This window comes from Lissotriton vulgaris, chromosome 6, assembly GCF_964263255.1.
Source record: "Lissotriton vulgaris chromosome 6, aLisVul1.2, whole genome shotgun sequence".
Taxonomy (NCBI): Eukaryota; Metazoa; Chordata; class Amphibia; order Caudata; family Salamandridae; genus Lissotriton; species Lissotriton vulgaris.
Window position 1 is genome coordinate 1,850,133,234 of NC_141694.1, and position 288,358 is coordinate 1,850,421,591.

At 47.6% G+C, this 288,358-nt stretch overlaps 1 protein-coding gene across 2 annotated transcripts; it reads left to right on the forward strand.

The window, feature by feature from the left end:
- The first annotated feature begins 13,302 nt into the window (after positions 1-13,302).
- SNX17 (sorting nexin 17) lies at positions 13,303-228,194 on the forward strand. Of its 2 annotated transcripts, none has more exons than XM_086928164.1 (15): positions 13,303-13,516; positions 115,374-115,448; positions 115,929-116,046; positions 125,305-125,369; positions 145,677-145,787; positions 166,958-167,048; positions 176,930-177,017; positions 183,663-183,732; positions 185,113-185,205; positions 187,755-187,958; positions 192,023-192,145; positions 197,273-197,350; positions 206,770-206,844; positions 206,925-206,966; positions 226,499-228,194. In XM_086928164.1, the coding sequence occupies exons 1-15, from the start codon at positions 13,457-13,459 to the stop codon at positions 226,613-226,615; spliced, it is 1,410 nt and encodes a 469-aa protein (XP_086784290.1). In that variant the 5' UTR covers positions 13,303-13,456; the 3' UTR covers positions 226,616-228,194. The 2 variants fall into 2 exon arrangements, with proteins under 2 accessions (XP_086784290.1, XP_086784291.1); XM_086928165.1 differs by lacking the exon at positions 13,303-13,516 and adding an exon at positions 13,708-13,728.
- Positions 228,195-288,358: the final 60,164 nt, after the last annotated feature.

The following is a 288,358-nucleotide window of genomic DNA, read 5'->3' on the forward strand; positions in this document are numbered from 1 at the left end:
CTCAACATACTCCTCCATTTTTCCCATATACCTGCTCTCTGGTATACCTAAAATCCGTATGTTATTCCTCCGGCTTCGTGCCTCATTGTCCTCGTTTTTCACCGCTATGATCTTGAGTAACTTATCCATTTGCGCTGTCGCCTTTTTCATTTGGATGGTAGTTCTCCTCTACATCCAAGACGTGCTGCTCTGTCTCCTTGATTCGCGTCTCGTGCCCTTCTATCGTTCAAACTATAGCGTCCATCTGGGTGGAGACCGTGTCCATCTTATCTGCGATGGTCGCAAAACCTTGTCTGACTTCATTGAGAAGCGACTTGAGGTCATCGCTAGGCGCTTGTTGAGGATCTTGTTGAGGAGCCTCTGCTCCAGCATCTACCTCTGCGTTTTGCTGCTTGATGGCTTTTTGGCATCAAATGTTAGTCGTGGTTGGCGGGCATCTAATCTCCCCATCTTAACTCTGACTCCCAGTCCAGGTGATTCTCTGCCACCCACCTTCTCAAGACGTAGTCCGCGATCGAGCAGACAATCCTACAGCATTCAGGGATGTCTAAAATTTCCCCACTACTATGTGTCAGCGAGGTTGGCTGGAGCTCCGGGCTCCACTGAGGCATACGCAGTGCTAAAGCCTATAATGGCAGGGTACTGGTGTAGGCTTAGCAGGCCCCCACTCTAATGTTTCTTCACGCGATTAGTTCATTTTATCGCACTCCTCGCGAATTCTCACCTCTGTGCCGCTGTCCAGGAACAAAGTGCCACACAACTCCTATTACAATCCTCAATGCAGGCAGGCGCTGCCTCGCTACGCCAGGTACACACCCAGAGTCTGTAAGCAGAACCAAGTGCTCCCGCCAATTAGTTCAGCGCAGGGGCAAGCACAGTCCACTGATTCTCCCAATGTTCGTCCCAGCGTCACATTGAATGGCAAGCAGCACGGTCTCTTCCCCCCAGAGGGTCTATGTGCAGCGCTGCCCCCTATTCCGCTCTATGCTAGCACTTCAGGTTGTCCGCTCTCCCCACCGACTCTTCGTATAATAGTGGCAGCAGTTCCAATCTCAGGGCCTCACTTGCTGCGTCTCGCTTGGCCGACAATTTCCAGCAATCACACCTGTTCCTCTCACCCAGTGCAAGCGGGGGCCAAGCGCTAGTGAAATGATGCCTCTCTCTCTTGCCCTGACGTCCACCACAGCAGTTATATGGCGGCGCCCCCCGCAGCGCGCTCACATCTTCAGCCCGCTCTATCCCAACTTGCAGCGAGCGAGCACACAGTGGTTTGGGGCAGCATGGGGGAGGTCATACCCTTCCCCTGAACTGTTTGTAGCGTGTACTGATGGCAGATGACGGCACCCGCAGTGTTATGCTGTCACCAGGATCGTAGGCACAGGCAGGGTCGGGATCCGTAAAGTCCGCCTTTAAGATGGCCGCCCTGTGTGTCTGCGAACTGGGCCTTTCTGCCGTTGGGTCCCCGAGACCAGCCCGCAGCCAATGTAGTGCGGAATATGTCCCTCTTGTCTCACCGCATTCTCTGCTCGATCACCGCTCAGCGGATATCAGCGGGCGCTCTTACAACGTCCTGTCGCACTGCGAGCCTGTTCGACATTTTCTCCTACTGGCCGAGCTGTTGTGTGGTGCACCGGGACCTCTCGTACTCAACTATGTTGCTTGTTCGCTCCAGAGGTAGCAGGCTCTGCCCCCGGCACGCGCTTCTCCCGCTCCTCGGCCGCTCCAAACACCACCGCCAGTCTAGATTTCAGCACTGCTTTAGCCACTGGGCTAGTAGATCATCACCCCACACTCTGTTGCTCATAATGTGGACGATGAGCCGGATAAATAACGGATTTACACGTCGGTCTGCGGGAGCCTCACTCCATGGCAGCCATTCTGCTTGTGCGCCACCTAGCGCCCCCATAAAATATTAACTTTATATCCTCCTAGAATTTGAAATGCTGGGACAATTTCAAATACTCTCTCCTGTACTTTTGTTTTTTAGGGACTGCAGCAGCATAATGTAATTTGCATATAGTATGATTTGAGCCATTTGAGGAATAGGCGCCTGAATTGTTTTATAATTCCGAAATGGCTAAGGCTCGTGGTTCGATAAAAAAAGCAAAAAGACCCAGTGACAGAGGGCAGACTTGCCGTGGTCCACGATGGACCTTAAATGCCCCTATTTCCGATGCATTCAAAATTGATTTTGGTTCAGCGCTATAGTATATTTTCTTTATTAATCCTGTAATCTGGGCAGAGAATCCAAATTTCTCTAGTATACACAGAAGCTTGTCCCAGACCACGAGATCAAATGCCTTTTCTGCATCTAATAAGAAAATTACAGCTGGCATCTGCTTCGTGGCAAACATGTCCAGCGCTTTTATTAAAGAATTAGTATTCGAACAAAGCTGCCAGACTTCAATAAAACCATTTTGGTCCTCATAAATAAGCTTGGATGCTACGCTATTAAAATCCATTAGCGACTAACTTCTATTGGCTGGATTGCTTTGTATGATTATTGTTGTACCACGAACCTTATTAAAGAATTGCTATAAAAAAAATCATTAGAATTGTATAATCTGTGTTTTAAATCGTTATCAGACAATAAGAGAATTTAGGTCTGTTGAGTCTTTCCATTTTGACTGATATTATTTTAAATAATTGTCAGATAGAGCATATGTTGCCAGAATTTCAGAAATGGCTACAAACCTGGTCCGAGCATTATTTAGTGGGGTTTTGTACACAAGATGCTGCATGAAGCCTCCCCGGGCCTGCCCGACACCGTCCCGGGTACTCTGCCACGCGGTGCTGTGCAAGGGGCATCTAATCTTTTTGATAGATCAATGCTGTTTTAATGGAATGCTGTGTTGCACCTCCAAATAAAAATAAAAAAGATCATAGTGAAATAATGATGAACTCACTTTGGTGATACCAAATACGCCTGTGTGAAATACGTTCATATAAATCTGGCAGATTGAAAAAACATATAAAGCCAGGTCTGCCAAGTATCATGCACCAGGTATTAGACTAACCCATTTTAGTGCAGATGTCAGCATTACCGCGCTAAAATGCAAAAGTCACGCATTACGCTCCACCACACGATGAGGTGCGCTTATAATGCCAGCTGAGCTGCATTATATAAAAGGATCCTGCCGGGGGGGGGGGGGGCTAAAATTGGCTTGTTTTGCCTGCCTCTGACATTTTTGTCTCACTACTGCTGCCTGAAATGATTTTTTAATTCTCATCGGGTATGTGTCATCAGGTATGAGTTTCAGATCAAGCCACCTGGAACCCAGCCTCTGAGTATGGGCAGCACCACGTGGTCTTAGCAGCACTGGTGGTAAAACATAAACATCGCCTCCGGCAGCAGCTCGAGGGTAGGGTGGTACATTGCTGAAAACTGGCTTTTGACTGCACTTCTGCTGCATAGAGCCTGGTTATCATCTCTGACCAGCAGTGGGACAGCCTGGAATTTATGAGGTGAGCACTGTTGTTTACAGTAAAGGGCGGGCGCTTCTTTCAATCATCAAGCCCTGGCTTAATTTCTCTGGTCGGACCATGTAGTCAGCAATGCATGATGGCCATAAAATACATCTAACTAGCCGGATATTTATACATTACCCGGTCAGAGCTGCAGCCCTATGTGAATCGGTATCATCTTCCCGCCTTCTGTTATTTCTGGCAAGGTGCCACATTAATATTGCAGCATTCGATCACAATTGGCACAATGGCAGCGGCGCAAGGTTTTTTTTTCCCTCTCATTGCTGAGTGGGCTACCAGACAAGTTGTGCTGCCTGGGGCACATGCTGCGACCCTCATAGTGCAGTGAAGGCGGTCGTACTGGCAGGATCATGTTGTTTTCCTCTCTATCTCAAGTCCTGCTGGTTCCAGCCGACGCTTTTTGGGCCTCCCCAATGAGGTTGTATCATGATATAAATGTGTTGCCGACAAGACAACAACTCCTCACCACTCACCAGCCCTCCAGGCATTTGTCTGCAGAGTCAGGGTGCGCCCAATTTGTCCATTCCCAGAGGCAGTGGCAGCGCCCTATAGATGGACTGTCAGCTGGGAAGACTGACCCCTGGCTCCACTTGTAAAGAAGCCTAAGAGAGACACAGACTCTGCCTGCTCCCAGCACAATGAAGCGAGCAGAAGCAAATAGGCAGCCATGCTGCAAGACCAGATTCAAAAGTCCAAGAACAGGCTACTTCCATGGTATGCGTCAGACTCAGCGTGTCTGAAATTAGCACAGCATGGTGCACCAGTCTATAGCCCTAGGGCTCTGAAGATGGCCCAGGCAGCCAGGCTGTGGCAGTCAAGTTAAAGGTTATTATTGATCACTCCAGCAGAGCTGCACTCCGTCCTGCCAAGTACCACACATCAGGCGTTAGACTAACACATTTTAATGTGGTGGTCCGCACTAAAATAGATTATTCATGCGTGTGCAGGACCTTGACCATCTGTGCACTGTGAGGGGTGAAGCAGAGTGGCAGCGACTATCAGAGCTGCATTTAATTAAGGTTGGGTTGTGTCCGACTGTTAACTGCTGAATAAGGGACAGCAGATCCGCTCCGAGTGCCTTAATCTGTTACGTGTCCTGCAATGTTAGGCCTGACTACAGTGATTGGGACATTGACAGTGCAAGTCTTATTTTCCCTTGTTGCCAGCCTGCCCTGTCAGGTGCCACCCTGCGAGACTCTAACGTTGTTCTGCTCTGTGCTGTTGAGGTTGAACTGGCGGGCTCGGATGCCAGATGTTGTCCCCTCACTGCGGCTGCCCCCTCCAGCCCATCCGGACATATTTTCGGTGACGTGAACTGATTTGACCTTTGCCCTCATCAGTATAGCCCTCTGGTGATGATGCGCCTTTGTCCCAGCTGGTGGAGAGGCTGTGACTTCAGCCCTAACGTGAGCTGTGGCAGATAGAAACCCCAGCAGAGAGGCTGCCTGCCATGTCACACAAGCAGCATCAAGGAGCCCTGAAACAAAGTTAGGACAGTAGACTCCGATAAGACGGAGGTGGTTATTTTCGGACAGCTCTCACCCAGTTGGTCTACCACTTGGTGGCCGCCTACCTATGGCTCCCCCCCCTAAACCGGTCCCTATTGTCAGAAATCTTGGAGTGACTTTTGATGAGAACCTGAACTTTATGGCTCATGCAAACAAAACAGCAGCCACCACCCACCATAAACTTAGGCTGATTAAGAAAATCATGCCATTCCTGCCAGTTGCAGCATGCAAGACACTGGTAAGTTCCCTAGTGCTATCCTCCCTTGACTACTGCAACGGCTCATTTATAAATGCCCAAGCCAGAGTGACCAATAAACTGCAAAGAATCCAGAACGCTGCAGCCCGTTTCCTTTCCGGAACCACGAAGTTTATGCCAATTTCGCAGACCATAAATGACCTCCACTGGCTCAAAATCTGGAATAGGATTAAGTTCAAAACGCTTTGCATAGTATACAAAGCACTGCACAACCAAGGCCCGCATTTCCTGAAAGCCCATCTCAGACCACACTTGTCCACTAGATCGCTTCGATCTAACAATCTCAACCTTCTGTTGGTACCACGCACCAAAACAGTCACTTGGGGTGATAGACGCTTCTTGGTGGCCGCTCCCAGACTGTGGAACTCACTGCCAGTAGCCATCAGAGAGAGCCCGTCCCTGATGCAATTTCGCAGAAAAATAAAGACCTGGCTATTTTGTCAAAAATAAGCGACCGATCTGGCCTCCTGGAGACTCCATGCACAGTTCCTAGCGCCGAGACGCCTACGGGCATTTGTTTGCGCTGTATAAATAGCAAAAATAAATAAATAGACTCGAGAACTGGGCTGTTTCAGTCCCTGCGGTGTCAGTGCGCAGCGTGGCCCTGAATGCAGCACATGAAGCGAGCAATGGCACTGCTCCCCATATGAGCCAGTGAGCACAGCAGCAAGAAAATGCAGTCAGGAGGTCCGAACTGAAAAGCAGCACACAGATCAGGTCATTTCATAATAGATGCATTTCCATTTTTTACGTTGCACAAATATGTATTTGTCTGCAGTTACAGACGTTTCCTATAACTTGTTCAGTATCTGGTGTCTCTTTTTTTGGTTTCTAAGAGCTGCGCACAATTTGTCAAGAAGACCATTTCAATGTCTGAAAGTGTGACACACACTTTTATAGCGGCCCTTTGGTCCAATCACAATTTCCATGCTGGGAAGGGTACAAAATACAGTTAATGGGACATTTACACTGAAATTATGAAAATATTACACATAAGCAATCGGAACCCTTGGCAGCAATGTACTCAAACTTATGACTACAATGGTGGGTGCAGTGTCAGAATGTTTGGGTGACGTGGCGAAAAACAACTGAGAGAATATTTTTATTCTGTCAGTTTGATAGTCTTTCCACTTCAGGTAACTATCAATAACGGCATACAACTCATATGATGCACTAGTATTGCAGTAGGAAAGTCTTAGGCGCAATAGGCTGAGGAGAGGGTGTTGCCTTACGGCCAGAGCTGCTGACTTGGAGCTCTGGAACCAGGTTCTAGGCTTGGCGTGAGATCAGCATCTGAATGTGTCCTTGTGTAACGCAACTGGTGCTTATGTAAATCGCTCCAATACCTTTGGGGTGAGTTTGCTCTATATCATTCTGCAAAAAAAAAAAAAACACAGATTAGTGCAGGGCTCTAAGTGGGATGAAAAAACTGGGTGGTCTCTCATAGGTGCGTGGCCGATGTAATTAAGGGCGTGGCTTGTAACACAAGCTTAAAATCTGTACTTAGCTTAGTGTGCTGCCCCAATGGTATTTTGCTGCTTCTGTCCATTCATCCAGTTATACAACACAAGTAACATTACACCTACAAGAAGCCAGGACTATTGGCTTTGTCAATGGTTTTAAATTGCATAAAATAAATAAGAAACAACTATAGCTTCGTCTTTGTTGTATATAATATTGCAAATGTTCCCATTCTTGTAGGCGAGGTTGCGGCTAACGCGGCTAGAACTACCGACTTTCAAGCTGAGAAAGTAGTTTCGAACCTTACTTCTGCTCAACATCCTCTGATTCAAAATATGAATTTTTCCTTGTGTAATGTAACTGATGCTCATGTTTGCGCTATATAAAAATGAAAAATGTGTCTTTGTAGTTACATCAAAAGCAGTGACGGGTGGTACTATTGCAGAGTTAATCCTTTCCCCCCACCTTGAAGGTAAAAAAGTAGAGCCCGGTAGGTACCTGTCTGCACCTGCTTTTAAGAACTACTTGTGCTGAGCACCGGCAGGACCCGGCCCACTAAAAGCCCTGTGTTAGTGAGAAAATTTGACACATATCTCTATCTGAAAACTTAAGAGCTATGTAAAGCAATGTGATACGTGGTTAGAGGCGGCAGACCCGGAAGCTGAGATCGGTCCTGGACCAGGGTTCAATTCCCCGCCTCGGCGGGTCTTGGGCTCAAAAAATTCCACAGACTCGATAATTCTCACTCCGGTGCCTTCTCGACTCACGGGTTCACACTCTGCGACTCTGGGCAATAGCTTGCTTAATCTCCACAACGGCCCCTCGCGGCGGGATGCCTGGCTTTCACCTTGTGGATACCCTGCCGGGGTTATCTCACAGGGGAATACCAGGACGGGTTCCCTAAGCAAGCGCCGGGAAACCCTTTGTGGGTAGCTGTGCGCTATATAAGCTCAAATACATTTACATTTACATTTACAAGTGTCTAAAGCGTTCACAAGCATGCGACAACACAAGCATTCCCACAAAAGCAATTACACATCGCCCCCCTTTCGGCTTTTTAGGTCTCGCCTGTCGATGCGCATGCGCATCGAGCAAGGCGAGAGTATTGCGACTTATCCACTCTTTATCCACACTGCAAGGAATCGTGGCGATTCCTTGCAGTGCCCGTGACTTTTAAGGTCAATGCGCATGCGCATTGAGCTTATGCGCATGCGCATTGACCTTAAAAGCGCGTGCACGTCCGTCTTTGTTTACCCGCTCCGCCCCCTCCCCTTCCCGCCGTGTCGCATTTCTCCTCCCCCCTCCCCTCTCTTCCCTCCAGCTTGTTTTTTGTTTATTTGACCCGCTCCGCCCCCTCCCCTTCCCGCCGTGTCGCATTTCTCCTCCCCCCTCCCCTCTCTTCCCTCCGGCTTCTTTTTTCTTAACCTCCGAGTAGCGACTTTTTTACCTCATTACTTAGAATGGATTAGTCAAATTATTACTTAAAAGCACTCTCGCTAATCCAAACAGCTTCTGCTACCATTTTTAAGGTTCACATTCCCCTTGTGTACCAGCATTGCCTGAATTATGGCCACTTCTGTTCAGTAATTCTTTAGACGCCACTTGTGACGAAGTACTTCTTGGAAACATTCTGCTTTGGTCTATACCTGGTGTCTCCAGAGCGACTCGTGAGCTAGTGGTGGTAGCTCTCCAGCTGCCTGCGCGTGTCTCCGATCCTTTCGCTCTCCTCCCCCTCCCCTAAAAACAAGAGATCTCTGAAGGTCCACCCACAAAATCAGTGCCCCTAGTTTAACCTCACATACATTCTCTCTCATTCGCCCCCTCCCTCCTCTTGCACGCGGGGTCTCTACTTCTGTTCGGCTTGATTGTAAATCTTTTTCTGTGGACTGCGCGCCGCCCGCAGGTACTCAATGATGTCTCGCTTCACCACGGACACGTTGGTTCGGGGGTGCCAGCGTCTGACGGGCTTCCCATCCGGGTCAACCAGAAACTTCTCGAAGTTCCACTTGATGTCATTCACCTTGAGGTTATCCCAGAAGAGACGATTGGTGAATATATTCATTGTGGGCCAACCAGAAATAGTGTTTCCTTCTGGTTAAACCATTACAGTGTTGCATTTACTGATGGCTTTGCTGGGTCAAAGTGTGACCAGGAACGCTGCTGCTCCATGTTGTACACTGCATATTTTAGTAAGTACAACCTTGTTTTTAAACCTAGCAAAAGGAAGCAGTGTTTTGTGAGGAGATTCTTGTATTTGTGGGCATGGATGCTAGCTTCCTTTCAATGCCTTTCTGCGCCTCCTTGGAGGAAAAGATTCAGCTACCTGCATATTACATTCGTTCTGCTGCTGAGGCTAATTGCTGTCTCATAATCTCTCTGCATTGATGTGTTTTAGCAGGAAATGTATATATGCCGGACCAAAATGTACATTATGTAAGCATGCTGCTCCACCTGGCCATTTTCTAGCATCAGCCGGGGTTCATTTAAATGACAATAGACTTTTGATAGTTTTGCTTGGCTACCTGCTATTTTGTATTACACGCTCGTTGGGCTTGGACCTCCTTATGTGTTGTGTTCGATTTTTAACATCATTATTCTCCTTTTAAAATACACCTTTCCTTGCATTGGTTCTGTTTTAAACCTAATGGCTGTTAATTATATATTTTTTTCTACTTATTTGATTTTAAAATTAAATCGCACTTTCCTTTGGCTTTGACGTTTTTAAACATGAGCATTTGCACTATTTTTATGATAGAACACGTAGCCATGAACCGGCCCACTATGGCATTGTTGAACACCCGATTGCGCTTGTACAAGAGAACATGGCATGCCGGTATCTCACTCACGTTTTCACAGGTCACACGTAATTTTAAAATGAGACATCCCATACCGTAGCCACCCTCACTCACCCTCAACCCCTCACCCTCAACCCCTCACCCTCAACCCCTCACTCTCACTCATCCTCACTCACCCTCAACCCCTCACCCTCACTCACCCTCAACCCCTCACCCTCACCCTCACTCACCCTCAACCCCTCACCCACCCTCAACCTCAACCTCAACCCCTTACCCTCACCCTCACTCACCCTCACCCTCACTCACCCTCACCGTCACTCACCCTCACTCACCCTCACCATCACTCACCCTCACTCATCCTCACCCTCACTCACCCTCACCCTCACTCACTCTCACCCTCACTCACCCTCAACCCCTCACCCTCAACCCCTCACTCTCACTCATCCTCACTCACCCTCAACCCCTCACCCTCACACTCACCCCCTCACCCTCCACCCTCACTCACCCTCAACCCCACACCCACCCTCAACCTCAACCTCAACCCCTCACCCTCACCCTCACTCACCCTCACCATCACTCACCCTCACTCATCCTCACCCTCACCCTCACTCACCCTCACCCTCACTCACCCTCACTCACCCTCACCATCACTCACCCTCACTCATCCTCACCCTCACTCACCCTCACCCTCACTCACCCTCACTCACCCTCAACCCCTCACCCTCACTCACTCACCCACCCTCACTCACTCACCCTCAACCCCTCACCCTCACTCACCCTCACTCACTCACCCTCAACCCCTCACCCTCACTCACCCTCACTCACCCTCAACCCCTCACCCTCACTCACTCACCCTCACTCACTCACCCTCAACCCCTCACCCTCACTCACCCTCAACCCCTCACCCTCACTCACCCTCAACCCCTCACCCTCACTCACCCTCAACCCCTCACCCTCACTCACCCTCAATCCCTCACTCACCCTCAACCCCTCAGCATCACCCTCACTCACCCTCACTCACCCTCAACCCCTCACCTACCCTCACCCTCAACCCCTCACCCTCACCCTCACTCACCCTCAACCCCTCACCCTCACTCACCCTCAACGCCTCACCCTCAACCCCTCACCCTCACCCACCTTCACTCACCCTCACCCTCACTCACCCTCACTCACCCTCACCCTCACTCACCCTCACTCACACTCACCCTCACTCACCCTCACCCACCCTCAACCCCTCATCCTCACTCACCCTCAACCCCTCACCCTCACTCACCCTCAACCCCTCACCCTCACCCTCACTCCCACTCACCCTCAACCCCTCACCCTCAACCCCTCACCCTCACTCACCCTCAACCCCTCACCCACCCTCAACCCCTCACCCTCAATCCCTCACCCTCACTCACCCACACTCACCCACACTCACCCTCACTCACTCACACTCACCCACCCTCACCCTCACTCACCTTCACCCTCACTCACCCTCAACCCCTCACTCACCCCCACTCACCCTCAACCCCTCACCCTCCCTCACCCTCAACCCCTCACCCTCAACCCCTCACTCACCCTCAACCCCTCACCCTCAATCCCTCACCCTCAATCACCCTCACCCACACTCACCCACTCACCCACACTCACCTTCACCCTCACTCACCCTCAACCCCTCACCCTCACTCACCCTCAACCCCTCACCCTCACTCACCCCCACTCACCCTCAACCCCTCACCCTCAACCCCTCACCCTCCCTCACCCTCAACCCCTCACCCTCACTCACCCTCAACCCCTCACCCTCACTCACCCTCAACCCCTCACCCTCAATCCCTCACCCTCACTCACCCTCACCATCACTCACCCACACTCACCCACACTCACCCCCACTCACCCTCACTCACCCTCACACTCACCCACCCTCACTCACCCTCACCCTCACTCACCCTCACCCTCACTCACCCTCAACCCCTCACCCTCACTCACTCACCCTCACTCACTCACCCTCAACCCCTCACCCACCCTCAACCCCTCACCCTCACTCACCCTCACCCTCAACCCCTCACCCTCACTCACCCTCAACCCCTCACCCTCACTCACCCTCAACCCCTCACCCTCACTCACCCTCATCCCCTCACCCTCACTCACCCTCAACCCCTCACTCACCCTCAATCCCTCACCCTCACTCACCCTCAACCCCTCACCCTCACTCACCCTCAACCCCTCAGCATCACCCTCACTCACCCTCACTCACCCTCAACCCCTCACCTACCCTCACCCTCAACCCCTCACCCTCACTCACCCTCAACACCTCACTCGCCCTCACCCTCACTCACCCTCACCCACCCTCAACCCCTCACCCTCACCCTCAACCCCTCACCCTCACTCACCCTCAACGCCTCACCCTCAACCCCTCACCCTCACCCACCTTCACTCACCCTCACCCTCACTCACCCTCACTCACACTCACCCTCACTCACCCTCAACCCCTCATCCTCACTCACCCTCAACCCCTCACCCTCACTCACCCTCAACCCCTCACCCCCACTCACCCTCAACCCCTCACCCTCAACCCCTCACCCACCCTCAACCCCTCACCCTCAATCCCTCACCCTCACTCACCCTCACTCACTCACACTCACCCACCCTCACTCACCCTCACCCTCACTCACCTTCACCCTCACTCACCCTCAACCCCTCACCCTCGCTCACCCTCAACCCCTCACCCTCAACCCCTCACCCTCAACCCCTCACCCTCACTCACCCTCAACCCCTCACCCTCAATCCCTCACCCTCAATCACCCTCACCCTCACTCACCCACACTCACCCACACTCACCCACTCACCCACACTCACCCACACTCACCTTCACCCTCACTCACCCTCAACCCCTCACCCTCACTCACCCTCAACCCCTCACCCTCAACCCCTCACCCTCAACCCCTCACCCTCCACCCCTCACCCTCACTCACCCTCAACCCCTCACCCTCAACCCCTCACCCTCAATCCCTCACCCTCACTCACCCTCACCATCACTCACCCACACTCACCCCCACTCACACTCACACTCACCCACCCTCACTCACCCTCACTCACCCTCACCCTCACTCACCCTCACCCTCACTCACCCTCACTCACCCTCACCCTCACTCACCCTCACCCTCACTCACCCTCAACCCCTCACTCACCCTCAACCCCTCACCCACCCTCAACCCCTCACCCTCACTCACCCTCAACCCCTCACTCACCCTCACTCACCCTCAACCCCTCACTCACCCTCACTCACCCTCAACCCCTCAGCCTCACCCTCACTCACCCTCAACCCCTCACCCTCACTCACCCTCACTCACCCTCAACCTCATGCTAAAGATTTACAAAAAAACCCATAAACAATTCTAAAAGCACTAACTCTAATGCTGCGAGACCTATTGCATTTCTAATGCTTGTATAACTTTAAGTTTATGAAGCAGGTGGGACAAATTCCGTCGACGCCATGTTAAAGTCAGGCCGTACGTGCAGAACGTAAAAGCGGTGATAAAACATAAGGCCTTGCGATTTTGCCTGATTCGACAATGGCTAGCATGCAACGCACATTTAACCTCACAATGTTAGGATACAACACTACAAACGTGTATCCGATAGGCACAATGTACCTGCAAGATTACACATCGGTATGTTCACGAACCGATTATTCGCTGCTAACACTATCTCTTGTGCAGTTAACGTTCATAAACTGCCTCCACTGGGATCGCGCCACCTCTGCCTGAATGCCTCCTTTCCCGATCCAAGATGGCGACCGGAAGTTAGTGGCGAGAAGTTGTTTGCACCAGGGGTGCCCGGCGCGTTCCAGCCAGGAGAGGGGAAGGTGTGTGGGAGGGGCAGGCGCGAGACGGCGCGTGCCGTGCCTGGAGAGGGTGCGCGTGCCGTGCCTGGAGAGAGGGAGCGGGGCGCGCGAGACGGGGGACATGCACTTCTCCATCCCAGAGACCGAGACCCGCAGCGGGGAGGGCGGGTCCTCCTACGTGGTGAGTGATTGGGTCCCTGAGGGCGCCCCGCGCCTCATCCCCCTCTGCTTTACTTTGTGCACTTCTCACCCCACCTATCTCTGGCTGTCCCGCTGTCTGTCCGCGGGTGTTGTCACCCTCTCCTCCTGTGTCCAGCTGGCGGTGCTCCTTTTGATTATCCTGCATCTCTCGTTCCTGTCACCCCTCTTCTTATCCCGCCCCCCATCATGCCGGTACGTGAGCATCCTCCTGTCTGTACCCCCACCCCTCTGCAGGGCCAGTCTCCCCCTCTGCCCCGCTGTCTGCACCCCTTCCCTTCCACACGCCTCCAACCCCCGGTACCCACCCAATGCATCTCTTTACCCGGTTGCATTTATTTGCAAGGGGCCCTATTTGCACCTCTTCTAATACATGTGCCACCCCTCCCCTTTAAATACTGTAGCCCCAATATCTCTATAGCCCCCCTGCTGGGGGTGCCCCTGTGCTGTCAATGCCTCCCTGGCCTTTGCACTATCTCCTCGCACAGCTGTTACATGTACAACACTCTCCTGCCTGCCGCTGCCTGTAGGATCTTCATACCCACCACCCCGCTTTGCTCCTTACCCCCCATTTGGCCTGACACACTTTTCTCCTTCCTGACTCTGATCTGCACCTCCCTACCCATCGCTTTTCTTCTGTCCCCTCCTGCCTGGCAGATCCCCACAAACCGCATTGCTTCGTGTCCTCCTGTCTGTCTAACCCCTCTGCGGTGCTGCTCCTTGTACCCCCACCCCTTGTCTATACAACCCTCCTTTTCACCCTACTTCTGTATCCCTCGGCATCCATCATCTCTGTACTGTTCACCTTCCTGCCTATACTGCCACCCCTCCGGCTTCACTCCCCGTACATGGCCAGATTCCTGTAGCACCCTCCTGGTGATCTATTCCAGCTTCCGTGCCCATTTCACTTTGATACCCACACTCCGGTGCCACCACCCTCCTTCCAGTCTGTGCCATTTATAGTCTCTCTTTACCACCCTCCTCCAGTGCCTACAACCCATAGTGCTCGTGCCACCCTTCATTCGCACTATATGCCCGTCAGTTACTTGTGCCACAATTCACCTTGCTCTGCCGTGTCTGCACCACCCTGCAACCTGTTATTCAACCCAGCTGGCCGTCATTCCCTTTGTGACCTTGCACCCATCCCTTCTACCAATTTTCATGACTCGACCTCCCTATTCGCTACACCACTGCCACCCTCTGCCATGACCCTCTTTGCCCCCCTCCCTTTTCCGTATGTTCACATTGTTTGCACCCTCACGTTGCCACACCTGCGCCCACCAGTTCACCCTCTGCACGGAGACCCATCTTTGACCCAGCTCTGTTAAAGTGCAGCGATGCTGAAGATAATTCACCTTAATTTCCAAAGACAGAGTTGTGTGACGTCGCCTTAATGAAAGCATATCTAGCTATAATTTGGAGTGAGGAATTCGCAGTTTCTTTTTAGTATTTGTGCATATTTCGTGAGCCCCTGGCTACTTTTAGGTGGAGTGTTGTTGCCTTCTTTAGAAGCATTTTGCGGTTGCCCCAGCCGGTGAAACATGTCGGACTTGTGGGTTGGGGAAGCTGCAGAGTGTTCTTTGATGAACCCATGTCCCAGTCCCTTGCTTGCGTCCGTTTTATTTTTAATTTATGTGTGTTGTGCAAATGTTCCATAAAATTGCTACATAAACTGTTTTCCTGTCATCCACTCTTGACTAAGGAAAAAAACATCCCCAATTACTGGGTTTTGCAACAGTGAATGTGTGCAAGCTCTGTTGGTACTTGCATTAGTCACAGAAAGTTATTTTTGTCTCCTGAACTAAGTGAGCAAGTCATCCAAATGCCTTGGGGTATGAAATGGGCACGAAGGTTTTTTTCCCAAATGATTTAACGTGTTCAGATGGCAGGAAGGAAGTTCGGAAAGATGACTTCGCTCATTTTGAGCGTGCTGTAGAGCTGTAGAAATGTGTTGGCTTTTTTTGGTCCCTTGCTTAATTTAGAAGTCCCGGGTAACACTTTCATTAGTGGGGCATGGTGGTCACTGAAATGAGGATCAGTGTGATCTATTAAGCGTGTTTATGGTGTGACGACATAAAGCTCTTGCCCTAAAGCTGGGTGAAACCACAAGGCAGGCAGCCAAGTGGTTTGTATGTGTTATACGTTTATTTGAGGACAGTTTAAACAAGTTTATTTTGTAAAACAGGGAAATGTTTATTGAAAATGTAAGCATAATAGTGTGCTATTTGAATTTTTTTTTAGTGTAGTAAAACAAGCGCTAATTACTGGAATATAGTTAATAATTTCAGAAAAGAAACCAATGCTTTGCTGAAAACAAATTCTGTATTCAGAAGGGAGACATTAAGAAAGGTTTTCTCTGCAGCATGCAGCCAACAAACAGCACTTATCGGAATGAGAATGAGGCTTTGTTTACCTTTCGTGAATAGAATTTTATCAAGCAAATGGACCATTTCAAAACATAAAAACATATTTCACAGGGTACTGTGTAACATTTTAAATACATCACTGGGGCTTGTGAACGAGGTTTTATATTACTTTTGTCCATTTGACACATTGTTTTTTATACCACTGCATTTTGTGTTCTAAAAGATTCCAAATCCTGAGCTACTATTAAATAGTAGTAGTGTAGTAATAGTGACCTCACCAGGCACGATTACATTAGTGGCCATCCCATGCATTATTGACAGCAGTGATCACCTTAGTTTATCGGCTGTCATGTAAAAAGGCGTTATCAATTTGGAATGCCCCTGCTTGGATAATACATATCATATTAGTAATAAGTCTTTCCTATGCCGCATGATGTATCAGCATGTACATTTTTTTTACTTAACATTAGGTTATGATGAGTCATGCAAATACACACATTTGTGTCTCAAATACCTGTTTCTATTTTGATTTCCATATCTTAATTCAGTCCAGCAAAAGCCTTTAATTTCCTATGACTGGCTGAACACAGGAGAGCTAGAGGCAGGTGGTGAGCTACTCACTGGAGAAGCCTGCGTTAGAATGAGACGGCATTGGGTCAGGGGGAGACCCAAAGGCGGGGCGAGGCAGAAACCTGCATTGGGAGGCGAGACATTGTGTAGCTTTTCAATGCAGTACAAATCCATGCATTATACCGTCTGACGTTTGGCAGAACTCTAGACAGGGTGGTAAAACTGTGTATGGGGCAAACGACTGCTGTATCCGCTTTTACCCCCCTCCCCGTATTTCAGCAGACCTGCAGTGAAAGTCTGGGTGGCAGGATGTGGTATAACGGCCAAATCTGCTGACTTTGGAACTGGAGAACCAGGGTTGTGTTTCAGCGTCAGCTCAACATTCTGTGATTCTGGGCAAATCACTTAAACTCCCTGTGCCTAAAAAAATATATTAAAAAATGTGTTCTTGTGTAATGTAACTAACTGGTGCTCATGTAAAGCGCCCCAATACCTTTGGGTCAAGTTCGCACTATATAGAACTGCAAAGATAAAAATCTGCCCATATGTCTCTGTCACTCAAGATAAACTGTATTCCACCAAAAAAGCTATAAATCACAATGCATTAATAATACATCAGTTAAAATCCACATCCAATATTGTACATATCAAAATGACACAATTAGATACAAATATTGCCAGGGCGAAACGGTTAAACACAGTCTTAATTATAACTTTTATCTCCTCCTAATAAAAAAGCTGCTTATATAAAACATAGTACTGCAAAGCAGATTTCAAGGGATCATGGGGACTGCAAAAAGATGAGTCTTATGCAGTCTCAGCATAGCCTTTTGTAGTAACGGCACCAGAAGATGGCGTCTTGGCTCTTGATAGAAGGAGCAAAACAAAGTTTAGTGACTACTGCTTTGAATAGAGGTTGTCGCAACCTCACAGAGGTAAAATCTGATTTCACCCCCCCCCCCCGAAGAAGGGGGGCAGGTTTAAAGTGCATAGTCTGAAAAGAGTAAGCCAATGGAGATGTGAATGTGGTGTAATCCGTTCCAAATACGGCTCTATGCTCCGAGTTGTTGAATCATTGGCATAGTTTGCAATTTTCCGCTTGGCCATAGACCACTTTTAAGCTTTTGTTCAGTAATATGGAAGGTGCACTCGATGCTGTATGCCAGTTTTATGATTAACTTGATAAAATAAATATTTTTTGACAAAATTGGCCTGATTGATTGACTTCGCATCGAGTGCACCTTCCATATTCCTGAACATTTTGTCCTTCTCTGCATCTCCGGACGGCGGGTGCGGGAAGCGATTGCACCATCTCTAATTAGACTGTAGATAGGGATTGGATGTGCTTGACCCTGGTCAGCCGTTTGTGCTTTTGCTGTTAACTTTTGTAGGTTTTATCCATATGTCTGTCCTTGGAGTTAGAAATCGTGATGAGGTGAGGGTGTATAGTTGGTTGGAATCCACACGCTTCTCATGTCTGGACGGGTTCTATGAAGGAACCACAATGCAATGACATTGCATGCCATAACGCTGTCTTAGTCACAACTGTGTCTTTACCACCTGTGCCTTTACTACAAATTTTGTTGTAAAAGGCTTGATTGGTAAAGATTATACCCTGTGCCCTAAAACCTGGCCCCTGCCCTACAGCCCAGCCCCGCCCAAAAACTTTCCCAGCACTACTCACCAAGCTGCCGCTCAATCCTTCCTGTTCTTTTCACCCCTCCCCCATCTGCTCTGAATCTAGAGCGCTAACTACCTTTACCACGCATATGTGTGGTAAAGTCATATGCGTGGTAAAGTCAAGGTTGGTAACGTTTGAGTAGTAACAGAGCGCATGGTTCCGTCTGCGTTGTAAATGCTGTTTCCCGCCTGAACGTATACTCTTCTACCAGCGTGCAGTGTATTAAATTTGTATACAGACCTAACAGTAATCTAGATGGAGCTCTACTTCAAGGATAGTTAATGTAAATATGTAAATTGAGCCGCACCCGAACATGAGTGTTGAGGTTAAGTGCCATATAAGAGTCTTGTTACAGCACTCATTTTATGCCCATGCCTACCAAGACAGCTAAACTTCATGGCATGCTTTTTACCACTGCATTAAAGTATTGTCCCAAAGATAGTCAGTTTTGTTTTGGCAGAGTTAATTGTTGAGTCCCACAAAGACCTTTTGGATTCAAGGCTTGCAGTTAAATGCAACAAACAAGGTGATGCATGGAATGCTTGGATTACTATCAGTTACCGGTGATCGCTCGGTTTGCATCCCAGGCCATCATTCTCCACCCACCATGCACCTCTAGACAGGCCTGCCATATGGAAATCAGTGCTTACCTTCTCCTCATGGGAACAGTCCATCCTGAAACAGGGGTTACCATACATCTTGGAATTTCATGGCCTACCTTTAATGAGGCCTAAGGTTGCAATTCCCAGCCTTTTCCAACGTGTATAGAGTATGCTTTGCTTCCTGTTCTGCCAGTACCTTCTCACCATGGTAGCATTTTATAGATCAGGAAGAAAAGGTAAAATGAAGATGCTTCCAAAGAGTCTAAACAAGGGGTTCCTACCCAGTGGTCCACGGACCCATGGGGGTCCGCAACGCCTACTCAGCGGGTCTGTGACTGCTTAGACCAGCTAATAACAGTTTAATAAAAATGTATATAAATAAACAAGCAACACTGACAATGTTTAAACATTCTGTAAATGTAAAATAATTAGAAATTTGAGGCTAAGAATGAAGTTGATATCTTCAGATTCATTGGGGCAGTGCAAGTGCATAAAACAATATAATATGAACGATGGGTGACTAATTTGAATTGAGAGACGCTTCAACCTTCCTGTTTAAAATTTAGATTGTGTTTGTAATTTAAATGATATATTTTATCATTTGTGTATTTGCGTGAGGAAAGCTTATGAATGTACTTTTGTGTATTGTTTTGCAGTTCAAATCCTCAAAGTTGATTAGCCTGTGATTCTTTGCTTCCAACATATGTCTCCGATTCCAATAATGATTCAGTAGGGGGTCTTCAAATTTAAGTAATGATTAAATGTGGGTCCAAATAATTTAAAAAGTTTGGAACCCATGTTGATTTGCATAAGGCTGGTCTCTATCTAAAGTGGCACGATAGGCAAAAAACGATGGACTGGAATGCAGTCCAATCACTCAGCAGTCAGTGGATGAGATTAATTCAAGCATTTCATCCATCACCTTGTTGTTTGTTGCTGCAGTTAATAGCGGGGATATGTGTACAAATTTTCCAAATAAAATCTGCCTAGCCAATAAAGCACGGGAAGCGACATGTTGCGTATTGATGAACCAACCTGTCTACTTCAGAAATGCTAGTCCGTGTTCTCCCATATTTAAAAAAGAATAATAACCTTTTCCAGCTGTACAACCCCAGCTGCTGGAAAAAATGAGCGCAGCTCTCAGTCCAAATGTGCATGCTGTAGAGACTGCACTCATCCTGCATGTCTGAAACTCCTTGGGGCCTACATAGGCTTTCCGCCTTCTGATGCCGATGACCACTATTGAATATTAAAGAAGACTTGTTTTCTCAAGCCAATGTAAGAAAGGATCGGGTCAAAGAAAACTCTAAAAGCAATTCTTGCTCCCTATTGGTTTTATTTTCGGAAATGAAAAATCCCTCACGGAAACATGTGAAGGAGTAAGACGATTACAAAAGACCCGTTTGTGAAGCTATTCCAGATCCTTTTTTTAAATCTCCATTCCAGTACTTGGATGTATGCATTTGTTATAATAAAAAAAATCTCAAAATCAAAACTGTATGAGCATCTCATACCAGAAATATCACAATTTTATATTCTTCCATTTGAGGTTCAAGCAGAATCTGAATATGTATTTTTCTTCTGCCTGTATTTCAATGGAATATAAACTCTCGCAGTGACTGTATTTAGACTCGGACCAATAACCAAGAAAAATGCCAATGCTGCTGCTTATTTTACATCAATTTGGGAAAAGATGTGCGAGACCACCACCACTTCATCTTTAAGCTCATTTGTAGCTTTTATTTCTTTTTTTAATTTCTATTAATTTTTTCAAATGAATTTCTCCCAAAATACAAAAAATTATATACATTAGACACTATACCCACACAATACTTTACACAAAACTGAAGAACTGTACTCATCTTAAATAATTCACACCATTCTTACCACTCATACATTCCATACTCAAAGCATATATCCTCAATACACTCCTACAATGTGAACCAAACAGAAATGCTTTTTCCAATTTACATTTGCTAGAAATACTTGACTGTGCATTTTTTACAGAAACGTTAATATTTAATAACCTAAATTAAGTTGGAAACAATCCTATTTGATAAACATACAAGTAGCTCAAAGCACGCTGTTTGGTTACTCCAATGGTCTACGCGTTTCAAACCCCATTGAGTTAAGGGTTCTCATCAGGACCAACCTCACTGAAAAAGACACTAATCAAAAACTTAACCTTAGCTAGCCTTTAACATAGCCCACCAGGCTTGTACTCTGCCTTCACTTACCTCTGGATGGGTTCTAATCAAGTGACGACCATTAATCGTATCATCAGCGGTGAATCTGGGTAACTGTTAAGGTCAGAGAAAGAAGATAGAAGAAGAAAAGACAAGTGACTGTCCTGTAATTGTAAGGCTAGCTAAGGTTAAGCAGTAGCATTGGCTTTTTTCTTGGTTATTGGTCTATAAGTGCTCAGCCTTGCTGTTTACGAGCAATACCCTTTGGTGTATTAGACAGCGGGCACAGGCTTTTAGATTTTTCTTCAAGTGTGATTGTTTTTTTCCCCCATGGGTGCAGGTCTGACACACCAATGGAGCACTGGTAACATATTTGCAGTGCAGCCATTCAGAGTTTCTAACCTGTCTCCTTCATGGTCACATATATAATTCTCTGCTGCAGTTAGTCGTCTTTTTCTCTTGATGCTTTAAAGGCACTCTGAAGAAATTGAGATTCATAAAGGTTGTTGGTATGTGACTTGTGAGATTAAGATATTAAACTACCTTTGACCTGTGTAGTGCTGCAAAGAAGAGTATAGATTGGCAGCTGAAGAGGCGCCATTTCAGAGAGGTGATGTGATGCCCGCCTCGTTGTTATTGATGTTTCCTGCCTTCTAATTACTGTTCATTCGTTGGTATAAAAGGCACAGTCCTCTTACATGATCTTCAGCTTCTGTTTGAGCTCCTCAGAGCTCTCCCTGCCTTCAAGGACTTGCAGGCGCTGCTCCCATCCACATGCACTGTGGAGAAGTGTGGCTCAATGATTAGAGCGGCAGACCCTGATGCAGAGTTCTAGCCCGGGACCAGGGTTCAATTCCCCGCCTCGCGGGTCTTGGGCTCAAAAATTCCACGGACCTGATAATTCTCGCCTCTGTGCCTATTCCAATCATGGAGTCCCACTCTGCAACTCTGGGCAATAGCTTGCTTAATCTCCACAACGGCCCCCACAACGCTAAGGATGCCTGGCCTCCACCTCGGGGGTGCCCAGGAGTGGACGCCTCACAGGGAAAGCCAGGATGGGTTCCACAGCGGTATTTGTACAAGCGCCTTGAGACCCTTGCGGGTGAGTAGTGCGCTATATAAGTATCTACATTACAATTTACATTACATGCATAGGTCCCCCTGTGCAGCCTTCACTGCAGTGAATTGCATCACCATAAACCACACCTTGCTTAAGGTATCCTTCCAAAGTGATAGTGGGTGGACAAGTCTTTCCGCCCGGAAGCAGACTCCAGAGCTTCCCTACAATCCCTGGTCTTGATAGTAAACAGGGGGCTGGACCCCCAAACCCCTTTGCCTAGGAGTATTCTCTGCCCAGCAGCTCACCTGTTTAAGAGTCCCCAGGAATGGGACTGAATTGCCCTTGATGCTGACTTGGCATTTGAAATGTGTATTTTTCAATTTCAATTTCGAAGCTTTATTCGATTTTCACATATTAAAAATCATAAAAGCAGTTCATACAAAAAATATATCTTTACAAGCATACATAATATATGGATTAAAAAAGTATTAAATCAATTGGTGTGATTCAATCGAATAATTAATAGTTGATAGTGAGTTCCGTCGTTTTAAAACACTTTTTAAAAACATCGTCATAGTCATTATGCATAGGGGGTTTCCTAATTGTTGCAAATTCAGATACGCTGGCCTACACTGCTGCCAGGCCCCACCTCTCAGGTATTGTTTTAACCATCTAGAGCGTTCTTTATTATACAGTTTGCATAGCAGAACTAGGTGGAAGGTGGTCTGGGGTGATACATTGTCACATGGGCAGGCAGCCAGAGTTCTGTTCCAATCATTTTTAGCTGGGTATGAGACCAAATGGTGAAAAATATTGAACCTGAATCTAGTCAGGACAAAACGTTCAAACCCCAAAGTCACAATGTTTAGATATGGTTGTATCTTGTGAGTAGTCAACAACAACTGGTGATCGAGCACAGATTTTTTGCTGACTTCACTTCCAAACCTTAGTATGTTAAAGTGCTCTATACACAATTTTGTCAGGACTTTCTTCGGGATTTCCCCAATTAATTCGGGGTTGTTGTACCATTCTGGCCTGTCAATATCCGTTAAAACTCTCCTCACATACTCAAGCCATTTGATACGTTTTGCGTTGTCAAGGGCCATAACATTGTTGATTATTTCTCGATTTAGGCCCAATTCTGGCGTCGCCCATACTCTCCGCCAGAGCAGAATTGGCTGGGTTTTAATCAGGTCTGTCAAATGTTCCATTCCTAGTTCCACATGACAATTATAAACTGATATGCTCTTCGGGAGGGACAGAAGGGATCTTAAAAAATTATTTTCTACAATTTGGAGCGATGTTACATCCTGGTACCCCCATATCCCTGCTCCATACAGAGCAATACTTCTGCATTTTGCCACGTATATGTTGAGCATGATTTCGGGTTGTTTTTTTGCCCAGTTTACTTGCAAAATGCTTTACAGCCGCAATCTAACGTTTGAAGGCTAGAGTTCTATTTTTCACCTCAGGGCCCCATGCCCCTGCTACCTCGATTGTAACTCCCAAGTATGGAAATGTGTATTCAATTAGAACCAAACTGATCCGATTCGGGGGAAATTTAGCCATAGATTCCTTACTTTAGGATTATCCCCAGGTGTCATACTGAATCTGGAATTTTTTCCTGGGCAGTACCCATGCGTGCCGGTAGGTGGCGTCGCTCGGCTCCACGTGGCATCGTACACGCCAGAAGTGATCTGTTCAGTGCCGGCATAGGCGCCACCCTATCATGCGGACGTCAGTTCTTTTCTTTCCAGGCCAGTCTGCGCAGTTTTGGAGTGAGCTACCCAGGAAAGCAAGTTCACCCCCTTTCTGCTCCTCTTTCTTAGTACTTCTGTTTATTCTTTCTCTTGCCCAGCAGGACTCTGCTTTGGGCACCTTAAAAGGCTATTTTTCTGCCATCTCAGCCTTTTTGCAGTTGCCAGATCAGCCATTCCTGTTTAAATCCATTTTGGTAAATGGGTTTCTGAAAGGTCTTCAACATATGTTTCCACCTTCACCCTTTATCATGGCTCAGTGGGACTTCAATCTCATGCTTGCATTTCTGATGTATGCTCCCTTTGAGCCACGCCTTTTCTGGTAGAGACTCTGTCTAGCTGCATATTCCTTACCAAGCCACCCATCCTCCCCAATCTGCAGACCTATTTGTAGGAACAGGATTTTTCTAATTTTAGAGCCCTAGTTTTACACATCAGTGGTCAGTGTTCTTTGTGGCTCTGCGCTCTTGACAAGGACCGTCGCAAAAAGAAACTGATGTCCGCGTGCTGGGGTGGCGCCGGTATATGCACCGCGCACGTCCCTTCTGGCGTGGACGATGCCACATGGAGCCGTAGGATTCCACCTACAGGCGTGCAGGGGTGCTGCTCATGAAAAGTTTCCAGAAATAGTCTGAAGCCTGGGGATAATTCTAAGGTAAGTCTAAAGCTAGATAGTCTCTACCAGATAAGGCGTTACAGAAGATAAGTAACTTGTTCATCACTTATTTTGTGATATGTAATGTTTTGTTTATTTTCCAGCCTTTGTGAATTATTGATCTAATTTCATTTTTGGGGCAAGGGGGAAATTGGTTAACAGAGGGACCATTTGTCTCTGCTCCAAATTTCGAAGGATTCGTATGGGGAGTGGTGTGTAGTAGTGTGGCCTGGACTTGGCTTCCCTTGGCCTGTTGAATTTGATAGCTGTTACCATGTCCTGATAGGAATGTATGTGCGCTTTTTTAGGTCTCGGGACGAAGCTGCGAAGCAGCTTCCGGTCAGAGAATTAATGACCTCTAGTGGGGCCTCAGAACCCGCCTCCCTGCCCCGTCTCTCACCATTGGCTGGCTTCCTAAAAGGAGGCCAGCCATTGGAGGAGAGATGCATCACTTCAAACAAGCCCCGTCTTTTTCGGATTTGGGGGCGTGATTTTTTGCATTCTTTAGCCCTGTGACGTCTGTCACTCAGGGCGCAAAAAACACGCCCCCGAATCCGAAAATGGCGTGCGTTTCCCCGAGGCATTGTCTCCTTGCCTCGGAGAAACGTGGTCGTGTTTTTGGAGCTGCTCGCCTCCCTTCCCTGCTGCTTTTAGGAGCTGCTCGGCTCCGCTCGCCTCCCCCCTCCCTCTGCCCTCCTCCGTCGCGCTCTCGCCTCTCCCCCCCCCCCCCCCTCTCTGCTGCAGCTCTCGGCCCCCACCCCTCCCTCGGCTTGTCGATGGAGCAGAGAAGAAGCCTTCAGCAGACAGTCCGTTCACACCTCCTGCACCATGCGTGCAGCATCCATGTATCTACGGCGGAGGTGGCAGCCAGGCACAGACACGAATGTACCTCTTCGCACGCCCCCCCCTCGCCATCATCTGATTGACCCGATGTGAGGCGGCCAGTTTGGAGAACTGTGTACGATGAACCTCGGCTCCGCTCGCCTCCCCCCTCCCTCTGCCCTCCTCCGTCGCGCTCTTGCCCCTAACCCCCCCCCCCTCCCTCTACTGCAGCTCTCGGCCCCCACCCCTCCCTCCCCCCCCCGCTTGTCGATGGAGCAGAGAAGAAGCCTTCAGCAGACCGTCCGTTCACACCTCCTGCACCATGCGTGCAGCATCCATGTATCTAAGGCGCAGACACGAATGTACCTCTTCGCACGCCCCCCCCCCCCCTCCCCCCCCCCCGCGCCATCATCTGATTGACCCGATGTGAGGCGGCCAGTTTGGAGAACTGTGTACGATGAACTGGTTTGAAGGAACTGGGTTCAGTTTACGTCCACCTTTATGGCTGCCGGGTCGGCGGGACGTATCTTTCTCACATTTTTTGTAACCGTCTTTAATATGTGTCCAGACAGGTTTGGTTTTCCATGTACTGAGAAGTTGTCGCATGTGTGTGCAACCACCATCGCTCATAAATGCACACGTCTGACACTTCCACACCCGACGCTCGAGCAGTGCCTCCGCAGCAAACACTCGCTCCCCAACAGCCAAGAGCTCCATATCCGCCCCGTTCCCTACACCGGTCAGTGGCACAGGCAGCCCATAATACTCTCGTGACGTAACTGTCTTTGCCAGCGCCGTTGCTAAGGTCTGGGCTCCGTGCACAGCTTTACATTTTGTGTGTTTTCTTTCTCCTACCTTCTCACTCTTGTCCACGACAAGACGGGAGGGGGGATGTGAGTGAGACAAGTTCTCCCGCTCACCCCCCCAACCCCCCCATCCCATTTTCCAACACACCCTCAATTGAAAGCGGCAGGTGGGCAGGGGCCAGATTTGCTTTCGCCCAGGGCGCTCTCTTTGCAAACTCCATCTCTGAGAGTGTCGACGTACATAAAAGTCCAGGGAGTTCCTTCCCTGGAAGACGCACCTCCCCCCAACAGAAGCATATTTATTTGCACAGAAAGCTCATCCGAGGCACATCTTTTTAAAGATGTTTTTGCGTGACACTCCTGCGTTACTTTATGTTTCCAGGGGGAGAGTCTCCTCGTGACGTCACCGGTGTAAATGGTTACTGCCCCCCCCCCCCCCCCCCAGCACGTGCCCGCCTATCTACGTCTGTTTGTGGCTTGTTGCTACGCGGTTCACATCCTTAAGTACACAGTAGTCAATGCTCAAAGCTGTAAGTGGCAGCGAAGAGGTCTGCCGGCCACCTTGTTCTCTCTGCTTATACCCTTGCAGCAGGGGTGTCCAAATAGGGAACCAGAGGGCCATATCTATGACAGATTTTCAGGCTATACATATAAAGAGAACTACATACAGGGAAATTCAAGTGAACTAATTTACATAGTCAGAGGTAGTGGGTACAATTGTAGGTAGGCTTCCAAGAACAGTTTCAATCAACCCTCCTGGGCCCGCATTGGACACCCCCGCCTTCAGGTCCAGTGGTCTCCAGACATACGCGTCCACAAAACTATCACTCTGGATGGGATGGGTGAAAGAGACTATGCCTTCTCAAAGGGACTGTGCTGCCTCCCTTCTTACTGTGTGTTAGTTGTACAACAGTCTCTGCAGTAGCAGCTAAACCCGCTGGGCTATCTTGTGCCACAGAATGCATGGAGTGCGGCTCAGTGAACAATGCATCGGCAGTGACGCCATGTTGGAGTCATGTCTCCCAAGATCGCGTTCTTTTAACCCTCAGTTGACCCTCAGGTTCTTTCCCTCTCTTGGGCCTTGTATTTCTCAGAGAGGAGTTCCAGTTGCCCAGTTAACAAATGGCTCCCACTGGATGACGTTGCACCACATGCAGTGATGAACATTGGATTTGAGTTATATTGTGCGAATTCATCTACAAATTAAAACCAATGTCTTGTCACCAAACAACAAATGCAAGGTAAAATCACTGAACAACATTAAAAAAATGTTTCCAAGGTAAAAGAGGCTTGGGCAGGAGTTCCATCCCAGATTGACCAATCTTAAATTCTTTAGGTATTTTAAAAAAAAACGACTTTGTAAAATTTAAAACACAATAGGTTCTGCTCTTTAATACCCCTCCCTGCCCACCTCTTTTCAAATTCTACATGTTCATAAACAGCAATGCTCTGAACAGACTTGTTATCTTTGATGTGAACATTTTCTGTTGTAAGGCGCTCTGATGCCTTCGGGTCGAGCTAGCGCTATATAAAAATCTCAAATAAATAAAGTAGCTTTACGTCATGAGGCATCTCTTTGCTATGCGGTTCACATCCTTAAGTACACAGTAGTCAATGCTCAAAGCTGTAAGTGGCAGCGAAGAGGTCTGCCGGCCACCTTGTTCTCTCTGCTTATACCCTTGCAGCAGGGGTGTCCAAATAGGGAACCAGAGGGCCATATCTATGACAGATTTTCAGGCTATACATATAAAGAGAACTACATACAGGGAAATTCAAGTGAACTAATTTACATAGTCAGAGGTAGTGGGTACAATTGTAGGTAGGCTTCCAAGAACAGTTTCAATCAACCCTCCTGGGCCCGCATTGGACACCCCCGCCTTCAGGTCCAGTGGTCTCCAGACATACGCGTCCACAAAACTATCACTCTGGATGGGATGGGTGAAAGAGACTATGCCTTCTCAAAGGGACTGTGCTGCATCCCTTCTTACTGTGTGTTAGTTGTACAACAGTCTCTGCAGTAGCAGCTAAACCCGCTGGGCTATCTTGTGGCCACAGAATGCATGGAGTGCGGCTCAGTGGACCTACTGGTGACACTCCAACAGGTATACTATAACCAGATGAAATCTAGGCTTTTCAGGACTCAGTTTCCCACTTCCAGCTCTAGAGCCTAGACCCAAAATTGAGATGGCGATTTAAAAGGCAACATTCTGAGAGGACTATTTTGAAATTGTATATCAAAAGTGAGACTTATTGCCACATTTATTTAATAACTAAAAGGGACAACTGGTAGGAGCATCTGCAACCCCCCCCCCCCCGCCCCAAGCAGTTTATTTGTTTTTAAAGTTCATTAGGCATTCAAACACATTTTGACAAGCAGAGGTGTAGCGATCCATAGTGCAGCAAGTGCAGTGGCACCAGGGTCCAGCGCTGTGAGGGTCACACCGCTTCACAATTATGGATGCTTTTACTTCTCGGCACGGGATCAGAGGGCTCATTTTCCATGGTTCCAGTGGGCCCTATGGCACCCTTGCTACTCCGCTGTTGACAAGCCCATGATTGTTATGTTAAGTTGTGTTATGCAGATTCGTAGAGTGCAGTATCACCTGGTACGATATCCTGGCGCTGAGCAGCTGCGAGTCTAGACACACCTGGAGCCTTGTGGGACTACTCGAAAAGCCAGGTCTTCAGCTTCTTGCAGAGTGCAGAGTGCAGAATGCAGATTCAGAATGCAGATTCAGAATGCAGATTCAGAGTGCAGATTTAGAGTGCAGATTTAGAGTGCAGATTCAGAGTGCAGGTGCAGAGTGCAGGTGCAGAGTGCAGGTGCAGAGTGCAGGTGCAGAGTGCAGGTGCAGGTGCAGAGTGCAGGTGCAGAGTGCAGGTGCAGAGTGCAGGTGCAGAGTGCAGGTGCAGAGTGCAGGTGCAGAGTGCAGGTGCAGAGTGCAGGTGCAGAGTGCAGGTGCAGAGTGCAGGTGCAGAGTGCAGGTGCAGAGTGCAGGTGCAGAGTGCAGGTGCAGAGTGCAGGTGCAGAGTGCAGGTGCAGAGTGCAGGTGCAGAGTGCAGATTCAGAGTGCAGATTCAGAGTGCAGAGTGCAGATTCAGAGTGCAGAGTGCAGATTCAGAGTGCAGAATGCAGATTCAGAGTGCAGATTCAGAGTGCAGATTCAGAGTGCAGATTCAGAGTGCAGATTCAGAGTGCAGATTCAGAGTGCAGATTCAGAGTGCAGATTCAGAGTGCAGATTCAGAGTGCAGATTCAGAGTGCAGATTCAGAGTGCAGATTCAGAGTGCAGATTCAGAGTGCAGATGCAGAGTGCAGGTGCAGAGTGCAGGTGCAGAGTGCAGTGTGCAGAGTGCAGTGTGCAGTGTGCAGAGTGCAGTGTGCAGAGTGCAGTGTGCAGTGTGCAGTGTGCAGTGTGCAGTGTGCAGTGTGCAGTGTGCAGTGTGCAGAGTGCAGTGTGCAGAGTGCAGTGTGCAGAGTGCAGTGTGCAGAGTGCAGTGTGCAGAGTGCAGTGTGCAGAGTGCAGTGTGCAGAGTGCAGTGTGCAGAGTGCAGTGTGCAGGTTCAGAGTGCAGGTTCAGAGTGCAGGTTCAGAGTGCAGGTTCAGAGTGCAGGTTCAGAGTGCAGGTTCAGAGTGCAGGTTCAGAGTGCAGGTTCAGAGTGCAGGTTCAGAGTGCAGAATGCAAAGTGCAGAATGCAGATTCAGAGTGCAGAATGCAGATTCAGAGTGCCGATTCAGAGTGCCGATTCAGAGTGCCGATTCAGAGTGCCGATTCAGAGTGCCGATTCAGAGTGCAGATTCAGAGTGCAGATTCAGAGTGCAGATTCAGTGGGTGACTATGTGTGTGTGGGTGGCTTTGTGTGTGTGGCTCTGTGTGGGTGTAAAATGCAATAGGTCATGCATTTGCGAGCGATTAAGCTATTGGCATTGTAAATGACAAGGCCATTTATTTAACGATTACGCTATCGGCAATGTAAATGACAATGCCATTTATTTATGATTTTTTTTTAAAACACCCCAAAAAAAATGTCATGAGCAATGCCAATAGCTCTACCTTTAATAATGCCGAGACCATTGCATTGTAAATGCTTGTTTATTCTTCTCTTCCATTCACTTCTCTGTGGGATGCCCGGTTTGTGGTGTTGCCTGAAGGAGCTGTAATTCATTTGTTGTGGAAAGTGGTTGTTTGGTTGTAAAAGGGAATGCTTTTTATTTGGAGAGAGCTCTGCCTTTACTAGGAAAACTATGCTTTCAAGGCTTTTAACTGTTTAGGACTATGGGAGATTTGGTATTTCATTAGGCATGTAGCCCAGAGATGTAAATAAATCCTATTGTTGAGAATAGGAGTCGGGGCAGTTGTGTTCAGTCTAGTTGTATGCACCATTGCCAAACTAGCGTCACCATTTCAGCGTCAATGTATAGTCCACAGGGGCCAAAAACAAGCAGCAAAAGAAGATAGTCTTTCTGCTGTTGCTAATGAGTAATACTTGCTTTGCCTGCTTGAGGAAAACTGTAGGAGTCGGTCCAGCCCCTAGCCTGAATCTCTCTTTTATGGACTTGTTCTCAGAACTGCAAGAGACTATTCCCCGAACAGACGCAAAAGAGTATTCGCATCTAAACATCATGGGAGGCAGCATGTGTTGTCTAATGGGAACTTGCCTCCAGGATGCCTGTGGTTCTCGAAGCTGTGTAGATCCTCTACCTACAGAGACCGCTAACTGGTTGATAATTTGCATTCGACTGATGAACTGCACTGAAAACCTTTTGGGCCTGAGCTAGATGAAAGGTCTCAGTCCAGTTGTCCACATGAATTGGAGTCAATGGGATCAGACTTGAAACTACCCGAGGAACTTGGGTTTTTGGTAAATCCTTCTTTCCCCAATTGACCCTCAACTTGAAACGCCTCCTGGAAACCATGTATCTGCTTCTGCTGAACCTGCTTTGAGCACTGTGTAAATAATTTTTGCCACAGCTGCCACTGCTTCTTGAAGTCTTTAGATTAAATTCTACCTGCGTGGACGCAGTTTTTTGGTTGATCATGAGCTCTAGATATATCACCGTGAGAGGGGGCCCGTCTTGTATTGGAGCATATGGCATGGAGCTGCGGCAGGAGCTGTTTGACCTCCTGCACATCTAGCCACTTCAGTGGACACCCCATGCTGTTTAAACGGGCTAGGGCAGATTTCTAAATCGGGAGGTAAAATTCCCACTGACCCTAGCTCCATAGTCAAGCTGAGTCTATTTTTGACCTTATCGTCCTTCTAAGACTTTCATTATGAGGGTCTCTCACTTTCTGAGGTTTTCAAACTTGCCCATTGACTAACGGCATACGATTTTGCCTTCCTTTATTTTCATGGGGAATTTTATTTTCCTCTCATCTTGAAATTTTCATATCCTCATGTTTGTAATTTTTTTTTTTTTACTGTTCTCTTTCTAAATAAACATGATTTAGGCTTTGAAATGAGTTATTTCTTTAGCTGCTTTGATTGGTATCTTACACTTAACCTCATGTATTTTGTCTGAGGACCGAGCTACAAGAGGCGAACCAAGCTTACCTTTAATAAAACCTGGTTACAGTTGTGGGTTCTTTTGTCACATCAGAAGCTTATTAGAAGCTTCAGTCTAGATTGTAAAATCCTTCGACTAGCCTGCTAATCCGTTTCCCGTGCTGTTATGTTACACTTCTATCCCCACATGGCACAGAGTTTATGTAGTTAATGTGCTGTAAACTACCCCAAAGTTTAGAGGATCATTCCTCAGATTGGCACGGTTTGGGTTTTGTAATACCTGACACATTAACTGTTTGCAATGTTTGTTGTCCTCTCGGGCTCAGAGGTTGATGGCACGGTTGATGTGGCTGGACTTGGTCCCACAGTGGTCACGAGAAGCTTATTTGGCACTTTGGAGGCTAGTAATTCAGACCATGTGTCGGTCTTAAGATCGCTTATGATCCTGATCCTAAAAATGTTTAGACCTCTTAACAGTGCTTTCTTCTGTTTATGCTTTATCTTAATAAAAATCGACTATTCGGTTTATCTTCTCCTTTCCAAAACTAAAGAGCTCTTTTTATACGATTGTCAATAAAATCGCCCCACTCAGGCAAAGGCGGTTTAAGATCAATTTTTTTTCTTAATGTGACCTCAGTTCTTCATTAGCTACCCTCACCACCAGACTCTCTGGGCCATGGCTACCCAGAGATAACACGTAGAAATGAGACCTTTTAGTACCTGGACATCTAATCCTCAGGATTGCTTGTCCGCGTCTGGTGTGCATGTTGTTGTGTATGCAGAGTACTTTTAACTATTTGTTGCAAGCCGAAGTTTGTCAGTGTGCGGAACCTCACTCTGAGAAGAGTTGACTAAAGGAGGCCAAATAGTTCCGACAAGTTGCAGCTCAGTGAGACTATCACTTTGAGGAAGAGTTTCAGGAAGTCACCTTTTTCCTTTTTTTCTACTAGTTATGTTTTTAGTTTTTTGACAAATCTTGCTGTTTTTCTTCTTCAAAACTTAAATCGAGCTTGCTGCAATCAATGTGTTTTCTCTTTGTGCTACTGGTTGTCCGCGATTACCCTGTTGACCAGCTTGTTGGCTTGGTGCCGCTGTCTGTGATCTCTCCAAGGTGGGGCAATCGCTGTTCCAAGTGGTGCCTGGTTCAGGTGTGCCCGGAGTCCCAGTATTCTGCCTCTCGGGGTAACTTTCAGGACACTCACTGGACATAATTTGTGTCTGCGAAAAAATCAGTGTGGACACACTGGGAATTTCTCTGCAGGTCTATTCACTCCTGGGTGAGTGAAATGGGTCTGCTTGAGATATGTCGACTCAGCGTTTATTGCTTCCGGTGGGTGGGGCATATTTGTTTAAATGTATTCGCTGCGTTGACGACCCTTTGAAGAGATGGAAGAGTTCCCTTGCATGCTTACCCAACAACATTACAACGCTATGGAAGCACGTTCGGTGTTATTCTGGGAGATTTTAAGGTAGTCCTGTGAGGGATTCACCCATAAATACTACAGGGAGATCTGATACCTAAAATCAAGGATTCTGATGGCATTTTCTACTCTGTTTCCCGCTCCACTTTCCTGAAGTAGGTTACTCCGAAGCCATTAAGAGGGCCAGGCTGTGGAAATAGGTTGCCTTAGAAATATTTTGGGCTACATTTTTAAATCTGGCATAGTAAAAATCTTCTGAATCCCTTTTTAAATTGTTTTTTATTATCCTTATTGGCTTTAAAGCTGTTACAATTCATTATCTCAATTCTGCAAGATAGCTTTTACAAGCACGTAACTGCAATTGCTTATTGAAAAATCGCTGTCTGTTTTTGATTCTCCTATTTTAATCCACACAAAACATCATACCCAGCTCTGAGCTGAGAAAAATAATCACATAGCATCTGTTATTTATTAGAGCATGACTGTATATCATCAGAAATATAATGAAGAGAACAAAATAAAGAATATAACCTTGACTGGCTCGCCTCATTGCATTGTTCAAACTATACACGACTTCCAGGGGTGTTCAGCGATTGTTGCTGATTCAGAGCTGGAGTGTTTGAGGAGCAGAGAATGCTGATGTGGAACATACCATGGCTAATGTGGGTAGGCAGTTGCTTATTGCACCGTATACCATATGTCCGCATTTAAGAGAGTTTAGCGTTGGCTTTAATTTAGTCTTAAAAGGCGAACATATCATCCCACAGGCCGGCGATAAGATTTTCCTGGAGCGGCTAGTCTTATGTCTTCAAATCTACAGCCTTTGCTTCAGCCCACTTCACAACTGTTCCATACCAGACAGTTTTCCTGGTGAGGGGTGGTGCTTTCTATTTCCTTGACTGGTTCTTCTGGCTAGTAAGAGGGCTAGGCCTCAAAATCTATTCTCTGCACTGCATGCGCTGGGTCACTTAAAGACACTCCAAATACAGCTCTCCAAACTGCAGAGGCCAGTATGATTCGTTATGGGCACGAGTCTGTCACTGACTTCTCTCCAGTAATGTCCTGCAGTTGGATAGTTCCAGAACATGTTTAATACCGGCCCGTAAGCATTACATTTGATCCTTACAGAGCGGACTCCTGTGCATATTCTGCCTCAACACTTGGGGGCACGTTTGCATGGTGTAAGTGAACTGAAGAATATACTGGAACCTGATGTTTTGAGAGATTGTATGGGAGTTTGATAGCAGCTTCTCTCACTCTTTCTGCGTCGAGGTCCTACCCACATTTGTCTCCCATCTTTCCCTCAGCCGACCGACCTATCGGTTTAAGATTAATTCCACCACCTGAGCCACAAGTTTAAGCTTCTACCCTTGCCAGAGGTTCATAATGCCGAGGAATGTGTGTTTGTGGCTCAGTGTTGATTATGCTCCAGAGTGAGTGGAGTGTGGAGAAGAGTTGCCTGTGGGTTAAGAATTACCCTGTGTGCAATCCGTAGTGTGCGGCCAATCTATCAAATGGAATGAATGGGGTCTCTTGAAATAAGTCCTCTGTGAATTGAATTCCTGAGTTCTTAGGACAACTGGAGTTGGTGGATCAGGTATGTGGTGAGGAAAATACATGGTTTGCATCACTTCAAGAGGACTGAAGCAGCGGTGTGGTCATGTATGGGCTGCAGTCCTTCGTCTGCCTATAAGTATTGTATGTGTTTAACCTAAACAAGACTTGCTTTTGAGTTTCAGACTACACTGGTGATGTTTAGGCTGTCTGTATTATTGGATCTTATATATATCTCGATCTCTCTCAGGTCGACGATTATATTTTGACTTCTCTGGAAGACCGCCAGGAATACGAACACATAGAGTATCTGGGTGGGCTTCTGTTGGACCATTCCTTTGTTAAGGTTATGTTGGTACTTCACGGGGGCACCGGTACCCACTTTGCATATAAGTAGAGGCAGTCTAGCATGTGTTGTTTTTAGGGGCCACACAAGGTGGTTATTGAGGGATTCTTAGCTTTTAAGTGCAATATTGCAGCCAGGTTGACAGAAAAATGGAAATCCTTTAAGATGGTCATATGTGAATGCATGTCTAAAATGTATGGCCCCAGATTGCAGATAGAAAGAGCATAGCAATCTAAATTGGGGAATTGGCTCACGGTGGGGCAAGCAGACTGGAAATGTCGGTGAAAACACCTGAGATACACTTGACATACACTGTCAGGATATCAGCCGAGGCTGCACAAAGAAAGGGTTAAAACTGGGTCCTTGATTAGGTACTTGATTAGGTGCTTAGATGGTAATCCTAGGTCTTGTGGGACAGGTTTGTGAAGTGGCGTTCTGATAAATAAAATCTTGCTATTTTATTTATTTATTCAGGAGTTTGTAGAGCGCATAGCTACCTCCAACTGAGGTGTCCCAGCGCTGAGGCAGTTGGCTGATTGACAGGTACGGGAAGGAACTAGATGTTGTTGAAAAGCCATGTTTTCAGGGCACGGTGGAATGTTGGTTCCGTCTCCGATAAGCGGATAGAGAGTGGCAGGGCATTCCAGAGTTTGGCAGTCCTGACCGCGAAGGCTCTGCCGCCTGTCCCTGCCTTATGAAAGCGGGGAATGACCAGGAGACACAGATGATTGGATCTCAGGGTCTGGGGGTGGTAATGTTGGAGTCTATCTCTCAGGTATGTGGGGCCAGTACCCTAGTAGCTCTGAACGCCAGAGTCTGAGCCTTGAATTCAATGCGCCTGATGACGGGTAACCAGTGCAGGTTCCTCAGCTGGGGGGAGATCAAGCCATCACATTTGTACTAACCACATGTTCAAGGGTGGGAACCTTTCAACAGATTGCTAGATGCATCAGATTCACAGAATAACAGCTTGAACAGGGTACCGAGGTGGTGTCCCAATTAATTGAAAACTCAGGACCTGATTACGTGGGTCGCAATTATGAGTTGTGATTTTTTTTGCGCATCTGATAATTTTTGGATGCGATAAATACCTCAACCTTCATTGCATTTTGGCAAATCAAACCTGCTGAAATTTTACCTGGAAACCATACATTAATTACCGTATCATGCAGACTGTGGTGCTTTAAATACCAAAATCTGATTAATTTTCCCAGAATATTGCAATAGGTGATATTTATTGCAGCTGATAAATAACAAATCCAGTGGTCTTGTCATTTAGCAGGTGCGATAAACGGCACCTATACCTGTGATTAGGTGCATTAGGTGGAACCCGGTAGCTTCAGATACCTAGAGCATCTAATGACACATACGACCGGAGGACATTGTCAGAGCAGCGTGGAATGGGAAGTGTAAGGATTAAAAGAATGTGCTGCTGGTAATACAGAGAATATCAGAGCAGCATATTGTTTGAATCCTTACACTGCTCATTACTGCGCTGACAATGTCCTCCGGTCTTATGTGGGTACCAACCCATATCAGCCAGGCTAGCTTGAATCCATTGGCTAAGTGAGCAAGGGATCCATGTCAAGGCCTACTCTGCCAACTTAGTGCGAACAAAGCAAACACTAGAAACCAGTCCCCGGATGCTTGTTTCCGTTCCAGGGAGGACCTGGCTTGGTAGTTCGGGATGGACTGTTCCCATTGGGCGCAGGGTCAAGACTGATTTGCATATGGTTGGGTCTAAAGTGGGATTGCTTAGTGGGTAAAAAAACAATGGATTTAACCAGATCTCTTGACTGGGGCTGAATGTTTGATTTGCCCTACATTCCGTCCATCGTCTGTGTCTTTTATTTTGCTGTGATCCGCATGTGCTTGGATTTGGAATTTATTATTATTATTTTATTGTTGATCCTGAGGTTCCAGCTTTCCAGAGCGGAGAGGCGTGTTATTCTAGTGTACAGTAAACTCTGATAGCATCATCCGCAGCCTGGGTGAAGGTTACTTGTGTGTCCTTGATCTTACCTTTCTCAGCCTGTTACTCCCTTTCAGGTTCACGTAATCTCAAGAGAATACTTGGCTCGTGTGTTTGAATACTTTTTGCAAGTATGTGTTCTCAGGTTTGTGGTTGCTCTTTAGTAATGCTGCTCACTAAACTGGTAAGGGATGTCCTTACTTGTTTCATATGCTGTTTTCTGTACATTGTTGTGAATTTTACTTCACATTATATTTAGTAATATGGAAATAAATACGAGTCGCTCACAATGGCCATCGAACTGTCCCACTCGCTGTAGCTTTGTTGTGATATATGTATCTATCCAGAGTTCTGTATAATATTGGTGACTGGCACGTTTGTGAAATTATATTGATCTTGGCCAAAATCCTCCTATTAGTTGTCTATTTAACCTAAACTGTAGGATGCATAGATTCACATGTACATAGGTAATTTGTTGTATAGTAATCCAGCATGCTGTACCTATTAAAATCATGAAAATATACTATACAGATTCAGAGAAGTATCAGAAATAGTAGGAATCCTCCCCCCCCCCCCCGCAAACCCCTCCTGGCATTATCTTAGGGACCCAAGAGGGTCTGACTTTGTGCTGAGCTACAGATGTGAAAATAGAATTGCACATTACATTTCAGACCATACAGAATTACGTGTTTTTTTCCCCTTCCCTCTAGGAATCTTCCCTCTAGGAATTTCTGGTTCCTTTTTGTATTGGTTTTATTCTTAAATGCAGTAATTCAGCTGCATTCGTTTGTCATTTCGTTGCATTTAAAAAATGCAAATTTGCTAAACCATTTTGGTCTAAAACTATTTTAATGAAAGGTAAGATCGTGAGAATCCTTACATTGAAATGGATGTAGCAATGGCCAGCATTTGGCTGGAATCTTTCGCCTGGAAAATAGTCTAGATTGTCAGCAATTGTCCCCCCCCCCCCACCCCCTTTAAAATATTCCATTTATAATGCTTTTTATAATGTTTTTAGAAAAACCTGAAATTCTAGCTCTGTCCGGAACCCCGACCTCGGAGCCTAGCCCACATCTCAAGCCTATCCTATCCCTGCCCTCACCCCGTCCATATACCTAGCCAAAACGTTAACTCGACCCCTAGCCAAGTCTTACTTTCTTACTGCTACTTTCACTTTTAAATTACTTAAACAGTGATTCGAATGACCCGTTCTTCTTTTTGGTACCTCTCCGTAGACTGACTCATCACAAAATCGGATGCTTCTCCTATCCCTGACACGTGTCCCCGCATTAACCCATACCCTCTGCCTGTACGTCACCATAACCTTTATCCTACCTGTAAACCTAAACCTAGCCCTGGCTCTCCTCCTCGTGTCCCTTGTTTTATTATCCTAATTCTGCTAAAGTGAATTTTTCCTTTTCTGTTTTACATTAAATATTTTTTAATTTAATATTTTCATTGAAATCATTTTTTCTTAAATGCACGGAGTTGAAATCATTCTTCTCAGTGCATTAAAAAGGGTCTTAAATGTTTCGGACCCCTTTGTCACGTGCATGCAAGGTTCTGTTATTTTCCCAATTAATGCATTCTCGAATATTCCATTGCCCTAACATTTGTGCCAGCAGCGCGCGCCTTTACTTCACCTCTGAATTGTGCATTCTCTGCATGCAGGGTTTCCTCTTACCCGCAGGAGAGCCATGGGAGTGAGAACATTAGCTGCAAATGAAGATGAATCTTCTTCCATGTTCTGTCCTCTTTTCTCTCCATTTCCTTTGTGCCCTCTTTTGTTATCCCGACCTTCTGTCCCTGAGATGGGTTTCACATTGCAATATTCAGACTCTTAGCAGGAGCAAATCTTAACAGTGACCGAGTCTGAGGTGAACAGTGCAGCTGGGTTCTGTGCTATTTTAGTGCCCTTCCTGAGGATGGCCCTCCGGGGAGGGTGAGGTGGGTCCGATGGTCCCTCGGATATCGCCCTGCCTAGCAGTCGGGGGCAGTCATTCATTACCCCTGCCTGCCTGCTAGGCAAGGCGCAAGTCCCAAAAGAAGAAGTGGGGAGGACTAAACAAGTTGTTCAGTCTCCAAGTGGCGTTATTTTATTTATTTATTTTTGCGTTTTTCTATAGCGCAGACATAACACGAAGGTGTCAGAGCGCTTCAAAATAAGAACAGAACTGATACATGAGAACATTACAAGTGAACAAATTACAAAAGCAAACTTTAAGTTACATGAGGCAAAAGTGACAATCGTGAGCCAACAAATACAAGAGGTAGCAAACGGTGCATTACAGGAGGAAAAGTGACATGTGTGCAGGTTACAAAGGCGTACAAAGTACAAGTAGAGGTAAAATACTGCAATTAATGGCAGACACTCCAGCACAAGAACAAACGTTACGTAGGCAATGGAGGCACTTCTGCAAGTATCGAAAGCAAACAAAAAGTAAGAGGTAGCAAACAGTGTGTTACAAGAGAAAAGTGACGTGCGCATGTTACAAAAGAGAACCAAACACAGGTAATGTGACTTCACAGCCCATGGCATCACTGCATGTGGCCTCCCATGAAGTGACCTGCCAGGAAGTGTCATTAGATATTAAGACTTCTCTCATGTTTAGCGGGTCTATCATGAGCACATTGAGATTTTGCGTCTGGGTTCTACCAAAAAAGTGGGGTAACCTGACGCAAGATCTGGATCTCAACTAATATTTTTTTTTTTAAACACTGCCACAAAGATATTGGCAACAAGGAAAAACATGGCAGTAGATCTGTTCCGCTTAATTGGTTGCGAGTTCTGCATTTTGAAATATCCTATCGGGTTAATGGACCTGCTGCAGAGATATTTGTGTGCCCAGTAAATCTCAGGGAATAATAAAAATGGAAAGATAATTCTTATGGTAACAATTTTGCTGCAGAGATCTGTGTGTTTTGTCTAGTCCCAGATTTGGAATCAAACCCATTATAGAAGGTTAATGCATCTCCTGTTAAGCACCTTATGTAAAACGCAGATTTTTATTTTATGTAGCTAGGTAAGCGGATTACTGCTTTTAACACTTAGATCCTTTAATTACTTTCTGTTTATATATTGTACTCCTGTTAAGCACATTATGTAAAACGCAGATTTTTATTTTATGTAGCTAGGTAAGCGGGTTACTGCTTTTAACACTTAGATCCTTTAATTACTTTGTTTATATATTGTACTCATTCTAATATAGCACAGTGAGCTATGGCGGACATGTGATTCCTACACCTTGGAACTCAATGTCTTGTGTAACACAACTTGTACATTAAGTTGCATACTTATATGATTTATAGTCCGTGTATAATGTGTATGTTACGTAAAGCGCTCTGATACCCTGCATTGGAATGAGCAGCGCTGTATCAGAAATAAACTAGTGGTGTCTAAATTGTTAATACCGGAACAGACCAACACATCTGACTTTCTAAGAGCGCGTACATATCTCTTATATACAGGGGCTGAACAAAGTCAAAAGCTGCCTCGCGCACATGTGAAGGGATGATAAGCTTTGAGCCTTTGTTTCCCCTCCTGTTGCATTTGCATCCAGTGTGAAGCTCAAGACCTCTCCCAGCCTTGATCATATTGGCCTCTTAACACTGGTCATTACCTTTGGCTTAGCTGGAGGTGAAAACCCCCCAAAAAAAGAGTCCCATCATGTGCTGCACGTTGCTGCTGGGAATGGAAAGCAGACAGCATGCTGGAGCTGCTGAACGTGTTATACACCAGGAAAATGCAGCATGTGTCATTGGGGCACAACTTCCCACGGTGGACGGCATCTGCCATGTGAAAATAGTGGGTAGATGTTGGGATCTAGGTCCTAGAACTCTGCTGTGTGAACGTTCAATGCGTGGAACATGATGCTGTGTGGAGAGTTCTTGCCTTGGCGGTTGCTGCCGGGGAGTTCCTGTTACTGACACGAATAAAGTGACCTCCTACCTTTTCCCTATGTGGAGCTTACTTCTTTTCACTGGCGACGATTGATGCCAGTTTCAGCCTCCCCATCGTTGGATTGATGTGCTGCGTTCAGCGATTCTGCTCTCCGTTGACCTTTTGGGACCACTGGTTCCTGTGTTTTGTTGCCACTGCATTTTCGGACTCGCTCTTCGTCCTCCTGCGGTTGTGGTAACTTTCCATGCATCCTGGGTGTCTGAATGTCTACCTGTTCAGAAATTGAGGTACTTTTAAGCTTTTAACCATCGTCACGTGATTGAGCCGCTCCTTGCTCGCGCGTCATCACGTTTTGCCTGTCTTCTGTCCATTCCGTTCTGCCTGACATTCACGCAACGTACTGACGTTGCTTGCGGACATTTTGTTGCTAGTTTCTTAGCAGCCTCGCTGATGCGCACAGCCTTGTATCTACACTGCGCTCAGCCTTGTTCCTACGCTCATTTTGCTGACGCGCACAGCTGTGTTATTGTGCATATCAACGTTTGCGCTTCACTTTTGCTGATGCGAACAGTCTTTTCTCGCAACGTGCACAATTTGGTTCTGGCGCACGTCATTGCTTGATATTTTATGCGCTGATGCACACAGTTTTCATCTCTTGTGCTCGACAGCGTCTCCTACTGTATCTCATTATCACTTATGTGCACAGCTGTAATTGCAAAGTGCACAGCCATTATTTTCACCATTGTGTGCACAGACTCATTATTATTCACTCCACTGTGCATCTTTTCTTGTGAGCATCTTTGTTGTGATTTGTTTGCTGTTGTTTTTCTTTCTGTATACATTTTTTAGGTAAATATCGATTTGGGGCAGCAACTCTCCCACGCTCCATTATGGAACGTGTTTTGGCACCTCCTCCCTTCTTACAGTCCGCTGGTACCCCTGCTGTGAAGTGGGATGATTGGAAGGACACTTTTGAAGCTTATCTTGAGGCAATCGACGGAGAGACTTTTACATCTAAGAAAGAGAAGGCTTTGTTAATTTATAATCTAGGTGCAGAAGGCAGGAGAGTTTAAAAAACTTTACCCATGGAATTAGTGAGCAATTTAGTAAGCGGTGGAGACAGTGGTGATTCCCTGTTGGTCGATGATTATGCTTCGGTCATCAAAACTTTGGATAAACGTTTCAGTCCCAAAAGAAACATTGTTCTTGAACGTCACAAATTTCTGCAGTGTGCTCAAACTCCTCGTGAATCTATCGATGATTTTGTAGCTGCGCTCAGAATTCTTGCAGTCAATTGCAATTATAGAAAGTTCAGAGATTAAATTTTTCGGGATCAGCTAATTGAAAAGACTTCCAACAAAAAAATCCAAGAGAGATTGTTATCTTCTGATGATCCTAATTTAGAAACTGCTCTCACTCTTGCCAGATCCATTGAACATTCTCAGTTTTGTGTGAAAGAAATGAGCAATCCTGCCTCTTCTACCGAAGTAAAGTTATTGAAATCCACTTCCAAACCCTCTACATCGCCTTCCGTTCATGTTGCTAAACCTTCTCTTGTTAGTGTTCCACGTTCCTCTCTAGTGACTTCTAACAAAACCAAAACGGAACAAAAGGATGTAATGTGTTTCCGTTGTGGTAGTACTACCCATCTTGGTAATTCCAAATTTTGTTTTGCCTTAAATTAGATTTGTTACAATTGTGGAAAGAAGGGTCACTACTATAGGATGTGCAAAGCTGCTTCCACCAAGAAAAACCCGGATCAAACTGTTAAAGCCATTGCTGATGACTCTGACGAAGAGAACTATGAATTACTTATGCTGTCCTCTTCATCGTCTCATGATGAAGACGTTATGGAGCTATCTGCTTTAGGCGGTGTTCACAACAGAAAATCTCCGTCTTGCAATATTTCTGTAAATGATACTTGCTTAAGTTTTTTAGCTGATTCTGGTTCCCGTTTTACTTTGGTTAATGCCATGGATTGTGACATGATAGGAAATGTGCAACTGGAACAATCCAGTATCAACATTTTTGCTTATGGTGGGAAAAGGGTTGAGGTCTTAGGGAAATTTGTTGCTAATCTTATGTTCAATTCTGATCATGCCACAGGTACTGTGTTCGTGGTCAAGGATGGGGCAAATTAATTTGGGATGAGCAAGGTGCCCTGAACATTGTGCTGGATCCCAATTATCCAGACATGGTAATTTCCCGCAGTGAGTTTTATGGATCTGTTCTTGGTTCATCTTCTGCTCACATGGTAACCCAATTAACTGGTGTCAAGTGGGAACACATGTTTCCCGAAGTTTTCGATGGTAAGTTAGGGAAACTTAAAGGTTTCCAACATCGGATCATTCTCAAGGACGGTGCTAAGGCTGTTGCACACAAAGTTCGTAAATTGCCTTTGAGTCTTCGTCCTGAACTTCAGAAAGAATTGGAACGTTTATGTACAGCTGGGGTTATTGAACCCATTGAGGGTTCCGAATGGCTCGCACCGATTGTTTTGGCACGGAAATCAGATAATTGTCTCAGGATGTGTGTTGATTTGAGACCTAAACAGTGACATCTGGGTCGATCGCCAACCGCTTCCCAACACTAACGAATTGTTAACCACATTAGATAGTGCTACATTTTTTACTTCCCTAGACATTTCTTCTGCATACCATCAGATTTATCTAGACACTTAACTTCTTTTGTAACCCCTGAAGGTGCTTACCGTTGCATCCGGATGCCCTTCGGCCTTGCCTCATCTAGGTCTGTTTTTCAAAGGTTGATGAAAAACTTATCTAAGGATGTTCCTGGGTTATTTTTTTCCAGGATGATATCCTTATTCATGGGAAGAATGAACATGATAGTCAAGCACGTTTTAAGTATCATCAGAGCAAGTGGGTTAACGTTGAGGGCTGATAAATGTAAGTTTCTGCAGGATAGTGTTGATTACTTGGGCCACCACATTTCTCATAATGGTATTGAGCCTACATTTAAGATTGAGGCTATCCAGAATGCACCCACTCCCACGAACAAGTACCAACTACGTTCCTATTTGGGGCTTGTGGAATATTATGCAAAGTTTGTCAGTAATTTTTCCACCAAGACTGCCTCCATGCGTAGTTTACTTATGAAAAATGTCAAATTTGTATTGGATGAGGATTGTCAAAATAACTTTGAATTGACTACGAATGAGATTGTGCAGCTGGTCCGCTTAAACTGTTTAAAATCAACGATTTGTGCATTATATCAACTGATGCCAGCAACGTTGGTCTGGGTGCTGTTCTTCTTCAAAAAAGAAGTGATGGTCGTGAAGAAACTATTGCCTTTGCATCCAGAACTTTGAGGGGTGTCGAAGGTACTTACTCAACCATTGAGAAGGAGGCCCTAGGTTTGTGGTGGAGTGTACAGCATTTTAAGAACTTTCTATGGGTCAATGAATTCATACTGAGGACAGACCACAAACCTTTGGTTGATTTATTCACAACCAAGGGCGGTGGTAGGGCTATGCCACGTGTCGCCAAGTGGCAATTTAGATTGCAGGAGTTTCGCTATCGTCTTGAATATGTGCCTGGTGTAAAGAATCATGTGGCTGATTGTCTCTCTCGATTGCCGCTCTGTGCTGGTAAGGATGTTTCTGAATGAGATGATTTAGAAATTGCCTGTGCAGTGTGTTCTTTGGAAGACACTGTGGGTTGTGCTCTTTCTGAGTGTGAGTGGTTAAATAACACTTTTGATGCTGTTGTAGTCATGAAAGTCCTTGACTATTTATCCGGTGTGTGGCCCTGTGATAAAGATTGTCCTCCTGAGTTGGTTCCCTACAAAAGAGTTAAAGACAAATTATCTGTTGTGGATGGTGTGTTACGCAGGGGTGGTCTGCTTGTGGTTCCCTCCTCAATTTGCAGGAGAATTCTGAACTTGGCTTATGAGGGCCATCCGGGCATTCGTGCTATGAAGCGTAGAGTTAGGCAAGATTTTTGGTGGCCAGCTTTAGACAAGGACGTGTAACACTTTGTACGTGATTGTTGTACGTGTGTTACTAGTGACACTGGAGTTGCTCCTTTTACTTTGCTTCGGGGAAGGGTGGCTGGTTCTAAGTTGAATAAGGAGTGGATGTCCAGATGAGTGGCTGATACCAGCAAGATGTCTGCAGTAACTGATGTTAAAGCTGCTGTTCAGTCGAAGTATGATGGGAGGCCTGGTGCACGTCATTCTCTGGATGTAAAGGCAGGTGATTGGGTGAGGATCAGAAAACCGGGTTTTGTTCGTAAAGGAGAGTCTCGATTTTCGTTCCCCAGAATGGTCTCCGATGTAAAGGATCAGGTGGTGGTGTTGATGGATGGTAGAGTCTGGAATAAATCTTCCATCTCCATTGTTCCTAAACCAATGGTTGACAAAGTTAACAAGAGACTTTGCACACGTCCTCCTTCTGTTAGTGCGCCCTCTGTTGCTCTTGGGAGGGATGGTAATTATGTTTCTCCTAGGGGATTGTCTTCCAGGTCGAGATTTTTGCCTGTTAAGTTCCGTGATTATAACTTGCAGTAGTATTGTATGTTTTTTTTGTTTTCCTTTTCTCCTCTTCACTTTTGTCTTTTCTTCTTGTTTTTTTTCGTTTATGAAGAGGGGGAGGTGTGTTGGGATCTAGGTCCTAGAACTCTGCTGTGTGAGTGTGAGTGTTCCCTGCGTGGAACATGATGATGTGTGGAGAGTTCTTGCCTTGGCAGTTGCTGCCGGGGAGTTCCTGTTACTGACACGAATAAAGTGACCTCCTACCTTTTCCCTGTGTGGAGCTTACTTCTTTTCAGTAGACCCCATCTATTTGAGTGCTGCTAGGGTTCCTCCTCCTTCTTGACCGTGCAGGTGGGATGCCGTCTGCCCAGTGAAACACAGGTCGGCCTGTAAGGAGCCGTACCGTACCTAGAGTATGGGCCCTCAGCATCTTTATTGCAGACTTGGCTCCCTACCGAGCCAGCAGCTAGCCCTGCGGCTACCGCACTTCCCATAGATTAGAGTTGACGGGAGGAAAAAACACGTTGTTGGATCTTTGATGGTTTACTTGTCATCAATCCTCGGCCTTGCCTCATGATCATCTCCGTTGGCAGGAGGAGGTGCACACTTGGACAAAATTGTGTTATCTTAGCTAATCAATTTATTGGTGCCTTGGTTCTGCCAATTTCAAGAGTGTTTTTAGAAACATATTGACCATCAATCCCAGTAGTTCTATTAAGGCGCATTTGCCAGGAGGAGAGTAGCTGGCACATAGTGGATAATTGTGTGTGCATGTTTTCTTCCAGGTCAATTAGGTTATGTAAATTGAATGGCAAATGTCTTCCTCTCTTGGGAGGGAGAAAGATGCCCCGACCTTCCACAGCACTGAGATCTGTTTAGTCTAAAGTCTGACCTTTCACTACCTTCACTGCTCTGGACGGTCTTGGTTTTCACAGTCTTATGCCCCCATATCAAAGTCTGACCCTCAGGTGCTTGCCTGCGGCTTCCTCTGTTGCTTCTCTGCATCGTCCTCTGTTGCTTCTCTGCATTTTCCTCTTTTGCTTCTCTGCATCCAAAGCGCTTTCCTCTTCTTTGAAGAAAGACTTCTCCTTTGTGCAGCATCCCGGTTGGACTGATCAAGCCTATTTTCACAAAACACAAAATAAATAAAGATAAATCCAGATAAAATTAGCAAAAAACAAATATGGTTAAATAGACTTAAAAGTAAAAAAAAATAATTACCCAAAAACCGGGAGCCCTAATAATATTCTATAATGCTATATTAAACCCTTTGGCTGCTGCTCCGTGGGGTTTCTCAACCACACTAAGGTTTTGTCAGTCGTGGTCTCTGGAGCCCCCAGCGAGGCTGGACTCTAGCACCCTTCCATGTCCTAGTACATCGGTAGTGTAGTGAAGGCCTCTGGGTGACCGCAGGTGATTGGACAGGGTCAGCTGGGGCCCTCACATCCCTGGGAGTACGCGGTCCTCTTCTATCTTGTACTGAAGAGATCAAAGCGCCCAGCTGGTAACTTTCTGGACAGTGTAGCGCTTGACCCTTCCCCTGACTTCTCCGGATATGACTCGTGTACAGTAACCGTCTGCATTTTAGACTGGGCTGGGCATAGTGTAGGAATCTGGCCTTCGTGGTAGGTGACGGCTCTTTAGGCGCTATATACATGGGTCAAGCGCCTTCATTCGAGGTGAACTGTGTAAGGATTGGCAGACATCAGCAGAGTGTATCCATGGATGAACATCAACGTTCATCCAGCACTAGTGTTGATTTATCTCGGTAACATGAACCCTCCTCGGTGCAGACTCATTCTCTATACCCTGCTAGGCGTCAGGAGATGTTCTAATTTCAGAAAATCCTATTTGTTATTTCTTAATTGAAATAACGATTAAAGATGTCTTCACCCCTCCCCCAATTTCTTATTTCCACCATTAAATATTTCACAGAATAAAAACGTGTACATTTCGCCTCTTAATACCTTTGCTAAGGTCTTTAATCTTTAAACTTAGCTAGAAGCGTACGGTTTATTACTCATTATTTCATTTTAACCATCATGGCGTCGATCTTGGTGGTCTGATGTACTGCAGCAGGCTGTGCTGTGGCGGGTGGGCTCTGCTGTGCTGCGACGAGCGGGCTTTGTTGTGGTGGGCTGTGGGCGGGTGGGTTGTGCTGTGGTGTGGTGGGTGGGCTGTGCTATGGTATGGCGGGTGGGCTCTGCTGTGGTATGGCGGGTGGGCTCTGCTGTGGTATGGCGGGTGGGCTCTGCTTTGGTATGGCGGGTGGGCTCTGCTGTGGTATGGCGGGTGGGCTCTGCTGTGGTATGGCGGGTAGGCTGTGCTGTTGTGCGGCGGGTGGGCTCTGCTGTGGTGCGGCGGGTGGGCTCTGCTGTGGTGCGGCGGGTGGGCTCTGCTGTGGTGCGGCGGGTGGGCTCTGCTGTGGTGCGGCGGGTGGGCTCTGCTGTGGTGCGGCGGGTGGGCTCTGCTGTGGTGCGGCGGGTGGGCTCTGCTGTGGTGCGGCGGGTGAGCTCTGCTGTGGTGCGGCGGGTCAGCTCTGCTGTGGTGCGGCGGGTGGGCTCTGCTGTGGTGCGGCGGGTGGGCTCTGCTGTGGTGCGGCGGGTGGGCTCTGCTGTGGTGCGGCGGGTGGGCTGTGCTGTGGTACGGCGGGGTGGGCTGTGCTGTGGTACGGCGGGGTGGGCTGTGCTGTGGTATGGCGGGTGGGCTGTGGTGTGGCGTGTGGGTGGGCTCTGCTGCTGGGGGTGTGCTGTGGCGGGCTCTGCTGTGGTGCGGCGGGCGGCCTCTGCTGTGGTGCGGCGGGCTCGGCTGTGCTGCGGTGCAGCGGGTGGGCTCTGCTCTGGTGGGCGGGCTGTGCTGCTGGTGGGTGTGCTGTGGCAGACGGGCAATGGTGTGGTGCTGCGGGCGGGCTTGGCTGTGGTACTGCGGGCGGACTCTGCTGCTGTGCGGCTGGGAGGCTTGGTTGTGGCGGGCTGTGCTGCGGCAGACGGCCACAACTGTGTGGTGCTGAGGCAGTTGGGCTCTGCTGTGCTGTGGCGGGCTCGGCTGTTGTGCGGAGGATGGGCACTGCTGTGCGGCAGGTGGCACTGCTGTACTGTGGGGTTGACAGGTTCGGCTGTGGTGCGGCGGGCCCTGCTGTGGTGTCCGGTGGGCGGGCTTGGCTGTCGAGGCAGTCCTGGCTGTGGGAATAGTTGAAGAAAGATCTCCAGTCTTATGTCTTCCTTTCTTGCCCCCTTGTCTTTTTTGTCCCCTTTTCTGCCTTTCTTGCCCCCTTGTCTGCCTTTCTTGCCCCCTTGTCTGCCTTTCTTGCCCCCCTTGTCTGCCTTTCTTGCCCCCCTTGTCTGCCTTTCTTGCCCCCCTTGTCTGCCTTTCTTGCCCCCCTTGTCTGCCTTTCTTGCCCCCCTTGTCTGCCTTTCTTGCCCCCCTTGTCTGCCTTTTTTGTCCCCTTGTCTTCCTTTCTTGCCCCCCTTGTCTGCCTTTCTTGCCCCCCTTGTCTGCCTTTCTTGCCCCCCTTGTCTGCCTTTCTTGCCCCCCTTGTCTGCCTTTCTTGCCCCCCTTGTCTGCCTTGCCCTTTTCTGGTCTTCAGTCCCGGCCCTTGTCTTTCTTGCTTGCCCTTGTCTTCCTCGCACTGACTTGACTGAGGTTGGGTGTTACCTCTGTGGATAGGCCGTGTATTTTCTCCCAAAAAAAGGGTGCACTTGTTGACTGTTACTTGGATTTCTGCTTCGGAGAGGCCCTCTCAGCCGTTCCTCCTTCTCTGGTCGATGCCTGTAGTTCTATCATAGACAGACATACATACCCTTGAGTTCGGCCGAGCTTGGCAGCTGCTCCCTTGTTTGTTTTCCCTGTCGTGTTTCACTGTGTTCTGCTCACAAACATCTTAATCCTTGTTCCGAGTCCGGCCCTACCCCGGCGGGGGCCCTGTTGACTTCACTGTATTTCTTGGCACTTCAGACCTCTGCTGGTTTATTATTAACACTCGAATCCCCTTCTCGGCTCCAGCCATTGCTGCGGGAGCGAGGACTGCAGCTTCCAAGTGTTGACATTTCCAGCTGTAAATTCATATTTGAAGTCTGCAAGAGTCCATTTCTATGGCATAAAAGTGAGGGGATTGCTGAGGAGTTTCTGGCGGTCCCTGTCCCTGTCCCTGTCCTACATACCGTGCTAGCTCAGGGGGCCTGGGCTTGGAGCACAGAGTTGAATACTACTTAGGCGGGCTGATGGGAGGAAGCCAATGTATGAGAGGCGGGAGCTGCTGCAGCCAATGTATGAGAGGCGGGTGCGGGTGGGAGCCAATGCATGAGAGGCGGGGGGCTGGTGGGAGCCAATGTCTGATAAGGGGGGGGCTGGTTTGAGCCAATGTCTGAGAGGCGGGGGGCAGGTGGGAGCCAGTGTATGAGCGGCAGGGGGCTGGTGGGAGCAAGTGTATGAGAGGCGGGGGGGCTGCTGGGAGCCAATGTATGAGAGGCGAAGGACTGGTAGGAGCCAATGTATGAGAGGCGGGGGCTGCTGCAGCCAATGTATGAGAGGCGGGGGGCTGGTGGGAGCCAGTGTATGAGAGGCGGGGGGCTGGTGGGAGCCAGTGTATGAGAGGCGGGGGACTGGTGGGAGCCAGTGTATGAGAGGCGGGGGGCTGGTGGGAGCCAGTGTATGAGAGGCGGGGGACTGGTGGGAGCCAGTGTATGAGAGGCGGGGGGCAGGTGGGAGCCAGTGTATGAAAGGTCTGGGCTGGTGGGAGCCAATGTATGAGAGGCGGGGGCTGCTGCAGCCAATGTATGAGAGGCGGGGGCTGCTGCAGCCAATGTATGAGAGGCGGGGGCTGCTGCAGCCAATGTATGAGAGGCGGGGGCTGCTGCAGCCAATGTATGAGAGGCGGGGGCTGGAGGGAGCCAGTGTATGAGAGGCGAGGGGCTGGTGGGACACAATGTATGAGAACGAGGGGCTGGTGGGAGACAATGCATGAGAACGAGTGGCTGGTGGGAACCAATGTATGAGAGGGGGGGCTGGTGGGAGCCAATGTATGAGAGCTGGGGGCTGGTGGGAGCCAATGTATGAGAGCTGGGGGGATGGTGGGAGCCAATGTATGAGAGGCGGGGGCTGGTGGGAGCCAATGTATGAGAGGCGGGGGCTGGTGGGAGCCAATGTATGAGAGGCGGGGGCTGGTGGGAGCCAATGTATGAGAGGCGGGGGCTGGTGGGAGCCAATGTATGAGAGGCGGGGCTGGTGGGAGCCAATGTATGAGAGGCGGGGCTGGTGGGAGCCAATGTATGAGAGGCAGGGGAGCTGGTGGGAGACAATGCGTGAGAACGAGGGGCTGGTGGGAGCCAATGTGTGAGAGGCGCGGGGCTGGTGGGAGCCAATTTGAGAGCTGGGGGAATGGTGGGAGCCAATGTATGAGAGGCGGGGCTGGTGGGATACAATGTATGAGAACGAGGGGCTGGTGGGAGACAATGTATGAGAACGAGGGGCTGGTGGGAGACAATGTATGAGAACGAGGGGCTGGTGGGAGACAATGTATGAGAACGAGGGGCTGGTGAGAGCCAATGCATGAGAGGCGGGGGCTGGTGGGAGACAATGTATGACAGGCGGGGGGCTGGTGGGAGCCAATTTGAGAGCTGGGGGAATGGTGGGAGCCAATGTATGAGAGGCGGGGCTGGTGGGATACAATGTATGAGAACGAGGGGCTGGTGGGAGACTATGTATGAGAACGAGGGGCTGGTGGGAGACAATGTATGAGAACGAGGGGCTGGTGGGAGCCAATGTATGAGAGGCAGGGGGCTGGTGGGAGCAAGTGTATGAGAGGCGGGGGGGCTGCTGGGAGCCAATGTATGAGAGGCGAAGGACTGGTAGGAGCCAATGTATGAGAGGCGGGGGCTGCTGCAGCCAATGTATGAGAGGCGGGGGGCTGGTGGGAGCCAGTGTATGAGAGGCGGGGGGCTGGTGGGAGCCAGTGTATGAGAGGCGGGGGACTGGTGGGAGCCAGTGTATGAGAGGCGGGGGGCTGGTGGGAGCCAGTGTATGAGAGGCGGGGGACTGGTGGGAGCCAGTGTATGAGAGGCGGGGGGCAGGTGGGAGCCAGTGTATGAAAGGTCTGGGCTGGTGGGAGCCAATGTATGAGAGGCGGGGGCTGCTGCAGCCAATGTATGAGAGGCGGGGGCTGCTGCAGCCAATGTATGAGAGGCGGGGGCTGCTGCAGCCAATGTATGAGAGGCGGGGGCTGCTGCAGCCAATGTATGAGAGGCGGGGGCTGGAGGGAGCCAGTGTATGAGAGGCGAGGGGCTGGTGGGACACAATGTATGAGAACGAGGGGCTGGTGGGAGACAATGCATGAGAACGAGTGGCTGGTGGGAACCAATGTATGAGAGGGGGGGGCTGGTGGGAGCCAATGTATGAGAGCTGGGGGCTGGTGGGAGCCAATGTATGAGAGCTGGGGGGATGGTGGGAGCCAATGTATGAGAGGCGGGGGCTGGTGGGAGCCAATGTATGAGAGGCGGGGGCTGGTGGGAGCCAATGTATGAGAGGCGGGGGCTGGTGGGAGCCAATGTATGAGAGGCGGGGCTGGTGGGAGCCAATGTATGAGAGGCGGGGCTGGTGGGAGCCAATGTATGAGAGGCAGGGGAGCTGGTGGGAGACAATGCGTGAGAACGAGGGGCTGGTGGGAGCCAATGTGTGAGAGGCGCGGGGCTGGTGGGAGCCAATTTGAGAGCTGGGGGAATGGTGGGAGCCAATGTATGAGAGGCGGGGCTGGTGGGATACAATGTATGAGAACGAGGGGCTGGTGGGAGACAATGTATGAGAACGAGGGGCTGGTGGGAGACAATGTATGAGAACGAGGGGCTGGTGGGAGACAATGTATGAGAACGAGGGGCTGGTGAGAGCCAATGCATGAGAGGCGGGGGCTGGTGGGAGACAATGTATGACAGGCGGGGGGCTGGTGGGAGCCAATTTGAGAGCTGGGGGAATGGTGGGAGCCAATGTATGAGAGGCGGGGCTGGTGGGATACAATGTATGAGAACGAGGGGCTGGTGGGAGACTATGTATGAGAACGAGGGGCTGGTGGGAGACAATGTATGAGAACGAGGGGCTGGTGGGAGCCAATGTATGAGAGGCGCGGGGCTGGTGGGAGCCCATTTGAGAGCTGGGGGGATGGTGGGAGCCAATGTATGAGAGGCGGGGCTGGTGGGATACAATGTATGAGAACGAGGGGCTGGTGGGAGACAATGTATGAGAACGAGGGGCTGGTGGGAGCCAATGTATGAGAGGCGGGGGCTGGTGGGAGACAATGTATGAGAACGAGGGGCTGGTGGGAGACAATGTATGAGAACGAGGGGCTGGTGGGAGACACTGTATGAGAACGAGGGGCTGGTGGGAGCCAATTTATGAGAGGGGGGGGCTTGTGGGAGCCAATGTATGAGAACGAGTGGCTGGTGGGAGCCAATGTATGAGAGGGGGGGGCTGGTGGGAGCCAATGTATGAGAGGCAGGGGGCTGGTGGGAGCCAATGTATGAGAACGAGGGGCTGGTGGGAGCCAATGTATGAGAGCTGGGGGCTGGTGGGAGCCAATGTATGAGAGCTGGGGGGCTGGTGGGAGCCAATGTATGAGAGCTGGGGGGCTGGTGGGAGCCAATGTATGAGAGCTGGGGGCTGGTGGGAGCCAATGTATGAGAGCTGGGGGCTGGTGGGAGCCAATGTATGAGAGCTGGGGGGCTGGTGGGAGCCAATGTATGAGAACGAGGGGCTGGTGGGAGCCAATGTATGAGAGCTGGGGGCTGGTGGGAGCCAATGTATGAGAGCTGGGGGGCTGATGGGAGCCAATGTATGAGAGGCGGGGGCTGGAGGGACACAATGTATGAGAACGAGGGGCTGGTGGGAGACAATGCATGAGAGGCGAGGGGCTGGTGGGAGACAATGCATGAGAACGAGTGGCTGGTGGGAGACAATGTATGAGAACGAGTGGCTGGTGGGAGACAATGTATGAGAACGAGGGGCTGGTGGGAGCCAATGTATGAGAGGCGGGGGCTGCTGCAGCCAATGTATGAGAGGCGGGGGCTGCTGCAGCCAATGTATGAGAGGCGGGGGCTGCTGCAGCCAATGTATGAGAGGCGGGGGCTGCTGCAGCCAATGTATGAGAGGCAGGGGCTGCTGCAGCCAATGTATGAGAGGCGGGGGCTGGAGGGAGCCAGTGTATGAGAGGCGAGGGGCTGGTGGGACACAATGTATGAGAACGAGGGGCTGGTGGGAGACAATGTATGAGAACGAGGGGCTGGTGGGAGACAATGTATGAGAACGAGGGGCTGGTGGGAGACAATGTATGAGAACGAGGGGCTGGTGAGAGCCAATGCATGAGAGGCGGGGGCTGGTGGGAGACAATGTATGACAGGCGGGGGGCTGGTGGGAGCCAATTTGAGAGCTGGGGGAATGGTGGGAGCCAATGTATGAGAGGCGGGGCTGGTGGGATACAATGTATGAGAACGAGGGGCTGGTGGGAGACTATGTATGAGAACGAGGGGCTGGTGGGAGACAATGTATGAGAACGAGGGGCTGGTGGGAGCCAATGTATGAGAGGCAGGGGGCTGGTGGGAGCAAGTGTATGAGAGGCGGGGGGGCTGCTGGGAGCCAATGTATGAGAGGCGAAGGACTGGTAGGAGCCAATGTATGAGAGGCGGGGGCTGCTGCAGCCAATGTATGAGAGGCGGGGGGCTGGTGGGAGCCAGTGTATGAGAGGCGGGGGGCTGGTGGGAGCCAGTGTATGAGAGGCGGGGGACTGGTGGGAGCCAGTGTATGAGAGGCGGGGGGCTGGTGGGAGCCAGTGTATGAGAGGCGGGGGACTGGTGGGAGCCAGTGTATGAGAGGCGGGGGGCAGGTGGGAGCCAGTGTATGAAAGGTCTGGGCTGGTGGGAGCCAATGTATGAGAGGCGGGGGCTGCTGCAGCCAATGTATGAGAGGCGGGGGCTGCTGCAGCCAATGTATGAGAGGCGGGGGCTGCTGCAGCCAATGTATGAGAGGCGGGGGCTGCTGCAGCCAATGTATGAGAGGCGGGGGCTGGAGGGAGCCAGTGTATGAGAGGCGAGGGGCTGGTGGGACACAATGTATGAGAACGAGGGGCTGGTGGGAGACAATGCATGAGAACGAGTGGCTGGTGGGAACCAATGTATGAGAGGGGGGGGCTGGTGGGAGCCAATGTATGAGAGCTGGGGGCTGGTGGGAGCCAATGTATGAGAGCTGGGGGGATGGTGGGAGCCAATGTACGAGAGGCGGGGGCTGGTGGGAGCCAATGTATGAGAGGCGGGGGCTGGTGGGAGCCAATGTATGAGAGGCGGGGGCTGGTGGGAGCCAATGTATGAGAGGCGGGGGCTGGTGGGAGCCAATGTATGAGAGGCGGGGCTGGTGGGAGCCAATGTATGAGAGGCGGGGCTGGTGGGAGCCAATGTATGAGAGGCAGGGGAGCTGGTGGGAGACAATGCGTGAGAACGAGGGGCTGGTGGGAGCCAATGTGTGAGAGGCGCGGGGCTGGTGGGAGCCAATTTGAGAGCTGGGGGAATGGTGGGAGCCAATGTATGAGAGGCGGGGCTGGTGGGATACAATGTATGAGAACGAGGGGCTGGTGGGAGACAATGTATGAGAACGAGGGGCTGGTGGGAGACAATGTATGAGAACGAGGGGCTGGTGAGAGCCAATGCATGAGAGGCGGGGGCTGGTGGGAGACAATGTATGACAGGCGGGGGGCTGGTGGGAGCCAATTTGAGAGCTGGGGGAATGGTGGGAGCCAATGTATGAGAGGCGGGGCTGGTGGGATACAATGTATGAGAACGAGGGGCTGGTGGGAGACTATGTATGAGAACGAGGGGCTGGTGGGAGACAATGTATGAGAACGAGGGGCTGGTGGGAGCCAATGTATGAGAGGCGCGGGGCTGGTGGGAGCCAATGTATGAGAGGCGCGGGGCTGGTGGGAGCCCATTTGAGAGCTGGGGGGATGGTGGGAGCCAATGTATGAGAGGCGGGGCTGGTGGGATACAATGTATGAGAACGAGGGGCTGGTGGGAGACAATGTATGAGAACGAGGGGCTGGTGGGAGCCAATGTATGAGAGGCGGGGGCTGGTGGGAGACAATGTATGAGAACGAGGGGCTGGTGGGAGACAATGTATGAGAACGAGGGGCTGGTGGGAGACACTGTATGAGAACGAGGGGCTGGTGGGAGCCAATTTATGAGAGGGGGGGGCTTGTGGGAGCCAATGTATGAGAACGAGTGGCTGGTGGGAGCCAATGTATGAGAGGGGGGGGCTGGTGGGAGCCAATGTATGAGAGGCAGGGGGCTGGTGGGAGCCAATGTATGAGAACGAGGGGCTGGTGGGAGCCAATGTATGAGAGCTGGGGGCTGGTGGGAGCCAATGTATGAGAGCTGGGGGGCTGGTGGGAGCCAATGTATGAGAGCTGGGGGGCTGGTGGGAGCCAATGTATGAGAGCTGGGGGCTGGTGGGAGCCAATGTATGAGAGCTGGGGGCTGGTGGGAGCCAATGTATGAGAGCTGGGGGGCTGGTGGGAGCCAATGTATGAGAACGAGGGGCTGGTGGGAGCCAATGTATGAGAGCTGGGGGCTGGTGGGAGCCAATGTATGAGAGCTGGGGGGCTGATGGGAGCCAATGTATGAGAGGCGGGGGCTGGAGGGACACAATGTATGAGAACGAGGGGCTGGTGGGAGACAATGCATGAGAGGCGAGGGGCTGGTGGGAGACAATGCATGAGAACGAGTGGCTGGTGGGAGACAATGTATGAGAACGAGTGGCTGGTGGGAGACAATGTATGAGAACGAGGGGCTGGTGGGAGCCAATGTATGAGAGGCGGGGGCTGCTGCAGCCAATGTATGAGAGGCGGGGGCTGCTGCAGCCAATGTATGAGAGGCGGGGGCTGCTGCAGCCAATGTATGAGAGGCGGGGGCTGCTGCAGCCAATGTATGAGAGGCGGGGGCTGGAGGGAGCCAGTGTATGAGAGGCGAGGGGCTGGTGGGACACAATGTATGAGAGGCGAGGGGCTGGTGGGACACAATGTATGAGAACGAGGGGCTGGTGGGAGACAATGCATGAGAACGAGTGGCTGGTGGGAACCAATGTATGAGAGGGGGGGCTGGTGGGAGCCAATGTATGAGAGCTGGGGGCTGGTGGGAGCCAATGTATGAGAGCTGGGGGGATGGTGGGAGCCAATGTATGAGAGGCGGGGGCTGGTGGGAGCCAATGTATGAGAGGCGGGGGCTGGTGGGAGCCAATGTATGAGAGGCGGGGGCTGGTGGGAGCCAATGTATGAGAGGCGGGGCTGGTGGGAGCCAATGTATGAGAGGCGGGGCTGGTGGGAGCCAATGTATGAGAGGCAGGGGAGCTGGTGGGAGACAATGCGTGAGAACGAGGGGCTGGTGGGAGCCAATGTGTGAGAGGCGCGGGGCTGGTGGGAGCCAATTTGAGAGCTGGGGGAATGGTGGGAGCCAATGTATGAGAGGCGGGGCTGGTGGGATACAATGTATGAGAACGAGGGGCTGGTGGGAGACAATGTATGAGAACGAGGGGCTGGTGGGAGACAATGTATGAGAACGAGGGGCTGGTGAGAGCCAATGCATGAGAGGCGGGGGCTGGTGGGAGACAATGTATGACAGGCGGGAGGCTGGTGGGAGCCAATTTGAGAGCTGGGGGAATGGTGGGAGCCAATGTATGAGAGGCGGGGCTGGTGGGATACAATGTATGAGAACGAGGGGCTGGTGGGAGACTATGTATGAGAACGAGGGGCTGGTGGGAGACTATGTATGAGAACGAGGGGCTGGTGGGAGACTATGTATGAGAACGAGGGGCTGGTGGGAGACAATGTATGAGAACGAGGGGCTGGTGGGAGCCAATGTATGAGAGGCGCGGGGCTGGTGGGAGCCCATTTGAGAGCTGGGGGGATGGTGGGAGCCAATGTATGAGAGGCGGGGCTGGTGGGATACAATGTATGAGAACGAGGGGCTGGTGGGAGCCAATGTATGAGAGGCGCGGGGCTGGTGGGAGCCCATTTGAGAGCTGGGGGGATGGTGGGAGCCAATGTATGAGAGGCGGGGCTGGTGGGATACAATGTATGAGAACGAGGGGCTGGTGGGAGACAATGTATGAGAACGAGGGGCTGGTGGGAGCCAATGTATGAGAGGCGGGGGCTGGTGGGAGACAATGTATGAGAACGAGGGTCTTGTGGGAGCCAATGTATGAGAACGAGTGGCTGGTGGGAGCCAATGTATGAGAGGCAGGGGGCTGGTGGGAGCCAATGTATGAGAACGAGGGGCTGGTGGGAGCCAATGTATGAGAGCTGGGGGCTGGTGGGAGCCAATGTATGAGAGCTGGGGGGCTGGTGGGAGCCAATGTATGAGAGCTGGGGGCTGGTGGGAGCCAATGTATGAGAGCTGGGGGGCTGGTGGGAGCCAATGTATGAGAACGAGGGGCTGGTGGGAGCCAATGTATGAAAGCTGGCGGCTGGTGGGAGCCAATGTATGAGAGCTGGGGGCTGGTGGGAGCCAATGTATGAGAGCTGGGGGCTGGTGGGAGCCAATGTATGAGAGCTGGGGGCTGGTGGGAGCCAATGTATGAGAGCTGGGGGGCTGGTGGGAGCCAATGTATGAGAACGAGGGGCTGGTGGGAGCCAATGTATGAGAGCTGGGGGCTGGTGGGAGCCAATGTATGAGAGGCGGGGGCTGGAGGGACACAATGTATGAGAACGAGGGGCTGGTGGGAGACAATGCATGAGAGGCGAGGGGCTGGTGGGAGACAATGCATGAGAACGAGTGGCTGGTGGGAGACAATGTATGAGAACGAGTGGCTGGTGGGAGACAATGTATGAGAACGAGGGGCTGGTGGGAGCCAATGTATGAGAGGGGGGGGCTGGTGGGAGCCAATGTATGAGAGGCGGGGGCTGCTGCAGCCAATGTATGAGAGGCGGGGGCTGCTGCAGCCAATGTATGAGAGGCGGGGGCTGCTGCAGCCAATGTATGAGAGGCGGGGGCTGGTGGGAGCCAATGTATGAGAGGGGGGGGGGCTGGTGGGAGCCAATGTATGAGAACGAGGGGCTGGTGGGAGCCAATGTATGAGAGGCGGGGGCTGGTGGGAGCCAATGTATGAGAGGCGGGGCTGGTGGGAGCCAATGTATGAGAGGCAGGGGAGCTGGTGGGAGACAATGTATGAGAACGAGGGGCTGGTGGGAGCCAATGTATGAGAGGCGGGGCTGGTGGGAGCCAATGTATGAGAGGCAGGGGAGCTGGTGGGAGACAATGTATGAGAACGAGGGGCTGGTCGGAGCCAATGTATGAGAGGCGGGGGCTGGTGGGAGACAATGTATGAGAACGAGGGGCTGGTGGGAGACAATGTATGAGAACGAGGGGCTGGTGGGAGACAATGTATGAGAACGAGGGGCTGGTGGGAGACAATGTATGAGAACGAGGGGCTGGTGGGAGACAATGTATGAGAACGAGGGGCTGGTGGGAGCCAATGTATGAGAGGCGCGGGGCTGGTGGGAACCAATTTGAGAGCTGGGGGAATGGTGGGAGCCAATGTATGAGAGGCGGGGCTGGTGGGATACAATGTATGAGAACGAGGGGCTGGTGGGAGACAATGTATGAGAACGAGGGGCTGGTGGGAGCCAATGCATGAGAGGCGGGGGCTGGTGGGAAACAATGTATGACAGGCGGGGGCTGGTGGGAGACAATGTATGAGAACGAGGGGCTGGTGGGAGACAATGTATGAGAACGAGGGGCTGGTGGGAGCCAATGTATGAGAGGCACGGGGCTGGTGGGAGCCAATTTATGAGAGCTGGGGGGATGGTGGGAGGCAGTGTATGAGAGGCGGGGCTGGTGTAAGACCATGTATGAGAAACGAGGCTGTGCTGGGAGCCAATGTATGAGAGGCGAAGGACTGGTAGGAGCCAATGTATGAGAGGCAGGGGAGCTGGTGGGAGCCAATATATGAGAGGCAGGGGGCTAGTGGAAGCCAATGTATGAGATGTAAGGGGACTGGAGGGAACAAATTTGAGGGAAAAGGGGGACTGTTGTGAACCAATGTATGAGATGTGGGGGGAGTTTGCATTTCTGTATAGAACTGGCCGCAATCCTTTGTCACAATTCTTTTAGTTGTAGTTCAGTTGCAGCTTTGAGCTGAGTTGAAGATTTAATGATGTTGTTGGACTTGGCCCTTAGGGCTGGTTCCCCCCTAATCTTTTTGCTTTTATTTGTGACCCTGTGTTGTGGGTCTCTGCGCACTTTTCCCTGGGTCCCAGAGTGAAAGTGCGTGCGTGTAGTATGGCTGGCCTGCCCTCCCATAGGAATGCATGGGGAATGTGTGTGTCCCTGGTAGTTCCTGATGCGTGGGGAGTGCAGGCTCGAATTTAGTATGTGTAAACTCGTGAGAGTGAATGCTGCGAGATGGTGTATGCGGCATGTATGTGTCTAGAAGGGAAGTGCCACTTCTGGACATTGAGATATGTGTGCAGTGAGGGTGCTGGAGCGTGATTGGCTGGAGCTGGCTGGCATGCCAGGCTCCAGGAAGTCTGGATGGGTCTGCCCGGTGGTGAGTGGGAGATTAGCATGAGTGATGTGTGGGAAGAGTGTACCTGTGTCCTGGATGGGCTGGGTTTTTCCCACACAATGCTGGCTCCGCCCCCCTGTGGTGTGTCTAACGACCCTAGCCTCCCCAGTGAATGAAATGGGTGGTTGGGCCATCAAGAGTGCTCAAGAACCAGCTGCGACTGGTTTCTCCCCCACCCTGCACCCTTAGACAAAGGATTTACAGTATAAGAAGGGGCTGTGTCCCCACTGAAGTTGTTCTCTTTTCTGATCCTGCCAGAGGGGGCTGTTGCTGCTGCTGGGGCCAGGAGGACCGCCACTTGGGGTGTCTCCCTGCCTGGAGACCCAGTGTGCTGGCTCTGGCCCAGCCTTGCCCCCCTGCCTGCCTCTAGCCCCTGCTGGAGCTTGTGCTATGCCTACAGCACTGAGAGCGCTGCTCTCTGCCCTTGAGCGCTGGGGAGCGCTGAAACCCCTTTCCTAGCGCTTGAGAGCGCTTCAGTGGGCTCCTAGCGCTGTGAGCGCTGTAATTTATCCTATGGCGCATGGGAGCGCCCTTTTCTTGCTGCTAGCGCTTTTGAGAGCCCAGCCGGTGCCCACCCGGCATCAGCCCGAAATTACGGTGCATAGCGAGTGCCTACCTCGCTTTATATTTGATTTAGAGGCCGGTGCCCACCCGGCATTGCCCCGTTTTGGAGATATTAATTTATCACGAGGGAGCCCACTCCTCGGATAATGGGACCCCGCCTGCCTAGCTAAAGCGAGCCGCCGCGCTGCCCGCGGCGACCCGGAAGTCCCGCCTCCATACCCCCAGGGCCGCGCTGCCATTTGCGGCCCCAGAGGAAGTCAGGCGGATTGCTGCGTGACGGGGCCAGGCGGAGAAGAAGTAAAGCAGCCGGCCGTGTCCCCGAGGCTCCCCGAGTGGAGAGAGGAGCCCCGGGAGAAGGAGCAGAGCCTGCCACGTCTGGTCTAGGCCCCGGAGAGGGAGAGGAGCCCGCCCGCGGCACCAGAGCCGCCGCCAGACAGCCGGTGAGTGACAGCAAGGGAGGGGGCGCCGGGACACATTGTCGGTGTACGCCCCCCCCCCTCCCCGGTAGCGCGAGATCGCGCTAGGTTGCAGAGTGAAGCCACGAGGGCTTCAAGGGAGCATTATCTGAGGCTGAGTCCCCCGAGAGGGACTCCAACGACGCCTCATTGTTTTTTGAGCCCCGAGTGGCTCTCCAGTTGTTCTGGGGTCCCCCGAGAGGGGCCCCCCTGCCCACATTCGTGACGAGCCCTGAGAGGCTCAGGGCATTTCCAGTTCTTTCGAGCCCAGGGAGGCTCATCAGTGCCACAGTGGTGGTTCTTGAGCCCACGAGGCTCCAACGTTGCGCTAACTTTCCCTGCATCAGTTGCCCAGCACTTTGTGGGCAACTGCCACGTTTAGGCCCTGACATTGGGACACAGGGACTGTCACAGGTGGTGACTTATCTGAGTTTTGCGCAACTCTGTGTTTTTGCTTACATCTCTGAATGGGTAGATTATTCATCATGTGTTCTCTTGTGCTTTGTCCTTTTACACCGCTGAATGTATTGTGATGCATCATGTGTTTCCTTCCTTAGACCCCTACAGGTATAGCAATACTTAGGTGGTTTCCTTTTTGCTAGTACAGGTGGTGCTAGCAGAGCCCAGGTTCCCTAGTGTAATCTCCTAAAATAGTGAGGGTTGCATAGGTGGTGCTCACCTGGTACCAGTAGTGACTGGTTGTATGTTATTTTTGTGCTACAGTGATAATTCTATGATCTAAAAAGTGCTAAGTTCAAAAGTGCTGATTCCTGACAGTGGTCCAGGTGGCCCTGTCTTGTACATAATCCCCTGTAAATTCTGCCCGTGCCTCTGGCACAATGTAAAGTGTGTGGTTTACCTAATGTATGTTTATTGGAATACAAAGGCTATATTTTATATAACCTTGTGTGGAGTTTCCTTTGTGGTGGGTCTTGGGTGTTGTTGCTGGGGTGCGTGCGCAAATACTTAACTCATACTGCCTCCAAGTTTAGCCTTGCTGCTCGCGCCACGTTACCTAGAGGGTGAGCGGGGGTTATCTTGGTGTGTGACTCCCTTGCCCTGACTTGGAAGTGGTGGTCTCTGACTGACGTTGGCGCAAGCCTTGGCCAGCCAGAGATCCCGTTTCTAACAGATGTGCATTGCAGAGGATTGAGTGAGGGCAGGTAGCTATGCTTGCCTTGTCTGGTGTACAGAGTGATGGGGACTGTAGCCAGCAGGGAAACTAAATGCATGTGGAAGCTGAGCGGCTTAGTCGGGATCAGGAAGCAGCATTGTGGGTGGAAACGCTAAGCGATGTAAGAAGCTTGAACTAAGATGTGATTGGACAGGAGTTACAGTATTTTCAGTGTTATGAATGAGCAAATCGGGTTTTGAAGACCCTGCAAAGTCGGCCCAACATCCTATCTTTTTTCAGATTGCGCTAGATGGTGACTTCAAATTTCTTTTTCATCAGTCAATCAAACCCCATTTGCAGAGCGCAACACAGTCACCCCTAGGTGTATCTGTGTGCTGTGTCTCTGTCGAAGAGCCAGGTCTTGAGTCTCTTTCTGAAGTCTGCCAGTGAGAGGGCTGTACGGAGCTGGTTGGGAAGGTCATTCTAGGTCTTGGCAGTGATGTAGGAAAAGGACCGGCCGCTGCTATGACAGATGCAGGGAGGGTATGCGAGGGTGAGTGAGAAGGAGTGCAAGTGTTTGGCGGGTTGGTGGAAGTTCAGTCGGTTGAGGTAAGCAGGTCGTGGAGGGCTTTTTAGGCATGTGTGAGGATTTTAAACTGACCTCTTTTCTGGATGGGGAGCCAGTCAAGGTCTCTCAGGTGGGGAGGCAATGCAAGTTTACTTTGTGAGGTCCAGGGTGAGTCTGGCTGCAGCGCTCTGCATGGTCTGGAGTCTTGTGATGAGCTGGGTGTTGAGAGCATTGCCGTAGTCAATACGGCTGATGAAGGAGGTCTGGGTGACGGTTTTTCTGGTGTGTGTTGGAATCCATCTGAAGATTCTGGGCAGCACCCAAAGTGTGTGGAAGTAGGAGGAGGAGATTGTGTTAACTTGGTGTTTCATAGTCCGTTGGCTGTCAAGGATGATGCCGAGATAATGTACGTGGTCAGTCGGTGTGAGTCCGAGTTCTGAAGGCCACCAACTGTGGTCCCATGCAGAGGTATTCTTCCCGAAGATCAGCACTTTGGTTTTGTCAGAGTTGAGTTGGAGGCTGTTGACTCTCATCCATTTAACTATGTTGGTCATGGCATTGCAGAAGTTGGCTTTGGCATTGGAGGGGTCTTTGGTGAGCGAGCGGATCAGTTGAGTGTCATTTGCGTAGAAGAAGGTTGAGTCCATGGGACTTGACAACGTCTTAAGGGGGAAACCGGGAGAGGGGATCATGTAGATGGTTGAGCGGGCTGGGGCGGAGGGATGATCCTTGTGGTACGCCGCATATGATGTCTTTGGGCGCAGAGGTGAAGGGAGGCTGTTGGATGCTATGTGTGCGTCCTGTGAGGAAGGAGGTGATCCACTTGAGGGCGTTTTGCTGTATGTTAAATGTCGTATACTTGTAAAGCGCACAACTGCCCCAGCAAAGGGCGTCCCGGCGCTGTAAACCGCTGGGGAACCCATCCCGGCTTTCCCTGTGAGATGGTCCCTCCTGGGCATCTCCAAGGTGAAGACCAGCATCCCCGGCGCTGATGGGGCCGTTAGTAGAGATTAAGCAAGCTATTGCCCAGAGTTGCTGAGTGGGACCCATGGTTGGAGTAGGCACCGAGGCGAGAATTATCGAGTCCGCTGACCATGGCCCAAGACCCTGCCGAATCGGGAATCGAACCCTGGTCCCGGGCCGACCTCTGCTTCGGGGTCTGCCGCCTCTAACCAGTGAGCCACACCACTCTACATGTGTATGTCTATGTTGTGGAGCCTGTTGAAGAGGATGTTGTGGGAGACTGTGTCGAACGTCGCGGAAAGGTTGAGGAGGATCAGGGCCACAGTTTCTCCCCGGCCGAGGAGTGTTCTGATGTCCTCAGTGGCGGCAATCAGCGCGGACTCTGTGCTGTGGTTGGCATGGAATCCTGATTGAGAGGCGTCCAGTAGGTCTCCAACTAGGAACCAAATTGTTCAGGTGTTTGTTTGTGCTGTTAACACCTTGTCAATATTTTGAATTTTTGTTATGTTGCTGTGCACAATTTGTCATTTGCAGCGACTTTGAGACGATACACCCATCTGCGCATCTTGGGTGACTGCGGCATTTATCTTCTGTAGGCTTGAAGATGCAAGCAGCCAGTGATAGATTTTTTTTTGTGTTATATGTCTGCTCTCGGGGATTTATTAATTACGTTTTCAAACGTCCCTTCAAAGTATATTCTTGTAATGCCATCATAAACATGAACTATATAGGTCCCACTGGTTACCATTGGATCACCACTGCAGCGACAAACTGTCTTCGATGCCAGGTTTGAGAGTGGTTGTCCTCGGGTGGCACAGGGTCGTGAAATCAATAGCAGTTTCTTAAAGTTAATACTTTTTAAATGACATTAGGTAAGAAAACTTCCACTGTTCCTCCTGTGAGCATTTCTTGTAGAGTAGGCCAGGGCGACGGGTTCAGGCCCCTCTCTAGTCCTCTTACAGCCGCCTCGGGTCACTGGCGGATTTCGGTTGTTTGTTTACTCTCTTGTGCTCAGCTTGTCCTCCAAACAAGTCGCCTTTGTGTACGCTGGGAGCAGATGTGGTGTTGTTTGTAAAACACATTTCTGGGCTGGTGAACACAGCTGCTTTCATACATCTGGACTGCTCCTGCCCCTCCGCCTCAGCCCTCCACCTGGAGTTGTCTGGGTCTCTTGGGATGCCCGGCCCTACATTCCGAGAGATTACAGTACGCCAGACGGTACATTTGTATCCGCTAACCGCGAGTATGTGGCACCTTTGTGTGTTGTGGTAGATCCGCAGGGTGCATCGGTAGCAAAGAGTCTCCCGCCCATTGATAGAGCTGGGACCGGAAGTGTGCTTCTTCCCCTCAAGGCCGCTGGATTGTAAACACTGCCACCGAGGCTTCCGCTTCCGGGTTTCCTCGCGCACGCCTCTTTGACTTCCTGTGTGTATGACGTAAGTTATCCATACCTGCGTCAGTAAAAGTTGGCTTCTACGCGCCGTAATCCGCTGTGGCTCCCCACTTCAGTGCTTTTCGAGCTTGCCTCTCTTTAAATGTGATGCAAGGAATTTATGCAACCCAAAACAGTAAATAAAAAAACAAGTGTGTCCTGACAAAAAAGCAATCCAAAATAATGTATTCATCAGAAAGCAGTGAAAGGGAACCACTCCCAGGGGTGTTAAAATACTCTTCCCCGTCGGTCTGGAATGTAGGGTCGGATCTTGTAAATGGTCTGACTTGTAGAATGTGGCGCCCCCTGCAGTCCAGTGGCATCCCTGCATGGGTTCCAGTAGGCCAGTGGCCCCCGCAGGCTGGCAGTGGCTAGATTCACCTTTTGTGGGCTGTAATTAAATAAAGACCCTAGTGGAGACCACCACGGTGTGTGTGACTCCTTTGCTTATCTTTAAGGTGTAGACAACTTACCATAGTAAAAATCATTTAGGGAAGGATAAATGCAGCAGGCTCAGAACCCTGTGAAGAAGTCTTGTGGTGTGTTCACCACAGCAGGACAACCTCTGGAAGGTTACCCCAAGGTCAAGGAAGGTGGATGTGCTTCTTGCAGGGCCAATGCAGACCCCACATGGAAGCCACATTAGCAGACACGATGGAACATAGAAAGATGTCACATATGACTAGTTTTCTCTGTAGTCTATTGCAGATCAAGTGACTGGTAACCGGGCCTGTTAACATGGGCTGAAGAAGGCCTGTTGGGCCTTGGCTCTTTGCCCTGGATACAGAAAAGAGCACGTGGCATGATATGGTGTCACTGGACCATAGGTCTGTGGCGTGGCTGTGGGACAGTAGGGACAGGTGGTAGTGAAAGAAAAGGACTCCTACAATTAATGACACTCGACTCACCACTTGGAGCAGGAAACGGTGGGGTTTCTTTACTTAAGTGCTGTGAATTTGACCACTTTATGGATGCATTTCTAATTGTGTACTTCCAATGCATTTTGCCTAGTTTAACTGTGAATTTACTTTTTGAACTTACATAATTAACTTATTTTGCACTTAAAAAGACATGAAACCCGACTTTCTTAAAAGTAGACTTAGATTAGCAAGTCGCTTATTTTTCTTTGCTGGCTTCCGAAAGTGCAAAGGTGTCACTGGCTGCCCCTCCTACTTGGTATATATACACCCCCTTGTGTTGTATGCATTATATCACATAACCGTAATATCACACCCATTGCATCGACCTTAAAGCACCATTGCAAGGGAAACACTGGTGGCTATAATAGTTAATGAGTTTACCCAGACAATGTGGTGATGAAAATAGTAATCTAATGATTGTGACCGTGTAGTGGTAGGCAATATACTGGGTGCTTGATGTTGTAGGTCGAAATTCCCAACCTAAATATGGTGTTATCGAAGGCTTCCCAAGATACATCTCAGAAGACCGAGAATCCTATCTAACCTTAAGCGTCATGTACTACAGGCTTCTAAAACTGTCTTACTTTTGCTTTTTAAAAACAGGATGAATTTTTCTTTGTCCTACAGTGAGTTTATTTTCACATCTGCTCCAGTGTTCCAAGTAGGCATGGGTGCCTAGGACAGAAAATGTTCTGTTTTGAAGGGTCCGACGCTACCCTCTTTAAAGCATCTGTGGGAACCCAGAATAGCCCTCCTTTCTTACAGAAATATTTAAAGTTGTAAGTGTTATTGCGGTCATGTTCTTATTTGTTACGAAATGTCCTCCCCCCCCCCCCCAAATGTTTGTGTGTTTTGTAGGATGTTGGTCATTACCTACACATGATCCAACGCCGCTCACCCGGCTTGTTGAGTGTGTTCTGCACTGCATGAGACTCGTATGTGCAGACGAGAGCCCTGTGCTCACCCGGCTTGTAGAGCATTTCATATGGAACATGATGTGTATATGAATTGTCGTTGCCCGGTGTGCTATCAGTCTGTCTGTCTGCCTGTCCATCCAAACAGGTCATACCAGTGCTTGTGCAGGATCTTCTACGGAGCATGATGTTCATATGTTCAGTCGTCGCCCTGAGCCGACCCAGCTTGTGCAGGGTTTTCTACTGAGCATGTTGTGAACATCACTCGACTTAGCAGGACGCTCGCCCAGCTGGTACAGGAACTTGCTGTAAATATGATCCGGCACAGCCCAATGGACAGGCTCATGAAGGAGCTTGTATTCAGCACAATGTTTAAGTGACCAGACTTAGACATTTAGGACAAACCAGGCACTGTTGGCCGAGCGCCTGAGGATGTTTAGTTGGCTACGGCTTGTGTTTTGGAAATGAGTGCAATATTTTGGTTGAGGCAAGATGATCTCATTCATATCTGAAGGTTTCTTTCTGATTATTGAAACAGCTGGAGACAGTAGCCTTTTACAAAAACATGTTTGACGAATGTGAGTTAAAAAAACACTGCAGCTAAAAGAAATACAGCAGTTGGACAGTTTGTTGTGTTTGTGGTTGGCTTTTCAAACTTTATAAGAAGTATAAAGTGCAGTTTTATGGAGTCTGGACTAGTCACAGAGTAAGAGTCAGCAATTAAGCAGAACATCTGTGAAATTCACCTGTGAAGGTTAAAGACCTGCCTTGGTGGCCGGTGGCCTACCAAGAGGAAGTTGGCTTCTTGGACTATGAGAGATCGGGTACAGAGGAGTGCTGTGCAGGTGGTGATGAGCGTAGACTGAGATGAGTTGCAGAGCAGTGAAAAAATGTAAGGCTAGTTGACCAGTCGTGTTAATATTTTTAAAAAACGTAACCTACCCCACACGGTCAGTTGTCAGGTACTGGTTGTGAGGCGTGTGTGGGCGGCTATGATTGGGCAGCTATTGCAAGGGCCCTGGAGAGGATTACTTTAGATGAGAAGGTGGGTAAACAATCGATGGGGCAACCCAGTGAATCAATCACTTTCACAATGCCAATCTGTTTCTGCCAACCGCCCTGGTGATTGGATTCTTCCTTTACGCTACAATTGTGACTGACCCTGCTTTTTTTTTTTTAGGAGTGCTGTATCTGACTGCAGAAACGGGTTGGTATTGTGAAACTGATCGATCCAGAACCACTATTACTTGTATGTTCTTCTCCTTACACTTTCTGAGATGTCTACTTGCATTGTCCTGATAAAGACTCAGTTTAAATGGTGCTTTTGGGGTTGAAACGTCGACGTATTGTTCTGTTCACTTTATAAAACTAAGTGCCATTTTTGTGGCCCTGAATACATGGCTACCTAATTTTCTGAAACTGTGCAACTATAAGTCAACTGCATGTTTGTTTTTTATCTCACAGCGGACTCCTTGTTCACTGTATTTCTCACTTGTCACTACGCTGTGCCATTCACCAAGAGCACCTACTTGTTTGTGTTTCACATTGTCTCGTGTAGTATTTGAATCACTGTGTTGAATACTTTGCATATGTCTACATCCTACTTTTGATGAGAGCAAAGTATTGTCAATGCTAGACAACCTGCAGGCAGCTACCACTTCTGACCTGTTAGCCACCTAAAAATGACATAACATGCCTACTATTGTTTTACCGGAAAGTGCGGTGCACAGTGCATCCCCATAGTGTGCTACCTGCTGTCTAACCGGTGTCCTACACAGCCCAACGGCACAAGCTAAGTGGGGGCACATCAGATTTTTGGGTCTTTATAAAGTATAATTTTGTTTTAGAAAGACTCAATAGTTTCCGCTTCTTTTCAAAGGCATTCATTTCTTTACATGTTTCTTAGGCTGGGTGCCCAGCCACAGCTCGCGTTGTCTGCCCGGGGCACAATCCTTCTACTTACTCAGCAAACTCTCCTTAACTTCTGGCTTTGTAAAGGGAGTGTCAAAAATGTATTGCAAAAGATTTGTTTAAAAAATCATTACTTGTAGTTGGCACTTTCTACTGCTTTTAATAGGGGTGTTAAGCCTTCGCCAGATGCTTCCAGTTCGGGCAGATCAGGGCACTTGAGCACATGCAGTTGTGATTTGCTCAGGATCACTTGTGCAGGTCAGCTGCAGGAGCCAGGACTTGGAATTGTCTCCCTATTATTCCACGGATGGCAACCTAACCACTAGTCTAAATCTGATCCGTGGGATTCCTCCCGCCCCCATCCCCCCCACACACACTTCATTGATGGTGTTCACTACTGCAGGCCTTTTGCTGAATTATTATTTACTTATTTGTTGAGTAAGTTTCTCACACTCCTTCAGTGCGCACAAGAGCACCATGTTCCAGTTTGTAGTGTTTTTTAAAATGTTTTTTCAATGAATCATTTTCAGGTGCGTTGGTCCATTTGGTGTAATGGACGGAAACTAAGACTACAACTCCTAGAGTATACTGCAGGTCATTCCACACTTTGGGAGCGATGTAGGAGGAGGCTCAACTGCCGGAACTGGGTTTCCATATTTGTCGGATGTGTGCAAGTAGGAGTCTGGATGAGTAGAGGTGTCTGGAAGGTTTGTGAAAGCAGATGCAATTGTTGGGGGTGTGATGGCCCAGTGTTATGTAGTGCCTTGAAAGAGTGGATGAGGAGTTTGAATTTGCTAGTTTGTGTTTGTCTTCTGGAATCGGCGTGGTGGGGGCCGATGGGGCCATGAGTGGATGGACTTCATGGTGGTGGCGTATTCCTCTGGGGGTGATGACAGGACCTGTGGTTAGAATTGGTTTGTTTGGCGGTTTCTGTCCGGTCCATTTGCGGTTTGAAGTTGCTGTAAATGGCAATGATTTTGTTACTGAAGAATTGAGAGATATAGTTGCGGTAGGCCTGTGAGCGAGTTAGAGGCAGCCGCTGGTAAGGTGATATCCTTCACAATTGCAAATATGTCTTTGCAGACCGGGTTGACCAGCATGAGCAGAGTGGCTCGTTTTGTGGGCCGGATTATTTGATGGTAATGACTCGGGCGTATTTGATTGTGCTCCTGTCTGTATTTTCCTGTCTCAGTCTCCATTTGCGGTCCAGTTGTTTGCAGTGGCTTTTTATTAGTCTGAGCTGGTCCTTGTAGCAGGTGTTGGGACTAGACCTTGTTGTTTTGCTGCCTTGGGAGGGGGGAGGGGGGAATCCATGTAGAGGTGATCGAATTATTGAAACTTTTGATGGCTTTGTGGAGGCTGTTTCTATTTTTGGGTCGGTTGGTGTTGATGCGTTGTTCCAGTCCTGATCAGTGAAGCTGTTCCAGTTTTGGAAGCTGGTCTTGCGGTGATGTGTGTATGTTTGACTGGGACGGGGATGCTGAACTGCAACCAGAGGGTGCGCTCTCCAGGACACTGGTGTGGGCTCATCCACTTGGATGTTGTCCACGGTGTTGAAAATTATGGTCCAGAGGTTTGTAGCAACATGAGTCCCTTTACAAGTTGGGTGAGGTGCAGGCTTCCGAGGTCTTTGAGTTGGGGTTGGCGTGGTCTTCCAGGTGAAAGTTGACGCCCTCGACATCAGCAATTACAATATACTGATTGTAATTGCTGTTCTCGAGTGCGTCATCCGTTTGTGTCCATATAGTCTACTTTATGCGATGTTTTTCTGTATTGTCCTTATGATTATGTTGAGAAATTATAAATTATGACTACACATGGTTAAAGCGGTGGATGGGTATATTATGAATTACTTCTTTGGCTTCCGTTACTATGCATATTCCGTATTTTTGCCTTTTTTTTGTTTACATTTCAAATTCTAGTGTTAATTCTGGAGGAAGCCTCACTTTGTAACTTCCGGTAGAAATAGAAGGCCCTCTGTCGTCAGTAGTCCGTGTCCTCTCCCTTCAGCCTGTTCCGGCCCTGTCCTTTCCAGCCCCTCTCCCTCACCTCTGCCCCCCCGTGCCCTCCTCGCCTGTCCTGTCCCAGAGGGTGCCCTTCCCTTCTCTGCTCAGCCTGTGCAGGCGGGGCTGGGGCTGGCTCCGGATGCTGACGCTGACGAAGGCCTGCTCTGCTGACACCTGCATCCTCTTCCGCTGGGCTCGCGGGGGGAAAGGTTGTTCGGCTCCTCCCGTGATTTTACACTCAGTTCAAAGCCGGGATGAATCGAGGCATTCAGCTTTTCTCTGCCCAGGAGTGATGAGATCGGTACAGTATGTGTTTTAGGACTGTCTGGCCGGCTGACGTGCTGTCTGTCTGTCTGGGCTCTGCGAGGGAGCAGGAGGCAGGGACCTGCCCAAGCCAAGGATCGGACTCAAAATGGGGAGCATGCGAAAAGGCCAAGTTTCTTTTGTGGCTTACTCGAAGTCCTAGCGAAAATGTTAAAATATGAAATGAAATGTTCCAGATTTGCAACTTGTTATCCTCCAGCATTTGCGAAACCATGTTGACGTTTCAAAAATGTATTGCCTAAAAGTAAACTTGAATACAAAAATTCTGCATAAATTTGCCGTTGTGCTGAGAAAAATTGCGCCTCAGAGTAAATTTGCAGACAAAAAGCCACGAATTAAAATGAAGTGCTAACGCGTAGAAATGTTTTCGCAGTGTGCGGAAAAACTTTGCAAACGTCAACTTAGATCATGGAACTTTGAGGATTGCTTTGGGATGTGTTTGACTTTGTACTTAAAGGGCGACAGATGGAGTTCCTGTATTTTTCCATTTCCTTCCATCAGGCGAACTGTTTAATAGAAAACAGCAGCTCCCAGCTCACTGGAAGGGACTTTTGAAAGGGGTTTGAGTACTTTGAGGCTACGCCTTCATCGCCATGAATTGGCGACCTCCGCCGCAATCATTTGGAAACTGGACCACAAACTAGTCTATTCACTCTTGCATCGGAGCGTCGTAAGCTGCAGAAAGCCCAGAATTGTGCGGAGACACTGCGGCCAGTTGAATGTTATGTTAAGATGGATTTCCAGAAAGCTGCATGTCGCGGTAACAGCCAGCAGCAGTGTGCCGTTACTGCGACCGGAGGCCTTGGTGGTAAACCACTGGGGATGGAAGGTGTAAGAAGGACGTAAAGTACCAGACAGGAGCAGATAGTGGAAAAAACGGGTTAGGGCAGTTACAGTTTAATAGTTCTCGTTCAATGCAGAAAGAGCTTGACGTGCATGTATATTTAGGGGAACATGAGTAAATCTGAATTTTGACATGAGTGGGCCCATTTTCCATTCTAGCGCTGTAATGCTCCTCATCAGTTCTTGGAACCTCCGAACATTTGAGTTATTCACCCCTACAGGGTCCCTTCTAGGTGTTTGGTTTACAGTCTCCATATTGAAGGTCCTATTGCCCAGAAGCCAGCCTGTGTCGTACGTAGTATTTTCTGATTGCCTCAACTGCGCGTGAGCAGCTGGCGCTGCTCCTTGAGGGCGATGTTATCTTCATTCACTTTTCGACTTGTGATACAGCTCTGTGTTTTTAGGCTTCTTGAGTAGTCTGTCCTTGACTTAAGCGCATTTTCGTAATTCTAGCCCCCCCCCCACCCCCGTTTTTGGTGCGTAGTGTCTCTAGAAGATGGACTGGCTGCCGGTCAGGATGCGAATCTAGTTTAAGGTCTTATGCCTGGCCTTTAAAATTTTGAAAGGTTTCGCTCCCCAGATCCTCACCAATCTCTTGTCCCTTTATACTCCTACCCGCTCTCTCAGATCCTTTGGCCAAGCTCTCGCTGTAGTTCCTCGGTTTAAGCTCAGTCGGGCTGGGGGCCGATCCTTTCGTGTGAAAGCGGCAGCGCTTTGGAATTCTCTTCCTGTAGAAATCCGTCTGATGGATGATCTTCTGATGTTTCGAAAGGCTATCAAAACCTTCTTATTTTAATTTCGTCCTGTAGTGGTATCCTTCTTTCTTTGCCTTTAGCGATGCTGTGTCCTACCTTGTCCTGCGCCGGGACGATTGCAATTCTTCGAGCATCTAAAAAATTAGCATTGTGTCTGTGGACGACTGCTTTGGTGTCTCGCAGGCTTTACTCGTTTATCCTAACTGATGCACGCTTTCTGCACTAAAGAGCTCTGTTTTAAGTCTGGGTGAGACTAACTAAAGAAGAAGGCTCATTAAATCTAGGGGCCATCGATAATCCCCATTTCCCTCTAGAAGAGCTAAATAAGTATGAGACCGTACGGGCTTGCCTCCGTCCATCCCAGTAGATCCAGACAAGTATGAGACCGTACCGGCTTGCCTTCGTCCATCCCAGTAGATCCAGATAAGTATGAGACCGTACGGGCTTGCCTCCGTCCATCCCAGTAGATCCAGATAAGTAGGAGACCGTACGGGCTTGCCTCCGTCCATCCCAGTAGATCCAGATAAGTATGAGACCGTACCGGCTTGCCTCCGTCCATCCCAGTAGATCCATATAAGTATGAGACCGTACTGGCTTGCCTTCGTCCATCCCAGTAGATCCATATAAGTATGAGACCGTACTGGCTTGCTTCCGTCCGTCCCAGTAGATCCAGATAAGTATGACACGTACCGGCTTGCCTCCGTCAATCCCAGTAGATCCGGACAAGTATGAGACCATACCGGCTTGCTTCTGTCCATCCGTCCCAGTAGATCCAAATTAGTATGACACCGTACCGGCTTACCTCCGTCCATCCCAGTAGATCCAGACAAGTATGAGACTGTACCGGCTTGCCTCCGTCCATCCCAGTAGATCCAGATAAGTATGAGACCGTACCGGCTTACCTCCGTCCATCCCAGTAGATCCAGACAAGTATGAGACTGTACCGGCTTGCCTCCGTCCATCCCAGTATGATTGTTAAACAGAAAATTATGACAAAAACTAAGACAGAAAAACCATTGACTAGCACCAAAGCTAGACTCATTGGCTTTACCATTGCTTGTTTTTTTATCTTGTATTTACCTAGCGTGAGGCTAGCGCCAAGGAGCAGCAGAGTGCTTTTCACAGCAACAGTAGCCACCTGTGAGGATACAGAGACATGCGGGTATGATTTAATTGTAATCTGAGGGCAACAATGAGGTATAAATTCAGAGATCCGAAACCACGGCGGTGTGGTGCGGTGCGGTGCGGTGCGGCAGGAGAGAATGGCTAAGCACAGGATTGGAGGAAACTTTGAGACCTTTGTAGAGTAGCATCAACTAAGGAGCGAGTCTGAAGTAGTCGAACGCAGTTTGTCCTCTGTTCATTGGGAGGCATTTTGGTTTCTGCTATAGTTGAGCCTGACTTTGAGTGTGGGTGGCAGTGCACGCTGAAGGTGGGAGCCAGGTCATCTGATTGGTTCTAGTCTTTTTCCTTCTAGACCAGCTGCAGACTGGAGATTGATTCTGGCAGGCAGTGGCACCAATGCATCTTTTCAGAGTAGGCGAGAAGTGCTTCAACCTGAAACTGCCTCCTTGCAAAACCCTGTTCAGCATGTTTTATTTTTAAGATGTGTATTTGTTCTAGCGTGGACCACGCTCCACAGAGCAGTGCACCTCAGTGGCCAGTTTCATAGTAGTAGGAACAAGTGGTGCTGGACAGAGGACAGTAGGGTGTGTGAGGACCGGTCTTCACGGAATCCCAGACACCAGGGTGGGATGCTCGGAGTGGCAGCGATGGGGTCTTGGAGGATTGTCGCCAGGACATTACTAGACAGCACCCTATACAGTTGTGTTAGAGAGAAACGCGTCGAGGCCTGCATCAAAAAGGACCTTTGGCTTAGGAAGAGAAAGTGTCCTTAGAAACCTAGTATTCGAACAGGGAGTTGCAAGCAGAGGCGTGGAGTAAAGAGCAGCAAGAAAATTCTCTGTGGGGAGAATGAATCATAAGGCGAGAGACAAAAATAACAGCATCCAAACGCCTGCAAGGAGAGTGGATCTGAGGGTCTGAGGGTCTGTTCTCGTAGGATGAGGAGGTGTTAAGAGCTAATTGGACTCCTTTGTCTTGGCGCAGGTCTCTTGTAGTGACTGCATAGCTTTGTGGTCATGGCTTGGTAAGTTTATCTGAAGGTGCTGGACAGAGGTTCTGATTAGCTGTGTCGTTGGGTATCTGTGTATTGATGAACTATGTACAGATAGCACTGATGCCCGTGGAGAGCTCACAACCCATTCATTCTTCTTGCTGGCATAATGTACATCATCGTTAATCTTCACTTATGTAAGACGTGTGTGATATTAACCCAGACTATGCACCTTGGAAGACCGCGGGCGGAGGGGGCCCTCCCATGATTCATCCTTCCGGGCCTGTGGTTTGCTGTCTGGATGCTGAGTGAAGCTACAGGATCTTAACTGACTAAACCGTACAACTGGTGAGGAGGTGAAAACTCACCCGAAAAGCTCTCGAATGCATCTCGGCCATCTTTCTCTGCTCGCTCTATTGCTTATGCCTGGTCTCAGCAGGTGAAGCTGTGATTTGATTTGTAACGCGCTCAATACAAATTGGTCCGCAGTTGTGCTTTGGGTGTGTCGCCTAGCTGCCTGTTGTCAAAAGACCCAGGGCCTCATTTACTGATTTTTGGTGCCAAGCCGCGTCACGAGCCTTCTTGCTGCACTGCCTTACGTCAGAAGAAAAGGGAGGAACCTGTTGATCTACGAGATACGGCGCATTCCTGTCCTCTTTCACAGCTCTGGCGCACAATTGGCGCACCCACCGCAACTTGTGGAGAAGTGTGGCTCACTGGTTAGAGGAGGCAGACCTGGAAGCAGAGGTCAGCCCAGGACCAGGGTTCAGTTCCCGGCTCGGCGGGGTCTTGAGTCCTAAAATGTCCACGGACTCGACAATTCTCGCTCCGGTGCCTACTCAGTTCACGGGTTCACACTCTGCGACTCTGGGCAATAGCTTGCTTAATCTCCACAACGGCCCCTCGCGGCGGGATGCCTGGCTTTCACTTTGCGGATACCCTGCCGGGGTTAATTCACAGGCGAATACCAGGACGGGTTCCCTAAGCAAGCGCCTAGATACCAGGTCGGTGATTTGCGCTATATAAATACATGTACATTTACATTTACAACTTCCATGGCACCCCCCATCGCAGCGTGAGGCAACGCAGCGACTTGCGTTGCCTCACACCATCTCCACAAGTGGGTTTACGTGGCCTCATAGATATGGGTAAGCCCCGTGCACTGCCGGAGCGTCACTACAAGTGATTCCGCGGCAGCGCACCAGGCTTGTAAATGAGCCCCCAGTGTGCACAACACGAACACTTACCATGGGCTCTGGGTCGGCCCATTCTGTACAACTGGTTGGCTTTCTTGTCTGTCTTGTTTGCTTTCTTCTTCTTTGGTGGTTCCCATGCCCTATTCCTGTGTTTGTCCACCTTCTGGAACTCCTCCTCTATATCACCCTTTTGATTGGATGTCGGTATCCTTCCACAGTTCACATTCAGGGAACTACTTTATTTTAGCACACTTGATTTCTTTCCCTCCCGATTTCCGGTCTGCTGCCATCCCTTTACATCGCCACCGCCAGTTTGCGTCAGCAACTTTCTTAATATGTACTTTCGAGCACATATTTATTTTTAAATTCATGATCAAGCTGAAAAAAGTACAAAACAGCGGGGATATAATGGAAATTACACCTGCATGTGTGGTGACTCTTCTTGCAAGTATATGATGTCATTGCGTTTGGCCGCCGTGGCAGCACGTCTCGCATGCATGCACGTGTGATGTATGGCACGCACACTTTTCTTTTACTCTGCTGTCCAGCGATGGCAATAATGTTTCTTTCTGCTCATGCTGAACAACATAGGCCAAGCCAAAAGGCCAAACGTGTTGGCATTGCCAGTGCTGGTTTTATTTCCACTGGCCCTCTGAGAGGCGACATAAATAACTGCCTGGCTGAAAATAATGTTGGGTGAGTAACTTTTGCCTTTTGAGAGGTCCGCCATCGCCGTGCCAGCTGCAGCAACACATGTTGATGGCACCACCCTCCCCTCTGTGGCCTTCCAGGAGGCTGTGATGGGCTCTGTGGCCTTCCAGGAGGCTGTGATGGGCTCTGTGGCCTCCCAGGAGGCTGTGATGGGCTCTGTGGCACACCAGGACTGGTGTGGGGTGTGAATCCTTGACCCGTGTGCAGGTTGTCCCAGGACCTGGGCGTCGCCCCCGGGTCTGCAGAGGTTTGTGGCATCTGCTGGCAGGGTGCCACCCGTTTCACTGCCTCCGGCCTGTGGCAGGGTGCCACGATGGCACAGACCTTCTGCTCTTGGTCCATCTGATGGGCGCACGGTCTGTCCTGCCCTCCTCCACCGTGTATTTATCCAGCTTGGTTTGGGGGCTTTAGTTTTCTGGTGGGGGGCGTCTCACATCTGTGCACCAGATCACACGGTGCATTCTTTGTGCAGCTGTGTTTCATGGCTCGTAGGGAGGTCGAGGGGCCCCTCTGATGAGGCGCCTTGAAGTCCATCTGCTTCGGGGCACGAGCCTCGCACGCCTTTACTTTGATAACAGTAGGACGGAAGAGACTTCAAGTGCCAGAAAGGAAGTGACGTAGCACACCAGGAAGGAAGTGACTGGAGACTGGAATGAGTGTGTGAGTGTTGGTTCAGGGCCCAGATGCCAAGTCTAACATTTGTTGGAGGAAGTGCTTCCTTTGGGTCCGACCTGACACGTAATGCACCCACCAGAGTGTCTGCAAAGCTCACTGAGGCTTCCCTTGCACATCTGGCGGCGCTTTAACGCACGTCCTGCGAGCCTGGGGTTGCTTCACATGTTCCTGTGGGTTCAAAGGCGCTGCGGGCCTCTGAGCACTACTGCATCTGAGCTGCCCTCCCTCCCTTGGCCTAGAACACAGAAGGGCTGGGCTGTGGACGTCTGCTGAAGCCTCTCTGGATTATGTGCAAGGCCTGGACTGCTGTGTGTGTGTGTGTGTTGGAGGGGGAGTGGGGGGGGCTGGTGATGCCGGGCACCATGGTCTGCCTCGAATTTTCACTGCTCAGCTCTTTCGCTTCCGGAGAAGAGGGTTTGTATTTTTTGATCTTGTGTGATTGCAGGTCTCAAGAGGACCACCACTTCCCGCCTCCCTACCCTGGACGGTGGGGCGGAGGTGTGCATAAAGTAGTCTTATTGTAATTCAATGCTGTTGCACAAGGCGCAGCAGTCGAGGTAGGCAGAGTTGAGCCAGTGGGTAACTGGCTAGACCAAGAGCACACGCTGGGCCAGGGGGTGCGTCGCAGTTTGAACCTTTTGATATTGTCCACACGCGGGTCCACAGTACCATCAGTGGTCCGTTATAAAGTTTTGAAGGTTCTGGGGGAGTTCCGTGGCGATGCAGAGCGGTAAACCCGGAGGCCAAGTCATTTTATAACACAACAGAACTCTAAGGCGACTTTCTGCATGTTTCACTTTCGCAAGGAGGTACTTTATTCCTTCTAATACATGGCACCAGCCGGCCCCACCCCCTCTTGTTCATTATGAATGTATTCATGTTCCTGCCTTGCTGCACAGCATGGTAACAGTCAGATGAGGCAGGTGAGACAAGGGTATATCAGGCGATTTGCTAAAGATCACACCGTTTTGTCTAGCAGAAGAGCAAAGATTATTTGGCTTTTTTTTTTTTTACAGTCTCCATGTGTGTAAAAGTTAGAGCCAAGACACATCTACAGCTCTGGCCAGACTTGGACGGCCACTGCTTTGCCTGTCCTTGTATCGCAAGACTTGATAGATTTTTGGGTTAACCAAGATTATTTAGCATACACATATGTTACAGCGCTCAAACTTTAAATGTTTTCTAAACGCCCTACTGGTTAAGGTTTCAAGATATGCTAGACACGGTCTCTCTCCCCTTATAACTATACTCTTTACCTTGGAAATCGGAGTATTACTACTTTAAGACTTTACTTATAGGAAAACATAGGAAAATTCAAAATTTTCTTTCTCCCATATGAGAAAACTAGTGTCTGAGCCGCTCTTGGTGCAGATGAGTAGGGAGCTCCCGGGCCAGGGATCGCCTTTTCTGTGAAATATCCCTAAAAATGGCCCATCTCGATTCAAACACACACAGGGAGTGGGTGGCTGCAGCACTGCGATTTCCCAGTGCCACCTGCCGTCCCCGTCGGCAATGAAGAGGAACCGCAGATGGCATCGGCGGAGCTACGCCACCCGCCATCATGAATGCCAGGCTGATCCACTGCCTGCGGCTGCCGGCACCTCCACCCTCCTACCGGCCACGCGTGCCAACGCGGGCTACTGCGACCCACACCCACTGCGACCCGGCGAGGGTCACCCGGGCACCGTGAGAGGCAACTACAGCTTTCCTGAAGCGGACACACTCTCCCCTACATTGGCAGCTGTGGCTTGGCACTGCATCAGCAGCGTGCGCCTCGATGGAGAGCCCAGCGCTAGATACTGGTGCCGCCTCCCTGCCACACCAGACAGGAGGCCGGTCCACCGAGGAAGACATGATGAAGGCCGCAGGAGCCTGGAAGGCAGGCGAGAGAGATGGCTGGAGAGATGGAAGGGGCCCACTGGTGGCTGGCACCAGAGACGGGGACGCGGCCCCTGTTTGATGATTTATTGTCCATAAACCCACCCAAAGTGTGTAGTCTGTCCCAGAGGTAGGACTTGAACCAGCAGAACATTGTGCCTCTCAAACCAATCTCCTTCAAGCGTGCGAGCAGGTTTGGTGGTCGACTGTGTCGAACGTGGCCGCTCCCCAAGCCTTGAATACGGGGGTTCCTCAGGGCTCCATATTAAGCCCTCTCTTATTTAAAATCTATATGGCTCCTCTTATTCAGTTAGCCGAAGATCTTGGGGCCAAAGTAATCTCGTACGCTGATGATATCCAGCTGCTGTTCTCCTGAGACGAGCACAGCGGGGCCAATTCCTCTCAGACTAAAACCGGTCTCTCTGCTGTGTTTCATTGGTTGGCTGAAGCACAACTGAAATGCAACGCAGACATTACCGAGACTCGAACCCGGTTCGAGTCTCGGTAATGTCGCTAAACCTCCTGTGATTCTGGGCAAATCATTTAATCTCCTCGTGCCTAACAAAATGAATGTTTGTCCTTGTGTAACGTAACTGGTGCTATGTAAAGCGCTCTGACACCCGGTTCGGGTCAAATTCGCGCTATATAAAACTCTGCAATTTTTTTTTTGTAATTCTCCCCTTTGGGAACTGCTCCCCGCAGCTCTGGCGTTCCTTCTGGCCAGATGAGTTCCCTCTACCACCCCCCCACGACGGTCCGGTAAAAAAAACCAAACATGCTGTCTTTGCCCATACCTGCATTTTGCCACTGAGACCTGTATCGCGCCGATAGGGGAAGGCTCCCCTCAACAAACACTTCTCCAGGCTGTTGAGACCCCCCCACCGTCTCCCTCCCGCCGTCCTGCTGTTTATCAACACCTACAGCGGGGCCGCCGACTGGAGCGAGGCGAGGGGCTGCCTACAACTCCCGGCAGCCCTCGTGGTCTCCAGCCACACCTCCAGCACGCCGCGCCAGGAGGCGCATAAAGGGCGTCACTGCTGCATCGAGCAGTGACACGCTGTCTTTGCCCATACCTGCATTTTGCCACCGAGACCTGTATCGCGCCGATAGGGGAAGGCTCCCCTCAACAAACACTTCTCCAGGCTGTTGAGACCCCCCACCGTCTCCCTCCCGCCGTCCTGCAGTTTATCAACACCTATAGCGGGGCTGTTGGAGGGGATGATTTATTAGGGGCAGGAGGGGCCAGGGGGACTCAGTGTAGCAGCTTTCAGAAGCCGCGCTGGGAGACCGTGAGTGAGAACTAAGGGAAATAGGACAGCTTAAATTGCACCGGGGCAGTCCTGGACCTCTTGCTCTAAAACAGGAAAAAACATACATATGAGCTTTGGAGACTGAAGCTTGGAGTTGTACAATTTATTTGAAGACACAGCTTCTAGAAATAATCAGGGATAACATAAAAATCATATAGTACTTGGTCCTGTACCCAGCATTCTCTTGAAAGTCACATGGACCAGTTTGAGTTTACAAAGTACAGTTTACAGCTGTTATGAGAGAGAGAGAGAGAGTATACTTTAAGTACACTTTTGAGCTGAGGCAGATTGCATAGAAAAGGTTAAGCACATATTATTGGGCACACTCACAACTGCATGTAAGATGTCCTGAAAGTATAAGTTAAAAGGCTTTAAATGCAGTGGAGATAAAACAGAGTCAGAGAAAACATAACATTTCAAATAATGGAATACAACTTCAAATGCAACAAGGAAAAAGCATTTCATTACAGCAGAATATACAATGGAGCAGAATCTAAGTACATGAAACCTAAGTACATGAAACAAGGGCTATCTCGAGTAACCCCTGGGAAAAACTCTTGTCCGCCACCCATGTGCTGACGGGGAGTAGTTCAACGATAATCGGGCGGACCACCCTTTTATACTTGTTCAGGGGTGAGGGGCCTATGGTCACGCTATATTACGTCACCTCGAACCACATATCCTTCTATCGCCTCTCACGCCCCTGCCTGGTGACTTTCCCATCATTAGTGTAGATGTGACTACCTTCTCGTAATTGTGTGGCACGTACGCCAGCCTAGACTGAGTTCCTGCCATTCTGACTGGAAGTTTGTCATTAATCAGAAATGTGTTATTATTGCTTTGAAGGGTTCTATTCATGTGTCAATCAGGCAGTCTGCGATAATATTTCGCCACAGTTATCCTCAGTTTATCGGATATCTTGCTTGACGTAGCTGTGGTGGGAACTTCCCTCATTCTATTCATGGCTTAGGTGGGGGACGTGGGGCATGTTGCAAGATTTATAGAGGAACTTGACTTCTACAGTGTGTGCGAAATATACAATGAGGTGGGGCCTGGTAGGGGTGCGGGTCCTTGCAGACAAGAGCAGCTGGGTGAAGCTTGGGTCAGACCTGCTTTCTGCTTCTGTTTAAGCTAAGAGAAAGTGGCAGTGCTCAGGGCAACGTAACTGAGGCCTGTAACCTACAAACAGCAGGGCCTACACAGGGGTCATGTTGTGCAGGTGACAGGTGTGTCCTTGGATAGCTATGCAGCTAAAAATTCTCCCTCCAACAGGGCCGCCGAGTGGAGCGAGGCGAGGGGCTGCCTACAACTCCCGGCAGCCCTCGTAGTCTCCAGCCACACCCCCAGCACGCCGCGCCAGGAGGCGCATAAAGGGCGTCACTGCTGCATCGAGCAGTGACACGCTGTCTTTGCCCATACCTGCATTTTGCCACTGAGACCTGTATCGCGCCGATAGGGGAAGGCTCCCCTCAACAAACACTTCTCCAGGCTGTTGAGACCCTCCACCGTCTCCCTCCCGCCGTCCTGCTGTTTATAAACACCTACAGCGGGGCCGCCGAGTGGAGCGAGGCGAGGGGCTGCCTACAACTCCCGGCAGCCCTCGTGGTCTCCAGCCACACCCCCAGCACGCCGCGCCAGGAGGCGCATAAAGGGCGTCACTGCTGCATCGAGCAGTGACACGCTGTCTTTGCCCATACCTGCATTTTGCCACTGAGACCTGTATCGCGCCGATAGGGGAAGGCTCCCCTCAACAAACACTTCTCCATGCTGTTGAGACCCTCCACCGTCTCCCTCCCGCCGTCCTGCTGTTTATCAACACCTACAGCGGGGCCGCCGAGTGGAGCGAGGCGAGGGGCTGCCTACATCTCCCGGCAGCCCTCGTGGTCTCCAGCCACACCCCCAGCACGCCGCGCCAGGAGGCGCATAAAGGGCGTCACTACTCCCTCTCGCGGGACGCGAGCGGGACGCTGGGCCAAGGGTGGGCCCGTCCTAGCCCGTCCTAGCCCGTCCTAGCCCGTCCTAGCCCGTCCTAGCCCGTCCTAGCCCGTCCTAGCCCGTCCTAGCCCGTCCTAGCCCGTCACAGACCGGAGGAGACTGGGCTGGGCCCACCCCCCTAACATCTACGTCAAGGTAAAATTTTACGGAAAGGTCTTGCAATTAAGCCACAGAGTGTTTCACTATCATCCACGACACAACACTTATCTGAAGCTCATTCACTTTATTCTACTTACTCGTAAAGTATACAATGACAACAAGAGGCTCCAAAAGTAAAACCTTAAAAAACATGGCAAGCACAGTCGGCCCTATCGACCAATTTCTTCATAAAGTGAATGAAACCATTGACCAAACAGTACTGATGATCGATCGCCGCGTCTCATATGAGCTAGATCAAGCAAGACGCTCATCTATGGGTATACTGGCACAGGCTAAAACTCCAAACGCGGCACCTCAAAACAAGACGACTTCGGAAACAAACGCCTATATACACGTACTACCAAATACAGTCGACCTATCAGTATCTTCGCAATTGTCTAATTCACAATTTTCTCAGGATCTTGAGCAGACCCCCGATATTTTCGCAAGCTCGCAGACAACACAAAATGATTTAACACAGCCAGAATCAAGAGGTATTAGGGAAGGAGCAATTCCCAAACAGAATCATATAGAATCACGCCCAAAGAGCTCAACACATACTACTGTCACAAATTCTGATTCTGAACTATTTCTCAATGACCAAAATCAACAGAATATTGCTATCACAGATTCCACTAATAACATCACTTCTGACGTTCTCATAGTCGAAGATCATGCAAATAGATCTAACTCTAAACAGATTCGACAAGAAATATTGGTTCCTCACCCGACAAGAAGCATAAACAATTCCAATGTACAATCATCCCTGTTAAAAGAAATCATGGAAATAGTAAAATACCAGTTACAACCAATACAAAAAAGTCTTGAAATAATAGAAAAGCAAGTGGCTATATTAATTGCCACAGCCAAAACAACTTCCAACTTAAGAAACAAACACCTCCCAGTGTCATTAGGCCCTACCGTTAATTCCGTTAACTCCGGAAAAACTAATTCCACGAATAAATCGAAACAATTAGTGAATAATCCGGTTACCACAAATACTACAAATACAATAGTTACAAATACAAGAGAGCTAGAAAAAAAATCAACCAATCAAACTCTTCCACTGAAAACTAAGTCCAACCAAGACAACGTTAAAACTACTTCTGGACCTCAAATCCAATCAGTGGTAAATCCCACCCCTGCAAAAGCCCTACCTGCAACAACCCCTTCTATCCCACCTGTATCGAATACACCCCGACACGAACAGTCACAGAGACAAACTAGTAAATTAGATCGACCAAATAAAAGATGACCAAAAATAGTAAATCTCCCACCTGAAGCAGCACCCTTTGTAGCTATATTAACTGGGGTCCCAGAATTAAGTAAAGACACAGATGAACCTACCTGGTCCTTACTAAATAAAGCACGCTACTGGCTAAACATCAACAGGCCCAATCACCCAAATAACATCACCAGAATCACCACGGTGAGAAGGGTCTCCTGGATAGGCCACCAGCCAAAAACAATCCCAGGTGATTGTATAATAGTCAACTTTGAAAATCCACGAGCAGTGGATTATATCTGCTCATGGGACACTCCGGAAAATAACGGAGGAATAGACGTTAAACGTTTATCCTTTTTTTTTCCTCGACAAAGCCACCGCTTCGAGGACCCTAACTGGCCATCAAATTGGTCCTGGAGTCAATCTGACCAAGGACCAAGAACTGGAATCAGGGTGACCGGGGTCAGGGAAATAGTCAAAGATACCACTTCCAGGGGGACTGGGGCTACGATCACAGAGAACGAGGTGACTGGAATAACTATGGCAGGAGGGCCCATCAACATATGCACAGAGAACCCTGGACCGGAATTCCAACTTTCAATAACTACAGCTGCCTAGACATGGTCGACTGACCACCATCACAGCCTTACACTTCGAGTTTTCCGCTCAATACCAGAGCACATCTAATTTCTCCAGCTAATCACCCAAAGATTAAGACACTCGACAAAGCCCAAAGCTCACCAAAAGTCAGAACATATGACCACACACCAAAAATTACAACTCAAAACGTAGGCAGTCAGCCCGAAGAGCGTTCTCATCGTTCCAAATTTGCCACTAGATCGCAGACATTGCCACATCTTGCCTCAAATAATCAAATATGCGAGGCAATATCGATTACGGACCCTCCCAATACATCAGCAGATGTAGAATTTGTCGGCCCGCTGACCCAACCTGCTAACATCAGTACAGATCTTGAGAGGAACATGTTATTCTGGAACGTGGCAGGTCTTGCAACTAAACATCTTGAGAAAAACTTCCTGGATTTAGTTCACACAAATGACTTAATCTGTCTTCAGGAGACATGGTTGAACCATCCAATCCATCTGATGGGATATAGAACATACTTCTCCCACGCAATAAAATCACACTCGGGGAGAAATAAAGGCGGCCTAATTACATACATCCCTAACCTTTGGGCCCCGTCAGGAAACAACGCCTATATCACTCCACCAGAATTATCAGATTATCAACATTAAAGCAACTAATCAAGAAGTTTACACTATAATAAACTTTTATAACAACATGAGCCCGATGGAACTAACCAAAGCTCTAAGCGAAATTAGCGATGTGACAAATGAGTTAAAAACCAAATACGCCAAAGTCACACATTCAATAATCTGGGGTGGAGACTTCAACCTTCATATATGCAGCAAAAGCAATGCCCCTACATGCGGGATTACAGACGAACAAGATAACCCTTTAACTCATTTTTCTCACACGGAGGAAGGAATTAACATGCAGGCCACCATGTTCGAGTTAGACATAGGGTTCGAGAACATGATAATGACGCCGATAACCCAATTTACATCAACCTTTCATGGAAGAGGCGTTCAAACACTAATAGATTACATCCTAGTCCCTACCAATAACGCCACACGCATAAAGCATTTCGAAGTGAACAATAATGTACTCAGTGACCACTACCCACTCAGACTAACGTATCTAGAGCCTGACTACCAAAAGAACAAAGTTAAGGACCATCCGGGTTTATTGCATCAAGAATCACTTACATTAAATAGATTGAATGGCTTCACCCTAAAATGGGATAACTTAGACCAAGAAACTACCAGCGCAAGAATAATTAAGAAATGCAGGTCCGACATCGACAATTGCCTAAATCCTTCCGCAACTGCCTCAGAAATTCTGACTGGCTATAATGCAATAGTGAAAATCATAGGTAACTAACTAACTAAACCCAGAAAACAAAACAACACACTAAGAAAAGGCTGGTTTAATACTCAGTGTACAAAAGCTTATTCAGATTTAAAGAAAGCCTTAGGAAAAAAAGATAGGAACAGAGAAGAGATAGTCCAATTAAGGAAATTATATACGCACGCACTCAAAGAAAGGAAAAAAGAGTTACAATGTAACCTCTGGACTCAACTTCTAAATAGCAGCGCTCAAAAAGACAGTGAAGCCTTTTGGAAAATAGTCAAGACCCCATTTTTAGCTGGAAACAATGAAGGCCCCTCCTTAGATGTTGCAATAAACGCGGAGGACTGGGTGCAGCATTTCTCAGGGGTCTTCGGAGAGGCCAAATTCGGAGATCTAGCTCCTTCACCTCTCCTCCCACTGGTGAAATATCCAATAGAAATACACTTTACCATCAACGAAACAATGAAAGCTATAAAGAATGCAAAAAACGGCAAAGCGCCAGGACCAGACTCCGTTCCTATGGACCTCTACAAACTCCTTCCAGATCTTTGGTCCCCCCTTTTAACCAAAGTACTGAACGCAGCTAAGGAAATTAACCTCCCTAATTCTTGGTTAACATCGATCTTGGTCCCTATTTTCAAGAAAGGCAACAGAGACAGTCCTTCCTGTTATCGCCCCATCTCCCTCCTGGACTCGGTCGGAAAGATGGCAGGTAGGATACTTCTTGACCGTCTCCAGGAGTGGTCTAAAGAACATGGGGTACTCTCAGATCTTCAATACGGGTTCAGGGCTGGCCTGAGTACTGTGGACCAAGTTTTGAATTTAACATTACTGGCTGGCAAATATACAACAGCGAAAAAATCAAGCCTACACATGGTCTACGTAGACCTCACCGCAGCGTTTGACTGTGTGGAACATTCAAAACTCTGGTTAATAATGCTGCAAATAGGGATCGAGCCACCAATAGTAGATTTTCTACGTGAGTTATATTCCGGCGCTACGGGAAAGGTACGATTTGGGATGGAAGGCCAACTAACAAATAGCTTCCCAATACAGAAGGGGGTCAGGCAAGGGTGCCTGCTGGCCCCCTTCTTATTTACGCTCTATACTAATGGACTTGAAGCTGCAATGTTACAGGGCGTAAAAGATCTTCCAGAAGCGGGCCGGCGATCGATCCCAGCATTGTTATATGCCGACGATGCGGTGATCCTTGCACGAACCCCGATCCAGCTACAACGGGCCCTAAATAGCTACTGCACTTTTATGACAAGTCAAAATGTAAAAGTCAATATAAAGAAAACCTATGTGATGCATGCCGGTACCAAGGGGAAAAAAGTGAAAAAAAATTTTGTGGACAAACTGCCCCTTGAAAGAACTAAAACTTACCCACATCTCGGCATCACCATTGACGAGGCGTTTAATTGGAAAGAAGCAATCATCTCACGTAAGTTGTCACTCATAAGAACAGTGGGCGCTTTAAAAACTTTCTCTCTCCGTCTAGGAAAACGACCTCTGGCTGAGATGATAAAGATCTATAATGCAAAATGCATCAGTACAGCTATCTTTGGAGCAGGAGTTTGGGGAATAACAAACGTCGAACAAATTCAGAAAGTTGAAAACTCTTTCCTAAAATTCCTATTGGCTGTCCCAAAGAGCACAACTACCTTTGGCTGCCACTTAGAACTTGGAGTGGATCATATCTCAGATCTCATTAAGATCCAGCCCATCTTGTTATGGCGCAGAATTTGGGCAACGGATGAATGCCAGCTCACAAGAGCAATCACCGAGGACTGCATGAAACTAGAGTGTATGAAAAAGATAAAATGGTTGTGCTACGTAAAATCTTTCCTTTCAGACATTGGTCTCCCGAGGTTTTTTGATGAACCACAGTCAGTAATAGACATAACGAAAAAAGATCTAAAAAAACTATGCCTGTCCCATCTAACCCAACTACGGATGATGATCGAAATAGGAAAGACATCAGTTCAACACTGCCTAATGATACAATCGGCTCCATCTATCCAACCATATCTGCAGCACGACCTGACACAATTTGAAAAACTTCTTCTCACCCGCTTTAGGTTCAATCTTTTTCACATTATGGTTTTATTCCCTTCCCAGAATGTTTGGACACACAACAATTCAGCGTGTCCCTGTGACTCCATTTCCCCTCAGTCCACAATTCACGTTCTTTTCTTCTGTAAATTTTATATGCCACTCCGTAAGAGGTGGATTTTACCAATTTTAAAAGTAATGAAGATCCGAAGATGCCGCCCTGCATATTTGGCGTTGCAGTTTTTGGAAAACAGCCTAGTGTCAAAATCTGTGGCACATTACCTAAAATTGTGTCTTAGGCATCGCATGAACTTATGAAAATCATAGAGCTGCCTGCCTTAAATATGAGCTCTAGTAAATGTTTTGTTCTTTTTAAGAAAGAGAGATTAATTTTAACATAGTATGAACTTAATGCTTTTCAAAAGATTTTATTGTGTATACCTGTACTTTTATGGCTTTCATAACGAAAACCGAATAAAGTTGTTTTGATTTGATTTGGCCTGGGCATTTTATTTGATGATAAACTCTTGTTTCGTCCGCAGATTAAAAGGTTATCGGGCTCTTGTTTCAGTGTTGTGAAACCTCTCAAAGTTTCTCTCAATGCTTCCCATCTATGCTAGGAAAACAGTTATCCAAGCTCTGATAACTTCCCGCATAGATTAAGCCAATGCTCATGTCTGTCTGGCTGCCCACCTACTTAAGAAACTGCAGGTGATCCAGAATGCCGCGGCCAGACTTTTGCTCAACCTTCCCAAGCGATCACGTGTCAGGTTCCATCTTCACGCTCTGCACTGGCTCCCAGTGGGTATGAGGGTGAAGTTCAAGGGCCTTGTGACCGTGCACTCTGCATTATATGGCCGTGGCCCGACCTACCTTCAATCCAGATTTGGCTTTTATTTCCCTGCCAAGCAGCTTCGCTCTTCTAACACATTTCTGGCGATGGTCCCTAGGGTCTTCAAACAGAAGCCTGGTGGCACCTCTCTGGGCCGTCTACAGGCTAGGGCCTGGAATCCGCGTCCAGTGGAGCTTTGTGCTGTCCGCCCCACAAGTATTTTCAAGAAGAAACTGAAGGCATTCCTCTTCAGATAATTTCTCTGCAGAAGCTGTCCGTCGACCTCTTAGGCACGCGCCGGGACACTCCTCTGAGTAGATGCGTGCAATATAAATGTCAATAACTTAACATATGTCTAGGGTATCCCGTCATTGCAGCAGCACCAGGCACTTTCGTTGGGGGACTTCATCCCACACCCTGCATTGCCGCAGGAGCCGCCAGTGCTCACGACCCTTGACCCGCACCAGGAGGCGCTTGAGAACTACTCGGGCTCCCGCAACTCCGAGCGCGCGCAGACGTGCCCGGACACACCCAGGCCGGGCCAAGGGCGGACCTGTCTGCGCCCATTGGAGGCCAGGCGGGCCACCCAACTAACCTCTTTGCCCCTGGAATTTACCATTGCAAGTAACTTTTCTTTGAGTTGACTGGTGGAGCATCTTACTACAGGTCAGGTGTAAAGAAAGTGAGTAAGAGAAAGCAAACCATGCCTGGGTCACTGGGAGGGGCGACTGTAACAACTAGTGACTCATTCCCGGCCAGGGCAGCAAATGTCTAGTCGAATGAAATTGTCCTGACGGAAAGGAGACTTTCTTGGGAATTAACTGATCTACCACAGAGTCCACCATCCCCCAATGGTCCCTCCCCAATAGACAGGCACTGTGCCTACTTCAGCAGCGGATACCACTTCGTCAGTAGAATCAGAGGGCAACCAATGGGACGGTGCTTCCATGCTGGAACCCCTAGTTAAAAAGAAAAGAGGCAGTGGTGAAAGACCGACACAGGCTTCTAAAAAACAAGTGGAATAAGTCGTCCTCGAATAGATAATGTGGGCTCGAGCCAGTAATTGATTAATCTTGTCCAAAAAATGGAAGACATTTTAAAGACACAGCTAGCACCTATTATCGTTGAGTTAGAAAACATGGAAGCGTTACTTTAAACCAAAAGAGTCCCACCTTAGTCCTGCATCAAGTGGTCTGGAGACAGAACAGCAGAGATTGAGAGGGAGTGTTGGGATCTACACAGCGGGGTGATTTTGATCCCACAGTCCCCACAACCAGTAAGGGCCTGCAAGCAAGCAGAGGCACACACTTGGCACATAGGGAGAGCCTTCAGTCAGCTTCAGTGTGTAACAAGCAACCCTTAGGTTATATGGGCCCACAAGGAAGTGTAAGAACCTTAAAAGATAATGGGGAGGAACTCACACACGCAACGCCACTCACACACGCAACGCCACTCACACACGCAACGCCACTCACACACGCAACGCCACTCACACACGCAACGCCACTCACACACGCAACGCCACTCACACACGCAACGCCACTCACTCAAAGCCACTCACACCCACGCAACGCCACTCACACCCACGCAACGCCACTTTCACACACACTGTGCAGTGCACAATAGGTCTCGCAGTAGGAAAGTTGGAGATATTGGTTTTGTAAATGACAAAGTCCTTTATGTTTTTAACATGCAAAATAAAAATAAAAGGCATTGTTATTTGCAATTGTAATAGCTCCAACTTTCCTACTGCGAGACTTATTGGCAACGCCAGTGCTTGTTTCCCTTACTGCCCTTCCCAGACTGCCCAAGCCTTACGGCTGAATAACAAAGGGCAGAGGGCGGGTGGCCTCTTTGACTGCAGGCAGGTGAATCACACGTCAAGTACAGGGCCAAGGCCATTAGGTCGCCTTTCGCGCGCTAATGGCCATGTGCATAACAGAAGGGTGAGGGGAAATTCTTTTGTCCCCTCGTCCCCCCCACTCCAAAATCTGCGGGGGATATGTCCCCCACAGTTCGTACGACCATGCTCGGGTACCCCTGCTGTATCCCCTCGAGATGCGGAGCTGCGTTCATCGCGCACCTTGAATCCCTCTGCCTCGGATACGGAGCAGCTCATGGGTGAGGCACTATCTTTTTGGCTAGTAAATTCAGGAGGTACTGAGCTCCTCTGACGCACATCCGCTCACAGGAGGCGGGGCTTTGTCCAGCTGCAGCAGAACTGTGACATGAGTTTCCTGTTCATCTGCAGAACATCCCCCCCCCCCCCCCCCCCCCCGAGTTCAGGAAGCTCCCAAAGCGTGGTCCTCGGCGTCTAGCAGCCTCGTGTCTCTTTCATAAGAATAATCTCTGCTACTCCGGGCTCTGCTTTGTCGCGCTCTATAAAATAAATAACCTAGCACGTGCATGCCATGTTGATTTGCCCATTCCAGAGCAGGAGTGCAAGTACGGGCATGCAAACTATAAATGTAATAAACATCTTTATTGACGTACTAGAAATGTTTAGTCCTGTTTATTTCCAGTTTTCAGTTCATATATTGTTTGGAGCTGCAGTTGCCGGCCTCCTAAACTTTACAAAGAGCTGCCCAGGGTCACATGGGGCTTTCCTTTGTGTCCGGCTGGTGGTGGCTCTGAGGTCCGGCAGCCGAGGGCTCTGCCTTGGCCTTGGCCTGTAGAGGGCTCGCCTCTCTCTGAGTGACCCAGGAGTCTGGCCAGAGGTTCTTTCCACCAGCCAGCCTTTTGTGATTGAATGACTGTCAAGGACTACAGGATGTGAGGGCGCGGGGCAGCGAGGGGGTGCCGGGGAATGGAAGTCGTCTTCTGTGGTGTCTGGTGATACATAGAGTCTTCGAAGCTCCTCAACGCCTGGTGCCCTTGGCGAGCGCCCCCTTCGTCCATCCCATTTGTTGGTGGTGCCTGTGCCCTGCCACCTTAGATCTATACTTACTCACAGAACCCCCCCCCCCTTCATCCCTCCCCTGTGGGCGAACATGTATGTGATGGTGGGGGCGGACTGCGGGGGGGGGGGGGGGGGGGGGTCTGATGGTGGGAGAGGGAAGGGCCTGGGATGAGGCCACAGACGGGATGCCGCGCAGCCCAGGAAGCCCTCCATAAAAACTCCGTAATTACTGGAAATGAGCGTTTAATGAGACCGAGTGACCCTGGGCCTCGGGTGCGGTCAGTGGTGTCTGGAGGTGGGCTGTGGAGAGGGTGACCCGGGGCTCGGGTGCAGTCAGTGGTGTCTGGAGGTGGGCTGTGGAGAGGGTGACCCGGGCCTCGGGTGCGGTCAGTGGTGTCTGGAGGTGGGCTGTGGAGAGGGTGACCCGGGCCTCGGGTGCGGTCAGTGGTGACCGCCGACCACAGGCCGCCCGCCTCGAGGCGGGCCCAAGCGCTGCGGTACCCTGCCTGCTTCTCCAGCTGTTTCTCCTCTCACGCCCAGAGGTTGGGCCTCAGCAGACCTCTCACTGTTTGCAGTTTGAGCTCCACTCTGCGACTGCGTCATCCGACAGCTGGGCCTCCCCTTTTAACACACACTGCAGCTGTGGCGGGAAACATGTCAGGGATGTGGAAAGTAAACCAGAACGACAAAGCCAGTGGTTTGGAATTTTGTATAGTGAAGAGTTTTACCAAGCTGTAAGAGACTCTGCTGATTAAATGTAAATTGCAGGCATGTGGAACATTAAAAGCGTAGGCCGCAGTGGTGCAAGCTTCCTTCAGGTGTATGGAGCAGCCGCAGCGTAGGCCGCAGTGATGCAAGCTTCCTTCGGGTGCATGGAACAGCCGCAGCGTAGGCAGCAGTGGTGCCGGCTTCCTTCCCGTACGTGCAAGCTTCCTACAGGGGCACTGAACAGTTTCAGCATGGGCCGCAGTGGTGCAAGCTTCCTTCCCGTATGTGGAACATTCGAAGCGTAGGCCGCAGTGGTGCAAGCTTCCTTCGGGTGCATGGAGCAGCCGCAGCGTACGCCGCAGTGGTGCAAGCTTCCTTCAGGTGCATGGAATAGCTGCAGCATAGGCAGCAGTGGTGCAGGGTGCCGGCTTCCTTCCCGTATGTGCAGGCTTCTTTCAGGTGCATGAAACTGTTGCAGCATGGGCCGCAGTGGTGCAAGCTTCCTTCCCGTATGTGGAACATTCGAAGCGTAGGCCGCAGTGGTGCAAGCTTCCTTCCCGTATGTGGAACATTCGAAGCGTAGGCCGCAGTGGTGCAAGCTTCCTTCCCGTATGTGGAACATTCGAAGCGTAGGCCGCAGTGGTGCAAGCTTCCTTCCCGTATGTGGAACATTCGAAGCGTAGACCGCAGTGGTGCAAGATTCCTTCAGATGCGCGGAACAGTCGCAAATAGGCCACAGTGGTGCAGCAAGGTAGCTTCCTTGTTCCTCGAGTAGACTGCAGTAAGTTAGCTTCCCGCCTTCCTATGTAGGTTGCAGCAAGGTAGCTTCCCTTTCCTTGAGTAGATTGCAGCAATGTCTCTTCCCTGCTGCTTACCTTACATGATTAATTTACTACATTATGAATATTTTCCTGGTAAAGTTGCAGCTAAAGCCTGGCCATTGCTCGGCAGCAGTCTGCGTATTCTCAGTGTCCTCTAGCCTAGTTGCAGTTTCCTGCCTGCATGCCCCACCCCAGATCTCATTTGCAGGCCGCGTCTGTTGTCGGTGAGCCCTGCAGCTCTTCTGACGCAGCGCTCCTGGTCCTCATTGGGATGCTGGAGGCCCGCTGCTGCATCATTCATATGGACGGATGCGCTGTCCACACCTGATCTGCATGAGCAAGCAGTGCCTGGGACCTCTGTACTCTGAGCGGCGCCTTCCGGTGGATAGTGAAGCGGGTTCATGGCAGGAATCTTCAGTAAGCATCGGTTGACACTGCGGAAAATGCCTTGTGCAGGACTGAGGCCCATTCATTATTCAGAGCTCGAGACCCCGCTCCTTGCAGCATAGAGCTCATCTGCATTCCTTTGTTAGCTGCAGTGCTGCACGACGCATACTAACGACCTCTTCCTGCAGGGGGATCTCTTCTCGTGCTGGATGTGGCTAGAAAGTGCAATTTATTGTGTGAGGATAGAGGGAGCCGCAGTGTAGGCAGCCTATCATGGGCCCTGGTGCTAGAACCCCCCCACCCGCTGTTTGAAATGTGAACTACAGCAACAATCAGTTTGCTGCCCATGCACTCTGCACTGTCTACTAGCAGACTTCAAACATATCGCTGGTGTGACTAAAAGACAATTAACAAGCATTTACAATGCAACGGTCTCGCCTTCGGAAAAGTTAGAGCTATTGGCATTGTAAATTACAAACTTTTTATTTGTTTTGGTTTTGAAAACCGATAAATACATGGCATTGTCATTTACAATCGCAATAGCTTAATCTCTTGCAAATACGAGACCTATAGCATTTGCACCACACACAGAGCCACACACACAGCCACACACGCGCACACACACACACAGAGCCACGCACACACACACACACACACACACACACACATATAGCCACACAGCCACACACACACACACACACAGCCAAACACACACACACAGCTGCACACACAGAGCCGCACACACACAGCCGCACACACACACACACACAGAGCCACACACACACACACACACACAGAGCCACACACACACACACACACAGAGCCACACACACACACACACAGAGCCACACACACACACACAGAGCCACACACACACACAGAGCCACACACACACAGAGCCACACACATACAGAGCCACACACCCACACACAGCCACACACCCACACACAGCCACACACCCACACACAGCCACACTCCCACACAGAGCCACACACTCACACAGAGCCACACAGAGCCACACACTCACACAGAGCCACAGAGCCACACACACCCACACAGAGCCACACACACCCACACAGAGCCACACACACCCACACAGAGCCACACACACACAGAGCCACACACACACAGCCCCACACACACACAGAGCCACACACACACAGAGCCACACACACACAGAGCCACACACACACACAGAGCCACACACACACACAGAGCCACACACACACACAGAGCCACACACACACACAGAGCCACACACACACACAGAGCCACACACACACACAGAGCCACACACACACACAGAGCCACACACACACACAGAGCCACACACACACACAGAGCCACACACACACACAGAGCCACACACACACACACACAGAGCCACACACACACACACACAGAGCCACACACACACACACAGAGCCACACACACACACACAGAGCCACACACACACACACACACACACAGAGCCACACACAGAGCCACTCACACACACACACACACACAGTTCTCAGATAGGGGCACACAGTCAGTAGTTACCTTGAAAATCTGCTATGGATCTGCCCCAGGGGCCAAAGTTATGTAATCCTGTTCTAGTTCAATTGTGCTTTTGAAAAACCTTTACACAAAAGTGCACCTTCATTTTATTTCCTCAAACACACCGAGAGACCCCCCACACACACAGAGACCCCCCACACACAGAGAGACCCCCCACACACAGAGAGACCCCCCACACACAGAGAGACCCCCCACACACAGAGAGACCCCCCACACACAGAGAGACCCCCCACACACAGAGAGACCCCCCACACACAGAGAGACCCCCCACACACAGAGAGACCCCCCACACACAGAGAGACCCCCCACACACAGAGAGACCCCCCACACACAGAGAGACCCCCCACACACAGAGAGACCCCCCACACACAGAGAGACCCCCCACACACAGAGAGACCCCCCACACACAGAGAGACCCCCCACACACAGACCCCCCCCCACACACAGACCCCCCCACACACAGACCCCCCCACACACAGACCCCCCCACACACAGACCCCCCCACACACAGACCCCCCCACACACAGACCCCCCACACACACAGATCCCCCCACACACACAGATCCCCCCCCCACACACAGATCCCCCCACACACAGATCCCCCCACACACAGATCCCCCCCACACACAGATCCCCCCCACACACAGATCCCCCCCACACACAGATCCCCCCCACACACAGATCCCCCCCACACACAGATCCCCCCCACACACAGATCCCCCCACACACAGATCCCCCCACACACAGATCCCCCCCACACACAGATCCCCCCCACACACAGATCCCCCCCACACACAGATCCCCCCAACACACAGATCCCCCCACACACAGAGATCCCCCCCACACACACAGATCCCCCACACACAGATCACACACACAGATCCCCCCACACACACAGACCCCCCCCACACACAGACCCCCCCCCACACACACAGATCCCCCCACACACACAGATCCCCCCCCACCCCACACACACAGACCCCCCCCCCACACACACACAGACCCCCCCACACACACACACAGATCCCCCCCACACAGATCCCCCCACACACAGATCCCCCCACACACAGATCCCCCCACACACAGATCCCCCCACACACAGATCCCCCACACACAGATCCCCCCACACACAGATCCCCCCACACACAGATCCCCCCACACACAGATCCCCCCACACACAGATCCCCCCACACACATCCCCCCCCACACACATCCCCCCACACACACATCCCCCCACACACACATCCCCCCACACACACATCCCCCCACACACACATCCCCCCCACACAGACATCCCCCCCACACAGACATCCCCCCACACAGACATCCCCCCACACAGACATCCCCCCACACAGACATCCCCCCCACACACACAGACATCCCCCCCACACACACAGATCCGCCCCACACACACAGATCCGCCCCACACACACAGATCCCCCCACACACACAGATCCCCCCACACACACACATCCCCCTCACACACACACATCCCCCTCACACACACACATCCCCCTCACACACACAGATCCCCCCCACACACACAGACCCCCCCCACACACAGATCCCCCACACACACACAGATCCCCCCCACACACACACAGATCCCCCCACACACAGATCCCCCCACACACAGACCTCCCCACCCACAGATCCCCCCCCACACACACACAGATCCCCACACACAGATCCCCCCCACACACACAGATCCCCCCCACACAGATCCCCCCCACACAGATCCTCCCACACACAGATCCCCCCACACACAGATCCCCCACACACAGATCCCCCCAAACACAGATCCCCCCCCACACACACACAGATCGCCCCCATACACACAGATCGCCCCCACACACACAGATCCCCCCACACACAGATCCCCCCACACACAGATCCCCCCACACACAGATCCCCCCACACACAGATCCCCCCACACACAGATCCCCCCACACACAGATCCCCCCACACACAGATCCCCCCACACACAGATCACACACACAGATCCCCCCACACACACAGACCCCCCCCCACACACACAGATCCCCCCCACACACACAGATCCCCCCCACCCCACACACACAGATCCCCCCACACACAGATCCCCCCACACACAGACCTCCCCACCCACAGATCCCCCCCCACACACACACAGATCCCCACACACAGATCCCCCCCACACACACAGATCCCCCCCACACAGATCCCCCCCACACAGATCCTCCCACACACAGATCCCCCCACACACAGATCCCCCCACACACAGATCCCCCACACACAGATCCCCCCACACACAGATCCCCCCCCACACACACACAGATCGCCCCCATACACACAGATCGCCCCCACACACACAGATCCCCCCACACACAGATCCCCCCACACACAGATCCCCCCACACACAGATCCCCCCACACACAGATCCCCCCACACACAGATCCCCCCACACACAGATCCCCCCACACACAGATCACACACACAGATCCCCCCACACACACAGACCCCCCCCCACACACACAGATCCCCCCCACACACACAGATCCCCCCCACCCCACACACACAGATCCCCCCACACACACAGATCCCCCCCACACACAGATCCCCCCACACAGATCCCCCCACACCCAGATCCCCCCACACACAGATCCCCCCACACACAGATCCCCACACACATCCCCCCACACACACATCCCCCCACACACACATCCCCCCACACACACATCCCCCCACACACACATCCCCCCACACACACATCCCCCCACACACACATCCCCCCACACACACCCCCCCCCCACACACATCCCCCCACACACACACCCCCCCCACACACATCCCCCCACACAGATCCCCCCACACAGACATCCCCCCACACAGACATCCCCCCACACACACAGATCCGCCCCACACACACAGATCCGCCCCACACACACAGATCCGCCCCACACACAGACCCCCCCACACACACAGATCCCCCCCACACACACAGATCCCCCCCCACACACAGATCCCCCCACACACACACATCCCCCCCACACACACACATCCCCCCCACACACACACATCCCCCTCACACACACATCCCCCTCACACACACAGATCCCCCCACACACACACAGATCCCCACACACACACAGATCCCCACACACACACAGATCCCCCCACACACACACAGATCCCCCCACACACACACAGATCCCCCCACACACAGATCCCCCCACACACAGATGCCCCCACACACAGACCTCCCCACACACAGATCCCCCCCCCACACACACACAGATCCCCACACACAGATCCCCCCCACACACACAGATCCCCCCCACACACACAGATCCCCCCACACACACAGATCCCCCCACACACACAGATCCCCCCACACACACAGATCCCCCCCCACACAGATCCCCCCCACACAGATCCCCCCCACACAGATCCCCCCCCACACAGATCCCCCCACACACAGATCCCCCCCCACACAGATCCCCCCACACACAGATCCCCCCACACACAGATCCCCCCACACACAGATCCCCCCACACACAGATCCCCCCACACACAGATCCCCCACCACACAGATCCCCCCCCACACAGATCCCCCCACACACAGATCCCCCCACACAGATCCCCCCACACACAGATCCCCCCACACACAGATCCCCCCACACACAGATCCCCCCACACACAGATCCCCCCACACACAGATCCCCCCACACACAGATCCCCCCACACACAGATCCCCCCACACACAGATCCCCCCACACACAGATCCCCCCACACACAGATCCCCCCACACACAGATCCCCCCACACACAGATCCCCCCACACACAGATCCCCCCACACACAGATCCCCCCATACACAGATCCCCCCATACACAGATGCCCCCACACACAGATGCCCCCACACACAGATGCCCCCACACAGATACCCCCACACACAGATACCCCCACACACAGATACCCCCACACACAGATACCCCCACACACAGATACCCCCACACACAGATACCCCCACACGCACAAACCCCCCCACGCACAGACCCCCCCCCGCACAGACCCCCCCCACACAGACCCCCCCCACACAGACCCCCCCCACACAGACCCCCCCCCACACACACCCCCCCCCACACAGACCCCCCCCACACAGACCCCCCCCACACAGACCCCCCACACACAGACCCCCCCACACACAGACCCCCCCACGCACAGACCCCCCCACGCACAGACCCCCCCACGCACAGACCCCCCCACGCACAGACCCCCCCACGCACAGACCCCCCCACGCACAGACCCCCCCACGCACAGACCCCCCCACGCACAGACCCCCCCACACACACAGACCCCCCCCACACACACAGATCCCCCCCACACACACAGATCCCCCCCACACACACAGATCCCCCCCACACACAGATCCCCCCCACACACAGATCCCCCCCACACACAGATCCCCCCACACACACAGATCCCCCCCACACACACAGATCCCCCCCACACACACAGATCCCCCCCACACACACAGATCCCCCCCACACACACAGATCCCCCCCACACACACATCCCCCCACACACACAGATGCCCCCACACACACAGATGCCCCCACACACACAGATGCCCCCACACACACAGATGCCCCCACACACACAGATGCCCCCACACACACAGATGCCCCCACACACACACACAGACCCCCCACACACACAGAGCCCCCCACACACAGAGCCCCCCACATGCACAGACCCCCCCCCCACGCACAGACCCCCCCCCACACAGACCCCCCCCACACAGACCCCCCACGCACAGACCCCCCCACGCACAGACCCCCCCACGCACAGACCCCCCCACGCACAGACCCCCCCACGCACAGACCCCCCCACGCACAGACCCCCCCACGCACAGACCCCCCCACGCACAGACCCCCCCATGCACAGACCCCCCCCGCACAGACCCCCCCACGCACAGACCCCCCCACGCACAGACCCCCCCACGCACAGACCCCCCCACGCACAGACCCCCCCACGCACAGACCCCCCCACGCACAGACCCCCCCACGCACAGACCCCCCCACGCACAGACCCCCCCACGCACACCCCCCCCACACACACAGACCCCCCCACACACACAGACCCCCCACACACACCAGACCCCCCCCACACACACAGACCCCCCACACACACAGACCCCCCCACACACACAGACCCCCCCACACACACAGACCCCCCCCCACACACACAGACCCCCCCCACACACACAGACCCCCCCCACACACACAGACCCCCCCCACACACAGACCCCCCCCCACACACAGACCCCCCCACACACACAGACCCCCCCCCACACACACAGACCCCCCCACACACACACAGACCCCCCCACACACACACAGACCCCCCCACACACACACAGACCCCCCCACACACACAGACCCCCCCACACACACAGACCCCCCCACACACACACCCCCCCCCCACACACACAGGAATTTTGTCAGGAGAAGAGGTGCCGCGGCGACAAAGTGTGAGGTGAGGTGGGGGTGGATGGGGGGGGCGTGGGTGGTTTGCAGTGCGATCGATAAAGGAGAGAGCGGATAGGGGGGATTTGTGGAGCAGCCAGCGGGCGGCGACTTGCTGGTCCCGTGAGTTCGGAAGGGCGGCTCCAGGAGGGGGGGGTCGTCGTGCTTGAGGAAGTAATTGCATGGAATAAGTAGATGGATGAGTTGCGTGCAGAGTGGAGTAGCCAGGGGCAATGAGGCAGCAAATGGTAAGGAGTGGGTGGGGGGGGGCATTCACCACAAGCACAGGACGGCATAACAAGGCAAAATACAGTGAAGGAAAGCCCCCTCCCTGCGCAGCTCCCAGCAGGCAAAATAAGGCTTGGGAGCGATCCGAGGCTGCAGTAACAGAGAGGCCGGGGGCCCCCCAGGGAGAAAGTGCCAAAGTCCGCAGTACAAAGTATGCAAGGAAGTTTCAGGGCGTCAAGTTGGTTGTGGGGGTCGAGTGCGGGGAGATGGCGGTTGGGCGGTACGGATAGATGACTGGCATGTCTCATAAGGCTGCAGCCGGTCGGAAGGAAATGGGGGGGGGGACGCTGGCCCAGTGGTTGGTGGAGTTGGGAATGTGTCGTGGGGCTTGCAGTGGGTGTTTGGCGCCCCCTCCCCCTTGGTGGGGGAAGCATAGGTTTGGACCGGCAAAGCGGGGCCCTGGCGGTGCAAGTAATACCTAGAAAGACAGCCCTTGCTGCTCCCCTCTGGTGCGACAAAGGCTGAGCAGACTGAGTGTATCCCAACTTGCAAGAAATCGAGCCCCAGTCTGCGTTCGCGCCCCAAAGCCATTGAACGTGAGGAGAGCAGGAGGGTTTAAAGGGCTTTACAGGAGACGCCTGAAAGTTGCTGGAGGCTGCGGCTGCCCTTGATTCTAAGTCACTCACATGCGCTTGCACCACCCTGTTGTCCTTATGCTCTCCGGATGCCAGTCAGCCCAAATGCCACCAGTCATGCGCTCCACCATTTCTTCTTCATGCTGGCTGGAGAGGTACGTCAGAGCTGTGGGTTGTCTTGCGCCAGATCGGCTGGGAATTTTCGGACCAGGGGAGATGTTGACGGCGCGTGCCTTTTGTGAAGGGCAGTGGAATTTTGGGGGGCTCATCGGTGTCCTGTGGGTTAATCTAGTTGCGGGGGCAGGAGACCAGTACCTCGCCATCAATACTTTCCTAGGCCGGGGTCAAGACTGGTGTGGCAGAGGGGCGTGTCTTGGGGATTTCTCGGGAGGCGGCGTGCAGAGCATGAAGCATCGCAAGTTATGCCACGGTCGGAGCCCGCGGGGTGCCAGGTGGCTGTGCTCTGAGGTGGGGTGGGCGAGATACAGGCTTCGTTCCCGGCCGCGCAGGCATGGCATGGATGAGGCCCCGTCCCCCACACCTGAGCGGGTCTTCGTCATAAAGAAAGTAAAAACTACAACTCCCATTGTGCAGCTTTAGCCCACGCTGCTTGTCTGCCCCAAGAAAACAGGAAGAAGAAAGTAGTCATAAACTTAATTCTGATGATCCATTAGACAAGCGCTCGCCATGTCTGTAAGCCCCGTCTTTTTCAGGCTGGGGGGCGTGTTTTTCTTTCTCCCCTCTTCTCCATTGGCTGGAAGGTAAACAACGGGCGTGTTTTTGACTGTTTTTACATTCCAGCCAATGGAGAAGCGGGTGAAACAAAACTAACAAAAAAACACTCCCCCCAATCCTCCCCCCCCCCCCCCCTCCCCAATCTGAAAAGAACAGGGCTTAGATGGAAAGAATGACATCACTGAGACCTCTTCTCCAATGGCTGGCCGCCATTAAGGAGGCCAGCCAATGGAGAAGAGGGGCGGGGTTTACCCTCGCTACTCAGACCTAAAAAGGAGGAAGCAGCTTAAACCGGCAATTAAAGCCCATGGCATTATGGGCCTTCAAATGAACTCTGGAGCGGCTGTCTCGAAGTTGCAGTTAATGACTAGTAAGAAATGAAGCTGATATGCAGTGAAACAGAATTTGTCAATATTGCAGTTGTTCCCCTGGAGCAACACACATTTTAAGCGAAGACAAAACTTACACAAAATGAAAATATGTTATTAACAAATTTAATAGTTTGTTTTTTCTAGGTGTTCTTGCAATGGGATAAATGTGTGATGGGCCGGAAAAGTCATTTTTCACTTTTCAAAACAAATTGGCTACACTGCTATTGATAATATAGGGGGGTACGCACTTCATTGCAGTAATGAGCCCACTTCCTCATGGCATCGCTTCCCCTCCCTCTTCATTGCACTACTGCTCCTTCATCTTCATGGTGTCGCTTCTCCCCATTTCCTCCACGTACTACTGGTCCCTTTCTTCATCGCACCGCACTCCACCCTACCGCAATCTACCCTACTTTAATCTGTCCCAATCTACCCCACCCATCCTACTATAATTACTCCTCTTCAATCTACCCCACCCAATCTACGCCTCTCTACCCCACTCCAATGTACTCCTCCCAATCTACTCTATTCAGTGTACTCCAATTTACCCTACATCAGTCTATTTCAAACTACCAAACTCCAGTCTACCCCACCCGGTCTTTCCCAGTGTACCTTTCCCCAACCTACCCCACCCCAGTCTACCCTAATCTACCACACCCAACCTACCTCAGTCTACCTCACTCCATTCTACCCCACCAATCTACCACACCTCCGTCTACCCAACTCCAATTTTCCTAAACCTACCCCACTCCAATTCACTACATTCCAATCTACCCCACTCCTATGTGCTCCACTCCAATTTAACACAATCTACCCTAGTCTTCCTCACCTCAGTTTACCCCAATCTGCCCCACTCCAATCTACCCATCTCAGTGTACCTACCCAAATGTACCACACTCCAATCTATCCCACCCCACTCACTTTTAGCCATGCTGAACAGCAGTCACACTGGAGTACAACATGGCTAAAACACACCACCAATGCCAGTAGCTCTGGCATAGGCGAGACATATTGGTTTAGCCAATGCTTGTTTAACATTCCACCTGTTAAGTTCCTTAATTGTTATAAACGTCTTTTGTAAAGATGCCAAAATAAATCTATTAAAGAAAGTGTATTTGTGTCAGTGTTTTTGGATGAATACCCAAGCATTGATCTGTTCATTGAGAACATACTCCGTTTTGTTTATTCGTGCGATAAACAACATTCTGCTCTCTGGGCATGGATTCCTCCCAACAAGCTATTTTTGGTGGTGATGTGCAGAGAGGAATAACAGTAGTTTTTCCTTAGATGGCTTGCCCGCTCCACGCTTAGGGGTGGATTTCTCACACTCCAGCTTTATGCCAGCTGATTTGTGGAGCGGGCGTGAGCAATCCACTCCCAAGACTGGACAACTTCTGATATTGTCAACTCACCTCCGATGGTTATCAGCAAGAAGCGTCTAGATGTGCCCAATCTTCTCCCACCCCCGCTCTTTCAGTTCACGTGGCCAGGGCTGCCTGTAACATGGCTTCCAGTGTGGCCTGGCCCAGTGTCCTTTGAGTGTAGGTCAGGCAGGGGGATCTCTTTCGCACCAGTTACGTTCTGCTTGGAAGCTCTTGACTCTTTTCTTTACAGGGAATTCGAACAACGTGGAGTATAAAGCCAGCTATGCTGTGTCCGTGGCTTTGCAGCCCTGAGGATCTGCACTTTTGGACTTCTTCCATGCTGGTCTTATTGCCAGGGTGGATCCACAGTGCAGCTTGCTGTGCGGCGTAAGACTAGTCCACCATATTGCCACTGTCCTAGAGCTGCCATCTTCTCCCTCCCCACACATATCCAATGCAGGCTGTGCTCATGAGTGAGTCTGTTCTTGAGGTTTGTTAGACACCTGTGATCCTGAGCAATTGTCCTTTGCCCACCCTATTCCCTAGTCCTAGCTCGTGAATTAGTGTCCAAGGAGGAGCTGCAGTAAATAACTGGGACACCACCTATTGAAAATATCATGAAGGAATCTAAACTTTTGTTTCAACAAGTCTGCTGTACATGCCATTGGGTTACAAGTCTCTCTTTCCTGCAGAGACCTAAAACCAGGGCCACTGGAATTGTGCGCCAGGAGAGGGCCAGCGCCAGTGGCCTACTGCGGCAAATTTTGTAATGGAATTACTTAAAACGTACCCCCACACCCCCAGTATTTTTAGGTCTCGCCTTTACCATTCCGCAGGAATGGGAAATGGGGAGAATTCAAGTCGGCTATTTTCTCTTCAAACCAAAGGGCTTTCAGCCGCGGTTTTCTTGCAGTTCACGTGAATCACGTGAGCAAACATGCACGAGCATTCACTCCTCTCCTAGCAGCACTCCTCCCACACCAGCAACTCCCCCCTCCCACACCAGCACCTCCCCTCTCTCTCCCCGCAAACACAGCCTTGCCCTTTCCCACACCAGCACCTCCCCCCTCCCACACTAGCACCTCCCCTCTCTCTCCACGCAATCACAGCCTTTCCCTAGCAGCACTCCTCCCACACCAGCACCTCCCCCCTCCCACACCAGCACCTCCCCTCTCTGTCCACGCAATCACAGCCTTGCCCTAGCAGCACTCCTCCCCCTCCCACACCAGCACCTCCCCTCTCTCCACGCAATCACAGCCTTGCCGTCTGGTATCTGCCTCATCATCCTTGTCCTCTAGTTCCAACTCTCCATTGAGGTGCGGAGGTTCTTCAAGCAGCGATTGATGCTGTTTCACTGCCGCCATGTTCAAGAGAGAGAGCCTAGGTCTGACCGGAACACTGTGGATCCTAAAACAACTCTGATTCAGGGGACCCGGGTTTCCGCTCTAACATCACTCTATGATTCAGCCATCACCAGTCAAAGGGGATGCCGGGACAGCTGCACACAACATTACGGAGCGCTCATCTGTAAACATACAAAACGGACTTCACCACTTTTTTTCCACCGAGGGCTCCTTATAAAAACACGGTAAAAATAACCAATTAAAAACAAATGACATCATATTTGTAACTGCAGCTCGTGAGAACCCATTTCAAAATGAGCTTTAAGTTTTCACGAGCAGCTGAGCTATACTATTTTCGATATGACAATCACATTGGAATATAGAGATCGTAATAACCATGCACGTATTCTGACGCTTTTAGCTAGTTAGGAATACATTTTCACAAACACTTGGAAAGCTCAGAGTATTCGGTTCTCGCATTCACGCCCCCCACCAGGCTCTCCCGCCCCCATCAGGCTTCCCTCCTAATCCGCCTGCCTCCCCTCGCGCATTCACACCCCCACCAGGCTCTCCCGCCCCCATCCGGCTTCCCTCCTAATCTGCCTGCCTCCCCTCGCTCGCATTCCCGCCCCAGGCTCTCCCGCCGTGGAAAATAAAACCTGAAAACTTTACTTTTTTCTTTGTTAACACTTCATAGACTGGCCCTGCTATTCATTTTGTAATTCATGTTTTTCGGATATGAGAACATTAAGATTTACTTTTCGTCACTTTAAAACCAAAGCTCCCTTTAATCGTTTTGGAATATTGCCATTTAATGCGACACAGTGACAATAATCCCTAGCTGTTCTCCTCCCCTGCACTGCCCCCCCCAGCATCTGCGCTGTAATCTCACACCAACCTCTGCCTACCTCCCCATAGCCACTAAACCTCCGCAGCCCCGTCTCCCGCCGGCTTCCAACTGGCCTCCAATTTGTCCCAAGATCGTATTGGCAGCAGGATCTCGTGTGTGTAAGGAATATCTTAACGCATGGACACGCAGTTGCCCCGGGGCGCGTGGGCCAGACATGCGATGTCGCCCTTCCCTCCTGTTGTTTTGTATCCACAAGCGCTATGGGAGTCTGTGGGCAGCAGTTTGGACTGTGTTGATGCATATTTTGAAAGTCTGTTGCTCCCTGACTTTGCTGCTGTAGGTGAGCAGTCCCAAGTCCATTTAACCCACTATCTGCTATATTCCAGCAACTAAAAGCTACACATTTCCTGTGAGGAACAGAGACCACAGAGCCCCCACATTACGTTGAATTCGGACCGTTTACACCATGTTAATTGCACTCCCGCCCCCATCCGGCATCCCTTCGGCCTCTCTCCAGGCCATGTTCCCTCCCCTGCCAGAGTCCACCCCGCCCTAATTTATCTCTCACATCAAAGCCCCCAGGACCCCCTCCCCCGCTCCTGATCATCGCAGACTCCCACCAACCTCCCCCCCCCCCCCCCCCCGTCATCCACATCCTCGCGTTGCAGCTCTCTCGTCCCGGGCTGCTCGCCCTCTCCTTCGGTCCTTGCAGACCCCCTTACTGTCCGCCACATCCCCTCATCCCGACCACCACAGAACTCCGCCGTTTCTTCATGGACCCTTCAAAACACCAGATGCCATCGCCCTATAACCCTAGGAAACTACCCAGCTCCCCCTCTAACTACCCAGACTCAGTCATAACCCTTCCCCTCAGCCCTCGCTCACCCCCGCAAGACCTCCAGCTCACGGCGCCCTCCCTGCAGACTCCTGCAGTATCTTAAAACCCCCCTCCGCGCATCAAGGAACACTACGTTTCATTGCCAATACTACACCTGCCGTAGAGCCGATTCATTGTAAATAGAATGTTCCTCCCGCACTGGCGGTGCTCCTAATAACGATGCTATCTTATTTGACAAATCATTAATAAAAACAGTTTTCTTCCCAATACACTAATATTTAGTGTAAATTTAGTCCGCCGGTGAGTCAGCCCGGATCGGCTGCCCTACCCCCACCTGTGTGTCTCAGGGACACCACCACACTACTCAGGGACACCACCACACCACTCAGGGACACCACCGCACCACTCAGGGACACCACCACACCACTCAGGGACACCACCACACCACTCGGGGACACCACCACACCACTCGGGGACACCACCACACCACTCGGGGACACCACCACACCACTCGGGGACACCACCACACCACTCGGGGACACCACCACACCACTCGGGGACACCACCACAGCCCTCAGGGACACCAACACACCACTCTGGGACACCACCACATCACTCTGGGACACCACCACATCACTCACGGACACCACCACATCACTCTGGGACACCACCACATCACTCTGGGACACCACCACATCACTCACGGACACCACCACATCACTCTGGGACACCACCACATCACTCTGGGACACCACCACATCACTTTAATACACCACCACATCACTGTACACCACAAAATCAATCAGGGATACCACCACACCACTCACGGACACCACCTCATCACTCACGGACACCACCTCATCACTCACGGACACCACCTCATCACTCACGGACACCACCTCATCACTCACGGACACCACCTCATCACTCACGGACACCACCTCATCACTCACGGACACCACCTCATCACTCACGGACACCACCTCATCACTCACGGACACCACCTCATCACTCACGGACACCACCTCATCACTCACGGACACCACCTCATCACTCACGGACACCACCTCATCACTCACGGACACCACCTCATCACTCACGGACACCACCTCATCACTCACGGACACCACCTCATCACTCACGGACACCACCTCATCACTCACGGACACCACCTCATCACTCACGGACACCACCTCATCACTCACGGACACCACCTCATCACTCACGGACACCACCACATCACTCTGGGACACCACCACATCACTCTGGGACACCACCACATCACTCTGGGACACCACCACATCACTCTGGGACACCACCACATCACTCTGGGACACCACCACATCACTCTGGGACACCACCACACCACTCAGGGACACCACCACAGCACTGAGGGACACCACCACACCACTCATGGACACCACCACATCACTCTGGGACACCACCACAACAGCATCACTCAGCACCACAACAGCACTGTCCTTGCTGGCTAACAACAAGCATTCCCATAGCCAATAGGACTCGCATTAGGAAAGTGTAAGCTATTGGCTTTGTAAATAACAATGCTATTAATTTATATATTTTCAATGCCAACACATATTAAAAAAAAATAATTGTCATTTACAATACCAATAGCTCACACTTTCCTAATGCGAGACCTATTGGCAACGCCAGTGCTTGTTGTACATGCCGGCCCGGGCCTGTAATCGGCAGGCACTCGGTGTTCTGTCCACGGTAGCGCGTGCCTGCCTCGTTACAGCTTTGACACTTCCGTAAACGTTGGCGCGCGCCCCGTGTTTTTATTGGCGGAGGAGCCCTGCGGACTCTGCTCTCGCGCACAGGGGTTCACACCACAGATCTTCGGAATCCGCGCTCTCCACTCTCAAGGCCGTTTTTGCCGTGCCTGGCAACCCCCCGGGGTGGGGGTTAGAGTGCAACCCCCAGCTTGTCAATTGCCACGAACCGTCGAATTACCGCCCTTTCTAAGGCCGCCGAATTACACCATCATTTCTGTAAACCATCCGCGGTTTGTGGTAGTCGAATTACTACCATTCTGAGGATCCTTCCGCGGTTTGTGGCAGTCGAATTTCTACCATTCTGAGGATCCTTCCGCGGTTTGTGGTAGCCGAATTACTACTATTTTTATGATCCTTCCCCGGTTTGTGGCAGTTAAGTTATCGCCCTTCCTAGGATCCTTCCGCGGCGTGGGGCTCGCGCCCTGGTCATGGGGTCACTTCCTTCAGTCACTTTCACAGCCGGGTGTAAAACGGCTTCCAGCTCGGAGTGCAGTGAGTGGACCCGCCAACCTACAAGTGGATTCAGCGGTGTATGAGTTTAGTCAGGAGTCTGCTAAAATGTCTGTTGGTCTTCTCTCAAGGCGAGAGTAGTTAAAAGGAGGCTTTCTCCAAAGGCGCCCCTTCATTAACCCCCAACCCTCTGAAGTTTTGATCCAGATTTTAAAACCACCTCACATCTCAGCCTACATCTTCTGGCCACGTTTCAGAAACGTTACTAGGCTGCCCAGGAGCATTTCAGAATGAGTCTGTCCTAAATGTAATGGCCACCCTAGGTACAGACTACGCAAGAATCCAGTGAACTCTGCCATGTAATTTCAAGTTTATCCTCCTGTAACAAGAGGGTAACTTTGACAGGAGCACTGATGGGTGTAGTGCTACCGTCCCTTCTGCTATGCCACACACGCAGTCCTGGGAGCAGGTGTTGGAGGTGAGACCAGCAGTAGTTATGGCAATGCTGTTGGCATAAACTGGTCTGGCCACACTATGAACATAGGCCAACACCCACCCAGTTAGAGGAGCCCCTGCAAGAGTGGCCCTGCCATGTCTGTGGTCACAGAGCATCAGCAGCTAAGGCCTCTCTTCCTAAGCGTAGGTCTTGCATCCCAACCATGATGTACATCCAGACAGGGACGGTTAGTAGAACGTTTTTCTGTGCTGCATACAATGAGCTCCGTATCCTTTTCAGCTACTTGGAGTTAAACTCAGAGTGTGTAGAAATGTTGGTCTGTGTTTGATTAGCGCCCGCTTCAAGCATCCACCTGTGCAGCTAAATTCTGGAAGGGCAGAGTTTAGTCTTCATTTTTAATAAAGAAACTATTGACTCGGTGCACGTGGAATGAATTTTGCTGCGATTACATAGTAACCTCGAATGCCACTAGTTATGAATGTCTTGCAGGAAAAATATTGCAACTTTAGAGGCGTTTCAATTTTCTCTTGGTCATAGCACCCTGATTGTGTTAAAGTCATGAACCTGTGCATAACTTCTCAGGGACTTGAACACCTGTCTCGTATTCAAAACAGATCTTGGGCTGGGGCGTGGACCTGCCAGCAGCCTTACCTTGGAATCAGTGTAAATTCATCTGTCCCCATACACCCATTTGTGGCTCCACACTCCACTAGCACCTAGGAAAGTATAGCAATCCCCAGTCCAGCATGAGGTGCACGGAGATTCACAGCCCACAGACTTTGACACAGGTTTGGCGGCAGGTCTACTGACCTGCACCCCCACTGCAATACACTTCAGAGACAACCCTACAACTTATTATCTGCACACACGTTTAACCTGCAGGTTGCATTGACCCATTGTCTGCCAACGAATGCAAATCTAGGGAAAAACGTTGCACTTTGCTTACTCTTAATGGACAGGCCTGCAATGCATATACACTTCCACAAGGAGAAGTGATAAGGCAATAGGTAAATGGGATTGCTTGAAGAAAGACCAGTAACTGCTTAAGCTGTAGCAGTATGAGGTCTTTGAAGGCGGGCTTGGAAATGTTCCTGAGTGGGAAGGAAGGTTGTGTGTGTCCATGTGATGTGTTGGTTCAACGTGATCTTCAGATCCATCATATCCTTCCTCTTCCCAGCACTCTGCGCTTCAATCATAGCTGCCCCCAAAGCAGGATCATAAGAAACGCCTCTATACACATTGCATTGCTGTAAATCCTGCTTATGAAAAGCCACTCCTGGCATGCAAAAGAGACTGCAAGGCCAATCTGCATCTCATTGTGCAGTATGCGTTAACCAGATACAGCCACAGTCCAAATAGCACGGCCACCCCTAGTCAGAGCATACCTGTCTCTCCCGATGGTGCAACTGTTGAATAATTATAATTTCAGATGATGTTTGCCCAACTTCGGTACCAGACTGGTGAGATCTCTTCTACTCCTCATTGACTGTCCCATACAGCCAAAGAGCAGCAGGGCAAGTACCACAGTGGCCGAAAGAGACCGGTCCACCAAACCTGAGCATGGGCTGCTACTGTGGCTCCAGGTGCTGGTAGGGGTGGCATTCTAGAAAGTTTTGGTGCCAGGAGCGTGGTGAAGAGGGTCTAGACATGAGCAGTGTGGAGGAGGCTGCATAAAGCCATGTGAACAGGTGTGGATCGAGGGCCTGCATCCTGACAGAGCTCAGGGGACAGGTGCTGTGAGTGAGGGAGTTGGTAAATCTACATCCATGGCTCTATGGAGTGGGACCGGATTCCAGCCCATGATGCAAATTAGTTTACCCAGCTCTGATTATCGGCTCTCGAGTCTTGATGCATTCCAGTGGGCACTCTTTTTGCATTTGCAGTTTAATGCACACTTGCTAGGCGCCAAACTATAAGCATTGGACTTCTTTAGGCAGGGTGTGGTCATATCACGATAGCTGTGACAATTGTGGAATGTGGCAGCAGATATGAAATCCAGTTCATAGGACCATGCAGCGGTGTGCTGCCTGAGGAAGTTTGTCAAGGTTCAGCCTTTGACAATTGCTTTAAATGGTGTATGTGTGTTATTTGGTTTTAAATCACAACCGATTGTGCACAAACAAAAAATCTAGTTAAAAAGAAAACCCGCTTTGGCTAAGCCAATAGGTCTTGCCCTTTGTATCCATTGACTTTGCCAGTTTTCTGGTGGTGCATTACAGCATCAAGATGCCGTGCATAAGGAGTCATGGAAAGGCACCCTCCTCTACAGGCCCCCCGGCAATAAAGCAAATTTTGTCACCAAGCTCATGGAGATCATAGCTCCACTTGTCCTGGCATGCGGTAACTTCCTCCTACGAGGGGACTTCAATTATCAAGCTGAGCTAACATAAGACCTCCATACCAACTATCTTTTCACCAGCCTTTACGCACTAGGGCAAAGAATGTTGGAGACTGACCCCACACATATAGTCGGCCACTCCCTAGACCTCTTGTTCACGAATTCACCAAAAGTTCTGGTCAACCAGCTGCTCCCTGTTTTATGGTCAGACCACCACGTAATCAAGTTCAGTATTTTTGTAAACCCTACCCATCCCCGTCCCCATCCCCATTCCAGAAAAGAAGTGAAAATGAGCAGATCCTGGAATAAAATCAACTTGGATTCCTTTTCCACTTACTTGTCCCCCCCCCCCCCCCCCCCCCATATCACTCAGCTCACCCACCCTAACAAGGCAGCAACCAACTTAGAACGCGCCATCACCTCTGCCTTGGACACTATCGCCCCTGCCTTAGACACTATCGCCCAGAAGAAGGCAACCAGATGTCCTAATAAACTTTCCCCATTTTTCACCCCTAATCTAAAATCAACCAAACTCGCCGCCAGGTCAGCCGAATGCAAATGGCGAAAAACAAAAAATCTAACTGACATACATCAATATAATGACAATCACTTTGACAAAGGCTTAGTGCGCTAAGGCTGCCGTGTTCTTAAACGCCTCAGCCAAGGATCCGCACTCAGCACGAATATCAAATACGGGCGGATCGTCATACCGGGCTTCTCCGTATTGACTGCTTACACTAACACGGGGTTTGACCTTTTGGCTACCCACCAGGCTGAGATTCCTCCTCCTGATCCCCATACTGTCCCCTCCCCTGTCTTGAGAAAGACCCGCCGCGACCACCAACTGGGGCGCATCAGGGTCGAAACGTCGACGCTTACCACTGGTCCAGATACTCCAGGAGCATGTACATGTACCCCCTGTCTCCTTGGAGATCAATTTAACACTCTGGCCATCCCAATTCCTTGTGTATAATTTGTATATATGTGTCACTGTATTTAATGCACTGAGCACTTTGTTCACCAACAGTCACATTCTTCACACGTGTTCTTAACGGTCTTACCATTTACAGAAACCATTGGCATAATTGAATGAATTAATTCTGATGTAACGTGTTTGCTTCTTTATAAATATAAAGAATTTCTTTATAGCTCATTGTTTTCAGAGAGATTCTTTCAATGTGTATTGAGCGCACTAAGCCTTTGTCAAAGTGATTGTCATTACCCAACAGAACCACCTTTGTATTTAACCACGCTTACCCAGGTTCTGAGGGACACAGTGTCACCCCTTTCTATGTAAACCAATACATCAATATAAGGCAGCACACCTACTTTATATGAACGAGATAGCAGCAGCGAACAAAGTTTACCTAGGGAACAGAATAAGCCGGGCAGCAAACTCACACAGAGGGTTATTTAAAATAGTCAAAGAATTTACAAATCCCCCAGCTTGCCAACCCCCACTTACTGAGTCCCAAGAATGGGTCAACGCTCTCTCATCCTTTTTTAATGACAAAATCAATGACATCCATAAATTCTTCCCCCTTCCTACTAACACTACCTTACCAACAAACGGCCCGAGTAGACTTCCAATGAATCCTCCCCCCCCCCCCCTCCTCCACTGTCCTTAAAGAATTCCATACATTTGCAGAGGAGGAAGTAGCCATCACAATTAATAAAATCTAAAATTGCGCCAGCTCTTATCTCTGACTTGACTAAAACCCTTAACCTATCATTGTCCCACGCTACCGTTCCCGCCCACTGGAAAAAGGCCATAATCAGACCAATCTTAAAAATGAAAACGCTGATCCAAAACAGCTCCTAATCTATTGCCCGATCTCCCTCTTGCCACTGTTTGGTAATGTCATGGAATCCCCAATAAATAAACAACTATGCAAACACCTAGAAGATGACAAGCTGCTAGACCCTTCCCAATCAGGATTCAGAGCGTTTCATAGCACCGAAACTGCCTTACTCGAGATCGTGGACTACATTAGGCTGACCCTCAACGCAAGACAATCCGCCACCCTGATCTTGCTCGACCCATCAGCTGCCTTTAACACCATCTCACATGGTATTCTCTTAGAACGCCTAGCTGAGGTTGGTGTCGAAGGCTCAGCCCTACTCTGGTTCAAAAACTATCTGACCGGAAGGCGATCAAAGGTCCGAATAGGGTCCTTTTCCTCAGCATACCTGGAAAACGACAAGGGTGTCCCCCAGGGTTCAATACTGAGCCCCACACTTTTTAATCTATACTTCGCACCACTGGCTAAGGTAATTAGAGCACACAGTTTCGAAACCGTGTCCTATGCTGACGATACACAGCTACTAATCACCCTTGGCCCAGACCCCAAGGACACCAAACTAAGATTCCAACTTTGCATGATTTCCATAAAGGACTGAATGACCAATAACTATTTGATGCTCAACGCCGGAAAGACTGAGATAATGCTCTTTGGAAATGCTTACAAACACTGGACAGAGGAATTGTGGCCACCGGCATTGGGCCCTTGCCCCTCCCAAGACCACAGCCCAGAACTTGGGGGTTACTTTTGACAACAAGCTGTCCATGTCTGATCACGTTAATAAAGTAGTATACACCAGTTTCGGTCTGATGCGCAGTCTTAATTTTTTTTTTAAGTGGATCCCCCTTCCGTCCTGCATACCCCTAATCCAAGGCCTAATCATAAATCGCATAGATTATGGCAATGCACTAAATAAGAAGCAAGTAAATGAGGGACAAAACAGCTAACCAGTGGTAAGCAATGGATGGCCTTTAAGCCCACTGTCAGATCTTGGGAAGCGGACAATAAGTCTTTTGCAACCTAGGCTCAACCTAAAATACCTTAATCTTTATCTTGATGCGGCAAGCTTCACCGCTTTCTGAGCGTTAGGTTGACCTAGGTGATGCTGATTCTTTTTTGTTTCTTATCTTTTAATTATTTTTGTCAATAATAAAATAACTCTAAGGAAGAACACAGTGTTCACCTGATAACAGATGAAAATAGACATTTATAGAATCTTGAGTAGATAATCATTTGTGCAACGTAAAAGATCTACCTGTTCATCCTCACTAAACAAATTGTACCTGGTGTAAGATTGTTAAAATAGAAACAGCAAAAGTTCCACATTTTGATATTGCGCAGGCAGACATTCATGACTCCTCCCACTCTACTTCTTTTTTAAATAGCCCCTTAGAATGTACAGCTTGGATCTGTCAAACTGACAGGCCCCAAAGCAAGTCCTGTTCAGTGGAGCTTTCCAAACTTATGAAAGTCCTGCGCTTCGGCGCTGTAATGCATTAGTTACTGGGTCAGTAACCTTGTTTTTTTGGCATGAGTCTTAGCCTCTGAATATACACTGTTGCTTGAGCATAGATTGTTGGTAATTAGGATTATTGGGTGAGTTTCTTAACCTTATTCTTTCTCTTGCTTAGGCTTATAACATCCACGTGAATGGTGTCTTGCACTGCCGCGTCCGATACAGTCAGCTTCTGGGTCTGCATGAGCAGGTAAAGTATATCATGTGGCCTCAGTATGCAGCTTGGTCCCCTTTTCTTTCTTTGAGTCTTTAAACCTTGCTTCATGAGCTGGTCTTTGAAGTGCGTCTTCTTTCTATTCCTTGACTGCTCTATCCTGCCTCAGTGTTGACATTTGTGGTGACCCTTCCCGCCTCTGTATTTTCCACCTTCATGTCTTTGGATTCATCTGTCCCTGACCTACCAGAAACATGTTTGGCTTGCCATCACCTCGTGTCATCTCCTTGGCTCATGTGCTTTGTTGTTCTGTTTGTGACTTGCCTGAGGTCTCTGATCCTAGGTGGTTGTGTGATGTGGTGGTACATTGATGTTGAGACTCCACAGAATACTTTTAGTTTTTGGTGCAAGGTTAGTGTGTGCCATTATTGTTTCTTTATTTAGTGAAAGCTTAGATGATTTTGACTTTGAGAATTCTTCGCCCCTGTTAACTTGCTTCTACTTTGATTTTCATAGCTAAGAAAAGAGTATGGCCACAATGTGGTGCCAGCGTTCCCTCCCAAGAAGATCTTTACACTTACTCCTGCTGAGGTGGAACAGAGGAGAGAGCAGCTGGAGAAGTACATGCAGGCGGGTGAGGGTTTTTGTTTTGTACTTGGTGCTTTTTAAACCTTTGGGCAAGTGTGGGACTTTCTGGGTTTTGCACGCTGTGCAGACTGGATTAGCTCTCTCCATTTTAAATAAACACCAAAGTAGGTACTGCAGTAACCTCAACATTTACTGAGTTTCTTCATAATGGGCACGAGTACAGAATTGACCAATCCCACCATTGCTGCCAAACCTGGTAGGATTGGAGTAAGAGAAGCAAATTCTATCCAAGGTGCCATGTTGATGATTTTGTTATGCATGGTTTGTGGGTTGACATTATTGCTGAAGTTGACTTTGGGTAACATAGGGCTGCAGATACTGCTGTTTCAGGCATGTCATAGAGCAACAGAATGATTTTGATAGGTCTGGATTTGTGGTTAAATCGAAGGCCATGAGTGTTCAACAACAGAGATCTTGCAGAGAAATCATTATGGAGATCAAGCAGCGGTTAAGATTGTTTCTTTAATCCCACCCCACTCCCAATAGCCTTTCTGAATTGAAATAGTTGTGTTCCCAAGGCAATTTACCATTCCATACTGTGGAGTGGCAGAATATACCCATTCCAGAACATATATATGGTCCAAAGAGCGGTTAGTAACTATTTTCAAACAGACGTCAAAGAACTTGTATGTTTTCAGATACAGCATATTGTTAATGTAACATGAGCTTTGTTGTGAATGCTTCATGAAGCATAGCAGAGGCATTACATTGGGATAATCTTTAGAAGGAATCCAGTGGAGAGTTGGATAGCATGAGCCAGACTTTGAGGTGCCCTTTTCCTGTTCCTACATGTCTGTTTATTGTGAAGCCCTGGCTCAGAACCCTGAATATCCAAGAAGGTTAGATGGCCAAAGTCTCCTTCACAATCCGTGTGTATAGAAAGGGTTGAGAGGCCGAGGGGAAGTGGGAAGCCCGGAGAGGATGATCCAGATGGTTCCAATGCTTCGGGCTACGTGTACTGTTTATAGCGCGCTCTGTATTTATATCCAACTATACCATTTATACTCAACTATTTGCAGTAAAGTTTACTCTTGGGATATTCCACAGGGAGCATTAAAGTTAATATGCAGCTCCGGATCAGTTGCATCTATTCTGCGCTCCAAAGGTTGAATGTTCTAGAAAAAGCAAAAGTGGCACGAATCCCTGCTCTTGCTGACTAAAGTATTCATACATTAAAGAATAGCTTTATATGAACTTTATTCAGATTCGGAGCATATGTCTTAACTCACACGGAACTGCCAGCAGCTGCTCTAAAGAGAAAGCGGGCAGACTCCTTCTTCAAATACCTTGGCAAATGTTGTAAAACTACAAATCTCCTTCCTTTAATATATTAAGAGACAGAATAATGAATTACACAAAGTGCATAATACTGTTTTATTTTATCTGCATGCGTACGTTTATGTTGCTTGCTATTGGTCGACTTGGGAGCGCTTATCTCTTTTAAGCGCTCTGACACCCTAAATGGTCACGTTCGCGCTATATAAAACCGAAATAAACTAAAAAAAATAAAAATAAGATAACCTCACTTAATTAGTTTGACAATTATTTACATGTGATAGATAAAACATTGGCACAACATTAATACTGCATCAAATAGCACATTAACAATCACCTCACTTCAGTGAACTATTGGAGCAAATAGGGCAGAGCAAAAAAGGAACACCTATGAGGTAAGATAGTCATCCTCCTATTTGGATAAGCGAATCTCTCTTGACATTCACCAACCCTTCTGCCTTGCAACTCTCCTGTGAGTCGAGTGTATTTAAAGAGTTTTCTAAAGCACAAACATGACCCAAGGGTATCGGAGTGCTGTAGAAGTCAACTGTTTCATAGTTACAAAGATTCTGAAAATGGGACTAGATGCATAGAGATTGCAAATGGTAGTAACTATGAAATAGAATAAACAAACGCAGTTAAAAGAAACATAAACCGGTGGCTCTCATGGAATTCTAATAGCGACAGATTTCAAGTCGTCATATACGTTTACCATCTTACCTTTCTTCCATAAATTTCCTTCAGACAGTTTAATAGAATATCTGTCCACTCTCTTAACCGCAATCAATCCTGAAAACCTGTATAAACCCTTCTTACCTTGCTTTACTCTCACCATTTCTCCTACACAAAAATGACTGTCGAAGGTGTTTTCCATACATTACTCAAGCACTTCAAATCAAATTAACTTTATTCGGTTTTCAGTATGAAAGCCACAAAAGTACAAATTTACACAGTAAAAACACCAATTAAAAAGACGTTAAAAATTCATGATATGTTTAAAATTAAGATCTCTAAATACTGTACAATACATTTACTAGAGACTATGTTAAGACAGGTTCTCAGATTGCTCATAAGTTCGTACGGTGTTTGAGGCACATTCTAAGGTAGTGTGCCACGGATCTTGACACTAGGGGATTATCCAAGAACTGCAATGCCAGAAATGCTGGGCGGCACCTTCTGACCTTCATTGCTTTTAAGATTGGTAAAATCCATCTCTTACGGAATGGAGTATAAAAGGTACAAAAGAAAAGAACATGGATTGTGGACTGGGAAGAATTAGAGTCGCAGGGGCACGCTGTTGTAATATGTGTCCAGTTGTTCTGAGTGGGGAATGAAACCATGATGTGGAAAAGATTGAGCCTGAAACGAGTAAGCAGTAACTTTTCGAAATGAGTCAGGTCTTCCTGTAGATATGGTTGTATGGATGGGACAGTTTGTATCATGAGGCAATGTTGTACTGACGATTTGCCTATTTCTGTCATCAGTCTTAGTTGGTTTAAGTGAGACAGACATATCTTTTTTAGTTCTTTTTTTGCTATGTCTGTTACTGACTGTGGGTCATTGAAAAACCTCAGAAGGCCGATATCTGTAAGGAAGGTTTTTACGTAGTGTAGCCACTTTATCTTTTCCATATGCTCTAGGTTCATGCAGTCCTCTATAATTGCTCTTGTGAGTGTGCATTCGTCCGTTGCCCATATTCTGCGCCATAGCATTATGGGTTGGATCTTGATAAGATCGGAGATATGTTCGAGTCCAAGTTCTAGGTGGCATCCGAAGGTGGTCGTGCTCTTAGGGACTGCTAGTAAAAATTTGAGGAAGGTGTTTTCGATTTTTTTGGATTTGTTCGACGTTTGCCGTTCCCCAAACTCCTGCTCCAAAGATGGCCGTGGTAATGCATTTTGCATTGTAGATCTTTAACATCTCTACCAGGGTTTTTTTCCCTAGGCGAAGAGAGATGGCTTTTAGAGCGCCGACTGTTCGTATGAGCGATAGCTTGCGGGAGTTAATTGCATCTTTCCATTTGAACTCCTCGTCGATGGTGATACCAAGATATGAATAGGTTTTTGTTGTTTCAAGTGGTAAGTTGTCCACGAAGATTGTTTTCATCCTTTTCCCTCTACTGCCGACATGCATCACAAAAGTTTTCTTTATGTTAACTTTCAGGTTAAGATTAGTCATGAAGGTGCAGTAGTTGTTTACAGCTCTTTGTAACTGTATTGGAGTTCGGGCAAGAATCACCGCATCGTCGGCGTATAGCAATGCTGGGATTGGTCGCCGTCCAGCTGTTGGAAAGTCTTTTGTACCCTGCAGCATTGCTGCCTCTAGTCCATTAGTGTACAGAGTGAATAAGAAGGGGGCCAGTACGCACCCCTGCCTGACCCCCTTCTGTATTGGGAAGCTATCTGTAAGTTGTCCTTCCAGCCCGTATCTTACCTTGCCTGTGGCATCAGAATATAACTCACGTAAAAAATCCACTATTGCAGGGTCCCCATTTCCAGCATTATTAGCCAAAGTTTTGTATGTTCCACACAGTCAAACGCTGCCGTAAGGTCAACGTAGACCAAGTGGAGACTAGTTTTTTTAACAGTTGTATATTTTGCGGCCAGTAGGGTTAAATTCAGGACTTGGTCCACGGTGCTCAGGCCTGCCCTAAACCCGTATTGAAGGTCTGAAGCACTTTCCCTTCATCCCGAATCCCGAATAACTTCATCAGGGTTCCAGCTTTTCCTCCATGCATCTGTTCAAGCAGGTGGTACCAAGGAGACTTCATATGTTCATTATGCATTGAATCAGCCATGTTGCTTTGCCCTTTCCCCAGCGTGGTTGACATTTCTCTTCCTATGAATTGGTTCTTTTGATGGGTACTTCTAACTGCAGGTTCCTCACCTTTAAAGTTTTCCCCATCCGGCAGACTGGATCCGAATGTTTTCACAGCAGTGCTACTGCATGCCACTAGGCAGCTTCATGCGGCTTTGTGTTGGCCTCGTTGCTTCCTGGAATTGACATAGCGGAACTGGGCATCGACGCCACCCATGTTCGTGGATGTCTTTTCCTTTCTTTCCACACCTTCGTACATAGATAAGAGCTCCTCTCTCTTTTGTTAGTTCACTTTTGCTTTCAAAATTATTTCCAGTGTTTATGGGAACAAAGTCCCCACAAAAGACAACAGGGTTCAGACTGTGCTGTGATTTTCAGAAGCAGATGTCTGGGACATATCTGCTCTAAAGTCTGCCTCTAGTGTTTTTTGCTCAGGACATGACTCAAAGTTGTGCGAAGAAGGTGATCTGGACTGTGAAGCAAAGCTGTAAATTCCAGAACACCGAAAGTAGGCTGGGGGACCTTGTGTAAGTGCCGCTCCAAATTGAGGGTGTAGACTCGTTTCCACTCTCAGCGACACTCCTGCAAAATGTTCTCTTTGTATGTCAGTCATCTAGTAAGTTTAAATCTAAGAAAAAAATTAAGAAGTCGTTGACTCAACCACATCCTGCCACACTGTCCAAAGACAAGTTGAGACAACATCAAGGTGTGCCAGCTGATACCTGATCCTAGAGCCAAGGCCTCTTTTGCCATTGCGCCTCGAATTTCCCTGGCCATTGGCAACACCGTTGCAGGTGAGGCTGCTAAGGTTGCCATGTTGGGTAGTTTTGGCACTCTTCCGGCTCTCTGGTGCTCCTTAGGCCGCAGGGGCCTCTAGTCTGGTTACTACCTGCTGATCTGTCCTTGGCACCATCTGTGCCCTCAAACCCAACCCTGATATCTACTTCCATTTCAACTCCAAGATCTGCGTCCGTCACTTCTCCACCAATGCTGGTCCCTCTGCTCCCAAAGGTCGAGCTCCTACCAATTCCGATGTCGGACCTTGAGCAGAACCTGCTTCAGCCCTGGCTCAGATCATCGCCTAGAATCCTCCCTAGCTCATTCTTACCATGCTCTGATTCTGAGAAAGCTCTCCCTCTCCCACGAGGCCTTCCTCACATGCTTCCTCACCTTTGTAGTTCCACTTGGGCCTGCTACGAAGGGGAATGCATCCTTGGCTGTGAATATTAGATGTGCAGCTGAGATCCTGGACCGACAGGCACCTACAGTGGGAGCCAAGTCAGATGTCCTTACAGAGGTTTGCATGGTCTCATGTGAGCCATTAATTCCATTTAATGCAGCCCTGTTTGACACACTTGCTAGGGTGAAGCCCTGCTCTTGCCCACCGGTAAACAGACAGGTTGTCAGGCATCATAAACTGCCGCTGGGCGATCTGGACTTTATTATTCAGAATCAGACTTCTGAGAGTTTGGTGGTCCAAGTATCCACCCTTAAAGTTAACCCTAATGCATTTCCTACAACCCCTTTGAACAGGGAATCTAAAAGGATTGAGGCGTTCGGAAAGCAGATTTATTTCCTCCTTCAACTTGGCGTTGAGAGATCTGTTGATGCTGTCTGCCTATTAGAACGCTGTAAGCACACCATTTGGGATATGGCTAGCGAGATTTGGCTGGAGCTCCCAGAAAGATTTTGGACCTCATTAGCTCATACGAATCAAGATGGTGCGGATGCAGCGAAGTTAGTCTTTAGGGCTGGCCTGGATATGACTGACTGCTTGGGGCAAGGTGTGGTGCTTCCCCACATATGTGGATGTGATCTACTGGCTTTTCTGGGGTTGTTCAGATCTCTTTTGGATCTTCCTTTTGATGGGTCCTTCCTCTTTGGCAAAAAGGCAGGGTCTGCCCTTGAGCCCTTTAAAGAAAACAGAGTGAGTTTCTAAACTACTGTATACGTTTTGCAAGGCTCGCCAAGGATTGGGATTAAGCAGACATCAGGCAGGTTACCAGTTACACATTTTCACTCAGCCCCTGCTGCAACAGTCTCCGACCGACTTTCTTACCCTCAGCAGCTCACAGATACCCTGTGGGAGGCAGGATGAGACATTTTCGTCCATAGTGGGGGGGGGGGGGTTGTGATTTTCGAGAGATGGAGTCTCCAGATGGTCCAGCAAGTCTGTGCCCCACCATTCCTTTCAGACCACCCCAAGTCTCCCCTACATCAGAGTGGCTTTCGAAGGAGCACCTATTTATGTTGTTGCATAAGATGCCAGTTCTGTTGCCCATAGGTGCCATTGAGAGGGTGCAGCCCTCTGAAGCAGAGATGGGTTGCTGATCCCGCTATTTTCTTGTGCCAAAGAAGAATGGAGGCATTCATCCTATTTTGTATCTTCGCCCTCTAAATGGCTTTTTCTGGAAGGACAAAATTCAAAAAGCTCTCTTGGCCCATATTCTCTCTGCCCTGGATTCGGGTGACTTCATGATCGCCTTGGATCTGCAGGATGGGTACTTTCTCGTTGCCATCTTGCAGTCCCACAGAAGTTAAATGCAATTTAACCAGGTGCATTTTCAATTTGCCTTCCTCTCCTTCGGTGTTAACAGCACCCTTCAGGTGTTCACAGAAGTGATGTCAGTGGTTGCTGACCAACTTTGGATGTTTAGGATACCAGATTTTCCATCCCTTGGCGACTGGCTTGGTTCTCCACAGTCAGTGGTAGATCACCTCCAGACAACTGCAAACCGCTGAGTCTGAGTTCTTGGGCAATGAGCCAAAATCACACCCAACTCCTATGCAGAGGCTTCCTTTTATAGGAGCTGGTCTGGATATGGTACATATCATGGCCTTTCCTCCAGTGCAACAAGTCCAGGACATTAGGGCTATGATCCAGATGTTTTAGCCTCCTTTGATATCGGTGAGAGCAGCTGACACTCCTGGGTCTGTTGCATCCTGCGTGTCCACTTTGCCTGGTGGATCACGAATCGCGGTTGCAACTGAGGTGGTACCGGACATCTAACAATGGTGAGAGCCCTGGCTGGATCTTTTTGCCACCTTCAAACACAGTGTCAACACTTATGTGTGTTGGAGTTTCCAAGAATTCTCTCTAGGAAACTTATTCAGACTAGAGTAGAGCTCGTAACTCTACTCCGCCACTGTCTGTTCTGCCTCGAGTTCTAAAGATCATCAGGAACGACTGGGCCTAAGATACCTTAATGCCTCTGGGTTGCGACAGGAGTGTGTTACCTGGAAAGATGTGCGTGAGCATTTACCCTCCGATCAGGCTACCTCTGCAGGAGGATCTTCTGTCACACCAGCGGTTTAGAATATGCACAGCCATGCGTAGAGATTTGGTGGTGACCGTTGAATGCGTTCGATCTGTCACTGGAGGTTGTGTGTGTCGTTCTTGCATCCAGACATTATACAAAGTCCATCTATACTGGACACTGGGGAAAAAAGTGTTGCCTGTGGTTGAGTTCACAACAAACAAACACAAGCCAAACTGTCAAATGTATAATGGTTTGTTTTGTCCTTGGCCCAGCAAGGTCTTGCAGCGAATGCACTTAAAGGTTATTTTTGCATTTGCTTGACCAGTCGTCCTTATTTAAATCACCTGTTGTGATGTGCTTTATTAAAGTTTCAACATGTTCCCTCCCAAATTGTGATTCCATAGTTGGATCTGTTTGTTTCAGACTTTTCTTAGGTATTCCACCATTTAACCCATGCACAGCTCATAGCTGCACCTTCTCACTTTCAAAACAGCCTTTCTTACTGCAGCTTGTAGTGTGAGTGAATGCTCATCTCTATCTGTGCAACTGCACTACACCATCGTTTCCCTCAATAAGTTGGTGTTAATGACCTGGGCGGCCTTCTTGCCGAATGTTTTGACTCTGTTTCACTTTGGGCAATCCATCACCTATCCAAAATTTTTTGATCGATCTCATGCTTTGAAAGAGGAGGAGAGACTCCGTCTGGATCCCAAGAGAGCACTGAGCTTTCATATTGATCGCATCAAAAACAATCAGGAGGAGGATCAGCTCTTTGATGGATTCCCTGGAGCAAAGAAAGGCAATGTGATGAAGAAAAGGACTCTGTCATGGTGGATAGTCCTCTGCATTAAGGCCTGCTGCGCGCCGGACAAGTAGCACCCTTGACGGCATAGGAGCTCATTCGACCAAGGCCAGGGGTACTTATACCACCCCGTTTGCATGCAGGGTGCCTGTTCTAGACATCTGCCAGACTGTGGCATAGGTGCACACGTTCACAAAGCACTACAAGTCCGATGGGAAGGGCATTTCTCCCATCAGACCTTTTTGGTATGAGCCCAATCGACAGTCCTTCCACCTTTGGAAGACCAGGAATCTGTGGTCAGAAGCATCGATCAGAAGAACATGTTACCTTTGGTAGCGCTCTTTCTGGTGGATACGATGACCGCAGATTCCTCACTGTCCTCCCATCTCCCCGTTCTGTTGAGCAGCCTTCTATTGTCATCTGAAAAGGTCCCAAATTAGAGAGCTTCACACTACTACACCGATTGTTTTTGTGCTTCACACCCAAGGGCTGGTAGAATGTCCGCAAGAAACTGACTTCCCCATGCAGAGGTGGTACTTGTATCCTGTTCTGTTTTGTCACTTCCGTTGTGGGATGAGGCCATGACGAAGCTACACTACACTACCTAGTGGTGCGCTGGAGCACTGCTGGGAAAACCTCTGGATGCAATCTGGTGCCTGGGGAATACTCTAAAGTTGAGGAGTCTGTGGTTAGATTGAATATCTGCCAGAAACCGCGTTATCGAAGGCAAGTAACTTGTTCTTTGTGCTTCTCTTGTTATTGATTGTGGCCGTAATTTCAGTGGACTCTATTACAGCTCACACCAGAGTACATTTGTATAGGTCAGTTGTAAAGTGTTAAATAATCTTTTCAGTACGTTGTTCATTTTGTGACTGGGCTTCCTGGTTGTGGTGCACACAAGCTTTCTTGTATTCGGTTTGTCAGTTCTAATGTCCACCTGAGAGATGGTTTACGCCTTTGCTGCAGCTAATGCTTCTTAGCCGGATAGCACTAGTCCTGAACATGTGCGACCAGATCTAGCACTCTGTTCTTTTAGGTGTGCTCTGTGGGGGACTGTGCTTGACAGAATTTGTTTGGTCTTCTTCCCCAGTGCGCCAGGAGCCATTGTTAGGAGTCAGTGAGACCTTCAACAGCTTCCTGCGAAAAGCCCAACAGGTAAGTACCTCCTGACATTGATACCTTCTTCATTTGAAAGCTTCCCTCTGCATTCTCTTATCACTTTATTCCACGCTCTTTCACCTGATGACTGTCTGTCTGTTCCAGCTTTCTGACATGTGGCTGGCTGTGTTATGTGCATGCCTTCTTGTCATGTGCTAACTGCTACTGTTTGTGGTGTGTGCAATAGTATTTCACCTTGCAAGGCCCAATCTCCTCTCCCAACGATTCTTCATTATACAGCTGAAAGAGTACACTGGTTTGTCTTCCTCGTGCCACAGGTGCCTTGTTCGACTGCTGGATTTGATTCATGTGAAATGCTTGATTTTGGGAGCACTTTGAAAACTTTCACACCGCTGCAGTCCCCCCCCCCCCCATCTCCCCCCTTTTTTTACTCCCAATATCAGGACTTTGCAAGGTATTCGGAATTCAGCATTCCCCTTTTCAAAGGCTGAAATATTACTGTGTTGTGCCTGTCTTGGTCTTTTTTGTATTCAGTTTTTATTATTTTTATTCTCATTATGTCACCTGGAAGTTTCTGTACAAATCTTTTCTTACTATTGTTTGAAATCTCAGATCCACCACCGTCTCATATCATTGGATTTGTAGGAGCACGCATTCTCTAAAAACACCTAATTTTAGAATTGCCATCGTATTCCTTCTCTGCTGCTTTCTCTCTTGCATATGCATTTATTTATCTGTTTAAATATTTAAATCTCTTGGTAAGACTGGTGATTGTAATATTTAATTGTACTCGCCCCTATTCACACCATGTTCTTGATGGTGATCTACCTGGTAACTTTTCATATACTTGAATGTCCGCTTTATTGTTTTTTCATACTTTCTATCTTTGTTTCTTTGCTATTTTCTTAGCCTTTTACAGTGTTTTGGTCTCTGGAAATCTTCTTCTGGGATGAGCATACTAAATGAATGACCTTACCTAGCAATGTGTAGACCCGCTAAATGACTTTCAAAGCAGTAAAGATCTGGATGCCATTTTATGCTTTCTTTGTTCTAGTGACTTGATTGCCCTCCACCTGAAATGGCCGGCTGTACTATGGGATTTGCACTTTGTTGCCTACACTGAACTGTTTCCCAAACTGTGGTCCGCGGACCCCCAGGGGTCCCTGACACATTTCCAGGGGGTCCGCAGGCAGCAGTTTAAAAAGCACTGCAAAGTATCTTGTTTAATTAGCAGTTTTCAAAGAACAATAAACGTGTCAAGATGACGCCAGTGATTAATGTCCCTGCTGGAGAGAGATGAGAGTTTTGTCTGGTGGCAGCTTTGATTTATCCAATGTTGCTCAGAGGGTTAATATGCCTACTGCAAGGAAGTGTACCATGAATTTTAAGAAACAGTATTTTATTTGCATAGGTCAGTGGGTTACTGCTTTTGTCACAGGGATTCTTTTGTTACTCTGCAGTTCATAAGTGACAGTCGTAATCTAGCAAATAGACCTATAAACTGTCATCAAAGAGCTGCTTGCAAACTGTAAGGTTCAAGTTAGTAACATGTTTTTTCCCGGTCTTTCATTATCCTGATACTGCTAAAAAGGTTTATTTGGGTGGAAATACATTTTTATTGTTAAAGTCAATGCTAATCACTGTGTTATTTTCTGAATCCTGGGTTTGTGCTTTTCCAGACCGGGCACTTTTTAAAAATGCCTACCAGTATGAATGACATGTGAATTCTACACTTTGCCTTATGTAACATTTAATATACACTGACTTACATGTATGATTCACTGTCTCTATATGTGTGTGAGATGTAAAGTGCTCTGACATCCAACAATGGTATGAGCGATGCTATAAAAAATGAAATACACGTGACAGAGCGGGCTAAGGAGAAATGAGAAGCACTGTTGGAGGGTGATAGTGGGGGAATCATTGAAGAACCCCCCAAAAAATTGTCGTATTCTGGTGCATTGTCAGTTTCATTTACTATTCTTTAAAAGCTACTACAATTCAATATATAATTATGTGTTGTAGACTGCACCATTGTTTCCTAAATTATTTGGGGTGAGAGCCACCCAAAGTCCCCTTTGTCGTGGTCATGCTCACTCACTGAACTTGTGTGCACCGTATGGGGACTGGTCTGAAATCATTTGCCAAGGGCTGCTTTGGGTTTCCAGTCTGTCCCTGGCAGGAGCAGGAGCCTCATACTGCGAAATAAAGCCAACCATTGACAAGTTAGTCAGGAGATGCAGCACCAACCTTCCCATTAACTTTTTTTGTTTTCTTGCAAATTCTTTCAATATAAAATACAACAGAAGTGGTGAAGAGTGTCGTTAGCCTCCTTGGCTTAACACACTCTGCCACTTCAGAATCGCAGGGCTTCACCAAATTTACAAGAACATGGTGCAGCCCTGTGTTTCCCCTGCTCTTGTGCTACACTTAACAAGGGAAGATAGTTTATGTGCAGGAAGGGGGACCTTAAACAATCTTGAAGTGTTGTTTTGTCACTTCTATGTGTGCTGCTTAATGAGGCACACACGAAAGTTATAAAATGGCATTTTACTTTAAAGATTGTTGAGGTGCAGGAATGGTCACCTTCCTGAAGATAAACAATCCAAGGCGTTATGCAAAAACGAGTAGAAATTAAGCATTTCTCCTTGTTTCGCCAAGTTAAGACCCGGTTGTCCCTGGTCTCAATTTTGGCACTGCCTCCCATTTATGCTGCCCTTGTAAATAGGGGGCAGCGTCAAAATCAATGGGTGTTGCAATGCAACACCCACTGCCCACCCCTTTAACACTAAGCATTGGGTGAAAGGGGGTCTTATTTACAAGGCAGCGTTATTACGCAGCCTTGTAAATAAGGCGAAGCCCTTATCGCCATGGGAACCTTGCAAAAAGTGGTTTTCCATGGTGATAGGGGCTTGTAAATATTCCCCTAAAATCATTAGTATTTTGACTATTTGTTTTGTGTGCACACGTGTGTTCGTTTTTTTCGAATTACTGTTTTAATGTTTGAAATTTAAATCCTACAAATTGCTTGGGGGTCCCCGGCTTCTAGTGGTGACTCAATGGAGGTCCTCAGGAGACAAAAGTTTGGGAACCACAAGCCTATAGTATTCCTTTTTTAAACTCTGATCAGTTTCATATTCATTCCAAGCCCTCCATGAAGGGGCTGTAACTTCTACCTCAGTTTGTGGAAATGCCATTCAGTAGCACAAACCTTCTCATTCAGAAGCGTTTCAGCAGCGGTTTATATTCGACGAGGAAACTTATGTGGGTGTTCCACTTAACAGCGATGGAGCAAGAAGTTAAACATAAACGCCACAAAACCAAATCAAACAAGGTTTTTTTTCACATCTCGAAGGTTTCTCCTGGGGTGAGACTATAACAATTTGTCTCTGGACCGGAAACAAATTGCTTTAAAGTACTCGCTTCTATGGATCCTGTTGTAAGTCTTCACATTGTAATCTAAAATGAAGCACATTTTCATTATGAATGTTGTCATTTTGTATTCTCCATATTCATGGCCGCATTTTCAAATTTGGTGAGTAGGACAATGCCAGCAGTCTATTTCCCACATTTCTAAGTTAGTTTCCGCTTGCCATCCGCATGAGTAAGTCAGCCTATCTGCTTTCCTTTCAAATCGTTGCCCTACTGACTTGGCACGGTAGTTGAACACAACTGAATCATACAGTTGAGGCAGGTGGCTTTAGCTGCCGGCAGCCGTTAGGGTAATAAATCCATTATTGTTAAGATTAGATTACAAAGTGTCTATTGTAATGAGCAACTACTATCTTTGTTGTATTTCAGATTTACAAAGGGCTTTTAGATCCAAAGGTCTCAAGGCGATGGTCTGCTACATAAAAGAAAGAGTTCATTAGTAAAGAGAAGATGCAAAGATATCGATTGGATCAGAAGGCAGACCATCCCAAAGCTTGAGACCAGGCACTGTGAACGCTTTCCCTCAAGAGGTGGCTTTTCTAGATGGAGGGGTTCTGAGAAGACTGTTACAGGGAAAATAAAGGTTAGTTTAGGGTAGATATTTGTTTATATTCATTTGAGGAAAGTTTAGTGAAGATCCAAAAAGACATTTATGGGCGAACTTGGCTGGAGTAATGCTAGAGGAAAGTAGAACAGCTCTGGGCTCTCGATGTTGCGCCACCTGAAGTTTCTTGATGTGGTTCCGAGCAATACCTGAATGCAGTAATCTGACCTGGAGCTATAAATGGCACTTGCCTGGGTACCGTTGGCAGCCATGCGAATACCATCTGTAACTGTTACTAGAGCTGACTCAGTGCTTCTGCACGAGCAAACGCGTCCCTGGGCATCATCCAAAATAGGAAAAAATCAAAGTGGTCCAAGAGTTAGGAGACCGCAGTGCTGTCGGGGTCTTTGTTGCTTTTGGTTAAAGTGTGATGTCCCCTTAGTTAGCTGGGTCTTCAGGATAAAGTGTGGGGTTTAATAATAGAGGTTGACAGTCCCTTGCTGAAGTTCCAGAGGCTCAATATCATGATGAGAGCTCTGTGATGTTGAAAAGGATCTTAAACTCAAGAAACATTCAGTTTGAGAATTTATTACAGAATCCGATCTTTCAGAGAAGCAGATTTACAAGCTATGGCCGTTTTAGCGAATGAGTCGGTGGCGTGATACGCTGATTTACAGTTAGCTGCAGGTTTGGGTCCCTTGGTAATAGGAAGCCCATGCTCAGTGTCATTTACTACATTTGTGTCTGCTCGGAGGGCATTGCGGTACTTTCCTATATTGAATCTCAATACATGCAGTTTTCGATTTAAATAAATATAAGGACAATTTGATATGAAACAACTGGTTGGAATTTGATATTGATGTAGAGTTTTTTTTTTTTTATTTGTTTTTATTGTTGCATCAAGACAGATAATTTGGCAGTAGTATACATTCGTTGGTGTAGCTTCAACATTTAGCCACATCCGACCGCTAGCGCAACTTTTCGTTTTACTACATAACTTTCAACTTTTAGGTTCATAGATTGGACATTCAGCAGCATTCAATATATATATCGCCTTATTTAGTTGTAGCAGTATAGCGGTTAAGGCCTTGTATCCCACAGTTCGCATATCTATTGTCCATGCCAGGAGAGCACGGGAGTTCCTGGATTCTTCCTGCTGTTGTGTACCCCCACCTCCCTTCCCACACCTACTCTATATCATCTTCCTCCTCTGAACTATCCATATCTTCCTTCTCTGGCATTGGCTCACACAGCTCCCCCCTATATGTGTTCCATGGCGACCATATTTTATTCCATTTACGTGGATTAGCTCTTTGTTGATATACCGCCCTCTCCACCATCATGACCATGTCCATGTTTCTGCACCACTGCGCTAAGGTCGGTGCTGCTGATGCCCCCCATTTTTGCGCTATGTCCCGCTTTGCTAACATCATTCCGATAACCACCCACTGCCGCCCGTGTGGTGTCAGGTTGTTCGGGCCCCATACATTCAACAAACATACTCTAAGGTCAGGCGTGACCGGGATTTGTAGAGTCTGGGCGACAGTGCGCATTACACACCTCCAGTAATCTACCATGCTGGGACAGGACCATAGGGTATGGAACAGTGTGCCTTCTTCTCCGCAATTTCTCAAGCAGTAAGGGTGGTCTGCCCTCTGGATTTTATGTAGGGTAGTGCGTGTGTAGTATTCCCGGTGTAGTATTTTAAATTGTACTAGTCGGAATCTCGCCGAGATTCCAGCTTCTCTAGGTGACGCCATTGCAGCATTCCAATTTGTCTCATCTAACTCCCCTATCTTGTCCTCCCATTTCTCTTTCAGTTTCTGCAACGGGTCGGGTAGATTGTTTAACAGTTTGCGATATGTGAGGGAAGGGGCGCTGGCTTCCATGTAATTTGTGAGTAGTCGGTCTTCCAATGGAGCCGACTCCGGGACCTTAGTGCCTGGTTCAATTGCAGTCATTAATGCATGTCTGATCTGTATGTATCGCTACGTCTCAGTAATACCCAGATCGTATTGCTCTCTCAGGGTCTCGAACGGAACCACCCCATCCTTTGTCCACATATCACCCACCGTGGAGATCCCGATGCTGTCCCACTGGGTAAAGCCCTTGCTGTGCCTCAGATTACCCAGGGATTTGGAGTCCCACAAGGGTGTAAGCCGTGTAATCACACCCTCCCATTTCAGTCATGTTTGGGCTTTGTGCCATAGTGTCACTGTGTGTTTAGTTGGGCCGACCAATTTTGCCTAGCTGCCGTCTGTCTGCTAAATATGCCGGGTCATCCTGCGGTGCGTGTACCCACTGGTTGATCACCTTGAGGTGAATGAATGAATGAATGAAAATACATTTCTACAGCGCAATTGCTGCCCTGGGGCGTCCAAGCGCTAGGGAACCAGAGGGGGGTGTAATAAGGCTGACAGAGACTGGGAGGAGGGGGGAGGGGCTGAAATGATTACGGGGATTTGAATAGATGGGTTTTAAGTTACTTGCGGAAGGAGGCAAGGTTGGGGTTAGATCTCAGGTTCCAGATTTTTGAGGTGTTGAAGGTGAACATTCTTCCGCCTGCTCTAGACCTTTTGATTCTGGGGACTGTTGCCATAAAAGCCTGACTAGAACGTAGTTCACGGCCTGGGTGGTATTGGCTGACTAGGCTGCGCATGGTTTTTGGGCCCGAGTCCCAGAAGGCCTGATGGGCGATGCATATTGCTTTAAAGGTGACTCTTTTTCGTACTGGCAGCCAGTGAAGGCTGGTCAGTGCCTCTCTGACTGGGGTTCTTCGTGGAATTTGCAGTAGGGTGCGGACCGCACGGTTCTGCACCAGTTGCAATCTATTTAATGTGTACTCTGGGGCTCCCAGGTAAAGGACGTTATTTGAGTCCAGGCGTGATTGTATTATGCCCTGAATAGCTGTTTGTTTAGCCTCCATTGGGAGCAAGGGGAGGACCTTCTTCAATGTCCGGAGAAGTCCAAAGCAGGTGGCGGAGAGCTTTGTGGCCTGGGTGTTAAAGGTAAGATTCCTGTCCAGCCATACCCCCAGGCTTTTGATGTTATCTTTCGGAACCGGGGGGGGGCCTAGACAGGTGGGCCATAATGACTTGAAGAGGGTCGGATCGGCCGGGCCTAGCAGCATGAGCTCCGTTTTGTCCCCTTTCAGCTTTAGTGAGGACAGCGTCATCCAGGACTTCACCTCCTCCAGACATTTGGTTAGTCCCCCCGATGGAGAATGTTGGGCTTCCTGCGCTAAGGAGACTACCAGCTGTGTGTCGTCCGCATAGGAAATGATCTTAACTCCATACGGACGAACTACCTCAGCCAGTGGCCTCATATAGATATTAAAAAGCGCAGGGCTTAGAGAGGAGCCCTGGGGGACTCCACACTTCATAGGTATGCTGGAGGAGACGGCTTGTCCGTCAAACACCTGGAACGACCTGTTGCTTAGGAAGGATTTTATCCAGAGCCAGGCCTTATCCACAATGCCGACGTTTGCTATACGGTTCAGTAAGGTGTTATGACTGACCGTGTCAAACGCCGCACTAAGATCAAGGGGGACCACTGCCACTGATCCTCCTTGATCGATGGTTTTCCTGGACTCCTCGACGACCATAAGGAGGGCAGACTCTGTTCCATGCTTAGGCCTGAATCCTGTCTGGGTAGGGTCTAACAGCTGATTGCTTTCCAGGTAGTTGACCAATTGGAGATTGATGTATTTCTCCGCAATTTTGCTTACCCAGGGGAGTAGTGAGATCGGGCGGTAGTTGGCAAAGTCCGAGGGATCTAGATGGGGCTTTTTTATTAGTGCTCGAACCATTGCCTTTTTCCAGGCAGGAGGAACAATGGCAGAGTCAATGGACGCATTCACTAGATTCTTGATGATGGGTAGAACCGTCTGGGATGCAAGTAACATTGTCTCTGGGGGGGCCGGATCTGTTGGTGAGCCGGATTTCACTTTCCGAGCTGTGGATTCAGCTGCTTCTAGGTCCATACAGGTGAAGTGGTCGAGCGTGGGTGGGGAGGCTAGCTCTGGGTCTGAACCTCCGTTGTTGTTATGAGGTGACGGGGAGGCAGTGCTGGTTGGGAAGGAAGTGTATATTTTGTTCACTTTGGCCGAGAAGAATTCTGCCAGGTCGTTACATTGGGCAGTTGATTTCTCCTCGTGAACACTGGAGGGGGTGGTTTAATCAGGGTCTGCAGGGTTTGGAAAATTTCCCTGGGTTTGGAAGTTGAGGTTAGGATCTTATTCGAGAAGTATTTTGTTTGGGCAGTTTTTATCTCCTCTTTATAGGTTTTTATTTCTTCCCGATATCGGGTTTTGTCCTCCATAGAGTAGTTTGAGCGCCATTTTCTTTCTGCTTTTCGGCAGTGTCGCTTTTTTTCTCTAAGGGCTTCCGTATACCATGGGGCTGTTTTGTGGGAACGTTTAGCCGATGATTTCTTGAGGGGGAGAATGGTCTCAAGGGAGTGCAAAATCCAGCTTTCGTATTCCTGGTTTGCCAGACAAGGGTCTTCATTATTTGAGGGGAGATTTTCCAATAGTTTGTTTGTCCATTCATCTACTTGTATCCGTGCCCATGATCTCGCGTATCTAATCGAGGGGGTAGGGGGAATGGGTTTCTCAGTGAGCCAGGTGAGGGGCACCAAGGAATGATCAGTCCAGGGGAGGGGAAGAGGGGGTTCAGTTGATAGCTCCGCGCAGTTGCTAAATACTGGGTCCAAGAGGTGTCCCTTTGTATGGGTAGGAGTGTTTACTCGTTGAATAAGTTGTAGTGCGGCCAGGTCGTCAGTCAAGGTAGTGGCCGTTGCGTCTGATGGTGAGTCGAAGTGTAAATTAAGGTCACCTAACACAATGAAGTTGGCCGCAGCGCAGATGCGAGGTGCTACTGTTGCTGGGAGACTACTATGAAATTGTTTCGGAGGGCCGGGTGGGCGGTATATCAGGGTGCCCGAGAGGCAGTGGTTGGGGGAAAACTCCAGCGCGAAAGCTAAGTTTTCACAATCTGGGATGTTTTCCGTGATGAGTCGGCAGCGATATTGGTCTTTTACTATAATTGCTAGTCCTCCCCCTCTGCCATCTGGGCGGTCTTGACGAGTAATTTGATAACCAGCGGGGAGAGCGGCAACCACATCGGGGTCAGAGTCAGACGTTAACCATGTTTCCGTAAGGAACAGTGCGTCTGGCTTGCGTTCTTCTAGTAGGAGGGATATTTCCAACCTGTGTTTGGGGAGGGATCTGCAGTTTAAAAGAAGCATGCGGTATTCGTGGCGTGGGGGTTTTCTCTGCCTTGTGGGGAGGGCAGCACTGCATTTTGGACAGTTGGCAGGAAGGGGTGTGGTATCAAGAGCGTACCTTTGACAGTCATGTTCCATGGGTCTCAGGTCGTGGAGGGCGGCCGAGCTGTAGGCCAGGGTCTGGTTTGCCTGGGTAGTAAGTGGTATGGCCCCTGGCCCGGACTCGGCGCGGACGAGCGCAGACGAGCTTGCCTTATGCGCGCCTTTGGCGCGCATTCGTCGCGCCCGCTGCGCTCGTCCGCTGCGCTTCCTGAATGGACACATTTTTATAGGCAGTGATCGGGAAGTGCGCGAGGGGGCGTGGCCTGTCCGGTGGGCGTGGAGGTGAGCCGCCCAATAGTATAGTTCCAAGTTTGGGAATGCTATCCCCCCACTGTACCAGTCTCTAATCATTTTCACCTGCGCGACCCTAGCTGGTCGATTTCCCCATAATAGGCCTGACAGTTGACCTGATATCTGTCTAAAGAAGTACAATGGGACCAACGCCGGTGTGTTTTCCAAGACATAGAGGAAACGGGGCAGCGCCATTATCTTGAAAAGCGCCGCTCTGCCCAATAATGTTAACGGGAGGGTCTTCCAATGTCTTACATCCGCTTTTAATCTGTCTAGCAGCGGCCTTAGATTCATGTCTTGAAAGGCCATGTGATCTCGTGTGATTTGGATCCCTAGGTATCTGAAGGAGACGGTCTCCAATATTAAAGGGCAGTCCCCACTTAAGTGTGGCGGCGTTCCGTGCAGCATGTAAAGCACCGATTTCGTCCAGTTGATTTTATAACCTGAAGCTACACCGTGTCGCTCACACAGCGCCAATAATACTGGAATTCCCACTGCCAGGTCTGTTAGGTATATTAACATGTCGTCCGCGTATAGTGACACTCTGTCCTCCCAGTTGTCCCCCCAGTTTATGCCCCGCAGTAGCTGGGTGGTCCTAATGATAGTGGCCAAGGGCTCCAGCACTAAGGCGAACAGTAGCGGTGAGAGCGGGCAACCTTGTCTCGTACCCCTTGCTAGCGGTATTTCTCTCGAGATGTGGCCATTTGCCGTCACTCGCGCCACAGGGTTTCTATACAGTAGCCTAATCCATGCTATGAATTTTGGGCCGAAACCCATATGTTGTAGGACCGCGAAGAGGTAACGCCATTCTACCAAATCAAACGCCATTTTGGCGTCCAGCGAGAGGATTGCTGCAGATTCTGTCAATAATGGGGCCCTCGCCATCACACCATGCAGTCGTCTGAGACTCATCGCCGTACTCCTGTGTGGCATAAATCCCGACTGATCTGGATGTATTAGGTGTGTGAGGTGAGGCAATAATCATTGATGTAGAGTTTAACGCAAGATCACTTAGGATGTTCAGTTTTCTCTGGTCTGGTGCATTATGCAAATAATCAGAACAATATGTAAGCAAAAAAAGTAAAAGCTTCATTTGATATAATTTACTGCTGGAACTATGTTGGGAAGTGCCATCTACATTCTGTGCACCGGGCCTCTGATATCCAGATCTTTATATTTCTTCTTAAATCAAGAGGAACGTGTGTGTTTCTCATTTTGTTTCTGTTGCAATAAAGGGCAAGTGTATGTGCAATCGGCATGGCCTGTTGGTTTCGATCAGATGAAATGAAATAAAAGCAGATGCATTTCTTGTGTATATCCGGCCTGATGTGTGGGACACTGTCAGCAGATGGAGAGCTCAGTTATTCCACTAAATCAAATCTTCAGCTACAGTAGTATCAGGTTTAATTTCTAAATGATAATTAACATTGTCAGCTATAATCTAACATTTTTGATTTGAAGGAAATAAGAAATCGGAGATTTCAGAGAAAAAGGAAGTAGAGAGAGAACAATATGCAGGGAGTCCCACAATCGACTTATAGCAGATACCTGGAATGACGCAAATATTGTTTTTTCCAGAAGCTATAATGTTGAGAATGCACAAGGATGTTTCTACTCTACTGCCACATTTTGTGCAAGAGGGCACTACCAAGGTAGTAAAGGAACATGAATATGAGGTGGGTTTCCGCACCATCTAGGATAGTACTCTGATCAAACACAATAAGATGATGGACGGAGCGCTGACAATTTTCAGACAATCGCCCCCAGTCACAGATCTGATTTGAATCCATATTGTTCTTTTGCTCACTCTGCCACCCCAGGTCAGACATGGCCATATGCAAATCAGTCTTGACCCTGTGACTCATGGGAACAGTCCAGCCCGAACTGCCAAGCCAGGTCCTCCCTTTGCCGGAATCCAGCATCCTGGGACTGGTTTCGGGGTAACACCCCTCTTCAGCCAGGCTAGCTTGCATCCAGTGGGTCACCACTTTCATAAAGCAGTAGCTACTTGTTATTTTTCTTTTATGAATGACAGGGGGAACCCATTAATCCAAACGGTACCTGGGTAAAGAAGACTCAATTTATAAGAAATTGGTACCTTGGTTCTACGGTTTATATTCTTAGTTGTAGTAATAGGGAATAAAGACAAAGTATTCCCTATTTAGTATTCATATTACTATGACCACACTTTATATATTTTTTCCATACAATCTCATGTCTCGTCATGAACCGCACCACGCCTTAGAATTTTACTTAAATGTTTTTTTACTTTATATATTTAATTTTCAATTTCAAACACATTTGTATATACATGTATTCTTTATATATATATACAAGAGAAGCCCTTTGTTTCAAAACTAGGATGTCTCACTGAAAAAATAAACAAGACATTCCTATAGAGATCTAACAGACTTATGTGAGGGAAACAACAGGTATATATTATTCAAACCCAGTATCTTTTAAATCCCCCAACAAATTATTTAAATTAATCAAGTTTTTTTTAATCTGGTGTCTCTTTAAAGTCGACGCGTTTCAGCCAATCGATTCTGGCCTCTTCAGGACTAGGGCTATTCGAAATCCATCGGGTTCAAGGTCATCTGGGGCTGGGAGTCATTTTCATGTTGAATCAGGTTTCCTCTCTTTCACTAAACTTTGTTTATATCCAGTTTGTGAATTTAAATAATGCGCTGCCTGTCCTTGGGTGATATAGATCTCTCCCCGACAGCGTTTTGCTTTCAAGCGGACCACTTCTTCGTTTTTAAACCCTTGTGTACAACCATGCACCCGACCCAGCTGGTGTGGCCTTGCTCTATTCCCGGGGTGTTTTTCTAATGTGTCTCTTCCTTTCCGAGCGAAGTAAACATCGTTCTGGTGACCAGAATAGCCCTAGGTCTTTGCTGTTCTTTGTTTTTGTCCTGGGGAATAGGCCCTCCAGGACATTGTTGTTGGGCCCCGCTCATGCCCCTCTCACCAGAAAAATCATAAATGTATGTGCATTGTCTATTGGGCCCTGGTTAACCCAAAGGGTTATCTTCAAATGTCGGCGAAGCCCCACACAATCTAGTCTTACTTTCTTAAATCAAAAGTCAAATCTTAGGAAGTGCATATCTTGGGTGCAGCTAGACTGATTTTTTTCCCTATCTTTGGCTCGCTTTGCTCCTGGTAGTGAGCGCTAGACTCCTGGTTTCTATAACTGTGCACTTTGCTCGGAGCTGTATATACTGGCTCTCTGCACCAGCCTTCTTCTCAACCTGGATCCTGGTGCTCCTCTTCTACTGGCGCAGCTCCTTCACTACCAGCCAGCAGAAGTCCAGCCCGCACTTTCAAGGCCCACAGCAGCCGCGATCCATGCAGGTAGTAGCGGGAGGCATTCCAAGGGACGATGCAGATGGACAACTAAATAATTTTCTCTTGGAATCGTCCCTCGGAATCCCCTCTTACACCGCCCCACCACTGTTACCTGCATGGACCGCGACTACCCCACATCCTTCTGGCCATCTTACAGAATACTTTAGTGGCAGTAGAGTCCACCTCTTTCCCCATCTGGTGCTCCAGAGGCATGAGGGGTCTAGCATCACTGACTCTGGTAGACCCTTTGTCCTGAGGGGTCAGCTGTAAATAAAGCTTTTAGTCCAGCTTTACTTGGCTCTCTAGGGCAATGCAATATGGCGCTGTCAAGTTTTCTCTGTTAGAGCGCCTCAGAGGGTCTCGGCTCCACCCCGAGCTGACGTTACTGCTAGTTGCTTTCCCACCTAAACTTTAAAGCGGAGCCCCTCGTGTGCTGATTCTAGATGTCTTGGTTTCCTCCTTTGTTCAGTAAGCCTGGGTGACCCAGCCCAGGCACAGTGATTTTCCTCCCCACTCCTTCCCTCCCAGGAATTTGGTTAATTGCTCTTTTTGTGTGGGGAAGCCTTTGTATACTCTGGGGAGCTGGGTAATTAACGTGGCCCAGCGGGTGGGACAAAGGCCTGGAATCTGATTATTAGCTGAGCCAGATAAATAGGACAGTTCTGAAAGTCCCTTAAGATGTATATGTATGTTAATGAAACCTGCTAAATCATGCATGTTTTCCCAGTTTGACACATTGGTGGAATGTATAGGCTTAAGTGTAGGTAAACTGCACTTTAAGCCACATTCACTTATGTATACAATACAGTGAAAGCACTATATATTTTCCAGTAAATATTACTGAGCGATCTATATATGCCCCTACTGCAGGTCAAACCTGTCCTTGCACAGCCCTTTCTGCCCCGGACTACCTGTACACAATGACACTTCACACTACAGTAGTCTCACATGCCGGTATTGTATGCATTGAAAGTGACATGCACTGTACCTACATAGAAGCCACCACAGTGCACTGACATCAGTTCTTATTGCTTCCATGCCAACAGCACGGAACTGGAGAGCTCCCGATATCATGTTTTGACCATCTTTTTTTGACTTCTTGTCAACGTTTTGAGCAACTTGCTCCCAGCGTGCCAGGAACATGTCCCCTACCAAACCAGTGTGGAGTGTCATAGACCGATTTCGGTTGCTGACCCCCCCTCTTGGTGTGTTGTGGATCAGACGACGAATCAAGGGCCTGTACCGACTGTCTATCAATGCACTCGATGGCGATCAGGGAATGAGTCCTTCATCTCTTAGCAGTGCAGTGTAGGAAAGTGCCCCTTTTTGTTGCCCCCCACTTTTTGCCTGACATTGTTGCTCTTTGACTGAATGTGCACTGGGTTCCTGCCAACCAGATACCCAGGGCCTATGTTCTTTCTCTAAAACCGTGTACCCCCAAATTAGCTCCTCTTTGGCCAAATTTAATTCCTTTATAAAAGATACCCTAGATACCGAGGACCCTGTGACCAAAGAAGGTCTCGAAGTGCTGCAGCACTTTTAGTGCCACCCTTCAAGGTCCTGTACCTTAACACACACTGCCATTGCAGGCTGCATGTTTTGGTGCAGAGAAAAGTGAAGAGTCGACATGGCTCACATCCCTGTGCCCCATGCCTACAACCCATTGCCTATGACCAAGGTCAGCCACCCCTCTAGTTGAGTGCACTATGCCAGTGGTGATGGTACAGGAGCATGAGCCCTGTACCTCTACATTCCTCTAAAGTGTAAGCCTATTCGTAAGACGTAAGTGCAGTAAAGCCATAAAAAGTATATGGTCTGGGAGTTTGTCATTACGAACTCCACAGCACCATAATGGCTTCACTGAAATCTGGTACGTTTGGTATTAAACTTCACAGCACATTAAACCCACACTGATGCCAGTGTGGGATTTAATGAAAAATGCTCTCAGAGGGCATCTTAGAGATGCCACCTGAAAAACAACCTAACTCTAGAATCCTGGCTGACTGGCTGCTCTCTTGCTGCCACTCCCAGACATGTTTATGGAACTTGGGTTGAGAGCCTCCCGCTCTCGGGGCCAGGAACCAAAGCACATCCTGGGCAGCGGTGCCAAGCCTCCTCCCCCAGAATGGGCAGGGTCCATCAAGGGGAGGCTTCTAAGGCTTGCCACCTTTGACATTTGCTTTACCCAGCAACTGGCCCCCACCGGTTCTGACCCCCACTTTGGGTGGCAGAATCGGCAGGAAAACCAAGATAAGTTAGGTGTGCCCACCTTTGCCAACCCCATCCCTCAGGTGGGGAGGCGAGGTGAAGCGCAACTCTGAGTCCACGCCATCTTGAAGATGGGGGGGGCCCAGCCAACCACAGTGAGGCTTATGCCTCCCTCCCACTGGAGGGTGCCATAATAGGGGGTGTACCCACTGTACCCATCCCTAAGAAAAGTAATCTGAAAAGTAATCCAACAAACTACTCAAAAGGTAATTACAAAGTAACTGTATAGCAATTCAACTGTTTATGACCATTTGACTTACCTGTAACCAATTGCATTCAGCTGCATTTCCACTGCATTATTCTTGCAAAGTACTATTACTCTTACCTGTGCCAGGCCTTGCTTGATTCTAGTAATAAACTACTACTAAATAATTTATGTATACAAAACAAATTGGTCAAAGGTCAGTCTTTGAGTGTGTGACACCATTTCTTGTCTGAGTGTGTCCAATAAATGCTTAATACTACCCTCTGATAAAGTTTTATTGCTCGCCCACACTCCCACAAATAGAGAGTAAGGTATTATCTACTTTTATCTCTGTAAGCCTTTGGTGGTCCACTGGACTCTGTGCACACTATACCTTACTTTGGTATAGTATATACAGAACCAGTTTCCTACACGTGGCACAAGAAGCCTTGGTGTTCCAGATCCTGAGGAAGGTCTAAGGCCCAGTCACTGAGCCAGTCTTGCTTTCTGTCTTCTTCGAAGTCCAAGTCGTCATCATTGAATTCGGGTAAGTCAAAAAAGCACAGTAAGAAGTCCATGCTTACTTCACCCATTTCACCTGTCTTGTGCCTCTAGGGCCCGCTCCTGTACTCCCCCAACGAAGCTGGATGCCAGGTCTCATCTGTGCCTCCCTGACTTCCTCAGAGCGACCCTTGCCCAACTTAACGAGTTATATATGGCAATGCACTCCATTTTTTGGCCCCTGGCTTTCTCTGGCACGCCTTCAATCCCCACAGAGCAGAGAGGTGTCTCAGCTGGGATACTGCTGGTGAGCCTGCTCCCAACGCCAGCTGGGTCCTCTTGATCCACCTCCAAAATGTAGACCAACACGGTTGACTAGGCCCAAGCTAGAATGTGGCCTCCTGATCCTGACGCCACCAGTGCCAACTGACAACATGGATCTGTGCTGCTCTATGTTGACCCCAGCGCAATCTGGCCCATATAAACCATCTGGCTTGGACATGCTGCTCATCGCCTTTGACAGGCCTAGTGCGGAGTTGGACTTTGGTGAAGGTGCAATTACTTTTCCTACCAGATCTTTGACCTCTCTGACGAGATGGCCCATACCTACCAAGACAACTGGTACGAGGAGATGGGAGTTGCCAGTGGACTGGATAGAACTCCAGATTCTGGCCTGGTCTCTTCTCCAGGTTCTGCTATGGAGAAAAGCATGCCCTTCGCTATGGGGTGAGAATGGCAGATGGCAGTGGAGGTCCTTGACCTGCAGCTTCTCTCCATCCAGTTTGAGAGCAACGTCTTAACTGAGATGCTTAAGCCAGAGCTGTCCTCTTCTGAGCCCCTGCTGTCCTTCTTTGTTGCCTTCATGGACACTCTCCTTGGAACTTGGGTCCAAGCCCTGCACAAGTATTCCAGTTCACAGGATGATTGACTGCCACCACTGTTCCACTCCTGGGGACCTGCCTTTCCTCACCCAGCACCCAGCACCCAAGAGCTTGGTGGTGCAGGCTTCGACCGCCAAACTTCATCCCAGTGTGTTCCCTACTACTCCCCAAGACTGAAAATACAAAAGGCTGGACACTCTTCCAAAGAGAATCTTTATTTCTACCAACCTAGCAAGTCTATCCGGGGTCACTGTATGCCTTTTGGGCTGATACGCTCATACCTTGTGCAGCATGGGCATGCAAGTGCTACCCATAGTCTTGGAAGAGGCCAGAGTCATACTGAAACAGCCATTACTGATAGCAGCCATGAAGCAAAATTAATTCTCCATTTGGTGTGGGATGAATGTCACGGATTCACTCGGCATGACTATTGCCTCCACAGTGGCACTACACTGCCATTCCTGGCTCCTGTCAACTGGTTTCTCGTGGGATGTCCAGTCGGCATTGATGGACATGCTCTTCTTCAATGACGCTAGCCTGTTCAGTGATATGGTCGATTCAGCCCTGAGCCCTTAACGGGAGTATCCAGTTACCATCAGAACTTAAGGTTCCTCCCTGGTATTGCGCCCACCGCACTCCTCCTTTTGCCCTTTCTCTGGTTATGGTAAAGGTTCCCATCAGCAGCGTCAGTGCCAGCCATACTTCCAAGGCCTCCCAGTAATTGTCGATGTGGACACAGCTCCCACAGAGGACTTGGGGACCAACACCAGCTTGTCAAATGCCCCGCCCCTCTAGCATGCCGTTCACAGCACTGCACTTTCATGCTGTTGAAGGCAGAATCAAACATCTGTCCAAATGGCAGAGGATTTTTTCAGAAAAGTGGGTGCTTCAAAGTGTTCGAAGGGGTTACGCCTTTCCTTTAGTGGAACCCCGTCTGACTTTGCAACCTTCCCCAGAATAGCTAATACAGGGCCATCTCTTCTTTTGCCATCGGGACGTGTAGGTTCTGTTGGCCAAAGGAACAATCGAGAAGGTGTCTGCGCCAGAATTAGGAGGTGGTTGCTATTTCAGCTACTTTGCAGAGGTGTCTAACAAACTGTGATTGGACCAACGTCAAACTCCTGTTTCCTGGAGTTGACGGTGATGACTGATGCTTTGCTTCTGGGTTGGGGTGGCCACTTGGGAGATGTGGAGATCAGAGTACTCTGGTGTTCAGTGTAGTCCCCAGCTACACATCCGTCTTCTCGAGCCGAGGGAGATCTACGTGGCACTGAAAGTCTTCCTCCCATTCATCCATCAAAGAAAGGCTGGTTCAGCTGTTCACAGGGCAGTCTACTTCCATGTGGTATTACAACAAACTGGGTGGAGTGGGGTTGTAGACTCTGTGTCAGGAGGCCCTGTGACTTTGGACCTGGCTGGAGTGACAGGACATCTTCCGAGTCGTGCAGCACCTAGCGGGATCTTCTAACGCTAGTGTGCACAAACTGAGCTGCTAATGCCTTGAGTAACATGAATGACGTCTACTACCAGAGGTTGTGCAAGGCCCCTTCCAAGAAGGGGATGAAACGTTGGATCGATCTATTTGCCAAAGATGAGAGTGGGTCATGTCAGCCGTGCTGCACGTTGGAGTTTATAAAGAGGCTCTCGCTCGGAGTCTCATTCCATTTAGATTAGAACTCACGACTCCTGTACGCCTTTGCCCAGAATTCTCATGAAGATCGGGACCGACCAGTCTCAAGTCAATCTAGTGGCTGCAGGCTGGGCAAGGAGAGTTTGCTATCCTGAGCTTGAGCATTTTTCCGACGATCAGGCTGCCTTTTTGGGAGGACCTTCTGTCACACCAGAACCTATGCACACTCCATGTTCATGTGTGGAGATGGAGCGTAGACAGTTGAATGCCTTTGCTCTGTCTCCTGAGATCTGCGATATTATTCTGACAGCAGGTCGTCCCTCAACAAAGACTGTATACACCTGCCCTTTTGAAAAATGTATAGCTTGGTGCTCCTACATGGTGGCCCACTTTCGGCCACGTCAGAGATTTTGCTGTTTGTACAAATCCTATCCCAGCACAGACTTGCCATGGTCATCGTTAAAGGTTACCTTTTGGGCACTTCTGCTTTTTGCGGTCGCTGTATCAGCCCTCCCTGTTAATGCTGCCTTTTGTGACACGTTTTCTTAGAGGCTTGTAACATTTGTCCCCCTCCTACCTCTTCATCATGCCCCAAGGGGACCTTAATTTAGTGTAGACGTACCTCATGCGCTCATCATTTAAGCCTCTGCATAGTTGTCTGCTCAGACTTCTGACTTGAAGCTCTTGTAGTTAACCCTCCGTACACCAGATTTTACCCAAACTGATCTTTGAAACACATGCTTTTTTCTGCTGGAGGTTGTCACTTCCTGTCATATCGGCCAGAACAACATGCTAAAGAGGAGAGACTCCACTGCCTAGTCCCAAGTTGAGCTCTCTTTCTACACCGATTGCACCAAAGAATATCCGGTAGATGATCAGCTCTTCATTGAAGCGAAAAAAGGGCAAGCCGGTGCAGAAACGGACGGTCTCTCGATGGATTGTACTCTATAAAAATTTGGTACTCATTAGCTAAACATCAGCATTCGGGGGGCTAGCATAGCCATTCCACCAGGGCCAAAGCCGCTACTAGTGCTTTAGCATGTGGGGTACCTGTCCGGTACTTTTCCCAAGCTGTGTCATTCCACCCATTCATGAAGCACCATTGTTTGGACGGCCAGGTCCGTCAGGGTAGGCGTTTTCAGGGGAGGTATTGCTTGGGTACCTATTCTAAGGTGGGTAACCTTTGGTTAGAATTCTCTATTAGAACAACAACTCATTTACCTTTTGTAATGCTTTTTCTGATAGACTCTTTCAAACCTCAGATTACTCACATACTCTTCCACCCTCCTCTTTCTGCAAAAAGTGCTCTTCACCCTAACATCCTATTATATTCTGCTCACTGGTTACATACAGAGTCTAACGTAGGGCTACGCTTTTGGCACGGAAATGGTCATGAAAGAAACTGAAGGCACTGCGCACATCACTTTGACACACCCAACGCTGAGCTGATAGACATCACCACTTACCGCCACATAGAGGTACTGCTCACGATTTTCCAGATCCAGTCTGACATCTGGGGAATATTCTACGGCGGGGAATTTGTGGTTAGATAGTCTCGAACAGAAACCGCATCACTGGAGGTAAGCAGCCTTTTCTTTTAGAGCAGAAGATTGGGGACATGCAGTTTTTTAAGTTGACTGATTTAAATGAATGTAATTCAAGTTTTATTTCATACTGTAAAAAGAGACCTCTTTTTATTTTATTTTGTACAAGGGTGAATTAAAAAGTGGGATAGTGCCTACACCACAAGTTTCTGAGAGCAGTTAGTACAAGCAAGTAATTGGTTTCCTCTTTTTTTTCTCTGCCAAAAAATTCTGAGGTGCTGCTCAGGTGGAGTTGTATGCATGCATGCCATTGCTACAGTCATCGCCTACACATTTTTATTTATGCCTGGTCTTGACAGTAGGATTCCTCAGTACCTTTCTTGTACCCACAGGAGACACAGCAAATCCCAGTTGGAGAAGTGCAGTTGGAGGTATCACTTTCAAATGAACAAAAAGTTAAAGTCACAATACTTACATCTGACCAGACGGAAGAAGTACTGGAGGTAGGTGAAAAATGTATCTGGCAGCTCTGCAATAAAGGTGACTTCCTACCATAGATGAAGCAGACCCTCACCGATGTAGTGCTGTCCTCTGAATGTAGGCTTCAGAAGCTCTTATTTGACTGGATTCATCCAAATCATCCAAAGCGATTGGGTATATTAACGCAGTGCAGACCTTGCGCAGAGGAGCAGATGGTTGCTTTACAGAGAATATATTTTTGCAGCAGGACCACCATGAACACATCTGGAAGTGTTATTTTGTATTATCAATGTGGTGATAAGTGCACAGTCAGGGTGTTTGTAACAGTGGTACACTGAAGATTGGTAATGATCTGCCAAAGACAATGAACTCGCACACAGAACATACTTACATATTGAGGATATCATATGTAGTGTATTTACATACTGGGAGCACTGCACATAGGGAATATTTACGTAGTTGTGTTTTCTACTCTTGAAAGCCATTACATTCCCGCTTCAGTGCACAGAAGCAAGAACATTGACATAGTATTATATAATGCAATAATTAGCCGCTATATCAACACTACTACAAGCTCTGTACATGAACTGTAATCCTAACTCTACCACTCGCTGCAACATTTACACGCACTAATCCAAAGCTTAATGTTACCCCTTATTCTAATTGTAAACCCAAACCTACCAGTCGCGATATATTTAACCCTGTATGTAAGCCTCCTATTTACCCTAAAATCCCTAAACTTGACCCTACCTTTAATCCGGAGTGGTGCCATTTACATACCATGAACACTGCATGTACATCATTTTTACATAGTAAAAATAATACATGGTGTGGCACAAAGTACAGTGTGGTGTGTAGGTTCTGGTTCAGACCATATTACAGAAATAAGTCTATCGTGAGGAGGGAGACGGAAATATGTAATTATGGTGGTGTTAGACAGCAAATTTTACAAATACGCTCCATCAAATGTTTAGAGGGCTTTTTTTTTAAGTTTTAGTTTTTATTATATCAAACACATTTACTTCTTTTGTGGCCTTGCCTCTTTGTTTGACATAGAAGGTCCAATAATTTTTCACTATTCCATTCCTGTGCTTTCAGCGCGAGCCTGAAAAGAGGCCATGCATACATTGACATCTCTTCAGATTTCTACTTAACTAGGTGTGTTCCGCCTCTGTTTAGGGCTGGTTTGTTTTCAGGAGCTCTGCAATCAAGATCTCTAGGTCACAGATGAGTAGATTATAAAGTTGGCTTCTTTTCTTTGTCCATCTAGCGACGTGCTTTGATGTTGCCGTGTGAGTGATTGTCACATTCAAAAATGTTTAATGCAAGTGGGAACATGAGTTGTGACAAAATACAGTATTGATAATTTGCATTTCTGTAGCTCACAATCTACCAAGGTAGCTGGATACAGCTCCTATGTTTAGAGCAAGGTCACATCGATGCTGTTGCTATGTTAAGAGTAAGTATACGGGTTCCTTCCTACATAAACTCTGGATGAGAGCCAAGAAGTTAGGGTTTTCAATAGCCTGTTATCGATGAACACCAGTCGTCCTTTATAGTTTGGTTCGTCTGGGGGTCAAGTCGTCCGGTGAGTCTTTTGTTCGTGAAAGTACAGCAGGTTCGTTTAGAAAGCACGTTTGCTTGGAGCGTTCAACCTGTTCCCTGAAATACAGCAGGTGTTTTGTTAGATATGTACTTACTGGGTGTCCCTTGAAGACTTTTTTGACCTTCTTCTACGTGGACCTCATGAGACAAGGGGTTAAAGCACTCACAGGTCTTAATTTTCATTTTAGTTCTCATTGTCTTGAAATTCAAGCACGTAAAGGGAACAGCCGCTAGATCATGAGTGATTGAAGACCTTTTCTTGTACTCCTCATTACAGAAAAAGAAATTGTGCTTTGGTCGCTGGACACCACTTGACCAGTGGTGTAAGAAAAGTATTGTGCCTCAATCTAAAGGTGGTAACTTAGATTATGTTTTACTATTTGCCACGAAGATCCAGTAATTCTGTTCCAATCACCTGGAGAGACAGCAGACAATCGCGGAATTAATTTGAAAACCTTATGACAAATCCTGTTCTCTGCCGTATAACTGGTAGCGTCAACAGATTCATTTTGCAGCTCAGATATACATAAGACTTGAGGTCAACATCGCCCCTCCCCAGCCCTTCTCTAAAGCCTTTGATTGGGCAGAAGATTTTAGTCCATATACTAAGTAGTTCCTTTGCCCCTGTCATTGCCATTGGATGGTGCTCTGCTGCTTAAGCTCTAAGGAGTATTAAGTGTTTTCTCTCGAGGGAGATGGCCACTTTGTCTCCCCCTTGCTGCGAGTGGTAGTATTTTTATCCTAGTCCTTTTCAATGTCTACTCAGTTTCTGAGCATGGCAGGCGGACCTTGACCACAGGACCACTATAATGCCTTATACTCCCTTACCTTAGGATAGGTGGGTACAGAAAAAAGCTCCCTCCCTTAGGGCAGGGTTATGACTTATGTACAAATTTCCCCTCTCAACATTGGGCCGGGTGGTGTTTTGAACCTTTTTATCCCCTTTTTCTACTTCAACAGTTTGGTTCTGAGGGGGCCACAGTGTGGTAGCTATAAGCTGCCAGATATGATTTTCCTCTACCCTCTGTAACAAGACAGGAAGTATGCCCTCAGTTATCTCCTCAGTGCTGCTAGACCAGGCCTGTGAGGGAGAAAATTATTCCCCCCCGCACCCTCCCGGCCACTTTTGAGCACAGCAAAGGTAGACTGATTTGGCATCCTTAGGCCCAGCCAGGTTGGGGTAGTGTGTTTGGAGGTGTGGCAATTTGAATTTGCGGTGAGCAGTATGCCTAAATGAGTCCATGGGAAGGGGAGCCTAAATTGGTGCAGTTGGAGAGGTGTGCCTAGCCCCAGGCTCTCCTGCGCAATTGCTTTTTAGTTTGTGCTGTTTTTGAAGAGTCTGCTTGATGCTGAGGAGCCATTCTTTGGCTTAGAGACTTTCGGTGTCAAAACAGTTGTCAGTGTGCAGTTTCTAAATGAGCTCTGAAGATTCATCTGAAACCAGTGGTGAAAAGAATCTGAGGTGGTGCCTGTTTCCTGGCACACTGTGGATGCCAGGAGATGTGTCGCTAGTCACATTGAATCCCAAAGCAGTTATTCAAAGAAGAATAAATTGCCCAGCCACAGCGGAAGTGTGGTTTAGTGCACCCCATGCTGAAAACATGGTGCATGTTTCTCTCTTGTTGCACAAAGTGAAAGCATTTCTCTTGAAGGACACAATGGAAAAGTACCTGTGCACCAAGAAGGTCAAGAGGTGTATTCATTCTAATCCTTGATTTCCAAAAGGGGCGAATCACTCACCCCATCTTCCACCTCTCCATATATATGTTATGCAACCACTTCAAAATGATGACTGCATAAGGCCAATCTGCTGTTGCAGATTGGATTGTGATGCACGTGTATATAGAAGACTGACTGGACTTTTATATAGCTTACTCGTCGTTAATTGGGGAGCCTTTTGGGCCTTTGCATGTTCCAATCCTGGTCGCTATTGACTCCCTTAGAGTCCGTAAACTTCAAATTCTTTCAATTGAAGAGCCTTTGATACAAGTACTCAAGGACCGTGCAGTGTTGGTGTAAATCAATCTCTTGACTTACCATATTTTTCCCAAAGCCTAAATCTTCTGCTGAAAGAGTTTTACATACTCTAGATGACCAAAGGGCCATCATGTACTGTACGGACAATTCTCAGTTCAATTAGGAAGACCATAGAAATTGCTGTCTAGTTAATCCTGTCTCAAATGCAGGTCTAGCGAGCTTGATAGATAAATGCAATAAGTAATGTTATGCTATAGGCAAGCGTACACTACACACCATTCTTACAATACATTCCACGCGTAAGGATGGGGGAACAATAGCGTTAATATGGAACATCCAATTCGCAGCCAAACCTAAAGCTGCCTCTTGGTCTTCTGATCGCACATTCACTGAACACTGTTGGCTTCCATGCATGTCATGATTGTAGGTTGGACAAACTGTGCTTAAAGTTTGTATTCCACTCTTCTTTCGCCTTTACTGGCATTGTCACCGCTTTAGGGATCTGGCCACTGCTTTTTAGTCCATGCAGACTAAACTTGGTAGTTGTTTACGAGTCACTAGATCTGTTGTGAGCTCCATCCCTCTGCTCCCAATGCACCAGGACAAACACTCAAGTTAAGATATTTTTTCCCCCTTTCTGCCATGGATGTTAGATTACAATCTCTGGTACTGACTATGTATCTTCGGCGCCAGCTACCAGGACTTCAACCACAGCAAAGGTTAACAATCCTACAGACAATGGCTATGTTCAGTGCCAGCAATTGGAATCTTTGATATTAGAAACAATGGATATTTGCTCGACCATGACTGAGCAGGCTTACGGAGTGGCATTGAGACTGGCCCTTTGAGCAATTGAGTCGTATTTGGGGCATGACTTTAGGTGGGGGGGAGGGCGATGGAGTTACCAAGAGAACACGAACACCCTTCTAATTCTGCCAAATTCTACTGAGGTGATCAACTTAGGATGTGCAACGTTTGCTTGTCAACTTAACACAATGAAGCTGTATGCAAAGTGTTAAGATGCAATAAGACCATCTGGCACTGATGTGAGTGTCCCTGAGCACACCATAAAATGCAGCAGCAAGGGTCGCTGGAGACACTGCATCTGTTCGAGTGGAAGGGAAAGAAGCAAACCCATCGGGCCATCAGATGGCAGAAGGGGTAACATGGCCCAGCGGTCTGATCTTCTGATGCCTCTGAGTTGGAGTTCGGGGATCAGGAACTTGTGGAATGCAGAGCACCGATCCCTGGATAAAGACCACAACCATAGCCCTTGTTCCACTTCCTGTTCCATGAGTCTACCCGAGGTGTTTGAGCCTCGAAATGCCCACTAGTCTAGGTTGAATACCACTCCCTTTAGAGTCTGGCATCGACCCCTGTGCCTTGCCTAAAAAGGCACCGACCCTTGTTTTCTGCTCTCATGTTTGACACCTTTCGACCCCCTAGAGGCTGCCTTGGCCCCAATCAAGCCTCCAGTTAGGGGCCATTGCACAGCGACACCCGTCCAAGCTGCCCCGACCTGCAAGACCTTGAAAAACCTATGTTCGAGGCATATGAGTTGCAGATTGTACACGTAGCATTAGATCGCCACCTGGTGTTGGGTTCGGATGATTGCATGTTGTTGTCGTCTTGGAAGAAGTCTTTGTAGTCATGAGATAGGTGACTCCTCTCTTGGACGAAAGTGCGCATGAGCAACGGCTCCATCCTTGGATTGTTTTTTTCCGCCACTGGGTTCGGGTGCAACTTTTCCGCTCCAGTTCGAAAATCTACTTTTCAAAGACTTCGACGCGCAAAACTTTCTAAAAACAAACTTTGACTTCAATATGCCTCATCACTTCGATTCCGATCGTCCACGCGGGCCGTCGGGCCTACCCACGCGGTGAGGCCTACACCTCATGGAAAGGACACAATTCAAAAGATGCCCCGGGTGTGGAGCAAAATTTCCACACAGCGACCATCACGAGGTGTGTAACCTGTGTTTTTCACTGGAACACGACGAGTCGAGCTGCACAGCTTGTGCATCCTTTCAATCCAAGAAGACCATTCGAGATCGGAGGGCCCGTCGACGCATAATGCAGAGATCACCTCCGGAACAGGTGGATATCTTCGACGAAGGTCCATGTGTTCCCGAGGAAGATTCTGATGATCTCCAGATCGTATCTGACTCAGATGACTCGGATGACTCCATACCATCAGGTCACCGCGTGAGTACGACAGCCCCTACCCCAGCCCCACCACCTAAACCAAAGACTACTGTCAAAACTCTGCCTTCGGGGCCCAGTCGAGACCGAGACATTGCTTCGAAAGCCCTGCCATTGAGCCCGGCTCCGAAGAAAATATTAAAGCCTTCCGGTAGCTACATACCGAGCAAATCGCACGTGCCTATACAACCAGCTCCCTCGGCACCGAAACCGGTCCCGGTTCCGAAAAAGACCCAGAAGCCATTGACTCCTAAAGACAATATGGCACCAAAACCAATGAAGCCTGTTTCCGACTCTTCCAAGCCGACCAAAACAGCTTCCAGTCCAAAATCTTCGGTGCCAAAACCTACAAAGCCTGCTACCGATGCCTCCAAGCCCTCGAACCAAGCCTCAGCGCCGAAAACGATACATTTGGTGCCGAAAACTACGCCAAAGGACTATACAACAACTCCTAAGACTAAAGACAAGCAGAAACCAGGCCCGGAGCCGAAAAAATTGGCGCCGAAAGCAATTTCTGAAAAAGTTCTTTTTCGACCTGATCCTTTGCAAAAAAGGATATATATAGACCCAGAAACCGGACCGGTTTCCACCACACCACACAGGAAGAGAAAGTCAGATGCAGCACCTACACCTCCAGTGCCTGTCAAGAAGGACGACTCTGCCACATCTCCTATGCACCCTTCTCCTGTATTTCCCTCTCTTGCTGTCCCTTCAAACATTTCACCTCAAAATTCTCTTCTTCATTCTCCACAACATACACCACCTCATGATGCTGATGATGATCAGTATAGCATGGGGGGAGGGAAAGACCCAGATGACCCTTTTCCCTACCCAACAGGTTCACCAGACTGGGAGTATCCAAACCCACAGGATCTACCAGATATTCCTGACCCACATATATATCCATCTAAACCTTCTCCTCCAGAAGACAATATTGGGTTTGGACACTTAATTAATAGGGCTACCATCTATCACAATGTCCCCATGCATTCAGATGAGGCAGAAGAGGATTTTTTACCAGACACTTTTGAACATTCCCAAAAATCTGTGCAAATACTGCCAATGATTAAAGGAGTTATTAAACATGCCCCAGAAGTGTTTAAAGATCCTGTATGTGCTAGAATCATAAACCCAAGGATAGAAAAAAAGTACAGAGCAGCTCCTGGGGATCCTTCTTACATTACGGTACAGCTACCCTTAGACTTCCTAGTAGTTTTAAACACTAGGAAAAGAGCAAATTCACAAACATCCGGAGAAGCACCACCTCCCGATAATCCAAAATCATAGATGCTTCAGGGAAAAGAATAGCTGCCCAAGCTAGGAATACATGGCGCATTGCTAACACACAGGCCCTCCTCGTAAGATATGATAGGGCTCACTATGATCAGCTAGAGAAGCTACTACAACATCTACCGGACCAATATAAGACACAAGCAGATGACCTCATACAGGAGGGTAAGCTTATATCTAACGCCTCCATTAAATGCGCACTAGATGTAGCAGACACTGCATCCAGGGCAATAAACGCCAGTGTCCTTCTTAGACCTCACGTGTGGCTACGCATTTTAGGATTTAAGCAAGAGGTACAGACTACTATCTTAAATCAACCATTCAACCATCAGCAGTTGTTTGGTCCAGAAGTAGACAAGACTCTTGAAAAAATGAAAAAAAGACACTTACACAGCCAAGTCTATGGGAGCTTTGCAGTCCACCCAAGCAAGAGGTTCCTTTTGTCGCTCCTTTTACAGAGGAGGCTCCAAACAAGCTGGAGCAGACAATTCAGCTTCCTTTCAAACTAATACACAATCATCCTATAATAAAGGATACTTTAGAGGGGGCTACAGAGGTAATAACAATAAGGGAAGAGGTCGAGGTAACAACAGCAATCGATCCTCTTCCACCTCTAAACAGTGACTTCCTTCAATTCCCCCAACAGCCTACCACTCCTGTAGGGGGGAGATTAACACAGTTCCTACCTGTCTGGAATTCCATCACAACAGACAAGTGGGTAAGACAGATTATCCAGTATGGTTACTGCCTAGAGCTTACAGCTACCCCTCCAAATATGCCACCCAGACAGCGTCCAATGTCTAAAGCTGCCCCAACAAGAGGTTCTCTCATTGCTGCAAAAAGATGCAATAGAGCTAGTTCCATTGCAACATCAAGGAACAGGGGTCTATTCTCTCTACATCCTAATACCCAAAAAGGATGGGACACAGACCAATTCTAGATTTGAGGCCTCTCAATCTGTATATACACTCAGATCATTTTCACATGATCACTTTACAACAAGTGCTTCCATTATCGCAACAAGGCGATTTTCCTCACTACACTAGACCTCAAAGACGCCTACTTTCACATTACCATATATCCTTCCCACAGGAAGTATCTCAGGTTTGTGCTAGAAGGACAACACTATCAATTCAAAGTCCTTCCATTCGGGGTAACAACATCACCAAAGAGTGTTCACAAAGTGCTTAGCAGTAGTAGCAGCACATCCCAGAAGACAACATATCCATGTCTTCCCTTACTTAGACGATTGGCTCATAAAGGCCAAGTCATTCAACCAGTGTGTTCAACACACATCTCACACAATTCAGACACTGCACAACTTGGGGTTTACAATAAACCACACCAAGTCACATATACAGCCCTCATGTACATCAATACCTAGGGGCTACCATAAACACCAATACAGCTCTAGCTTATCCCAGTCCAGCCAGGCTACAGAGCATTCAAGCCTTAGTCACAAGGTTTCAAAACCAACACTCTCTCCCAGCCAGAGTGTTCATGCAACTAATAGGCATGATGGCATCTTGCATTTTTATTGTACCATATGCAAGACTGCAAATGCGTCCATTGCAGAAATGTGTAGCACATCAGTGGAATCCGGCACAGGGACAACTGACAGACCTGGTGTTAGTAGACAGCCGCACACATCGCACTCAGCAGTGGTGGAACACCAAAAACGTATCCAGAGGGCGGCCGTTCCTCGAGCCTGTTCCACAAATAGTACTGACAACAGTCCCATCCCTGACAGGATAGGGAGCACATCTGCTCCACCACACAACTCCGGGAACATGGACTGCTCAACAAAAGGTGCTTCACATCAATCGCCTAGAGTTGCTGGCGATTTTTCCTGGCACTAAAGTCCTTCCAAGTACACATACAGAACAAAGCTGTCTTAATCCGGACGGACAACATGACAGCCATGTACTACATACAGAAACAAGGAGGCACACATTCCCTGCAACTGTCCCAGCTCGCACAAAACATTTGGAGATGGGCCATTCCACAAAAGATATATCTGCTTGCAGAACACCTTCCAGGAGGTCACAATCAGATAGCCAATCTGTTAAGTCGACAGACGCAACAGATTCACGAATGGGAACTACATCTGCAAGTTCTTCAACCATTCTTTCACAAGTGGGGTCATCCAGAGATATCAAAAGATAAAGAGGGAAGCTACCCTTTTAACAGGAAAAGGATTGAGTCAACAATCTTATGAAAACAAAAAACTCCTCCTGAGTTTGGCAAATGATTAGTGATGCTGGATTCCCATGGGGGCCATTTGCATCAGTGAGAGGGATTTAAATATTGCGTAGGTTACCAGATTTACAACTTAATATGTATCAAACCACAAGATAGCATGAAAACATTGCATACACAAAAGTTAAAAGTTTCATTCATTTATTCAAATAATTTAAAAATAACACATTATTTCATAAAAACAATCTTGTGCATATTCGACTTTGCTGTTAGTCAGCTTTAAAAAAAACTCAAAAAAAAAAAAAATGCTGTTTAAGCATTGTTACACAAGTCTACATATACATCATATTTATTATACAAAAAGAACAAACTGTCGACAGGCGTTTCGGTGCCTCAAATAATCTTGCACCTTCTTCAGGACTTGTTCATTTAAATCATATCTATAAAAAACATATCACAATGCATTTCATTAGGTCCAATATTTAATCTAACAATTCCACATTGATTCATTAACATTTTAGCTAGTCTCCTAATATTGGGTAACCCCGCCATTTTGTAATCCAGATCTATTCCCTGCGTCCCCTGTATTACTATGTTCCCACACCGTAGTATTACTGAGAGGGAAGACCTAACTAGCGTGGTATATTTTTATCGCTAGGATGCGGTGTCATCAATTTACTTTTATCAGACACAAGTGGGCTGTATATAAAGGTAAAGAAGGGCCGTCAGATTTTCGTCCCTTCTTTATTATAGAGTCCCACCCTCGGGTACCTCTATGTTCTTACCCAGGTTTGTATTTTCTTCCTGGCACTACCTTCTCGGTCTTTTGAGCAGGTTCTCTTCCGCTCTTATGTTCTCCTAATGAAGTTTTGTTTGCTTTCCTCTTTCTTATTCTAGGAGAAAATGCACCTTATTTTTAGTTACCCTGTTTCTTTGGGCTCTTTTCACCATTTGACATAATATAATCCTATTTTTTACCTTATATGTCAGTTTTGTTGGTACTGCACCCGGGTTGACCAACTTCAATCCTATCATAACAGAAAAACATCTCTTTTTGTAAGGAGTTGCCTTTTTATCACTCACTATGGTTATTCTCCAATGTCTCATAGCCTTCTCTCCCTGTTTGTCTTAAAAGAAAGGGCTTACCGGTCCTATTTTCTTGGTGTTTTAAAGAGTTGGAAGGACGCCTCTGGGAGCTACCCGTCGCTGTTCTTCTCACCACTTTGTCTACAAGATAATTTATGTTTTAGACTCTCTGGGCTTTAGTTCCCTTCTAATTATCCTTACCCGCTGTCCTAAAGATCTTACCTTCTTAGCGAAAAGACCTGCTTTAAACTTGATTTCCTCCTTTTTTCTTTAGTGTGAAATCAAGAGTCACTCCATTGGGCTTTTATAAATTAGCTGCCAACTCTAGAAAAGCAACAAACAGTATCTAAATTTACTGTTGAAGCAGTGTTATATACCTGCTGCCTAATGTCAATTTTAGGTAACAAACCCCTCTCTTTCTTACTTGTTTAGGGTAGCTGAGCTGCGTGGCGTCCTCCTCCTTGCCGGGCTGTTAGGTAATGATTTAAACTCTCAGTGTGTCTGGTATAAGTACTCTCACTAATTGTCTAATTGCTGGCACCGGGTCGCCCTGTTGAGCTCTAGCGGTGTGTACCTAGGAGTTTGATGTCCTTAGCGTGGTCGCCATCTTGTAACGGGTTAAGTACCCTTTCTTTATATTGTTGAATCACCTATTTGTTATTTATTGAGCTGGCTTTCGATCATATCTCATTGGTCATTATTTATCGTACTATTTATTTTTCATTAGGACTCTGATGTGAGAAAACGAAGACATGTGCCGTCATTTCTTCGAATTCTCACTATTGTTTGTTTTGCACTCGGTGCGAGTGCGTCAATTTGTATTGGCCTCTTGGTTGCTCTATTGTGGACATTCTAATTCAATTCCTCATTTTGTTCACTGTGATGCGGCGTCCCCTCATGCCATCCTTGGTCCGCGTCACTTCAGCCCTTTGTGCAATGCGGAAGTCCCAGCCAGAGCGTCCATAGCAACAGCCCGACCCACCAAAAGTCCAACCCTCTGTCCTCTGTTCCAGGACCCAATCCGGAACGGCGGACACCCGGAAGCACACCCTCCCGACCCCGGAAGTACCTCCCCCTCGCGAGACCCGGACACTGGAAAAGCCGGAACCAGGAAACAGTCAGACGTCGGATTGAGCTTGTGGCAGGAGACCCCGACCGGAGCGGCGAAGGAGAAGGCGACCGAAGAGGAAGAAGATTGGTCCGAAGATTGGTGGAGTCCACCGGAGGTTGCTGGGGAGCGGCCACAACTCAACTTGGAGAGTTGCGGCGGAGCGGGTGAGTGAATCGGAATCACCCTTGTAGCACATTAGGTGCAGTGTAAATAACTCCTTTGTGTAGATAACCCCTTAGGATCACGTCGTCACCCGTAGCACTGTGTAGATATTGTGAAGCACCAGTTCACGTTGTAAATAAACCCTCGCCCCTTCACGTCCCGCCACTCGGCACCCCTCCTGCATCTCGATACCCGGCTTGTGTCCCGTACCTACCCCGACCCTACCGTCCCCTCCTCACTTTCGTCTTCCTACCCCTCACGGACCCAGGTGTTGGTAACAGGGATCCGACGAGAGAAGTCCGGCAGGACTAACGGCTCCTTTCTTTTGTTTCTTTGTTTCCCCTCCCGGTACCTCCGAGGACATCCCCAAGACCGGAACTCCGGAAGAACCAGCTGGGCACGTGTCCTGAACCCGGACCATCCTTCCAACCGAGGAGCTGTGGATTTATTTTGTTGAACATTCGAGACTGATACTTACCCTGTTTAACCAGAGGTTTAGAAATAAAAACAAACATTGCCCACTATATACGGCCTCCGCGCTTGGTATTCCGGTCCGCCACACCCCCACGTCCACATTCACCATTTCTGTGCCTTCAATCTTGTTCACCATTTCTATGCCTTTATTCCTGATGTTAAGAGTCTGCCGGACCTTTTAAGTGGCCGCCATTTTGAATAGGGAAACTATCGGATTGTTTGTTTAATGCTTTACAGTATTCTCACGATCTCTGATTTTGTTTGCTACGATTTATTATCAACAGCACACAATTTATGTGCGCTCCTCTACGCAATATTTAAATCCCTCTCACTGATGCAAACGGCCCCCATTTGAATCCAGCATCACTAATCCTTTGCCAAACTCAGGAGGAGTTTTTTGTTTTCATAAGGTCATCCAGAGATAGACCTCTTTGCCACACACGAAAAAGCAAAATGCCCAACCTTCGCCGCCAGGTTTTCACACCCGTTGTCCAAGGGCAATGCGATATGGATGAACTGGTCAGGCAGATTTGCGTACACTTTTCCGCCAACGCCACTAATACCACTAGTGGTACGCAAGCTCAGACAACAGTCTCTCAAACTGATTCTGGTAGCTCCCACATGGGCACGCCAACCGTGGTTCACCCCACTGCGAGAACTCGCTCTAGTTCCACACCAAAAATTGTCTCTCACACCATCGATGTTAACGCAGAACCATGGAGACATCAGGCATCCAGATCCAAATCAACTGAATCTGGCGATCTGGCTCCTGAAGTCTTAGAGTTTGGTTACCTTAACCTGCCACCAGACTGTATGAATATCATTAAAGAAGCCAGAATACCTACTACTAGAGCTTGCTATGCTGCTAAATGGAAAAGATTTGACATTTACTGCAATAATAATCAAATTGATCCCTTAGATGCTTCCATCCAAAATATTATCTGTTACCTTCTACATTTACAAAGATGTAATCTAGCTTATTCATCTATACGTTTACATCTTGCAGCCATTGCCGCATATCTGTAAAACAGACAACATATGTCGTTGTTTAGAGTACCAGCAATAAAAGCTTTTATGGAAGGATTAAAAAGAATTATTCCTCCTAGGTTATCACCCTCTCCAGAGTGGAACCTAAACATTGTTCTTACAAGGCTCATGGGACCCCCTTTTGAACTTTTACATAAATGTGAACTACAATTTCTCACATGGAAAACAGCTTTCCTTGTTGCTATTACCTCTCTTAGGAGAGTTAGTGAAATTCAAGCTTTCACTATACAAGAACCTTTCTTACAATTACACCGTAGCAAAGTGGTTCTAAGAACTAATCCTAAATTCCTTCCTAAAGTAATTACTCCTTTTCATCTAAGCAGTTGAGTTACCAGTGTGTTTTTCAAAACCCAGACTCTGTAGCAGAAAGAGCTTTACACACACTAGATGTCAAAAGAGCTCTTCTCTATTACATAGATAGAACCAAGTCCTTTTGCAAAACAGAGCAACTATTTGTAGCCTTGTCTCCACCATATAAAGGCAATCCCATTTTTAAAATCAGGCATTGCACGGTGGATTGTTAAATGAATACAAGTATGCTATCACAAAGCAAAACGCACATTAACAGTTCCTCCTAGAGCGCACTCCACACACAAACTAGGAGCCTCTATGGCTTTCTTAGGAAACATTCCTCCAGAAGACATATGCAAGGTAGCAACATGGTCTACAACACGCACCTTCACTAAACACTATTGTGTTGATGTGCAAGCCAAGCAGCAAGCTGCAGTAGGCCAAGCTGCCCTTCAAACTACTGAAACAGACACAGGTGACTCTGTTCTTGGCATGTAGAGCTGCAGAGTTGTACATGCCCTCCCGCCTCCCCGGGGCCTGTGACTGTTCCAGTTTTATCTTAATTAGATATACATGCATTGACATACTTTCTTCTTTCTACTAACTCCATCATTTCCCATCATGGCGAAAAACAATCTAAGTATGGGGCCGATGCCCATGCACACTATCGTCCAAGGGAGGAGTCACCTATCTCGTGACTACAAAGATTTCTTCCAAGACAACAACAACATGCAATTATCCGAGCCCAACACCAGGTGGCGATCTAATGCTAAGTGTACAACTCTGCAGCTCTACATGCCAAGAACAGATGTATACTGGCAAGTAGCATTTTCCACCTGAGTCATAGTCTAGATGTGCACTCAGACTTGTCCCTAGGTTGGCTCGGAAACAACCCTTAACTTAGAGGTCTGAGAAGAGTAAGAAACTGTTGTCATTCGCAGCATGCTTAAGACCTCGACAGAGAACTTAAAAGACCCAGGCCAGGTTCCTCCTGACTCACTAGTGGTTCAACGTCACAGCAAATACTCCTTACCCCGATGAGGAGAGTAAGAGGATAGAAACAGCTGGCAAGCTTGTGGCTTTTCGGATGCACAAAGAGTGGAGCATTGCTAGGTCGGTTGGACTACTCTCCTGATACGACTGTCAATACTGGCAGGAGATAGAGGAGTTAGTCAGACACCTCCAGAAGCTAATTGTAAGAGGGGGCCTGGAGCAGCGCTATAAGCGGGATCAGTTAAGCAGCAACAGTGGTGATCTTCAGATCAGTCTGCAAAATACTGAAGCTGTTTGGACAATTACCCAAAGATGCTGTGTAGGCGTACATTGGCAGATGAGAAAGACAGCCCGATGGCTCACATGGACAGTGCTCAGCAGTGTATCGACGATGGACATCAATTGCGTGGCAGTTTTCCTTCCAAGAAGTATTTCCCATCAATCGAGTGTGAGTGTTTTCTGCTGTGGCATTGCCTTAATCTGACTTTTGTCAATGCACCTGGTCTCAGGCAACCTCTGATGCTGCTTCAGAACTGTTCTAGTACTAGAGAAGTGGGAGGCAGCTTTTTAGACAGATGGTTAATACCTCAGACTGGAATTTCAGATTAATTAGGGCAACCCAACATATTTTCTATTAATTTTATTTTCGTCCTTAAGCCTCTTCCATATCGTAAAAATAGGGTTTGGTCATTCATTTACAAAACATTACAAAAGCGATAGAGCACCATGCTTTATTCTTTTCATACGTTCCCTGGGTGAATCTTTAACTCGAAGTAATGATTTTATTTATGTAACGTGTTATGTGGAATCAAATTGTTCACTCCTCGGAATGTCAAACATCTTAAATCAATTGAAACAAGTTGCATCTTAAATGAGAGATTTGTGGACAAGTAGCCTTTGTTGTAAATATTGTAACCTAGCCGCAGAACCAGACGGCGTTGCAGGCAAACTCTTTAACATTGCTTAAATGGTTTGTTAATTAATCAACATGGGTTTTCAGTCTGTGTTGAAAGAAAGGCCTAAACATACATCATTTAGGTGCTTATGGTAAAGAAGTAGGTTTCAGTTTATTCCTGAAATGAGCAACCTCTGGTCTACGTGCAGTGTGTCTTAGGGTGAATTACAGGGTTTGCTGTGCATTCACAGCTTACCTGTTGATGTGCCTGGCGATATTGTTGGTGTCTGCTATTTGCTCACATGTGTAAACCTCCAGAACATACATAATTAATTTGTAGTGTGGTTTGGACTCATGTGATCGGTTGCTGTTAATAGACTGCTAATTAGAAAGAAAAATTAACATAGTAAGCTAAAGAGCGTAAACATGGACATTAACTGACACGCATTTGAAATGTGCTAACTTGCTGTAGGCAGTCATTGTTATTCATGTAGGTCATTGAAAGGCTATGAAGCAAGCTTTTTCTAGCTAGAAGGGAAATCAATATTACTGAAATGTACACAACGTGATTTAGAAGCTTGACCTTAGAATGACCTGCTTGGAGATGTTGTCATAACTGCTGACTAATTCAATTTAACAAAATGTATTACTTAATTAAGCAACAATATGTTCTTGAATGTCATGACCTTCCTATTTCCTTATGTTTCCTCTAATGGTTGAATAGACTAACTTGTGGATTTAAAGAGTGTTTGATTCGTAGTGTAAAGAATGCATTACCTAACAGTGAATCTGCCTTTTAGTTAATAGCTCATTGTTCTCTCAGTGTAACAAGTAAAGAAATAGAAGGTTAATTGATGTTCAAGGGCTATGGGAACTACGCCTTGTGTATCTGAAAGAGACATGTCAGTGATAGATTCCTTACCTTAGAATATCCCCAGGCGTCAGACAGGATCCAGAAATTTTTGCGTAGCAGTACCCTTGCGCGTAGGCATCGTCTGCGGCTTCACGTCCGTCGTCGTGGACACCGTGATGACGTCGTCGGAGTACTTAGACGCCGCCTCCGCGTGCTGACGTCAGTTTTTCTTTTTTCCGCGCCAGCAAGCGCAGATCTGGAAAAAGCAGTAACCCTTAGTCACTTTTTGATTATCTTTTTCGATAATTTTTGATCTTTTCTCGTAGTCTTACGACTCCGATCGGTGCCATAGGGATGCCTGGATTCAAGCACTGCGAGGATTGCGACCGCACGATGTCGGTCACGGATCCTCACCACCTGTGTCTAACTTGTCTAGGCATCGACCACGACGACCAGGCCTGCTCCGACTGCCGGGCCCTCTCTTCGAAAGCCAGGCGGGAGCGGTCCCGCAGGCGACTCGAACTCCGGCAGTCGTCCCGCGCCGCGAGAGGTCCCGGTCCCACGGGAGGTCGAGGGACAGGTCGCGGGGTCGGAGCCACCACAGCTCCGAGAGTTGGCACCACTCCTCCGGGTCGAAGTTGTCGTCAGGTAAGAAACACAAGAAGTCGAAGAGGCGTCATCGCTCTTCTGACTCCCCCCGACGCTAGTGCGACGCGGCCGGGGGTTCGGGTGACACCACCCACGCGGCTCCGTCGGAGTCACGGGCGTCGCGTCCAGCCCCACATCCTCCGGTCCCTGGGCGAGACGCGACGCCGGAGGAGATAGAGCGCTTCCTCATGGCCATGAGGTCCGAGGTCCCTCTCTCCTCCGGGTTCCGCGGGGCCTTCGGGCCCAGTGGGCCCGTCTGGGGCCCCTAGCGGGTCGGGGGCTTTTGCCCCGACGCCGTAGGGTGCTTCGGTCCCGATGTCGCCTTCAGGCCCGGCGCCGCAGGGCCCAACGGTCCCGACGCCGCCGGCGCCTTCGGGGCCCGGCGCCGTGGGACCCCATGGACCCGCTACGGGATCTGGGTCGTCGCCGGTGGACCTTACGACCCCCCCCCCCCCCCCCCCCCCCCCCCCCCAGCATCGGTCAGTAAGGTGTCACCTCCGGCGCCGTCCTCGGGCGGCACCGTCCCCGATGCCTCCTTCGCTCCGGTTCCGACGTCGGAACAGCGCCGCTGGGCGCCGTATCCGACGGCACTTGGGGACTTTTACTTCAATGAACTGGCCCCATTGGTTGACAACCCTGAATTTCAGGAGATGGGTGATGAGGAGTATTGCGAGGGGTCTGAGGACCCTCTGACCCGAGAGTGTCAGCCTCTAGAGGACTGGACAGGTGACCTTGGGGATGCCAGTGGTCCGGACACCTCTCCAGACATTGGTTTTGTCTCGCCCCCTACCGTGGCTTCGGAGGTGGGGGCAACATACGGTGTGGTGTTGATGGAGGGCTGCCAAGGCCTTGAGCTCCCCGTCGCGGCCGTGAGGACTAACCTCCTCACTGAGGTCCTTAAACCGCAGTCATGCCCCTCGGAGCCTCTGCTGCCGTTTAATGAGGCCTTGACCGACGTTCTTTTGGGCACCTGGTCCAGGCCCGCTACGGGTTCGCCCGTAGATAGGAACGTGACCAGACGCCACCGCCCGGCCCCGGGAGACCCAGTTTTCCTGTCCACCCACCCCACCCAGAGAGCCTGGTCATCCAGGCATCCACTTCCCAGACCGCATTCCCGTCGGCTCCGCCGGACAGGGAATCCAAGAGGTACGAGATGTATGGTAAAAAGGTCTTCTCCTCCCTTAGTCTGGAACTGCAGTCTTCCAACACCGCTTGCCTCTTGGGCCGCTACACCCACTCTCTGTGGGATACGGTTGTGGAAGTGCTGCCAGAGTGTCCGTTGGAGGTACGGGCCAAACTCGGCCAAGCCCTTGTGGAGGGCCGGGATGCAGCCAAATATTCTATCTGGTGTGGGCTGGATACCACCGACTCAGTAGGTAGAGCGATGGCAACGACGGTGGCGATTAGACGCCAAGCCTGGTTGAGGTCCGCCAACTTTTCGGCTGATGTCCAAAACACATTGATGGACATGCCGTTTGATGGCCGTCGCCTTTTTGGCGACAATGCAGACCATGCGCTTGAGCGCTTTAAGGATTCCAGGGCTACGGCCAAGTCCTTGGGCCTCTCGGCCCTGCGCCAGCAAACGGGTGCCTTTCGCTTCCATTGTGGCCAAAGAAGGTGCGCCCCCACACGTGCTGCCAGCCACACGCCGCAGACTACCATCCAGCGCAGTGGCGGATGTGGAAATCGCCGTGTAGGCGGTCGGGGACAACGGCGAGGCCAGTCCACACCCTTCCCCGCAGCATCCGCCTCTAAACCCTCCTAATCCGTGCTTCTCGGCCTATGTGACGCCAGTGGGGGGCAGGGTTTGCCATCACCACTCTCACTGGCGCACTGTCACTTCGGACAAGTGGGTGCTGCAGATCGTCCGGAGGGGCTACTCCCTCCCCTTCCAGACGACTTCTCAAGCCATGCCACCGCAACACCGCCGCGAATCGGGGGATCATTTGCGGCTTCTGCAGGAGGAAGTTTCGGCCCTCTTGGCCAAGGGGGCCATCGAGCGCGTTCCTAGGCCAGAAGTAGGACGTGGTTGCTACTCCCACTACTTTCTGGTACCCAAGAAGGGCAAAGGGGGCCTACGCCCTATCTTGGACCTACGGAACATCAACGGCTTCCTCCGGAAGGCTCCGGAAGGAGAAGTTCAAGATGCTGACTGGCTCAGGTCTTAGCTGCCCTGGACCCAGGAGACTGGATGGTAGCGTTGGACTTGCAGGACGCTTATTTCCACATCCCCGTCCTGCCGGCCCACCAGCGTTACCTACGGTCCAGGGTAGGCCACGAGCACTTTCAGTTTACTGTGCTCCCCTTCGGCCTTACCAGCGCCCCACAGGTGTTCACAAAAGTGATGGCTGTGGTTGCAGCTCATCTGCGCAGGCTAGGGGTTTCAGTCTTCCCCTACCTCGACGACTGGTTGTTGAAGGCGGGCTCGCCTCAGACAGTCGTCAGCCACCTCCAGACGATGGCAGACCTCTTGCACCAGCTGGGGTTCTCCATCAATGTGCCGAAGTCACACCTGTGTCCCTCTCAGAAGCTCATTTTCATCGGAGCGGTTCTCGACTCGGCGCAGTTTCGGGTTTACCCACCCGAACAGCGGGTTCGGGATATACAGGCTCTCATTCCAATCTTTCAGCCTTTATCCCGAGTCTCTGTCAGGTTGACGCTGCGGCTTCTGGGGCTGATGGCTTCCTGCATCCTTCTGGCCCGTTGGCGGATGCGGGCTCTGCAGTGGGACCTGAAGTTTCAGTGGGCCCAGCATCAGGGCAACCTGTCCGACCATGTTCTGATCTCGGAGGGCACTGCGAGACAGCTGCAGTGGTGGTTCACGGACCGCGATTGGGTCAGTGGCAGATCCCTCTCCCTTCCCCAACCGGAGCACGTAGTTGTGATGGACGCGTCCCTCCAGGGGTGGGGAGGCCACATGGAAGAGGCGGAGATCAGAGGCCTCTGGTCTCCTGCGGAGTCCCGGCTCCATATCAACCTTTTGGAGCTGCGGGCGATTCGTCTAGCACTGAAGGCATTCCTCCCCTCTGTCCGAGGGAGTGTAGTGCAGGTGTTCACGGACAACACCACCGCCATGTGGTACTGCAACAAACAGGGCGGGGTGGGGTCGTGGACCCTATGCCAGGAGGCTCTGCGCCTCTGGCAATGGCTGGAACATCAGGGCGTGACCCTGGTGGTTCAACACCTGGCAGGTTCTCTAAACGCCAGGGCGGACGGTCTCAGCCGCCGGTGCATGATGGATCACGAATGGCGTCTGAGCTCGGACGTGGCGCAAGGTCTCTTTCTGCAGTGGGGAGAGCCTTGGTTAGATCTATTGGCCACCGAAGAGAACGCGCAATGTCATCAGTTCTGCGCATTGGAATTTCCAAGGCGGCACTCGCTCGGAGACGCTTTTCGTCGTGAGTGGAGTTGCGGTCTGTTGTACGCCTTTCCGCCTATACCACTACTGCCCAGAGTGCTGAAGAAGAACAGGCGCGACCGGGCACAAGTCATCCTTGTGGCTCCGGACTGGGCACGAAGGTACTCGTACCCGAGCTACTCAGTATGTCAGTCGATCCCCCAGTTCGTCTGCCTCTTCAGGAGAACCTTCTGTCGCAGCAGCAGGGGACGGTCCTTCACCCGAACATGTCCAGTCTCTACCTCCATGCTTGGAGATTGAGTGGCGACAGTTGAGGCCATTTTACTTGCCTCCTGAAGTCTGTAACATCATTCTGGCAGCCAGGCGTCCCTCCACAAAGTTGGTATACGCCTGCAGTTGGAACAGATTTGTGGCATAGTGCACAGCAAAGGCTGTGGATCCTCTCTCTGCCCTCTTTCTGAGGTTCTTCTCTTTCTTCTTTCTCTTGCAATGAAATTTAAATTTAAGATGTCTACTTTGCTCCTTGACTCCTATTACGCATTCCAGTGTCAATCACTGAGAAGGAGGATTTAGCGCAGAAAAGAGGGATTAACCCTGACTGATAAAATAAATGTTAGTCGTTTATATATTTTTGCTCACTAGCATTGTGGATTAAGCTGGAGGAGGTCTGAATGTGACTTGTTCTGAAAGGCGGGCCAGTTAAGGGAATGAGTTACCTTGAGCAGATACTCTTGATGGAGTACTTGCATTTTAGTGGAGACAAGTCGATTCCTAGCATAAGTAACAGGATGCTGAAGCAGGTCAATAGCTGCTCCTAGGAAGTTGTGCATGGGATGAAGTACATTTCTTGCTATATTTCATATTTTACTTCATTTCTGCTTTTATGTGTTCTATATAACGTAACAATATCTGTGTTCAGATGTGGATATGGCTGGTCTTGCTTCAGCCTGGGTGATTTACTTGTTCCAGATTGGTATCTTCTGAAAGCTCTTTCTTTCCCCAGGCCCTTGCTGCCAAGTTGGATCTGCCAGATGATTTGGTGGGATACTTCAAATTGTTCCTCGTCCGAGAGGGGAAGGACAGCTCGTTTTCCTGTAAGTGATTGCACATTTCTTGTGGTGACAGACGTTTGCAAGTGAACCTGTTTCCTGAAACCCATTCTGACTTTGGTGATGTTCTGTCCGCAGGCCATGGGAACTCCCTTCCTGCCCGGCCTGTTCCATTGTTTTTGCATCATCGCTCCTAATGGGTCCCTGCTGGAAAATGTAAACTAATTAATTATAACAGCTTGTTACTAATGACGTTTCCCCATTTATGAATGTAGTCCATATAGCTCTTGAGCCCCTGTTATGTCTGGCTCCATATAGATGACTTGAGGTTTATGGAGAAAGCCGTAGCTGTCCTTTCTTTACACAGCATTGAAATGCGATTCACTTTGCGTGTATGCTTTTGGAAGCAGATGCAGCTCTTCAGTGTAGCAGGTCATGTATGATGCACAAGGCGAATTGAATTCACCAGAGACTGGTAAATATTCTTATGAAATTGCAGCCTTTCTTGTAGGAAATGCAAAAGGATTGGAGGGACAAACCTCCGAAATAGGCAGAGAAGACTTGTATGATTGTCCTTCATTCTTTTAGACCTATATTTTAATTGGTTTTAATCCATTGGATTGCATCTCTCATACACATGAGCACACCCACACAAGGGCTATCTGCACCAATGATCATAGGTACTGTACGAAGTTCTTGAGGGTCATGAGGGGAGAAGTGGGTCTGATTTTGAGTAACTCCCCACACCTCCACCAATACCAACCTCCTCTAAACTTCTCCTCAGACTACCAATATATCTACATTGTACAAGTATATGTGATTCTTTGCAGCAGCAGTATTGAACATGCCAGTTCTCCATCTGCCAGTGAAATCCGTTCACACTTCGATGGCCTGTCCTCCCTCTAAATCTGATATGCTGCTATTCTACTGACCGTGCCTGGGCACTTCAAACTGTAGCCGTGCACTTTTCCAGCTGTCCCGCGAAGCACTGACTGACTATGGAAATAGAATGATTGCTTTCTGCCTTACACTTGGAACATTTTCCACTCCGGTGAAGCACTTGTTCCCTTTGAATTATTGTGTGACTAACGTCTGAAAATAGGAGCAGGTTCTTTAATCTCATAACATCAACCTGGATCCAGATCTGCTTTGCCTTTGCTTTTAAGCACAATTGCAATGGTTAGGCCCTTTCCATTCCCTGAGGGGGAGATCTTTCAGATGGGGTGCAGCAGCATTTAATACATCTAATCGGGTCCTCCCATTTTTTAACAAGATCACTGATGCACATTTTTTTTGTATACTATTTTTGACACAGTTCATACAAATTTCTCAGTTGTATGAGAAATGACATCATTTTCAGTTTGGAAGCAATATTCAGTAGTTTTCATTCTGGTACTGCAGCATAGTAAGGAAAAAGAAAAGCAGCAGCAGCAGGTTGGAATTGTGCAAGAGATCTTTATCAGTATTACTAACATTTGTTTTCCTGTACACATAGAGCAGCGGATTCATAGCTGTGTCCCCAGTACATATCAGTCAAACATTCTTAAGGATCTTGGTCTGAGAAGGTATGTTACCCCTTCACATATCTGAAAACCGGCTACCAAATAGCCAAAAGGTTGTCCCAATCCTTAGTTATGTGTGTTGACAATCTTGTCTACAACTATTGTTTCACAAGTTGTCCTGCACTACGCATGCCAAGTCGGGCTCCATTGCCTGGCTGGTGGTAAGAGTTGATGGAGCAGTTTCATGGTCACTGGGTTAACCTCCTCCATTCCTATTTTGTGTTAGCCAAATATTGCGATGGCTGCGTAAAGGGCTGTGTCCAAACTCCACCTCTCACCTCCCAATTCATAAAACAACTCCGTCATCTCTGGGAAACATCTTTTGGAATTTGTCTGGCGGAAGATACCACACTGTTGTGATATTCAAGGCAGATTCCTGATGTTAGACTGAATTGCTATTTTTGTACGTGATTTTCTACTGAGGTTTGTGCTTTTCCAGTGGCTTCACTTTACCCAGGCCTCTTTTTTTATTTAGACATACATATTTCTTTATTTCCTCTCAGGGGAGCTGAGAAATGTATAGATGCCAGAGACTCACACTTTGGTACCCTGATGTGATATGAAAGGTTTCTCCCCTTGAGCGAGCAGCAGAATGTCTTTTTCTGAATTCCGACTGTACCACCCAATGACGGATCTGTTGGATAGTGAAAACGTTTGGAAAGTGACCGTCCCTATGTGCTTTTTTGGTCTCTAAAGGTTCTATTTTGTTCATTCTTAAGTATGTCTGACTGCATCGGACAAGCACCCTCATCTTTGGCATGCCAAGTTCCCTCAAGGAGGACTATACTGTGTGTTGTCACTTTTGGTTGCCGATTTAGAAAAGGGGGTGGTGATGAACAGAGTGTCTGAATTGAGCAGACCACTCTTACCCAGTCCAAAGATCAGGGCTTGATCCATCACCGTTATTTATCTCACTGCCCCACCCCGGCTCAGAACCTGGCTATATGCAAATCAGTCTGTCCCTGGCCCAGTGCATCATGGGAACAGGGCAGACTAAACTACCAAGCCAATTCTTCACCAGAAAGGAGACAAGCTACCGGGGACCGGTTTCTGGCATTTCAGCCGTCTTCGGCCCGGCTTGCTTGAATCCTGATGGAACAGTGAAAAAAGGGACTCATGTCTGAGTATACCCTGCCACACCTATAGTGGCCAAAAACGATTTAGAAAAGGGGGTGGTGATGAACAGAGTGTCTGAATTGAGCAGACCACTCTTACCCAGTCCAAAGATCAGGGCTTGATCCATCACCGTTATTTATCTCACTGCCCCACCCCGGCTCAGAACCTGGCTATATGCAAATCAGTCTGTCCCTGGCCCAGTGCATCATGGGAACAGGGCAGACTAAACTACCAAGCCAATTCTTCACCAGAAAGGAGACAAGCTACCCCGGGAGCTTGTTTCCTTCCCAGTGTAAGAATTGGCTTTTGTAGTTTGGTTTGTCCTGTTCCCATCATGCACTGGGACAGGAACAGACTAATTTGCATACAGCCAGGTTCTGAAACTGGGATGGTGCAGTGAGCTAAAAAACGGTGTTGGATCTAGCCCTGATCTCTTGACTGGGTGAGAGCTTTCTGCTTAATTCAGAGACTCTGTCCCTCACCACCCCTTGTTGTAAATATTTTTGTCCACCCTAAGCGTGGAAGGGTATTCTCAGATGTGAGACCCTTGCTCATTGCACCATCAGGATTCAAGCAAACCGGGCCGAAGACGGCTGTAATGCCAGAAACCGGTCCCCGGGAGCTTGTTTCCTTCCCAGTGTAAGAATTGGCTTTTGTAGTTTGGTTTGTCCCGTTCCCATCATGCACTGGGACAGGAACAGACTAATTTGCATACAGCCAGGTTCTGAAACTGGGATGGTGCCGTGAGCTAAAAAACGGTGTTGGATCTAGCCCTGATCTCTTGACTGGGTGAGAGCTTTCTGCTTAATTCAGAGACTCTGTCCCTCACCACCCCTTGTTGTAAATACTTTTGGTTGCCAGCAGAGATGGAAAAAACATAATCTTACTTGCCTGTCTTATTTTTTTCCAAACATCTAATAGTTTGCTGGTTGTTTTACTGAAGTAAACATTTTGAGGTCTGTTTTTTAATGGCAACCATATTAAATCTCACAGGGATCTTTTAACCACAGTTTAATTTACATGGATAATGTTTGTTGGACATTCTCCTTGGCCACTCATGTATGCATGAAGTAGAACCACTTTGTAATAATTATAAACGTATAGGGGAAGCCGTTTCTGCTCTTTATTTTTTGCAGCTCTTAATTTCCTTGGCCTCACAAAGCTGACCAAGGATCAATGAAGGTGATCTAATGTTCTCTTTTCTGTTTGAGCCAGTCTAAGAATTGTATTCAGCTTAATCATCGCTGTGCGGCTAATCTTCAGTGCCTCCTTAAGTCTCCCCTAATTTCTTGCCAGAAAATCATATAGCCCCCTTTATAATTTTGAAAGTTATTTTGACTCCCAGGATTTACATTTCTTCCACCAAGAGAGCGAGGGATAGGAGGTCCGTTTTATGGTAATTTATATTGTACCCAGAGTCCCACCCATTCTCCACCAAAAGGGATACCTTTTATTTAGTTGTATTACAGTTTCCTGGCCAGGGTTCAGTTGGCTAGAATGGTCATCAACTGGGATAGGCGACAATCCTGAGGAAATCGTGGGCTACTGCGTGCAGGGAATTGTGATGGCCCCAGATTGGGCTCAGAGAGAACTGTTCTCTGACTTCTGACCCTGCACATCTGTCCTCGGACGACTTCTTCAGAAGAACCTTCTGTCCCAACAACATGGAACATTCAGCACCTTTATACACGAAGAATGTTTGAGAGAGACCCGCTAAGATGTTTTGACATTGTGATGCAAGTGGTGGAAGTCATCTTGACAGTGCTCTGCCCTTCCATCAATCTACTTTGTTTCCTGAGTTAGTTAACCCTCTGCAAGCAAGGTTTTGCCTTTGGCACAGTTAAAGGTTTTTTATCGGTGCTGTTGCCTTTCTCCACCTACCTGATCAGTTCTCATAATTCAAATCGCCTATTTCTGCGAATCGCATTAGGAAGCTTCAGGCTTTGTCTGTCCATCTTCCAATTATAACATTGTTCCCAGATAATTTGGTCCTTCCGTTCAAAAGTGATGTCTTCTCATGCGATGAAATAGTTACATTTCCCATGCCTTTTACCCTCTGTCATTCCAAGGAGAAGTAAAGACTGCATCGATTTTATGCTAGTGCATGCCCTTAGCATCTATGTTAATAGGGCGGAGGACCACGGCATTGATGATTAGCTGATCATTGGATTCACCAGTACGAAGAAGGGAAAAGCAGTGCAGAAGCAAACCATAGCTCATTGAATTGTTCACTTCATTAAGCTGAACAAAAAAGGACCTGCAGCGGGCTTCGGAATTGATTCCGCCAGAGCAAAGGCTACAAATATGGCTATACCTCAACAGTGGGAGGGGGTTTTCCAATTTATTCATTCACCAAGCTGCCACTTGCGCTTTCGTTCATATTTTTACCAGGCGCCACTGCATTGATTATCGGGTCAGAGAAAGAATAATTTTGCCAGTTAAGTTCTTTAACACTTCCGCAGGTCCACTCATCAAACCCACCTCTTACTAAGGAGAGACTGCTTTAGAATAATTCACAAAGGTGAGCAATCTGCAGTGCGAAGTATCCTGTGGAAAACTTCTCTTTGGATTCTTTATAGACCTACATATTCCTCGCCCTCTCCCTGTTCTGTTGCATGGACGTTTGGGAAATTAATCAGATCCCAAGTTGGATGTTGTTCACTGCCTGTGTCACCTCAGGTGGGTTCATCCTACTCTGTCTCTGCTTCTGGGGTATGGAGCAAAGGTGGTATACTGGCTTCAGTGCGTGGGGGTGATGCCTTTGTGTATCCAGTGCTGAGCTGGGTCTTGTGGAGTCCGATCGTCCACCTGCTGTGGTGTGGGAGCTGTGAACCTTTTCCATATCCAGTCTGCATGGAACATAAGAGGACTGGAAAGGTCAGGTTAGACTATCCACCTGAAAGGGCATTACAAAATGTAAGTAACTTATTAAATTCTCAGAGTGGCCTTGAAAGGTCTTGTGTCGGCAGCCCAGACAGTCAACAATGTGTTTGGGATTAAATGGCTGTAGGCTAGAGGGATCAGATTTTGAAACTCAGTCTTGATTTATCTGTGGGATGCCAAAGCGAGATGTTGTCGGTCTGCTTCAGACACAAGGTGAGACGGACAGGCGGATTCTGTACTTTGTAACTCTTGTAACAACATCTCGTGAAGCAGGCCTGCAAGAATCTCCTTTGAGTACTTGATTCTAGAATTAATCACTTCAAGCACAAGATTAGTCCTTTCAAAAGTAACCGTCCTTGGAAGACGCGCAGGTGGTGACGTTGACCATCTGTGGGATAAGAGATACGATGGTCTTGAAAAGAACTACATGGTTGCATACTTTGGTGGACTTGTAGAGAGTGCCCAATCAAAAGAAAATAGGGGTGCTTGGAGACTGAGACGGGACTATGATGTCTCTAACGTGATCTCATGGTAGCTACACATACTGTTACTTTAAAGAAGCTGGTGTCCGAAAGATGAAGTATGAATAAAACTTTGTGTAATTCAATATATATGTATACATTCAAAAATGAATGTTGTTGATTTGCGATGAAAGACTGGATATTTTGTGTTGCACATATTTACAGTTTACTACATGTTGTGTAAATGAAGGATTCACTTTCCCCGTGTAAATCCGGTGACTAGCGCAACTAAATTCAATGTTCAGTGTGGGGAATAGATTGTTGAAAACGATTGATTATAGGAGGTCCCTCGTATTGCAGAAGAATTCTCAGGACTGTTATTACCTAGAATAAAGGAGCAACAATTTGCCAATAGCAGCAGCGACAACAATCACATTACAGCTCTAGCCTGCTTGCATGACCAAAATGAGTTCTGATCTAGCATAGACTCAACCCACCTAGACATTCTGCTAGGATACAACCCTGCAAAGCCACACGATTTGCAGCTATGCGCTGTACCTATGTCAATAACATTATGAAGTGGCCACGAAAAGAAAATCTGCATAACCAGTCCGGTTTTGAAAATCGAAAACTCTGTATGTAGGAAACTTTTTTGAGAAGTTGCTCATGCTACTTGTAACATGTATCACTTAATTTTCTTTATACTTTAGCACATCTCTATGCAGCTGCTGTAAACTAGATTTAAATAGGTTTTTTAATAAAGCATCAAAATCTCAGGAGTACTTATTCTGAAACAGTATATATTTTAAAAATCAATGTACAGTGCACAATTTATAAAAGCAACCATTGTCTAGCAATCTGCATTCTAGCCAATAGTATCTGGTAAAACTACACTCTACTTTCTCTTCTCATTACAGATTGAGGTTATGACCTTCTAAAGCTCGTATTCAGTAATCGTTTTGAAATTTTCATTTGATACGATTGAAGATAATGTTGGTGTATGTCACATGTCTGTCCTCTTCCGCGAAGCTAGTGATCCTCTAACCGGAAGGGATCAAATGAGCAAATGTTCTTATTGATAGCATCACTTCACAGCCCCGTGCCACCAGCATTGGGGATACTGACTGTTCTTGGAGAGGAAGGGGTGTATCAGTACCCTTTGATGCACTCCCTGGTCTGGGAAGGTGAGAGTTCTCAGTGGGGGATGTTGGATGTTAAGGTCAGCAGAGCACCTTAAAATCTTCACCAAATCACAGCAGCAAAAGTACACGACTACAGACCTGGTTCAGTCACTAGTCCCCATGCCCTGAACATTGCTTATTCAGATTCCCACTCTCAGCCCTGCGTTTGAGTAAACGGATGAGGCGTGTGAAATGAGCGGAGTCCTTGTACCGTGGGGTCTGAGACCCCACCCCAGAAGTTATGGAGGAAGTCTACAGAATCCGTATCGACTTTCTAGTATGCTTGTCTTTTTTGGACACTCACCCCACTTCTGCACTGTCCATAAGAGCCACATAGAAAATGTAGTTGTCTTCAGCACCTTAAACCCACAAGATTACTGTCTTTCATTGTTTGTAGGAAAAAAACGAAATCTAACAATTCAAAAATATCTTTATTCTAATTTCTTCTTCAGTACAGATGCCAAGGTATTGACTCCTGTTGCCTTTTCCAGGAACACCTAGTACCGGTCACAGCCTTTTATAATTTCTCCTTCCTTTTAAATGCCTTATTGTGAGTCTACAGTCCCTAGCTGGTGCTTCCCCATCCTCAGCCATGTTGCTGCTGTCACAATCCACCTTAGTCTTAGATGCCACTCTGTTTGCTACTTTTCCTCCACAGTGTCGGTTCAGATTTCATTTCGACCCTTATACCCTGACTCTTATGAGGGATCTCTTGCTCATCTTCCAGAGCACCTCTTTCATCGTATCCTTCTCCGATGGCATCTGATTGTAGAGGCTTCTCCATCTCAGACAGAACATATTTCACGTAGCATGGCGGTTGCCATTCTAGCCCTCTTCTACTTGTTGTGTGCTGTGTTCTGGTGATTCTCATAAAGCCTTCTAAGTGTCATTGTGTCTAGGCCTCGCCTTTGATGGAATTACCTTGGTGTTGTGCATACTGTCCCCGCATTGTTGTCTTAAAATGTGCGCAGTGAAGGAGTTTCTACAATATCTTATTGTAATATAGGTATGATCCCCAGGGATCATGTGAAGTACCTGCCCACTGCCAGCCTTACCCTGCATCCTATCACTAAGCTTTGTAGGGTCTTTGATCATTGAACTGTGGGCAGTTTTACGCTACACATATGTACGGTATCAGGACCAGGAGAGGTGGGAGGGAGCGACTCTGACACGTTGAATAAAGTTTTCAAAGAGGGTTTTATTTTTAAGTATGCTTTTCTCCGTCTACTAGTTTGTCTAATGCGAGCAAACTCGTCGGGTTCCGTCCTGACTCCTTTGGGAAACGATGAGAGTTCCAGGGCGTTTCTTCCACGCAGGTGCCGATAGTTCTCCAGAACGGAAGTGATCAGTGGTCGTCGGGGGCCAAGGTCCTCAACTCCAATCGTGCCTGGGAAGAAAAAGAAACAACAAGGAGTCAGGCTGACCACCTCGCAGGTTGATAGGGGACCAGGGGGTGAGGGACACCGAGTGAAGGAGTGCAACGAAACGTAAGCTCTAGTGCCTATTAGTGCTCGTGAAGGAAAAGGGACAGTGAGGCTACGCTTTTGGCAGTTTCACTCATTTACTGTACTATTCCGATTCACCCAGCCCGCCACTTTGCCCTGTACCTTTGCAAGCCACACTACTCCCGCGGAAGTGTGGCGGGGCGATTCGCAGGACCGTTGGCCTCCTGGCTTGTTGTCCACTGCTGGGCTCGTCAGGGCTTCTTCTTCGCAGGGCTCCGGTTCCGTACTTCGTCTCCAGCCTCGTCCGTCTTCTCCTTGGGACACGCTGTTCGCCGCTTTCCCGATTCCGCCTTCTTTTGAGCGTGTGACGTTGCCAGTGGGTGGAGCCTCGTCTCCCTCGTCGGCAGAGTTAAAGGAGCCGTATTTGTTTCCAGCTTCGTGTCCCCAGGTTGCTTCTGAGCCTGCGCGAGTCCATTCGTCCAACCAGGCTGTGTCCGGCTGCTTATCGGAAACAGAAAGGGGAACAGCTGACCACCAGTCTTTTAAGTTATCTGGACTGCATTTTCCAGTATTGTCGGACACGAGTCCCACCCAGTCACAACATACTACCACACACTTGCACCCACTCTGATTTTACCAGCATCCTCTTCTATAGCAGTCTCATTTTGCTGCTTTGAGTACCAGCAGGTTTTTTGAGTCCTCCCTGGATTCAAAACGAGGCATCTTTGAACTTTGTGTCAAGCCGGAATAATTCTGTTGTTAATTTTGTAATCCATACCACACTCCCTAATGACAAAAGATGTGTTAGTCGCTAGTCACCTGTTGATGATGCAGTTTGTCAGAAAGCAAGTCTCAATCCAGTCTCCTAATATTTACTTTCCATGCCCTTTTTAGCTTGGACTCTTTCGGAGATCCTGACTTCATAAACGTAATTTAATAGATATATATATGGTGGTGAGGATTGACTGAGTTTGTCCTCCTGCATTCAGTGGTCTGTCCTCAGAAGGAAGGGTATCAGAATGGCTCTTGACATGCCTTCTGCAGATAAACAAAACATTTAGTTTTTTCAGTATTCGGAATTCATAAGAGTTGGTAATAATAGGCAGAACATGATGACAAATCTTATATTTATTACTGATGAAATGTGTTCCTCTGTAAGGGCAGATGATGTAATATATCCACTTAAAGCAATTACATTTTCTGATATTTGTGTCTACAAAAAAATCCCTGTGACTTTGCTCTAATCCTATTAAATCTGTCTCCCTTTCTTGGCTACAGTTGTAAGGAAGCTTCAAGAGTTTGAATTACCCTATGTGTCCGTTACTAGCCTCCGGAATCAAGAATACAAAATAATTCTACGGAAAAGGTGAGCACAAGTTGTACGTTACATTTCACGCAAGTCTGAAATAAAGAACTGCATGTGTACACGCTGATGTAGGCTTGCATGTTCATGTTTTTGTTCAATGTTATTCCTTGGTTTTTCGTTGATTCAATGCTGAATGTTTTACCGTTGACAGTTTCTAATTATTTGAGCCACTCATGTACCAATGGGACTGTGAGGGGAGAGATGAGGAGGCAATCCGTCTTCAAGGAGTTCAGTTTGAAGTAGTTCTGGGCTAGCCAGCCTTTGATATTTACTTACACTTTGTTGAGAAGGATAAAGTCACCAGGTAGGCTCTAGTTGACTGTCATCCTCGTACATATGGTACGCCAAATATGAGTGATTGAGAATCTTGGTCAGTGACTTCATGTAGCATATGGGAAGAGGGTGGAGCTTTGAGATACTCCCAACCTCCGCGAGGGTGGGTTAGAAAAGGAAACCTTCAATTTGATTAGCTGTGTATGGTTATTTAGATAAGAGGAGAAACATCTGAGCACATTCTTGTAAACCCCATTCTCTGCTCAAGTGTCTTTGGTAGACTGATATTGTTTACTGTGTCTAAAGCAGTGGATAAACGAGGGTGAGAAGACAGTTGTTGTGCTGGTCCAAGATTTTTAGAGCATTGTCCATGATGTGTAGGGTGGATATCTCTGTTCTTTAGCCTGGACCAGATTGGCAGTTGTTGAGCAGATCATAGTTTTCAATTTGTTGACCGAGTTGGGTAATGGGAACTTTTTTCTAGTGCTGTTGCCAAAAAAGAGAGTTTGTATACTGAACAAAAGTTTAGTTCAGCTGGATCAATGCTTGTGTTCTTTCAGGTGAGTTGTCATTTGCACAGTTTTCAGGCAGTCTCTTGGGTGAGAGATGCATTGACTCTCTGGGTCTTAAGAGTAAGAAAGGTGACAGATTTTTTGAGAGTTATGAGAGCATCCGTTCAATGAAGTGTGAGGTGTATTTCAGTGCTGCTATGACCTTGCAGATGTCTGCTTCACTGTAGCTTTTGAATCTGCTCCATGTAGCAATATTTTGGGCGTTAGGGGGTGGTTGGGAGCTATTAAAAGTGTGATCCTGAAAAATGTTCCCCCATGCAATTTTCTATTGGAAAATTGACCAACGGCAAAAAAACATTTCAACGTATTTACACCAAATTGACACAAAGCTAGATCTTTTGTGATGTAGTTTAAATCCTTTCAGTAGTTTTTGAGAAATGAAGGTTCAAAATGCATGTATATATCGCACTGCGGAGCCGACCGATCAAAAGGTCAGGTTTGATTGGCTGCAAAGATATCAACAATGATGCTGCGACAGACGTTTTAAGACTAGGGAACCCAGTCCCCTGTGCTGCAAAAAGGTAAAACGAAAAACATATAAGGGGGTAGGGGCTACGCTGGTCTCCTTGGCCGGGTGGTGGTGATTTGATTTGGTGGGGAAGGCGGGGGCATGGGTGTCACAGATTTGCTGAGTATCCACTGCTTACTGTCAGGAAAAAAATGGTCCTTTTTCAGTTTTAATTTCCCACTCCAGCCACCCCTTGAGTTTGTATTTTAGGAGCGGGACATGCTGCCCCCATCCCCAAGCTATCAAAAGGTCCGGGCCACCTCATTAGTTATAGGGGTTGGGATTTATGCCCCCACAAGCCATTCCATGACTCTGGGGATCTCATCCCCATCCTCTGGCAGCGCCTAAACAAATCAAAAATGCCATGGGTGCCCTAGTCCCACCCTGGACACCCACAGCAATGGCAGGCCTTAGGGCTGTGAGGAGAGCCCCAAGGCCTGCCATTGCTGTGGGCCCCTGTGGCCCTCACCGGCTCCCCTTCTTTCACCCATCCCAGGTGCGGCAAGTCTGTTTGCTCCTGCCCAGCAGAGTCCGCTTTAATTTCTGCTTCTGCCGGGTGGGAGAGTGCATGCGTGTGGTCACTGCCTAAGAGAGTGCGAAAGGTCTGTGCTGTCCGAGGCAAGGAACAACTCAGTGTCCCAGGTGATGGGGTCCTCTGGGGACATTATATGGCTCAAGCTGAGGTGGCCCTGCGCCCACCCCTTATATGAACGGAAAAAATACTTTGGCCTTGGGTAATGGGGTCCCCGGGGCCTTAAATAGGATTGGTAAGGAGGAGGGAGGGGGCACACTTCTCTACCCATTTAAAAAAATAAATGATCAGCTCCTGTGATGGGATCCCCGGGGCCTTGAGTAGGAGGCCACAGGACACCCTCCTCAAATAAAAAAAACATATATAAAGCAGTGAATGTCAAAGAAGTGGGATATGCTCATTTCACATTCAATGCTTTAAAAAAAAAATTATTAAAGATTTTTGATGCAAATGGTGCCCGTAGAGGAGGCAGAGACACCACCAGGCTTTTTAGGTAGAGCCTGGGCAGCGAAGCACTGCTCTGCGAGGCATGCTGCATTCCAGTATGGAATAGAACCTCTGCACTTTTCCCGCCCATCTTTTCAATGGGCTCCTGTTACTGTCCTTTCAAAACCGTTGCATTTTGATTGATTGTTTAGTAGTCCCTCCCTGGTACCGCCTTGTCTGCATTTGTTACCTTCCATAAGGACTGGACTTTTTACTTGTGCCGTTACACGGTCTGCTTTATCTAGCCTGTAAGCACTGTTTCCTTTAATGATCTTCCACTATTCCTCCCACGACGTGCTTTCTACAAAAACAGCATGCCTCCCGCTTTTATATTTTTAATAGTAATGGTTGCAGGTCCGCTTTAACTATAGCGGCCGCGCTTATATATTTAATTTGCAGCGCAATCCACTTTAACTATACCGGCTGCGTTTATTTATTTATTCAATTTGCAGCATGGGCTGCTTTAACTATAGCGGATGTGCTAACGAACCTTTGTTTATTTTTTATTTTTAGGTGAAAGCTCCCCATACCGGGCTTTCACTTTAATGTTGGCTGCACCCCTTTCTTTAGACACTGCTCACTGTAACCTGAATACAGTGAGCAGCGTCTAATAAAAGGGGCACGGCCACCATTAAAGTGGTATCGAATTTGCGAGAGTTTGAGCTATTGGCATTATAAATAACAATGCCTTTTATATATATGTGTTTACTTTTAAAACACATAAAAGTCATTGTCATTTGCAATGCCGATAGCTCAAACTCTTGCAAATGCAAGACCTACTGATTGAAAATGCTTTTTTAATATGTTGTGTGGGGCTTCAGGGAGCGCCGCAGCCCCCCTGGTAAACTTCTTTTTGTTTTTTAAGTTGCAGTAAGTCTCCTGGGACATTCAATTCATGAACCCAGGAGGGCTTACCAAACTCCTTTACAGAACCCCTAGCTGGGGCTGCATGTTAGCTGGAGTGCGAGGACAACCTTTGGTTACTTCTAGGTCTGTTCTTTTCTGGTTTGAATGATGTTAAAAAAAAGACTACACATGTTTATAGTTTTAAATGAAAATGTTTTATTATGTGACAGTGATTATTATAAATCATTGCCATGTATACACCTTGAGAGAGGAATTATACCGCGGCCAGACGGGTGACTGCAGCACACAGTTCACAGTTCGACCCCCAGTCCTGGTGGCAGCTCAGCATCATGTGACTTAATCTCTCCATCAACCCCCAGAGCCCTGAAACCCTCAAGGGGGTGATATGTTTGCGCTTTACAGATTGGAATTATTATGTTGTATTATAGTTATTAATAAATTATTGTGTTTTATTGCCAACGCCAGTAAGTCAGCTTTATGTATGTTAAAGTAAATAGGCCCACTTTTTATATTGTGATGTTCTGACCGTTTGACAAAGCCGGTAGGTCTGCCGCAACCCTTGATAATGTTAGGTAACAGTTGAGTGTGCAGGTTGGTGTGGGAGGGGTTAGTCCTCTGTGAGGGATTTGGCGGTGAGAAAACCAAAGGTAAAAGTGACATTCTATTTAGGAATTGTAATATCCTACTGTACACTTATAAACAAAAACGTAGAAATTCATTGAAAAACCAGAGGTTAATGGGACGTTCTAGTTCGCTGAAAATACAGGTAAAACATACCATTTTAAACGCATAAACTAATTGACATTCACCAGTTTTAGTTGTCTCAAGTAACTCTTGCCATGCCCTGTGAATTGCCTCACAAATTACATTCAGTCATGACGTGTCCTATGACATCATTGATAATATCACTGCAACATCTGAAATGACATAATTAATGACAACGGTGCATGCAGGGAGCCCTAGTAATAATTACTTAAGGATTCCCCCACCACGTGTAGGAAGTAGGGGTATTCTTACCCTGCCACTGCTTTTCAAAAAAATATCTTTTCAGGGCAGGAGAATGAGTCCTAAATTGGCTACTGCAACATCTTTGTTGATGATGTGGCAGCCAATCAGACCTTATCTTTAGACCTGTTGGATCTACTGATCCTCCACATCTCTATATATACACATATATGAAACCTTGATTTCTCAAAAACTACTTAACAGATTTACTGCAAAACACAAAAACATGCGCTCTGGATCAATCCCTAACATTTCTGCCAAATGTGGTGTAATTCTGTTCAGCCATTTTAAATGAAGCTGCGTCTAATTTTCCTATGGGAAATTGCTTGCAGAAAACACCTTTTGGTAAACATTTCCCGCTCCCCCTCCCCATTTTACTCTGCCCCTCTTGATGGATCACCCTGAAATCTTCCAGGTAAAGTGGATGAGACTGTTCACAAAATATATATACATATTTTTTTTAAAGTTTCGTCAAGCAGTACCAAAGTCATTAGCTAACCCCAAAAATGTATTTCCTATAAAAACGTGGTACTAACTGTAACTACCCAGTGGTGACCGCCACTGGTAATATATGTATAATAAATGTTGATTTTAATGTGTCTTTAAGACACTGGAGGTGAAGTTAAGCAGGCTCTACTATTAGTGGCAGTACTTTGCTGATTAGACTACAATGACTTATCTGGTGGTAACCCAAACACCTCTTGATCTGCTGTCTCGAGCCCTGTCAGACCTGTTAGGGGGTGGGGGTCTGCTGATGTGCCCCACAATGCACTCCTGCTTACATCCCTTGATAATTTAGGGACTAGTTTTATTATTCTTAATTTTCCTTTTAATTCACAAGAGTAAAAAGACCAACATTAAGCTTACAACGTACACTCAGGGAGAATAAGATGATGTTTGGATGGTAATAGGAGGGAAAACCGTAGATCATAGCCGATTGCCTCACAGTAGTGAGCACTATACAAGGATTTGGAAGTAGAACAAGTGGTGAGCAAGTCCAACCTTCTCTAGCAGGAGAAAGAAGCACCTGTGTGCCCAAAGACCGCACCTTGAGCGAGCACATGCTGAGGAGCAGGGGCCAGATGCCAAACAGGAAGGCCTGCTGGCAGGAGAGTGCCACAGCTTCACAAGGGGCTCTGACTGTTCATACAACCCAAGGAGCGTGGTCTCTCCACCATTGTTTTGAGCAGAGGTGAAAGTACACCTGATACTGAGAGGGGAAGAGTGTTTGGGAGTTTGGAAGAAGGCTTGCCTGCCTTTGTGGGGCCTTGTGGAAATAAGGATTGATGCACTGGAAGGCCATGAGTTCAAAGCCTGAACTGAGCACTGGTGCCGTCAGATGTATGTTGGGTATTCATTTGTTGGCAAGGTGCATTGTTTTTTTTTATATATGTTATTTGTCAATCCTGCACTTGCTCCCACCTAAAAGGGAGTTGTTGTTCATCTGCAGTTCTCAGGTGTGCCTTTCTAAAGCGCCTCTGAGCCAACGACCTAGGAGGCGCCTTACCTTTGTCTACCTCTTTTACAACTGACCATTAAAACACATTTTGAGATCTGACGTAAGCCAAGACGTTTTTTTTTTTGATAAAATTATATAGTTAATGCACTTCCTGATAGGGGCTTTATACAAGTGCTTTTCATCTATGGTCTTTTACTGTGCCATTCACGGTTTCTTCCGCCCTCTACTGCATAAAGTGAGTGGGTCAGCCCACTTCAGCCACTGTCTAACTACGCAGTGAGTAATTAAATTCTCCTCTTGTACAATATGCATTTACATAGAAAAAGTAGTTCCTTTAGTGCCAAAGACTGTTGGCCTAATTTGTGCCTTTGATGAAACAAAAATATATTATTTAATAACAAAAACCATTACAAAACAAAAAAGTGTTAGCAAACCCAAAAGGTTGACAGCCTGCCCCAGATAGTCTGTGCCAATGCTAGTTTTTTCCTAAATCCATAGTGCTACTGCAATCCATTTACTCTAAGATGTCAGTAGGTCAAACGTTTCAGGACTGTTAGATGTAGTCCTACTACTCTTTGATGCCACTCACAATGGATTTATAGTTTGCTTTTTTGCTACTTCAGGAGAGCACATATGTAAGTAAGCCTGGAGTAATATGAAACTGCAAGTAAAACAAATTTGTCGATTCTTGTGCATTACTGTCAGTGGTGTCTATCAAATGTAGTCACGGTTTCCATAATTCATATGAACTGTTAAAAAGCCATATTGCTAAATTGTGGCTTTAGCATTGTGCATATTCGGCTTTTTCGGACAGCGGTTTGGTCACTTTTGTGTGTTATGTGTAATAGTTTCAGGACCCGGTTCATATGTCACAATGAACTGCATCACTATCCATACCCTCTTCCTTTGACTCTGATCTGACCTGCGTCCTTCTTGGTTTTAGTTACTGGGATTCGTCGTACGATAATGATGTCATGGACAACCGGGTGGGACTCAACCTGTTGTACGCTCAGGTAAGTGCTCGTCTCCAGGTCATTGTTCAATGCCTTTGTCCCACATTTCCTTTTGGCACCCAGTGAATGTAAATATCAATGTACAACTAATGATTTAAAAAAGACTGAGGCAACGGGACTTCTTCATGGCAGTAAGACACATACAATACATACAAATTAAAATAATCATTCAATTCAGGCAGTACACAAAATAATTTTTTTTAACATTAATTTTCATTTCATACAATTCATTATTTACATTAATCAGTACGTAAAACATGTCCATTTCAACTCCACTAAAATCATTGTGCAATATGTGGCATAAATTAGTAGATACATTTACATATTTTCTGTGTTCGTAACATCAGAGTACTATAACCAACATCCATCCCTTGTTAAATTAACATATCATGAACTCCATTACATGAAAACAATTCTCCTTAAATGTTACTCTATGGTATGTAGGGACGTAACCAGTTTCTACCTTTTCATAAATAGTGAGATGTCAATGGTTCGTGAGCTTATAGAAGTATGTTGATATTTAATTATACCTGTTTTTCTGTTCGTTGTATATATGATTGCAAGGTCAGTTCTCTTCCCTGCATGAAAACTCAGAAGATAACGATTGATCGTATCTGCAGAGTTTTCATGTAATGGAGGCCATGATATGTTTATTTAACAAGGAATGGATGTTGGTTATGGAATTGCGGCTCTGATTTTTAAAACACAGAAAATATGTAAATGTATGTACTCATAAATGCAACATATTGCACAGTGAATTTAGTTCAATTGAAATGGACTTGTTTTATGTTGTGATTAATGTAAATAATGAATTGTATCGAAATGAAAATTGTTTACAAATAATTTTTTGTGTAGTGTGTATGAATAGTTCAATTTTAATAAATTGTATGTGTCTTGTAGCCCTGAAAAAGTCACAAATGGGACCAAAACACATTAGTTATGGCTACAGAGTAAAGAAATTAAAAGAAAAAAAGAGTATGAGTAAAAGATTTATTCTAAAGACAAATCTACGAGTGTGTTCACTATGTGGCTTTGTTTTAAGTTAAGATTGTCTAGTTAAGTTGCATGTTGATAATACAATTGGCAGATAATCTGCATGGAAATTACTTTTCTGAACTGTTGCTTCTTGAAGTCTGTGGAGCCCTCTAGCTAGTTAAAGTGAATTCAAGCCAGTGGCTGCCCCCTCACAGTAAGGGTAAGTCGAGAGATGAATTGGACTGATTACTCCTCTCGGTAGTATTTGTGAGACTGGGAATGCAGACCCCTCAACACACTGCTTTTGAGAACTCTGGAGTTCTGCCTTGGTACTGTGTGCTGGGCGCCCAGTGCATGGATGGGCGTAGGGAAACTCTTCTAACATGTTGTCTCTTATGTTCATAGACCGTCTCTGACATCGAACGAGGATGGATCCTTGTGAATAAGGACCAGCATCGGCAGTTGAAATCTCTGCAGGAGAAAGTATCCAAAAAGGAGGTAGGTTGGCTTCCACTTTTGTTTAGTTTGAGTCTTGTAAGGTTACGCTCTCCACAGGGCTGTGCAGCAGCTTGTAAAAGCTGCAGAGAAAAACACAGAACAGAAGACGCTAAGCATTCTTTTGCAGTGTACCTGCGGCTTGGAGCAACCTCCCTCCTCTGATCCAGCTAGCTCCCTCTCTCCTGCTCTTCGGGAAAGAGCTAAAGGCATCCCTTTTAACAGCACCTCACCCTTACGTAAACCTCTGTAAGATGGACCACTTACCAGTTTGTATTCCACAGTTTTCTGCTTGCATCCCCTTCGCTGATTCCCCTATCTGACTTCATTTTTGCACAATTCTCCACTGCAGTGGGGCTGTATTAAAGCCCAAACATGAATACGTAAATGTTCTGTTTCCTGGCCAGCGATTACCTGCATTTTATCTCATACTATATGGGGCCCTTTACCATGTTTGACGCACATTAACTAAAATTGTCGCCTTCAAATGCATTTTGAAAAACACATTTAGATCCTGTTTTTTAGTACAGTCAAAAACTCATGGGGCGTTGGAAAAATGTACGGAGAGAAAGCAAGAATGCAGAGCAAATATTGAGTGTAGCCTTCAACACCTTCTGGATCCAGGAAAACCTAGTCTGGAAATGATCGCTTTGTATTGGACCAGTGCAGGTAAATCTAAAATTAACAATGCATTTATAATCTTCAGCAACCGTAACTCGAATATAAAGCTGAATCCTCAAATATTTAGAACACCTCACCAAACGGAGGAGAGGGGTCTGAGTATCAGTCTGAAAAGAGTGCGGCCTCTTGTTTGCATGGTTTAGCAGGCACTGGGAGTGGGAAAGTATTTTAAAGTATAATAATATCTTGAAATTAATTGTATTTACATCCATATAGCTTTTACTGCTATGAGGAGACGTTGAAGCGCTTTTTTGCCGGAACCCAAGGTCAATGGGTAGTCTAGTGTTATTGCTATTGTACTGAGTTACATAAATAGCTCTGGGAAAGGTGCCCACCTGAAAGTCTTTTGGTTATGAAAGACATTGATTGGTGTTTTGTTGCTGACTGTTTAAGTACTAAACCTCTGACTACATATATGGAATGGAGAAAATGGAATTGAAGATGGTGGTTTCGTAGTCTATATTTGTGGGCATTGTTCAGTATATTTGTGAGTTGAGTCAGCACTCGAATAACTTTGATCGAGATGCTTTTCTGAGCCAAACCTGAGATAGCAAAATAATGCGCACAATCTGAAATAACTTCAAAGCTGGAAATCAATTGATATTGGTAAGTAACACTTTACATTTTGTTATGCAATGGCTTAACTAGTGGCACGGTTTATTCTCTGAATGGAGCATCTGGTCCCTATCAATTATTTAATAATTGCAGATGACAAGTCCATGTGTGTGCGTACCCAGTCACAATCCAGATTGAACAGATATACCATCTCATTGTGCTTCTGACATTTCCTATCAAACTTTATCAATGCATTTCAGTGTTGAAACTGGTTTCATATGGAGTGATGCTGTTGACGTTTCAGAATTGTAAGACACTAACTGGTCGTCCTGGTTCGTAAAGAGGCTGAGCCTTGCTACAGTTGACCCAAGCCACGAGGGCACTATCTGCAAGCCATACGCTGGATTCATGGCTACTCTGGTTTTCCATTTATTAAATTAGGCCTACCAGTCCCAGTCAGTGGTCTGCTAAAAATAGAGCATGGCAACCTAGAGGTGACGGCCTGGTCAAGGGACTGGGGACAGCTAGGTGTTGGTCTATTCTTTATACAGAAAAGGCCTTTTTCACTGGATGAGGTGGAAACTCCTTTCGGTCACGATGGAAAACTAAACGCCTTGTGTTCTTCACATATCTTGAATTGTTTACAGAGTGCCAGTGACAGAATGCAGATGCTTTTTATTTTGCATGATACTACTCCTGGTGATACATTCTCAGCCTTTCCTCCCCTTGTCTTACTCTAGCTCCTTGGATTTCAGTCTTTCATTTCAAGTCAAAGCAAATACAAGGAGATGATGGACGGAGCACTGAAACTTTTCACTCACCCTAGTCACCGATCTGGGTTGAATCCATCATCGTTCTTTAGCCCACTCTGCCAGTTCAGACTTGGCCATATGCAAATCAGTCTTGACACTGTGCCTCATGGGAACAGACCAGACCGAACTGCTAAGCCATGTCTGCCCTCGGCCAGAAACCAGCATCCTGGGATCCGTTTCTGGCTAATCAGCCCTCATCAACCAGGCTAGCTTGAATCCAGTGGCAAAGTGAGCAAGGCACCCACACCTGGGCATTCCTTGCCAACTTAGTGCAAACAAAGCAAATACATTGAAAGTCCTCGGTGTTACAGTCTCCTCTTGTACATGTGTCAAATTCCCTTATCAGGTTTTAATGTGCATTATAAGCAAATAAACTAGTTAAACAGGAAGAAATATGTTGCTTTTTGTAAATGCATTACCTTTTAAGCTTAAAATGCTGTTAAAAATTTAGATGGTTCTTGTATTGTAATTCGTGGTCAGACGTTTTTGTTTTTGTAATTGCAGTTCATCCGCTTAGCACAGACCCTGAAGTATTACGGCTATCTCAAATTTGACCCTTGCATTACGGATTTCCCTGAGAAGGGTTGTCATGTGATTGTCAGCGCTGGCAACAATGAGCTGAACTTCCAGGTGAAGCTACCGAGCGAGCAGATGAAGGAAGGCAGCTTCAAGGTGACCCGCATGAGGTGCTGGCGAGTGACGTCCTCTGTGAGTTACAGTAAGACCAATGCAGCTTATTGCTGGCTTAATCATGATGGTGGCTATTTACTATCCTGGTTTATATTGCAGGGTGGAAATATGCTTCCTGTATGCATGAGAATCCCATAACCAAGAAATCCATTATCTCAACAGGATGACCAAGAGCACCTAACGACAAATGATATGTTGGTGGCAGGCTGGAAAAATAGGCGTGACCTACTCAGGAAAATGGCGGGTGGAATGGGAATAGGGGTTCTTCCACAACTCAAAATAAAAGGAGCAGTAATGATTAGCTTACACAAATTGGGGAGTGGGCGGGCCGATCATCTTCATATTTAACCTATTTTTTACCCGATTTATTAAAGCCCTCTGCTATTACCCCCCAAACACCAAGAATGTATACTCAGGAATCACTATAACTAATGGTCAACTTGTTGATATGCACTGAACGTTACACTTACTGTTCTGAAAAATGCAAAAATAAAGGTTTAAAAAAATAATTTGATGGTAAACTGATAGAAGAACATAACATGCACTCTATGTGTAACACATTCACAAGCCAGATCATACTCCGGTCTGCAATGGAACCCTCAGGCTTGCAGAAAATATTCCAGTTGCCAACACAACAGCAGGTGGTCTGCTGTAAATCACTCTTATGTTAAACATAATAAAATAAATTGCAATGGTTTCTTGCTATCGAGCACATTTATTTGGCAGAACTCTAGATTTCACCCTGTCTGTCCTCTTCGATCAGCGGTTACTTGCGATTTCAGGTACATAGGTTTAGGGAACCAAATAAACCTTTAGCTTATTCATAGAAGAGCAGTTCCATTGGGTGAATTGATATGTGGCTGACTAGATGCTTCAATATGTTACTCCTGCATCCATCACTTTATCCCTTGCATTTGAGCATATTGTCACTTCGCCACATAATCGAAGTATGAGTATAAAAAAACAACACACAATATGCAGGATCTTCTCTAGGTTGAAATTGCTGAGAGCCAGAGGAGGACACATTAGGGTGAATGCCAGTGGAATCAAGGATGGCATGCTGCGTTTGTGGATCTTTAGAGTCGTTACAGTTTGCGGATGGCATTGACCTGTTGCCGCTGTATCACGGCAGCATAGGTTTTCTCACTCCCTACACGACTGTAAGGAGAAAGAAATAATAGGACAGCACAATAATCATAATGGTTTTTTTTTATTTTAGTGTCTGTAATGTAGCCATAATATGTAGTTAGGAAGCCTCTTCCATGAGGTGTTTCCAGCAGTGGAATTGTTTTCACTAATTGAATCCCTTCAAGATTGGTTGACGTTGTAAGTGGTTGGTTGGGGACGGGGTGTCTTCCCTCTCTGAAAGGCACATCAACAGATTAAGGCCAACCAGGAGACATATAGGCAGATAGGACAGGACGAATGACATTTGGAATTGTGAGTATGAAAACAAAATGCTCTGTAAAGATTGAAAAATCTCACATTTGACAGGACTATATACTGCCACTTCCAAGATGCCCTTCTGGCCCCTCTAACATCTCCACGAAGGCTCCTCTCTTCCTATCCTGTTGTTCCCAGTGTGGCCTCATAAGACGTGTAGGCTTTACTTGCCTGTTTGGTCTTTACCAGGTCCAGCACTTGCCTAAAGCCGTGCCTTGGGGGCTGTAGCCGTGCCTCGGCGGCTGTAGCTGTGCCTCAGGGGCTGTAGCCGTGCCTCGGGGGCTGTAGCCGTGCCTCGTGGGCTGTAGCCGTGCCTCGGGGGCTGTAGCCGTGCCTTGGGGGCTGTAGCCGTGCCTTGGGGGCTGTAGCCGTGCCTTGGGGGCTGTAGCCGTGCCTTGGCGGCTGTAGCTGTGCCTTGGCGGCTGTAGCTGTGCCTCGGGGGCTGTAGCCGTGCCTCGGGGGCCGTAGCCGTGCCTCGGGGGCTGTAGCCGTGCCTCGGGGGCTGTAGCCGTGCCTCGGGGGCTGTAGCCGTGCCTCGGGGGCTAAAGCCGTGCCCTATGGTGATAGCAATAAGTTACTCTGAGTCTTCCTTGCCTTAGCAACCATGTACTTGAATGAGGACGAGTACAGCAGAATCCCAATAGCATTTGAACCCTGTCAGACTCTTTTCCATCTCTGAATTCTCGAAGTCCGCATCCTCTGATGGTGTGATTCTTTCTCAGCCCTTGTCTAGGTGCAGCTCCTCATATTCTCTTTTGTTTGAGGACTGCAGTTTGGCGACAACTATTTATGGCAGGCTTCCATCTTAGTCTCTGGTCCAGGTTTGACTCTTGACCACTGCAATTCTAAATCTTCAGGTTATGATGTTCTCCATTACATGTTGTTCAGTAGTGTCCCACCACTCCAAAGGAAAGTATGCCATGAATGGCATTGTGTGCAGTAAAACCCCGGTTTGGCATGGTTGTGCTGCCAATTTGTCTATAATTTCCTTATCTCTGCTATTCCATTGATGTGTGCCCATCCTTTGCGTGTGAGGTCACAGTCTGTCTATAGCATGATGTGTTTACCGCAACATCACAAAACCAAATGATAGACGGAGTGTTGAAACTTTTCAAACACTCTCCCCCAGTCACAGATCTGGGTTTAATCTATTGTTATTTTGCTTGCCACGTCACCCCAATTTGGACCCAGCAGTATGCAGATCAGCCTTGATTCGGCTCGTCATGGGAACAGTCAAGCCTGAACTGCCAGGCCAGGTCCTCCCTGGACCAGAAACAAGCATCTTGGGAATGGTTTTGGGGTATCACCTCTCATCAGCCAGGCTAGCTTGAATCCAGTGGCTCAGCGAGCAAGGGACCCACGTCAGGGTATATCCATACATAGCAACGTCACACAATAAAATGATTGCTGGATTGTTGAACATTTTCAAACACTCAACTCCCAGTCACAAATGAATGAGTTTACCCCATAGCTTATTAAACGTATTGTAATCCAATCTGTAACATGGAAACTAGTTGATCTGCAAAACTGGCTGCGAAAGTTCGAGCCTTTTCTATAAACATAACTTGGATTACATTTTTTAAAGTTGTTTTTAAAAACAAATGCTGGTCTAGTCCTCAAGTTGCAATGATACCATCTCAGTCAATTAGTGGGTTTTACCTCCATTAGTTTTGGATGCATCTTCTCCTGCAGAGCGGTCCTTGCTCTCACAAGAGTTGTCTCGGATTCCTTTTTAGACAAAACAAAGTTGTTTAAGAAGTCTAGCCAGTGCTTGTTTTTCATTTATGGTCAATCTAGCAACGGTGAAGTCATCTCAACGCTCTGAATCACTTGCTGAATTGTGACCTACATTGAATTCTGCCATCCCATTCTTTGCAAACCAGTTTATTACACACTTTGGAAATGAAAACCTGAAGGAAACTGTCTTGGGGGGGAGTGATGTACTCCATCTTTCACGGCATTGGATAAAGCAATGAAGCAACATATACTGTAAGAGGGAATCATTAAAGTATAAGAGATACCAGCATTGGAGAACCACGGTTACAGGCAAAGGCACTAACTTAAGTAACACCACGACCCATCAAGCTTAGTCAAAAGAAGAGAATGACATGTGGACATGTCTCGCCTTCACGAAGGTTTTCAATCCTAATTATGTTGAGGAAACTGAATCCTTGAGTGCCCTTTAAGCAGCGCTTGCATAGCTGGGAGCCATCTGTATTATTTATTTAGGAGTATTATTTATTTAGGAGTGCGAATGACAAGACCCTAAAGGATCTCTGGGTGCATTATGCAAGAACAGATTAATACTGCATTCAGGCAGTGGGTGAAAGAAGATTTTGACCTGTTTCACTGCATACAAGAAGTTTACAAAGGAACTGTTTAGCTCCTGGACACAAGTGTGAATTAAAGTTGATGGTATGGTGATCCCGTGTTGCAGAAAGCCGATTACGGAGGGTAAGTCTCCAGTTTTCACTGTTTACATTATATGCAACAAAAAAATAACCCAAACCATTTCAGGACAAGACTTTCTATCCCTAAACTTCGTCTTGAGGAGCATCCAAATGAAGCCCACTGATTTATCAATGAGTATTTGTTTGCAAGAACACACAATCGGCTGAAGACGTGCTTTGTTCTTCCAGGTGCCAATGACCAATGGAACAGGGAATAGCAGCCCTGGGAAAACCGAGGTGAAGCTGGAGCTGGCCTTTGAGTACTTGATGAGCAAAGACCGGCTGCAATGGGTGACCATCACCAGCCCTCAGGTATGAGCTGGAGTTCTCTGGCTGGGGTTGTTTCAAAGGCCCTTTTGAAAAGTATGACCATTCGGATTACTTTTGAATTGATACTTATTTAGTGACTCACTGCTGATTTAGGAAAACACTGCCGTACAAGTAATTTTTTAATCAACCTGACAACTGGTTTGTGGTTTGTGTATGAAAAAGAGGCAATCCCACATTCTAGATTTGAAAAACTAAGCTATTCTGTGTGTTTTGTGGAAAAATGTGCAAGCGAGTAATTAGTCCCCTGAAAAGGCTGTCTTCTTTACATTGCTAAGAACCACATATTTCAGCTCTCCACTCACTAAGATAAACTAGAAGCCTCTTTTGCATAAAACAGGTTTCCTAAGTTCTTTGCTACACTAGAGCTACGCACCAACTTTCTTTCCTGTCAATATATCTCGCAACTCAACGGATGTATCTGTAAAGTGTGTGTGGATCCGCGTTGCATTTGTTAGCACTATTAACAAATAACCGATGTTTATAGTCATCACCTCAGTAGTTCTGACTTCATTGACCTTTAGAAAGCTGGGTGACCCACCAGGATCCAAACCACTAACCATGGGGTTAAACACAAATTCCAGAAGTTGATGTGTTAGTCCACTGAGCTATTAGACCTGGCTGTCTCGTCCCGGCATTCTCCGTCCTCCATGTCTCATCACAAAAACCAGCTCAATCGCGACCTCCAAACTGTCAGTGTTTCATCACAGCTGGTGATTTCTGAATTATCCAAAATTAACACATCAGTCTATCTCAGGGGTCTCCAATGGAGCAACCCAGAACAGTACTCAATTCAGAAAGCCTAGTATAGCCTTATTGAAAAAGGTCACTTTGCAAGATGAAAACAAGAATTTCTTTGAGTGTGTAAACCAAAAATAAAACTTGTATATTTGATAGAAAACCGTGTATTTTGAGAACAAAACATGCTGTTTGGAAATAAAACGGTTGAAAATCTAAACCAATTTAAACTACTCTTTGAATTACAGTTCATGTCTAGCTGTGGAGATTTACAGGTTTTATTATTTCCTTTGTTCCAATGGACAGTTAGTGTTGTGGGCCTATTTCATTAGTCATGTGGAGGCATTTTTTAAAGATAGTTTCCTGACATTGCTGTTAGCAACTCCGCTTTATATGTCGGGTGGTTGGTGTTTTACCAGAATATCACATTTTAAATATATAGAAACTAAAATAAAGGCTACAATATCATTAACGTAAGTATAGTTTTATTAACGTTCTTAACCCACACGTTTTTCTTGAAGGTGCATAGGTGTAGATTTTTGAATAGTAAATATATATGTACTTTTACATTTTCCTTCATGATATTGTATTGGTCCATGTTCTGCGTATGATATTTTGTCATCACTGGATACTGTGAAATACATCTGGTGAGCCACTACCAGTAATCCTGCAAGGTGTGTCCACTACTGAGTTTGTGTCTGATTTGGTCCACACTGCAACAAATTGAAAAAGTCAGAAGCTCAGGACAATTTTCGTCTTATCAAAAGTAACTCTTGTTACAGAAAAGGCTGGATACATCTGGCTTAGCTATTCAGGGCCTCACTGCCCCCGATACCAAAAGCTGGCACAACTTGGTATCCTCGTGCAAAATAAACCTGAATTTATCACCTCACGTGTGCTCCAAGTAGAATTTACCTCCCTCTTCTGCTTTTCATACACTTATGCTATGAGCAGTTAGTTTTGAGGTGTGTATTGATTCATTTAACCTAAACCTTTTTATTTCCTCTGAGTCATGAGTTCATGAAGCCTCCCAAACTGTTGCATATGTTTTCATTGTTCTGGATATCTCTATGAAACAACTAGACAGAGAGGTCTTGTCTACTAAAATATCCTTTACTGTTAACCAATCTATCTAGAAGCTCCAGTATTGTAGTGCTTGATGGTTGAGCTCAAGTCCCTCCCGTAGATTCTAGCAGACTTCATTATTTTTGATCCTGTAGAGACACCAAAGACCTTGTTTAACAATGCATAGAAAATAGTACCCACATCAGAGACTTCATTCTTGACCTAATCTCTAAAGATGGAACACTCCAAATAGATGACCATATAGGTGGTCCAACTCCAAATGTCATTCTGTCTGCTATATCATCCCATACTGGGCCAATCTGGTACACTCAAATCTATGTATTGGTGGGCTCCCCCGTTGCAATACTAAGTACCTCCTTTAATAAAACATTGTTGATTCTAATGGCCTCCACTATTATCGACCCACAGCTGGTCTGCCTTTTCTTGCCTTAGTTACTGACAGTTGAGTAACATCCCAACTGAAGGGATGTTTCTAAAAATAATCTGCTAGGTGATTAGTAGTCTGGATTTATGCTAGACTTTAGTACCAAGGCAGGCTAAACTTAGGATCATGGCTGATGGTTACCACATCATGGTCAAAAGAGAATATTGCATTTTGGCCCTTCGTACTGCGACCTTGGCATGTGAGATGGTAGGCCGTGGAGATAGTCTAGACAGGGCAGAGAATTGCCTGGGCATGAAGTGGCAGGTACTCAACTATTTGTTCAGCGGGACTTGGCTATTAAGTCAGATATATCAGATATATCCCACCATCTAGTTGTTGAGTCTCAAAGAGGCTCCTTATTTTTGTTAAAGCTATTTTTTGGGGTATTGGAAGGGGGTGCTTCAGAAAGCAGATCTGAACGGTAGGGTACCCCTTGTTGTGTGGGTATGTCTTTTGCAGTTTATTCACTGGGAATAGAGAGGGCAGTCATGCTGTCAAAGACTGTTCGGCACAAAGAAGCTTGAACTCCACCAGGAGTATCCAGCAATAAGAACAATGGTGGCATTTTTTTAATTACTTGAACAAATGCTCCCAACAAGTGAGTATTAATAACTCATCCTTTAAAAAAAATAATAATAATAATAAATAACTACCCTGTGGCGTCTCCCAATGCTCCATCGGTGCCCCCAGGTTATTCATTATTTGCATGGAGCTATTTGGTGAACTGCTTTGGGTGTAGCCCAATATACAGACAACACAAAGTTGTAATGAAATTTACCTTCAGAGTTTAATGCCTTTTCAGTTTCGCTGGGAGGGGAATCCATACATGTGGGTCATTCCGACAACTCAAACTAAACTCACAGAATCTAGAATTCCTGATTTATCCCTTTAGTGACCAATAAGCTTCCAAGTCAACTCTGATCAACTAGTATCATGGCATTATACATTGCTGCCACCGTGCCTGATAACACCGTATCCCTTTGCTTTCTGGTGAAGACATTACAACTTCAACTCCTTCTCAAATTATTACTGAAGAATTTTGATAGCAGTTTAAGTTGCTGAGAGTATCAGAAACCTCTGACTGTCAACATAAATGTTTGCCTTAGTTCTAAGTTCTGGTCCTGACTATGGCAATGCCCTTATCATCTTCATTTAAAAGATTTTGCAAACCCCCCTCAAGTCACTCAATGCAGTCGCATGCCTGGTCTGTGGCACATAACGCTTTGGTCACCTCACCTCTGCCTCCTACAATCACACCCTGATAACACTAGATGGATCTCTAAAACGGCTTGCCTTATCTGCAGAATCGCCCACAGCCACCTTACTCCATACATGGATGGAAAATTCACCATATCTGGGAGATAGTGGAATCTGAACATTTAGAAAAAGATCATGAGAAATACATTACCCTCTTTTCTTCTCTGCCATGATTATATTTTCCATTCTTTTGCTATACCTCTCTGTATGACAGTATGGATACCAGAAAAGTGATATATGCCTCTATTCTCCTTGTTCTCCCTCCTCAGTGTGGGTAGTGCTTCATAAAGTTATCTGGTGGCCACATGGCCAGATGCTCTCTGTACAAATGTCGAGTATATAAATGTCCAATAATTATCCTCCTTATAAGCAATATTATATATTCTTCTTGTATGTATCAATGCAATATATAATTTTCTTGCTGTATTTTATTTTTGCTAGTTTTTCTTCACTGTTCAGCTATGCGACACCTTTTTTGGGGGGCTGGTGGGGGGCTGAAAATGCTAAATTAAACCTTAAATCTGTTGCATCAAGCTCCACCTGTATGTTTCACTGTCACCTTATGAGCCTGGCTTGTAAGAAGCTAAGTGCATGTAGAACTACACTTTTCAGATTTGTCGGTTGGGAATTGAGTGCTGGAAACCAATGAAGTATAGAAACTGATATTTAATAACTTCTTTTTTTTCTGAGCAAGTCCTTATGCCCTTTGTCTTTGAGGAGTAATTTGATTCTTTGATGATGTGAGTTAAAAGCGAAGTGAGGGTAGGTATTAGCATGGTTGAGGTGTGTATCAGCTTAAAATGGGCTTAAACGTGAGGTTTTATAGAGAGCTTGAAGTCTTCTTTGCTTCATATTCTACAGTTAAGGCGTTTATGAGGCGTTTATGAGGTTTTTAATAGTAATATTATATTTGTGCATTACTACTGCCTTAAAAAATGTTTACATATTCAGGCTGCTTTCTTGGTTGTAATGACATCTGTAAACTTTGAGATTGAGCAGAAGTTCTTGTTTCTATTCTTCGCAACCAGCGCCTTTCCATCTTGGAAGGGCTGCTCCACAATCTAGGTGTCCTTGGGCCCTTCCAATTTTGGGAATCTCAAAAGTGTAAGCACTTGCCCTAGGTGATGTATTTATATTGGACACGCTTTGTTGGTTTTTTTCTCGTATGTTTGCCCCCTGTCTTGTAGCATAGAATGGGGGCCAATTCATGAATGCATCTTTCATTGCTCAGCTGCCTCTAAAGTATGCGCCTGCCATGACAAACTGGGGCGGGAATAGCGGTGTCTACAAAGGAGAGCCTCTAATTGAGGAGACTCTGGGATGTGAAAGGGGGGACACATTGTAGAGTAGTGGAAGGGGAGAAATCTGAAGGAAATAGGCTCTTGTACAAGGTAGTGAGATAGTGTGTGGCAGCACTTAGAGAGTTCTTTAGAATATGTGGGTGCTTGCAGGGTGTGTAGTAGCAAAGAAGGTGATAGTTTAGAATGTGTATGAGCTTGCAAGTGGAGCATGGTCCTGGAATAAGTGTGTGTCTCAGATGATGTAGGTGTTACACCCTGCCTCTCATGAATCATTCTCCTTTAACTACAAACTAATCTTTTCTCTAGGCCATCATGATGAGCATCTGCTTGCAGTCCATGGTGGACGAGCTGATGGTAAAGAAATCAGGAGGCAGTATTAAAAAGGTAAGTGGCTATAGATTTCTGCTCTTAAAATATGTATTAAGGGTTCTCAGGCCCTCCGCTTACCTGCCCTCGACCATGCCCAGTATTCTTGCTCCGGAATCTTGCTCGCTTAATTCAGTGATATCAGGGCTTTTCTGTGGTGTTAGGAAAATGGTAGTTTGGGACTTGGTGGTTGCTGTCCAGTTTGCTATGTGGCTACTAAGACTGTTAACTGGTGCCTCAAGGACTCCGATGTTGGAGCACAAAGTTATTCCATTTGGGCACAGGACTCTCCAGGGACTGTGAAGTCGAGCAGTCGAGGCTTACCTTAGTAGTCGGTAGAGGTTAGACACTCACAACAAGAACACAGTTTTCTGATGGGCACTTCTAGCTGCAGACTTCTCACCTTTTGAATATTCTTCAATCATCGGACTAGATACAGAAACTTTTCCATTGTACCTCTGTGTTGGAAGTTGGCGCCCTGCGAGTCCGCACTGTTGGCCGTTCTGCTCCAGAAGTGAAGTGTGGAGCCTGCATAGGCGCCACACCCCCACGGTGGATGAACCCGAAGGCCATTAGGAACGGGAGGTGAAACTTTGTTGCCAAGCACAAGATGACATCGCGCCAGGCCAAAGCCTGTTCCAGGTCCTACTCCCTTTCCTGGAGTTGAGAGCGCCGCTCTAGAGGTCGCTCTTCATCTTGCTTCAAATCCTCAAGTAAATGCAAAAAGCATAGGGAGCAGAAGCAGAGTTCCACTTCGTGCCATTCTCTCTTGCCTGAAAAGCAGGTTGGCAGCACCAACAGTCCCGTTCCCGAAGATGACCAACCTTGGAGCCGATTCTGCACATGATTCCTGCACAACCAGAGTTTTCGGGGATTTCAGCCACGCTGTGCCAGATTGAAGAGTTTCGTTCAGCTATGCCTCAGATCTTGACAAACTCCCTCTGACAAAGCCAAGAGGGCTTCCACCTGGATTACCACCAGCAGGTTCGTCTTCGGCACCAGCTGGACCCTTTTAGTCGCTTCTGCCCTCTGTTCCTGTACGAATACCACCCCTAGCTCCTATACCCACTCTGAGCCTGGGTATGTCAGTTCCGTCATTGCCTCCCAGAGAGGTGGCCCCGATTGTCTCCGACAGGGGTCCGACTTCAGCTGACATCACAACCAGATCTAAAGGAGGTTCCTGCCCTCGCCTTACCACAAGCCAGGCAACATTCTTTACACTCTTTTTAGAACGGACTCTGATCATGATTATGACTAGGTGATGAGTTCGCTCAGCCCTATATTGATGGCAGTTGGTATGAGGACTTGCAAGACGCTAGTGGGGAGGATGCTTCCCCTGAGCAGCCCTTTTTTCTCCTTTTGGCCTGCCACAGAAGTATCTGCTTCCCACGTCATGATCATTGGTAGGGCTTTCACTAGCTGAACCAACCCCAACAATTTCCCTACCACTCCCCTTGATAGGGAATCAAAGAAAGTTGAGACTTTCGGAAAACGGTTATTTTCCACAGCCAGTTTGGTCCTGTAGCCAATTAACACCTCATGTTTGCTTGGCCGCTATACTCATTCCCTTTGGGGCTTAGTTGGGCAAGTTCTCCCTGGTATTCCTGAAGCCCTTCGCCCTGTTCTCACAGGCCATTCAGGACGGTTGTAATGAGGCCAAGTTCAAAATTCACTGTGGCTTGGACACAACCGACTCCGTTGGATGGGCTGTTGGCAACAGTGTTGCAATTCGCGAACATGCTTGGCTTCTATCAACTGGTTTCTCGGACGACATCCAGTCCTCCCGGAGTGACATTCCATTAGATGTAACTTCCATGTTTGGGACAAAGCTGATTCTGCCCTTGAATACTTCAAGAGAGTAGAGCTACTGCTAGTTCTGTAGGCCTATCTACCCAGCAACAATGCCAGCGTTCTTTCGTGGCTTCAGATGAGGCCTGTCCTTTCCCAGCAGGGAACCCAGCAGTTTTGCAGGAGATTCGCCAGGGTTAGCGTGGTGCTCAGTCCACATCCCCACCTGCCAAAAACCTATTTAGTTTACCCTTATAGGGTCACTCTCACAATACCAATTCTATCCGGGTTGGCAAGTGATCATGTCGGAGAGGTGAGTCCTGCAGATCGTCCTCAGAGGTGATGCCTTACTCTAAGCCCCACCATACCTCCCACCATCACCCCAATGACTGACTGAGGCCCACCTCTCCATTTTACAGCAGGAAGTGCAAGCCCTTTTGGCAAATGGGCTGTCGGGAGGGTGCCAGCACCAGAAGTAGGGCGTGGTTGTTATTCCTGCTACTTTCTGGTGCCAAGGAGGACAGAGGTTTGCTCTTGACCCTGGAGACTGGATGTTGGTGTTGGGCCTGCAGGTGGTCTTTTTCTGTATTCCTGTCCTGCCAGCTAATCAGCACTTTCTGTGGTTCGAGGAGGGAGAGGAGCAGTTTGATGTGCACCCCTTTGGTTTCACCTGCGCCCCCAGGGTGTTCCTGAAAGTGATAATGGTGTTGGCAGCACACCTTCAGGGATATGCGGTTCCACCCTCCCCTACCTCCATGACTGGCTGTTGAAAGCCGGCTCACCCCTGGCAGTAATCAACCACCTCCAGACAACAGTGAACCTCCTGTCATCTCTGGGGTTCACAGTCAACATGCCAAATTCACACCTGTCTTCTTCTCACACACTTGTCTTTATCGGAACCATTCTGGACACTGTCCAGCTTTGTGCCTCAGTGTTTACTGATGAGTTGCTTGTGAGAGTTCACAGACTCCGTGCCAGGAGGCCATGTGCTGCGGGAAATGGCTGGACCACCAAAGGTATCTTCCTGGTGGCGAACTACCTGGTGGGCTCATTGAAAGAACTCTGCCGTTGGTGCCTAGTGGATCACAAGTAGAAGTTATACCTGAATGTGGAGAACCTTTGCTCGATCTATTCGCCACCTCCCAGAATGGGCAGTGTCTGCGCTTCTGTAGAGAGTCGTTGTCTTTGGTCTTGATGACAGCGGATAGACATTCAAATGAGTCGTACTCGAAGGGGGAGGTTTTTGTGATGCTCCAGCTGTCCTTGTGGATGATGGCGACCCCACCTCCTCGTTGTTCTATCCTGTCTTTGGAGATGAGGGAGAAACCAGGTGGAACCAGCATGTCTAGGCAGGTAGGAGATGTCTTATTTAGCCAGGTCTCAGTGAGGAACGCAACGTCAATGTCATGTGTGAGGATAGCTTCGGCTAAGTCTGTTGCGTGTAGTGAGGCCGATCTGCAATTGATTAGGAGGCAGTTGGTGATTTTCTCCTGATTGCTGGTGGTTTTGTCTTTAGCCTCTCTAGGTATAGAGGTGAGGACTGGCAATCTCTGTCGTTTGAGAGTGGGTGGATCTTTCCGGTGACCCGTAATTACTTGATTTTAGATTTAGGTGAATCTGAAATGGGAGAGTCGTTTCTAGCCGCTAGTAGGGTTGCTTCCCTGTCTGACATGGGAGCCTCTGATCTAAGCGGCCTGGAGGTCAGGTGTTTTGAGCCCGTTAGGGTGGAAGAAGAGATTGAGGTCAAGGGCCTGGTGCATGGGGCTCTGGTTGATTCGGATTTTTTGGGACCGGAACCCAGGCCCTTGGGATAGGGATCAATCGGCTGGGCACTGAGGGCTTCTGTGGGCCCCTGGGTGATGTTCGCGTTGGCGAGGAGGGGGGTTCGGAGAGGGGGTTTGTGGGGATTACAGGCTATACCGAAGTTAAAGAGGATTTCTATTAAGCCTTGGGTGATAGTGTCGACCTGGTTTTCAAGGGCTGTGAGCCGCTTTGTTATGGAATCAAGGGAGGGGTTGTGGGCATCTGGAGTGGGGCAGAGCGTGTTAAGGTTCGAGAGGATGGGTTGGGACATAGGGATTAGGGTAGAGGGCCGGGGAGGGGTGGGGAGAGGGCTAGGAGGAGGTTTAGACATGGGAGAGATAGGGAGAGGGACAGGAGGAGGATTAGACAGGGGAGGTTTGAGAGTTGGGGAGAGACTCGAGGGGAGGCTCGTTGGCTGGGGACTGCCTGTTGGCAGGGAGGTGATTGTCGTAGGTGGTGGTCGGTGGCTGTGACTAGTAGGGGAGGCGAGGTGGTTGGGGGGAGGGTTAGGGGGTGAGAATTGCGTTTCCTGTTGGTGGAGGATGGCTGGGCGTGGGGGATGAGATATGGCGGGGAGAGGGGGAGCCTGGCGGGCTGGCATACCTCTTTGTTTAAATCACCAGCTGTGATGTGATTTTTGAAAGGGGTACAACACGTTTCTCTCGTTTTCAATTTGCGGTACCCGGATGGCACCTCAATCTTCTCCTTACTTATTTAAAGTGTACTCCAATCAAGCTGCTCCATAGCTGTTTTTTGTGGCTTCTCACCATTAAGACTGCATTTCTGATTGCCGTCTCCTATGCATGGCGTATGAGTGAGCTCCTGGCTCTGTATATTTAACCACCATACACCACCTTCTTCCCCAATAAACTGGTTCTGTGAACTAGAGCCTTCTTACTGCCAAAAGTTGTGACACTGTTCCACGTCGGTCAATCATTCACCCTGCTGGCATTCTGTGCTCCACCTCACCACTCTAAGGAGGAGAGACTCCATAGCTTGGACCCCAAAAGAGCACTCTGTTTTCTACATCAATCGTACCAAAGACCACCTGGTGGACGATAAGCTCTTTGTGGGGGTTGCCGGTGCAAAAAAGGACAGGGCAGTACAGAAGTGTACCATCTTGTGCTGGATCATTCTCTGAATTAAGATCTGCTACGAATTGGCAAAGAAGCAGACTCCAGATGACTGTGCGCCCATTTCACCAGGGCCAAAGCTGCTACCACTGCATTAACACAGATTCCCTGCCGTAGATCTGCCAGGGAGCTTACTTTTGTGTCCCTCCATACATTCACAGAGCACTATCACCTGAACAGCCAAGGCTGCTGAGAAGGGCACTTTGCTTGCTTGGTTTTGCAGGACTTTCTGTTTGTCTGTTCACAGCCCACCTCCCATAGGTACTGCTTTGGTATCTATTTAAAAGGTGACTCTGCAGCTAGAATTCTCTATTAGAAAAACAAGGTACTTACCTTCGATAACACTCTTTCTGGTAGATTCTTCACCGATCCTCCCTGTTCTGTTTTTGGACTCTGTCCATTAATAATATCCCAGATCTAGGAATCTGCAAACTGACATCTGGCGCAGGTGGTGCCTATATAAGCTAGCCCCACATGTCACTTGCGGAGCAGAATGGCGTCAGTGCGGAGCTGCACGGCATCAGGTACAGAGGTACTATGGAAAGGTTTCTGGAGCCAGGCTGACGCTTAGAGAATGTTCAAGGGGCGCGGGATCTGCAGCTAGATGGTGTCTCTACCAGAAAGAGTGTTACAGAAGATAACTAACTGGCCTGATAACATTAATTAGTAACCCAAGGAATTGCATTGGTGATTTGGGTTAGTGTGAACTCAGGCTCCTGTTTGAATTTTTTTCAATAAAGATAAAGACCCCACTCACTTCTTTACCTTTCAGATATAGTAGATTGCATAGAATGTGTCACACACCAGAAAGGATTCAAAGATTATTACTCCCTCTAGGTACCCACATTATGGGTTAAAAGTGCCCTCACCTACTAATAGTGGCATGCTTCATCATAGGGCTGCTACTACACCCCCTGTTCTAGCAACACCAGGGGTGGGGCAATGATTTGTTTTCAATTTAAAAACCGTTCCAAGGATCCACAGTTCAATGTCTAGTTAAAACTGCTTTAGGAGTATCCATTCTAATTTATTCAGAGTCTCCTAGATAAGGTTAAAAACATGAGATGGTCTCAGGGTTACAACACCCTACCATCTCTCCAAACTGTCTTTCAGTGTGTTTCAGCCAATCCTCAATCGCCACTTGGGGTTGGTGGCCTTCTTCAGGACTAAGATCCCTACAATCACTGTCAGTCAGTCAATTCTACTTTGTTAGTGAACTGTGATATGATAAAATCATGCAGGTACCTTAATTGTCACCTGTGTTCCTGAGACCAGGATCTTTCTGTTAAACAAATAGACAACATTGCCAATCACATCCATTGAGAGGGTGAATGCATGCACTTTCCACATTCAAAACATACCAATTGTGATCTGATACTCTTAAAATTGATTGTGCCATCTACAGTTAATTCCACTTGCAAACACACTGCTAAATCGCCAGGCACCACGCAACAAAGCTATGATTACATAGATGGAGTTTAAGGTCAGTATTAAAGTCAAGTTTGGTTTATTGCATAGAATTTGTAACTTATTTATGTGGTCAGTTTTTTTTAACGTTGGTGAGAGTTGGAAGATGAGTGAGGCTTCACTTCGAAATGTGTGGGGATTAGTTCGTCCAACTTGGCATTGAACATGATCTCAGGATTGTGGAAGGAGCAAACATTGTATCAGTCAGCTGCAAATATTTGAAGAGGTGTATATGTCGTATTTTCACTTTATCAAATATTTTGGAAAGATGTCCGGTTAGATTTTTATAACTGATACATGGTATGCTTAAGGGAATTCTAATTATGAAATAGGACGTTGTTAAGAAAGATGAATATACGCATTCTCAGGCTATTGGTGGTGTCTTGGTGGAATGTTGATCAGGCAGTGGTGCATGTGGCTTCTATAAAATGCATTTTGGAAGTTTGGTCGGTGGGTTAAAAGAGGTGGTGAGTTAATGAAGGTGATGGGGGTCACAGTTGCTACAAGGAATGTCATGCAAATGTTCGGTTTTCATGTAAAATAGATTCTCTTCCAGGGGATCCTCATCAATAGTCATAAGCTCAGAAATATTCCCGCCCATGTGCGGGACCCCGGAAAACGTATATCATATATATGTAGCTCTACATATATGTATACTTACATATATAAACACCCACAATGCAGTCCTCTCTGGAAAAGCTGAGCAATGCTGCAATAGAGTTCTTTATTTAACAACAAGGGGTGGTGATGGACAGAGTTTCTGAATTAAGCAGAATACTCTCACCCAGTGAAGAGATCAGGGCTAGATCCAACACCGTTTTTTAGCTCACTGCACCATCCCAGCTCAGAACCTGGCTATATGCAAATTAGTCTGTTCCTGTCCCAGTGCATGATGGGAACTGGGCAAACCAAACTACCAAGCCAATTCTTACACTGGGAAGAAAACAAGCTTCTGGGGACCGGTTTCTGGCATTTCAGCCGTCGTCGGCCCGGCTTGCTTGAATCCTGATGGTGCAATGAGCAAGGGACTCACATCTGAGTATACCCTTCCACGCTTATGGTGGACAAAATATTTAACAACAAGGGGTGGTGATGGACAGAGTTTCTGAATTAAGCAGAATACTCTCACCCAGTCAAGAGATCAGGGCTAGATCCAACACCAATGCCTAGACGTTGCATGACGTAACGCCGAACGCTTGGAGCCTCTAGATCTTGCCCTTGAGGAAGAGCGCGCTTTAGATCTCCCTGAAGACCTTTCCGACGGAGAAAACGTCCTCAAAGTAGAACGATCCCTCGACGCCGACCGACGCCGGTCGCAGATGGTCCTGCGATGGTGGAACTTGACTCTACGTCGACAATCGCCTGGTTGACATCAACGGAGTTCTGCACTTCGACGTCGCTCGCCAGTGACTCTGCAACGACTGAGCATGTCTTGAGGTTGAACGCCTCAACGGCGACGACGAAGACCTATCTCTCGACGTTGTGCGAGCCCGGACCAATGGAGATCGCTGCCTCGCCGCCTATCGGACAACGGCAGAGGTCTCGACGTACCTGTGATTCTCGACGACGACTGGTCTTCTCTCGCCGGCGAGCCCGTCGCTGATGGCCTTTTTGTTGTCGTTTTCGACGCTGAAGAAGGGATTCGGAGCGCCGAACCGGACGCCGATGGAGAGCACACAGGAATCTTACTTGTGGAAGCTCTCTCTTTCTTCCTCAGCGGTGATCTGCCTCTGGAAGATGATCATCTTCTCACTGCAAGGCCATAGAGGCAAAACCTCTCCCTCTCCTTTAAAGTTCTTTTGGACAGGAGCTGGCAATGCTGGCAGGTGTGAGGATCATGATCTGAAGGCAAACATAAAATACAGACTGAATGAGAGTCTGTTTTTGCCTTCTTTTTGCCACAGGAGGGGCAAGCATCAAAAAGGGAAGGCATTTCTGAGTGGAAATCAATGCCAAAACCCTTCAAAAACAGCTGAAAAAGACTTCAGCACAGAAACAATGTCGAAGTAAAGAGGTTTTACTTCAAAAAGTGAAGTCATTCTGACAAAAATCAGAAAGAAGTAGAGCTGTAGAGACCAGGGTACTGTCAGAAGGAGCCGGAAAGAACTGACCTGTCACCCCTGAGGCATGATGGGAGCTAGGGGTCATGGCAGTGCCAGTTTTTAGGTTGAGCAGACCTACCCTCAATGCTTGAGCATTGACGGTGTCTGCTTCAGACCTATTGAGGCCCGTATTTAGGAAATATGATATATGTTTTCCGGGGTCCCGCACATGGGCTGGAATATTCATGTGCTATTGACTTTGATGAGGATACCCCTGGAAGAGAACTAGGATTACTGGTAACTAACTTGCATAATTCTCATAGTTCATGGGCGTTTTCCTTGGCTCCCTAAGGAGTCTTTGAGAGAACAGGTCATGGGAGCGATCAGTAAAGGCTGAAAACCATTGTAGGAATATCATTTGGTTGCAGAACAGGTCATGGGAGCGATCAGTAAAGGCTGAAAACATTTGTAGGAATATCATTTGGTTGCAGAGTTTAAAGCATGTGACTTTTGTCTTGTGTGTGTTTTATGCAAGGTTGAGTCTGCTAGAGGACGACATAGAAATGTAACCGAAAGAACTAAGTTAGGCTGCCAACGGGCTATTGGATTTTCTTCAAATTCTTCTCCGCTAATCCATAGTGGGAGGTTGGATCCTACAAGGTGGTTGTGAACTGGGGACTACAGAGGAAGGGAGTCACAATCTTTCTTGATATTATTGTTCTTGGCCTGATAAGAGTCTGCATGTTTGTAGGCTTTGCTACGCCACCTTGCAGCATTCAGTACTTGAGCTTAATGCTGACCACTCCTTATGACTGTAGAAAGACTCCATTGTTGCTACTGGACCTCTGAGAGGCACAAGGTGCTCTAGTTCTAAGTGTTTCACTGTGATTTGCAGCAGTGACTCCTGTCTCTTCTGTTCTATGCTTCTACAAATGCAATACTATCATAGAGATTGTGCTTCGTGTACCTTCATGCCCCTTCAATATCAACAAAATAATTGGGACGGTTGATGGGGCATGAAGGACTGACATTTTTTCTGGGATCAAAGGGATGCGATTGAGTCGAATGTACAGTATTTGGAAAGTTGAAAAGTGAAAGCGCGAGCAGCCGGTGACCATGTTGGCTTTCAGCATTTACGTTGTCAGTTCACAAACCTGTTTAATTCTTTGAATCTCAGCCTATTTGATTTCATGTCATATTTCAGATGTTAAGAAAACGCCCGAACGGTTCTTTACGCCGATCGGACAGCCAGCAAGCTGTGAAATCACCACCTCTCTTGGTAAGGAATGGTTCTTCTGCGATCTGTTGCATCTTTAACGTGTAGGCATTGATTAACCACTGGTATCCCTTCTCTTCCAGGACTCTCCAGATGGTACTAGAGAACCTATTGTCAAACTGTCGGTAAGTCATAGAGCTCTGTTTTTTATAATTCTCAGTCTAGCAGTACCACCTATCCCTTTCCTTGTACTCTTCTAACTTCTTTGTTCCGTTACCTTTGACTTACAGATCCTCCACCTCTCTTCTAACCTTGTATTTCTGTTTCAACCTTCCATTGCCCTGTGTATTTCCCACAGTTATCACTTAAAGTTCCTATAGTCATTCCATACTCCCTTCTCTTTGGCTTAAGCAGGCAGCATTCTGTTCTTATGGCCGTCCTTGCCATCATCCACCCACTTCCTTTTTTACTCGTCACCTTGTACTAAGATGTGCTGACCTATAAAGCAAACATTGATGGTTTGCCAGTCCCTTTCCTTTTTAAAACAGTAACTTCTTTGAAGCTGCTAGTCTCTTTCCTATGGTGGTTTTGCTTTCAGAAGATAGGAAAGCTCCACCACCCTTTCCGTAATTGATTATGATCTGCGTCACAGAGCCTCAGTTGTTGAGGACAGACCCACCAGATAAAGAATACTGAACTAATAAAGCACTGGCTTTTCTTGGAAAGGAAGTTTCACAGTAATTTGCATTATTATTATTGCTTTGGATTCAATTATTGCTAGAACGCGTATTATGGAAATATAGAGTATTACACGATCACTAATAAAACAAGTGACATCTTCATAAGTAAAATCCCTTTACAATTGACTGGGATACATTTCATTTGTTTGATAGTGGAAGGCCTGAGTATAAAACAAAGGGGTGGGGTCCTGTGCAGAATCTTAGAAGACTTCAGAGTTAGTTAGATCAAGCAGGCGATGCAAGTGAATCAATGACCATTATGTTGTTGGACTTCCAAAAGTTATATAACTCTATAGATTGGAAATAAATGACCTTAACGTTGAAGAGGTTTGAGCTTGGCCTGAACTTCTGTAAAGGGGTATCATTGATTTCTGGGACACTATGGGTAGCTGTGAGGGTACATGGGGTGCTCTCTGAGCTATTTAATGTAGAGCCTGCTTTCCCTTTGCTTTGTGCTCTCTTTATAGAATCCTTGGCCTGTTGGGTTCGGCTGTGAGTGGATTTCCTGAAATTATGGATGAACCTGAAAAGATCTCTCACAATATTGACACTCCGCCTCCCCAACCCCAGTGTCTACAGTGTTTAAAACATTGGGTTTTTCCACCAAAAAGAATTGCGGTTAAATTGGGGATCATCAAACAAACCTCAACTAAGCAAATCTGGCAAACAGCAATGAATATATATGCATGGAAGCTGAAAGGGTGGATTATGAAGGGAGAAGATGCCCATAGAAATTCGCAAAGATGTGGGAAGGGCATGGATATTACTGTGGCATTGACTTCGAAATGCACTCACTGTTGAGCAGCAACCCAGCCCTCCTACAGCTGAATGAAAGTATTGATGAAAGGGTCGGGTTACAGGAACTGGGAGAGCAGGAGTAGAAAGCGGGAGGAGAGATGGGGTAACATTGCTTTACTGATAAGTGACTAGATTGTCCATAAACCTGCACTGTTGGGTTCATGGTATGTTGCAGTGGATATAAATGCTTGTGAGTTGACAAACAACATTTAAATCTTTTTTTTTTTTAAACGGAGATTGAGAAGTGGACTATTTTCAATCTCTGTAAGAAGGAGCCACCTGAGGACATCAGTTTTTGTTCCACAAGGACAAAGGTTGCGTCTTTGGACTTTCCAGGGGTGTTCCTGTCATGTGATGTGGGCTTCAGTTCACACCGTCACCAGGCTACAGTGCCTGGACTCTGAAGTCTGCAGTGTTGGTCATTTTGCCTGATTAGTGTTGCAGGACTTATTGTTTTAATGGTCTTCTCAGACCCACCACCTTGGGGTACTACTGGAGTATGGGTTGTAGAGGAGAGGAATCTACAGGTAGAAGCATCTATAAGACAAGTTACTTACATTCAGTAATGCTCCTGCTGTGTCCTCACCATTTCCACCTGGTTCCAGGTAGTAGGAGTGGTTATGTGCATTTTACTAAGTCAAAAGTTAGTTTGCTACCCTGCGCCTCCTGTCAGCTTTGAGGAACTGAGTTCAGTGCATTGGGTTGGCACCTTAGACTCCTCAATGTCCTGTTCTTGGGTTGGGTCATAGTAGCCAAAATGGAACCTGTCTGCACAGAAGAGCAGTCTCCGGTTTCAGAATCCAGGCTGGAGTCTGGAGGAGGTTCAAGAGGTGAAGAATCTGCAGGAGGGGAGAGTATCCACCAGAAAGATTATTATTGAAGGCAAGTAACTTATTCTCTCTGGACCGGGAGACCGGACCGAAGGAATATGCCATTTAGATAGACGAAAGTAATTCTGATCAGACTCTGGACACGGGTATAACTCACAAGGGTAATGATTTGTTTCCTTCTACTTTGTCGTCCTATTCACCGCCACCTGCATATTAAACTGGACCGATTCAACCAAACGTTGTGCAGATCCTATACCTGAAACATTAGTAAAGTGTATGAACAAGGCTGAAATCCAGCTTTAGCGGAATAATCGTACACCATGGTCGGCTTAAAAAGGAAATATTCGCTCTTCTCAATGTATTAATATGCTGTCAGGAATAGTTAATGAAGTCACTTCCAGTCCTGAAAAAGTATCCAAACACTGCAATGAGCTTCATTGCCACCTAGTGGCGAAACCCATAGTTCACTCAACATGCAAACACCAAAAATCTTGCTTTGTAAGGGATTCCCAAGTCCACTTAATACAGGTTTGAATCCGTGCCAACATAACCAGATGAAAGTGACATTTGTGAAGAGGTGTCCCACAGTACCCAGTCAGTCTAGACACCAGTGGCATCAGTGAGAGCTGTGTTTTTAATTAGCACTGACCCATCCTTTTGAAAACTTGTCAGGTTATTGTCATCGCTGGCAAACTCAACAAATATCCAGGTTTAATTTTTTGTCAACATGGCAGTGCAACTTGATGCCTGTTATTTCTTTACCTGGGGAGATGCCCTTACCTCCCTTTCTGCTCCCCTAAATTTTCCTGATCACCCTCCTCAAACCCAGCCTTGGAGTCACTCCTCGAGTTTGTGCAGCATTGGGCATTACTGATAGTTATTTACTCGAATGAGAACTCGTTGACTCCATCGCACAATCAAGAATACAGCTGATAGTCTTATCCACTGCATTCCAAAACTCGTTTAATAGGGGACAGGTTAAAAATATATGAACATCATCTGCCAAGGGAACTTCACAGTGAATACAGAACCAGTACTTAAACCTTGAAATGTGGCTTGTGGCATAATCCCTAAAGCTACCCCAATCAATCAGTGTAGATCCTTAGATGCCAATGTTCCTTGTAAGGTTGTATGACAGAAGCACGCATGGCTAAACCATGCGCCCTCTACCATGCTACCCCAACAACAAATGTGTCTTAACGCATTTCTTTTCCCTGCATGCCTTTCCCATTCACTTTCGTGGTAAAGGCATGATTAGTAAAGGGCTATGTGTTGTAAAGATCACACCCCAGCCCCCCATCCTGCGCCTATAAATCCGGCCCCACGTACTTAAAAGTACCCTAACCCCAGAACTGCCCTTAAGCCCTAAAACTGCCCGCAGCCCTGAAAACTATCACTTCTCCCCCGCCCTTAATCTTGAAAACTTGCCCCACGTCCTAAAAACGTCCTTAAACCAGCCCTTCCCACCCTGAGCCCAAAAACTGCCCTCAGTCCTGAAAACTGTCCCTTCCCCCACCCAAGCCCTAAAAACTGACCCCCACGTCCATAAACTACTCCTGCCCCCGGCCTTCGCCCTAAAAATTTGCCCCACCCCTAAAAACTACCTAGAACCCTGACCTGAGCAATGAAGACCAGCCCCCTGCCTTATAAACAACCCGACCTGTCCCTTAGCCCTATAGACTAACCCTTAACCCCCCCCAAAACCCTGCCCCACTTACCAGACCGTGTCCTCTCCTGATCGGTCCTCTTCCGGTGCCCGCCAATCCACGCATCTAGACCGTGCACTACCTTAATCATGCATATGCGTGGTTATGGCAAGCGTGTTTCCGCTTACGGGTAAAAGCCATGCGTGGCTTAGCCCACGTTGTATAGCCATTTTCCCTCCCTTGTAGTGTTAATTACAGCTTGTTGAATCTGTAAGATGGTATTCTGTAAAGAGGATGGAGGGCAAATCCTAAAGTTTAAAAGGAATAGTATGTGAGTGAATGCCCGCTGCCCATTTTTCACTATACAAGCAGCTTTGTGCACCGCATCAAACATTTAATATCATTGATATGTTTGTAAGTGGAGAATTTATAAATGTGACCAGACCGCTCTCTGGCAGGAATCCCAGCCTCAAACAAATGACAAATTCTTACATTTGTCTCACCGCCAGAAAGATCTATGTTGGAGTTGTACAACCCTACACTTGAAGTGTAGATTTGGCACAAGGCCTTTGATTGTCTGACTGTAAGCAGCTTCTTCCATGCATGAGTAACTCCTATAGAGGTGCAAATAAACCAAATACTCTTTGTTTGTAAAATAAATGAAATATTGGAAAATTGCATCAAATTCAATGGAAGTTTTCGAAATGATGGATATTTTTGAGATGATGGACATACTTCTAAAACTGACACTTTCTAGGATGCTTCGGGAGAGCCTTTTTCAGCATGGAAGTTTAGACTGAATGTCAATTATCGCATTTTGTAGATTAAGTACTACCAACTCATCTAACGTAGTGGTGATGCAAGATGTGTTAAGGAAGATAGTAGAAACTGAACCAAAGAACGTTAGACTTGGCACGGTTTCCTTTGGAGCCTGTAAACTGACCAAACAACCATGTATTAATTGTGGAAGTACCTGGTAAAACTAGGCAGGATTAAAGGTATGAATAAGAGTATCTGCGTATAGCGCCAGCATTAATTAAAGTGCAACAGAATGGTCTTCACTTCTTGCTTTATAGAACTGTGTGTGGGAAAGAGCACCCCCATCTCTGGCGTCTCTGCATGCACAGCTTTTTGGTGAGACCCCAGTTTAGCTTTACTCTAGCTTGGGGGAGGTATACTTTTGTTGTGTTCCCTAGCCCAAGATAATATCTAGCAAAGTCTCTAACACCTACCAAAAACAGCACCATTTCACCCCATCAGAGGATTTGGACAGCGTTCAATCGCATTGTCACTTTTTATTTTTTGCATAAATATATAGTAGAAAAATTGGGTGGCAATTTTTACTTGACTGTAGAGCAACAGTTACAGCTACCTCTGCCCAGCTTGTTCTAGTGTGGCCTTCCTGCAAGATAAGCTGGAATCATTTGAGTGGAGGCACTGTAATTATGTAAGATAACTTCCAGTAATGTTTAGCAAGTACACCATCAGGTCCAGCTGCTTGACCCTTTTTAGGTCGAGGACTCCGTCGCACTGCGTAAGCAGTGTTGGCGGAGCCCAAAGATTTTATGCTTCTTAGAGGGAGCTTGGAGCCCGCCCCTCTTCTCCATTGGCTGGCCTAGTAAATGCTGGCCAGCCATTGGAGGAGAGGGGCGTCACTCGGTTCAAGCCCCGTCTTTTTCGGATTCGGGGGTGTTTTTTTAAGCTTCTTTCTTGTTTTCTTTCTCCCCTCTTCCCATTGGCTGGAATTTTACCTTCCAGCCAATGGGAAGAGGAGAGAACTAAAACCACGCCCCTGAATGCGAAAATGGCTTTGCTTTCCTGAAGCCATTTCAGCCCGACTGCCGCCGTAAGAAGTCGTCCTCAGGTGAGTGCTTGTCTCTCATCATCGTCGTCTTTCTTTCCTTCTTTCCGTCTCCATGTCGCCCTTTCTCTTCGTGTTTAGATGGTAGGGCTATGTTTGGTCCCAGTAACACATGCCAGGGTTGCTAAGCCTGCAAAGCTTTGGAATGCTCTGCTCAGAAAGCGCCCACGAGCTGGAGCCGGAGGGGAGGGCGAGGCTGCGCCGTGACTCTCATCCGGGCATCCCGCCTGCAGCGCGGGCATTACTCACGCTCCCACGGCCAGCATGGTTACCTCTCGCAATATGCAGTCGGCTGGCTGGAGCACGAGGACAGCAGTCGCCCAGCTTGCCAGCTGTGTGCCACCTTCGTTTACGGGCCTTGGCACCTTAAGCATCAGTTCTTCCTAGATTGTAAAGATCAGGTGATGTGACTCCTCGCCTCCATTTTGTGCTGTTCGGGCTGCGAATCTCGGTGGGACAGGGGTGTAACTTTGGTCCTTTCATGTGGTTTTACTCTGCGTGCTTGGGTCTGCTCTGAGTTGGTTGGGGCCCGCGCCAATGCTATTAGCGCAGACGTGTCTTGTGGTGGCGAGGTCTTGTACTTTAACCTTGCGGGCTTCACTGATCTAGGTTTATAGTCGGAAACTTTGTGGGAGTCTGCGCGCGTAGCAACAGTTAGGCTTAGAATTACAAATATGCAGCTCATCGGCTCCAGCCGTCTCCCTGGAAACCACTCCCCGACGCACGCAGTGTCTGTGGAATTTGGACCCCCGGCCATGCTCGGGAATGTACCAGGGCTTTACTAGAGGTGACCCCAAGGCTGCCGGGAGCGAGCCCCACCCGGCCCTGAGCCAGTCCTCGAGACCTCGCATAGAAGAGACGGGAGGGGAGGGGGGGGGGGGGTGGAGGGCCGCTAATCTAAGTGTGTCTTGTGTCCAGGTAGTCTCTACGCTCCATGGCAACCCAGACTGCGGCATGTCGTACCCGTTCATTATTTGTGTAGCTTTGACAAGCGTTTCTTTGTCATAGAAACCCTCTCCGACTTGGCATATTTCCATGTGGCCGTTTTCTGTAAAGCTGGTCTGCCCTGCTTTTCACCTTTGTAGTCACATATTTGAAGTATACTGTGTGAAGGTCTGCGCGCGTTTTGGATGCCACGCGCTTGGGGACCTCCCTGCCGTGCATGCAGCGGCGTTTGGCCAAGTTATCGAATTCCAGAGCTTTTCATGTTACATGCCTGGAACATGTTCTCTGGCTGCGGGGCCTCTGGTTCCACGCTTCACACATGACCTGAAACCTAGGATTGGCGATACTGTGCCCTTGCATCCCCGCCGTCTGATCTACCATGTCTTGGTTCTGGGAGGACTCCCCTGCTCATCAGTACTGCCTCCAGTCTTTCATTTTACAAGAAACTGAAGCTATGCCTAGAGCTCAGACTGCCGGCTCCATCCCTTTATGTTGCACCTGGATACCATTCTGGGCTGCAGTCGTAGAGTGCCAAATTTACGAGAATGTCTCTTAGCTTCGCACAGTCCAGGATTTCGGGTAAACCACTTTGGCCTCAAGCAAGGAAACTGACTGGATGTAATATAAGATGCAGCAGCCTGTGTGCTGTTGCATCTGGGGCAGATTTCTTGAACCGCTCTGGTGTTGTCTTGTCACGTTTTTCACACATGGCTCTTGAAAACTTGTGATTCGTTGCCTCAATGATGGTCGCTTCTGCGCGGTTTGGTAGAGCCGAAGCCAAGGAGGGTTGGTAACTCTTGCCACCTGTAACCGCAAACTACGGGAGCTGCTGGTTAGTGGCGTCTGCTGGTTTACCCCAAGTTTTACATATCTAAAAGGCAGTTCCTGCTGTGGATCTGGTTTTTTTCGTCCCTCTCTTCCCTCCTGCTTGTGATCTGTTTTTCGTGGCTCTGTCTGTGTGGCTCTACTGTCTGTGTGTGTGAGTGGCTCTGTGTGAATAGCTTTTTTTGTAGGTGGCTCCATGTGTGGGTGGCTCTGTAGGTGTGTGTGTGGGTGGCTTTGTGTGTGTGTCTCTGTGTGGGTGTAAATGTAATAGGTCATGCATTTGCGAGCGATTAAGCTATTGGCATTGTAAATGACAATGCCATTTATTTAACGATTAAGCTATTAACAATGTAAATGACAATGCCATTGATTTATGATTTTAAAAAAAGTGTCGTGAGCAATGCCAATAGCTCTACCTTTAATAATGCCGAGACCATTGCATTGTAAATGCTTGTTAGTAGTTTGCATGTGCTAGCTTTAGCTTTGTGTAATGCAACATTAGCTTGTTCTAAGTCAGTCTTAGGTAACGACAGAGAGCGAATGTAAGAGCCAATATCTTCTCTTTCTGGAAACACCTCTTTTGAGCACATTTGTTTGAAAAATGAGAAGATCGTGTTCGTCTGATTGTAGGCCCACAATCAGTTAAATTCCTGTTTTGGCCTGCTTTATAACTGCTATGAGGCAGCGTGTCTCCTTGTCCTCTCCCCTGATCACTCTGTCTGTTATGTAAACAAAGCCTAGCATTGATGCAGGTGGGTCATTAAGAGTGAGCACCATTCTTAACACCACCACAACATCTCTCAGCCACCTCAAGAAAGCCTGGGACTCAAACACATGCAGTAAGGGAGAAGGGCTCTCCAACTGGTCCTAGTCGTGCCATCCAGTCATGGAGGTTTGGAGACGGTGTTCCTGCTGGCTACCAGTCTGTCTCTTAGCTATCCAAGATTGCCTTAGCTTTTTTTACTTTCTACAGAGAGTTCTGGACTAGCTTTCCTTGTCCTAGCTGTCCTGGGCCTTTCTCTACTTTCCCTAAGAGCAGGTGAAAGCTTTAGCTTCCACTAAGGATGCCATCACAGGATGGTTACTGAACATGAATACAGGTTGCCCTTGAGAGCCCTATGTTTGCTGTCCAGAGCCTTGAAATTGATCACACTTGGGAGTGTTTTCAGGTTACCACCAATGAATAGTTTTGTTGGGAAATAGATGAGGCCCCAGGTACATGCACCTTTGGTCTGTGGTGGAAAAGAGATGGGGTTTTGTTGTATACAAGTCAAGTCAAGTCATAGAATTTATATAGCGCACTACATACCCAGAGGGTTTCAAGGCGCTTAGGAAGGGGAGGAGGATTACTTGTCAAATATCCACGTTTTAAGTTGCTTTCTGAATGCTGGGTGGTTCTGGGTAAGGCGAAGGTAAGCGGGGAGTGAGTTCCATGTTTTAGCAGCCAGGTATGAGAAGGATCTGCCTCCCATGGTGGTCTTGTTGATGCGAGGTACAGAGGCGAGGGCTTGGCTGGAAGAGCGTAGTTGGCGGGAGGGGGTGTAGAAGGACAGTCGTGAGTTGAGGCATTCTGGTCCGATGTCGTAGAGTGATTTGTGTGCGTGGGTTAGCAGTCGGAAAGTGATCCTCTTGTTGACTGGTAGCCAGTGGAGGTCTTTAAGGTGACCAGAGATGTGTTCGTTGCGTGGGATGTCTAATATGAGCCTGGCTGAGGCGTTTTGGATTCGTTGGAGTTTCTTCTGGAGTTTTGCGGTAGTACCTGCGTAGAGGGTGTTTCCGTAGTCCAGACGGCTCGTGATCAGAGCGTGGGTGACTGTTTTCCTTGTTTCGGAGGGGATCCAGCGAAATGTTTTTCTGAGCATGCGAAGAATGTTGAAGCAGGAAGAGGATACGGCGCTGACTTGTCTGTTCATTGAGAGTGAAGAATCCAGGATGACGCCTAGGTTCCGTGCGTGGTCTGTCGGGATGGGTGCTTTTCCGAGGGCTTCTGGCCACCAGGAGTCGTCCCATGCAGAGGGGGATGTACCTAGGATGAGGACTTCTGTTTTGTCTGAGTTGAGTTTCAGACGGCTTTGTTTCATCCATTCGGCAACTTCTTTCATTCCTTCGTGTAGGTTAGTTTTGGCGGTGCTGGGGTCATTGGTGAGAGAAAGGATCAGTTGAGTGTCATCCGCGTAGGAGATAATGTTGAGGTTGTGTTGGCGTGCGATGGCCGCGAGGGGGCTCATGTATACGTTGAAGAGGGTGGGGCTGAGTGAGGATCCTTGTGGTACGCCACAGATGACTTCAGTGGCCTCGGACTTGAATGGTGGGAGGCGGACTCTCTGGGTTCTTCCGGTAAGGAACGAGGTGATCCATTCAAGTGCTTTTCCTTGGATTCCGATGTTATTGAGGCGTTGTAAAAGGGTGCTGTGGCAGACTGTGTCGAATGCTGCAGAGAGGTCAAGGAGGATGAGGGCGACTGTGTCTCCATTGTCCAGTAGAGTTCGAATGTCGTCTGTTGCTGCGATGAGGGCGGTCTCAGTGCTGTGTTTTGCTCGGAAGCCGGATTGTGAGGGGTCGAGGGATTTGTTGGCTTCGAGGAAGGCGGCGAGCTGGTTGTTGACAGCTTTCTCGATGACTTTGGCCGGGAATGGAAGAAGCGAGATGGGGCGGTAATTTTTGAGTTCGGTGGGATCCGCTGTGGGTTTTTTCAGAAGGGCGGTGAGTTCAGCGTGTTTCCAGTCTTCCGGGAAGGTGGCGGAGTTGAAGGAGCAGTTGATGACGTCTCGGAGGTGCGGTGCTATGACTGAGTCTGCTTTGTTGAAGATGTGGTGAGGACATGGGTCTGTGGGGGATCCTGAGTGGATGGAATTCATCAGGCGGATGGTGTCCTCAGTGGATATTGGGTTCCAGTCGTTAAGTGTGTTCACGGGGGGAAGATGATCAGCAAATGGTAGGGTGGGTTGGTTTCCGGGTTGGTTGTCAAAGCTGTTGTGGATGTCTGCAATCTTGTTGTGGAAAAATGAGGCTAGGGAGTCGCAGAGGGTTTGAGAGGGGGTGATGTCGTTGGAGTTGGCCGAGGGATTGGAAAATTCCTTGACGATGTTGAAAAGTTCCTTGCTGTTGTGGGCGTTGTTGTCAAGTCGATCCTTGAATGCTGTTTTCTTGGCTTTTCGGATTAGTTGGTGGTGAGTGCGGGTGGCGTTTTTGAAGGCGTCCTTGGTGCTAGTGGTTGGGTCTTTTTTCCAGGCCTTTTCAAGGGAGCGGCAGAGTTTCTTGGACTTTTTGAGATCGTTGAACCATGGGGCCTTCTTGCTTCCAGGTTTGTTTTGACGTTTTTTCAGAGGTGCTAAGGTGTCAGCGGTGTTGGATAACCATAGGGTGAGGTTGGCGGCGGCTTCGTTAGCGTTAGAAGAGAGGGCTGGGGAGTTTCGAAGGAGCGATGCGGAGATTTGGTCCGTGGTGATTTTGTTCCAGTTTCTTTGCAGGGTAGGTTGGAGGTGGATGCTGGGTTTTGGTTTGTTGTAGGTGAAGTGAACGCAGCTGTGGTCAGTCCAGAGGAGGTCCGTGGTGTGGCTGAAGGAGACATGGTTGCTGGATGTGAAGATGGGGTCGAGTGTGTGACCTGCGATGTGGGTGGGGGAAGTGACTAGTTGTTCAAGTCCGAGATCGGCGAGGTTGTCCACGAGGGTGGCGGTGTTGCGGTCGTGGATCTTTTCAAGGTGAAAGTTGAGGTCTCCCAGAAGGATGTAGTCTTTGGAGGGGAGCACGTGTGGGGTGATGAAGTCCGTGATGTCTTCACTGAATTTTGCGCGGGGACCTGGTGGTCTGTAGAGGAGGGTGCCTCTGAGTGTGGTCTTGGGGTCGATGTGGATCTGGAAGTGAAGGTGTTCGGAGTTAGCGAGGTTGGCGTCAGAGCTGGTTGAGATGCGGATTGATTTCTTATGGATGATAGCGATTCCTCCTCCTGTGTGGCTGGTACGGTCTTTGCGAGTGATCTTATAGTCTTCAGGGATGGCAATGGTGATGTCTGGTGCGGAGGAAGCATTCATCCATGTTTCCGTAAGGAAGGCGATGTCCGGAGAAATGGTGTCTAGTAGATTCCATAGGTCAATGGCGTGCCTGTGGACTGATCGGGTGTTGAGAAGGATGCATTGTAGGTGGTTGGGGTCGGCAATCTGTGGTGTGGTCGTAGCGGAGATGTTGTCGGTGCCGCTGAATTTGCAGGAGAAGCAGGAGAAAGGTCCATGGGTTTGTCCAGGGGCGGCTTGGACGCAGTTGGGGGCGCGATCGGGGTTGAGGGCTAGGAGGGTGGCGGCATCGTAGGTAATGCGGGGGGGCTGGGAGGGACGGGAGCCAGGGGGTATGGCGCTGGGCGCGGTCCATGCGCGGACGGGCGTAGACGGGCTTACCTTTGGCGCACCTTCGGCGCGGGTTGGGCGCGGACGCTGCGCGTGAACGCTGCGCGCGGGAGTAACTGTCATATATGGATAGTGGAGGGGGAGGGGCGAGGGCGGCTCAGCTGGGAGGCGGGGCGCGTTTCCAAAGATCAGCACAAACAACAAACAAAATGGCAGCGGAGCGCTGGGGGCTAACGCGCTACCACTGACAAAGTTAAACAGGGACAATATAGCGCTAACTAAACAGAGCAAAAGCGGCGATTTTACAATTAGCAAAATGAAAAGCGGCAGGCGAGGCACAATGCAGGCAGTGAGAGCACAACGACAAAGTTAAACAGGGACAATATAGCGCTAATTAAACAGAGCAAAAACGGCGATTTTACAATTAGCAAAATGAAAAGCGGCAGGCGAGGCACAATGCAGGCAGTGAGAGCACAACGATACCAGTAGCAGGGGAGCGACCACTCGGCTCGAGAGCTGAGAGCGAGTCAAGGCTCGCGGCTCCATAGCAGGGGGCACTAAAAGGTCATTTGTGGAATGCAGATTCTGTGTATTCACTACACTCTCTATCCAAATTTCTATTTTCATTCTTATCAGTGTTCTCATTGTTTTGTTTCCTAGTGGGGGTGGCTTTAGCAAAGGGTCTGTCGGACAAAACACCTTTCAGATTTTGCGCCAATTGTCACCACAAATATGCCCAGAAGGACCAGCATCCAGTCTGTAACCTCTGCCTGCCGCTCAACCACAACAGCGAGGACTGCATCGCGTGCTCCGCGTTCACACCCAAGACCCTCAGAGTAAGAGAGAGGCAGAGAAGGGTGAACCTCATCATGCAGGGGCTGGGGAAGGGGCCACCTCCATCGCTCGGAGACTTGGGCCTTTCCAGTGGAGAGGAGGACAACATCGCAGAGGGACCAGAGGACTGCACGGTTGTCGAGGTCCAAAAGAAAACATCGAAGGAGGTAAAGACTCGTCGACCCCCAGACACTCGAAAGGATGAAGAGCGACATTTGAAAGGGTGAAGCGAAGTCCACGAGCGACACTCGTAGGAATGAAGCAAAGTCCTTGAAGGGAACATTGCAGCCGAAACACTCAGCGAAAGCAACAGCACCAAAGGACGAACAGCCCAGAGGATCCTTCGAAAAGGACTCCCAGATGGCGAAAGCCCACAATAAATCTAGGTCATTGAAGGATGCCCTCGAAAAGGACACCTCGGCACCGAGAAAAGAAGGGCCAACAACTACTTCGACCTCGAAGCGAAGGGCACAGGTCGCCGAGATGGAAAGGAAGAAGAGGAGGCTCCAGGCCAAAATGGCGAGCATCCTGCAGCGAAGAAAGTACACCATCCCGCCAAGGCCCGGACTCTAAGTCGAAAGAGATAACGAGGTCGCCGAACCACCAAAAACGCTTGACCCGGTTCTAGGAACAGGAGTAAGAAGCCCAGTATTATTTTAAGGGCGAAGACGACTAGGATCAGCAGACCTACCGGGACTCGACGTCCTCTGAGGCACAAGACTTGGAGTGGCATGACCTTGACGCCAAATTGCCGGAAGAAGGAGTAGACACCTACCCTTCAAGGACTTCACCGCCAGACGAAATATGGATCTACAATATGGTCGTCAAAAAGGCAGCACAGATATGTGGGGAAAAGCTGGAGGAGGAGAAGCCAAGGCATGTTTCCTCCTGGAAACTCTGCTGCCTCAACAAACTAGGAGCCAGTTCCTGCCCATGCTCCCTAGTGTGCTGGGCCAGGGAAGGGATGCTTCTAAAGAACCATCAGTATGCAAAGCAGTGACTCCAAGAACGGTGAAGAAGTGTAAGCATTCCTCAAAGGACACTGCATACATCCAGGGGTCAGTGCCAGCCGATTGCATAATTACAGCAACGGCTACGAAAAGGGCCAATGTACCCACAAATGCCGGACCACCTCCAGACAAGAAGAGTAGAAGGATGGAATTCGTGGTGGTAGAGTGCGGCAATTCAATGGCGCATCACAAACTCCAAGGCCCTAATCAACAGGCACGCATACCAGCACTGGGAGGATGTGAGGCAACTCCTAAAGCCTCTATCAGACCCGTACCAACAAAGAGCAGCTGACCTGGTAGAAGAGGGCAAAAACATGGATACATGTTTAAAGTCGGCCTTGGATGCTGTGGACATGTCCAGCAGACAAATGATCGGAGTGACCGAGAGAAGACATGCATGGCTTAGAATTTCAGACTTCGAGCCAGAGGTGCAGAACAACATCCTGAACACACCCTTTAACGGAGAGCAACTGTTTGGCACACCAGTTGACGACAAGTTAACCCAGCTCAAAAAGGACAACGAAACAGCAAGGTCCATGGGAGCGTTGCAGTTTAGAGGGATGAGAAGGGGTACACCCGCGAGAAGGCCAGGTGGTAGGGGAGGCAACGTGCCTACTACATCACACCAAGCATTCCAACAAAGCTATCAAGGGAACAACCAAGGCCAGCAGCAGCAGAACTGGCAGTACCAGCCCCGGGGCCAGTCCTTTAGAAGGCACTCAAACGGATGAGGGCAGACACGGAGAGGAGGCCAGCAGCCTACCCCCCCAAGTGACTTCGCCATAAAGCAAATACCCACCCTAGCAACACCTCGGGAGGGGCAGAAAGACATAGAGAAAAACAAAAACCTGACGTTCCACAACAAACAGTACCTCGAACACACAACACCAGTAGGATGCAGAATCAGAGACTTCCTCCAGGAGTGGAGGAAGGTCACAACAGACAAATGGATACTAAACATCATACAATACGGATACTGTATAGAACTAGAAAAACAACCTCCAAACCAGAAACAAGGCACTCTCAGCAAAGGAACTTTTGCTCTTGCGACTAGAAGCACAGGAACTGTTCAGCAAGGAGGCGATAGAGGTAGTACAGTAAAACCAAAGGAACAAGCGGGTTTACTCCACTTATTACCTCGTGCCAAAGGTGGACGAAACACTAAGGCCTATCCTAGATCTAAGGTTCTTGAACAAATTCATAAGGACTCAGATTCAAAATGACTTCCCTACAAGAGGTAATACCACAAATACAACAAGGGGGTTACATGGCAACTATAGAGTTAAAGGACGCATACTTACACATCCCCATCAACCACAAGCACAAACGGCTAAGGTTTGTTATCAACCAAACTCACTCCCAGTTCATAGTACTGGCATTCGGGCTCAAATCTGCACCAAGGGTGTTTACAAAATGCCTAGCAGCAGTAGCAGCGCGCCTACGAAGGCAAGGAATACACGTATATCCCTACCTCGACGACTGGCTCGTAAAGGCAAGTTTGTACAGCTACTGCAAACACATCCAGCAGGTCGTACAAACATTGACCCAACTGGGTTTCTCAATCCATTGGAGAAAAAAATTGTCAACCGAGACTGGGCAGAGCAAGATATTCTTATGGGTGGAGATCGACACCATACAGGCCAAAGTGTTTCCCAGCAGGAAGAGAACATTGGCGATACTGAATGAAACACGTCTTTACCGCAAGGGGCAAGTTCTGACAGTGAGGACGGTGAGCAAGCTAATGGGAATATTTGCGTCATGCATCCACCTAGTCCAAAATATTCGACTCCACATGAGACCATTCCGGGAATGGGTACAGCGGCAATGGTCACAGGCAACAGGGAGTTGGGAAGATCTAGTGGTTGTCACACACGCAGTGCATCAGTAAATAGTGTGGTGGAACAAGTAAAACATATCACTGGGGAAACCATTCACACAACCAACTCCAACAGTAACCATCACAACAGACGCCTCCCAGCTGGGGTGGGGCGCACGCACATGAGAAAACTCGAGGTGAGAGGACTATGGTCGCAGCAAGATGCGGTCAGACACATCAACTACCTACAACTAAAAACTGTGTTCCTAGCCTTAAAAGCCTTTCAGAAGCAGCTGTACGGAAACAGGGTGTTGATCCAAACGGACAACACAACTACCATATTCTACAGCAACAAGCAAGGTGGAACACAATCAGTAGCACTATCAGGGCTAGCACAGGAAATATGGACACGGGCCATTCCACTAAGGATAGACCTACTAGCAATACATCTCCCAGGGAAGGAAAATGTGGAAGCGGACCGACTCAGCAGGCAGACATCAGCATCCCACAAAAGGGAGATCAACCAGCAGGAAATAGAAAAAAAATGTCAAAGGTGGGAAACACCGCAAATAGACCTATTTGCAACACACCAGATTGCAAAATGCCAACACTTCGCAACCGGACTATCGGTCACAAGGGAATGCGCTATGGATAAGTTGGTCCTAGACATTTGCACAGGGTACTCAGCAAATGCAGGATCAGTAACATGACGCTAATACTATTAGCACCTCAGTGGGCCAGACAGTCCTGGTTCTCACAAATAGTAATAACTGCACAAGAACCAGCACACAGGTTCTTAAGAAGGGACCTGTTAACAATGCAGAATGGAAGGGTGCTACACCCAGAGTCCAAGAGACTCCGCTTAGCAGCATGGCTAGTGAAGACCTACAATTTGCACACCTCAAACTACCAGCAAGTATTATGGCAGTACTTAAGGAGGCCTACTACAAGAAAGTGCTACATAGCAAAATGGAAAAGGTTCTCCCAATGGTGCATCAAGGAGAAACTACAACGGAAAATCACAAAGGAATCCACAGTACTAAGATACTTAATGCACCTTCTTCAAAGCAAACTAAACTACACATCCCTAAGAGTGCACTTAGCTGCGAGAGTGGCTTACACAAGAGAGAAAACAGGAAAAGTTTCTTCACCTCCCAAGTTGTGAAAAGATTTCTTGAAGGAGCTAAAAGAATCTCATCTCCAAAAAGAATGCCAGCACCAACATGGAACCTCAACGTAGTGCCAACTCAATTGATAAAGGCACACTATAAACCTATGCACAAGGCTACACTGCACATGCTCACACTAAAGACCGCCTTCTTACTAGCTATCACATTGCTACAAAGAGTAAGCGAGTTGCAAGAGCTAACAATCCAAGAGCCCTACCTACAAATACACAATGACCGGATTGTAATGAGAACGGACCCACACTTCATGCCGAAGGTGGTGTCTCGGTTCCACACCTACCATAAACACAGAAAGGGCGCTACACACACTACACGCCAGAAGGGCTGTAATGCACTATATGGAAAGAACAAAGGAGTGCAGAAAGACAAAGCAGTTCTTTGTTTCCTTTGCGAGCAGTTTCTTGGGATGACCAGTCACCAAGAATACAATTGCACACTGGATTGCACAAACAATTCAACTCTGCCAAAAGCAGGCAGGACAATAGTTACAAGGAGCACATCAGGCGTACTCCGCAAGAAAGAAAGGAGCAACAATTGTGTTTCTAGCAAACACACCTATTCAAGACATTTGCCAAGCTGCAACATGGTCTTCAGTGCATACATTCACTAAGCACTACTGTGGATATTCAAATGAAAAAGGAAGCGCACGTGGGACAGAAGGTCTTGCAACACTTTTTCAGTAACCAGTGCTCATCTTCCACCCAACCACCACAATAAGAACAAACCGCTACTAAGTCTAAACACAGCATAGTGAATCCAGAAAGATTCACGCTGCAAAACATATAGTTTCTTACCTGTCTGTGTAGTTTTGCAGCTTGAAGACTTTCTGGATTCACTAGCGACCCCACCCTCCTTTGCCAGAAAGATAAGACAGGAGTAAAGGAGGTTATACTGCATACATAACTAAATGGATCAGCGAAAGAAAATAACACAAGACAAGAAAAAAGAATCCGAAGATGGCGACCAAAGGTTGGAGCTTCCGCAGGAAGCGCGTCAATGTCACGAAGGACACTAAATGGTGGTATGTCGATGCCCACCTGGGCCACGAAAAAAAAAGAGAAAATACAACAATTCTGGACCCATCCACTAGATGGCGGAATAATGCACAGCATAGTGAATCCAGAAAATCTTCAGGCTGCAAACCGACACCGACCGGTAAGAAACTGTTATAGTGTGCCAGATCATTTGGCCACCAAAGTCTCAAAGCTGATAAATTTAGCCACACACATGCCTTTCTTTTGAGCTTTTTCTCCTCAAGTATTTTTCCTCGTAGGTTGAAATAGACCGGCCTGTCCATTTAGTATGTTTTTTGTGTGTACATTTTGAAATCGATTTCAAGTGATGCTGCCCCACTCCATGGGCCTGTGCTTCATTTTTAGCTCACTCCTCTGCCTCCCATGTTTGTGTCCTTTCTTTTTTTCCCTTTTTGAACCCCCAACATGTGGTTGGTTGTATGTCTTTCTGTGTTCATGATTTCCTGCTCCATTCTCTCATCCGCTGACTTGAACTTCTCTTCCTATTTTCTTACTTTCCTGGGTCAGTTTTTTTTATTTACCAAGCCCACATTATGACCAATGCACAAGATTCTGGTGTTGTAATAGTAAATTTACTTTCGCTAATAATTTACTATATTCAAACAATATCACTGAATTTTCCTATAAACCTACTATTGAATTAAAACTTTTGTAGCCTTGTAGTGCCATTGTTTGACTTACTGTAACTTTTTAATTTTCAACATCGCTAATGTTGTGACAAAGTTCAGATAAGGCCACTTATTTACTATGTAGAAGACCCATTTATTGCAGTGAACCGTGCTGAATTTGGTGCCTCAGTTAATAATGCAGTCTTTGCATTAACATGTATTGATTCACGGTCACTGGTGATCGCTTAATAATAGCCTTAATAATGCAACTCACTAATTTCACAAGGTTGGTTACAAAAAAAACATGTTATCATAAAATCATGTTATACATGAAGAGTACCGAAGCGCACACAAGCAGTCCATAGAGTAGGAATCATTCAAGTTGAGTAGACTAAAGTAGTGAGAGCAATAAAGTCCATAGTATTTCTTGTCTTTTCATAAGTTGTTTTATTCCTTGAATGTTCCAATGTCTGGTGTTGTATGTACAGAAGTAGCAAAGACGTTTTTCGTCCTTTTGACTTTTTCAAGGCTGCAGAAAACACTTATACATATTAATAATACTGAGATGTAAAGGATGGCAATGGAAAATTACCTCACAAGCCCGTGTTGCAAGGAAATGTAAGAAGGAGAACAAGTGAGGTTGAGAGAAGATCAAGTGTGAGATAAGGGAGAAATAGGTAATTTTCCATTGTCATCCTTTACATCTCAGTATTATTGATATGTATAAGTGTTTTCTGCAGCCTTGACAAAGTCCAAAGGTCGAAACACTTGTAGACTGCTTCTGTATGTAACACCAGACATTGGAACATTCAAGGAATAAAACAACTTATGAAAAGACCAGAAATACTATGAACTTTATTGCTCTCCTTATTTCAGTCTACTCAACTTGACTGATTCCTGTATATGGCCTGCTTGTGTGTGCTTTGGTACACTTCATGTCTAAGTTGATGTCCAGGATGTTCCTATGAGACACATACACCCCAGGTGGCCGGGTGTCAGTCCCGTACCATGATAGCACCTTATTCTGTACTATTTAAATATTGGATATGATACTGTATTCCCTAAACTCCTTTAGTTCTAGATGTGCAATTGTTGTAGTCACAGCCACCAGCCCTGTTTGTATCTATAAAATCATGTTATGTTCAACTCTGAGGCATAAGTGTTTGGTTGTATGGACTTGGCATAAAATGTTTAATACCTTTAACTTTTTGTTTTTTCTTCCTCGCTGGCTTCTGTACAGAGTAAGCTATCCTCCGTCAGCCTCCGTGGAATCAGTAACTCCAGCTCATCCGGTGACCTGGCAAATGACTTCCACGGAAACTTTGCTTTTGAAGGTATTGGCGATGATGACCTTTAATCAGCACAATGCTTTTGATGGCAGAAGAAACTCCGCGTTGGCCAAAGGGGTTTGGGTAAATGTAATTCCCACCTGGCTCTTGGGAGACTGGGAAAACGTATACCCCGCCATCGAAGTGGTCTGATCTCCAGAAGAGAAGAGGCTTGGGCTGGCCTGAGGGACATTCTTGCCCGTGCCTACCGAGCTGTGATCCGGGGGTGCCAATATATGTATACTCTGCACCCCCCAATAGGATGCTGCACTTGATCAACTGCTCTTGGGAACAGAAATGTACAAACCTAGTTTTACAAACATGTTGGTTTCATTCCATCCAATTCCCTTGAGTTTCGGCTCACAGGTCTGTCTGAGATCTTAACAAATCTGGGATCTAGTTGTACCTTTTCACTACCAGTTGCTGCTCACTTTTTCTGAACCTGGTTACACCAGCTTGTGTGGTGCTCCCTCTCCTTTTAAAATAATGGACCCCACTAGAGCCATGATATGAATGTAATCGCAGCACAAATACTCTTTCCTAGGCAATGGAGAGTTGTTCATCCCCCAGATTGTATTTTGCCACATGTCCATTTGGACAATGTAATCATTAAAGCTCACATGATTATGTCAAGGTCATAAGCAATCTTACTCAAGTTGGTAGTAAACTCCGGGTCGATACCAGCCGCCTATACCCAGGACTGTACAGTCTCCCACCTCCTTACACCTTCATGGACCTCTGCACTTCATCTCACCAGCGAAACCCTCCTGACTGACACCAGCTACCTGTTTCTGCTGTGCCCAGGCCCGACCGAAGCCCAACGCTCTTGAAAAGCTTATCTCGGTCATGACTCAAAGCGCTTTACCAGAAAACGAGCAACAGCGAGCTGTGCTATTTGGCTGAAGTAGACTAGCTACATTGTATGAATGTTTGAATGTGCAATGAATTTCAGAAAATTAACTTCCAGAACTAAGAATTCACTTTTCTGCTTGCAGCACAGATGATTGTGCTTGGCTAAAGTGGACTCTGATTGTTATTTTGTTTTTTTTTGTCTGGTTTTGTAGTCTGAGCATGTGAAGTATTTATGGGGAAAAATGTTGGTCTTCTTCATTCCAAGATTTAGAAATATGAGTGTATGAGAGGATAACTTCCAACTTGCTCGATGCTAGTTCTTCGACAGTTTCCGCCTTCTGGCCAGTCCTAAAACAGAGCTTGCACTTATAACCAATCAATTTGCACAGAATTGCTAGGAGAGTAAGTAGTGACACTCTCCGGTGAATGTCAGATAGTTGGGCTTGGTAGCTCTCAGAAGTATAAAAATCTGAACTACCATGTCTTCATAAATGCCAAATTAGTGTGTTAGGTTTTTTTGCACAAAGAACAATTTAAGAAATAAGTTTTATATCTGCAATTCTAGGAAGAGACAGTATTCTGATATACAGTACCTGTAATCTTTCATTATAAATAGAAATCGCTAGCATAATGTTCATAAGCTTGTAATATTAATCCTGTAGTTATTCTGCTATGTTTACAAATCGAGGAGCATTATTACATATTAACAAATGTTTACAAAGTGTAAAAATAATTAAAGTGATCCTGATTGGTTAATGTTTGTGTGGACTTTTACTTACTAGAGAGCTAATGGTAATAATCAAAATGTTTGGTCTTACCACTCCTTTCATTTAATCTCACTGTTGTTGATGAAAATCTGACATTACATTCAGTTTGTCCCTGCTTGTCCACCACACCTCTTGCCACCCTCCCACCACCTGAAACAAGCTACCACAATCTAAACCGTTTATGGAGAATCTTACGTATAGCACCCTTTTAATTTAAGTAGCATAAACTGGGATAAATGCTCGGTTCTTGCGCTGATGTGTCTGCTCCCAGAATCCCAACCATTTTACAAGACAAATACTCATCCTGTCCCGTGAGCTGACAAGCTGATAGACAGGTTGGGTGCAGCCAGGACCCTTTCATCTGACCGTGGCGACTTGGATGATCGCTTTGACACTGTTGCCAAAGTTTTCTGCTTGGAGACTGACCTGGTCAGCCCTGGAGGAAGTCTAAATGTACACCTTAATCTATAGCCTTTGTTCTCAAAGATTCTCCCATGACTCGCACCCAGTGATGGTTCCAAGTAGAACCTTTCTATTAATATCTACCTTTGACTATGAACATTCACCCTATTTTGCCCTTCCAAGGCCTATTAGAGCCTTTTGAAAGCCCAGCTGCCATGTGCTGTGAAATTGACACAGGTTTTGCCCAGTCACCATTCTTTAGTGGTTACTTCACTGGCGCCTGAATCCTCGGCTACAGTAAAACTAAAATACTGACATTTGGAAAAGTTTAAGAAAAGGTAATCTGACTGTTAACTGGGTGTCCAACAGACATAACATTGAGAATGTGGATGGAAAATTATCTTTGCATTCCCTTTGATAAGCTCTCCATCTGTCTGACCGGTCCTGTTAAGGGGGCAGGAGGAATCACAAGCTAGGATGAGAGAAGGAGTGATTGCTCACATGTGTAAGTGGAGAGTGAGTAATGACGGAAGCCTTGTAATCTGAAAATAGTTTCTGGGAGTTTGTCCAAGTTATATTAGTGTAAGGAAGAAGGTGTTGCACCAGGTGTTTTTATGAATATAGGATGCCACAAGAGATTAAGCATTGATGCTTTTATTGGTTGTCCAACATGACAGGGCCAACTATACAACAGCAGATTGTGTCAGTTGTGCTTCTTACAGCCGTGCAACAAGTTGGGACCTTCTTAGCAAGTGGTGAAAACTGCCCTGCATTTCTTCACCCTTGCAATGCAAGGACAGTTTTCCGCTTGCATAGTTAGGTAGCACAACTGAGGTCAAACCTAAAGGCTTGAATAAGCTGTTAGAAGCACAGCTTGCATAATGTGCTTAGGCATAGATTACACTGTCAAGCTCAGCCTGCCCCTTGTTAGGCCCCCCGCTGCTGCCTGTCATTTTGTTTTTATTACCTATAGTGATGGTCAGATGTCAAAGTAGAAGGCAGTTGCACGGAGGACAGCACAAGATTGGATCTCAAGAGTGTCACATAGAGGCCTACCTTGTTCAAGATGTTTCCGCCCAGCTATTGCTGTTTCGCTGCCAGTCATGGTAAATGACCCACACAGGAACAACCGGAAGTAACTCAGTGGCATGTATTGAAGAAATGCAGCCATCATAAACACTCATTGGGACCAGTCCAGAGTGGCAGGAGCACCCCACAGAAGGGCACAGGTTACAGGCAGCCAGAGTAAAGCTTTGCAGGGTCCACCAGGGTATGCAGCTCTATATAGAATGTGGGTGAAAAACTTGAAACTAGCCAAACAGTTAAAAATGTATGTAAATTGTAATGCAGTTTGGTTACAGTCAATAAGTTCCAGTAACTCATTAAAAATTAAGGAACCGTGTCCTTCTAGTGAAAAACTAGAAAGTTTGGATTGAGCAAGAGCTCTTCAGGATTCTACTTTTCAAAAGATTGGCCTGCATTCTCACACACTAAGTAACCCCCTTTTTAGGTATGACTTAACCGTACAACCATCACCAGACTTTGTGAAAGACAAGCTTTCAGGAGTACTACAATGAGGGGCTTTGGTTCTGCCCACTTATTGGAGAGGAGTACGTGTTTTGATTGGCAGAAGTTGTGTGCTTCCACAGAGGAAGTGCTTACCTTACAAGAGCTGTAATCATTTGTTTATCAAGGTGTCAGAGCACTTTAGCTTTAAGTGTAACACATGCCACTTCAGTGACGTTTCTCCAAGTGATATACGTAAGTATGTATGTTCTTCTCTAGCAGCAACACTGACGAGAGGAGGGCTATCCGAAGAAGTATGTTTTTGTATTGCAGTCCCAGCCCACCTCCCCCTTCCATTATCACCTTAACACGGTACTCCTCAAGAGAATGTTTTTTTTACTTCTAATTCCAAGTTTTAAGATTTATGTGTTGGAGCAACTTTTTATTAATCCACTCTGCTCCCAAAAGTTAAGTTAATTTAAATGTAATTATTAAAAATTGCACTAATATGTTTATTTTACTTCCAGTTCTAAAAAACCCTTAATGCTCTTTAACGCTACCATTACTGGAACACTGCACACTCCTTGCTTCACCTTAACACTACCTTTCCCTGAACCCCTTACTATCCCTTAGTGCTACCCTTCCTGAACCCTAAAAACGCATTGACCCTGCCCTTCTCTGAACCCTAAAAACCATTATTACTCCAGTATTGGAACTTTCATAGATTCACATGCTTGAATCATTCCCAATCGTCAAGATGGGAGTCCCCGGTACATCAAAATAGCAATGCAAAGCTATTACAAACTAGAACGGAATGGATCATCTCCTTCCTCGACGGAAGAACACAGCGAGTCCGCCTACCACCGTACAAGTCAGAGGCCTCCGAAGTCATCTGCGGCGTCCCCCAAGGATCATCACTGAGCCCCACCCTCTTCAACGTCTACATGAGCCCCCTCGCGGCCATCGTACGCAAACACCACCTCAACATCATCTCATACGCCGACGACACCCAGCTGATCCTCTCCCTGACCAACAACCCCGCCGCCGCCAGAGCCAACCTGCACAAAGGGATGAAAGAGGTAGCCGAGTGGATGTCGACCAGCCGCCTGAAACTGAACTCGGACAAGACGGAGGTCCTCATCCTGGGCTCTTCACCCTCCGCCTGGGACGACTCCTGGTGGCCTCCCGCCCTGGGCACCGCACCCAAACCGACAGACCATGCACGAAACCTGGGCTTCATCCTGGACTCCTCCCTCTCCATGACCAGGCAAGTCAACAGCGTCTCCTCGGCGTGCTTCAACATTCTACGCATGCTACGGAAGATCTTCTGGTGGATCCCCTCAGAGACCAGGAAGACCGTCACCCAGGCCCTCGTCACCAGCCGGCTGGACTACGGCAACGCCCTCTACGCCGGGACCACCGCCAAGCTCCAGAAGAGACTCCAGCGGATCCAAAACGCCTCAGCCAGACTCATCCTCGACATCCCACGATCCAGCCACATCTCCGGACATCTGAGAGACCTTCACTGGCTTCCCATCAACAAGAGAATCACCTTCCGCCTCCTCACCCACGCACACAAAGCCCTACACGACCAAGGCCCGAGCTACCTCAACAGCCGAGTCAACTTCTACGCTCCCAAACGCCACCTCCGATCTGCCAACCACGCCCTCGCCGCCGTCCCCCGCATCCGAAGAGCGACTACAGGAGGAAGGTCCTTCTCCTACCTGGCCGCCAAGACCTGGAACTCCCTCCCGTCCGACCTGCGCCTGACCCAAGACCACCTCTCCTTCAGGAAGAAGCTGAAGACCTGGCTGTTCGAGCAGTAGCGGCACCCCCCCTCCCCAGCGCCTTGAGACCCTACGGGTATGTAGCGCGCTTTATAAGTGTCACTGATTGATTGATTGATTGACTAGGCCTAGACCCATTTCAGGTTTGTAACCTATCCACCTTTTTGTGTAAAAGAGACCAAATAAAACACACAACCAATCAGATCAGCCTCACCCTCTAGAACCCTCCTGAGAGAACCTCAGACCTTCAGATTTTCTACTGCACGCTGTGCTAGGGGTCTGCACTAAGCTCTGCTCAATTATTCTTTATACTATTACTCTTGAGAGATATTTTCAACTGTTGATCTTCCAGACTACTCTACAACTTGGTTTTGTTTTCTCAATTCCTCATGACCGACAAGGAGAAAAAAAGGCCTTTTCAGAGCTTGTGACACCTGCTCTAAGAAGAGGCTTTGTGGATGACCCTCATAAGGATGGTATCTATTGACTGTATCCTGACCACAAAGCTAAGGATTCCAAGGTATGCCCTACCTTTTCCACTAAGACCTTGAGGGATCATGAGGGACATCTCCTTACCTGGCTCCACAAGTTAAAATCCAGGAGAGAGCTGGTCTCTAGTACCGACTGTGATGAGGCCCCATCTGCTTTTTCTTCTAGAAGATCTAGTTCGAGGCATGTGGGCTGCTGAATTCATATCTGTGCATAGATCGCCGCCTAGTGTTGGGTCCGGATGATTGCATATTGTTGTCCTGGAAGAGTCTTCGAAGTATCACGAGATAGGTGGCTCCTCCCCAGGACTACAGCGCGCATGGGCATCCTCTCCATCCTCAGATTGTTTTTTTCCGCCCTTGGTCCGGATGTACTTTCCTTACTTGGAGTTCGGAATCGAAAATTACTTTTCTTAAAGGCCAAAAGGCCTTCGGAATCGTCGGTATTGTTTCGATCGGTGCCGACATCCTAATCTACACTTTATCCAACTCAGGACGTCGAATCGGGCCGTAGGCCTTCTCGACGCAAAGAAGTTCGGTCGTCGATGGAACGAAGTCCATTCAAAAGATGCCCTCTTTGTAATTCAAAATACCCACATATAGATTAACACCCTGTATGTAACAAGTGTTTATCTCCGGAACATAACGAAACCGACTGCCTAGCCTGTGCACAATTTCGATTAAAAAAAAAAAAAACTTCGGGTTCGACGGGCCGCAAGGCAAATCATGCAGAAAACCAGCGCCGGAGCCCGAAAATATCTTCGGCGATGAACAAGATCTCATTGAGGCCAAAGATTCGGATCAAGACTCAGAGCATGACTCCAACTACTATGTCGACGAAGATGAAGACATCGTCGAGGTAGGAGACGACGAACAAGGGATCGGGGCGGTCGTAGACAACTCCAGTGATGAAACGGGGCCTACTACATCGGGGCCAACCGTGAGTACAACACACCAGACATACACCTCTATGGTTCCACAGGCTCAGGTCAAGGCATCGCCGGAAGGCCTTAGCCAAGATCTAGAAACACATTCTATAGCCCCGCGACTCAGCTCGGCTAAAAATACTACAAAAGAGCCATCGGTTCAACGTAACCCAAAGCTGTTGATATCGAAAGCAAAAGTTGTGGAAACAAAAACGAAACCGAAACTGATCGACAACACAGCCTTCGGACCGAACTACGTCAATCCAGCAGAATCGATCCCAAAGAAAATCGTCGACAACACGGTCTTCGGACCTAACTATGTCGATCCATCGGAGTCCAACACAAAGGTTGTCGAGTCGAAAACCGGCGCACCTACATCCACTCCGAAACAAAAGGCCGTCGAACCGAAAAGATCGTCATCGACAACACAAATAAGGGACTCGAAACAAAGAGGGTTGTCGAACCTAAGCAGAGAATCGACAAACCAATGGCTGTGCAACAAAAACGGATCGAGCCAAAGAAAATCGACCCAAAGAAAAACATCGAGCCGAGCCAACAAAGCATCGGTCCAAAAACACTGGTTCCAAAGATGCTACAAAGTCAAAAGGGGACTATCAAGTCGACAAAAAATGTCGAAACAATAGATAAATCGGCTCCAAGGAAACAGGCACAACCTAAAAAGACTGTTCAAACAACAAAAACTCTCGGACCGATCAAATTTGGTCTACCAATTTCATCAAAACATAAGGCAGTCGACTCAAACACCGGTATCGACCCTAAACAAACTAAACCAAAGGCATTGGCCAAACAACCAAGAACTACTGAGCAGGAGATCTTATATCCAGACCCCTCATCAGAAGAACAGTCAAAACTTTACATTGACCCTAATTCAGGGAAGGTCACTCTCTACAAGAGAAAAGTCAGACCAGAAACTGAAAAGGAGACTTATGTCATCCCACTCAAAAAGAAAAGGGACTGTGCAACTTCACCTATTCGAGCCTATAAAACCAAACACATACTCATATACACCCACACACTCAGATGAAGAGGTGGATTATGAGGATAATGAGGAATACAATTACACAGTGGACCCTGGCCAAGACAATCAAGCTCAACCATGGGCAGACCCAGTACATCCTGGTGACTCTCAGCCCATTCCAGATACACCTGCATACCCTGCTAAACCTTCTAGGGACGGAGGGTACAGCTGCTTTTAATGCACTTATAGATAGGGCAGCCCTCCATCACAATGTAGAAATGCCTGCAGATCCCATTGAGGAGGATTTCCTCTTTGACACTTTTGCCACATCAGAAAGGTCTGTCAAAACGCTACCTATGCTAAAAGGGGTACTTAAACATGCAGGTGACATTTTTAAAGAAACTAGGGCACGGGTCATTAACCCCAGAATTGAAAAAGTACAGGCCAGTAGACTCCACATATATTAAGGGTCAACTGCCTTTGGATTCCTTAGTGGTATCCAATGCACGTAAACGTGCAAACTCACAGACCACTGGAGACACCCCACCTCCTGACAAAGAATCTAAGATCTTGGAGGCCTCAGGGAAAAGGGTAGCTGCTCAAGCAGCTAATATATGGCGAATATCCAATACACAAGCCCTATTAGCTAGGTACGACAGGGCACATTATGACACCTTAGAGACACTTCTCCAACATTTACCTGAACCTTACAAGGAACAGGCTGAAGACCTAGTACAGGAGGGAAAGCTAATAACTAACGCCTCCATTAAATGTGCCCTAGACGTGGCAGATACAGCAGCCAGATCTATTAACACCAGTGTTATGCTCAGGAGACCTGCTTGGCTTTGCATCTCAGGTTTCAAAAACGAAGTCCAGTCTACTTTATTAAATCAGTCAATAAACCCTGACTATTTATTTGGTCCAGCTGTAGATACAATCCTAGACAAAATGAAAAAGGACAATGAAACAGCTAAGTCGATGGGGGCCTTACAATCCCAACAACATAGAGGCTCCTTTCGTCGCTCCAATTATAGAGGGGCTGTAAGAGGTAGCTCATCACAGCAGACCTCACTTTACAAAGCAAATACACAAACCACCTACAATGAAAACAATAGAGGTGGATACCGCGGCGATAAAGGAGAGGACGAGGGAATAATACCACCAGGTCCTCTACCAACACAAAACAGTGACAACTTAGCGCTACCCCCAGACCATACAACACCTGTCGGGGGACGATTACAGCACTTCCTACCAGTCTGGCAAAACATCACAACAGACAAGTGGGTGAGGCAAATTATCCAAACTGGCTATTGCCTAGAGCTAACTTCCACACCACCCAATATACCACCAAAACACCGTCCTATGTCTGCAGAACACCTAGACTTATTGCAGCAAGAAGTCATCTGCATGCTGCAAAAAGGGGCCATAGAGCCAGTACCATTACAACATCAAGGTACAGGGGTATACTCACTTTACTTACTCATCCCCAAAAAGGACGGGTCTCTCAGACCCATATTGGACCTCAGGCCCCTAAATCAATACATCTTATCAGAGCATTTCCATATGCTCACTCTACAACAAGTCTTGCCACTACTGCAACAGGGAGACTTCCTCGCAACTTTGGACCTCAAAGATGCATACTTCCACATACCAATACATCCTGCTCACAGGAAGTATCTACGGTTCACGTTACAAAATCAACATTACCAATTCAAAGTCCTTCCATTTGGTGTAACAACAGCCCCGAGGGTGTTCACAAAATGCCTAGCGACAGTAGCTGCACATTTACGGAGACAACAGATTCACGTCTATCCGTACCTGGACGACTGGCTAATACAAGCTAAGTCGGCCCAGCAATGTGCCAGCCACATGTCCCACACCATTCACTTCCTGCACAGTCTAGGCTTCACGTTGAACTACCCAAAATCACATCTTCAGCCGTCCCATGTACAACAGTACATAGGAGCTACAATAGATACTCTCTTGCAGCGTTTGGGTATGCCTTTGCTGCTAATCAACAGTATGCAACTGATAATCCAAAAATTCAAGCCCCAACACTCGCTCTCTGCCCGAGTCTTTATGCAACTCATAGGCAGGATGGCTTTGTGCATCTTCATAGTCCCTCACGCAAGACTACACATGCGTCCGCTGCGAAAGTGCTTAGCACGGCAGTGGAACCAGGCTCAAGGACAATTAAAAGACCTAGTGTTGGTGACCAGTCGTGCATACAACTCTCTGCATTGGTGGAATCCACAAAACCTTTGCAAGGGACGACTGTTCCAAGAGCCTGTACCACAGATATTATTGACGACTGAAGAATCCCTGATAGGATGGGGAGCCCATGTCCTTTAGTACACAGTGCAGGGCGTATGGACAACGCAACAAAAGAAAATGCACATCAACTTGCTAGAGCTAATGGCAGTTTTTATGGCAATGAAAGCGTTCAAAGTACATTTATGCAACACAGCTGTGTTGATCTGGACGGACAACAAGACAGCAATGTACTATATACAGAAACAGGGAGGAACACACTCTCCACAGTTATCACATCTAGCCCAAAGCATGTGGAAGTGGGCCATTCAAAGAAACATTTTTCTCATGGCGGAACACCTCCCAGGCAAGGACAACCAAATAGCGGATCTGCTCAGAAGACACAGCCAACAGATACACGAGTGGGAGATTCATCCCACAGTCCTACAACCATACTTCCAACAGTGGGGCAACTAGAGATAGACCTGTTCGCCACAAAGGAAAACGCAAAATTCCAGTACTTTGCCGCCAGGTTTCCACATCCGCAATCACAGGCAATGCAATATGGATGAACTTGTCAGGCAAATTTGCGTACGCTTTTCTTCCAGCACCGTTAATACCGCTAGTGGCACGCAAACTACGCCAGCATTCACTGACACTAATCCTGGTCGCTCCAACATGGGCGAGGCAACCATGGTACACAACCTTTCTAGAACTTTCCGTGGTGCCTCATCAAAGACTGCGGCTAACACCCATTCTTCTCACTCAGAGCCATGGAGACATAGAGCACCCAGATCCGCAACAACTGAACTTTGCAATCTGGCTCCTGAAGGCTTAGAGTTTGGGTACCTAAACTTACCTCCTGACTGTATCAACATTATCAAAGAGGCAAGAAAACCTACTACAAGAGCATGTTACGCTGCAAAGTGGAAGCGTTTTGTCATTTACTGTAATAACAATGACATAAACCCACTAGATGCTTCAACGAAAATATCATTTGCTATCTTTTGCACCTCCATCGTTGCAATTTAGCTTATTCATCTATAAGAATACACTTGGCTGCCATTGCAGCTTATCTTCAGAACAGGCAGCATCTATTGCTGTTAGAGTGCCTGCAATTAAGGCATTCATGGAGGGACTCAAAAGAATAATCCCCCCAAAACACCCACCTTCACCTGTCTGGAACCTAAACATCGTTTTAACCAGACTAATGGGTCCACCTTTTGAACCGTTGCATTCATGTGAATTACAATTTCTAACATGGAAGGTGGCTTTTCTTGTAGCGATTACTTCGCTTAGGAGAGTTAGCGAGCTGCAAGCCGTAACTATTCAAGAACTATTCATCCAAATAAATGCAAATAGGGTAGTCCTTAGAACAAACCTTAAATTTATGCCAAAAGTGGTATCCCATTTTCATATCAATCAAACAATAGAACTGCCAGTGTTCTTTCCAAATCCACAGTCAGCACCTGAAAGGGGTCTACATACACTAGATGTCAAAAAAGCTCTCCTATACTACATTGATAGAACTAAGGATTTTAGGAAAACTAAACAGTTGTTTGTTGCCTTTTCACCACAACACAAAGGCAACCCCATCTCAACATCTGGGTTAGCCAGATGGATAGTCAAGTGCATTCAATTCTGTTATCTAAAAGCAAAACGCACTTTAATAGTTCCCCCAAGGGCGCATTCTACACGCAAACTAGGGGCATCCATAGCTTTCCTAGGAAACCTTCCTCTAGAGGAAATATGTAGAGCAGCCACATGGTCTACCATACATACATTCACAAAACACTATTGTGTAGAAGTACATTCCAAACAGCAAGCTGCTGTAGGTCAGGCTGTTCTAAAAACACTTTTTCAGACTGCTGCAGCTGGCACAGGTAGCCACCGCTAAGGGAGACACTGCTATACATTCTATGCACAGATATGAATTCAGCAGCCCACATGCCTCGAACGGAATATGCTACTTACCTGTATGCATCTGTTCTTTGCATGTAGGGCTGCTGACATTCATATCGCCCACCCTCCTCCCCGGTGCCTGTCGCAGCTGTAGCATTCATTCATTCTTACTCTTACTTTCTTGCATGGTCATCTCTTACTGTACCACACCATCTCTGCCACAATGGCGAAAAACAATCTGAGGATGAAGAGGATGCCCATGCGCAATGTAGTCCAGGGGAGGAGCCATCTATCTCGTGATACTTAGACTACTCTTCCAGGACAACGATATGCAATCATCCGGACCCAACACTAGGCGGCGATCTATGCACAGATATGAATGTCAGCAGCCCTACATGCCAAGAACAGATGCATACTGGTAAGTCGCATATTCCTTAAAGGGGTAGATCTGACCCCAATTCTTAAGAGGAGTGCCCTCAAAAAGCCTCTAAAAAGACCTCCCAAGGGTCTGACAGGCTCAGTCCAATTAAATCTCTTCACGAGGTGCAAAGGACTTATGATAGGAGAGAGTGGAATACGGAAGGCAAGCTCTGTTCCTCCTTCTGAAGGAAGAACATTTAAATAAATTCCTCTTCTGTTCCTCTTGAGGAAAAACAGTCCAGGAAATTACCACAGTCTACGATACCATAAGATGAAGAAACCATCATCGACATCTTCGACGCAGAGTGACAAAGGCCAGTCTCCTCTGCTTCCAACTATTACGACAACCGGATCGTCCCGAAAGCTTCACTGGTATCAACAACAATAGGTTCTGCTTCCGTCGACGACGGAGGCTATGACGGCAGTGACCGCAAAGCTGTTGTCGTGGACAGAGTCGACGAAGAAAATGGCGGCTGAAAGAACGACGGCGACAGCAAAGACTTCGGTAACGACGATATCAACAACTGCGCCGTAGATGGTAATATAATCATTGACGACACCGGCGAAGACCTCGTCGACAGGAGTGAAAATTTCCGGGGAACAGTCAGGAACTGTCCGGTAACTCCTGAACTTACTTCACCTAGCAAGGTGAATTCTCTACTACCTTCTCACCTCCTGGAGGAGGAAGGACCATTCGGTTATGCATATAGCCCTCCAGTGTTGCAAGTTAAGTGCCAGGAAGGCGATTCTGAAGACCGATATGAAGGAGATCAGGACTATGATCCTCCCCAGGAGTACCATTGAGAATATCAGGAGTAGGTAGTCTGTATACCTTCCTCTTTGATTTCGGACTTACAATACATGCTGTTGGACTACAAGACAAGGTTTCTAACTCCATCCTTGATTCCGGAACAGGTGTCAGTTCCCACAAGGCAACACTCTGTGCCTTCCACGCCTCGGGTGCCACCACCATCGCTGCAAATAGAGGAACCTCCACCAACTCCACCTTTTATCCAACACCAAGATACCTTGGATGATGATCGGGGGACACGGATCCTCCAGACCCGCATAGGGAGTGGGATGACTAAATTATCCCCACTCTTTCCCCTTCACCAGTTCCTGTGGATTCTCTGCCAGGGGATATAGGTGGCTTTCACAATCTACTGGAAAGGGTGGCCAAGAGGTTTGATCTGCCTAATCCTTTGCAGACAGAATATTTCTTATATGACTTTAAGGAGCCCTTTCAGAAGATGGTGCGAGCCGTTTCCATTGTCAATCATTTATGGGAGGGGGGTCTTCAGGTAATGAAAACCCCAGCCACGGTTGTCATGGTGCTTCCACAATTGGAGAAAAAAATATAAGGCCCCAGAAGATAGCCCGGCTTGCCTGGTGAGTTATATGAAACTGGACTCCATTATATCGCAGGCAGCGCAGCCGAAGTCGAAGAAACCGGCAGCTCCTCTCACCACGCCTCCGGACATGGAAGGTAGATGCCTGACCAACTCGTGCAAGACATTCTCTTCTATGTCGGGTTTACTGGTGAAAGCAGCTAACGCTTTAGCCATTATGGGCCGCTACGACTGGCAGGTGTGGTGTGATTTATCTCCTAACATTGATCAACTGCCTGAGGACAGTAAAACTGAAGCAAAAAAGATTTTCCAGGAAGTGGAGAGGACCTCCTCGGAGGTCATTGATTGTGCAATGGGCATTGCTACAACACCTTTGTGATCTTTGGCGGGAGCTGCGGTCTTACGTCACCAGGGTTGGCTTAGAGCAACATCGTCCAGAACAAAATACTGGATCTTCCATTCGATGGGTAAGCTCTCTTCTGAAAACATGTGGATGACGGTCTTCAAGACATAAAAAAGGACACAGACACCGCAAAGTCGTTGGTGACACTTCAATGCTACAAAGTTGCCGTTCGAGGAACCTGGGGTAGAGGGCTTCCTCCGTACAGAGGAGGATACCAACAATATAAGTACTCCTCTTATACACCTGCTTCACAGTCTTATCGTCCACAGTACAGTCAGCGACAAGGTCAATCTGCAGCATATTCTAAATCGGTGCCCAGAGGCTGAGCAGGACGTCGGGGGAAGGATTCTTCAAGACGTCAATAGCGGCTTTCAGGCTCTGACTACTGTTCCTTTCCCGGCACCAAACACCTGTAGGGGGGAGAATTTTTTTTTGCTTACAAAATTGGCTAAAAATAACGATAGACCAATGGGTGCTCAGCATAGTTCAATTTGGTCATACATTGGAATGTGTTCATCCTCCTCTAAACACCCGATTTCATGTCCACTTTAGTCCTAGAGGGCGTATATTTTCACGTCCCAATTCATCCATCGCACAGGAAGTTCCTTCGCTTTACAAGAGCCAATCTCAATTCAAAGTCCTCCCTTTCGGCCTCAGATCAGCACCAAGGATCTTTACGAAAATGTTGGCTCCGGTAGCGGCCTTCCTCAGAAGACAACAGCACCAGGTGTTTCCCTACCGAGACGACTGGTTGATAAAAGCCGCTTCCAAAGCAACAGCCAGGAATTCTGTGACAGCCTGTGCAAAGCTGTTCAAAGGTCAAGGTCTTACCATCAACAGGGACAAGTAAACCTTGCGTCCTTCCAAGAACACCATTTTTCTGGGAGCCATATTGGACACATCCCATAACGGAGCATTTCACTAGAAAGACAAGCCAGGCTGACGTCAATGGCTCGTCGACTTCTAAAAAGAGTCACTTTCACATCGCCTCTACAAATCCCTTCTGGGATCCATGTCATCCTCTGATAACCCACTGCAGGCTACGAATGAGACCTCTTCAGGAGCAACTGGACTTACAGTGGCGTCAAGTAGAAGGATCTTTCGAGGATATGATCATGGTGACTTTGCCAATGAGGCAAGCCGCTTCAAGGTGGACTTGAAAAGCAAACATTTCTCAAGGTCTCTCTTTTCTGGCCACCCCAGCTCCTCCGATAATTACAACAGATGCATCTCTAGAGTGTTGGGGAGTGGTGTTACAAGAACTCCAAATAAGTGGCAGATGGCAACAGCATCATAGTCTTTTGCACATCAGTCTGTTGGAGCTAAGAATGTGCACTCAATTGACTGCCATAACACTTAATTGATTTTCTTGCTTGGTTCCAGGTCCCTCGTTTGCCCCTGGAGACTCCCCCGGTAGCAGCCAATCACGCTGCGACAGGGCGGAGCTGAGGGCGGGGAATCGGTGCTAAAGGCAGCTCGCAGCGGTGGGAATCGCTCTCAAGGCTTCGTTGCTGCTAGAATCACTGTATTGCATTGCTAGTATCTGTTTTAACTTGGAATTATTGCTTTAAAAAATTTGAATTTGCTCTCACTTGACTGCCATAACATTAAATCGATCTTCTTGCTTGGTTCCGGGTCCCTTGTTTGCCCCTGGAGACTCCCCCGGTAGCAGCCAATCACGCTGCGAGAGGGCGGAGCTAAGGGCGGGGAATCTGAACTAAATGCAGCATGCCACGCAGGAGTGCAGCTGGCGCGCCGAAGACGTTCCATAGGCAAGGCCGTCTGCGCCCAGTTGTGCCCAGGGGCCAATTATAATGCCCATTTCCCCACTTATTACTCGGAAACGCTTAATAGTATGCATTCTATCCATCTGTATCCAACTAGCGATACCTTGTCACTTCTCTCCGAATATGAAATCCTGACAAAACGGATTTCATTTCCAGAAATACAGACGTCTACAGCTCATGAGTGTTTCCCACAGAATCAGGTTAAGTCAGGAACCACGCCCTTAACGATCTACTATCTTAATACCCGCTCCCTTGTTAAACATCAGTTGGACATTCTCTCTGTTGATCTCGGATAAACCCAGCATCCTTCTGTTAACTGAGACTTGGCTCACTGATGACTCCGGACCTGATATGTTGGCGGCCATTCCTAACAACTATTACATTATCCACGTGAATCGCTCATCTGACAAACTAGGGGGGGCGTGTCGCTGCCATTATTCATACTGACTATAGGTTTTGCTCCCTGCCTAGCCTCTCTCTTAAAGACACTGAGAAAATTGTATTAAAGCTTGAATCTCTTCATGATTCCTTTGTCTGTGTGCTACTCTATAGGCCTCCCAATAAGAGGCCCTCTTTTCCTTTGGCACTTAGTGATCAGATGGCAAAACTTGTAACTGATCCGCCAAGGTCCTGCTTGTAGGAGATTTCAATTATTAGTACAAAGACCCTCATGAAGGACCACATTCGGCTGAAATGGCGGACCTCCTTATGATTTTAAACTTCACTCAACAGGTCTTGTCCCCTACTCACCAGAAAGGGCATATTCTGGACCAATTCTGGACTAACAGGATGACTACCTCCACTCCTATCATTGCACCATGCACTTGGTCTGATCATCACTTGCTAAAATTTATACTTCGATTCCCGTCCATTGAGAAACCGAGCACGACCAAAGGCGGCCTTGCTAGGAAATGGAACACTGTGAATAAAAAAGATTTTCTTTGTAAGCTATCTGACACTGCCCCGTCCCGGGGGACAGACATTGAGGCTACAGAAACAAATGTCTCCAAATGGCTATTAAATGCCAGCGATAAGCATGCTCCCCTTTTAGGCTAAAATCAGTCCGTCGTACCAACGCAATGAGATGGTTCTCCTCTGAGCTTAAAAAACAGAAATTGTCACTGCGCCAATTGGAGAGACCGTGGCGAGCGAAAGACTGCCCAGATAAAAAACTCACTTATATTGCTGCTAGGAAAGAATATAAGAAATGCATCCTGACAGCCAAAGCTAGCCATTTCTCTTCACGCATTATTAATTCCAATAAAAATTCCAAAGAAATATTCAATATAGTTAATTAACTTTCTAACCCAGAGAGAATTCTACTGAAGGCTTTACGATCTCAGGCATTGTGTAATTCCCTCAATGACTATTTCATCGATAAAATCACTGCTATTAAGGCCAACATCCCCAAGCATCCACTTACTCCCAGTCCCTCTGCTTTGCTCAAAAATAACAATACGTTAAGTCACTTTCCTAGTATTAATACTGAAATCTTTCAAAAACTTCTAGCGAAGGTTAAATCGGGCACCCCCTCTGACTGTTGCCCGCCCCCCCATACACAAAGACTGTCTCACAGTCCTCCCCGGTCCTGTACTCACCCTCCTGAACGATTCTCTTTTATCGGGCCAAGTCCCTATGGCTTTTAAGAAAGCCATAGTGGTACCTCTGCTAAAGAAACTAGGAGCTGATCCCACGCTTCTATCCAATTAAAGTCCAATCTCCCTGCTCCCGTTTTTTGCAAAGACATTGGAGGCCCATGTAGCTAATAGTCTCTCTAGTTTTCTGGAGGAATCCAAATACCTTGATCCTCACTAGGCAGGGTTTTGGCCAGCCCATTCTACCGAAACTGTCATATTGGCAGTCCTGGATACTCTCTGGGACCATGCTGATGAGGGCTCCCCTCAAGCACTGGTACTACTAGATCTATCTGCCGCCTTCGACACGGTCGACCATGCTATTTTGGTCGACCGTGTCAAACTTGCTGGCATTCAAGGCGCTGCTGTTTGTTGGCTCACCTCATTTCTGGATGATAGGTCTCAGGCGGCCCGCCAAGGGCTCTTCCTGGATACCCCACGTAAAATCACATGCGGAGTTTCACAGGGCTCGGCACTTTCCCCTCACTTATTTAATATTTACATCTCCCCTCTGATTCAATCCCTGAAGGAAAGAAAGGTGACAGTCTTCAATTATGCGGACGACTTACAGTTGGTCTTTAAGATATATGGTTCTCACAGCTCTGTTGTTGATTTTTTCAGGCAACAATGTTATATATACAACAGTGGATCGACCATAATCATCTTAAATTAAACCCTGGAAAGACAGAGCTCTTTCTGACCGGGACAGCCATAAGTTCTGGTGCCCACACTACTGGCCACCAGAGCTGGGTCCTTCACCTTCCCCTTCTATCTCGGCCAAAACACTGGGAGTCTCTCTCAATAACAAACTCTGCTGAATTCTCAGGTTGGCACAGTGATCTCGAAGTGTTTCTTTCAGCTGCATAAGATCAGGAAGATACATCACTTCTTTACCCATGATGCTCTTGTCCAGATTATAATTGCCACCGTTCTGTCCCATTTAAATTATGCCAATTCAATATACCTGGGAATGCTACTCTACCTGTTCAAACGGCTGGAGCTGGTTCAAAACCAGGCAGCACGGTTGGTCTTTCGACAACCAAGATGGCAACCAGTCACGCCTGTGCTAAGGAAATTATATTGGCTCCCTATTTCTCAGCACTGTGCTTTTAAAACAGGCTGTCTGGTATTTAAAGCCTTGCATGGCAAAAGCCCTGCATTTATCAACAGCCAGATACAGACATATTCCGACACAAAATCTCTGTTCTGCCCATCTCTCACTGCTCACCATTCCAACCTTCAAGCGAGTACAACAAGGAGGCCGCAGATTTGCGGACCTCGCTCCTAAACTCTGGAACTCCTTCACTTTTGAAATCCAGTCCAGCACTGACATTCTGCAATTTAGAAAGCGCCTTAAGACCTGGATGTTTCTGCAAGCGTACAAATAGATTATCCTGATAGCATACCAAGCCTGTCAGCGCCATGAAGCCACCCAGTGTAAGTGCGCTCTACAAATGCCCATTAACATTAACATTAAGAGTGATTTGTCTAGCCCTACAGGCGTTTCTCCCGAGGTGATGTATTACAAAAATAATCAAAAGGAGCTATACCTTCCAATAGCCCCCAATTATAGTCTTACCAAAGTAATCAATCAGTTGGCAGTTAAGAAAAGTCAATTGTTTATTAAACAACCAATACTCTATAGAGGAGCCCCTCTGATGTCACCCAGCCAGTGCGTGGAGAAGACTGCCCATTCACACTCAGTACATAGCATATATACTTTCGTTGCTTTACATGGAAAAGTACTGATAGACGCATTAGCTTAAAGGAAAGACCATATATGGCACACACAGCTCGTTTAGAAGTCTGCTTCTGCTATTACTGGGGAGGGTCAGGAGGGTGACTCCCTTTTGTCTTGGTGCCTGGGAGGACGAGTACGGTGCCTCCTGGAATGCGCTTATCACCTCTGAGACCAGATGTGACCTTGGGTCCTAGAACAGAGGAAGAATAGTATGACTTCAGCGGTCTGTGTAACTCAACTAACAGAGCCTACTCGGCTGCTGGAGGGTAGCACGTGACCATCGTCCAAGTCTAATGCACGTACCACCAAAATGGAGTCTGTTTGATTCTCAATCTGCGTACAAGGAAAATATCATGCAAAAGTGGAAAGGAAGTTCCTGCATTGACATAACCAATTAGTGTGTCCTATACTATACACGTGAATATAGATACATCGTGCTAACGCAAAATAATTAATTTAAATGTATAAAATCGATCTTATCCCTCAGAACTACCCTTTTAGCATTATGTAGCTAATCAAGGAAATTAGTCCTCAAAAATACCCTCATCAATCTGCATCATCTCTTGTGTTTCTTGTTGGACCATTTGGGTTTTGACTTTAGTCAGGGATGGCTCTGTCACAGAGGAAGTTAATTTGGATGCACAGTAAGAGCAACAGGCAGGTCCACAGAGTACGCAGAGATAACAGGTAAAGATAACGCCTGCTATACCAGCCAACGCCATCAGCACCTTCCAACCCCAGGTAGACAATAAACCCCCAAACCATCCCAAAAGGGACTAGGTACCTGTCTCAGCATGTATTTTGGAAGCTAAATAATGCAACTTTTGAATAGCCAAATGGACAGATGGGGTGAAGTCAGGGATATACACGCAACAGGAGCTGCCGATCACGCGACAAGCTACTCCTCGATCTGCTAAGATAACGTCTATCACCATACGGTTTTGAAGAGAAACAAGTCTCGTGGCCTGAAGCCCCACAGTCAGATTAGTTAATATAACAGCTGTGGTATTTATAACTCTCTCAACTACTCTAGATAGGCGCCTTACTTCTTTACTAGTGATGATGGGCCCCCAAATAGGAAATACTCCTTTGACAATGTGGATAAAGTGTTGTTCAGGAGTATCAGTCTGGTCTATCGCCTCCCCCAAGACTCAGGGAAGTCTTGAGGCAACGACGGAAAGAGCGGGGCCTCTATATCCTGAGCAGGGTCCAGGTGAGGTGAGGTCCAGTCCCCGGTCAAGCTGGATGCCATCTGCATTAATTGACACGGAGGATTTCTACAGAACAGGTTGTATTTATTCCAACCACCAAATAGTTTTTTTTCATTTATATTTGATTCATCACGTGTGTATGCAGTAGCAATTTTGGAGAGCAGAGGCCCTGACGAAAGCCATGGGACTATTAGCCCGTTTGGCTGAAACATGTTGGCCCTTTATGGCAGTCATTTGTTTAAACTGCCTTTTGCACTGTTCTGGTTTTAATTAGGGGATGTGTCTACATTTCAATAAAACGTGCATCTTGGCTGGACACACCACACACTTTTTGTGTTATTTGCACTGCACTTTATCATTCTTTTGACAATCAACTAGTCAGTTGCTAATTTGTTGTCTCCAAGTGACTGTGGGCAGGATCCTGCTTACCACTGTTGGAATGGTAGTACGTCGATGATCAAGAGACATACCATTACCTTAGCTGGATGACAAAATGATAATACTGATCACAAGGTTAAGTTGATGGCAATCCAGATTTAAGAGCTTGGATCTTATCACATATCACTTTAGTATTTCTTTCTCCTACGAGTTCCGTTTTTTAGGCGTCCCTGGTAACCTGGGTACTAACTTACCATAGTGAAGCTAAGGGCAGCCTGTCATATTATTGACGTTCAAGACCCCCGGTTTGGTTGTTGTACTATCTCAGATGTATCCAGTTCCCGTTTATCTCGTATTACAGGCAAACAGTGTCCGTCTAATCTATTATCCTTATGATAATTGGAGGGTGCTATATAGACAGGTGGATACAGGAAGGACAAATAACGACTCATCCATCCCCGAGGTAGCCATGTGTAAGCATTCTCACCACACACGAAATAAACATTTGGAGGCGTTAACAGCGGATTGCTACTAAAGGTGCGCAGTCGATATGTATAATTACACCGGCTGTCTTCTACTGAAATGTGTCCGGTTCCCTGTACACAGAAGGCAGAGGTGCTATTCAATATAGGTACCGGGATAGCTTTGTCATCAGTAACATTCCGATCCTGAAATTGCTGGAAGTACTGAGTAAAGTTATATTCTACAAAGTCAAGGATTTCACTCTTTAACCATGTAGCGTTCTCATATTCTGTATATAAATTCATGCAGGCATTTGGGTCTAGCGATCCTTCTCCATCATTCCCTTGTGCATCAAAACCCTGGTGTACCTCTAATTAAGACAAGATCATTTCATAATCACGCTCAGAGTATCGAGAAGAATCTACCGTGTAGTGGAGATACATCATTGACAACCATTTGAACCAGGCCTCACAACTTCCCAAATAAGATAAGGGCAATGAAATAAAGAGAGCATGTCTATGAATCACTGAGGGCAGCAAACCACAAACCCAACAATTTGTCATATTGGTAGCACTATGCGTTTGATGCAACATTTCCACAAATACATTTTTAACATAAGTCTGGCGATGCCTTTCCTTATGAGGGGCTAATGTAAGAAAATAGTGTTCAGTCGGTGGAGTAGAAGTTCCCAGCACAGTATGCATAGGATGGTGAAATTCTAAATATAAAAACACACTCATTATTATAATAAAAAATGCTGAGATGGTGATTACAAAAGCAACTTTCACACGTGTTGTCCAAGAAGAAAACATGGGTACATAAGTAGGCATTTATCGAGGAGCAAGGGGGCGTTCCTCCTCGGGAATAAAACGACCAAAGGGATACATCCTAACTGAAAGTCTAAACTAAGGGACGCAGTCCAACCTGCCAGAGGGTGCTTCTTTCCTGTGTCCGTCTAGAGCCTCACAGGCAGGCTCCTATCGTTCATCAAAGAGAAAACCGATCCCTGCAATAACGTTGTATATACAGTTGCAACCTGGGCCCTTTCTTTGACTTCTTAGTCTTTCTTTCTGAACAGAGCAATACAGTGTTCCAGCTCTTAACTGGTTCAGTCCAGTGTCTCGCTCAGTACCCCCAAACTAATATAGCAATGCCCTAGCATTCAAGTCTCTCCCTATCTCCTGCCGTATTTATTGGGGCTACCGTGTTGCTTTCTGGGCCGCCGATTGTAGCGAACATGACCAGGCAACTCCTGGTCAACAAACAAAGCAGGTGAAATGGCATTTGTGGCGTCTGATTTACCCTGAATTCCTTGGGTATCAATGGGAGCTACCGATTCAGGGGCCACTTTCACTGGTAACGATGAGACCCCTTTCGTGCCTGGTGCTCCTTTCTCTTGCCTTCTCTCAATTTCTTGGGCACCAAAGAAGGGAACAACACAAGGAGCCTTCTCACTCTGCTGGGTCAAAATTCCTGCTGGATTTGGTTGATCAAAAGGAGGCGGGAAAGGTACTTTCTTCAGATGGGAAACATGGATCTAATGTTTTCGACCATTCACTTTCACCGCTGTCTGAGTAGCCAATAGAATTTGGACTGGTTCGGTCCACCTGGGTTCCAGACTAGATTTCCGCTGATAATTTCTCACCATTAATCAATGGCCAGGCTCCAAGCGATGTCCAGGACCCTCTGGCAGGGGCTGCAAAGTGTCTGATATCTGTTGATGGATAGAACGAAGATCTTTAGTCACAGTTTACAAATAATCTGTCATCATTGGATAATCAATTTCTCAAAAATTCCTAGCTGGCCGCCCGAAAATGACTTCATAGGGTGACAAAGCTGACCGGGAATGGGGGTGACCCTCAAAGACATTAAAGCTAAAGGCAAAGCGTTGGGCCACTTCAACCCGATGCTTTCCTGAATTTTTGCGATTTTCAATTTCAAACTTCCATTATATTTTTCCATCAACCCTGCAGACTGGGGGTGCCTAGCAGCATGACATTTCTGTTTGATATATAATCCATTACAAATATGCTTGATAAGATCTGTATTAAAGTGCTTCCCGTTATCTGACCAAATCACTCTAGGCAATCCATATCTTGGGAAGTACTCCTTAATCAAGGCTTTGGCCGTTGCCAGGGCAGTACTTTCCTTAGTGGGGTAGGCTTCCACCCATTTACTGAAAGCACAAACCACCACTAGAACGTATTTCAAATTGTTCACTCTCTCTAACTATATAGTCCATCTTAAGCACTTCAAAGGGTAAGGACGGGGTGCAAAATTTCCACCAAGAACAGATTCCTGCCCTCCCGGGTTATGTCGTAAACAAACCATGCAATGTTGAACTAGATGGGCGGCGGTGTTTGCAATATTAGGGTTATTCCAAACTGGGTCTAACAATGCACAAATACCCTGTGCTCCAACATGCGCTGTTCCATGAGCCATGATTACCACGGCATTAACAAATGCATTGGGTAGCATCCACCTTTCTTTCTCACTTAAATCAGTCCAGCATCCATTATCATCCAACCGCCCCAGCTCATTTTCCCAACAGAACAGTTCAGCAGGGGTAGCTTCTTTCTGTACTTCCCAGACACTTTCCATGGTATTATCGAACATATCAGACTCCTCAACCCATCTAGCTGAGCTTACATACATGGGATACACTTTAGATCTAGCTGTCTCCTTGGCTATTTGATCAGCGAAAGCATTCCCCTCTCCCACAGTATCCACTATTGCCTTGTGTGCACTACATTTTACTATTGCAACCTTTCTTGGCAGTGTCAAAGCAGAGAGCAACCTTAAAATCAAAGGGCCATGTTGTATTTGTTGGCAATGTGAGGTGAGGAATCCCCTTTTTGCCCACAGTTTCCCAAAGCTATGAGCCACGCCAAAGGCATATTGGCTATCAGTATAAATGTTTACCTCCAATTCCTCACTTAACTCACAGGCTCGCAATAACGCTATTAGCTCAGCTGCTTGCGCAGAATGATAGGGAACTCGAGAAGCCTCAGCTATGGTATGAAGAGTAGTGATTACATAGGCAGCTGTAGTTGTGCCATCTGGTAACTTGAAACAGGAGCCATCCACATACAACTCCCCTTTGGGGTCAGATAGGGGCGTGTCTGTAAGGTCCACCCGTCCCTTTGTTTCTTCCTCAGTCCGAAATATACAATCACGTATGTCATTATTTGGTTCATCCGAAGGGAGGGGTAGTAACGTGGCTGGATTCAGAGTGGCACACCTTTTGATAGTGATATGAGGGGCAAATAAAGTTAATTCATATCCAGTAAGTCGTGCACTCGTAAGGTGCTGGGTCTTAGTTTTATTCAACAGGGTGTCCACAGCGTGCGGTACCATCACTAAGAGGTCAGAATTTAGAACGAGTCCTTCCGACTATCGGATGGCCACTGCCACTGCGGCAGTCGCCCTCAAACAGCTAGGAAGTGCTCTGGCAACATAATCCAATACTGCCGAAAAATAAGCACAAGGCCTTTGCTTACCACCAAATCTTTGTGTTAACACAGAAAGCGAGCAACCGTCCACCTCGTGCACATATAGCAAAAAAGGCTTTCGGTAGTCAGGGGTCCCCAAAACAGGGGCCGAACAGAGAGCAGTTTTCAAAGAATCAAAAGCCTCCTGACACTCATCAGTCCAAGGTAAAGGTTCATGCACATCCTTAGTGGTTAGATACAAAAGAGGTTTAGTAAGAAGGGAAAAATTAGGAACCCACTGGCGACAGTAAGAGGTTATGCCCACAAAAGCACAAACATCACCTTGAGTACGAGGAACAGGCATGTTAAAAATAGTAGACACACGTTCAGGAGTTAGTTTCCTCCCTTCCTTCGACAGTAAATTACCGAGATTGGTCACTTCCGGTCGACAATATTGAAAATTTGAAAGAGACACTTTATTACAGTGGGCGGCTAAATGCAACAATAATTGAACCGTGGCTTCCTTCTTCCGTTTCTGATGCCACCAACAAATCATCCACATATTGGAGGAGAACATTCCCTGGGGGCAGGGTCAGTTCGTCTAAAAGTACTTTCAAAGTTTGGCTATAAATACAAGGACTCTCCGTATAGCCTTGAGGGGCGCTGCAAAATCTAAAGCTGCGTCCAGATAGCGAGAAGCCGACAATCTGACAGCTATCAGGGTGTATTGGAATGCTAATGAAAGCATTCTTTAGGTCTATAATGGAGAAAAACTTGGCTGTCGGAGGAATCATGGTAAGAATGGTGGTAATATCTGAAACCAATGGATATTGAGGAACTACCGCTTTATTGACCTCGCGCAGGTCAATTACAAAGCGATAAGTATCAGCATAGTCAGGGCCACTTCCTGTAGGGGCCTTTTTCAAAATCGGCAATATAGGGCTGTTACAGATATTGGAAACCGTTTCTTCCACTACACCCTTTCAATGGGGTCCTGTATGATTGACAACAATGCCTTCTCACCTACCGGTGAGATCTTTTACTGTGGAATACGGGGCAAACAAACATTCAGCTTTAAGGTAATAGAGACAGGCGGAATATCCGAAAGGCCAACATCCGTATCACCGGTCGCCCATAATGTGGACGGAATGACAGCCAACTCAGGAGGAGGGAGTTCGTTCTCAGCAAAACTCTGCTGAGTGTGCTGATCAGGCGATTGAATAGTTATATACACTCCATCGGGAGAACAAAATATCTTTGCATGCAATTTCTTCAGCAGGTCCAACCCCAATACATTTTCCCCACAATGTGAAGTCAACAAAAATGGAGAGTCCACCGTGACTGGACCTATGGTAAGCCGGAGAGGTTTAGAGATGGGGCTTACTACCGGGATTCCAGAAAACCCGACTGATATATTATTTTGCCCGGACAGAGCAGCCCCTGGGACCAGAGAACGAGAAATTGAACTATTCATTGCACCCGTGTCTACTAGAAAATCCTCAACAGTTGCCATTAGTTGTCCTTTAACGTAAGGCCCTCTCTGATCGACGTGTACTGCCACTCAGCCCCTGCTGTGTCCGTGGCTGTCCTATGCATAACAATACCCATCAGACCCCTCTGTTCCAAAATCTTTGTTATAATACTTTCTTCCTCTGGTTTTATCAAAACAATTTCCCCCTGCCTCACCTCGTGTCGTTTCTCCTCTTATGTCATTCTGATCGACTCCCCCTCATCCTCTGACTCTCACGGCTGCATTTTGTTTTATAAGGAAGGGACACTGAGCTCGCCAGTGCCCTTCCTGTTTACAATAAGCACATTCGTTTGGTCCCAAAGTAACAGCTGGACCTCCTCCCCTTCCTACTCCCGCCCCTCTTGGAACAAATCCTCTTGCATCTCTACCTTGTCCTCTGGCTACTTGATGTAATAACACTCGAGTCTTAAGGTCTTATGTCTTTTTATCAGATCTATGCTTACTCTCGTTTTCTCTATATTCATAATATTGGGCCATACTCAAAATAACAGAAGGAGTAGAGTTAGTCCAAGTACTTTCGGCGACCTGAAGCAGAGCTGATATTTCAGGCAACAGGTTAGTCACAAACCTATTCACAAATAATCTTACTCCGCCTTTCACCGACAAATCTTGTCTGCTAAAATCGATAAATACCCCCTCAAATCTAGTAAAGAAATCAGATACACTCTCATCCTTCTTTTGTTTACAAGCAGTTAATCTATCCCAATCTACCTTCTGGGGTGGGATTAAAGAATGCATGTACATAATTCGACCTGGCAAAGCTAAAATTTCCGGCCTTGGTTTATCTCTGGGTTTCCGGTCCTTGTCCCAGTCCTTAATTTGGTCCCAGGTTCCTCCTAATCCATTAACATGGGGATGATCAAGCACCTGTCGCCATACGTCAACAGGTACTAATAACCCGAAGAATAATTTGATATCTGCTAAGGTCATCACAGCCGACGAGGCTGCCTGAGTGAGTTCCTTATAATAAGCAGTAGGATTTTTCCAAGGGTCAGGTAGCTGGGATTTCAGGGAAAGAACCTCACTCCTTTTCCACAGGGTATAAACCCATTGTTCTTGGAATCGGGCTTCAACACAAGCTTGAGTAATTTAATTAGCATTATCCCTGACCTCTGGGATTTCGGAGTGATAGATCGGATGTACTTCCCGCATGGTGAGTATCCCAAGTCGAACACTTAGAAAACCCCCTTCCCGATACTTCAAGATAGTGACCAGATTCCCGTATACATCTTCCAATCCTAACTCAAATTTGTGCGCTCAATCCACAATATCATATAGGACCTGCGGGGCTCTTCCATCCATGAAACATTGCTTCCATAGGGAAATTAAATGATTGGCCCTAGTCTCTAAGGCATATTGCTGCATAACTGGTTTATAATCATGCATAGTTCCCCATATATCTGTGATTGTATAAATGGCGTTCAGCACTCATTGGGATGCTTGATCTATCATCATTTGCTTTTCCTTTGAGCCCACCGTATTGCGGGTATATAGCCGCCAGGCGCCTAGAGTCCCGGAAGCGTAGGAAGGGGTTGCATCAATTATTGCGAGAGTCGACGTGGCCGACAAGGAAGGCCAGGCCGATGCTGGTGAAGCTAAGATTACAGTGAACGAAATGGGAGGAGACGGACCACTGGTTAATTGAGTAGCCATGGCCGGTACCAGGGAAATGGGAGTGAACGTTGGCCCCATAGAAGTAGAAGCCGCTGCAATGGCTGGGGCCGTGGCTTGTGCAGCAGACGGAGCGGGGACATTTACGAGTGGTATCGCAGGGTACACTCGTTGCGGAGCATATGGAGGCGGGGAAGCACATCCAATAAGTCCTCAATTTAATCCTCTGGCTCGGTCCGAGCCGTGTAACTTTTATCTACCTGCAACCTAAACTGCCTATCTACACATTCAACATTTTTCTCAGTTGGTTCCCTATCGTATGCTACAGCCTTCTGGGTTATGGTCTGACCATTTTTCACTTTAAGCAACTTTTCTTCCCTTATACGATGGAGTTTCACTTCTTTCTGCCACAGTTTTACAGAATCGAACATTGCCTGCCGGCTTCTTTTGGCGAACAATCGATCCTGTAAATACTGTATCTTTTTCTCATCAAACGATCTGGTTAAAGGCCATTGCAATCCCACATTATCCTTTATATCCTTCATATACTTGTGCCATAAATTGCTAAACAAAATAGGCGTAAGGCCATGTTTTACATACATATCGAAATTTGGGCTGCCTTCTGGCGGGGCAGGCTGGCTCTCATCCAATCATCCGCTCTTCCGGCGGCAACAACATCCAAAACATATTTTACTGAAACACAACATTTTTATTTATCAACGACACCCCCTTCTCACACGCTTTCAAACATGGCCATGTATACTCATGTTCAATCTCTCCTCAAACCGAGTCTATCACATAGAAGGACGAACAATAACATACAATATTTTACATTGACATGTCTTCTCAAAATCAAACAACCAAAGAACAGAGCCCGTCGACTCCCGTTCGTTGAGAACTCGTAGATTTTCAACCACCAGACCGACAGATACCAATAAAACAGGAAGTCCAGAGACAACCAAGAGGCCATCAGACATGAATTAACCACAGACCGGCCTATGGACCATCCCGTAGTCTCCCTGGTTCACCTTCAGGACTATTCTGACTGAGCCCGCTACCTTAGCGCCGCTTCAGATGTGTCCAAAAGGCTACCCAGTTGCAACCACGGGCCTTTCCGAGAACAGTCCGGCCGGGTGCGCACCGCACGTGCTACACCAAGGCGTCTGATCGAAAACCTCTATTATTCACCAAAACAAGTCTGTGGAGCATCTGCCCGTGCAGCCTCAATACCACCCCGTCAGATCTCCAAAGTTCTCCGTGGCACACTGACCACCAGCCAAATACAGTTAACTGTTTCAAAACCACCGTTCAACAGCGTAATGCAAAGACATCACATCAATACACTCACCTAGTGCACACAGGTATGATTGCGTTTTTAGGAAAAAAAGAGTATGTTTTCCATTTTTGTATACGTATTGTTTTAACCTCATAGCTGCTAGTAAACATCCCTCCCCAGTGCTGCGCTGTCCATTGGAACTAGTGCTGAATGGACGTCCAATGGTCGTGCGCAGCACTGGGGAGGTAGTGCTGCCGTCGGCCAACGCACCGAGGCAGCACTTAAGGGGTTAAGGGTGAATCCTGTAATCATTGATTCAGATTGCCACTCAAATGATAAGGTCGCTCCAGTTTCAGAAAAAACAGAATTTTATTGGTGCAGTTTTGAACATTGACAGCCAACACGTGTTTCGCCCTCTGTGGCGATTTGCGCCAGGGCTTTCTCAAGGCTAATTTCAATTTCGTTTGTGCATTTTGTTGGGTTCTCTAGTTTGCATCATCATGAATATGTAACAAAATAGATTTCTGGAAAATTACAATCTGTAAGGAAACATGTCATTTTTTCAATTCAGTTTTTTTAAAAGAAGTTTTTTAACATTCCATATTATAAAAACATTGTAATAACAGTATGTTGTAAATATATGTGATGTCAGACATTACTGAGTTTACCGGTTAGACATGACTTATCAAGTCATTCATTATTTTGCAAGATTCAACATTCCATTTTATAACAGTCCTTCACATAGCAGTCTATTAACAATACATAACATTTGTGTTACTGATCTTGTTTTTAGTTTCTGCAATAAATTTCGCCAGTTCTGGTTATTTTGGTAAACTAGCCAAGATTATTCATTATTCTATTAAACGTAACAGACACTCTATTCTGTTTGAGTTTTTGGCATTGGTGTGCTGTTTTACAAGCTTTTTACGAGCCAGAAGTTTGGGCTTGGGTGTGTCGAAAAAATGTTTCATTTTTTGTATACGGACTGGTCATTCTTTAGAACTATGGTGGGAAGCATATTACACATATTGAATGTTACTGCTGTTCAGGCATATTTAAACAGACAGGCACTAATTTGAGATAACAATTCAATAGTGGGACACCGCATAAGGTCAGATAGTCACACAACCTAGGGATTCCTCAATTCTTATCAAAAACATTAAATGAATGAAAAATCCCAACATGCCAGAATGGATATAGCGCAATAAGATGTTTACGGCCCATTTCAGCCAGATAACATAAGTAATCTCACAATGCCGTTTTATTCGGCAAAAAGTTCTATTATTTGAGATGTAAGTAGGCGCAAAAGGCACATATTAGCCATTGGTGATTTTACGTGTTGCAGACAAACGTTGTAATAGCGTGCCAATGGTCAAAATCGATTATATTTCACATCGCATTTGCATTGCAGACAACGGAAAAAAGCGCGAGGGGCAGCTGGCTTCTGAGCGCACTTACTTGGAGGTAAATCTCCTATGACCTAACGCATTTCCACGGAGATGCCATATGTGGCAAGAAAGTCCCGTTGCTAGGAAACTGTAGCAAACACTTGTTTATTTATATTGAGTGATCCGGAAGTAAAACCCGGAGGGCTTTGCGCATGATCATTGCACAGAATTACACATTTTAGTGTGGTTATTCGAAGAGAGATGTTTGCTATATAATCATCGGAAAAATTTGCAACATAATGCCTCTGAAATGTTTACCTTTCAAAAGTCAGATAACCTTTCGTATTTGGAATAGACTCATATGTGAGAGTAATCAAAACAGAAAACAGACATGCTTTAGTTGTTGTGCATACCGAAAGCCGATCGGCCATCCTGAAGATTATAAGATCACACGCAAGGACCGTACCGGCCACACAGGAGGAGGAATCGCTATCGTCCATAAGAAATCCATCCACATCTCAACCAGCTCAGACGTCAACCTCGCCAACTCTGAACACCTTCACTTCCAGATCCACATCGACCCCAAGACCACACTCAGAGGCACCCTCCTCTACAGACCACCAGGACCCCGCGCAAAATTCAGTGAAGACATCACGGACTTCATCACTCCACACGCGCTCCCCTCCAAAGATTACATCCTGCTGGGAGATCTCAACTTTCACCTTGAAAAGAACAACGACCGCAACACCACCACCCTCTTGGACAACCTCGCCAACCTCGGACTTAAACAACTGGTCACTTCCCCCACCCACATCGCAGGTCACACACTCGACCCCATCTTCACCTCCAGCAATCATGTCTCCTTCAGCCACACTACAGATCTCCTCTGGACTGACCACAGCTGCGTTCACTTCACCTACAACAAGCCGAAACCCACCAACCAGCTCCAACCAACTCTGCAAAGAAACTGGAACAAAATCACCATCGACCAGATCTCCTCATCGCTCCTTCTAAACACCCCAGCCCACTCTTCTAACCCAGACCAAGCCGCCGCCAACTTCACCCTATGGTTATCCAACACCGCCGACATCCTAGCACCACTGAAAAAACGTCAAAGCAAACCTGGCAGCAAGAAGGCCTCATGGTTCAACGATGACCTTAAGAAGTCCAAGAAACTCTGCCGCTCCCTTGAAAAGGCCTGGAAAAAAGACCCAACCACTAGCACCAAGGACGCCTTCAAAAACGCCACCCGCACACACCACCAACTAATCCGAAAGGCCAAGAAAACAGCATTCAAGGATCGACTAGACAACAACGCCCACAACAGCAAGGAACTTTTCAACATCGTCAAGGAATTTACCAACCCCTCGGCCAACTCCAACGACATCACCCCCTCTCAAGCCCTCTGCGACTCCCTGGCTTTATTCTTCCACAACAAAATTGCAGACATCCACAACAGCTTCGACAACCAACCCGGAGACCAACCCACCCAACCATATGCTGAACATTCTCCCCCCTTGAACATCCTTAACGACTGGAACCCAATCTCCACCGAGGACACCATCCGCCTGATGAACTCCATCCACTCAGGATCCCCCACAGACCCATGTCCTCACCACATCTTCAACAAAGCAGACTCCGTCATAGCACCGCACCTCCGAGACGTCATCAACTGCTCCTTCAACTCCGCCACCTTCCCGGAAAGCTGGAAACACGCTGAACTCACCGCCCTTCTGAAAAAACCCACAGCGGATCCCACCGAACTCAAAAATTACCGCCCCATATCGCTCCTTCCTTTCCCGGCCAAAGTCATCGAGAAAGCTGTCAACCAGCTCGCCGCTTTCCTCAAAGCCAACAAATCCCTCGACTCCTCACAATCTGGCTTCCGAGCAAAACACAGCACTGAGACCGCCCTCATCGCAGCAACAGACGACATCCGATCTCTACTGGACAATGGAGACACAGTCGCCCTCATCCTACTCGATCTCTCTGCAGCCTTCGACACAGTCTGCCACAGCACCCTTTTACAACGCCTCAGAAACATCGGAATACAAAGAAAAGCACTTGAATGGATCACCTCGTTCCTCACCGGAAGAACCCAGAGAGTCCGCCTTCCACCATTCAAGTCCGAGGCCACTGAAGTCATCTGTGGCGTACCACAAGGGTCCTCACTCAGCCCCACCCTCTTCAACGTATACATGAGCCCCCTTGTGGCCATCGCTCGCCAACACAATCTCAACATCATCTCCTATGCGGATGATACTCAACTGATCCTTTCCCTCACCAATGACCCCAGCACCGCCAAAACCAACCTACACGAAGGAATGAAAGAAGTTGCTGAATGGATGAAACACAGCCGTCTGAAACTGAACTCAGATAAAACAGAACTCCTCATCTTGGGTACATCCCCCTCTGCATGGGATGACTCTGGTGGCCGGAAGCCCTTGGAAAAGCACCCATCCCGACAGACCACGCACGGAACCTAGGCGTTATCCTGGATTCTTCACTTTCAATGAACAGACAAGTCAGCGCCGTATCCTCATCCTGCTTCAACATTCTTCGCATGCTCAAAAAAACATTTCGCTGGATCCCCACCGAAACCAGAAAAACAGTCACCCATGCTCTGGTCACGAGCCGACTGGACTACGGAAACACCCTCTACGCAGGTACTACCGCTAAACTCCAGAAGAAACTCCAACGAATCCAAAACGCCTCAGCCAGGATCATATTAGACATCCCGCGTAACGAACACATCTCTGGTCACCTGAAAGACCTCCACTGGCTACCCGTCAATAAGAGGATCACTTTCCGACTGCTAACCCACGCACACAAATCACTCTACGACATCGGACCAGAATGCCTCAACTCACGACTGTCCTTCTACACCCCCTCCCGCCAACTACGTTCCTCCAGCCAAGCCCTCGCCACTGTACCTCGCATCAACAAGACCACCATGGGAGGCAGATCCTTCTCATACCTGGCAGCTAAAACATGGAACTCACTCCCCACTTACCTTCGCCTTACCCAGAACCACCTAGCATTCAGAAAGCAACTTAAAACGTGGATATTTGACAAGTAATCCTCCTCCCCTCCCTAAGCGCCTTGAGACCCTCTGGGTATGTACTGCGCTATATAAATTCTTTGACTTGACTTGACTTGACATACGGAAAGTGACCAAAATTTACGGGTCTACTTTTTAGAAAGGAATTTGTCAATATGGTGTGGTCAAAGTAAGTGACTGGGTATTCTTTTCACAGCCCAACGGGTCCTATTTAGTCCTTTGATACATACATCACTGTCGCGGATCTCATATTTATATTATTGATCCCTCTCTAATTTTAGTGTCTTATATTTAATAGATAGTCATCTTGTGTGGTTTGTGGGCCATATGATTAAATAGAGGGACGATACAAAGGGAGGGGTATTTATGAATGCTTCTCATTCAAAGGGTACACTGTGATTGAGAGTTGGATTATGTTCAATGTCTTTAGGCTGATTATTTTAGTTTTTAACTGAGCATATACAATCATGATTTTTAACAATTAATAAGTATGTTGGTGATTACTAGGTGAAAGTGTATATTTATTCCAATAGAGTAAATTCTCTAGCCTAAAGTTCCAGGAGTCCCAGATAATCTCTCAAAGACATGTGTCAATTCTTAGAGCCAGTGGTGCCACTCATTTTCTTGATTCAGTCCTTTTTCTACTGTTTCCATTCCTATGATCAAAGCTGGGGGTCGCGTAACTAGTTACAGTTAACTGTTTCAAAACCACCGTTTAACAGTGTAATCCAAAGACATCACATCAATACACTCACCTAGTGCACACAGGTATGATTGCGTGTTCTCCACTGCCCACTCCTGTAGACCAACACGGTCAGCTCCTGGGTTACGCCCGTAGGACTCCGGTGAGGGGTCACTAGCAGCTGGGGCTCTCTGATCGTGAGAGCGGAGTTCAGCCAGAATCGTTAGTCAGTCCACCCCCGCAACCAGAGTACCCCTTCATTTGTCCTTTCTTACCAGTCTTACGGGAGGACGACCCCAAACGCAGAGTCCCGGCGGAGTCGCCAACTGATTTATTACAAAAATAATCAAAAGGAGCTATACCTACCAATAGCCCCCAATTATAGTCTTACCAAAGAAATCAATCAGTTGGCAGTGAAGAAAAGTCAATCGTTTATTAAACAACCAATACTCTATAGAGGAGCCCTCCGACGTCACCCAGCCTTTGCGTGGAGAAGACTGCCAATTCACACTCAGTACATAGCATATATACTTTCGTTGCGTTACATGAGATCACCGTACATGGAAAAGTACTGATACTTGAAGGAAAGAGCATATATGGCACACAAAGCTCAAGACCTCTGAGGCGGAAGCCGGAGGCTGTGTGACTCGTATTTTTAAAACTGCTGATCTTGTCTTTATTTTTCATTTGTGCAAACCTTGTGTTTCATGCAGAGTTCTCTCTGTATTTTAAACCTTATGCAAGCATTCACAGCGGATCTAGCGCTGTCCTTGACCCAGACCTCACGGCCGCCATCGCTAGCGCGAGGCCACGCCCACTCGTTAGGCCACGCCCACTTCTCAGCCTATCAAAAGCGCTGATTACTAGCACGCCCATTGTAACTCAAGACCTCTGAGGCGGAAGCCGGAGGCTGTGTGACTCGTATTTTAAAACTGCTGATCTTGTCTTTATTTTTCATTTGTGCAAACCTTGTGTTTCATGCAGAGTTCTCTCTGTATTTTAAACCTTATGCAAGCATTCACAGCGGATCTAGCGCTGTCCTTGACCCAGACCTCACGGCCGCCATCGCTAGCGCGAGGCCACGCCCACTCGTTAGGCCACGCCCACACCTCCTCTTCCCTAAATGTGCCTCCCACGCAAGCGCAGCGGACGAGCGCAGCGGGAGCGCCGTTTGCGCGCCTAAGGCAAGCCCGTCTGCGCCCGTCCGCGGCCGGACGGGGCTAGGGGCACGTCTCCATGCCAAATTTACATCGTACTCTTATGAGGAGCTTACCACCCTCCAGGGCCACTGGCCTCTCCCTGAGTCTGTCCGCAGTCACATTGCCTTACTGGGGCTTGCCCCTCCACCTATGTCTACACCTGCGATGTCCTTACCGGCCTCGCCACTGCTATGCTCTTCTACGCCTGACCCCTCTCCCCCTGCTCCTTCATTATCTGTCCTTCTGCTCAACACCAGGTCAGCGGTCAAACACCACCATGAGTTGTTTGTCCTACTTGATTCCGAGAAGCCCGACCTACTTCTCCTGACCGAAACCTGGTTTTGTGATTCGTCTCTTCCTGCACTGTTGGCTGCCCTCCCCCCTTCCTATGTTGCTTTGCGCGCCGACCGTCCTGCAGGTAGGATAGGTGGTGGTGTGGCTTTAATTGCTCGGTCTGAATTTAATTTTCAATCTCTTCCCTTCCCCCCTATCCCCCCTACCGAATTCCTTGTAGTCCGTTCCCTTTCTTTTTCCCCTCCAATCACTTGCCTATTGATGTATCATCCACCTCAGCCTTCGTCATTGTTTTTGCCAGCATTTCAAGACCTACTAGCCACCCTGGCGGTCAATTATGCCTCGGTCTTAGTGCTAGGTGATTTTAACTACTGGCCTTCGGACCCTTTAGAGTGCACTGTATCTAAAGAATTTACCGAATTTTTTCTCTCCCTAAACTTTGTCTCTCACATATCCGTCCCAACACATTCCCACGGTCATATACTTGACCAGGTTTGGTCCCTCAATCTTTCTGTCTCCCCGGTGTCTGTATCTCCCTGTCCCTGGTCCGACCATGCTTTTATCTCTTTCTCCATCTCTCTCAACTCGGTGTCTAAGGTTCCACATGCCAAAAACACCTGGGCGCGGAATTGGAACCGAGTTGATTTTCCCTCCTTGACCTCCCTGCTTCGGAATTCTTGTCCGACCCTCCTCGGTCTTTCATCCAACTCTCAAGCCATCGCTATTAATACCTGGCTGGCTGGAGGTTGTGACTCGGTTGCTCCTCTACGTCGTATTTCCACCCGACGACCCAAGGACTCCAATAGGTGGTTTACTGACCACCTAAAAGATCTTAAACTGACCGTACGGCAAGCAGAGAGGCAATGGAGAAGAAACTACTGTCCCTCATTAAAAACTAACTATCTAACATCACTTACTGAGTATAAAAAAGCCATTCTAGCTGCCAAAACCACCTATTTCTCTACAAAAATAATGACAGCGGAAAATAAATCTAGGGAGATCTTCGGCATAGTGAACGACCTGGCCTTCTCCGATAGAGTTTCACCTCAGATCCCCCCAACCCAGGCCCTATGTGACCAATTAAACACCTATTTTTTGGACAAGATTGAAACCATCAAAGCCAATATCCCCCTCCCCTCCTCTACCTTTGTCGATCCTTCCCCTCCCATTGCTCAATGCCATCTTAATGCTATTCCCCCCCTTACTGAGGACACATTTTTAGCGATACTTTCCAAAGTTAAATCGGGTTCCCCGGCAGATATCTGTCCGGCAAGAATCCTACAACAGATTTACTCTTCTTGTCCCCAGCCCCCCATCACCTTCCTTAATAGTTCCCTTACTCAGGGAGTGGTGATCCCCGCCCTCAAATCAGCTACTATAGTGCCCATCTTAAAGAAATCCGGCGCTGACCCTTCCATCTCAGCCAACTACCGCCCCATTTCCTTGTTACCCTACCTGGGCAAGGTGCTTGAGCGCCATGTCACCTCGGTTCTCAGCGCCCACGTAGAAGCAAATGACGGCTTAGCTTCTCGTCAGGCCGGCTTCCGCCCCAGGCACTCTACCGAATCTGTCGTTGTGTCGGTCCTGGACAACCTCAGGGAGGGTATGGATCATGACAAACACCAGGCGCTGGTGCTCCTCGACCTCTCCGCCGCCTTTGACACGGTGGACCATACCATCCTACTTTCACGTGTCAGGGCGGCGGGAATAGAGGGCTCAGCCCTGGTCTGGCTATCCTCCTTCCTGAGGGACCGCACCCAGGCGGTTCGGTTGGGAGACTTCACGACCACACCCCTACAAGTCACCTGTGGTGTTCCCCAGGGTTCTTCTCTTTCTCCCTTATTGTTTAATCTTTATATCTTCCCTCTTATCTATGCACTTCAGCAGCTGGAGGTCACCGTGTACAATTATGCGGATGACCTCCAGCTCATCTTCAACCTTTCCTCTTCTCCCCTTTCCATCTCAAACTTTCAATCTATTATGATTTTCATCAGGGACTGGATGAACCACAACCATCTCAAACTGAACCCGGACAAAACCGAGTTGGTTCTCACCGGTGGTTCTTCCAGTCCCTGGAATTCTTTCTTCTGGCCCTCTTCTTTTGGTACTCCCCCTGCCCCTTCCTCCACAGTTAAAACCCTGGGTGTCAAAATAAATAACCAACTTACTTTACATTCACAAATCAGTTCTGTTGTCTCTTCTTGTTTCCTCACCCTTCGAACCATCCGCACTGTCTCCCGTTTTTTCTCCCCCCAAGCACTTAAGCTGATCATGTCCGCACTGGTGATTTCGCGGCTGGATTATGCCAATGCCATTTACAACGGCATCCCTGCATACAGCCTGCGGAAGCTCCAGATGATCCAGAACCAAGCGGCCCGGTTGGTGTACGGTCTCCCCCGCTTCCACCATTCCACACCCCTCCTCAAAGAACTACACTGGCTTCCTGTCCAGCAACGCTCCCTTTTTAAAACTGGTTGTATGGTTTTTCAGGCACGTCAGGGCACTGCCCGCGCCTTTATTTCCTCTCTGATCCACGATTATGTCCCTACCAGAGAGCTTCGTTCTTCCTCTAAATCCCTCCTGCAAACTCCGCGTTTTAAACGTAAAAAGTGGGGTGGAGCCAATTTTTCAACTCTGGCTCCCACCTTTTGGAACTCCTTCCCGGACCACCTACGTTCGGCCACACAATATACATCGTTCCGCAAAGACTTAAAAACGTTCTTGTTTCAACAGGCTTTCCCCTTGTAATCTGTCCATCCTGTTTTTCGCCTGGTTCACTTCGTCCTCAGTTGCTGGGTTTACCACTATAGCGCCAAGAAACCGTACGGTGAACGCTGCGCTCTACAAATATTTTAAATTAGAAATTAGAAAGCTTGTTTAGAAGTCTGCTTCTGCTATTACTGGGGAGGGTCAGGAGGGTGACTCCCTTTCGTCTTGGTGCCTGGGAGGACAAGTACAGCGCCTCCAGGAATGCGCTTATCACCTCTGAGACCAGATGTGACCTTGGGTCCCAGAACAGAGAAAGAATAGTATGATTTCAGCTGTCTGTGTAACTCAACTAACAGAGCCTACTCGGCTGCTGGAGGGTAGCACGTGACCATCGTCCAAGTCTACTGCACGTACAACCAAAATGGAGTGTGTTTGGTTCTCAATTTGCGTACAAGGAAAAAATAAAGCAAAAGTGGAAAGGAAGTTCCTGCATTGACATAACCAATAAGTGTGTCCTATACTATACACGTGAATATAGATACATCGTGCTAACACAAAAGAATTAATTTAAATGTTTAAAATCGATTTTATCCCTCATAGGATCAGAAATTCATCGGTTCTGATCAGGACAGACAATACCACTGCCATGCTTTATTTCAACAAACAGTGTGGGGCGAGATCCCATCTATTGTCTGGAAGCTCAAAGAAATTGGGAATGGGCGATTCTACATGGGGTTCGCTGAAAGCTGAGCATCTTCCAAAAAGTCTCAACGAGACAGCAGATACACTAATCAGACTAAAATTAGTCTGCCATGAGTGGGAGATGGTTCAGAAGACACTCAACAACATTTTCTGGCTATGTGGCAAGCAATCCATAGATCTGTTTGCTACACCAGAGAACAAGAAATGTTGGTATTTCCCAAGCTGGCATCAACATCCAGGATCCTGGGGGAATGCGTCTTCGATGGCATGGTCAGGCGCCTTGGTTTACGCTTTTCCCATATTCCTCTTCTCCAAAGGCTTCTCATGAAGATGAAGGCGGAACCCTGCTAGATGATCTTCATAGCACCATCTAGTCCCCGCCAGTATTGGTACACACAGCTTCTTCTTCTGGCGGTGTAACAACCGATTCTCTTGGATCCTATTCCATCATTGCTGAATCCGGATCCCAAATCGCTTCAATTACTGGCATGGCTCCTGAACACAGAAAGTTTCTTGACCTGAATCTGTCCACAGAGTGTAGAGACATTCTTTCCCAAGCACGAGCTCAGAGTACGAACAAGATACACCGTATGAAGTGGAAGAGGTTCTGTCTATGGTGCCAAGAATTGGAAGTTCATCCATTCTCTTCTTCGGCTCAGGAGATTCTTCCTTACATCCTTTCTTTGGCCAAAGCTGGCTTAGCGCACGCATCCATTAAAGTTCATCTCGCAGCCATCTCTCTTTTCAGAAGAGCATCTTCAGGCCCTTCTCTATGGTCAGCGAGAATAATAAAGCAATTTATGAAAGGGCTCTTTAGAGTTTTCCCTCCGATCAAACCTCTTCCTCCACTCTGACACCTTAATGTGGTCTTGGCTCAGCTCATGAAACATCCTTTTGAACCTATACATAAAGCAGAGTTGAAATTTCTTCTGTGGAAGGTGGCACTTATTTTGGCACTAACATCTGCAAGAAGGGTTAGGGAATTGCAGGCACTCACTATCCCGGAGCCTTTTCTTCAGTTCAAAAATGATAGAGTGGTACTTTGTACAAATCCCAAATTCATCCCTAAGGTGCCATCTGACTTTCATCTCAATGAATCACTGGTTCTTAAGACTTTTTTTCTCTCAGCCTACTACACCGTCTGAAAAGTCACTTCATTCTCTGGACGTTCAGCATTGTTTAAAATTCTATCTCCAAAGAACTAAACACTTTAGAAAGTCACTGTAGCCCTTTTGTGGCTTTTAGTGTTCCTCGTAAGGGTTCCCCCCATATCTAAACAAGGCATTGCACGTTGGATTTCAGCTGTATCCAGTACTATCATCAATTGGCTGGGAAACCCCTCCAGGGAAAGGTTTGTGCTCACTCCACGAGGGCAGGTTCCTTGTTAGGCCCTCTTTGCTGGGGTACCTACCCCGGACATCTGCAGAGCAGCTACCTGGAAGAGAATCCATACTTTTACCAGACATTACTGCTTGTATTCTGCAACGTGCAAGGATACTGCAGTGGGCCAAGCAGTCTTGAGGAACCTGTTTTTTTTTTAGCTATGCTGTCTGTATATAAGCTTTGAGGATGCCTATTACTGTACTGCTAATTCTTTGAAATTACTGTATTGATTACGCTTAAGAATAAATGCTCGACTTGATACTTTACAGAGTCTAAATTGAGGAAACTATTTCTGTAGTAGGGGATCTGTGTATAGTCATAATCTAGTGAATAATCCCGCCCATGTGCGTGGACCCCGGAGCAATCAAAAAGAATCCCTGAAGCTGTCTTTAGTGCAGTCCTGCATAGACACTTGAGAGAAAATTAAAGACAAATAATGCAGCCTATACCTACAAGGCTACACTGTCCAGTACTTCAACTAGAAATGCAAAGGATATTCCAACAATATCACATTTACCACAGTCTGCCAAGTTTCCCTCACAGAGAAACTTCCCCTTCACAAAATCGTTGGAATGATAGAGAGGAAGGGAATGACAGACAAGGCCCCATAGGCTGCCATTATGTGTCTGGAAAAGGGATACCGTGCCTTTAAGAAACTCTCCAGAGACCCTTGGTATCCCATGATGCACAGCAAACTCCTTTTACTTTCAGTTCTTTTTTCCGGATCCTGCTAGCAGGACCATGGAGCAGTGAGCTCTCCCTTTTTGGGTATTTTTTCAATTTTTTGGCACTTTTCAAGTGTTGAGTGTTTCACTCGACGTCTGACTGCTTCTTCTTCCTTTTGCTGGGGTTTTTGGCTAGTTTTGGCCATTTTTCTGTCTAATATGCCAGCCTTGTTCGACAAGTGCCTGGAGTGTACCAGGAAGAAAGCTAAATCAGACTCTCACCACAGATAGTGTATCCTCTGTCTACCATCATGTCCCTGAAGATTGTGAGATTTGCCAATCTTTCTCCAAGAGGACCCTGAGGGACAGGGAGAAAATTTGACTCCAAGGCATGGAGGTAAGGAGACACCAGGCCAAGGTGGGACTGTGCATGGAGAGACTTCGTCCTCTGCCCGTGCTTCGGCCTTTGGGGGGCTCCCCAGTTAAGATAAGGCCAGAAAAAGACACAGGTCGACGTTGATGGCCTCGACGTCGGCGTCAAGAGGGATGAACACCATCTGCTCTCCGTCGTCCCAGGGCTCTAGGGAGAAGCGACGTCGCCGTTTGACGTCGAGGGGACTGACGACGTCAAGATGGGTCCAAGAGGCACTGGTGCTCGCCGTTGAGGCGACACTGCCATTCGCCGTCGAGGCGCCATCGGCGTTCGACGTCGAGGAGAAGAGAGTCGACGTCTAAGAGACGAGAGTCGACGTCGAGGGATGTATCGATGTCGAGATGTTCAACGTCGAATAAGAGATCGACGTCGAGGAGAGATAGGTCGGCGTCAAGGGGGCGATCAAGGGCTAGGACTGTGTCCTCTGTGTTAACCTTGTCTTCTGCATCTAAGAGCCCACGGTTGCGGCGCCGCCGGCGCTCAGCCTCCAAAAGATCGCCCTCTAGGGCGTCTTCGAAAAGGACTGCGCAGAAGAAAAAGAGGAGAATGATGAGTTCTTCGGACTCTGAATACTCTCAGGCCTACTCACCTTCGAGGCCCAGGACGCCTACGCCTCCTCCGTTACCGGAGACCCCTCCTTGTCCTCCTATGCCTCCTCCTCCTCCGGTTCCCCCTCACCAACCTCCCCCTCCAAACTCCGCCTCCTCCACCGTGGCCTGCTCCGCAGTCTCTATCTCTACCGCACCGCCCTAGAGGCCTCCGCAACCTTTGGTTCCAGTCCTGCCTCCGCAGTTGCCACCTCCTTTACGACTAGTGGATCGCCGGAGGCCTAGGAGGTCTAGGTCACGGTGCAGACGGAGACACCGGTCAAGGAGTGACTGTTGCTCTTCAACGCGGTCTAGGCATTGCCGCCGGAGGGACAGGTCAAGGTCCCATCATACGGATTCTTCCAGCGCTAGGGAGTACTCACCCACATTATCGGACTCCCCCCCCCCCCCCCCCCCCCCCCCCCCCCCCCGTACGAGGGTGTCACCGGTCGATGACATTGTCTCGTTCCAAGAGGTGTTACTGAGAGGGGCAGCAAAACTGGGGATTAATGTGACAGTTCCCACACCGTCTACGTCAGTGATTTTCGAGACCCTATACAAGCGGCAGCTGTCTCGACCCTTGTTGCCGGGGCTGGAGGAACCGGCGATGGAGCTCTTCCTGACTCCGGCGTCAACAAAGTCCGCTCCTTCCCAGCTGCAGACAAAGTATAGGGCCCCAGACTCCGATCCGGCGTTTCTCAGATCGGATCCGGTACCGGATTCGGTGATCGTCACTGCGGCCAGAAAGCAGCACGCTACTGCCCCGTCACCGACGGTGCCTCCGGATAAGGAGAGCCGTCTGCTGGATTCGGCAGGACAAAAAATCTGCGGTACGAAGGCTACTTCCATGAAAGCCGCTAGTGCCACAGCTCTCTTGGGTCGGTATGACCGGTCTTTATGGGAGTCCCTGCAGATGTTTCTGGAGCACCTTCCTAGGGACAGGAGGGAGGACTTCCAGGAAATCATCAATGAGGGCATGATGGTGTCCATCCAGGTTATCAGCTCAGCTGCAGATTCCTCTCTCTTGGCGGCTCATGGATACTGCCACAGGATTAATCAAAGACGCCATGCCTGGTTGCGATTAACATCGCTGAAACCAGAGGCACAGCGGCGGGTCGCCAATCTGCCGTTCTCTGGCTCAAAGCTCTTTGGGAAGCATGCGGATGATGAGATGGCCCGCTTGAAGGTGAAGGCGGAAACCCTGACGGCTGTCTGGTTGGAAAAGCCGAAAGAGCATAAGAAGGCCTTCCGTCCCTTACAGAGACGTTTTGGTGCCCAGGGAAGAGGCCAAGGTCGTCAAGTTGGCCAGCAGCAACAACAACAACAGCAGCAGCAGTACCAGCGAAGGCCCTTCCAGAAGCGCCAGCTACACCTAAAGGCCCGGCCGGGTCTAGGCCCTAAAATGTTACTTCCTCCTCATCCGTTACCCGCTCCGGTGGGGGAAAGCATACAACATTACAAAGGCAGAGTGGAGAAAAATTACTCGGGACACGTGGGTGCTGAATATTGTTTGCAATGGGTGCAGTCTTTGTTTCCTCAGCCCGCCTCCAGCGATTCCACCGGTTTTCTCGCAGTTCCAACTGTGCGAGCTCCAAGTGGAGGCCAATACCCTGTTAAGAACAAGGGCGATAGAAGACGTTCCTCTGTCCCAAAGGGGAAAGGGTCTTTACTCACGGTTCTTCCTGGTGCGCAAGAAGGACAAGAACGAGTTCAGGCCCATTCTGGATTTGCGACAAGCAAACAAATGGATTTGCAGAGAAAAGTTTTGCATGCTGTCTTTGCACCAGATTTATTCTCAGCTGCAGTGAGGTAGACTGGCTTTGCGCAATAGATCTACAGGATGCATACTTCCATGTGCCCATTGCACGGAAACACCGGAAGTTCCTGCGGTTCCTAGTCGGCACCAATCACTATCAATACACCGTACTACCGTTTGGTCTGAAGTCTGCACCCCGGACTTTTTCAAAATGCATGGCTGTGGTGGCAGCGCACCTACAAAAGAACAAGGTGTTGGTCTACCCTTACCTGGACGACTGGTTGATCAAGGCCTCAACCTTCCAGGAAGCACAATTGTACTTCAACCGGACGGCCGTCCTGCTGAACCAGCTGGGGTTGCACATAAACATGTCCAAGTTGATCCCGACTCCTGTCCAGTGCCTACAGTACCTGGGAGCCTCCATCAATACGCTGTCAGCAAGCGTGTCTCCTTCGGAGGAGAGATGCTTATCGATCTTCGGAAGGCTCAGGCTCTCATGGCGGTTCCACCTACAACAGTGAGGACGGTGTCTTCTCTTCTGGGGTCGATGGCCTCTTGCATCTTCCTCATGCCACACGCATGCCTCCACATGAGGCCGTTACAGGAGTGTCTGGAGGATCAGTGGGACCAGAAGCGAGGGAGCTGGGACAACAGGATCAGGCTATCGCTGTATGCTCAACAGTCCCTGAGGTGGTAGTGCTCAGCAGAGAATCTCCTCAAAGGGGTTCCATTCCACAAGGACATTTCCATTCAGACTATCGTCACGGATGCATCTCTCCATGGCTGGGGAGCGCATTCAAACCATCTACAGATCCAGGGAACGTGGTCCCCAGTGGAATCCACGTATCACATCAATTTCCTGGAACTCAGAGCTGTTCACTTGGCACTGAAGGCCTTTCATCCATTCTTCCAGACCGACTCCTTGCTTGTACAGATGGACAATACAACCACAATGTATTACTTCAACAAGTAGGGGGGCTCGATATAGCGCACATTGTCACAGGAAGCGCAGGCGATCTGGCACTGGCTGCAAGCCAGAGGACTGACTATAACGGCTACTCATCTGCCAGGTGTGCAGAATGCTCAGGCGGACGCACTCAGCAGGATGATTCAAGAAAACCACGAGTGGGTCATAAACGACGAGGTACTCTCAGGCGTCTTCGCCAGGTGGGGCACTCCAGACGTGGATCTGTTCGCCACCGCCGAAAACCGAAAATGCTGAGACTTCGCCTCGAGGTATTACCAACCAGCGACTCTGGAGAAGGCGTTATGGATCAGCTGGTCGAACAGCTTTCTGTACTCTTTTCCACCCATTCCCCTGATTCCTGCGGTGCTCATCAAGCTGTCCCAGTCCAGGGCACGGATGATCCTCATCGCTCCGGAATGGCCCAGACAGTGGTGGTTCACGGACCTGCTTCACCGGTCTCTCCTGCCTCACCTGCGACTGCCGTGTCGGCCGGACCTTCTCACGAAGTTCGGGGGGCAGATGGTGCACCCCAACCTCTCATCGTTGAGTTTGGCGGCATGGCTCCTGAGTTCAATATGGCCACCTGAATCTTCCTGAGGATTGCATGGACATACTGATGGAGGCTAAGCGACCTTTCTCTAGGACTTCTTATGCTTACAAGTGGAAGAGGTTCTGCATCTTGTGCACGTCTAAGAACTATGATCCGACGACATGCAAGGAACATGTCATCCTTCCATACCTTTTGCATTTGGGTCAGGCTGGCCTTAATTTCTATTTCATTAAAGTTCACCTAGCAGCATTAACTGCGTACAGGAAATGCCCTTCACAGACATCCTTCTTCCAGATTCCTATGATAAAGGATTTTTTGGAAGGATTGAAGAAAGTGTTCCCTCCTTTTCGGCATCCTTCACCTTCGTGGGAGCTGAATGTGGTGCTGCCCAGGCTGATGAAGGAACCTTTTGAACCTATTCATAAGGCTTCACTGTAGCACCTATCGTGGAAGGCGGCGTTCCTTGTGGCCATTACATCGGCCCGCAGGGTGAGTGAAATTCAGGCATTGTGTTGCCAGGAAACTTATACTGTGTTTTGATAGAGGGAGATTTATTACAGGGCAGAAGGGGTCAGGGGGCTGGGCGAAGTGGCTCTGCAGCCTGCGCAGGGAAGATAGAGAGAGAGAGAACTAGGGACAAAGGAGCACCTTAATTTGTACCCGGTTGTGCAGGAACCCTTGCTCTAAAAATAGAGAAAAACAGATATGTGAGCCGTGGAAACCGAAGCTGAAAGATTAACGGTTTTATTAAGAAGATGCAACTTCTAGAAACAACAATATAAAGGCATAAAAAATCACAGAGTTCTGGATCCACGGCCCTGCATTCTCAGATAGCCTCGTGGACCATATATCATTTACTGAATGACAGTTTTAAAACAGTCAGAGAGAGCCTATACCTTAAAAGCTTAAAGACACCTTTATAAGTTGAGATAAAATACATTCAACAAGCAAGGCACATTTCATACGGGAATACTCACATCTGCCTATAAGTGAGAAATCCTGAAAATACAATATAAACACTTCAAATATAATGAGGAAAAAGGAAGGTTAACAGAATATATAGCAAAGGCAACATTTCAAATGTAACATTTCATAAGACAGAATATAACCTAAAGCATCAAAATTAAAGTACATGTACTAATACAAGGGTTCTTAAATAACCCTTGGGAAGAACTCCCTTACGAGGAGTAATTCAAAGTCTTTGTGAACCTCCCTTTTATACTCTTTAACATGGTGAGGGGTCTTATGGTAACGTCATCTTGCGCCACCTCGTGCATATTTATTCTACCTGCGTCATTTATGGTTACTTCCGTACCCTTGGTTTGTTGTGCTTTTTTAGTTTCGAGGAATTGAAGCTGAAACCAGCGTCTCTTCAGCATACATGTGCCTCTTATTAACACTACATGACAATAGCGTGCATGCGCGTATGACCAGTAGCCCATCGAGTGCGCTCCTCATTTTGACGCGCATGTGCTGGCTGTTAGGATCATTGCGCATGCGCCGCAAGACTAGCGGCTCCATCATTACGCGCTCGCAACAAAAGTCATTTTGTGATCATTAGTCACTAATTAAGAACTAAATTGGGGCTATTAACCAATCGAGCTCAGCATAAATAGTGTGACTACGTGCCCTATGTCACCTCCATTTCCTCTAGGACGCCAGAGAGGGGTACCGACGGATAGGTAGGTCCAGGGCATTTTCAATGACATTTGTTCATGCGAAGAAAACTCAGTCATCCACCAACTCTTGGAGTAGATTTCTCCTCAGTTTATGACCACTGAGGAGTTTGGGTCTTTACCCTTTTAGAGCTCAACCCTTGCTATCTTATACTTTCACTGTGAACAAGGCTCTAGATAGCAGCATAGGGGTCCTTTGACAAACCAATTTTTCTTCATCTATGGTGCAGATCATTCTGCGCCATCAGCGACCCTTTTTGTAAACATTCAGCCTCTGTGGTCACTGAGGGGGTGTCTTCATTAAACAACTAGGGTTTATTTTAAGTAAAGATGATATAGAGATTAGGCTGGACACAATAAATAAGGTATTGACTCTGTCCTTATTTCATTTTTACATAATAGTGCTGGGCCTCATATTCCAGAGCGGTTGCCAGGTGAGGTGAGGTTATCTCCCACATAATGCTGGGTGAGTAAGATATTTCACAATTTACTCAAATTAAAAAAGATTTAATAAAACAGAAGTACAATATACTTCTGTTTAGCCAAGTGGCTTTCCTCTTCGTTTTGTGTGTTTTCTGTACTGTTTCATCATGATTTTGTGGATACATGCATGCAACCTTATTATGTACTTGTGCACTGTCTCTTTTTTCCTTTTTAGGAAAGGACAACTTATTCATTACCACCAGATTACATTGGGGATCCTAGTTCCTGGTAGGATGAAATGAACTTTACTAAATGCACAGTAAAACCTTTTTCACTTTCACTTTTGCAGTAGCTTTTCATCTTTGGTCCTGAAGAAAGCTGGACAGTATTCTCCGCTCGGCTGAAACATGTTGACCTTCCTGCATAGCGCCATAGTATAGTTATACTTTCACACTATTAGGCGTTATTTTAATCTTGACACTAGGACAATCTTTATTAAACTTGATTTTTTGCCCTAGTAGCCATTTTTAGACTTTCACTCACATCTTTTCACAGCACTGCACTTCATCAGCACCATTTGAACAACACCGTGGCAAGAGTCTACCTCAGATATCCATCTCCGCACCATGGATTGATGGATTGGGCGAGGTTTGGATCCACTATCTTAATCCCACATGATGATGCTCTGCCATAAGGGTGGGCTGATGGGAGTTTCACAGCCTGGTGTTATCTCTTGTGGTTGTTGCATGATCCCACATTTTCTTTAGTTTCCAGTACATTACACACATTCCTTTGACCGGACATCTCCTCTTCTTTTGTTGCTACTTCCGTACCCTTCCCATCCATATGTTCAAAAAGCACCCCTTTCCCGCAAACATGGCACCTACGCTAGGTTAAAGGTCATGCCTTTTTTTACTTCAGGCTTACCGTAAATTAGCTTTTAGTTGTAGTTTAACAGAATATTGGATATAAGCATACAGAATTCACATGATCTCACTGCGTAATATTGTATGGTTATGGTCTCTCAGTATTAAACCTCAAGATTGTTGGCGTGGCAAGTAACATGGCAGTTTCTTATATTGACCAAGAGAGGTTCCAAATAATATGTCCAATTTCATTAAGAATACTGAGTGCAAAGTAAAGGGGTCGTACTAGTGGTGTGTACCTTGGATACCAAACTCACGGCGTGTGAGCCGTGTACAACGTAACTGGTTATGCCAATTTGTGTATAATTCATTATTGCTCATTGTAATGCTGGGCACACTGTAAATGTTATTTATATCAGCCAGGTCAAGTGCCAATATCCTCTGTTTTTCAAGGGAGATACAAGTAATACGCGGCCAATTATGTTGAGGTTACAGCGTATTAATTAAAAAGGCGGCGGTCTGTTTTAGATAGATACTCGTGGTGTATGTCGTACTGCCAAAGTTTGTGCGTAACGTCACTCGTAATGCCCATGATATGCACAGTTCAATGTAGCTTGTTATAATTACAAACACACAATTCGTATTTGCATTTTAGTGTTAAGTGGGCTAAATGGTCAGTTTCGTAATAGAAATGAGAGTTAGTAAAATGATTCTGAGGCGGGCCCTTGGAGTCTTACCTTATTATCGAAAACCTTTTGCTTCAACAGGGAGCGTAGGGACTCACTAGCCCCGAGCTGGTGGAAGCGAAAGAAAATAGGTTACCAGGCTTAGATCTTACCGCTCAGTGGAGCCGCTGTGAATAAAAGCACGGGACGCCAATCTCACCAACACGTGGGAAGGTTTCCGCGTCTTGTGCTGACTCTGCCCCTGGATACCGGGAACTCGATTCCTGTTGCGATTTCTAAGCACACAAGATAGAAAGAGGACTTGGTGTAGTTCTATATTCAAACTCTAAAACTTTATTCAATTGTCTAGTAGGCCGAAATTTGTTGTTCTCTTAAATACGGATATTCATGTAGTCTCAGAGAAATGAAGTAATGATATAGAATGAATATTCCTCTTAATAAAATTAAATTAAGTGAGCTCTGATAGATAATGATACCTCGCTTCAAAGTCAAAATGTAGTTACACATTCTCACAATATTATTCTTCATGCTCATGGATCTTAATACTTTAGGTGCCACACTATTCATATGTCCAGAATGGAAGAAGGTGGGTTTTTGGGGAAGGCAAAGATTACTCGTATCAAGTCACTTATTAGGCAACATAATGATAGTGTACGTCCCTTCTGTACCGAAGTATCAAGTCCAAAGGGAATTATTAAAAATGTTAATACTAATTCATGGTGTTTAGTGTTGATCGTTTGGGATGGGTTACGCTGTAATGATTCTCATTATTGTAGAAACGATTTCACAATCAATTTCTCAACAAGTTGCTGCTCTTCAAATGTCCTCCACAGGAACACCTCTAAATAAGGCAGATGTAGAAGACTTTGCCCTAGTAGAATGAGCTCTTAAACCCTCTGGAGGTTCCTTACCGGCCAAAGTGTAACAAATCTTGATGCACAAGACAATCCATCTGGAAAGTGTGCGCTTGTGCACCGCTCTGCTTTTCATGCAGCCAGCAGAGCCCACAAAGAGCTGGTCATCCACACGATAGTCTTTAGTTGTATCAAGGTAGAAGCTCACCGCCCTCTTTGGGTCCAAGCGGTGAAGCCGCTCCTCCTCCTTGGAACGGTTAGGGGGAGGATAGAACGAAGGAAGGGTAATGGACTGCCCCAGATGGAAGGGAGTTACCACCTTAGGCAGAAACACAGCCCTGGTCCTGTGAACCATTCTATCAGCATGGATAGTCAAGAATGGGGGTTTTGAACTCAGAGCTTGAAGCTCACTTACCCTCCTTGCCGAGGTAATAGCAACAAGAAACACCGTTTTTAACGACAATAACCTCAAGGGACACCTGTGTAAGGGCTCGAAGGGAGACCAGATTTAAGTCCCATTGAGGCACAATAAAAGGAGTGGGCAGATATTTGTTGGTAAGGCCCTTAATGAATCTTAACACAATGGGTGATTTAAACAAGGACGGCTGGTCTGGCAAACAAAGGAATGAAGACAAAGCTGATAAATAGCCTTTCACAGTAGCCACAGCAAAACCCTGCTGGGCCAGAGACCGAGCAAACTGAAGAATATCAGATAAGCGAGCCCTTAAAGGGTCAATAGATTTCTCCTCACACCAATGAACAAATTTGGACCACCTATATGAATAAATTGATGGAGAGACGTCTGGCAGACAAAATAACGTCCACCACATCAGAAGGAAGAGAAAAAGAATTCAGGTTGCCCCGTTCAATCTCCAGGCATGAAGGTGTAAGGTCTGGAGGTGGGGGTGTAGAACCAGCCCCTGTGACTGCAAGAGGAGATCTGCCCTGAGAGGGAGACGGAGCGGAGGGCACGAGGAGAGGTGGAGAAGATCTGTATACCACACCTTTCTTGGCCTATCCGGGGCGATCAATATGACTTGGGCCCGGTCTTGACAAATCTTCATCAGAGCTCGAGGAATCAAGGGTATCGGAGGAAACGCGTAAAGGAGTTATGAGACCCAACTCAACTGAAACGCGTCCCCCAAAGCTTCGTGCATCAGATACTGAAAACTGCAGAATGACGGGCAGTGAGCATTCTCGTGAGTGGCAAACAGGTCCACCGAGGAGGATGTGACGTTCCACCTCCGGATGAAGCCTCCACTGGTGGTCGGCTGAGAACTGCTGACTGAGACTGTCTGCACGCACGTTTAGAACTCCGGCCAGATGATTTGCCATCAGACAAATCTGATGGTCCTGAACCCAGGACCAGAGACGCAGAGCCTCTCTGCAAACACAATGCGACCCTACTCCTCCCTGTTGGTTGACATACCACATTGCGGTAGTGTTGTCCGTTAGGACTTGAACCGACTGACTGTGAAGGGAAGCGAGAAAGGCCCTGAGCGCCAAACGTATCGCCCGTAACTCCAGAAGGTTGATATGAAGCAACCTTTCCTCTGGAGACCAAAGACCGTGATTTCCAGGTCCCCCAGATGAGCACTCCAACCTAGAGTGGATGCATCCGTTATCACTGTGGCCACCGATGGAGGGAGATGGAAGGGCTTTCCTTGAGACAGATTTCCCTCCATGCTCCATCAAGACAGATCCGCTGCAGCTTCTCTGGAGATCCTCACAGACTCCGAGATCTCCGTTGTGCTGATACCATGGTTTGCGGAGGCACCACTGGAGCGCCCTCATGTGCCAGCGTGCATGGTTGACCAACAGAATGCAGGAAGCAAACAGACTGAGCAGGCGAAGGACCTTCAGGACTGGAACAACCACTCAATTGTAAAACAAGGGAATCCTTTCCTGAATGTCAAATCCTTTGTGGAGGTGGGAATGCTCGACATACAGTAGTGTCCAGTACCGCCCCTATAAAACAGGTTGCGCTGAGAGGGCACTAGGTTAGACTTGGGCACATTTATCGAAAAACCCAATTTGTACAACAGCTGCGTTGTCACTTGCAGATGATGACACACCTTCTCCGGCGACCCTGCTTTGATCATCCAGTCATCCAAATAGGGGAAAACCGAAATCCCCGACCTTCTGAGATGGGCTGCTACCACTGCCATCACCTTGGTGAAGACTCGAAGTGCAGTAGTAAGATCAAACGGAAGGACCGCAAACTGATAATGTTGCAACCCTACCGTGAAACGGAGATACCTCCTGTGCGACTTCAGTATCTGGATATGAAAATAAGCGTCCTGCAAGTCGATCGACACCATCCAATCCTGCTGTTGCAGCGCTTGCAGAACCTGCGCAAGGGTGAGCATCTTCAACTTTTCCTGCTTCAGAAAAAGTTTCAAGATCCTGAGATACAGGATTGGACGTAACCTGCCATCCTTTTTGGGTATCAGGAAATACCGGGAGTAACAACCCTGACCCCTTTCCTGCTCCGAAACCACCTCTATTGCACCTTTTTTTAGTAATGTTAGAACTTCCTCCTGCAGGAGAAGGTGATCCTCGGAGCAAGTTCCCTGGCAAGGAGGGTAATTTGGAGGGAATTACCGAAAGGGAAGAGCATATCCATTCTCCACAAGATTGAGAACCCAAAGGTCTGTAGTGACCGATTCCCAATCTTGCAGAAAATAAGTAAGCCAACATGATCCTGAACGGCGGATCTAGGGTTGCTTTGCTGTGGTAATAGGAGGGGAGGTAGAGGAGGAGGAGGAGGGCTGACGACCTCGTGGGCAACCTCTATTTTTGCCCCTGTAGGATCTATACAAGCTATTCTGCTGCTGCTGTTTGTAGGAGCGAAAGGACGATCTCCCAAACCTCTATACCTCCTGAACGATGAACCCCTAGGCTGAGTCTGAAGGCCTAGAGATTTGGTATTTGCCTTACTATCTTTAAATCTCTCCAGGGCTGCATCTGCTTTCTTGCCAAAGTGTTGCCTGTACATCTGGGGAGAACTCTGAAGATTTAAGCAAGGCACTTCTTCTTGTAGCCACAGAAGATCCCATGATCCTGGCGACAGAGTCCGCCGTGTCCAAACCACTCTGAATCACCTGACTAGCAGCCCCTTGAGTGTCCTGTAACACCTCATTAAAATTTTCCTGTCATCTTCGGACAATTTTGGGGCAAGTTGTTTCGCTGAGTCCATAAGGGCATGGATGTAGCGACCCATAAGACAGGTGGCATTAGTTGACTTAAGGGCCATGCTAGCTGAAGAAAACAACTTAGCGGACTGGTCGAGCTTTTTTGACTCTGTCCGCCGGAACCTGTGGAAAGGCATCAGAAAACTTCTTTAAACAGGCTGCCTGGACTACTAGACTTTCAGGAGAAGGGTGTGATGATAAAAATTCAGGATCCCTCGGAGTCATCTTATATATCCTGGCAATTGTCTTGTTAACTGCTGGAGCCGAGAATGGTTTGCGCCAGACCTCCAATACAGGATCGGTAATTGCCTCATTAAATGGTAGCAAAGGCTCTACAACAGAAGTAGGAGAGTGGAGAACTTCCGTTAGTATATTAGATTTAAATTGAACAGAAGGAAGCTGAAGGTCCAAATGTTCTGCTGCCTTTTTAATTACTGTATGGTAGGGGGCAACATCCTTTGATGGAGCATCTGAAACAGGAGAAAGCTCCCACTCAAGAGACATATCAAGGGCACTAGCCTCTTTTAATTCCATAAAACAGTCATCAGAGTCCTCAACTTCACCTTCCTCCATACGAAATCTCTGCTCCTCCAAAACTCTGAGCTTCGCACCTAGATCTTATTCTAGGCGCAGATTCCGGTGGAGCCGAGACCGACTCCGAAGGACCTGGAGCCTGCGTCGTACACTGATCCGTCGGCACAGCCTGCACCGATCGAGGTCGAGCTGACGGCGCCGGAGAGGATGGAAACGGCGTCGACATCCTCAGCGCTGGGAAATGCCAAGATGGCGCCGTCGGAAGAAACGGCATGAATGGAGCCTGGGCATAGGCCTGAGGAACTCCCAAATTAAATGCTAATGGACCCATAGGACCCGAAGGTGCTCCAGAGGGGTACATAGCCCTATGGAATACTCCATACATCGCATTTAGATAATGTGAAGGATCTTTTCCTTGACCAGGAAAAGGAGGATAGGCCCCAGGGACAGACTCCGATACAGGCGTTACCGTGTTCGGGCCAGCCGGCGTCGACCGCGGATCCGATGGAATCGCCTGCTCATCCAGCCCAGGAACCTCTTCTACCAGAGCCGCATAATGTTCCGAAGTCGGGGATGGAGCTGGCGTCAGAGATCGAACAGGAGAAACTGCAGGCGAAGCCGATTTCTCCGGAGAAGCTGGATTCGAGGGAGAAGCTGGATTCGAAGTAGAAGGAGACTCTAAGTCCTTACGGCGTCGATGGACTGTAGAAGCCAACTCCGGCACCACCTCTCTATCAGAATGGTGCTTCAAAGAGTGCCTCTTCTTCTTTTCATGCTTCTTGGCTCTTGAAGCATGCCCGACGTCGATCTCTAGCCCGACCTGGAGCGAGACCTCGACTTTCTTCTTCCTCTTTTTTCTTTCATTTTTGCCATGAAGAGCTTCGCTTCTCTTTCTTTCAAGGCCTTAGATTAATTTTCCTGCAACAGGCACATCCCTCGACGTTGTGATCCGATGACAGACACCAAACGCAGTCTTCATGTGGATCAGTAATGGACACATGTCCTCCGCACTCCCTGCAAGGCTTGAACCCGGACTTCCTCAAAGACATCCTTGAAAGGAAACAAGAAGAAGCACAGGATTACAGCCAGAAACACAAAGTAACCACGGAGTGTCCTAGAAAAACCGTTAACGTAGACAGCGCGGAAAAAAGGGAACTGAAGTCATCACGCCGATGAGACTCCTTTATGGCTCAAGTGACGTAAGCGAAGTCGCGAGCAGAGCCATAGTTCTACGACGCCGTCCTCGTCGGCGTGGAGAGCTACAAAAAAATTCCGAATGCTCCTGGTGCAGGGGATATTCACAAGGTGAGGAATCCACTGGCAGATGTATCCATCAGAATACCCATTACTGTCTCTGAATGCCACCCATCCCTGAATCCTAAAACCCTTACTACCCCTAACGTTACACTTTCTTGAACTAAAAGAAAAAGCAATACCCCTTACATCTACACTTTCATGGACCCTCAAGAGTCCTTACTACCACTTAACCCTACTCATCCTGAACCCTAAAAAAGTTAACTACTCAAAGTTTCCCTTAAACCCTTGCTTCCCTGAACGTAAAAACTTTACTACCCTTAACCCGTTTGATGCACCCGTCTGCCAACAGCCGTTGCGAGCACTAACTTGGTAGTGTTGCGCATGTCCATTGGCCGACGCGGCTCCGCCCACTCAATAGAACGCCCCGCTCCACCGCAGAATTTACACCGCGGTTAAGGGGTTAAAGCTGCTCACCTGTAAATCCTAAAAAACCCTCATAATCCTTACCTGAACCAGACAACTTTACTCCCCCTAAAAAATCTTTACTTCTAATTAACGCTCTCCTTCCCTGAACCTTAAAAACCCATTAGCGTTACCCTTCCCTGAAATCCACAAATCCCTTGCAATTAATTAATTATATACCCACCTTGATCCTGAAAACCCTAACTACCACTTGACACTACCTTTCTTAAACCCCATAAAACACTTACAACCCCTTAATGCTATGCATTCCAGAACCCGAAAAACACTATCCCATAACACTATCCTTCCTTGAATCCCAAAAGCCCTAGGATTCCCTAATGCTACCCATCCATAAACCTTACAAACACCCTTGCTACTCCTTATGGCTACCTGGGGTATCTTGTAGCTATGATAGTGTAGAAACCTATAGCTACCTTAGCATTGTAATGTGTAGTACTGGGGCTTAGAATGTTTACCATGTAATACTGTGATGTTTTATTGGAATGTAGTTGGTGCATGGATTCTACAGGAGTCGTTACCCCGTGGCTGGCGAAGGGAGATTCATGCTATGTCTGGTGCTCTTGAATAAAGGTCTTCTACATCTTTAATAGATGTGTGGAACTGTTCAACATTATGGCGACTATCGCCAAACAACAAGACAGTGGGACCAGATGCAGTGTGAGCAGGGGTGAAGCTGTTCAGTTCATGGCGCATCCCTGGTGTTTGGATAAAAGGGAAAGTTAGTGCGCAGTGAGTAAAGAAAGCTGCATTTTTAGGTCTCGCCTGTCGATGCGCATGCGCATCGAGCTTGCGAGACTATGGGGGCTTATCCACTCTTTAACCAACTTGCAAGGAATCGTGGCGATTCCTTGCAGTGCACGAGAAATTTAAGCTCAATGCGCATGCGCATTGAGCTTAAAAGCGCGTGCACATGCCCCCAGCCGCCTGCCTTGCCTACTCTCTCACAGCCTCCCCCAGCTCCGCCCCCTCACTTCTTGATTGCACGGCCGCTAGGCCGTGCCTCCCCTACTCTCCTCCCCCCTCCTCCTACTCTCCTCCCCTGCCTGCCGTGTCGCACCTCTCCCCTCTCCCCGCTCCGCCCCCTCACTTCTTGATTGCACGGCCGCTAGGCCGTGCCTCCCCTACTCTCCTCCCCCCCTCCTCCTACTCTCCTCCCCTGCCTGCCGTGTCGCACCTCTCCCCTCTCCCCGCTCCGCCCCCTCCCCTGCCCGCCGTGTTACGGTCTTTGCAGCTCCCCAGCCATATGTTGCTTTGTTTTCGCTGCTTTACACGATAAGATCAAAGAGCTGTGAATAACGCGATGAAAAACGCGTCGTGTTCTCATAGTAACGTTTTCCGGATTGGACGTTTTTCCGCCAATCAAAAAGCATATTAGACCTCCACCAACGCTTGTATAAAGGCGGAAGAAGTCGCTGAACTGCGCCCTTCTTCGCAAATATAAACAATGTGGACAATATAACCTTTAAAACATTCCATGATATGGGTAATAAATTCTTTGTTGTTGTGTCGCCCCACATCCGACTCTCACCGCACCGACGCCACCTCGCCTCAGACGGCCCCCCCCTCATCCGCACGTCGCATTTCTCCTCCCCCCTCGCCCCCTCCCCTGCCCGCCGTGTCGCATTTCTCCTCCCCCTCCCCTTATCTTCCTTCCCTCCGTCTTGTTAACAGTTTGATACCATAACACGGATTCATTTCGCCACGCAGCTTGCATGATTGCAAACGGCCATTCTTTCAATGTGGTAAAAAAATTTTAACATATTTTTTCTCTTTTCTGTTGCTGGTTAAAGGTTTAAAACAAATCGTATGACGTGTTCCCAAAATGAAATAAATAATAAAAAAACACCCGCACTAAAAGCCTCTCTTATTTGTGCACTAGTTAATGCTAGAATCCCCCCTTGTTCCTGCATACATGTGGCAATCTGATCCCCCTCCCCTCCCCCAGCCGATCTGCTCTCTCCAAGCATTGACAGCCTACAGACGGGTCAGGCCAGACGATCACTAAGAGGGTGGAGAATCCCGGACCAAACTAGTTTCAATTTACAGAGCAAACAACTTTTTTTTTACGGCAATTGCTTTGCCAGAGGCTGTTGCCCATTATTTAATAAATCCATTAGATTTTTCCAACACTCTTAGCAATATCTAGGTGAACTTGCACGTTATCGCTTCAGCAAATTGCTCATAAAAATCAATAAAACGAATTGTAAATAAATATACACTAGTGCATGTTTTTTTGGGGCAAATAAAACCGCGCCATGTCGACAGCAGCGTCTGTCTTCAGCACTGAGGGCCATGCTGTTAGTACACGTACTGAGTATCCCCTGAGAATAAACCTCACTTCCTGTAATGGACAATGTTATTTTGCACTGAGACTGCAGATGGCTTGTTGGTGAGGGAAAGAGGGTTTGCTTTCACTTTACATGAACCTGTGTGTGTAAAGCCGGCCTAGGCATTAATAAACCATCACGTGCCCCATCTACACCCAGGACCACTGGAATTATGCGATTTTGAAGCCGTGGCAGTTCCCGCGTTACTTTGGACTTGCCGTATTTACCACATAATCGGTCATCTGCTATCTAATGCGGCGATTTCAGACAAAAAGTGTGGATCAAAAGTAACAAAAAAAGTTGCAACACCCTCACTCACCCTCAACCTCACTCACCCTCACCCACCCTCAACCCCTCATCCTCACTCACCCTCACCCTCACTCACCCTCAACCCCTCAGCCTCACCCTCACTCACCCTCACTCACCCTCACCCTCACTCACCCTCAACCCCTCACCCTCACTCACCCTCAACCCCTCACCCTCACTCACCCTCAACACCTCACCCTCGACCTCAACCCCTCACTCACCCTCACTCACCCTCACTCACCCTCACTCACCCTCCCTCACCCTCAACCCCTCACCCTCAACCCCTCACCCTCAACCCCTCACCCTCAACCCCTCACCCTCACTCACCCTCAACCCCTCACTCACCCTCACCCTCACTCACCCTCACCCTCACTCACCCTCACTCAGCGCAACCACAGCATCTTCACTAAATATATTTAATAAACTTTAAGCTATTGGCAATATAAAATAAAATCCATTTTATTTACGTATTAATTATTAATTGTTTTTTAAAGCACCACACTATCACTCAGCAACACACCAACATCACTCTACACCACCACAACAGCATCATTCATCTACAAAAGAATATCACACTACAACCACACACAAACACTTACCACCACAGCACCACTCAACACCACTACAGCATTACTCAGCAGACAAACGTCATACAATCAAAACATGTACGCTTTTAACAGGCACACACACCAACAGCTATCAATGGACGCTTTCACCAGGCGTACACACACAACAGTCATCAGTACAGCAGTAGTATGTATGAATGAGACTGTTGGTGTGCTAAATACGGCTGTGGTGGTGCAGAGTGATGCTGTGTTGTTGCTCAATGGTACTGTGGGGGTGCAGAATGATAAGGTGGGATTGCTGCGTGTTGCATTGGTGGACATCAGTGATGCCGCTGTTGGGAGAAGTGCAACTGTTGTGGTGCTGAGTTATGCTGTGGTGGTAATCATTAAACACCAACACAGCACCACTCATCACCAGCACAGAACAACACATCACAACAACAGCATTACTAAGCGCCACACTAACATCACTCAGCAACACACAAACATCACTCTACACCACCACAACAGCATCATTCAACAACAACACACTATCACACTACAACCACACACAAACACTTACCACCACAGCACCACTCATCACCACTACAGCATTACTCTGCAGACAAACGTCATACAATCAAAACATGTACGCTTTTAACAGGCACACACACCAACAGCTATCAATGGACGCTTTCACCAGGCGTACACACACAACAGTCATCAGTACTGCAGTAGTATGTATGAATGAGACTGTTGGTGTGCAAAATACGGCTGTGGTGGTGCAGAGTGATGCTGTGTTGTTGCTCAATGGTACTGTGGGGGTGCAGAATGATAAGGTGGTATTGCTGCGTGTTGCATTGGTGGACATCAGTGATGCCGTTGTTGGGAGAAGTGCAACTGTTGTGGTGCCGAGTTATGCTGTGGTGGTAATCATTGAACACCAACACAGCACCACTCATCACCAGCACAGAACAACACATCACAACAACAGCATTACTAAGCGCCACACTAACATCACTCAGCAACACACAAACATCACTCTACACCACCACAACAGCATCATTCAACAACAACACACTATCACACTACAACCACACACAAACACTTACCACCACAGCACCACTCATCACCACTACAGCATTACTCAGCAGACAAACGTCATACAATCAAAACATGTACGCTTTTAACAGGCACACACACCAACAGCTATCAATGGACGCTTTCACCAGGCGTACATACACAACAGTCATCAGTGCATCCTTTCACCAGGCATACACCCACACAAACAGGCATCAGTCCACGCTTTCAACAGTCACACACACCACCGGCCGTAAGTGCACGCTTTCTAACCATTTTTTAACGTAGCACACACAATTACAGCTATACAAGCATGCTTTGGTGCTGTACAGTACTGCAGTAGTATGTATCAATGAGACTGTGGGTGTGCTAAATACGGCTCTAGTGGGGCAGAGTGATGATCTGATGTTGCTCAATGGTACAGAGGGGGTGCAGAATGATAATGTGCTATTGCTGCGTGTTGCATTAATGGACCTCAGTGATGCCGTTGTTAGGATCAGTGCTACTGTTGTGGTGCAGAGTTATACTGTGGTGGTAATCATTGGACAACACTCTACAACGACACTGCACCACTCATCCCCAACACTCATCAGCACTACAACATTACTCAACAGACAAACGTCACAGAAACAGAACATAAACAGTGCATACATACTACCAATAAAAATACTTCAATGTGAACAACAAAAGGACAATGCAAAGCGGCGAAACAAAACACGTACGGCGAAACGCAAAACAAAAATAGCCAACAGCAACATAAAAATATTTTTTTACAGGAGGCGAGTTCAGACGGAAGTACACTACAGGACCCGCATACCAAAACGACACGCGCAAACATAACTCAATGCATGGCAAAAAAACGAACTAAATAGCAGCCATTGATAACATGAAAAAACACACTCTTAAGAAAGGAGCCGGACAGAAACCAAGTGCGAGCAAAGCAAGACCCCAAACAATAATTAGATTCATATCACAAAAAGCAAATTCATAGACAAAAGTGTAACAACTCACAAAGGCACTCTTTAATAATATGAAAATAAAATAGTAATTACCTGTCGATCGTAGCAGCTCATTCACTGAAATGTAGAGAAAAAAAAAACAACACACAAAGAGAACATAAACAGTGCATACATAATACGTTTAACTAAAACAATAAAAAAACAAAAAGGCCAAAGCATAGCAGCGAAACAAGTCACATACGGGTCAAAACCACACAAAAAACAAGCCAAGTCGGAGAAAAAATAAACATCAGAGTGCGAGCTCAGGCGAAACGAAACTACAGGAACTGCATACCAGGAAGACACTAGCAAACATTAGTCAATGCATGGCGAACAATCAACTTAAAGACGAGCCAGTAATAGCATAAATAACAAGAAAAATGCCAGACACAAGGCAAGTGCGACCGAAAAACACGTACGGCGAAACGGAACTCAATGCATGGGGAAAAAAAAAACTAAATAGCAGCCATTGATAACATAAAAAACACACTCTAAAGAAAGGAGCCGGACAGAAACCAAGTGCGAGCAAAGCAAGACCCCAAACAATAATTAGATTCACATCACAAAAAGCAAAATCATAGACAAAATGTGTAACAACTCACAAAGGCACTCTTTAATAATATGAAAATAAAATAGTAATTACCTGTCGATCGTAGCAGCTCATTCACTGAAATGTAGAGAATAAAAAAACAACACACAAAGAGAACATAAACAGTGCATACATAATACGTTTAACTAAAACAATAAAAAAACAAAAAGGCCAAAGCATAGCTGCGAAACAAGTCACATACGGGTCAAAACCACACAAAAACAAGCCAAATCGGAGAAACAATAAACATCAGAGTGCGAGCTCAGGCGAAACGAAACTACAGGAACTACATACCAGGAAGACACTAGCAAACATTAGTCAATGCATGGCGAACAATCAACTTAAAGACGAGCCAGTAATAGCATAAATAACAAGAAAAATGCCAGCCACAAGGCAAGTGCGACCGAAATAATTGGGAAATCCAAAATTACATTACATTCACAGAAATAAAAACTTATACAATTTTAAGGACCAAATAACAAAGT

Bases quoted from the DNA above. Each gene is read 5' to 3' on its own strand.
- SNX17 (XM_086928164.1), top strand. From the start codon at position 13,457: ATGCACTTCTCCATCCCAGAGACCGAGACCCGCAGCGGGGAGGGCGGG. The intron at 183,733-185,112 runs GTAAGTGCTCGT...TTATGTTCATAG, and splicing joins TCAACCTGTTGTACGCTCAG to ACCGTCTCTGACATCGAACG. The intron at 187,959-192,022 runs GTGAGTTACAGT...TTGTTCTTCCAG, and splicing joins GCTGGCGAGTGACGTCCTCT to GTGCCAATGACCAATGGAAC.